Source organism: Oncorhynchus keta, chromosome 3, assembly GCF_023373465.1.
Source record: "Oncorhynchus keta strain PuntledgeMale-10-30-2019 chromosome 3, Oket_V2, whole genome shotgun sequence".
Lineage (NCBI taxonomy): Eukaryota > Metazoa > Chordata > Actinopteri > Salmoniformes > Salmonidae > Oncorhynchus > Oncorhynchus keta.
This window is the reverse complement of record NC_068423.1, coordinates 10,499,010-10,782,010: the sequence shown is the minus strand read 5'-3', so window position 1 is coordinate 10,782,010 and position 283,001 is coordinate 10,499,010. Positions and strand designations below refer to the sequence as shown.

Sequence of the window (283,001 nt, the reverse complement as noted above, 5' to 3'; positions counted from 1 at the left end):
GATATAGATATTTTTTTTATCTGTTTCCTCCAGCATCTTCAAAAGGTCCTTTGCTGTTGTTCTGGGATTGATTTGCACTTTTCGCACCAAAGTACGTTCATCTCTAGGAGACAGAACGCGGCTCCTTCCTGAGCGGTATGATGGCTGCGTGGCCCCATGGTGTTTATACTTATGTACTATTGTTTGTACAGATAAATGCGGTACCTTCAGGCATTTGGAAATTGCTCCCAAGGATGAACCAGATTTGTGGAGGTCTACCAAAAAAAAAATCTGGGGTCTTGTCTGATTTCTTTTGATTTTCCCATGATGTCAAGCAAAGAGGCACTGAGTTTGAAGGTAGGCCTTGAAATACATCCACAGTCAATTTAGGCACAGTAAATATAGTGTATGTAAACTTCTGACCCACTGGAATTGTGATACAGTGAGTTATACGTGAAATAATCTGTCTGTAAACAATTGTTGGAAATATTACTTGTGTCATACACAAACTAGATGTCCTAACCGATTTGCGAAAACTATAGTTTGTTAACAAGGAATTTGTGGACTGGTTGAAAAACGAGTTTTAATGACTCCAACCTAAGTGTATGTAAACTTCCGACTTCAACTGTATGTACTGTATATGGCAGTATTTCTATTTAACAACTTCTGATATATCACATGCCTTACTTTTATTTTCCAGCATAAGGAAAAGCAGAAAATACATCACCTATGACTTTACTGCCATTAATTCTAATTAGACTGGTTTGGATTTCTCCGTGACCAAAATGGCTGCCATTTCATGCCTTTCTGCAACATATATATATATATATGCCATTTTTTAGCGGACGCTTTTATCCAAAGCGACTTACAGTCATGTGTGCATACATTCTACGTATGGGTGGTCCCGGGAATCGAACCCACTACCCTGGCGTTACAAGCGCCATGCTCTACCAACTGAGCTACAGAAGGACCATTGAGGGATTAGTCATTTAATAGGATCTCTATGCCTCCTACTTTGAAGGGGTAAGCGGGGTAGGCTCTGGAGTCTAGAAGATCCTATACGCCAATCAGGGCTGTGTATGTAAATATATTTACATTCGTATTGACACGCCCGCACATTTCAATGGCAAAAAGAGTCTCAGAGAAATACATGATAAAACATATATCTTTTGAGTTATTTTGATCAAATAAAAACATACAGGGATTTATTAGACATACAGTGATTTAAAAATACAATTAAAAAGCCTGTTTTAACTGAGACCTGGGTGCGTTTTTAAAGGTGGGGAGATAGAAGCTTTTACCTTGTACTTCAGCTTTTGTCACCCCTTTAGTCGTTTTTCGTTTTCATTTCCTGGAAGATTCCTATTCAAGGCCCAGTGCAGTCAAAAACCTGATTCTCCTTTGTTTTATATACAGTATATTTCCACACTATGAGGTTGGAATAATACTGTGAAAATGATGATAATGCCTTTTTAGTGTAAGAGCTGTTTGAAAAGACCACCTGAAATGTCTGCCTGTTTTGGTTGGATGGAGTTTTGGCCAAGAAGAACCTCTCTGAAAATAACAGCTAGTTTTCAGTTTTCCACTCCTCACTCAGTCCGAGCATAATTATTTATTGAGATATTGCTCTTTGCTAAGAAGTACATTTGTAAAACAATCACAGTGAGGTACTTAATTGTTAACCAGAAATTATTTGATATTGAGATAAAAATGGCTGCATTGGACCTTTAAACAGTATTATGTGTTTTACAAAAACATCGGTATTTAGTTTATAACCCTTTAATCAGCCCTATGCCTTTTCTGGGTTAATGTGCTATGGATTCTTTAGCTTACGAGGCACAATTATCCTCCTCTTAGATAGAATTCACCTTTCATAGAGTTATTCGTTATGGCACACTCAGTATGCCTGTATCCTCTGTCAGTGACATAATCATGTATGCTGAGGATTATGTCTGAGACCAATTGTCAGCATTGGCAACTCTAAAAGTGTTCTAAATCAGTCAGAAGAAACCTTCCAAATTAGATAGACTACAGACTGAAGAAAAAAAGTATACAGAAATTAAATAAGTGAATGGAATTTCAAGATTAGTCAAAGCTCAGCAATTTCTTGATTCAGTCAATGAGCTAATTTGTGGCAGGTTTCTCTATCCCAAATGTGTCATTAACCAAAATATACTGTCGTCAGGCATCACCACACTGGGAGGGATTTAGAATCTGGCAACCATGTAGTAACGTGTGTCTAAATATTCTATCTGGCAACCAAGGTTTTAAGATGTGTTTATCAACAAATATCTAATGTCGCCTGAGTGCGACAGTCCAGCGTTTCTCAAGCATGTTCTTGCACAAAAAGTTTGGCTTCGTCATCCGGTCTCATTTGCCACAACTCATATGACATGTGTTATTATCAGCTTTGACATTACCAATGAGGACGACACGGCAGAAATTTCACCGAAGCATATACCAGCAAACAGACTGTTTTCACTCTGCCTTTGTTTTCCATTTCTACGTTGAATTGGTTCTTCTATGGCTTATTCTGTAAAGCACTAAGATTTATAAAGATGAGTGTAACTTGCTTCATTGATGTTCATTCATCATAGTAACCAGGGGTGTCTGCTGTCAAATCACTTTCAGAGGATCAAAGCTGTATAGTAGGAGTAATCATAAGAACAACAATCATAGCATTACGTCTGCACCATTTGAAATGTTCTTCTTTTGTTTTCCCAAACAAGAAAGAAACAGAAATAAATGATTAACACTCCTTTTTTATGTGTACATTCCTTTACAAAAGTATACAGTCCCTAAGAATGAGACACTGAGGTATAGACTGGGCTTTGACAGACTGAACCCAATGCCCGCTGGGACACGAAGGTCAGAGGTCAGGCGATGATGACATGTCCGTTGCCCTCCCCAGTTCCGTCTGTTAGAGTGAGAATAGACAGAGAGGCCTGTGTCGCTCGCTTTGCGTTCCCGCGCTGACTTACAGCATCAGGCAGTGGTTGTTCTTGGAGACGGTGACACAGGAGAAGGTTGCGGGTTGGTGTGTCCGGGGGTGTAAAGAGCACACGGCTCAGTTTGGACCTTAGAGCATGGGCCAGATGAGATGCTGGTGCTTTAGCAGGCTAGGGTATGGTACTGCTAGAGATTATACTAACCTGCTGAAGCATTTAGGTTGGGTGGAAAATGAGAGTGACAATGGCTACTAGGGACATGAGCACCACAGTGGTGATGGTGGGGAAATAGTATATCACGGTTTCAGCATTGATTTATTTTCTTCTCTGTCTTTTCCACCTTCCTAGCTGCATGCCTTGTTACATGTAATACCTAATCCTGTGAATTCCTATTCTTATTCCACAGTGTAGATCTAGTGTTTAGGTGCATGTTGGGCAGTAGAACATTGGTGTCCTTCTGCCTCATGTCTTTAAAAGGGGCTGTGAGGAATACCGACAGAACACACATCTGTCCAGTAAGAAGCACCTCAAGGGTCATAAACCCACTCTGAACGCAAAGGAGAGCTGACGCTGCATGGTATTAATCATAATGGCTCTCTGACAGGTTCTACCTGAAGCTGGGTTAAGCTTCAACACAAAAGACAAAAGGGATGCTCCACAATGAGAATATAAAGACAGCTACACATCTTTCACCTGCATATATTTCTACCAAATTCCCTCCCACCACAAAACAGAGATCATTCTATGATGATATGGGTACATTGGGAAAAATTATTCCTGCTCTGTACAGTTTTGAATTAAATAACTTCCTGTGTTTTGAATGGTGTTTGCCGGGGAGGTTGGCTGAGCGGACAGGAAAAGGATACGGCGAAGGCGCTGGGTCTTGACATGTGACAGTGAGAGGGAAAATGTAATGGAGTGAGAGAGAGCTTCTTGGTGTCAGGGAGCGGGTGGAAGCTGCACCCCCAGCAGCTCGTAGGCGAAGATGTTCCAGAAGATGGCGAAGAGAAGGAAGGTGATGAAGGAGAAGAGGATGACCCACCAGGAGCACTGCTTCTGCAGGCTCTCCTCGTAGCTGCGCAGGATGAGCAGGCCCATGCTGATGCCCACCACCGCTCCCGCCAGGTGGGCCATGAAGCTGGGCTGGGGCCCCGAGGAGGGCAAGGGCGGGGAGAAGCGCAGCCACACAGCACGGCCCACCTCCGAACTCACTGCAATGGAAGAAGTCATCAATATGAGTGGAAATGTGGGATTTGGCAGATAGAGTTTTGAGTAGAGTCCAAGACTAGGGCTTTGCTAAGGCTAAGGCTATGTTTAAAGAGATGGGCTGGCTAAGGATACACTAGACTGAGGTATGGGGAAGTCCAACGCGGGACAGACGGACGGGACATATTGCACACTGATGAAAGTCGTAGTGAATTGGGAAAAGTCACTGCCATACAGCATAAGTCATATCCTCTGAACGAAATACTACATATCCAATCTGCAACCTGAGGGCCACTCACTCCTCCCCATTGCACTTGAAGCAATACCTCAACTCATTTTACAAGGCCCACTCAAGTTATAACGCAAGCATTTCGCTATACCCACAATAACACCTGCAAAACACGTAAATGTGACCAATACAATTTGATTTGAAAATAGTGTAGATATTGAATGGCTATATGGATATAGTAGGAAACTTACTGCACACCAGTGCCAGAATCATGCGGAGGAGCTTGTATGGACACCGCATACCGGCCCAGTTCTGCAAAACAGAGAGACGAGCGGCAAGTCAAACACAAGCAGTCAGCTCCAAAGACCTGTACATTTACAGCTTACACAGTGAGTACCTCCACCATCTCTGCATTCTGTAGGGGACGTGTGTGAACCGCAGCGATCAGACATCCACTTCCAAACAGGTAGGATGAGGACAGGCCTACTAGACAGAGACATGATTATACACCTGGCTGGTCTCCAATCGGTGGATCCACCTTGCTGCCCGTTCTATTAATCAGGGTTAAGATAGCTTTACGGAGGGTGAGAACGGCCCAATAAAACACCCTGTGTTCCTCCTGGGATAATACAAAAGGTTTCTGCCTCAGAATAACATGTTTATTACCCAGGATGAAGGATTGCACCAATCTCGTCCCTCTTCATATCCTCTAGGTCCTGGGAGACCCGGGAGGAAGCAGTAGTGTTTTGCTCCCTTGCAGAGGAAGCCAGGCAGGCAAAGCCGAGTGCCACGCAAGATTAAAGATCCTGAAGAAAGTCAATAAAGTGCAGGCCTATACACACAACTCAGCCTATTCGTCTATGCGACGGCAGGGCCTCATGAAAGTGCAGTAATAGCACAAATAAATGACAAGTGTCAAGAGTATGGGGGAGGTCAACCAAGCAGCATGAATAAGGAAGGGAGAAGGGGGGCACTCACATGATAGAGACGCTCACTTTCCCTTATTTTTTTCCTTGCTGAAGTTTGTTTTACATGCTCTCAATGGAGAGAAGTGCATCCTCCATTTTGCCTATCAATACTAAGCTCAGGGATCTAAATGAAGCTGTACCTCCATTGAGACAAGGGGATAATGGGGTGCTTTTGTACAGTATTCTAAAAACTGAGTACTTTTCTTTGGAATTTCTACATCAAGACGATGTTAGTGTAGCACATGGGGATGTGTGAAACCTACTCCTCGACATTAAGTGTCCCCGCTTGCATTGCCTCATTAGCTAGCTTTTGAGGTGGTGCACTTGGCTAAGACGCTTGAGGAGGGCAGTCACAGGTTTTTAAGGCAGAGGTCACGTGTTCATGCTAGTGCCAGGTATGCGCCGAATCGAGAGGAACTGGTACATCTTTTACATTAGCTCCGAAAAGAAATGTCTGTTTTCAAAAGGTCTTCATTCTTATGAGCAAGTGCTAATCTCATTTCATCCTATTTATTTTCTTTAGCTTGTTGCTCAATAAAAATAAAATATCTACACTAGTGAAATCATAGCGTTGTACATTTTCTTATGTTTTGTGGTGGAAAACTGAGCGGGTCGAGCATAAAACGTCAACCCTGTTACCATTGATGGAAAGAAATGTTTTAACAATAAAATAAAAATGTGTGAAGCTTGCATTTAATTGCCCCTCCCCGTTGAACACAACAGGCTTCCATTCCCCCTGTCACGAGGGGAGTTATGGATGATTTAAGATGACGTTTTAAACCCTGTTACAGGCAACCCTGTTACTTTATTTGGCACTTAATAGGCACTTACTATAGTCATTTCTTTATTTATTTAACCTCGCGAGATGGGAAAACATGTTTTTTATTTTAAATAAATCTTCTTAGGGCTAGGCCCCTTTTTTCTCAATTTGCGTCTGAATGACGTGCCCGAAGTAAACTGCCTGTTGCTCAGGCCCTGAAGAATAATTATGCATATAATTGGTACCATTGGAAAGAAAACACTTTGACGTTTGTAGTAATGTTAAAATAATGTAGGAGAATATAACACAATAGATATAGTAGGAGAAAATCCAAAGAAACACCACCACTCACTTTAACCTTGGATGAGTATATGACACTTAAGTTTTCAATAAATTATAAGATCAACATACAGTACATAAAAGGTTAATTGGGTCTCTAGTTACCCGCGGGAGGACAAATTAAAGTGTTAATTCAACCAGGATAGGTGCAGATTTCTTGTTCAGTCTGAACTTTAATGTAGAGATGAAGAGGCATTTGGCCGATTTAACATAAATCATTTTGATGGCCTTGACAGCAGTGAGACAAAAACTCTGTTCAATCGTCTCATCCAAATAACTGACGATAAAAGCTTTTGGACAGATAGATGAGATCTACTGGAGTAAAAACACTTCCGCCCCCTGAGACGCAAAGAAGAAAAAACAAACCCGGGGGCCAGGCGTAATAAACAACAGACGCTTCGTTTTCTGGGAGTAGGGGTCAAAGTTTAAACTCTTTACTCTGGGGCTGCTGATGCATTTTGAGTTCGACTTTTGCTGGCATCTCTTTTGCTTGTAGTGTAGGCCTTATCTACTAAGAGTGATTCATCAGATCTTACACAGCCCTGAGTCTTCTGACAGAATGTGCTGAGACATCGCACATCCAGACACACTGATGCTGACGCAAGCACGCACACACACACACACACACACACACACACACACACACACACACACACACACACACACACACACACACACACACACACACACACACACACACACACACACACACACACACACACACACAGACAGTGTGATCGCACATTTTATGTTTTCTGTTGCGGAGACATTTGGCAGACCAGGCACCTAGGGAGTATTGAGGAACAGATTGACATAGCCTTTAATATTCCCATATGCATAGAGTTTGGCACTTATAAATAGAGAGGTGTTAAGAATATATTACAAAGGAAAACAACGAATAACAGATCAAGGGTGGAATCAAAACAGCATTTCAAGTTAAGTCAATAGCCCAAATGCAGAGAGTTCCTTTCTGAGCTAAGCTATGATCATGGGAGTTCTGGAATATTCCATGGCTCTTATCCAAAAAAGTGCTTGTTAGCCGGTTATAAAAAGTCCTTATCACATCATATTGATAGGGACCCACTCTCTGTGTGTGCTCTCCGGCATGGAATCCTTGCTAAAGCGCATCGCTCCCATTGTACATCCCACTCACACTTGCAGAGCTTGATGAGGGCAAGCACAAGAGTCTATCTAAACACAAAACAGAAGGATGTTGTGTGGAGGAGAACTCTCTTAACGGGATTTCTCTGATATTTTGGTCTCCATTGATACTGTTATCAAGTGTGACAATGAAGGCGATGATGACGGCAGTTACCATGACGACGTTGGCCAGATGCGCCGAGCACAGAGCGTAGACACCCCCGGAGCCCCCCACCACTGGAGCACGCATGTCTGTGATGGACACAGTCAGGGAACCTGGGGAGAGAGAAATGGTGAGAGAGAAAGAGGGGGAGAGGAGAGAGAGAGAGAGAGAGAGAGAGAGAGAGAGAGAGAGAGAGAGAGAGAGAGAGAAGAGAGAGACAGAAGGAGAGCAATTTTCAGAAATAGAGCGCAATGTTCAGAAAGAGAGTGAAAAATATAGAGGAAAATGTTGGGAGATGGAGGAAAAAGAGAGAGGTTAGGTTACTCATCATCACCATAGCAATTTCAGTCACCTTCCTCCCAGCATCCCCCTGAACTCAAAAGAACACATCCTTGTGTGTCTGTCGTCAGTTGACCTCGACTTGCCCTCTTCATATCTATACACCCGCATACTGTTTTTCTCTTCTGTGCTGGTGTGCACATGGTTTACACATGGTTTACACTATAGCTGCCAAGCACCACCACCAGGCTCATAAAACAAAACAGTCACGTTAAACAAAAAATACCATAGTCAAATGTTATCTTATATACTGTACTTAGACACATATTAAATTGGACAGCTACAAAGACCATAATCTACACATACCACAAGGAGACCATAATAGGAGGGTTTATCTATGACGTACTCTTGCTACGATACTATAATGTCCTCTTGATCCCATGTAGATTATACTGAAGCATTGGCTTCTGATACACTACATGATCAAAAGTATATGGACACCTGCTCGTCGAACATCTCTTTCGAAAATCATAGGCATTAATATGGAGTTGGTCCCCCTCTTTGCTGCCATAACAGCCTCCACTCTTCTGGGAAGGCTTTCTACTAGATGTTGGAACATTGCTCCGGGGACTTGCTTCCATTCAGCCACAAGAGCATTAGTGAGGTCGGCAGTGATGTTGACGATTAGGCCTGGCTCGCAGTCGGTCTTACAATTCATCCCAAAGGTGTTCGATTAGGTCAGGGCTCTGTGCAGACAAACTATTTCTGCATGGACCTCGCTTTGTGCACGGGGGCATTGTCATGCTGAAACAGGAAAGTTTACACTAACTGTTACCACAAAGTTTAGCGTTAAGATGTTTTTTTTAAAACAATATTTAATCCATTTTGAATTCAGGCTGTAACACAACAAAAAAGGGCTTCTGGACATCAGAACAGCTGTCACTAACCCGGTTTGGATGAGGACTTCTACTTCAATGAGTCGGAGGTGAAAGACCACTATCCCAGACCAGATCCAAATCCTCGACACCAGCGTGTGGGACATCTGATGAGACTGTGTCGGAGAGTGGATAAGCCGCGTCTACTCTTTGTTCTTTTGGCGAACGTGCAATCACTGGAGAATAAACTGGAAGAGCTCCGTTCGAGGCTATCCTATCGACGTGATCTGAAGAACTGTAATATCCGATGTTTCTCCGAGTCGTGGCTGAACAAGGACATGGAAAATATAAATCTAGATGGTTTTTCTATACATAGGCAGAACAGAACAGCAGCTTTGTGTAAGCTCAGGGGAGGGGGTGTGTGTCTCTTTGTTAACAACAGCTGGTGCGCAAAATCTAATATTGAGGAAGTCTCAAGGTTCTGATTGCCTGAGTAAGATTACCTCATGATAAGTTGTAGACCATACTATTTACCAAGAGCTGTCTATTTATTACCACGAACCGATGCTGGCACTAAGGCCGCACTCAATGAGCTGTATGTGCCATAAGCAAACAAGAAAATGCTCACCCAGAGACGACGCTCCTAGTGACCGGTGATTTTAATGCAGTAAAACTGAAATCTGTGTTACCTCATTTCTACAAGGATGTCACCTATGCAACTAGAGGTGAAAAAAACACTAGATCACCTTTACTCCTCACACAGAGATGCATACAAAGCTCTCCTTCACCTTCCATTTGGCAAATCATGACCATAACTCTATCCTCCTGATTCTTGCTTACAAGCAAAAACTCAAACAGGAAGTACCAGTATCAATACGGAAGAGGTCAGATGAAGCGCATACTTAGTTACACGACTGTTTCGCTAGCACAGACTGGAATTTGATCTAAGATTCATCTGATGGCTTGGAGGAGTTTAACTCATCAGTCATCATCTTCATTAATAAGTGCATTGACGATATCTTCCCCACAGTGACCATACATACATATCCCAACCAGAAGTCATGGATTTACAGGCAACATCCGCACTGAGCTAAAAGCTAGAGCTGTCACTTTGAAGGAGTGGGACACTAATCCAGGCGCTTATTAGAAATCCTACTCTGATGAACCATCAACCAGGCAAAGTGTCAATACAGGACCAAGATCGAAACCTACAAGTGTCTTCACTGACATTTTCAACCTCTCCCTGACCCAGCTTGTTAAAACCACATGTCACAAGCAGACCACCATAGTCCCTGTGCTCAAGAATGCCAAGGTAACCTGTCTATAGGATTTACGACCTGAAGCACTCACATCTGTAGCCATTGTTAGGTTTTAATTATCAGAGTAAAAAACTCACCCGGACACTATGAAAGCTCAACCACGTTTATTCTTCCATGAGGATCAATACAGCTGCACAGGACAAAAACATTTTCACACAAGCACTGGTATTTAACCCTTCCTCCTAGGCTGAGTCTCCTCCTACACATCGGTATAAACATTGTATATTTTACTGCTAGGCAGGACACGAAGTGATATGGGCCATAAACTGTTCTTCCTCCCTTAATATGACCTGACCTGACCTCGACCCCCCTTCAACACTAATCCATCAATACCTGCCACATGTGATCTCTTCTCTGCACTCAGTCTTTCAATAGGATCCCTGATATAATGTAAACGTTATACATTACCCTCTCTCCCTCAGTGACATGAATAAGTATATTTCCTATTCTCAGAACCCAACACCATGAAAAGATTTCAAAGGCTGGTCGTGGCTCACATCAACACCATCATCCCAGACACCCTGGACCCACTCCAATTCGCATACCGCCCCACAGATTATACAATCTCTATTGCACTCCACACTGCTCTTTCCCACCTGGACAACAGGAACACCTACATGATAATTCTGTTCATTGACTACAGCTCAGAGTTCAACACCATAGTGCCCTCCAATCTCATCACTAAACTAAGGAATCTGGGATTAAACACTTCCCTCTACAACTGGATCCTGGACTACCTGACGGGCCGCCCCCAGGTTGTGAGAGTAGGCAACAACCCCTCAGGTGTGCGTGCTTTGTCCCCTTCTGTACTCCCTGTTCACCCACAACTGTGTGGCTACGCACGACTCCAACAACATCATTACTTTTGCTGACGACATGACTGTGGTGGGCCTGATCACCGACGACGATGAGACAGTCTACAGGGAGGAGGTCAGAGACCTGGAAGTGTGGTGCCAGGACAACAACCTCCCCCTCAACGTCAGCAAGACAAAGGAGCTGAGGGCCGAGCACGCCCCCATTTACAGGACTGTAGTGGAGACGGTTGAGAGTTTCAAGTTCCTCGGTGTCCACATCACTAAGGACCTATCATGGCGCAAACACACCAACACAGTCATGAAGAGGGCACAACAGCGCCTCTTCCCACTCATGAGGCTGAAAAGATTTTCCATGGGCCCTCAGATCCTCAAAAAGTTCTACAGCTGCAACGCGAAGAGCATCTTGACTGGCTGCATCAACGCTTCGAATGGCAACTGCTTGGCATCTGACTGCAAAGCGCTACAAAGGGTAGTCCGTACGGCCCAGTACATCACTGGGGCCGAGCTCCCTACAATCCAGGCGGTGTCAGAGGAAGGCCTTAAAAATGGTCAAAGGCTCCAGCCACCCAAGTCATAGACTGTTCTCTCTGCTACCGCACGGCAAGCGGTACTGGAGCGCCAAGTCTGGGACCAAAAGGCTCCTGAACAGCTTCTACCCCCAAGCCATAAGAATGCTGAACAGTTAATCACATGGCTACCCCATTTTTCCCCCACTGGCATTCTTGCACTGGCTCTATGCACAATCACTGGACTCACACACACACATACTACAATGACACTCCAACACACACATACACATACGCATACACACACACTACATACACAAAACACACACACACACATGCATATTGACACCACAGACACAGACACACACACACACACACACACACACACACACACACACACACACACACACACACACACACACACACACACACACACACACACACACACACACACACACACACACACACACACACACACACACACACACACAAACAGACACATTTTCACACTCTTCACATATGCTGCTGCTACTCTATTGATTAGCTATCCTGATTGCCCAGTTACTTTTACCCCTACCTACATGTACATGTAACCTCAACTACCTCAACTACTTCGCACCCCTGAACATTAAATGGCATATATTATTATTATTATTATGAACATTAACTCGGTACCGGTACTCCTTATATATAGCCTCGTTATTTCGTTTTTATTGTTACAGTTTTTTTTTGTTGCCTTATTTGCTACATGTTCATACTTTGACTTTGCATTGTTGGGAAAGGGCTCATAAGTAATCATTTCACTGTAAAGTCTACACCCAATTGTACTCGGCGCATGTGACAAATACAATTTTATTCAAATTTTATTTGTGACTATCTGGTCCTGTATACATAAGAACAGTCTAGTTAGAAATCTGCATAGCTTGGCTATGGGCCAATTCCCCCGGTCGCGGACGGTTACGACAGAGCCTGGGAGTCTCTGATGGCACAGCTGGCGCCACCCGGGAGGCGGGGTATCACTATATCTATACGTAATTATATGGGTAGCAGGTACTGTCTAGTTGTGTAGGCGCACATTGTCAAAGCATTTACAGCATGAAAATTGATAAAACCTCTCCCCATCAAATTATTGTCTGGAATTTCAAAGTTAAACTTGGTTTTGTGGTAAATGTGTTCTTTAAACTGTGCAATCTATACAGATATCACAATCATACTACAACATGTCACAGCGTGTCCTCACTGTTGTTCTACTGGACCCGCCAAAGTGAAGTAAGACAGAATTTTAAGCAGTTAATCACAGTGGCAGTTGTTCACAAGGACACCGTCAGCCTTCACTAATTATTGAAATGAGCAGAAATGAAAAAGGGTTGATAAAATAAAATTGTGCGGGCATTCATCTATAATGCCTATTCCATTCATATTCTGTGTGTGTGTGTGTGTGTGTGTGTGTGTGTGTGTGTGTGTGTGTGTGTGTGTGTGTGTGTGTGTGTGTGTGTGTGTGTGTGTGTGTGTGTGTGTGTGTGTGTGTGTGTGTGTGTGTGTGTGTGTGTGTGTGTGTGTGTGTGCGTGTGCCTGTGCCTGTGCCTGTATGTGTGTGGCTCCTTAAAGAGTGCCCTGTCAGCCTGTGGTGGCGGTGGTGATCATCATCAGATGACAGATGGAAATCGGAGTGCGTTCCCTGAGTCCTTTATCCCCCCGACACTCACAGTTCTATTTTACATGGATTTCTGGAGGATTCGACGCTTGATGAAGTGAGTGCAGCAGCTGAAGACTTGTAAAGATCCATATTGCCCCATTTTTTTTTGTGGTTCCAAGAAATTGCAATTACATACCGAGTGCTCTCTGATCTCTTCAAAGTCGCGGGGGAGAAAATGGAATTGGAGCAACTTTCACACAGGCTCCTCTCAGATGTGTTCCTCGATTCCTCAAAAAATATTAATTCAATATGGTTCAATTATTACTTCAATACAGCATTTATTTTCCAGTTAAGACTAACTGTAAGTGAAGCTTTCATGTACATTTGAACGGCAAAGGTGAATTCACAGTACACATGCAAGAGTAACTCATGATACTCATACTAGGAATGTGTTTCCTTCAGAACACAGCACAGAGATGTAATGTCGTTGGCAGGCTGTCATAACAACACTGCACTGTTTTAGCAGTAGTGCGGCGAGCTGCCACATCGCTACGGCGACATCCTATTCAGCAGCCAGCGGCCCAGGGCCACATGACACTAGTCGCTGGCGGGACGCCACATCTGTAGTAAAGTGGGGGGGGAGCAGGGAGGGAGGGGGCCCAAAGACCCCCGGCCTGAAAGGGAAGCGAAGGAGTCCGTGGGGAGGACAGCAGTCTTTCACACAGCTCCCTCTTCCTGCTAGCACAGCGCTGGTTAAAGGGCTTTGGATGTGGATATTAACCAGGGCCTGTCATCTGGGCTCTCCTGTTCACGGGGAGTTGGAGATTTAGGGATATCTCACTCATCGGGAGCCCAGACGTGAGGTCTCAGATTATTTCTGTGTGTTGTTGGCAGTTTACAGTTCATGCGCAGATGCATTTACTGTGCTGATTTTCTAAGCATCATCAAGTTCACCCCCCGGTCTTTGTGTGTGTGTGTGTGTGTGTGTGTGTGTGTGTGTGTGTGTGTGTGTGTGTGTGTGTGTGTGTGTGTGTGTGTGTGTGTGTGTGTGTGTGTGTGTGTGTATACAGTATGTGCGCACAATATGTTTACAGTATGACTCATCTTGTAATGCATAGAATGCATTTTTACACTATATACACTATACATTTACAGTGACTATGTGATGATGATCCTCTTTTGTGGGCGAATTCGACTGACTCTGGTTTTGCCTGTCAAACTAAACCAAGCAGATTGGCAGTGACATTAGTAGATGATGCCCTTAAGCAATGGCTAACCATGACCAAGGGACAACTGATCCAAGACCAGAGCTGAGTGCCTAAGGGAGTCACTCCAGTGGCTCAACTGGCAGCTACAGAACAGAAAATCATGCAATAACTTAAGAATCCTTCAACAAAAAAACAAAACAAGGGAATCTGGCTGCCTATACACCCACCTCCGTGCTTTCAGAGCAAACATGCTTAGTGTTTTCAAAAGGATAGTTTTTGTAGAGTATTTCAACAACACAGCAGGGTTAAACAGTTGTAGGTGGAACAGGTTAAAGTATGGTTGTAGCGTTACACATTTTAGGTGATTTTGGACAGATAAGAGCTTAACCAAAACATGTGGGATTTGTCAACCTATTTTATTATATGACCCAAACTATATGGAGCACTAAGGACACCAATTGACTAATTGGCCCAGGGCATTAACATGCATTGAGCAGCATTTCCTGATTGGCCAGTCGATCAGTGAATCAGAAAGGGACGCTGCAAGGACAATGAGTGGTGATTTATTCATGTGATTCACACACTCCATGATTCACATTCTCCTTTTAATCCTTCACTGAGAAAGGAAGGAAATAAAACATTTAGTCAGTTAACTCGCCATCGCCAGAGCTCTCGATTCACGGAAAGGCGATGACCGTGTCTGATATCTGATCCCACATAGTTTGCTATTACCCAGACTGAACTGCATACACGGACAGCTTGATTTTCTAAAAAATGTTTCTTGGTAATCATCATTGATGTGTGTCTATAATCAATACCAAACAGTTGAAATGTACTGCACTCCACTTTGCCTCAGCCTTAAACCCGAACTCAGGTGCTTGAGAATTCTTCCTTTCAAAGCTCTTTTCAATAGAGGCTATTTCTATCCTCTGAGAGGATTGTTTAGTCGAAGTTCCGGTTGCTCAGTTTGTACACGCTCGCCTCAGACAGACACATCTGCTATGTATTAAATCTCCCGGCCCTGCAAGTGAGATGTGCTGCAGTCAGCACTCTCCCACTTGAAAGGCTGCCTCGCCTGGCTAATAAACTGAGGAAATGCCTGATCAGATTTATTTACCAAGCAGAAATGGAGGGAGAGCAAGAGAAAGGGGGTGAGAGAGAGAGGATGGAAGAGAGAGAAAGAGAGAGAGATAGAGAGAGAGAGAGAGAGAGAGAGAGAAGAGAGAGAGAGCAGAGAGAGTGCATGGGGGCAGGAAACTTAACCAAAGGCGGGCGTGTGTTTTCTCGAGGGGTGGGGGTTTACCTGGAGTAGGAGTGACCACTGTGAAACTGGCATCCTTTAACGAGACAGAGATGAATTAGTGTGCTGTTTGCAGTGCTGCAGAGAACAAGGTTGAGAGAAGAGGCAGCCACGGTAAACCTGGCTCGGAAATTGTAACCATGACAATCTAAAATCAACACAAGTTTACTGCAATGGGGAAGGAATATTCACAAGTGGTGCACATGACAGGGCTGCCACCGAGCTTAGGTCAGAAGGTCAACACATTGTTCTGTTACACTGGGATAAGCACACATAGGATCATCTTTGCAAGGAAACAAACACAGCCTTTATCTTAAACCTAACCGTAGCCTTGAACCTTATACAGCACAGATCTATAAAGTGGTGCACTTTTGTTCCTTGGTCAAATAGATTTCTGATGGGGTGGTAACTGCAGTCATTACACAACAAGAGCCACACGCAACAGGATGAGGCGAGGCCAAGGGGACCCTACTGCCTGGTCTTGATAATGAGTGGCGGACAGGAGTGGGCAAGAGGAGGGTGGATGGGGTGGCATAACTGGAGGCTAGCCATCTTTCACATGCGCTTTTGTCTACTCTATTTGATGTGGTCATAACGCCAAAGGTAATTTACTTGACGGGAGTCCATTTTCAAGTCCCAATAGAATTGCAATGGTCCTGTCAATCTGGGAAAGTTTGTTTAAAATATGGAGGTATACCTGGGATAGAGATAAACGCTCCCTCTCCCCGCCAGCCCTTCTCTGGTCCTTCGTGGGCACGGAAAGACAAGGGGAATATCCTCATCCTCCTCTCTGTGGCTTTTCTCCAAGGGGAGCCAAACAATCTACAATCAGTCCCCATCCAGTCTGCCACCACAATCCATCTCCCTGGCTTGGTGTAGAGTCAGAGGACAGAGGAAGAATAGTCAAATGTGAAGTAATAAAGAAGACTGAGGCCTTTTACTCATCATCGCCAGTAATACCAGGTCAAATGAGTCATTGTGGACATCCAGTCACAACAAACCACCAGAGTCCCCATATCAAGTTCCAAGTTTGGTTTCTGTCATACTGTATACACATGATGCACATGGAGTACATTGTGTTAGCAGGTTCAACTAACAATGCAACATAGTCAAGTAAGTGTCTGAAGAATAATAACAATACAAACTCATTAATAAAAATAGGATCAAATGTAGCTCAAATATAACACAAGAAGGCGCTCAGACGAAGTAGGATATTTACATGTGCCGGGGAGTTGTGAAATATGTTGTGTAGTAATAATAAATAGTCATTGTGTAGTAATAATAAATAGTCATTGTGTAGTAATAATAAATAGTCATTGTGTAGTAATAATAAATAGTCCTTGTGTAGTAATAATAAATAGTCATTGTGTAGTAATAATAAATAGTCATTGTGTAGTAATAATAAATAGTCATTGTGTAGTAATAATAAATAGTCATTGTGTAGTAATAATAAATAGTCATTGTGTAGTAATAATAAATAGTCATTGTGTAGTAATAATAAATAGTCATTGTGTAGTAATAATACATAGTCATTGTGTAGTAATAATAAATAGGAGTCCAGTAGAAGCAGTCATGGAGTCGATGTGTGGGGTGGATGTGTGTGAGCGGGAGTGTATCTGCGTGTGGTTTTGAGCTTGTGTGAGCGTGTGTGTCAGTGAGTGCATGTTTGGTCATATTAGCCAGACAGAGACAACATTTAAGCTCGATATGCAAACAACACAACAGCCCAGTCTAAACATGGAGTTCCACATAATCAGAGGGTTCCTTAAACGCTACTCTATAAAAACAAAAACAGCAATAACAACATGAGTGCGATGCGAGAGCAGCGCTTCAAATCATCCCACAGAGAGATATAAAATGCAGAACATTTGCGCTGTGCTAAAACACCCGGTCCAAAGACAGCTTGCCCTTGGTCTCCTCGGAGATTGGGTTAATTCTATCACAGGCAGCGTTCTACCCGGTCCAAGTTTGTCAGGCTGGGAAAAATATGATAATATTTATGTTTCCCGGAAGCACAGGGGGCATCGAGAAAAATCAATAGTCTCCAGCAGTCACATCCTCAGAGCTGCTGAGAGAAGAGACCATTCAACACAGCACCGGGTGCCAGAGGCCAGATATAATCACATCTCACCTCTGGGTGTGGTGTGCACGTGTGTTTGTGTGTTTCTGAGAGATTGAGAGAGATAGAAAGAGGGGCGGGTGGGGGGCATAAGCAAATGAGAGTGTAAGTGTGGTGTATACTATGGCGTTTGCTTGTACTGTTTGTGTCTCTGGGGGTGTGTGAATGCCTGTGCTGATAATTATGAGTGGCTACTGGTATGTGTTTGAAAACACTGTTTTAAAAAATGGTTCCAAAAAGGTTATTCGGTTGTCCCCATGGGAGAAGGGTTCTACCTGGAACCAAAAAGGGTTCTTCAAAGGGTTCTCCTACGGGGACAGCCGAAGAATCCTTTTAGGTTATAGATAGCTCCTTTTTTCCTGAGAGTGTAGATTCTGGTCACAACCAATGTCGTTCTCAGTCACGGCTACTTTTCAGCAAACAGACACAACAAATGACCTTGGGAGAAAATGATTCCAATGGTTTTTTAAAGATTGCCAAGAAAACATCCATGAAATACAGTCCTGTGCTTTGCTCAAGGTTATGGAGCCACTGTTCAGTGTCCAATGGAAACAAACAGAATGTAACTGGACTAGACTGAACAACCCACAGAAATAGAATATAAAGTAATTATTTGGGACAACCACAACACTTCAGAAACAATTCTGGCACAAAATGGCCACCGTGCATCACCCAGGAGGGTGTTGCTGCATTACAACCAAGCATGAGATGGGCGTCTCCCTCACACTTCCAGGATCATCGGATGAGGTTGAACAACTTGCACTACACTAAAGCCATCCGTTATCATTGGTATCATTACCAGTGAGTCCGCAGGGGGAAGACTGGGAGAGGAAGTGAGCCTGGATGGTGCCACATTGTTTGGTGGGGTTGATGGTGAGAAGGGCCCCATGGAGAAGGGCGGGGGATTACCATAATCACACCGGCAGCCAATGAACCAACCAGCCACCCACTGCACCGCGCCAAGGTCACCCTGCCTGCTTCCTGGATGTAGATTCACACTACCCTGCCACCGGGAGACTACATCGAGGGGCTCACAGCCACAGAACTACACACAAGGCCAGGGGCTTAATGCAGCACCAGGGTTTATAAAAAAAATACAGGTTAAACAGAGCTCAGTACAGGCTATACTACTAATGTACTGTGTAGTGTAGAACACCCTTCATAAATTCCCAGAACCAAACGTATAATAAAGCAAGTGACTCAACTAGCAGAAGCAAAGCCATATTGACAACTACATAAGCCAAAAGAGTGTCTCCTCTCTCTCAAATCAGACCACAGTGAATATTAAATATCCTTCCACCTGGAGTCAGAGCCTCAGTGTCAGGGTGTCCGAGTCACGCCCTGAGTCACCTCTCCCTGGCACCCGAGGTGATTTATCTAGCCTTGTGTTCTCTGCACCCTCTTCTCTCCTCCCCTCTACTCTTCCACTGTGCTCTCGTTCTCCCTTTCCCTCTTTCTAAAGGCTTGGCTTAAAGTTTTCCCACATTGGGCCTCAGAAAAGGGAAAATAACTGTCTGATCGGAATCCTCTGTAACACGACAGCCATACCAGGTATCCACAACAACACTCATACAAATCAACTTCCTGGGAAGAGATTAAAGAGGGCCAAGATTCTAACATTGTATTCTGATAAAACAATTATTTCAAATACAAAGGATAGCTAATCCATCTCATATCATGGCGCATCGAATTCCTATGCCTTAAATTTCCCCTTTGGGAAATACAATGTGGACTCCTTAATACCGATTTAATGTGTATCCATGACATGATGGAACTATGAGACAAAATTGACAATGACTTGTCAACCCACACGGGTCCCTTGCAAAGAAATGTGAATATTTTCAACAAAAAAAATACAAGGCGGTTTGTGGAAATATCATAGCAATTTCTACAAAACTGAAGAACAGAGAAAACAAAAAAATGGATTCAGTCCCATCTCAGGTTTTTACCACAATGACAACTGGATGCCCAACAGAATGCTCCTGAATCAAACTCATTAAGAGAGAACTCAATGATGGATTGAAACCATTATTCGAATTGAGAATCAGCATTACTGCAAAGCCATGTCGTTGTTTGAATGAATATTTTGATATCGGAGCAACAGTATGGATTTTTCCACATACACTACATGACCAAAAGTATATGGACACCTGTTTGTCGAACAACTCATTCCAAAATCATGGACATTACTATGGCGTTGCCCCCCTTTGCTGCTATAACAGCCTCCACTCTTCTGGGAAGGCATCCACTAGATGTTGGAACATTGCTTCGGGGACTTCAGCCACAAGTATCTACTGTCTTCTCTGGGATGTCGATGTCACATCTACTCCCGGTCCCCCACTCCAGAGCTCGACGTCGCTGGTCTACTAACCACCGGTCCTGGCAACCCATCATTATGCACACCTGGCAACCATCATTACGCACATCTGCACCCCATCATGAGGCACACCTGGACTCCATCACTCCCTGATGACTTCCCCTTTATCTAGCACTCCGTTGCATCACCCATTAGGTAGTATTGTTTCCTGTTTTCATGTTCATGGTTCTGTATTCACTCTGGTCGTTCCTATTGAACTCACTGACTGCACCTGCGTCTCTGTTACAGTCAAAATCAATTCAGGATGATTTGATAGCTTCCATTGCAAGTGAGATTAAAAGAGGTTGGCGGAGCACATTTTCTCACATGGCAAATGGATGAATCCCAGACATCAGCTTGTAGCTCGCAGTTCTTAGTTAGTGTCTGTTATGTGGACGATCAGGGCTTTATTCTGGAACATTTATTTGGCTACTTTGAATGCGCAGTCTATGTTTTACTTTGTGAAGTCTGAGATGTCTGAGTTTAACTTCATGGAGAAACGTGTTGCCCAAACCTATGATGGTGCTGCTCTAATGGAATGGATCTGCTATTTATATTTACAGTCCCCTCCCGTTCCCCGATTAAGAAGGGATGTCCACTCCACTACGTGTCAACTCTCTCCTGATATGACCTGACCTTCCTCTCCAAGCACTGTAAGAAACCCTGTCAATGTTCTCTCATTACTTTATGTCGAGTCAATCATATACACTAACACAATCACATTATTACACATACACATCAATGTGTTTTTAATCCTGGCTTGGACAAACTCATTCTTAGCTTTTTTTTGTCTAACTGTGTTGTGTTCTTGCATTTTGACTTCACCAGTCAAATCCTGTCCTGCCCTCAGTGGAAGTGTGGCGCTGTTCTCCAGCACCATCCAACCACGATGAGCCTGTCCTGCACTGAAGTCAAGTCTCTGAACAGCTCCACTCATGCCTCATACCCCCATTCAGTCACTGCTGTGATAACTTCCCAACACTGTAAGTAGGCCTCTCATTCTCGTTCCCCATCATATTTTACTCTAAATGTCTTTGTTAAGTGTTTAAGGTTATAAAATAATTTGCCATGAACGATTTTGAAACGGGCTTTGACGTCTCCGTGCGGTCTGCGCCTATACCGTGGGTCTCCCATCCTCCTAAATTGTTCAGGTCACCAGCCGCTACTGGTCCCTATGGGCCTACAAAGTCCACTGCTTTTTGGTCAACACCACACACTAATGCACACACACTAATGAAAGTATAAGCGTATTTACACTTGGAAATACAAGGCTTTGTGCAGTGACCTTCTATTACAATAATTAATTAATTAGGCTATGTTATGGTGGATACTGAAAACAGGCTCGCAGTGCAGCTTTCATGGATTAGCAAGGCTTCATCATCCTCCACATAATTTAATGAAGAACTGATGGTATATTTACTCAAAAGAGAAACCTGAAAATAACTATAGATTGGACATGTTTACTGTGTATAATCGACTTCCTTTAACTTGTGTACCGCGCGCACACACACACACACACACACACACACACACACACACACACACACACACACACACACACACACACACACACACACACACACACACACACACACACACACACACACACACACACACACACACACACACACACACACACACACACACACTACCTGCTGAAGGTCTGTGAGGATGTAATCACAGAGCACGACTAAACCCTGTGAGGTCTACTGCTCTCCAAGAAAAACAAACACATTCTGACACGATTGAACTCATAAGCAAGACAAAACATGAATATAAACATGAGGCTACAAACTGAGTTCCAGTAATCTGTATTCCTGGGAAACTTTTATATCATTCACAAACAATCAAAGAGAGGAGATTTCTGGGAAAAAACAGAGACTTGAATGCAAAGAAGACTCAAAAGATAGACATATTGGAATAACCCATGGAAAGCACAGAAGTAAATGTACTGTTACGATCGCCTACGGTTTAATGGGGGCTGTTGCTCGGCCCAAACTCAAACTTCATATCACAGAAAATGTATTCCAACAGCATGAAGCTTTAAGGCTATATCGTGTCTGCCATAAGCCGCACTAAAACTCCAGACGGAGCGTGAGCACCCCCCTTTCCATGTTTGATGTCTACCTTATTTTCATGGAAATGTCAGCCGAAGGCAAGAGGGCTCGGGGCTCCGTGTCTTTATTACCCTCCCCCAGTGCATAGAGCTGCGGCGGTTGGCCCCATTGACCCCAGTCCCCAGTCAATCCTCGCTCTCTCACAACTCCCCTGTTCTGTTAGTACGTGTACCTCTCATCATTAGCCCCCCTTATAACCCTACCTGAACCTGTGATTTTGAGCCCCGGCTGAGCCTATGAACCCCAAACTCCCCGGGCACTGCTCCACCTGCTTCAAAAAAGGTCTGGCACTGCTTTTACTCCTCCTTCTTGTTTTGACTGCATCTCAAATCCCAGAATCTCGTCTGCTCTTATGCCAATATCAGGTAGACGAAGCCTGCATTACTCAGCTTCTCTCATTCGCTTTCTCTCTCTCTTTCTACCTCTCTGCGATTCTGTCATCATAATTATATATTTTTTTAAATCAAAGCTCCAATAATTCATAAGCATGTACTGTGTGTGTGTGTGTGTGCGTGTGTGTGTGTGTGTGTGTGTGTGTGTGCGTGCGTCATTTTCAGGGAGTACAAGGAGTTGAACGACGTTTAGTCAAGCTTACAGATGTAGGATCTTAATTTTACCACACTGTTGCTGGAGAACTTTACTGCAATGCAGGAAATATAAAACATGCAGTGTATTTGAGGTTTAAAAAAGGCTTCTGAAGTTTAGAATTTTCACTTTGAAATTACAGACTTTGATTTTCTCTTACAAAAAATATCAACCCCTACAAAAATATCTATTAGTTATAACCCACATAATAATTAATATTTCCTGTTGATGGATTATTTTGCTGCTGTAGCAAACTGGCTCAAATTAAGATCCTACATCTGTACGCTAGGAGGAAAACTGGGGTAGTGAAATAATTTGTTTTTAGTAGACAATTGAGAAACAGTCCGTGAAATTATACAGGTCTAGCAAAATTAATGAATATCGCGAAATTGGAATTAGGTTTATGAAGTCAGAAAACAAAATAATGCAGAATGTAGATGAAAAAGAGCTATGGAAACAATAGTTTTGCGCGTCAGAGTCGATACGATTTCTGCAGTAGTGGGGGTGGGATATGGCAACGGAAACCACATCATCAGAATCAAAGTGGATTCATAGGCCTCAATCTCCACACTGCCAAAGAGGAGGACGGAAATAAAGGAAGTTTGTTGTAAACAGTCCTTCAAGTAAGTCAGCTCCTGCTCTGAACAAAAGTGGTTCAAGTATACAGTTACGTGACCTGGACTCAAAGAGGCTATGTAACTGAACAAAGATTAAAACCCAACATGAAACAATTTCAACAATTTTACTGAGTTACAGTTCATATAAGGAAATCAGTCCATTTAAATAAATTCATTAGGCCCTAATCTTTGGATTTCACATGTCTGGGCAGGGACATAGGCTCACCCACTTGGGAGTCAGGCCCACCCATTGAGGAGCCAGGCCATGCAAATCAGATTTTTTTTTTTCCCAGAAAAGAGCTTTGTAGTAGACAGAAATACTCCTCAGTTTCATCAGCTGTCCAGGTGGCTGGTCTCAGACAATCCCGCAGGTAAAGAAGACGGATTTGGAGGTCCTGGGCTGCCGTGGTTACACGTGGTCTGCGGTTGTGAGGCCGGTTAGACGTGCTGCCAAATTCTCTAAAACGACGTTGGAAGCGGCTTGTGGTAGAGAAATGAACATTTAGTTCTGGTGGACATTCCTGTAGTCAGCATGCCAAATGCACGCTCCCTCAAATTGAGACATCTGTAGCATTGTGTTGTGTGACAAAACTGCACATTTTAGAGTGTCTTTTCATTATCCCCAGCACAAGGTGCACCTGTGTAATGATCATGCTGTTTAATCACCTTTTTAATATACCACACCTGTCAGATGGATGGATTATCTTGGCAAAGGAGAAATACTCACTAACATAGATGTGCACAACATTTGAGGGAATTTTTTTGTGCGTATGGAACATTTCTGGGATCTTTTTTTTTCAGCTCATGAAACAAGGGACCAACACTTTACATGTTACGTTTTATGTTTTTGTTCAGTATATGTGACTCATTTCAGGAAACTAGGCATATGTTGCACATCCCTACTTCACAGGAGAGGCATTTGAACGTAAAAACATTTTTTTTAATCAAAATGCGTTTTTGGCAGAAATGCCTTCTGGAACATGTGAACTTTCATGTGCCTTAAGTTAATAACAAACTTGTATGCCATCTGTAAATACGAATTAAATTGTTAAATTACGAGCCTAGTTGGTTTAGCCACAGAAAAAGACAGGAAACTTCCCACTAGCCATGATTAGCTGAGATGATGAATGGGCTGGACATGCCGAGAGATTAATTCAGATTGGTCTGCCATGGAGCATGCTTCTGTCTAACATGAGCTGCTTGGTATGTGTAGGTAGCTAATCCTTCTAACGCTGCTTTTTTGAAAGATATACCGAAGAACTGCTCTCTGCAGGACCCCATTTTGAAATCAGTGGAATGTCCGGTGAAAGCAGAGTATGACAGCTAAGGAGATGGAGAGAATCCAACCACCATGCTTGACCGTTGGTATGAGGTTCTCATGCCACGGCACCTCAGTACCTCCAGGCTCTGATCAGGCCCTACACCCAAACAAGGGCACTGCGTTCATCCACCTCTGGCCTGCTCGCCTCCCTACCACTGAGGAAGTACAGTTCCCGCTCAGCCCAGTCAAAACTGTTCGCTGCTCTGGCCCCCCAATGGTGGAACAAACTCCCTCACGACGCCAGGACAGCGGAGTCAATCACCACCTTCCGGAGACACCTGAAACCCCACCTCTTCAAGGAATACCTAGGATAGGGTAAGTAGCCATGATTGGCTAATGATAATCCTTCTCACCCCCTTCTTGGTCTCCCCCCCTAACAAGATTTAGATGCAAGGTGGCTGTTCCACTGGTTGTCATAAGGTGTATGCACCCCATTTGTAAGTCGCTCTGGATAAGAGCGTCTGCTAAATGACTTAAATGTAAATGTAATTATGCCTGGCGAAAACCAAACACTGCATTCCCCATTAAGAATCTTCCACCATCGTTTAAGCATGATGGTGGTAGTGTGGTGGGTTGGGGATGCTTTGCTGCCTCAGGACCTGGATGACTTGCCTTAATAGACGGAACCATAAATTCTCCTCTGTATCAGATAATTCTACAGGAGAATATCAGGCCATCCGTCTGTGAGCTGAAGCTGAAGTACAACTGGGTCATGCAGCAAGACAATGTTCAAAAACACACAATCAAGTCTACATAAAATGGCTAAAAAACAACAAATTTGAAGTTTTGGAATGGGCTAGTCAAAGTCCAGACTTAATCCCAAGTGAAATGTTGTGGCAGGACTTGAAACGAGTAGTTCATGGAAAACCCACAAAAGTTGCTTGTGAAGATAAAGCAGTTCTGCATGCAAGGAATGATCAACAACTACAGGAAGCATTTAGTTGCTGTCATTGCAGATAAAGGTGGCACAACCAGTTATTGAGTATAAGGGGCAATTCACTTTTTCATGGAGGCATTGGGTGTTGCATAACTTTGTCCATGAAATAAATTAAATAAGTACGTAATTATGTGTTATTTGTTCACTCAGGTTCCATTTATCTAATATTAGGTTTTGGTTGAAGATCATTCTCTAATAAAAGTAGAGAAAATTGTAAAGGGGCAAATACTTTTTCACAGCACTGTAGCTAGCTAACACGCTAGAAACAAAACAAAACATTGCCTGGTTTGCTAGATTGACATATACTATATTAATTTTTAAACAGATGGGTTCGTTGGTGTTAAAATACACCAGTTATGCGATGTTGGACCACCAGGCTGCTAATGTCACGCAGCCTGTCATTTTTGTGTTTATACTTATTCATAAAGACAACGACAAGTTCGATGACAGACATGTGGATAGACGTAGTAAAAACCAGCCTTTAGTCTTGAAATCTTTGGTTGTTTAGTACACTACCGTACTCCCTCTGTTTAGCACATGGCCTCACGTGAATCCTTAAAGAGACAGGTGGAGCTAAGGCTTAAGAGCGTGTGAACGATGCTGAATGGGTGTAGACAAAGAAGAGCTCTCCAGTAGGGACACCAAAACATTCAAGGGCCATTTTCTCAAATGTGGGGTTACAAGTTGATCAACTTTCAAAGCAGAATTACTTTCCCATTAGTCCTCAACTGCAGTGTATGATATACAATGTTCAATGAGTCTCTACTTTTATCCAATGTAGAAAACACCAATACAAGTTTTGCTACATAAGACCGAATCGAGCCGGTCGGTCTCATATATCAAAAGGATCAAACAGACCACGACAGTATGTCATCTTTGAAGTGCACATACTAAAACACTTATACAAGCCACTGTGTTGGATGAGAACAGTAGTGCACACTTACCCTTTATGGCTAACTTATCAGCCACGGGGAACAGACTAATACACAAAGGGACCACAACATCACACCAACAAAAAACTAAAACACCAAAGTACCAAAATAGGGTACTATCCGCAGCGATGGCTAACACAGCGATGGCTAACACATTAACCCACGATAGTATCACATCAACCAATGATGCTAACACAGTGACACTCACCTGCCACTACACCAGCCATGTAGAGCAGACTGATGCGTAGGATGCCATGGACCATCTCCAAGGGAACACCGATCATCAGCTGGAGAAGAGCGTTGAACCCCAGCTGTTCCAACCTAAGAGACACAGTGAACAGTGGACACTGTGGACACTGGTCTCAATGACAAAGGAATAATGCATAGTGTTTTAAATCAGCTCCTTTGGTCTAGACACTTCATCAAAGGTATCTACAGATGTCATCTATCACCGTCTATCCATCAACCCCGTCTATTATCTGTCAATGCAGTATCAATTATGCTTTGTGTGTGTGTGTGTCTGTGTGTGTGTGTCTGTGTGTGTGTGTGAGTGGGGTGGTTTCTTACCCAACGTGCATGAACATGTAGCTGAAGAAGCGCCACACCTGGAGGCGGTGTCTGGGGTGGTACACCAGGGAGCTCTTCATGAAGTCTGGCTGGTATGTCTGCAGTACCCACTTATTCAGCATGATGCCATAGCACATGAACACAACGATCTGACGGGAGAGGCGACACACGCTCTAGGTTCACACCCACATCTCTTCATTCAGACACTCATTTATATCACATAGTACAGAGTTCTGTTATGAGAGCCAATTGGGATTCAGCTAATAAATGCCCTGGATGTTGTCTTTTCATTTTTTTGTTGCCTTGCGTTGGTTGAAGACTTCAATTGGCACCGACAGGCGATGCACATAGAGAGAGAGACACACACAGCTGGTCCGATTCCATTAGCTCCTTTTCATAGATCAATTAATCATCATTTCAATGAATTTAAATGAACGGGAAATAGTCTTTATCGAAAGCCAAATTTTCATTACAGACCGTTCCCTGCCATTGTGAAGCATTTACGAGCACTTACAGTACTTGGCTTTCTTCAGGATGACAGTGAGTTCGAAGAGGAAGTGCTGTGGCTTCGTTGAGTAGCAGCAGGCTTTATAGCATTGCCTATTCAAGTCATGGCCACCCGGGCTAAAGTGGTCTGGTGGTTTTCTTTTTTTTCCCGTCACTAAATTGTTCCATTAATATCACGAAACTGGCCAGAGAATATTCCACTGGCTTGGTTGCCCAGTTCGACATCAGTTGCTGATATGAATCCAAGAATCCGAACATGAAAGCCAATTTGACAGTGTTGCCTTCGAGGTCTGGCATTGAATATACGCACCCTTAACCACTGTTTACCAAAGCGTGGGTCAGTGTCCAGACTGCCCAGTGCCCATTATTGGGTCACATCCATTTCCTCATTCCTCAAGATAAAGATCTTTTATGCCAGAAACATTGTACTGCTTATTTTAAAGGGCATAAGTCAATACTAACATCTTCGGGTGGGTCCCAACGCAATAAGGTCTTAACAATGAGCAGCTCAGTCATTTTAGACCTCTCACCTGGATGATGGTAATGATGGCCATGAAGACAGGAGGGGGACACAAGCTGTTCTGGTGGAAGTACCAGCGCCGGTCTGTCTCGCAGGGCAGGATCTCATAGGCCACGTAGCGCACAAAGCGCTTGTACACGCCCAGGCCCGTCTCGTCCAATAGGATCTCCCGCTGCAGTGTGCGGCGGCCATTGGCGATGGCTCGTCGGAAACTGCTGGAACGCTTGCTGCTCATCTGAGGAGGGTGGAAGATAAAGAGAGAAGTTAGAATTTCTTTGAATCTGACAGAGAAAGCTATAATTTGATTGCTAATTAGAATTGGCATGCTAAATACCTTCAACTGCTTTAAGAAGTTGAAACACGACCATTATGCAGTAACCCCATGTCTTCCAAAAGTGCTGAAGCAAACTTTTGAAGGCACAGAGAACCGAAAAGCCATGTAGCCTAGCTGGGGCTAAGACATTCAATGTGCTAACTTTAAACAAAGGGAATCTCCGTTCCTCCAGTTTCCTTTGGAGAGTAAAGACGTACGTCAATTTGAACCGTTCAGTGCTAAAAGTGGTGGAGATTATTTCAGCGCTGCCTTGCCTTGACAGGTACACATGGCGCCTCTCTTCACTCAAAATAAACGCGCGATTTTGCCACTGAGGGGTAAAGCTTTGCTGAGTAGAGCTGTTCTGCCCGAGGAGGAGGGAAGGAGAATGCGGTGGGGAGACTGGGTGACAGGCTCCTGTTATCATGGAGACTCCAGGTTTGCTAAGTGAGCAGTAAACTGCACAGCTGGGGGCTAGCGTGACATGGTACACGGAACCCTGGATGTTTGCTGCTTTGGTAGGACCTTGAGCTAACACCCTGGTGCAACCATCACTCTGACAGTTGAAGCCCAAAATATCACTAAATATTACTAGATAAGACACATATTGTAGCATGAATCTGGAAGAAAATGAACGTCCTCTAAAATAAAGGTGAGATTTATAATACAAAATATTCTATCGAAAATAAATCTGAAAAGCTTCACAGGGAAAGGACAGTGGAAAAAGTCAACCGATCTGCGTTTACCTATACAATGGAGAAATGCTTCAATCCAAGATGATACACAGGCAATATTGCAAGCCACATTCCTACTGTATCCATCTGTACTGCAGCAGTTGTCAGAGTCCCCACAGACTCCACCAGACAGGCAGCGAAAGCAAACCAACCGTAATTCATTAGGTGCTGTTGTGTGCAGGCTCATTACATCCGGACTTTGTGGGGAGCATAATAATAATGAAAGAAATCGGGGGCAATATCAATACAGCGCTAATTAAAGAAAGAAAAACAAGGAGACTAAGAAATATATAAACAAACAAATCACATACAAATGGATCTTAGCCGTCTGAGGATATTAAAGTAAATAATTTAATAATAACAGAAATATAGTTAGTCTGTAGAGCGGTGGGGAAGTTTAGTAGAACGGGATGCCGTGAGACGCGTATTAAGTCATTACGATGCCGGGGTTGAACAATGAGCGAGTGTGGGCCTGTGGCATGGCGATAACCAGCGTGAGCGCGAGGCGCTGCCGGCCCTCCCGTGGAAGCACCACAGCATATTTTAGCACGGAGATCGAGCCCAGGGAATGTAATTATACTGTACGTGCGATAGGAGGGAGACGAACGCAGAAGCGAGGGGGTGGGTGGGAGACATTAGGAAGTAAGGAATGGGAAATTAGGGTGTTTCCAGGGAGGGAAGGGAAATTAGGGTGTTTCCACCCGTCTTCAATAATGTCTTTCTTAGAAGACTTAAGATAAAAGGAAGGTGTTTGTGCGTGGTTAGGGCTGATGTATACACAAATTATTTTTTTTCCTTCTCTGTGGGATTTGTTTTCTAAACGATGCCTGTGTTTCATCTGTTTGTTCTCCCAAAACACCTGCTGCCTCTCCTCTTAGTGACACGTTTCATCTCGCTCGCTGACATTTGTGCTCCTGAATGTTCCCGGGAGACATTTCCCGATAGACACTTATCCTTCTGCCCCGCCTTCTCCATCCGACATGAGGGACCGCCGCTTCTAACGTGAGCGTTAAGCGCGGCCTTTGAAGTTCGGGATGTGAGAGAGGGAGGCAGACAATAAAGCCCGTTAGCGTGGGAGCTGACGACTTGACTGGCGAGCCCTGAGAAACTCAGTAGGAGCACTCTAGCAGGGTGTGCTAGCATCACATCCCATCCCATCACTACTCACGAGGACCTCAGACTCTGGCGTCAACATGGTCCACTGCTAAAACTCCCCTGACAAGAAGGAGACGTCTGCCAGGGAAAATAATTGATATGAAAAGATAAGTGTTGAGAATGGAGCTTTAGATAGAATTCCCTTCCAGGGAGACCGGATTGGACCTAATTGACATCGGTGTGTGTATGCGTGTGTGTCCAGTCGTGTGTATTTAAACCAGCAAGGTGGTTACAGTACATGTTGGTACTCAGCTCAGCTCCAGCCTCTGTCCTTCATGACTTAATTAGTACTGGTCAATACTGTACTGCTCAATAGTTTGAATTAATAATGAAACATAAAGATGCTATTTGTTCCATAGTCATGTCTTTATAGAGGTACATGTGTATATTGAGTTTGGTATAGAGTCATTCTAAATTATTCAGGCTATCCATTCCAGAACATTTCCAAAGTTGGGCCTGATGCCCACCAAACAATGTTAGCTGAACTTATTTCATGTGTAGAGTCAGAGAGTCCTACTGCTAAATGCTAGCTAGACAAATAATCAAATGTATTAATAAAGCCTTCTTTTTCTTCAGATATCACTTTTTTCACCTTTATTTAACTAGGCAAGTCAGTTAAGAACAAATTCTTATTTTCAATGATGGCCTAGAAACTGTGGGTTAATGGCCTTGTTCAGGGGCAGAACGACAGATTTTTACCTTGTCAGCTTGGGGATTCGATCTTGCAACCTTTCGGTTCCTAGTCCAATGCTCTAACCACTAGGCTACCTGCCACAGGACGCTATTCAGAAACCCAGCCTAAAACCACAAACAGCAAGCAATGCAGAACTCATTCAATGAATGTTACTAAATTATTTACTACATACTGTGCAGGACCAGGTTGGAATCCTAATGTCCTAATAAAGGTTAAATAAAAAAGTCCTGAATCACCAATGCAGTAAATGACTCACCATCACTTAGTTCTGTTAAACAGGAACAACACACAATTTACTTCTCATTTACTGGTCATTAATAATGCATTATTAAGCTATTAAATACACACACACACACACACACACACAGTAATATAAGAGAAACTAAATCACTGTGTTCGCCCACCTTCTCCACTGACCCAGATTCTCAGAGCCATTCTACCAAAACCCTTTTAAAATGAGAACTCACCTTTATCTCCAAAGCAGCCCATAGCCATAACCCTCCTTCATGGTTTAATCATCAGGACCTAAACTGGAAAAACCTTCACTCCACGACACTTAAGCAAAGTGCACCACTTTAGAGCCAGCAACCCACCTAAAAGAGACATGGTGCTTGCCTCAGTTTGTAGTGTGTATTGCGAGGGTGTGTGTGTGTGTTGCGACGGTGTGTTTGTGTGTTGCGAGGGTGTGTGTGGAGCTGATGAACAGCCACTGTGTGTGTGTGTGTGTGTGTGTGTGTGTGTGTGTGTGTGTGTGTGTGTGTGTGTGTGTGTGTGTGTGAGACAGGGATGATAAGGTGCATCTGTTCCTCTTTGTCTTTCCCTCCAGTGAGATCCTGCTCGTCAACTCAGAAGACAGATGCACCCTGGGCACTAAACACTGTCAGCACGACTCCGTTGAAGTCTCAAAACACTAGAACGACCACACTGGAGCCACTAAATATCCCAAATGGCCTTGCTGAGGACACGAAACACTCCCAAAGAGAGCTTCAGTCAGGTCACAGGTGACAAACAGTGCTCTGGGCTTAGGGTGTCAACCTCATCCCCTCTTCAAGCGAAGCAGAAACACAGAGAATCCCTGCAGCAATATTGGTGTTAAATAGAAAACCGGAAATATTGTCACTTCACTATGTACTGTAGTTGACTAAAGCTTGCTTGGTAAAGTTCACCTAGCGTTTTCTATATTTGTCTGCCATGACTAAATCACAACGCACACTGACAGATGGGGGCAGCAGTGGGATCCGTATTGGTGTATCTCTCCAATTAAGGAGGAACAATGACTAGGGAAAGGGATTTTTCCTGAACACAGTCACCTGACAATGAGGTGTGTGTTTGTAAGTGTGTGTGTATGTATGTGTGTTTGTAAGTGTGTGTGTATGTGTGTTTGTAAGTGTGTGTGGGCCTCTCGGAGTCTGCGATCCCCCTGAGAGGCTTTAGCGGAGCATGAGTTACCCCCCCCCCCAGGCTGGTCCGATGGAGCTCTCTGGCTCCGATCAGCCTGCATGAAAAACACGGAGGAAGTCAAACACATTTACACCCAGTCACGTCGAGACAGTATGTGTGGATCAACAACTCACACCGAGCCCGAAGACCAATAGAGCGAAGGAAAGTTTAACATCCCTGTTCAGCAGACTAACAGGATGAAAGTCCCACGCCTCGGGGCCAAAAGGCTAGACATAACTGCTGATGTACAGTATGTAGAGTGCACAGATGTGTGAAAACACACAAACAGCACACACGCACACACACACACTGCTCCAGCTCCACAGGCAGGGGTGTTTTATCTTCTTTGCCAGGTCTTAATTCAGGCCATACGGCAGACGTTAGACACTGGTGGTAATATAATGGCAGCGGTGCGCTTCCCAACTCAAAATACCATTCATCCGACACACACTGTCAGTGGTGTCCCCCTTATAATTCTCCCTGAAGGAGAGGGAGGGAGAGAGGCAGGCAGACAGGGGAAAAGTGAAGGAGATGGAAAGAGAAAGAAGGGACAAAAGGAGGAAGAGAGAAGGAAAAATAAAGCGTGATAGAAAGAGAAGAAGACAACCAGAGGAATGCGGGGGAGGGGGGGGGTGTCAGCTTGGCTATGACCTGGTTAAAAATGTCACGCCACATTTGCATATTCTCCCCGACAAACTAAACCAGACTTGCTCTCCTATAAGACACACATCACACACAGAAGAGAACAGATTCCCGTCAGCATTTGAATATCATCCAAATGAGTCAGCAAATCGGTACGCTGAGCGTGTGTACGGTGAATGAGTCTGTGTGTGTATGTGTTAGCCTCCCTGATCATGTGTTAGTGAGCAAGTGCACGTCCTCTGTGAGTGTGTGTCTGCGCCCATCCAGTGAAAAATGGATGCAAACTGTGTGTGCACACGTTTGTCAGACAAATCTTTACCAATCAGACATGGATGTCGATATCTCTGTGAGGCTGAGCATTCTCAAATGACCTTAGATCACTGCCTGCTACTACCAATGCTGGGCTGATCGAAGTCCATTTGCATTTGGCTGACGGTGAATATTAAACTGCCTCGCTGATGCTGCCTAAACCTGGGGAGGGTTTTAACATACGATCTGGAGCTACACGGGTGACGAAGAAGAAAATCAATTCTGAGCGGTTGAGACAGGGGGGCTAAAGGAAGGGGGGTGATATTGGGGAGAGAGAAGGGTACGCTATGAATAAAGGGATACTATTAAAGGAGGATAAGATTTGCAGAAGGGGGTAGTCGGAGGGAAGAGTATCACATCTGGGATGGAGGGAGTAACAGAAGGAAGAGGCATGAAGATCCAAAAAGGGAGGGGTGGACGATAGGAGAAGGGCAAACTAAAGGGAGGGGTGGACGATAGGAGAAGGGCAAACTAAAGGGAGGGGTGGACGATAGGAGAAGGGCAAACTAAAGGGAGGGGTTGACGATAGGAGAAGGGAAAACTAAAGGGAGGGGTGGACGATAGGAGAAGGGCAAACTAAAGGGAGGGGTGGACGATAGGAGAAGGGCAAACTAAAGGGAGGGGTGGACGATAGGAGAAGGGCAAACTAAAGGGAGGGGTGGACGATAGGAGAAGGGCAAACTAAAGGGAGGGGTTGACGATAGGAGAAGGGAAAACTAAAGGGAGGGGTGGACGATAGGAGAAGGGCAAACTAAAGGGAGGGGTGGACGATAGGAGAAGGGCAAACTAAAGGGAGGGGTGGACGATAGGAGAAGGGCAAACTAAAGGGAGGGGTGGACGATAGGAGAAGGGCAAACTAAAGGGAGGGGTGGACGATAGGAGAAGGGCAAACTAAAGGGAGGGGTTGACGATAGGAGAAGGGCAAACTAAAGGGAGGTTGTTGGAATGTCGGCGAAAGCACCTGCATCTGCATTGCTACTCACACACCAGAAGCTAGACCTGAGCATTTGGAAGGGGAACTAAATGGAACAGCTTTCATTACAAACCATGAGCAGAACAGAGCGAAGGAAGGAACCAGCTTAGGGAAGTGAAAACATGTCAGGAATTGCATCGTGTTGAATGAATCACGCTGCTTAAACCCATATGCTGCGAGGAGAAGAAACATGCTCTGGTCTACGGTTACACTCAAGACTAAGAACCACCTCAGCCCCTTTAAAAGGCTTTGCATTAATTCAATATATCGGAACAAAGGTCTAAACACAGACAGGTTAAGTGGAGAGGTATGAATAAGAATATCTCTGACCTCCTAGCAGCATCAGAACTCAGAACACTGCTCAGTAGAAGACATTGAGGCAGGATTTTACCCTTTGCTCTACCAACAGCTAATACAGTATAATGTATAACTGTGTGTGTGTGTGTGTGTGTGTGTGTGTGTGTGTGTGTGTGTGTGTGTGTGTGTGTGTGTGTGTGTGTGTGTGTGTGTGTGTGTGTGTGTGTATTTACTTATCATTACATTTTGTTTGGGTGTATTTATAATTACATTTAATTAGAAAGATCAAACCTCTTTCTGAAGAACAAAAGACTGCAATGGGCAGGTACACTTTGACATCATGAACCTCGAATCATTCTGTAGCAAGTGTGTGCACGTACTATACGTGCTTCTGTGTGTGTGTGTGTGCGTGTGTGTCCATTCCCTGTCACTCACCAGCTCGATGAGCTCCTGGTAGCACACCTGTCCATCCTCGTTGCTCTGCACCAGTGCAAACAGCATGTCCAGTTTGGAGGGGTCCAGCTGCAGCTCATGGTGCTCCACCAGACTGGTGAAGTTCTCCACTGCAATGAAACCGGTGTTGTCTGGGTCCAGCTGGAAAAACACAACAACACATGAATATCAGTGCAGGCTGATCAGAATGCTGCTGTTGACGATTCTAGTAGTAGGGCTTATTAGCAAGGATCGGCTCAACTCCATTTCAATTCAGGGAACTCAAGATTGGAAAAGTGACATTCCTTTCCTACGTTGAGTAAATTGAAAGGGAATTAATCCTGTTAATTTCCAATAATTATCTTTCTCTACCTCCCGTTCTTGATATACAAAACACATCTCATCTGCAGTGCTTTTTAAAAGCACATTGCGCTCAATAGACAACAGTTATTTAGAGGGGTTATCAACTAGTCCATAGACAACAGTCGACAGCAGACAGACAATAGAACAGACAGACCAGGACAATGGAGAGTAACGGAGCCAAGAGAGAAGAGTCTGTCAATGAGAGCAGCATTAATTAAGCCATACTTTCAGTGGGAACGTCAATGGAAGAATTAGACCAGCCTTAAAAACAGAACACTAGCTAGCTGTATTTATTCAAATTAAATGGGCAGGCGAGAAGAAAAGAGCAGGCTGATAACATCAGTCATTTGGCAGGACTGATAACCAAAATGGGCCAACATGTCAAAATGGTACACCGTGACCTGAACCCACTGTACGACTGAAATCCCACCGCTGTCACCATATGTCGTTGTACAGAATGAAATCAGTAGAGAGCATTAGATTCTCTGGAGTCTTTCCTTTCATTTTGGAGTCGAAGTCACAGTTTTTCCTTCTAATGAGTTTAGTGAGTCGCGTTCTAGCTGAATTTGTGGACCAATCAGGACAGTGAGGTTTTCATTAATCACCACTCTCACTGTGAGGCGACCGGCCTCTGTGGGTTACTACCGCTGAAGCTCGCACGCCTCGGTCTAGCCGTGATTAATTTAAGCGGGGGAGTGTCATAAAAATCGCCAGAGTTTAACCGTCCGAAATAGTGCCGGTTAAAAATGGCCCATAAAGTATAGGGTATGTATGTGCGTGTGGTGTACAGTGTGTATGAGCCCTCTTCCGACTGTGTTTTTATGTTTGTACTGTATCTATCCGTCATCAACTGCCTATTTTCCTTCCTTTTTTAAATATTCAATTTAATTTGATTCAACTGCTCATTAATATCCCATGCTAGTTTTTCATTAGGGTGTCTAGCTTGAGTTGTCTAGTCCTGTGTATGAGTTTACCTAAGGCCAAACCCATCCAGCACAAACAGACCATATGGGACGACCGCTCAGTGCCTAGCCCTTTACTATGTTTCCTGTAATGCTAACGTAGACTCATTAGTCATCTGAGAGTAAACCAACAGCTCCTTGTCGCTCCAGGGCGGAACAGTGGTCTTTCAGCTGTTGCATCACTCTGGAGTCACCCACAGTGTGTATCATGTTGGTCTGTGTAAAGATAGGAGGGACTCTCAATGTTCCCCATTGTGGTTTGGGCCCTTTCGTTCTGAATATAGATGGCCCTGTGACTCAGTGGGCAGAGGTAATTTCCCTGACTGCCTCAGGATCAGGAGTGGAGAGTGGTTGTATAAACACTGAGCCTGGCAGTACCAGTCTATACTGCAGCTGCCACAAGGTCAACAGCTTTACAGCTCAATTTAGCAAGGAAGATCAATCAGAAAATCCTTGGGAGTGCCTTATACATAGTGTGTGTGTGTGTTTTGTTGTGTTACAGCCTGAAAATAAAATGGCTTAAATAAAGATTTATTTTGGTCACTGGCCTACACACAATACCCCATGATGTCTAAATGGAATTATGTTTTTCGAAATGTTTAGAAATGAATAAAAAATGAAAAGCTGAAAGGTCTTGAGTCAATAAGTATTTAACCTCTTTGTTCAGGGGTAAAAATGTGCTTAACAATCCACATGACTTGCATGGACTCACTTTGTGTGCAATAATAGTGTTTAACATGATTTTTGAATGACTACCCCATCTCTGTACCCCACCCTACACAGGTTCCTCAGTCGAGCTGTGAATTTCAAACACAGATGCAACCACAAAGACCAGGAAAGTTTTTCCATTGTCTTACAAAGGGAACCTATTGCACCTAAAGCAGACAATGAATATCTCTTTGACCATTGTGAAGTTAATTACACTTTGGATGGTGTATCAATACACCCAGTCACTCAGTCCTTCCTAACTCAGTTGCCGGTGAGGAAGGAAACTACTCAGGGATTTCACCATGAGGCCAATGGTGACTTTAAAACAGTTGAAGAGTATAATTTCTTTGATAGGAGAACAACAACATTGTAGTTACTCCACAATACTAACCTTATTGATAGAGTGAAAAGAAGGAAGCCTGTACAGAATACAAATATTCTAAAACCTGCATCCCGTTTGCAACAAAGCACTAAAGTAAAACTGCAAAAATTGTGGGCAAAACAATTAATTTTTGTTCTGAATACAACGTGTTATGTTTGGGGCAAATCCAATACATTAGCAAGTACCACTCTCCATATTTTCAAGCATAGTGGTGGCTGCATCATGTTATGGTATGTTTGTAAACGTTAAGGACTGGGAAGTTTTTCAGGATAAAAAAGACATGGAAGTAAGCACAGGCAAAATCCTAGAGGAAAATCTGGTTCAGTCAATTTTCAGCAGGACAACAAGCTAAAACACAAGACCAAATCTACACTGGAGTTGCTTACCAAGTTATAGTTTTTACTTAAATCTACTTGAAAATCTATGGCAATACCTAAAAATGGTTGTCTAGCAATGATCAACAACCAATTTGACAGAGCTTGAAGAATTTGAAAATTAATAATGGGCAAAAGTTGCATAATCCAGATGTGGAAAGCTCTTAGAGACTCACAGCTGTAATTGCTGCCAAAGGTGCATACAAAATATTGACTCAGAGGTGTGAATACTTATGTAAAGGAGATATTTCTATATTTAATTTTCAATAAATTTGCTAACATTTCTAAAAAATAAACATTTGTACGTTGTCATTATTGCTATTGTGTGTACATGGGCGAGAAAAAAGGTTGGAATACAGGCTGTAAACACAGCAAAATGTGGAATAAGTCAAGGGGTATGAATACTTTCTGAAGGCCTATCACTCTCTCTTCGTGGAGTTATTTTCCTCGTCCACTGTACTGATTTCAGCAGCATTTACAGCTGTTTAATTGAACAAAACCAACTCTTTAATTCAAATGAATCGACTGTTCACCCTCCCCAGGTCTCTTGTTATTTATTTATTAACCCAGGGTCAGGGTACTAGCAGTCATGTACTAGTGTGTAAGCTTGATGATGGTTCAAGTCAGATGGTAGCATGTTAGCTCTGTTGATACTAGCAATCAAATGTTAGCGGCCTACCCTTTCTGAATGCTAATAGCAGCAGCGACTGTAAATGCCTGTGTTTTCCTTATCACACTTTGTTGTAAAAGCTATTTTTAATCCCAACAGGCAGGCACACGTGCAAATGTACACACACGTGGACACGGACACAAGCATTTCACTGTAAGGTCTACCTACACCTGTTGTATTCGTCGCATGTGACGAATAACATTGGATTTGAAACACGCGGATACGGACACACACACACACAAACTGGTAATCTGTCAACTCGTGACATAACACACACTGGGTAATCTCTGCTGAACGCCGGGGCCCCTCACTGGCTGGACCTGACCACCTGGAGCTTGTATGAGGCTTCCTGAAATGCAGCTAAAGCGAAAGCATGTATGAAAATGAACCAAGAAAGAAAGAAGGCTCAGATCTATTTTTACTTAATCTCCTTACTGTATGTTTCATGGAGGTTTGTTGAATCACAGTCGATTCTGCCCCCGGTGCCGAGGAGAGAGAGCGAAGGGGTACAGATACAACCAGCGTTTTACACAGGCTGAGTGTAGGACACTAGGATGATAGGAGGGGGAGAAAGGGAGGGCATGACCATAATCATGGTTTGAGTTTTAGTGAGGTTCGGAAGGGGGGGGGGCAAACAAAAAAAACAGCAAAAGTTTGCAAAAATGACCCCAGCCATTATTACCTTGGCTGCTGTAGGTTCATTCACTTCAATCAATCTACAAACACGTAGCCTATTAGCTATACAGATGTAATGTTTCTCCCTGAAAGGAGGGAAATATGAGAAATGATTCACACTGACACGCATAGCATCAGCGACTGTTCAGTCAGTTGTAATGATGAATTGCATTAAAATCCTCAACTCTTTACATAGATATCTATGTTCTCAAACTACATAGCCTTCACGTTTTGTATTCCGAGGCATTACTAATCAAGCTCTGCACAAACACATCAATGGAGCACAGAGATGATCGTATTATCACATACACATGAATTTCTAGGATATTACTTACTGTTCTGTATTAATATCAGTGATATAGAGGTTAACAAAAATAAAGTGGCAATGGGTAAACTAAACTCCAGTGGGCAATGGAGATAAGACAAACAACCACTGACATAAACAAAAACATTTTTATAACTTTGTTTGCATCTTAATGTAGGGAAGATAGGCTATGTGGAGATGTTCATATTGAAACATACTGTATCTTTTCCCTAACTTGTTTGATAAGATTAGTACAGATTTTCTCAGGTGTCACCACATGGGGCCCCGACCCCAAGTATGGGAACCACTGTACTAAGCTCTCTCTCTCTGCTTGATTCCTCTCTCTCTCTGTCTCCTCTGCTTCCTTCTGCATGCATTGCAGCCTACCTCAACTTCACCACTGAGCGCCACATCACTTTCCGTCTCAGTAGTCTATTCTCTGTAAAGCAAAGTTATTATGAGAACTTAGTAGCCTGCTAAGGTAGGCTCCGTTTAACGTTAGCTTCTTGATTCATCCTTCTATCTAACTACGTAATACTAGCCAGAGCCCTTCAACCAGGAGGCTCCTCAAAAAAGGATGGGGATCACCATCCCACTCAGTGAATTTCATAAAAATAAAAGTTGTGAAACATTAAAGGGGAATTTCACCCTGGGAGAATCTGGGCTTGTTTTCATCATGTCCGAGGCATTTCTAGGTCAGTGAAATGTGTTTCACACATAAATGCCCAAGAGGAAGGTCTGGGCTTTGCACGCTGACTGATACACCATATGACTGCTTCTGGTGTCCTTGATATGGTTGTCCTTGTCCTTGATATGGTTGTCCTTGTTTGATAGAGCCATTAGAAGTCTTTCAATGATGTTCCTATCAACGGATTCATTGCTAGATATGCAAGCTGACAGCTTTTCTCCAGTCTCTGAAAGACTACAACCCGTGTGGTGTGGGGTGGTGCTTCGTGCTCTTGCCCTGTCCCTCCACTAATGCAGGCTTTTTTGAAAGGGAGACGTACACCAATAACACAATCCTTTGGTCAAAACTGAAAAAACTGACCAGACCGCAATGGCTTCAAGTGATTCCTCTCACCAACACGAATTCAACAATGGAGCCTTTTTTTTGTTGCTACATGGTCACATTCAACCATACATGTTTCAACCGGAATATAGCGAAGAGGATTTGAAACAAAGAGTTGAATTTAGCTGAAAGCTCAGCTACAGCCAATGGCAGCACCAAGAGGGAAGATCACAAATATTGTGGCTTGCTAAGTAAGTTATTTTTTCCTGCAAGCCCCCTAGCTAGCTAACTTTAGTTTATCTACTGAAACTCATATGGTGTATTGCTGGCTAACATGTGTTACAGTTAATTTTTCTGTTTGCTAACTTAACACGTGTTACACATCATTTTTATGTTTGCAAACTTAGGTAGGTAGCTAGCTAGTCTAGCTTGCTAAGTTAGCTAAACAACTACAGGTAGTCATATCTATGACTAAAAGTAGATTAGTTGTACATTCGGAGATCTATTGTATCTCGATTGTAAAACCTCTTCTCTTTTTAGTTGTAGATATGGCCAGCTACTAAACAGCAAGCTACAACGTTACAACCAGCCACCTAAAGCTAGGTTGACCAGCAAACATTAGCACGACTGGAGATGGCTAGCTAGTTAGCCTGGCACCTGCCAACTTGTTACTATGCGCCAGGCCTTGCATTTGTAACTTTTTAGCAAACGTGTAACATTAACTGTAAATAGTTGTATTAGCCAGCTGTGTAACATGTAACATAATTGACGAGGGTTGACATTGGTTATGATTTCAAAATCACATTACATTACACATTACTAGCTAACAGTGAGTAGAAACAACAATGCAACAATTTAACTGTTGTATATCTCTAAAACTGATAAATTGGCTTTACAATATAAAACAAATATTTGCCTAAGCATGTCTGATAGACACGGTTGTAGCTAGATACTATCTGTCTAACTACCTAGGTACATTTGTACAGTCTGGTCACTGTGCAAAAGGTTGAGAGTTATGCCATGTTTCTTTTCTAGTACCCACCACACTGACATCACACACAGATACGTGCAGCTCTTGACGGCAGTGAGAAAGCCATCGCCATCCGAGCCCATTCAACATAGCTTAGATTTATGTTTAAATTACATCTAGACAAAATAGATTTTTGGGGTTCTCATACGCTTACAATTATGTTTTGATCGTTTTTTAAAGTATAATGCAGTTGATTTGCGATGATGACAAAAACATGATATTAAGTAGGACATTCACACGAGCCTTGAAATCCAAAAGTAGTGCGAAATGCACTTATAAGCAACATGTAAATTAGAGGCTTTTTTTGCTGCCGTTCTATAAGAACTCCCATTTGTTCTGCCACCAAGTTAAGCACGTCGCCCTCCTGCAGCAATGTTTGCAAACACAGACAGGGGTCTATTAGGCTAGATATCTAAATGTAATCTATGAGCCTGTACACATGTATGCATGTTCAACTAGTCTACCCTAATGTTGTCATGCTGGCACAGTTCCTCTGTCGTTCAAACTCTGCAAAGGAGTATAATTTATTATATTCATTGTTTTAGAAGACAATACTGTGTGGTGCCTTGGCTTTTTCCTGGTGTGGATACATGTAGAGAAACATAATTCCTCTGCCTGCGTGTCATTGTAGCAGAACTGTTTCCCTCTCGATGGATTGGACATATGCAGGATTTCAAGCAGGGTAGCCTAGTGGTTAGAGTGTTGGACTAGTAACCAAAAGGTTGCAAGTTCGAATCCCCGAGCTGACAAGGTACAAATCTGCCGTTCTGCCCCTGAACAGGCAGTTAACCCACTGTTCCTAGGCCGTCATTGAAAATAAGAATTTGTTCTTAACTGACTTGCCTAGTAAAATAAAGGTGAAAAAAAGATGACTCAAGATGAATGGCAGTTTGATCTGACAACACTTCTCCCACAGGGTTCCCTGAACTTACTGTATGGTTCTTTCAAATGGCAATTTCATCATGAACAACTCTCCCATCCTTTGCTGATGACCAATTCTCTTAGCTACAGATTGTTCCACCAGATAATGTGATTTAACCAAAGATTTTTGCTATCATTTACTGGGAGTTAACATTAGCTAGGTAGCTAGGTGGCTAATGCTAACGTTAGCTAGGTGGTTAATGTAAGCTACGCTAGGGTTTAAGGTTAAGGTTAGGAGTTACGTTAAAGTTCTAAAGTTAGGGTTACCAAACAAGCTAAGTAGTTGCAAAGTAGTAAGTAGCTAATTAGCTCAAATGCTAAAGTTGTCCGTGATGAAATTCAAACACGCAACTCTCTTTTCATTATTCCCTTAAGTAAACGTATGTCTTATATAAGCCTACCAAACGTAACACATCGCACTGATTTGAATATCCCGCATTTTTGTTTACTATGTTACATCTAGTCTGTGAGGCCAGCCTGGTTTAACAAGTACCAGGAGCAACCATCTTCTGAGAAGGTGAAGAGGCGGTGAAGGATTGGTCTTTGTTGGTAATTAGAACTATTAACAATCAATACATTTAATTAGGAAAACGGAGTCGCGTGAATGATGCTTGTAAGCGGAGCTTTTTTGCTTAGTCAGGGTAGTGGGGTTCCTGACTGTCTGACAGAGGAAGAAAGGAAAAGAGATAGGGAAAAACAGAGAGAGGGAGGAGGGGTGAGAGAGGAGAAGAGGGAGGGGATGGTGCAGAAAGGCAGCTGTTATTGAAGCGATCCAACAGCGGGAGGATGACGCGTTGACAAGCCACATCATTGCCATGGTTACATGCTTTTGCCTTTCCCCTTTAGGAGTGCTGGGGCATGAGGAAGAGACAGATAAAGAGGGAAGAGAGGGGATGAAGAAAGGTTAGAGGGGGAGGTGGAGCACTGGAGTAGGAAAGATGGATATAGATGGTTGGAGAGATAATGAGGGGAATGGATAAAAGGATGGGCTGAGGAAAAAGGAAGGATGAAAGAGGGGAGGGCTAAGGGCCCAAGGGGGGTGACACCAGTACCTAGGAATGGAGAGGGTGAAAGGGTTAACGAAAGGAAAGAGGACGAGATAGGGTGAAGAAAAATATGGTGGGAGCAAGTAGAAGAGGATGGATGAAGATAGGGGGATGAAATAGTGCAGATGAGAAGGAGGCTGCAGGGGAATGTCCTCTCTGTTAACCCCCAGGACCTCTATTACCGTCAGCAGAGCAACCAGCCACTGAGGCTGACCCCAGTGCAGACCTCACTTAACTGAGCAACCAGCACTACAGTGGAGAAGGGGAGAAGACCCTTAGGAGTGTAGTACTGTAGTAACATGAGTGTGCTAATTTAGCATTGTAGTAGTAAACATTAAGAACATCTTCCAAATATTGCCCTCAGAACAGCCTTAATTCGTAGGGGAGTGGATTCTACAATGCTTCCCGCAGTTGTGTCAAGTTGGCTGGATGTCCTTTGGTTGGTGGACCATTCTTGATACACACGGGAAACTGTTGAGTATGAAAAACCCAGTAGAGTTGCAGTTCTTGACACACTTAAATTGGTGCGCCTGGCACCTACTATTATACCCCGTTCTAAGGCACTTACATATTTTACCTTGCCCATTCACCCTCTGAATGACACACATACACAATCCATGTCTCTATTGTCTCAAGACTCTTAACCTGTCACCTCCCCTTCCTCTACACTGATTGAAGTGGATTTAACAGGTGACACAAATAAGGGATCATAGCTTCACCTAGATTCACCTTGTCAGTCTATGTCATGAAAAGAGCAGATGTCCTTAATGTTTTGTACACTCAGTATAGTACTGTAGTAGTATTAGAGTGGTGTAGTAGTGTAGTAGTACACATGAAGCATCTGAGTATTGCAGTATTTTGAGAGTAGTATAAGTTTTGCAGTAGTACTTGCGTGGCAGTGTATTACCATAGCGCTAGTGTCTGAGCTAACCGGGTATCCACAGCTGTATCCGCAGCTCTGACTGGGCCACTCTGTAATTATCATACGGCTGCAGCATTCTAGGCTACTGTGGCACTGACTGACTGCAAGATGGTGGCAGCCAGGCCACCACAACAGCTCTCTCTCGAACGATTACTACATTTTCTTCCATTTACACATCCAGCACTGTCACACAAAAAAACGTCAAGAGACATTCCTCAAATGCCGCGCATGAAAAGCACCACACTGACGGTATCAGACCTCTAGGAAAAGGAAAGGGAACATAAGAATCTCATCCACGCTGTGGTTGGCATATATACAGTGGGGCAAAAAAGTATTTAGTCAGCCACCAATTGTGCAAGTTCTCCCACTTAAAAAGATGAGAGAGGCCTGTAATTTTCATCATAGGTACACTTCAACTATGACAGACTAAATGAGAAAAAAAATCCAGAAAATCACATTGTAGGATTTTTAATGAATTTATTTGCAAATTATGGTGGAAAATAAGTATTTGGTTAATAACAAATGTTTATCTCTATACTTTGTTATATACCCTTTGTTGGCAATGACAGAGGTAAAATGTTTTCTGTAAGTTTTCACAAGGTTTTCACACACTGTTGCTGGTATTTTGGCCCATTCCTCCATGCAGATCTCCTCTAGAGCAGTGATGTTTTGGGGCTGTTGCTGGGCAACACGGACTTTCAACTCCCTCCAAAGATTTTCTATGGGGTTGAGATCTGGAGACTGGCTAGGCCACTCCAGGACCTTGAAATGCTTCTTACGAAGCCACTCCTTCGTTGCCCGGGCAGTGTGTTTGGGATCATTGTCATGCTGAAAGACCCAGCCACGTTTCATCTTCAATGCCCTTGCTGGTGGAAGGAGGTTTTCACTCAAAATCTCACGATACATGGCCCCATTCATTCTTTCCTTTACACGGATCAGTCGTCCTGGTCCCTTTGCAGAAAAACAGCCCCAAAGCATGATGTTTCCACCCCCATGCTTCACAGTAGGTACGGTGTTCTTTGGATGCAACTCAGCATTCTTTGTCCTCCAAACATGACGAGTTGAGTTTTTACCAAAAAGTTATATTTTGGTTTCATCTGACCATATGACATTCTCCCAATCCTCTTCTGGATCATCCAAATGCTCTCTAGTAAACTTCAGATGGGAGTGCACGTCTGGCACTGCAGGATTTGAGTCCCTGGCGGCGTAGTGTGTTACTGATGATAGGCTTTGTTACTTTGGTCCCAGCTCTCTGCAGGTCATTCACTAGGTCCCCCCGTGTGGTTCTGGGATTTTTGCTCACCGTTCTTGTGATCATTTTGACCCCACGGGGTGAGATCTTGTGTGGAGCCCCAGATCAAGGGAGATTATCAGTGGTCTTGTATGTCTTCCATTTCCTAATAATTGCTCCCACAGTTGGTTTCTTCAAACCAAGCTGCTTACCAATGGCAGATTCAGTCTTCCCAGCCTGGTGCAGGTCTACAATTTTGTTTCTGGTGTCCTTTGACAGCTCTTTGGTCTTGGCCATAGTGGAGTTTGGAGTGTGACTGTTTGAGGTTGTGGACAGGTGTCTTTTATACTGATAACAAGTTCAAACAGGTGCCATTAATACAGGTAACGAGTGAAGGACAGAGGAGCCTCTTAAAGAAGAAGTTACAGAGAGCCAGAAATCTTACTTGTTTGTAGGTGACCAAATACTTATTTTCCACCATAATTTGCAAATAAATTCATAAAAAGATCCTACATTGTGATTTTCTGGATGTTTTTCCCTCATTTTGTCTGTCATGGTTGAAGTGGACCTATGATGAAAATTACAGGCCTCTCTCATCTTTTTAAGTGGGAGAACTTGCACAATTGGTGGCTGACTAAATACTTTTTAGCCCCACTGTACGTCAAAACGGTATAACCCTGTCCTTTATGTAGCAGGTGAAAATAACTCTGTAAGGAGGGGAATCGCAGAGGAGATATTTATCAACTAATGATCGCATGGCTCAGTGATGGTGGAGCTCTAGCTCCCAGTTTCCTTATTAAGTGTCATGGCTATATAAATATATGTGTGTATGAAGAAGAGACGGAAGGAGATAAAGAGGGAAGAGAGAGGATGAAGAAAGGTTAGAGGGGGAGGTGGAGCACTGGAGTAGGAAAAGATGGATATAGATGGTTGGAGAGATAATGAGGGGAATGGATAAAAGGATGGGCTGAGGAAAAGGGAGGATGAAAGAGGGGAGGGCAAAGGGCCCAAGGGGGGTGACACCAGTATCTAGGAATGGAGAGGGTGAAAGGGTTAACGAAAAGAAAGAGGATGAGATAGGGTGAAGAAAAATATAGAAGAGGATGGATGAAGATAGGGGGATGAAATAGTGCGGATGAGAAGGAGGCTGCAGGGGAATGACCTCTCTGTTAACCCACAGGACCTCTATTACCGTCAGCAGAGCAACCAGCCACTGAGGCTGACCCCAGTGCAGACCTCACTTAACTGAGCAACCAGCACTACAGTGGGGAAGGGGAGAAGACCCTGACCTGGGAACAGACCGCAGCCATAAATAAAAATAAGGAAGTTCTAGGTACTTTCAGTAATTATTTGTGCAGTGCCTATCTATGAAGTAGTAGGAGTGTAGTACTGTAGTAACATGAGTGTGCTAATTTAGCATTGTAGTAGTAGGAGTGCAGCAATATACACTGAGTGTACAAAGCATTAAGAACACCTTCCTAATATTGCCCTCAGAACAGCCTTAATTCGTAGGGGAGTGGATTCTACAATGCTTCCCGCAGTTGTGTCAAGTTGGCTGGATGTAATTTGGTTGGTGGACCATTCTTGATACACACGGGAAACTGTTGAGTGTGAAAACCCAGTAGAGTTGCAGTTCTTGACAGACTTAAATTGGTGCGCCTGGCACCTACTATTATACCCCGTTCTAAGGCACTTACATATTTTACCTTGCCCATTCACCCTCTGAATGACACAAATACACAATCCATGTATCTACTGTCTCAAGACTCTTAACCTGTCACCTCCCCTTCCTCTACATTGATTGAAGTGGATTTAACAGGTGACACAAATAAGGGATCATAGCTTTCACCTGGATTCACCTGGTCAGTCTATGTCATGAAAAGAGCAGATGTCCTTCATGTTTTGTACACTCAGTATAGTACTGTAGTAGTATTAGAGTGGTGTAGTAGTGTAGTAGTACACATGAAGCATCTGAGTATTGCAGTATTTTGAGAGTAGTATAAGTGTTGCAGTAGTACTTGCGTGGCAGTGTATTACCATAGCGCTAGTGTCTGAGCTAACCTGGGTATCCACAGCTGTTCTCTGACTGGGCCACTCTGTAATTATCATACGGCTGCAGCATTCTAGGCTACTGTGGCACTGACTGACTGCAAGATGGTGGCAGCCAGGCCACCACAACAGCTCTCTCTCGAACCGATTACTACATTTTCTTCCATTTACATTTTCTTCCATTTACATTTCTTCCATCCAGCACTGTCACACAAAAAAATGTCAAGAGACATTCCTCAAATGCCGCGCATGAAAAGCACCACACTGACGGTATCAGACCTCCAGGAAAAGGAAAGGGAACATAGGAACCTCATCCACGCCGTGGTTGGCATATATACGTCAAAACGGTATAACCCTGTCCTTTATGTAGCAGGTGAAAATAACTCTGTAAGGAGGGGAATCGCAGAGGAGATATTTATCAACTAATGATCGCATGGCTCAGTGATGGTGGAGCTCTAGCTCCCAGTTTCCTTATTAAGTGTCATTGCTATTTAAATAAATATATATGTGTGTGTGTGCGGGGGAGAAACAGCCTGAGCTCAGCACAGCTACCTCCTGCAGACAAAGACTAATAAAGTCACTCATGTAGCGTTCTCTCGCTCGCTCTCTCTCTCTCTCTCTCTCTCTCTCTCTCTCTCTCTCTCTCTCTCTCTCTCTCTCTGTAGAGTCTGATGTAGCAGCCCAATATGAAAGAGGTGCCTGCAACTAGCCCTCTAACATAAAGAGTGTTTCTCCACTGAAACCTCACACATTAAAGCTACAAGTAAATGATCACGCTATCACCTTTGTATCTTCGAGGATTTGCTCATAAACGATTCACTATACCTGCTGCTACTTGCGAACTTTGAAAACCACCACCGTGACCACAGCACATCCTTTAACCACATTCACATTCACTCAATATTCCTTGGTGGCTTTCTTCTTGTCATACATAAACACACACACACACACACACACATATTGAAAAAAGGTCAGGTAAAACACGCGGGCATCCACGCACGTACACACACACACACACACACACACACACACACACACACACACACACACACACACACACACACACACACACACACACACACACACACACACACACACACACACACACACACACACACACACACACACACACACACACACACACACACACACACACACACACACACACACCTCTAAGTCTGTTGATCAATGTGTTACAGATAGGCCCCTCGTGACCCTTAGACCCTGCAGCAGATAATCAATGCCTCCCTCTCAGCAGAATGATTGCCCATTCTATCTATCAATCAGGCAAATCCCCCACTGGTGCCTCAGAACAGTGGGATGGTCCAGTCAGCTAATAACATGAATGAGGGATGGGGGGGTTAGGGTTAGGGGGGGCAGACTGATAAGATGAACACTAGCATGCACACACACACACACAAAGTTGATAAAACAAAGCAATAAAGTAGGCTTTGATTTAACTAACAAAACACTTTAAATACTAGAACTGAAAAATGTGAAGAATGTTCAAAGATGAATAAATGCCTCCTTAGAGAGCTGAAAGGGTGCTTGAGGCTGTGGCTGTCTGTGGCTGTCTTTGTGCTGGACCTTGATACTGCAGAGCACAGCATCGCCTCTGGGTTATTTTTTGGCCAAGAGTAACATCTCTGAGTGTCTTTGAGATACTCAAGGACTAGGAAAAAGACTAGACGTCTAGACAGACCTATGGCAAACAATAACACAGGTACAACCAAAACTAGTGCCCAGATGAGTGGCCCACTGATCACAGTAAAACCATCAGGTCAGGACCAACCATCCATCATTAACACAGCTACCTACAATCAATTAATTCATAACACTGCTGCACAGGTAAACCAGGAAAATACGCCACTGCCACCTCAGCAAACTGTGATCCATGATCTGACCTCACCTTCAAAGGTATACTCTTCTATGACCCTATATTGCCTGAGTATTCCTCAGTAGCATCAGTCTACTACACTTTCCACCCCAGTGTGCCGACATGCCCCTTTTCCCACTCCCCTCTCCCCTAGCAGCAGTTCTCACTGATGCCTCTTGCCTTACATCTTTAGATAGACAGACAGCGGCTGGCTGCTGGCAGGAGACGGTAACCATAGAAACCCCCAATCGCTGCTTTGCTTGCTTACCTGCTCTTGTATGAGCTGAAACAGAGAGCTTCTATCCATATACTGGCCAGGGAGTTGAGAGGAGCCACCGAGGACAAGGGCATAGAGAGGAGCGAGCGGGCTGCTGGTGGTGGTGGTGGGGAGAGGGATGTTTGGATGAAGTAGAAGCGGGTACCTAAACAGTAGTGTTAGCCCCCTCCACTCCACGACGTGGCTACGTCCCCTGCTCAAAGGATGGAGAAGCCCAGCTAGCCTGATTCCTGGTGGCCCCTGGCTCTCCTGCTAGCAGTGTGGCTAACTAGCGGAGTAATCAGCAGCGTCTGTAGTGGTGGCAGGGTACTCTGTTGTGCCAGTGCAGTGTGGAAGGAGGCAACCCAGCATAACAATCAAACAGCAGATCCAGCAGCTCTCATTCACTCACTCTCCTCCTCCCTACAGCACTGACTGCTCCCTCTCGCTCTCTCTTTCCTCTCTCTTCACTCACTCACACTGCACTGCCTGCATGCCAATGAGGTAGAGGAGGGAGGTGGCTCCTCTCGGCCAATGAGAACCGGAGAAGGAGGGGCCACTGGCTGTAGCTCCTCTCCTCACTGCAAGGAGGGCGTCTTGGAGAGGGAGAGAGGATAAGCTCCACTGCGGCCTCAGATACGGATGCACGTAGGCACATCTGTAACACAGACAGACAGACAGACAGACAGACAGACAGACAGACAGACAGACAGACAGACAAACAGACAGACAGACAGACAGAGTAATTAAACACTTAAGCTACTTATGAACAGAAGGAATATATGCATACATCTACATGCAGGCCTATCACATATTGTAACAGACAAATGTGAATAAACATCACACTCAAACACACTAGGATGCACATTGTAATTAGAATGGTGGGAATGGCGGCCGTTTTACAGGCTCCTGACCAATAATGCTATTTTCATTGATCTTAAGGTTTTTTTGTACATAATGTTTCCACCATCGTTTCCTGTGACCTAAAAGAGATTCCGGACATCAGAACAACAACCACTAACCTCGATTTGGACGAGGACTTCTACTTCAATGTGTCGGATGCAAAATACAGGGCCCTTAATCGCCGACACTTGTAGACAGTGCCACAGTGGCCGGCGTGCAGGCACCATGGTGAGATGAATGAATCATCTCTACCCTCTGTTCTATTGGCGAATGTGCAATCGCTGGAAAATCAACTGGACAAGCTCCGTTTGAGACTATCCTATCAACGGGACATTAAGAACTGTAATATACTATGCTTCTCGGATTCGTAGCTGAACAAGGACATAGATAATGTAAATCTAGCTGTTTGTTCTATGCATTGGCAGGACAGAACGGCAGAGTCTGGTAAGATCAGTGGTAACGGTGTGTGTCTCTTTATAAACAATATTAAGGAAGTCTCGAGATTCTGCTCGCCTGAGATAGAATACCTCATGATAAGTTGTAGACCATATTATTTACCAAGAGAGTTTTCATCTGTATTTTTCATAGCTGTCTATTTACCACCACAAACCGATGCAGGCACTAAGACTGCACTCAACGAGCGGAATGGATCAAGAAAATGCTCATCCAGAGGCAGCACTCCTAGTGGCCAGTGATTTTAATGCAGGAAAACTGAAATCCGTTTTACCTAATTTCTACCAGCATGTCACCTGTGCAACTAGAGCAGGGGTATTCAACTCTCACCATATGAGATCCAGAGCCTGCTGGTTTTCTGTACAACCTCATAATTAATTCTACACACTGGTGTACCAGGTCTAAATCAGTCCCTGATTAGAGGGAAACACATTGTGTGGAATTAGATTCAAGATCCAGATGAGTTTGAGGGAACTAGAGAGCTAAAACCTCTAGATCACATTTACTCCACACACAGAGATGCATACAAAGCTCTCCCCCGCCCTCTATCCTCCTGAATCCTGCTTACAAGCAAACCTCAAACAGGAAGTACCAGTGACATGCTCAATACGGAAGTGGTCCGGTGAAGCAGATGCTAAGCTACAGGACTGTTTCGCTAGCATAGACTGGAATTCATCCTATGGCATTGAGGAGTCTACCACATCTTCACCGGCTTCATTAATAAGTGCATCGATGACGTTGTCCCCACAGTGACCGTACGTACCCCAACCAGAAACCATGGATTACAGGCAACATCTGCACTGAGCTAAAGGCTAGAGCTGCCACTTTCAAGGAGCAGGACACAAATCCGGACGATTATAAGACATCCTGCTACGCCCTCCGACAAACCATCAAACAGGCAAAGCTTCAATAAAGGACTAAGATTGAATCTTACTACACCGGCTCTGACGCTCGTCGGATGCAGCAGGGCTTGCAAACTATCACTGATTACAAAGGGAATCCCAGCCGAGAGCTGCACAGTAACACAAGCCTACCAGAAGAGCTAAATGCCTTCTATACTCAATTCGAGGCAAGCATCAGCTGTTCTGAACGACTGTATGATCAGGCTCTCCGTATACCTTTAAACAGGTTAACATTCACAAGGCCGCAGGGCCCAACGGATTACCGGGAAGCTGACAAGTGTCTTCATCTGACATTTTTAAACTATCTCTGACCCAGTCTGTAATACCTGTTTCAAGCAAACCACCATACTCCCTGTGCCTAAGAACGCCAAGGTAACCTGTGTAAATGATTACCGCCCCATAGCACTCACATCTGTAGCCATGAAATGCTATGAAAGGCTGGTCATGGCTCACATCAACACCATCATCCCAGAAACTCTTGACCCACTCCAATTCGCATACCGCCCCAACAGATCCACAGAGGACACAAACTATTGTACTCCACACTGCCCTTTCCCACCCGGACAAAAGGAATGCTGTTCATTCACTACAGTTCAGAGTTCAACACCATAGTGCCTTCCAAGCTCATCACTGAGAACCCTGGGACTGAACACCTCCCTATGCAAATGGGTCCTGGCCGCCCCCAGGTGATGAGGGTAGGCAACACAGCCGCAGCGTTGACCCAGCTGTCATGTGCCTTTTTCTGAGGAGTGGCTTCTGTCTGGCCACTCTATCATAAAGGCCTGATTGGTAGAGTGCTGCAGAGATGGTTGTCCTTCTGGAAGGTTCTCCCATCTCCACAGAAGAGGATGGGAGAACGGCCAGCTCTAGGAAGAGTCTTGGCGGTTCCAAACTTGTTCCATTTAAGAATGATGGAGGCCACTGTGTTCTTGGGGACCTTCAACGTTGCAGACATATTTGGTACCCTTCCCCAGTTCTGTGCCTCGACACAATCCTGTCTCGGAGCTCTATGGACAATGAATTTGACCTCATGGCTTGGTTATTGCTCTGACATGCACTGACAACTGTGGGACCTTATATAGACAGGTGTGTGCCTTTCCAAAACATGTCCAATCAAGTGAATTTACCACAGGTCGACTCCAATCAAGTTGTAGAAACATATCCAGGATGATCAATGGAAACAGGTGTCACGTTCTGAACTTAGTTCCTTTGTTTTGTCTTTGTTTTAGTATGGTCAGGGTGTGAGTTGGGGTGGGCAGTCTATGTTCTTTTTTCTATGATTTGGGATTTCTGTATTTGGCCTGGTATGGTTCTCAATCAGAGGCAGCTGTCAATTGTTGTCCCTGATTGAGAACCATACTTAGGTAGCCTGTTTTCACCCTTGAGTGGTGGGTGATTATTTTCTGTTGAGTGATTGTATTCTGCACTAGACAGAACTGTTTCGGTTTCGTTCGTTCACTTTCTGGTTTTTGTTCAGTGTTCAATTTCTTTATTAGAAATATGGACACTTACCACGCTGCGCATTGGTCCATCGATCCTTCCTACTACTCCTCGTCAGAGGAGGAAGAATAACGTTACAACAGGATGCACCTGAGCTCAATTTCGAGTCTCATAGCAAAGGGTCTGAATACTTATGTAAATAAGGTATTTCTGTTTGTTTTTTTTTTTTAAATCTGCAAAAAAATTAAATAAACTGTTTTTGCTTTGTCATTATGGGGTATTGTGTGTAGATTAAAGAGAGAAAAAAATGATGTAATCAATTTTAGAATAAGGCTGTAACGTAACAAAATGTGGAAAAAGTCAAGGGTTCTGAATACTTTCCGAAGACACTGTATACTAGGCGGTGTCAGACGAAGGCCCTAAAAATGGTCAAAGACACCAGCCACCCAAGTCATAGACTTTTCTCCCTGCTATCGCACAGCAAGCAGTACTGGAGCACCAAGTCTTTGACCAAAAGGCACCTGAACAGCTTCTACCCGCAAGCCATAAGACTGAAGAACTGTTAATCATATGGCTACCCGGACAATTTACATTGCCCCCTATATTATTTATTTATCTTCATTCTTTTGCCTGGACTCCCTTACACTGGCTCTATGCAAACTCACTAGACTAACCACACACTACACTGACACTCCAAAACATACACGAATATTAACCCAACACACACACACACACACACACACACACACACACACACACACACACACACACACACACACACACACACACACACACACACACACACACACACACACACACACACACACACACACACACACACACACACACACACACACTATATATGCTGCTGCTACTCTGTTTATTATATTTTACATTACATTTAAGTAATTTAGCAGACGCTCTTATCCAGAGCGACTTACAAATTGGTGCATACACCTTATGACATCCAGTGGAACAGCCACTTGCATCTAAATCTTTTTTTTTTTTTTTTGGGGGGGGGGAGATCAGTCAATTTTACCCCTCCGTGCATACTGTATTGCCTCAATTACCTGGACTACCTCGTACCCCTGCACATTGACTCAGTACTGGTACTCCTTGTATATAGTTTCGATATTGTTTTTATTGTGTTACTATTTCCTTTTTTTTGCCAATACTTGTCTTCCTTTTTAACTTTGCACTGTTGTGAATGGGCTTGTAAGTAAGCATTTCACTGTAAAGTCTCCACCTGTTGTATTCCACGCATGTGACCAACACAATTTGATTTGACATTAAAGCACATGCAATCGGGGACACACACTCACAAACAGGCACGCATAACTGAGAGACAGAGTTTGGATGGCATACCGAATCCCCCTCCGTAGCAACACACAAATGAATCCCACTGCGATAACACTTCGGCAGAAATACCTGGCGTACAATAGATCCTTATAAGTAATACCAGTACAAAGCCTTTTTTATGTTAATCCCATGCATAATGAATGTAAATGACAAAGAGACCGCTGTATGGGGGCCTGAACATAAGGGTCAGAACATTAGATTGATTAATGGCGACTCGTAACCCCATGTGTGGACAGCCGTGGTAGGAGCAGTGCTATTACCAGACCTATTTCAGATGGAGCTCCCCTTAGCAGAGAACACATTATTATTTACGAATGGATACATCATAATCACTTCTCTTAAGGACAATGAGGATGGCTGGGGATACAGTAAATCCTGCTTTATGAAGTGAATTGGTGTATTAGTGTCCAATTGAAAGCTGTGGTAAGGCTGCTGTGGCTCATTTATGACCTGCTGGTGTATGAGGTCATCAATGTGTGACAACAATAAGCTATGATCCCCTCTCCGTCCCCAGTCCAGTGCCAACTCTCAGCTCCTATGGTGCTCTGCTCTGCCTCTGGCCCAGTGACAAGACAGAGACTCTCTCTCGCTCTCTCTCTCTCTGTTTGTCTCGTAATTGTACCACACACTGTGATTCTCCAGCTCTTGGTAAATACATTCAGACTAAAGACATCATCTTAGACAACATCAATATCCAGACCTCATTAACACAGTGAATTGGGCCCACAGGTATGACCGGAAAGCTGTCGACTTCAGGAAGTGGAGCCCAAAGGGAAAAATAAAGGACAAATGAAGAGGTGCAGAAGGCAGGAACGTCCTGGGATGAAGCCAAGAAAACTACCCAGAACAAGGTTCGCTGGAGATGCTCTGTTGAGGCCCTTTGTGTTGAGGCCCTTTGTGTTGAGGCCCTTTGCACCACAACAAACTCAAACGAATATGTCAAGTCAGGAACTGGAGAGCAGTTACAGTATGGTGAAATGTAGTCAGATCATTCAGGTCAGACATGACGCCCGATGACCTCCCACCAACGCCCCTCTCCTGTCAGTGAGAGATGGAGTGGTCTCTGATGGGTGGTCCCCTGGGTGGGCTCACACACCTACACTCTTAGCACTGTCTGACTGGGCGTTTTCCTAATGTTGGGAACCTACTAATCTTGGTTGAATGACAGTCCTACACTCTCCAGGCAGATGAATGTACAGTGCCTTCACAGAGTATTCATACCCCCTTGACTTTTTCCACATTTTGCTGTGTCACAGCCTGAATTCATAACAGATTCAATATGTTTTATGTTTTTAGAAACATATATTTTTTAAATTGAATATTAAACACCCCTGAGTCAATGTATGTTAGAATAACCTCTGGCATTGATAACAGCTGTGAGTCTTTCTGGGTAAGTCTCTAAGAGCTATGCACACCTGGATTGTACAATATTTGCACATGGTGGTTGATCATGCGAGACAGCCATTTTCAAGTTTTACCATAGATTTCCAAGCAGATTTCATTCAAAACTGTAACTAGGCCACTCAGGAACATTTAATGTCTTCTTGGTAAGCAACTCCAGTGTATATTTAGCCTTGAGTGTTAGGTTATTGTCGTGCTCTAAAGTGCATTTATCTCCTAGCAATGTTCCCTCAATCTTTTTGCGGCGCTGAGCAAATTTCAGGTCTGCTGAGAGCAAACTTGAAAGTTGTGAAAACTCTGTGCAACTTCAAGTGTGCGTTTACTGTGAACACTGAGGCTGTACTGGCTTTAAGTTAAAGTTACAACAGTGGCTACTGTGGCTATTTGATCATAATGTAGGACTACCAGGGTGGCCTACCATCACAAACAATGGAGAAAATGCATCCCATAACATTTTAACATGGAAATAGCTGTCCTATTATTCAACCTACAGTAGCAGCCAGTGTGTGGTATTCAATGTTGGCCTAAATTCCATGAAACTTTTGAAAAAAAAACATGCAGGGCTTGACATGAACCTGTTTATCTGTCATGCCCTGGCCATAGAGAGGCTTTTATTCTCTATTTTGGTTAGGCCAGGGTGTGACTAGGGTGGGCATTCTAGTTTCTTTATTTCTATGTTTTCTATTTCGTTGTTTTTGGCCGAGTGTGGTTCCCAATCAGAGGCAGCTGTCTATCGTTGTCTCTGATTGGGAATCATACTTAGGTAGCCTTTTCCCCACCTGTGTTTTGTGGGTAGTTGTTTTCTGTATAGGTGATTTGCCTTACAGAACTGTTCGTTTTTCACTTTGTTATTTTTTCCGAGTGTTTTGAGTAATAAATTATCATGAACACTTACCACGCTGCGCTTTCGTCCGATCCTCATTCTGACGAGAGACGTTACATTATCCACTTGTCCTTCAGACAGAGGTGACCGAAAATGTTGTTGCTTTGTTTGATGCAATAAACCACTTTACAAAATTAAATGCATTATTATTCCCATACCATTAGTACAGAGAATCAGACAAATTACACTACCCTCTGCTTATTGGCTACTTAGCTTATTCAAGCCTGTCTTAAAATAAAACACTGTCCCTTTAAGACAAAAATGCTCATTACCTGACTCGTTTTTCAAAGATGTCTAGAAATGTACACGTTTGGTGTTCTTGTAGGAAGTAACCACTCCCCTGTTGCTGACTACAAATGATCTATAACTGGGTTAACAACTCACTAACTAGTTAATAACTCACTAACTAGCAAAGGATATGATCACAATGTGCACACGTGGCTACATGCAGCTTTTGCTTTGATCTCAAAACAAGCGCATCTACTCACAACTACAGCTGTAAACACAGTCCAGTTCAAAGTAAATGGCACATATCCATATATGGCAATGGTCTATTTGCAGATAGGCCTACTGCAGCTCTGATTGGCTAAGCCGCACTGGTCTGTGTTGAGTACGGGCTGAGTTGTGCGCAATAGAATCCTACTCCGATGCGAAGTTCAATCTTGTGTTCCTCTCCAGTGGGCTGATATTTCCTCTGCAAGGCAGTCTCCGGGTTGCTGAGTGCCGCGCAGGTTTTTCTCTATGATTTTTCCTGTGCTTAGCTCCATTCTGTTTATTTTTATCCTAAAAACCTCATACCCATAACACGATGCAGCCACCACCATGCTTGAAAATCCTCAGTTTTGATCCATAACAGCCACTAAACCCTGTTTAAAATTCACCATTGGCCTCATGGTTAAATCTCCTTGAGGTTTCCTTCCTCTCTGGCAACTGGAAGGATGCCATGTTTCTTTGTAGTGACTGGGTGTATTGATAAACCATCCATAGTGTAATTAATAACTTCACCATGCCCAAAGGGATATTTAAACAACTGTATGTGTAGTTGAATTTATTTTGCCAATGTGACAGTGTTTTTTTTGTTGTCATGGCCTTATTGTATGTTAAGGTGGCGTATTAATGAATGGGTTATAGAGCATACAACGTAAATATCACAACATAGGTTGTAATATGGCTTTTTTACTGACTTGGATTAGCTTTCTCAGTGATATTACCCACGCACCGCTACTGGTAAAAATAGAACATGTGCTTTCTCTGGTCTTGGTACGTGTGTTCTAGCCAACAGCTCGCAGATACAGTGCAGTTAGGCTGTGCCGGTAGGCTAGTCTACATGATGAGATTATTATGGATAATAGGTTTATTTGTCAAACGGCAGTCAAGCTCATCATGTCACCAGAATAAGACCATTGATATTTATTGTGGAAGGAGCATCAAGATCACTGTGCACTTTCACCACCCGGTGAAGTTCATCATCATTTATTTCACCTGTAGCCTAATTGTCACGTTCTGACCTTTATTTCCTTTGTTTTGTCATTATTTAGTATGGTCAGGGCGTGAGTTGGGTGGGCAGTCTATGTTTGTTTTTCTATGTTTTGGGGTATTTCTATGTTTCGGCCTAGTATGGTTCTCAATCAGAGGCAGGTGTCATTAGTTGTCTCTGATTGAGAATCATACTTAGGTAGCATGGGTTTCACTGTGTGTTTGTGAGTGATTGTTCCTGTCTCTGTGTTTGCACCAGATAGGACTGTTTTTGGTTTTCCACATTTATTGTTTTGTTAGTTATTTCATGTCTAGTTCCTTTATTAAAGAACATGAATAACCACCACGCTGCATTTTGGTCCGCTACTCCTTCACCACAGGAAAACCCTTACACTAATAAACTGAATGGTTTCTCTAGTCGTAGTGGGAGGACCACACACCATCGTTGTGTGACTCCAAGTTTAAACGCCGATATAATGGTTATTATATCAGTATTTGCGCATAATTGCGTATTCCACTGCCACTTCTTGATTTAATTAACTTTACCGACACAAAAAGATCACACCATGTCGAATGAACAAATGATCTGTCGGCATTTATGAAGTGGTACCGTTTCCATCACAGCTTTCGTGATTTTATTTTTTTACATGGTATGATTGTACATGCATAAAAAGTGTGGATGGAAACGTGGTTCATGTAATCTTTCAATCTGGACTTGAGACAAATATTTATCCTATAAAGCAACTGTGGGAGCATCAGAAACATCCCAACACTAACACCTTTCCTATCTCAAAATAGAATCTTCTATAAACTAACATTCTTGTCATGTTGAGATCAGGACCCTCAAGACCAAAACACAAGATGGGCCTCACTGACTGAAAGATCCCTCACTTGAGTTTGACTTAAGCCCCCCATTTTGTTCTATTCACCTCGATAGAAAGACCAAACACAACCAGTTAGTTTGTCTTTAACAAGGACGTCAGAGGCCCGGGGGAGAATAACGAGGCCTTTCAGGCGGAGAGGAACACACGTTAATTAGACCGCCAGTCAGCCTGCACTCTGTTAACAGGCTTAATGACCCTAATGTCCGTAAGGCAGCTTATCATGGTGTGTTTCCGTAGAATGGATGTCTAAGTTTAAACGTGTGCGGCCTACACTAAAGCAGGTCTTTATCCAGTGTGTGTGTGTGTGTGTGTGTGTGTGTGTGTGTGTGTGTGTGTGTGTGTGTGTGTGTGTGTGTGTGTGTGTGTGTGTGTGTGTGTGTGTGTGTGTGACCCCATATAGCAAGAGTGTCTTCATTAGCATATACAAGCCTATAAGTGTTACTGTGGGTGGGCGGATGTATGGATGAGCATTTTTCTACCAGGTTGTTCTTCATTAGAGTGTGTGTACAGTGTATCTATTACACAGTTCCGCCTTCATTAGAGTAATATAAATGCTGTATGTGTGTGTGTGTGTGTGTGTGTGTGTGTGTGTGTGTGTGTGTCCATCACCGTGGATCCTTCTTCATTAGAGTAATGTGCTGGCCTGTGACTCAGCCCTCCTCTAGTCTCTTTGAGAGGGCGGAAGGGTAAAGATTATACAAAGAGACCAAACAACCAGTAATTATTTTACATAACATTTGCAACATTCAAGAGCTAAGGGGCTCAGTGAAGGAGAGGGACAAGGAGATAGGGAGAAGGAGAAAGTGAATGAGAGAGAGAAATACTGTCGATGGATGGATGGATGGATGGATGGATGGATGGATGGATGGATGGATGGATGGATGGATGGGCGGGCAGGCTGGCTGGCAGAGGTTGGGCGGATGGATAGATAGATACATATATAGATACATATAGATACATATATAGAGGAGAGAAAGATAAAGAATTCGAACACAATCAACAAGGCCTTTGCAACTGCTGCTGAAAAGAGCTGTATAGTTGATGTATTAGGAAAGAGTAGTCATGAACAAAATAAAACCGTATCAAATGGAGTGAAAAGCAAAGGTATTTTATTAACTTGTCCAATACGAAACGCTATGTTTTCTATTGCAAAATGTTTTGCAGCTAACAGGCCCCGAGATTAAGGTACAAGCTGGTTTTGGGATCACTCTCTCTGGGGTAAAGTCATCAGAGCTGAATGATGGGAATTAAGATAGATGATGCCTGACCCTCTCGCTTTCAGATGCCCGCCGATGGTTAATGTGCAGTGGGGGGAATCACCCGTGTGATGAAAATGACAGCCGAATGAATCGGGTCAGTGACTGACACAGTTTTAGTCCAAAGTGCCCTATTTTATGCAATCTTTAGGGATGAATAGGAAGGGAGAAAGAGGAAAAATTAAGAAAGAGAGAGGGTGCAGTAGAGGAGAGGAGTGAAACCATGGGAAAGTGAGAAAGACCAAGGGAGAGAGTGAGGGGAGAATGGAGAGGAGAAGAAGAGAGTGAAAACAAGTAAAATAGTGAGAGAGAGGAAGAGGAAGAGCACAAACAGATATGATAGTTTGAGTTCACATTCTTACAGTGTAAAATGCATTAAGGTTATTTTTCACAGGATGAAAAATTGCTCAAGGTTGATAGGTTTTTCCAACACCCAGACGTACACTTGGGATCTGCATTGCTCTGCAAGATCTCTGCAATGTTGAAGTCCCAGAGGAGGTTCTGAACTGTTTAGAATATCATGCAACGTTTTGACATTTTGGTGTCAGGGCAAAGAGATTTGTTCAGTGAGTTGAATCAAGTCTCGCTCCTTTTAAGCAGTTTCCAATGATAAGGGTAAAACTGGAATAGCTGAGGTAGTGCAATAATAAACTCTTGTTTTTTTTGGAGTGAACAGAGTGGAGAGTACTCTAGTGTCTGGACACAACAACCAATCCAATTCACTGTGGCAATCAGGCAATCACAGAACTGCTGTGGAAGGTTGAATATTTATCCTCAATGCCTGTTACCTAGGTTGACCAGGAAGGTCCAAAACCACTGAATTGGTCTGTGTGTCTGATTAATACTGACTGCAGCAGTATCATAAATTGACCAAGAAAAAAATATAAAATAAGTTATTGTCTCTCTGTGTTTCATAATTTTCCTTCATTTCGCAAGAGGCTGAATGTATCTCGCGGAGAAATCATCCGAGCGAGTGACACAGTGCCCCTCTGTCTCTGTATGTGTAGCCCATCTATCTGATGCTGTCTGGTCAAAAAGAGTATGGTACTGTTGCCGCCCATAGCATTGACTAGGAGCATCTGGCCTCCCTTGACAAAGAATAGCTGATTTGATGATGTTGAAATGTTTAAGTTGAAATGGTGCAGGAATAGTAGAGGCAGCTCCTGTTTTTTTGCGACTTGTGGAACATTTACATTACATTTAAGTCATTTAGCAGACGCTCTTATCCAGAGCGACTTACAAATTGGTGCATACACCTTATGACATCCAGTGGAACAGCCACTATACAATAGTGCATCTAAATCTTTTTAGGGGGGTGAGAAGGATTACTTACCCTATCCTAGGTATTCCTTGAAGAGGTGGGGTTTCAGGTGTCTCCGGAAGGTGGTGATTGACTCCGCTGTCCTGGCGTCGTGAGGGAGTTTGTTCCACCATTGGGGGGCCAGAGCAGCAGTTTTGACTGGGCTGAGCGGGAACTGTACTTCCTCAGTGGTAGGGAGGCGAGCAGGCCAGAGGTGGATGAACGCAGTGCCCTTGTTTGGGTGTAGGGCCTGATCAGAGCCTGGAGGTACTGAGGTGCCGTTCCCCTCACAGCTCCGTAGGCAAGCACCATGGTCTTGTAGCGGATGCGAGCTTCAACTGGAAGCCAGTGGAGAGAGCGGAGGAGCGGGGTGACGTGAGAGAACTTGGGAAGGTTGAACACCAGACGGGCTGCGGCGTTCTGGATGAGTTGTAGGGGTTTAATGGCACAGGCAGGGAGCCCAGCCAACAGCGAGTTGCAGTAATCAAGACGGGAGATGACAAGTGCCTGGATTAGGACCTGCGCCGCTTCCTGTGTGAGGCAGGGTCGTACTCTGCGGATGTTGTAGAGCATGAACCTACAGGAACGGGACACCGCCTTGATGTTAGTTGAGAACGACAGGGTGTTGTCCAGGATCACGCCAAGGTTCTTAGCGCTCTGGGAGGAGGACACAATGGAGTTGTCAACCGTGATGGCGAGATCATGGAACGGGCAGTCCTTCCCCGGGAGGAAGAGGAGCTCCGTCTTGCTGAAGTTCAGCTTGAGGTGGTGATCCGTCATCCACACTGATATGTCTGCCAGACATGCAGAGATGCGATTCGCCACCTGGTCATCAGAAGGGGGAAAGGAGAAGATTAATTGTGTGTCGTCTGCATAGCAATGATAGGAGAGACCATGTGAGGTTATGACAGAGCCAAGTGACTTGGTGTATAGCGAGAATAAGAGAGGGCCTAGAACAGAGCCCTGGAACAATCTCCAGTGTTCTAAATAGTTTTCCTAAAATTTCAGAAACATTAACTTGATTGACCATGGTGTAGACAGGTCATGTAACTGTTTGTTACCTGAAATATGCTTTGTGGACTCCACAAGACAGATGTTGCTTTCCAGTTTTGTAATGAAACAAAGGCGTGGTTGAATTTATTCTGTCAATGTCTTGTTATTGTCTCGGCCTTAGGCCTATATATCATTTTTTTTAAATACATACATAATAAAACATTCTTTTTTTTAAATATCCCGGTGGCAAGGCATATGAACTAACAAGTTATAGAACAAACAACGCAATTATCAAAACACATAGGTTGCAAAATGTTTTATACATTTTTAGCTTGGGTTCCCCAGTGATTTTACCCAAGCACCCCTAATGGACTGCAGTACTATGCTTCTTTTATCACTGTCAGAAACCTGAGCAGTTGCCCATATATTTGCTATATTACATTTTACTTTCTATATCGCATCTTCCTTCTGACACAAGATTAAAAACCAGACTGCCCTGGCGAAAAACATAGGTTGAGGTCACTCTAGACTGTAAGCTATATGTAGGCTAAGGTTAATACTGTTCTCGTGCCCCTATTAGGAGGCTGCTGCCATCTGTTGGTGAAAAGAGTTAACATCAAGGACCAACTTCAGAGCTAAAGCCCGGGACCAGAAAGTATTTGTTTTCTTTCAAATATCCAAGGTGCATGGGCGGGGTTTGTACTTTTCCATTGATTCCATTCTGTTAAGTCAGGAAGCTATATGAATCAAGTGCACCTTAAGTATTTGAAAGAAAACAAAGAGGCTGCCGCATGGCAAGAGGTGCTGGAGCGCCAAGTCTAGGTCCAAAAGGCTCCATAACAGCTTTTACCCCCAAGCCATAACACTGCTAAACAATTAACCAAACGGCTTCCCGGACTATTTGCATTGTCCCCACTCCCCCTCATTTTTAAAATTAATACTACTGCTACTCACAGTTTATTATCTATGTATAGTCATTTTACCCCTACCTATAGGTACATATTACCTCAATTACCTCGACTAACTTGCACCCCCACACATTGACTCGGTACCGGTACCGCCTGTATAAAGCCTCGTTATTGTATTGTGTTACTTTAGTTTATTTAGTAAATATTTTCTTAACTCTTATTTTCTTAAAACTGTATTGTTGTTTATGGGCTTGTAAGCAAGCATTTCACGGTAAGGTCTTCTACACCTATTCGCCGCATGTGAAAAATACAATTTGATTTGATTTACTATTTCAAACCAGGTCGTGATATCTGTCAGTCAGCAACCAAGCTTTATGTTTGAAGCTTAACCAATGCTCACACATCATGACATTGTTAGGCTCTGTGAATAACTGCGGGTTTACAAAATAATTCTGAAGATTAGTATGGTTTCATAACACTTAACTACGCTTCAGTGAAATATGATCAATATATCTCACCTCAACACCAAATCGGTGCTGAAAGAGGTAGCTAGGATCCATCTAGATGACCAACCGAGAAAAAGCCTTGACAGTCTTGGACCTCAGCTGCTGGTCCAAAAACAAGATGCCCATTGGCCACACAACTTTACTGCATTAACTTACTGAGAGCTGTAGCCTAATGTTTTCAGTGCTCGTGATGTCAGCTAAGATGTACGCTGCTCTAGAAAGGAACCTGCTACACGATGAAAAGATCAAAGGTCTTTCCTAAAAACACTATGATAGAATGGTTATAGCATGTGATCAAATTGAAAGTGGTCCTTATATATTCAATTTCGGTGTTAAACAGAAATTAAACATACTTCTGCTGACACGACATATCAACTCAAAAGCAATAAAGGGTAAGTTAATGGTTATATCCTTATCGTGGATCAAAGGCATAGACTATAATGGCTAGAATAGTCTTGATCAGACTAAGTCTGCTGGCTTGACTGACATCACACAGGTGCTTTTCAGATAAGGGGACTGTCAGGGGGGGAGGGGGCGACAGCTGTCACAGTGGAAATAGTTACCTGCTCTAAATACTCAGCTCAGGGGGAGATGCACACACACCCTCATGCACACACACATTTAGGGGGCAGGAAGGTCGAGTGACTCACAAAGAGAGCCTTTGGCTGGTGCCCCATACAGACAAACTGCTCACTGTGTGGCGTTGTGTGTGTGTGTGTGTGTGTGTGTGTGTGTGTGTGTGTGTGTGTGTGTGTGTGTGTGTGTGTGTGTGTGTGTGTGTGTGTGTGTGTGTGTGTGTGTGTGTGTGTGTGTGTGTGTGTGTGTGTGTGTGTGTGTGTGTGCAGTGTGCATGGGGGTTGTGTTGCAGGCTGCTGCACTCGTTCTCCGTCACCTGCTCACACAGACGCACGTGTTGTCACAACTGTCAAAAGTAAACACACACAGTGACAGCATGTGTGTGAGTGAACACAGAACAACTGTGTTAGGACATAACATCAAATAAAATTGTTTTACAGTGCACCTTCAGGATAATTGATTTACTCTTTCATGTGCACTTCATCTGAATGTATTCAAAAGTGACAAAAGCCTACAGAGTATTTAACTACAGTTGAGGGTCTCAGATGGAAACCTTTTCATATAACGTAATATATGTCGATCCAATTTGCTGTATTTGTTTGCTCCCTAAGACAATGGTTCCATGGCAACCATCCATAACAAACACACAAGACTTGAGGAACATGGAGATTGACATTTCCCATAATACTTTGAGACTGCGGCACCGCACACCAGATCCAGGGAGGGTTTAATAAAAGGCTAAAATCACTATTTGGCAAAGGGATACATTTAGATGTAACTAAGACTAAGAATTTCTGACACTATGCTTTAGTTCTCCTCTGAGAATATATTGATGTATATGTGCAAACTTAGACCTCACTTGCCTATACTTCTTAAAGTATTGTAAACTACCTGACTTGCCTATACTTCTTAAAGTATTGTTAACTACCTGACTCGCCTATACTTCTTAAAGTATTGTGAACTTTGTTTTCTGAATATGCAAGCTTTGAAATATGTAATTATTATTATAGCTCTACAGGATAGGGGCATAAAAAGGGAGTTGTCATAAGAAAAATGCTGAATAACAATTGTGTTTTCTTAACAGTGTTTTTATCATTAGGCTGCACTGTCTGCAAAAGTTAATTGTTAATAAGTTAATAAGTTCTTGATTACCTATGCCTGTCATAATAATTATTGATAAAAATATATAATTAATAACAGACAATAATGTATAATTATGTTACTTATTAATACTAATTCCATCATTCTAACAACCATCACCATCATTAATCAATAATTGTAAATTTCCTACATCTGACAATCACAACACACCTTACATCAGAAACAGGAGCAAAACACCCAGATATGGCACTATTATGCAATGATTGCGGGGTGTTACAAATGGCTGTAGATCCTGCACAGATTCAAGTGAGGGTATGTTTACAGTAGCCATAGGTCAATTAATTTACAAACCCTACAGTTGGCGCATTGACTACTGATTCATTATGGTCTTCAAATAATCAAAGAATAATGCGATGGATTCTGTTGACCCAACAGGCCGTCCGTCCATTGTTAAAGACGTCCCTCTGTCGGTGAAAGTAGGGAGTGGCCTTGTAGCGCGAGAAGTGCGTTTGGGTGCTGTTTTCAGCACCAAACCCTAGGCACAACCCCAGACGGAAGAACTACCCTTCTTCTGACACTTTTGAGTGTTCTGTGACCATAAGAAAATGGACAAATATCGATTAAGGAGGCCATGAACGTCCGAAAGAGTTCGACCACTGTTGGCACTCGTCAGCGTGAATACGAATTTTCACTACAAACCTAACGACAGTGCGCGCGCATTCATTCGTTCATTTAGCGCGCTCCCTCATGAACACTCACTCATTCACCCACTAACCCACACATACTGTCGCACACGCATTTATAGGCTACTCATCTGAGAGAGGGAGGAGGGAGAAGAGAAAGGGTCAGAGCTAGGAAGGAGAGAGAGAGCATACAGCAAAACTGTATAGTCGTGGTCCGTCTTTGTGCAGTCTATTACATAAGATTTTGAATACATTTTTCATACGATTTTGAATACATACGCTATGATGACTAGTAGGCTATTGGCATAACTAGGTATCCTACGACTTGAATAATGGTCAAAATTGGAAACACCACCTGCTACAATGAGCCTAAACCTGTTTGACAGTGTTATGTCACGTTATGGACCAACTGCAAAGTATGACATAAAAAGTTGTGATTCAAAAAAATATATATATTAGGAAAAATAGCACGTCACAATTACTTTATTTAAAACAGTCATAAAGGCCTAATATCAGAAAATGAATTAAAAAGTAATGTGACTTTTACTAAGGGATCCAAGATGGCGTTTGAGCTACAGGGAAAAAATATCAGATGAAAATCTGAAATAAAAACAAACAATTGCAATGTTTCCTGTTGTAACAAATGTAGCCTGTATCACTGCGCATTAAACATTTATAGCAGTGGGAAATATGTGTTGATCCACGCGTAGTCATGTTGTTCAGTCGACGCTCCTATAGACTACCAGCCACTGAACAAAAGAATGTCATCAATGCGCCCTATGTTAAATGATAGGTTTAGTTTTGTGTAGATAGTTGTCACTCACACTTGAGCGAATACCACGTCAAATATCAGATAATCATGTTTCTTTGATGAAAATGTTGACAGATTCCGTGAATTATTATCAGAGAAGCAGATCTTTGGAGGTGTTGGCAACTTTCCTGACAATGGAGCACAGTCGCAAGAAGCATAGTGCCAGTTTGTTTATTCCCAATTCTGCCTTAAAACATCAAAGAAATTAAACGTAACCATTCCACTAAAGCCTATATAAATCCATATTAACAGCAGATGCTTTACCCATACATCAGATATTCTGTCATTTATTTATAGGAGGTTTAACAGTAAATAATCTCGACCACGTCACTCAAAGTCAATGGCCGGGCTGTGTTAGTTCGAAAATTATATCGGTGTATTAAAAGCAAAAACGAGCTGTTGCACGGGTCAAACCATGTGCATTCGTTAAAGTATTGATTCATTTTCATTATGCATTCGTCATTTGTATCGTCGGTTCTGTCTGTTTGGGTCAATTTAATAGGAATTCTTCAATATTGATAACAACGCGCAGTGCTTCGGGAAGGTTTTCATGAAATAAAAGTTTATCGGTCAGCGAATTCTATAAAAATATGAATATGCCCGTAAAGCCCAAAGTGTCTACTTTCAAACCAGTCGATTTTGTAGACATATGCAATTCAATACTTTTTAAATTTAGCAAGAGTTCGAGGATGAAGAAACACAAACGGGACTACGTGAGTTCCATGGAGCCTGCTGGATCAGCTGCTGGCGGTTGGTGTTCTCAATCACGTCCGCGCGTCCGCTTCATAAAGTCAGAGGAACGTTTGTAGAATAAGATGCCTTAATAGAAAATCAGCTGTGACGCGCCATCGTGTGTGGCAAATTTACATCAACTTTTTGTATTATAAAGCTCTGCGTTATAGCTAACCCGGACCTTTCCAGGACTATTACAAGTTAGGAAATATTTATTGAGCAGCTTTTGACGTTTTGTGACAGACGGGAATACTTGAACTGAACCCGCATATTCTCACAGAATTCAACAACTCTCACGAGTCAACAATGGCAGAGACGGCGGCAGCTCCAGCCCCAAAGGCAAAAAAGGCGAAGGCACCCAAGAAACCTGCTTCACACCCGAAATACTCGGATATGATTAAGGCAGCCGTCCATGCAGATAAAAGCCGTGGAGGTGCGTCCAGACAATCTGTCCAGAAGTACATCAAAAGCCACTACAAGGTGGGGGACAATGCCGATTCTCAGATTAAGCTGTCCCTGAAGAGGATGGTGAGTGAAGGGGTCCTGCGCCACACCAAAGGCATCGGCGCGTCAGGCTCCTTCAAACTGGCGAAAGCAGAGGACACCAAAAAGGCACCTAAAGTTAAAACCGTTGTGAAAGCAAAGAAGTCGCCTGTTAAAGCCGCAAAGCCCAAGAAGGTTGCAAAGCCCAAGAAGGTGGCCAAATCACCAGTAAAAGCCAAGAAAGCAAAAGTGGCAGTGAAGAAAGTGAAAAAGTCTCCGAAGAAAGCGGCACCAAAGCCCAAGAAAGTAGCAAAGAAAACAAAGGTGGCCAAGCCAGCCAAGGCAACGAAACCCAAGAAGGCCAAAGCTGCGAAACCCAAACCCAAGGCCGCAGCCAAGAAAGCAGCAAAGAAGAAGTAAATGGACATTTCAGAGAGACTTATTATAATAAAAGTCACTGTAAATACTTTGAGGAAATGTTTTTCGTATATGTAATATTATTTTTGTATGGTCTCATGGGAACTTATACGTTTTTACCTATTGTTTTCCACTCCATTGATGCTGTAAAAGAGGGTCTGGAATTAAAGTGTTGGTGTGTGACAGCATTAATTGTTGGGCTACTATGTACGCTATTAATCCTCTGTGATCTTTGGAAACCTGTAGCATATGGACCTGTTAGAAAATATATGTGACACTAATCTGGAATTATTATTGTTTAGGCTATTGGAACAAGTGAATAGTTATTGTTCTCTTTGGACGAGGTCATTCTGAAAACACACGTTTCAATAGCGAGCATTGTTAAACTATACAATGTATAGAACTGTGTAGGCAATGGACGTCAGCAAGATTTTCAAGTGATGCGTAATGGCTCCAAATGCGGACTCTATGCTACTACTTTGTAAACCAACCATGTTCAATTAATTAATGCTACTACTTTGAAAACCAACCATGTTCAATTAATGCAGTCTATTTGTAATACACTGCGGACTATGTATTGCATTACTTTTGAAACTGTTTATAATACAATAAACTTTTCTCATCGAAATATGTGTCACAACTTCACGCGCATTTTATGCATGCGTAGGCGTACATGTCTAAACGACCGTTCGCAACACTTATTTGAATCAATTGCACAGATTACGTAATCGAGGGGCGATTGAGGAATTAAACAATTATTAACTAAATTGTAAGCATATAAAACGAGTCAAAGGGAGAGCTTCCTTGACATCTGCAACCAGCTGAAAATGTTCGACTCGTTTGAAGTTATGCGCCCCGGTATCCAAATTGGTAACATAATGAATGCATGTTTTATGTGGTTTATACGGTTTGACTGAAACTATTAGCTACCGTTGACCTAAAAATGACATATTTGACTGAAATACCTAGAACTGGGGTCATAGAAAGCCCACTTCAAGGCTTTTTATTTTATTGACCAGATGTAGGCCTACGCTACAGTTAGAACATCACGTCTTAAGACAAAAACAGACATCAACCAACACTACAGCCATACATAACACTACCTACACAAACTGAAGAAGCTATTACAGCTTTAGAACATGTGCCAATCAATGACCAACAATGGCGGAGTATAAAAAAAACAGTGTTGTTAAATAAACTAGACTTGTAATTTATGTTCTCAAGGTACACCTTTAAAGAAAGTATATTTGACAAATCCTGAACCAAGCCCATAAACCCGATCTAAAAAACAGGAACTGAGTCGAGCTAAAGAAGAATCCTTCGCTAATTTCCATGTATCATGTCTCTGTAATGTAGGCCTAAACTATAGGTGAAGCAACATTATTTGTTGAGCGGAGCATCTGTTTTAAGCCATAGCTTTTGTTTCTGTCCTGCTGTACAGTGCAGATGGGATTTGGGCAAGGAAAGGATGCCACCCCTAAAGAAAACAGTTTTTTTCTACCTGAAGTTAACTCGACACTTCCATCTCCTGGTCGCTCTCCATATTTTCATGCGGTTTTCAGTGCAGTTAAAATGTTTCTGAAAGGACAAGAATATTCAAACGTTCTTTTCTTCAAAGTAGCTTAGCATTTATTTTCTATTACTTTTGAACTTTAAACATCAATATTTCAGTTATTCAGCTATGCAACTTACTGCTTGTAAAAAAGGAAAAACTCTTGGTTGGACAATTTTTTTTTCTAAACGTGTATGACAGAGTGATAGACCGTTTCATCAACATGAAAGAGGTCTATCCTACCATTTCAACTTCACAGCTGCCTGTGCCCAAGGTAGCCTAAGTGAACAGCTATTTTGCGTTCAGTAGTTCTTCATGGCAAATATGCACTGGAGTCGAGACAGGAGTTCATTCCAAATATAAAATGTGTTTTAAAAGGTTGCCGTTTTTGAATTTGTGAAACTTTTTGGTCACAATATAGTGACATGCCCATATAGTATTCCAAACCGCAAAGTTGCTTAATTAAATTCAGAGGATGCCAACTGCTCACGTGCAAAAAAGTTCGAAAAAAATTGGTAAATAAGCAGAGGGCACCTCAGATTTTTTAATTTTTAAAAAAAGAGTTCTGATAGAATGGTGTGACTGGTTATGCCGTTTGCATTTATTATGCATTTATGTAAAACCTGTATACTTTTACGTGGAGTTTTGCAGAAAATCTATTTGATATTTAGCCATTTGCTTTTGGGCCCTCACATTAAACACACATTGAACCAGTGCACACCAGTGGTGTGTTTTAATGGATTCAAAGGGAAGCCAGGCTTCCCAAAGAAAGTGACAAATAAATAACAAAATAATGAATCTTTTGTCTCTTTGTGTTTCATAATGTTCCAGCTGAATGAATCTCACAGGACAAAGCATTCGAGCGAAACAGCGCCTCTCTGTCTCCTCTCTGTGGAGGCGATCTACAGTTGAAGTAGGAAGTTTACATACTTAGGTTGGAGTCATTAAAACTCGTTTTTCAACCACTCCACAAATTTCTTGTTAACAAACTATAGTTTTGGCAAGTCGGTTAGGACATCTACTTTGTGCATGACACAAGTAATTTTTCCAACAATTGTTTACAGACAGATCACAATTCCAGTGGGTCAGAAGTTTACATACACTGAGTTGACTGTACCTTTAAACAGCTTGGAAAATCCCAGAAAATGTTGTCATGGCTTTAGAAGATTCTGATAGACTAATTGACATCATTTGAGTCAATTGGAGGTGTAACTGTGGATGTATTTCAAGGCCTACTTTCAAACTCAGTGCCTCTTTGCTTGACATCATGGGAAAATCAAAAGACCTCCACAAGTATGGTTCATCCTTGGGAGCAATTTCCAAACGTCTGAAGGTACCACGTTCATCTGTACAAACAATAGTACGCAAGTATAAACACCATGGGACCACGCAGCCATCATACTGCTTAGGAAGGAGACACGTTCTGTCTCCTAGAGATGAACGTACTTTGGTGCGAAAAGTGCAAATCAATCCCAGAACAACAGCAAAGGACCTTGTGAAGATGCTGGAGGAAACGGGTACAAACGTATCCATATCCACAGTAAAACGAGTCCTATATCGACATAACCTGAAAGGCCTCTCTTCTGTGGCTCAGTTGGTAGAGCATGGCGCTTGTAACGCCAGGGTAGTGGGTTCGATTCCCGGGACCACCCATACGTAGAATGTATGCACACATGACTGTAAGTCGCTTTGGATAAAAGCGTCAGCTAAATGGCATATATTATGGCATATATTATAAGGAAGAAGCCACTGCTCCAGAACCGCCATAAAAAAAGCCAGACTACGGTTTGCAACTGCACATGGGGACAAAGATTGTACTTTTTGGAGAAATGTCCTCTGGTCTGATGAAACAAAAATAGAACTGTTTGGCCATAATGACCATCATTACGTTTGGAAGAAAAAGGGGTTGGCTTGCAAGCCGAAGAACACCATCCCAACCATGAAGCACGGGGGTGGCTGCATCATGTAGTGGGGGTGCTTTGCTGCAGTAGGGACTGGTGCACTTCACAAAATAGATGGCATCGTGAGGTTGGAAAATTATGTGGATGTATTGAAGCAACATCTTAAGACATCAGTCAGGAAGTTAAAGCTTGGTCGTAAATGTTTCTTCCAAATGGACAATGACTCCAAGCATACTTCCAAAGTTGTGGCAAAATGGCGAAGGACAACAAAATCAAGGTATTGGAGTGGACATCACAAAGCCCTGACCTCAATCCAATAGAACATTTGTGGGCAGAACTGAAAAAGCGTGTGCGAGCAAGAAGGCCTACAAACCTGACTCAGTTACACCAGCTCTGTCAGGGGGAATGGGCCAAAATTCAACCAACTTATTGAGGGAAGCTTGCAGAAGGCTACCTGAAACGTTTGACCCAAGTTAAACAATTTAAAGGCAATGTTACCAAATACTAAGAAATAAAAGCTGAAATAAATCATTCTCTCTACTATTTTTTTTTACATTTCACATTCTTAAAATAATGTGGTGATCCTAACAGGGAATTTTCACTAGGATTAAATGTCAAGAATCGTGAAAAACTGTGTTCAAATGTATTAGCCTAAGGTGTATGTAAACTTCAGACTATAACTGTATATGATGCTGTCTGGTCCAAACGAGTATGACATTGTTGCTTCCCATAGCACTGAATGCAAGGGAAGCCAGAGAGCACCTGGTCTCCCTTGACAAAAAAAACAATACTAAACTGTGAATGGTCCTGGCGCACCAAAAAAAAGTGCCAGACTCACGGGGGATTTGGAGTCACTCCTATCAAAGCCCATTGAGAGCATACATCACTGACAGAAAAACACATTGTTGCATCTCGTTGTGTTTTTGTCCTCCAGTGTCTAGCTAGCTAAAATTGTCCCTTTCCTTAATTAGCCATGGATGGCGATAAGGATTAGGACTTGTGGTTTTACTTAATTCTCCATACTGGCCAATGATTATAACAGTGATTCTGGTCCAACCATTAATTCATACATTGTTGTGCTTCTGGCCTGAGAGGATGGAAGTTCAATATGTAGCCAGATGTAGAAGGCTAATGTTAACTAGCTAAGGTTACCCACGATTGGAAGGTAGGCTGGCAAGCAAGCAATTAGCCAGGTAGCATAGGACCATTTTTTTTTCTAAACGTGTACTGTATGACAGAGTGATAGACTGTTTCATCAACATGAAAGAGATAGGATGGCATTGGCATTTCTCTACAAGTAGGGTGAGTTAACATGTTTTTCTACTTCACAATGTCATTCACCAAAGCCCCATACACTACCCACCACTACAACCTGTATGCTCTCGTTGGCTGGCCCTAGCTTCATATTCGTTGCCAAACCCACTGGCTCCAGGTCATCTTTTAGTCTTTGCTAGGTAAAGCCCCGCCTTATCTCAGCTCACTGGTCACCATAGCAGCACCCACCTGTAGCAGGCGCTCCAGCAGGTATATTTCACTGGTCACCCCCAAAGTCAATTCCTTCTTTGGCTGCCTTTTCTTCCAGTTCTCTGCTGCCAATGACTGGAACGAATTGCAAAAATCACTGAAGCTGGAGTCTCATATCTCCCTCACTAAACTTTAAGCACAAGCTGTCAGAGCAGCTCACAGATCACTGCACCTGTACATAGCCCACCTGTAAATACCCCATCCAACTTCCTCATTCCCATGTTATTTTATTTCTCCTTTGCACCCCAGTATCTCTACTTGCACATTCACCTTCTGCACATCTATCACTCCAGTGTTTAATTGCTAAATTGTAATTATTTCACCACTATGGATTATTTATTGCCTTACCTCCCTTATCTTTCCTCATTTGCACACACTCACTGTATATATACTTGTTTTCCTATTGTGTTATTGACTGTATGTTTGTTTACTCCATGTGTAACTCTGTGTTGTTGTTCGTGTCGCACTGCTTTGCTTTATCTTGGCCAGGTCGCAGTTGTAAATGAGAACTTGTTCTCAACTAGCCTACCTGATTAAATAAAGGTTAAATAAAAAAATAAAAAAATTATTGCATGAACGCACACACAGAAATCAGAACCATGGACAGCCACATATTTATCCTATGTTGATTGGACTAAATTGTTTTTTGGTATATTTTAGTTGTCACTGTCTTAAGACTTAGCAGAGTTGATTTGATGATGTCGAAGTTCAAATGGTGCTGGAATAGCAGAGGCACCTCCTGTTTGCTTTGTAACTTGCGGTAACTCTAAATCAATACTTGTTCAGTGGTCCGAAAATGTCAGAAACATTAACTTGCTTGACCATGCTGTAGGTCAGGTCTGTTGCTGTGTAGGCAATATGCTTTGTGGACGTCACTGGACAGAGGTTGCTATCCAGGTTTTGGGATAAAACAAAAGGTGTGATTGAATTTATTCTACCACTGTCTTATTATCACTGCCTTTAGTCCTATATATCACTATCACAGGGCATATGAATTAGCAGGTTATAGAACAAACAATGCAATTATCACAACACATAGGTTGTAATATAGCTTATATATATTTTTTGGGGGGTGGGGGCTTGGCTTCCCCAGTGATTTTACTCACACACCAACAACACACTCTAATACTCAAAACAGTCTGACAGTCAAGGATAGAAGTTTGGCAAAACAGTAAACAATCCTTGTTTTGTTTTATTCAGCATTTCACTTTAGTTGTTTTTATATCACTTTCAATCAATAAGATCCACATCATTTTTTTCCTGTGGCAATAGCAGGTCCCCAACTAAAATAACCAACCAATAAAAATGTATGATTCCCATATTAAAAAAAGAAAAGAAAAAAAAAGAGATAATTAATTATACAATCAAAATCTTGACACACAGGTCCATGTATGCACACATGCAAATATACATGTGCACCCACACACACGTGGATGATTTAGCAGAAATAACATTTGGGGCCTAAGTTCTAATTTATGGTGAATGCACATAAAAGCCAAGACAAGGGGAGGCAGATATTTTCCTTATAATGATCATTCAAAGCTTTAATTTGCATGGGGCAGGATTTAGTATTAATACCATAAAATAAAAATGATTTGGCTGTTTTAACATGACTGATTACTTTGAGTAAGGAGGATGCATTACAGAGTTCAGTGTTTCTTTTTCATCAGTCTAATACAATATAGTCACTTCTCTCAACAAGACATTGCTTCCTTCTCAATTCTAATCTGGCAAGCCACAACTACTGCTATTTTGTATTATTATTATTTTTTACATAAATAAATGTATCTAGATCATTTCACCCACAACTGTAGTATTGTAGCAGAAGCTAATGGAGTGATAAGCATGTATTTTACTGGCACGGTCCGTAAGAGAGCGGCTTCTGTATTTGGCAAATCAGGTCTGAAAGTCTATCTCAGTGGCTTGGTCAATGGGAAGACAAGTCTTTAGCTTCTGCAGGGGACTTCCTGTGCCCGCTCAGAGTGTCTGTTGCTCGGTTACGTCCTTGCAGCAGGGTCCTCCATAACTTGTGCTCTAAGGCTTGTCTTCACCCTCCCCGCGATATGGACTGTTTGAATTAGCCATTTTGGTTTCTAACCAGCACCAGACTTTTTAAAGTTTGATATGTTCTTCCAAATTGCTATTACATTTTGAGATTATTTTCCTTAGGAAAGACCACACATTAAAAATAAATCTATCCATTCTCCTGAACACCATGTGGACACGTGGAAAAGTCTTGGGTTTGAAATGTCTCTCTTCTTGTATCTGTATATCCCCATTTAATAAAGCACCCACATATTCGTAGCAGCTCTTGGGGGAATTGTTGCGTTGCGCACAGGGAGGCTACCGCCTTAGCCTGGATTTTGACACCATAAGGCAGAGCGAGCAAAGGTGGTCAGGAGAGGGTGAGAGATATGGTCACGCTCCTCCATTTTGACTGAGATTATTACAGTCAGTCAAGAAGACGTGACTAACTGGAGTAGACTGGAAGAGCAGAGCAAAGACGAGGAGAGGAGAGGTTAGGGTATAAATCATGACAAAGTAAAATGTTTCTGTGTTTTGTCTGTCTGGTCTAGTGTGTCTAGGTGCTTGGTCTGGAGGATTGGTCTGGAGATTGGGGTTGAGGGAAAAAGAGGGAAGGCGGGCTCCGGTCAGGACCCTAGTCATTTCTGTCGGGCGAAAGCTCTGTACATGGCAAAGCCTAGGACCGCGACCACTGCTGCTCCTAGCGTCACTCTCAGCCAGAAGGATGTGTTGCTCATGTCGGATCCGTTCAGGTGTCTGTGGGGGGAGACAAAGGCGTCAATGAAAGCACATATGAAACCGCGTAGAGGTGCAGACATGAAAAAAAGTAACACGATTTTCCAGTTTCTCAAAGCTGAATCGCGAAACTATAGATTAAATGGTGAGTGAATCACAGAGGGACCAACAGTTTGCCAAATGTGACAATCAAATAACTAATACGTACGGGAACATGGCGGCCCAGGCCAGCTTGGTGTAGATGTTCTTGCTGGTGGAGTCCAGGGACAGGCCAGAGAAGGGGAGCGGAGGAGGCAGTCGGTGTTTGTAGCAGAACTCTGCCGGAGTCATCCCGTGGAGCTGTCTCACCTCGGGGAGGTCCGATTTGGAGGCCACCATCACACAGGGAATACTGCTGTCCATGTAGTGTTGCTACAGAAAGGAAAGTAGACAGATGTGGATGAAGACAAAATGGGATACGGCGAAGAGAAAGAGGATGTGGGGAAGAAAGAAAGGGAGAGAAAAAGAGAAGAGTGAAACATTGAACAGATTCTTGATCATATCTGTGAAAACCAGAGACGCTCTGAAGAGGACATGAGATGCCACACACCTTGTAGATGCTGGCACAGTAGTCGAAGGAGTGGGGGTCGCTGACATCATACATGAGACAGGCTACGTCACACACCGCGTCCGACTCCTTTAGGAACTTTGTTTCCACGTCCACCTCGTAGAGCTGCCGGGGGAAGACGACAGATGGGAGGTGAGGCTAACACACTCTACCAAAGATCAGGGGTCAGAGTTGAGGTGAAATTAAAAAGGTACGGAACTCACGATGAGGAACTTCTCCTGGTTGCTAACTTGGACAGTGTTTATGGTGTAGAGGGAAAAGGCACCGGTGGAACGCTCCTCTCTCTGAAACAAACACACCGACTGTTACTCTTATCATTAGTTGTAGCAATGCTAGTAGTTGGGGCTTTCAACATCATTTCTCAACTCGAACACGTATTGACAAAGCGGAATGGTTTTACAATGAAGAGTTCAATGCGTACTACTAGTAACAAAGTATTAAACGGTTCCCCCAGGAATGTGTGATTCTGTATCGCTATTTAGTCTAAATAACAGGTCAACAGTGAGATGATCGTACCGCTGTGTTTCGGCCAAGGAAGGCCTGGAGGAAGGCAGACTTCCCAGTACCCCGTGGCCCGATCACCTTACAAAGGAACACTGACCGCTGAGTCTGGCCCTTCTCCAGGTCCACAGCCTTCTCCCGCGTCACTGCAGAGGAACACACACGGATAGCGCCAACAGACACACACACACACACACCGAAATCACAGGGAGTACATATACACGGAGAAACAGACATGTCAGGACAGGGAACCATTGATTAATATGATGGAGCGCTATCAAAGCATTTCAAACATAATCGTATTTCCCCTTGTGGGTAACGCAGGATACATTTTTAATCTGATCTGAGGTGGTAGGACCTCTCCCACATTTATAGCCGCGTGAGCTAAACCTTTTCGACTCTACGGCACAGGCTGAGTGGGTGTGAGACTTACGTCACCCTACCCTAATCCTGCTACCCCATGCAGCCACGCCCCCAGTTTTACACACACAGACACACATACCAACCAGCGTTCCTGAAGCACCCCTGTGGATGCAGGTTTTCGCTTCAAACAATCCCACTCGGTTTCACTGGATGATGGGTTGAGGTTAATTGACTAATTGACCAATTGAAGGAATGCGACTACGGCAATATTGGTACCCTCAAATAAATGTGTGAATTTTGTTTAATCATTGCATATACTAACTACACAACACACACTCTGGTAGTCTTCACACCAGTCAAATAGCATATTCAAAGTTGACCTTTCAGAGTCACTGCACATCCTCAGAAGGCATACATGTACTGGATATAATTCTGTCTGTAAGGCCTATAGTGAACCAGATTATAGTTCTAATCCTCCTCTATGTACAGCGAGTGAGGTTTACTGCGGCACTAGGATTATAGGTTCTTGTTAACATACAGTCTATTTTCCTAGAGAGGCTACTTGCAGCAATGTAAAAATAAAAAATAAAAAAAGATGTGTTGACATGCATACAGACACAGACCTGTGACTGCAGTGGTTTGGGAGTCCTGCTCAGTGAGAATAGGATAGCCCAGGTATCCCAAGTACTCCAGACAGCGATGGATATCAAGGTACGCTGAAAGCCTGTATATGGAGAGAAGTCACATTGGTGAAATTGGAGGAGGGAATAGGAACACTCACTGTCCAAACCTAAATCCCCTAACACATTCATTTGTACTCACGGACCTCCTTACACTGAAAACCCCCATGGCTGACATACACACAAAGCTACAGTGCCTTATTCAGACCCCTCGACTTATCCCACATTTTATTACATTACAGCCTTACTCTAAAATTGATTAAAATGTGTTTTTCCCCCTCTCATCAATCTACACACAATATCCCATAATGACAAAGCAAAAACAGGTTTTGAAATGTTTGCTAATTTCTAAAAATAAAAAACTTAAATATCACATTGACATAAGTATTCAGACCCTTTACTCAGTACTTTTTGAAGCACCTTTGGCAGCGATTGCAGCATCGAGTCTTCTTGGGTATGACGCTACAAAGCTTGGCTTACCTGTATTTGGGGAGTTTATCCCATTTTTTAAATCCCAGATCCTCTCCAGCTCTGTCAAGTTGGATGGGAAGCATTGCTGCACAGAACATTTTCAGGTCTCTCCAGAGATGTTTGATCAGGTTCAAGTCCGGGCTCTGGCTGGGCCACTCAAGCACATTCAGAGACTTGTCTCGAAGCCACTCCTGCATTGTCTTGGCTGTGTGCTTAGGGTCTTTGTCCTGTTGGAAGGTGAACCCCCCCCAGTGAGGTCCTGAGCGCTCTGGAGCAGGTTTTCATCAAGGATCTCTGTACTTTGATCCGTTCTTCTTTCCCTCGATCCTGATTAGTCTCCCAGTCCCTGCCGCTGAAAAACATCCCCACAGCATGTTGCCACCACCATGCTTCACCGTAGGGATGGTGCCTGGTCTCTTCCAGACATGACGTTTGGCATTCAGGCCAAAGAGTTCAATCTTGGTTTCATCAGTCCTTGGTCTGAGAGTCTTTAGGTGCCTTTTGGCAAACTCCAAGCGGGCTGTCATGTGCCTTTTACTGGAGTGGCTTCCGTCTGGCCACTCTACCATAAAAGCCTGATTGGTGGAGTGCTGCAGAGCTAGTTGTCCTTCTGGAAGGTTCTACCATCTCCATAGAGGAACTCCAGAGCTCTATCAGAGTGACCATCGGGTTCTTGGTCACCTCCCTGACCAAGAACGTATTTAACGATTCCTCAGTTTGGCCAGCCGGCCAGCTCAAAGAAGAGTCTTTGTGGTTCCAAACTTGGAGGCCACTGTGTTCTTGGGAACCTTCAATGCTGCAGACATTTTTTCATACCCTTCCCCAGATATGTGCGTCGACACAATCCTGTCTCGGAGCTCTACAGACAATACCTTCAACCACTATGGCTTGGTTTTTGCTCTGACATGCACTGTCAACTGTGGGACCTTATATAGACAGGTGTGTGCCTTTCCAAATGATCAATTGAATTTACCACAGGTGGACTCCAATCAAGTTGTTGAAACATATCCAGGATGATCAATGGAAACAGAAGCACCTAAGCTCAACTTCGAGTCTCATAGAAAAGGGTCTGAATAGTTACAGTGGGGCAAAAAATTTAGTCAGCCACCAATTGTGCAAGTTCTCCCACTTAAAAAGATGAGAGAGGCCTATAATTTCATCATAGGTACAATTCAACTAGGACAGACAAAATGAGGAAAAGAATCCAGAAAATCACATTGTAGGATTTTTAATGAATTTATTTGCAAATTATGGTGGAAAATAAGTATTTGGTCACCTACAAACAAGCAAGATTTCTGTCTCTCACAGACCTGTAACTTCTTCTTTAAGAGGCTCCTCTGTCCTCCACTCGTTACCTGTATTAATGGCACCTGTTTGAAATTGTTATCAGTATAAAAGACACCTGTCCACAACCTCAAAACAGTCACACTCCAAACTCCACTATGGCCAAGACCAAAGAGCTGTCAAAGGACACCAGAAACCAAATTGTAGACCTGCACTAGGCTGGGAAGACTGAATCTGCCATTGGTAAGCAGCTTGGTTTGAAGAAATCAACTGTGGGAGCAATTATTAGGAAATGGAAGACATACAAGACCACTGATAATCTCCCTCGATCTGGGGCTCCACGCAAGATCTCACCCCGTGGGGTCAGAATGATCACAAGAACGGTGAGCAAAAATACCAGAACCACACGGGGGGACCTAGTGAATGACCTGCAGAGAGCTGGTACCAAAGTAACAAAGCCTACCATTAGTAACACACTACGCCGCCAGGGACTCAAATCCTGCAGTGCCAGACGTGTCCCCCTGCTTAAGCCAGTACATGTCCAGGCCCGTCTGAAGTTTGCTGGAGAGCATTTGGATGATCCAGAAAAAGATTGGGAGAATGTCATATGGTCAGATGAAACCAAAATATAACTTTTTGGTAAAAACTGAACTCGTTGTGTTTGGAGGACAAAGAATGCTGAATTGCATCCAAAGAACACCATACCTACTGTGAAGCATGGGGGTGGAAACATCATGCTTTAGGGGCTGTTTTTCTGCAAAGGGACCAGGACGACTGATCCGTGTAAAGGAAAGAATGAATGGGGCCATGTATTTTGAGTGAAAACCTCCTTCCATCAGCAAGGGCATTGAAGATGAAACGTGGCTGGGTCTTTCAGCATGACAATGATCCCAAACACACTGCCCAGGCAACGAAGGAGTGGCTTCGTAAGAAGCATTTCAAGGTCCTGGAGTGGCCTAGCCAGTCTCCAGATCTCAACCCCATAGAAAATCTTTGGAAGGAGTTGAAAGTCCGTGTTGCCCAGCAACAGCCCCAAAACATCACTGCTCCAGAGGAGATCTGCATGGAGGAATGGGCCAAAATACCAGCAAGAGTGTGTGAAAACCTTGTGAAGACTTACAGAAAACATTTGACCTCTGTCATTGCCAACAAAGGGTATATAACAAAGTATTGAGATAAACTTTTGTTATTGACCAAATACTTATTTTCCACCATAATTTGCAAATAAATTCACTAAAAATCCTACAATGTGATTTTCTGGATTTTATCCTCTCATTTTGTCTGTCATAGTTGAAGTGTACCTATGATGAAAATGACAGGCCTCATCTTTTTAAGTGGGAGAACTTGCACAATTGGTGGCTGACTAAATACTTTTTTGCCCCACTGTATGTAAATAAGGTATGTTTTTTTATTTGTAATAAATTTGCTAAAATGTATAACAACCTGTTTGTGCTTTGTCATTATGGGTTATTGTGTGTAGATTTTTTAAACGTATTTAATCCATTTCAGAATACGGCTGTAACGTAACAGAATTGAGGAAAAGTCAAGGGGTCTGAATACTTTCCGAAGGCACTGTACATACCAAGATCGCTTCAAAGCAAACAAGGGTCAATACTCACGTCCATTGACACACGTAACCATGATTGGAAATGTAACCCTCGTCCGTGGTTGAGACAGCCGTGTACACGTCTGCGCCCCAGGGCATGTAGGGAAACACACTAAAGAGATTCTTGAGCTCCGCGGGAGAGAGGGCAGAGTCCTTATCCTGGTGTAAAAATAAATATTGTAGAGGGGGGAAAACACACCACTAAGCCCTAACAAACTTTCAGCAGCCCTAAAAACAGCCATGCTGTTGGAGTGGGGGTACATTTCAGTGCCTAAAATTAACTGCGGGCGTTCTACTTAAAAAGGTGTATTCTCTTTCCACTTCAAATATAACCTGCTTAGTGCATTGTTGACAAACAGACAGGTGGATATAAATAAATGGACTTCCTGATTGATGCCACTGAAGCGGTCACACACCTCGTCATACTTGTCAAACAGCCTCTGGAGAAACTGGTGACCCAGATGATTGAGCTCGGTGGTGCAGCCCACGGGCACCCGTAACCTGGCAACACACAACAAACAGCCATATAAATAACTGGGCTTACCGTACACACACACAAACCCACGAGACGTTACTTGTCTGAGGTTTAGCTAACGGAACGATCTATCGCTCTGGCTTGATAAATGAACATAAATCATGTAAGGCCAGGATGTTTTCTGGAAAACACAGACTCACCAAAAACCTTTGAGACAATACTCATGCAGTATCATCTTCAATATCACATTACAACATGGGGGAGGTAACCAACTGTCTCTAACACGTCTGGGATTGGATCAGAAACACAAAGTAGTGGAGCCAAAACACCTACTGTGGGTATAGGTAGTCATCCGTCAGCTCCAGCGAGTCATCGTAACCAAACTTCCTCAGGATGGTCCACGTGGTCTCGTGCCGACCCCTCTGGATGAACAACGTGTTGAGGAACAGGAAGCCTGGTGATAGAGGATACAATAGAATCATGTCTGTTATGTCTCCATCTTATCACGTTGGCTCCATACTAACTATTGGCGCTACTAGCAACACTGAATTTCACAAGAGGCTAAATCCAACAGGTCCTATATCATCAAAGGCTGAGCCATCTCACTGTCGGGTTCATCCCTCACCGTTCAGGGTAAGGCCGTTGTCCTGCACCCCGTCGCTCGTGTTCTTCCACACCACAGTCTTCACGTCCTCCAGGGCTTGAGAGGCTAGAGGGTTACCGAAGCACGATTTCTGAAGAACCACACACACACACACACACACACACACACACACACACACACACACACACACACACACACAGAGTTGAACTATACCCGGCTGCTCCAATGGCCATGCCAGTTTTACACCTTGCCTGCAATTTCTCTCTTAAGGATGTATGTGTGGTGTGCGCATTGACACTACCGTTCAAAAGTTTGGGGTCACTTAGAAATGTCCTTGTTTTTGATAGAAAAACACTTTTTTGCCCATTAAAATAACATCAAATTGATCAGAAATACAGTATCGACATTGTTAATGTTGTAAATGACTATTGTAGCTGGAAATGGCTGATTTTGAATGGAATATCTACATAGGTGTACAGAGGCCCATTATCAGCAACCATCACTCCTGTGTTCCAATGGCACGTTGTGTTACCTAATCCACGTTTATCATTTTAAAAGGCTAATTGATCATTAGAAAACCCTTTTGTAATTATGTTAGCCCAGCTGAAAACTGTTCTAATTAAAGAAGCAATAAAACTGACCTTCTTTAGACTAGTTGAGTATCTGGAGCATCAGCATTTGTGGGTTCGATTACAGGCTCAAAATGGCCAGAAACAAAGACCTTTCTTCTGAAACTCATCAGTCTATTCTTATTCTGAGAAATGAAGGCAATTACATGCAAGAAATTGCCAAGAAACTGAAGATCTTGTACAGCGCTGTGTACTACTCCCTTCACAGAACAACTCAAACCGGCTCTAACCAGAATAGAAAGAGGAGTGGGAGGCCCCGGTGCACAAGTGAGCAAGAGGACAAGTACATTATTAGTGTGTCTAGTTTGAGATACAGACACCTCACAAGTCCTCAACTGGCAGCTTCATTAAATAGTACACGCAAAACACCAGTCTCAACATCAACTGTGAAGATGCGACTCTGGGATGTTGCTGTGTCCAGTGTCTGTGTCCAGTGTCTGTGTTCTTTTGCCCATCTTAATTGTAAAAAATATTGGCCAGTCTGAGATATGGCTTTTTCTTTGCAACTCTGCCTAGAAGGTCGGAATCCCAGAGTCGCCTCTTCACAGTTGACGTTGAGACTGGTGTTTTGCGGGTACTATTTAATGAAGCTACCAGTTGAGGACTTGTGAGGCGTATTTCTGATCAATTTGAAGTTATTTTAATAGACAAAAAAAGTGCTTTTCTTTCAAAAAACAAGGACATTTCTAAGTGACCCCAAACTTTAGTGTATATATTAGTAGTGTATATATTAATAGATTAATTGACGTATGGTGGATAGATTAATGGATGGATGGGTGAGTGTTATTTGATTCTCACCTGGAAGCAGTTGAGTTCAGTGTCACTGAGGATGCGGTCATGGTCCTGGTCTGAGATGCTGAAGACTCGGCTGAGTGCTCGGACACACATGGACTTTAACTGGAAGTAACATCAGCACACAGACACAGTTAACACTCAACAAAGCAAGATTCCGCAATAAAACCAGGTCATTCCAAAAGTATAAAGCGATCCTCAAAATGTCCTCCCTGACCTGTTTGTCTTCCGGGTCGTAGAGCGGGGCGGTGGGGTGGAGCACAGCCTTCTGAGCGTAGTAGAACAGTTCAGAGATGTTCTTCAGGTTCTTGGCAGAACACTTGGGAGAGAAAAGTCAAAACCTCAGGTTTGCCTAATCATAGGTGTGTTCAAACAAAAACAGTTCAACTAAATATTGTTTGCATAAGATTGGTGGGAGTAATTATTGGTGTGATAACAGGTCCTCATTGCGCTGAGTGAGTGGAGAGGCCACTGAAGAGAGCAGAGTGAGTCTGAGATGCAAGCCGTACCTCTACACAGGTCTCAATCTCAGAAAACTGGTTCATGATAGGTAGAATGGTCTCCATGGAGCTCCCAGAGCGAAGGTCCGATTTATTCCCCACTAGGATTATGGGAACTCTGTGACATCATAAGGAATGAATTTAAGATCAAAGATATCTAAATGTTTTATGACACAAAAGGCCATAGAGGCTAGTTCAAGCACAACACTTTTAGGCAAGGACGATGTACACAAGCTTCAAAGCAAATGACATCGAAACAACAGTATGTACATACTTATTCCCCTTCTCTGCTTCGCCATTTACCAAGGGGATCCATTTTGTTCGGATCTGAAAAATGAGTAGCATAAGAAATTATAGCAAAACACTAATAAAATCTCTCATTTATCATATTGATCCCATACTGTAGGCTACATTATACAAATGCGTGTTATACCATGCCAAATGCTTCCATATTGGTTTCTCCAAGAAGGAAATTTAAGATCTATAAAAGACAGTGTACATGTGTGAGAGAGGATACCTTGTCTATAGTTTCCTCCTGGGTGACGTCATAGACCACACACACCACGTTGGCCTGCAGGATTTGAGAAATCATGGTTGGAGTGCAAGGTCTTTATTATCAACTAAAGCACGCATTCGAACACATTCTCCAAATGAACTCAAATGATTGTGATTTTGTCAGGTACAGCTGGGAAAGGCTCACTCCAACACATACTCAACACATGGTTAAATAATGAGGCGAGATCAACTGGTGGTCATCTACAGATGCTTCTTCTGTTCATTAGTGCACTTTGACGTCTGTTCATTTTCGGTTAGAATAGTAAAAAAAAAATGTTTTTAAACATTAAAATTGCACTATGCATTATATGGGTTGAATGCTGTCACACAGATTTAAACAATTAAGAAAAGTCCCATGATGGTAGTGACTCCCCATTACAGCTTATCACCTATTAACCATCAGTTAATGAGTGAGGGCACACAGTGTGTTGTGAATTCTGTAACGAATGTATTGTAATGTTGTTAAAATTGTATAACTGCCTTCATTTTGCCAGACCCCAGGAAGAGTAGCTGCTTCCTTGGCAACACAAAGTTATTCACATTACTTTAATGAAATATTTACATTGTGTATATTACATTTGTTTTATTTGATCACTATTATTTCATTCCAAGTCATCAGCTCATCTCTTTAGAGCTGCTGCCTATGCTGTCTGAAAAAAAATCACTATTTTAGTAGTTTTCATTGTAAATAAGGCATACTTTTATGACTGCTGAATAACAATACCTCGCAAAGCAACTGCTCCCTATGTATCCCCTCTTGACTGCACATTCTTCTATCTCTTACGTGGCAGGCGTAAAAGAAACAGACCAGACAAGTAGCCACGCAATGGATTATGGTGATTGTAGTATGTTATCATGTTTTCTGCGCATTGATCTCACAGGGAAAAAAACTTAAAAAATGACTTAACCGACGTCAGTCAATTAGTTGTTTAAAAACAGAAAAATAACAGATATTTTGATTAATAGCTTAACACTACCTGTTCAGCTAGGTGTAGCATGAAGTTTCCCCTTGACGCTGATCTTGGGTCAGTTTAGTATTTTCCCCACTAATGGTTAATGTTAGGATTGAGGGAGGGGAAGCGGATCCTAGATCTGTACCTAGGGGAAACTTCACCCATTGGCGTTCAGCTAAGGAAGAGGTGGGTCAACACTGAGAACTAGCCTTACCTTGATAATCTCCTCTCTGAGGACCTCATCAGTCTGTTCCGTTTCTGTAGGGCCAAGACAATGCACTCAATTTAATCAACTGATAACCAGTTGATAACAGTTACAGCACCTCATCAGCAGCAGCACTGAATTGGACCGATAAGCAAGCAATTACACTTAACCAGACTTTCTGGCAGCTAGGAAGATATCCGGTCTTCATAGAAACGCACAGGCACATACACAGACTATAGCAAGAGAGTTGTATTAGGCCACTGAGTGAGCAGCACCTCACCTGAGTAGTCCACTATGTGTGTGGGCACCTTCTCTGGAGTGACATCGGCAGGGATAGTGATCTCCTCAGCTCGGAGAGGCACCTAAGGGGGATTACATAGATTCAACAGTCTGACAGAGGGACTCCATTAACCTTTAATTAGCTTGGAACTAACAGGACAGGCTGAAATGAACTTCATGGTTAGAGTGTGAGGAGTGTTTAGGCATTACACTGTCTGAGACTGGGATAATGACTTGGAAATGTCCTCTTTTTTGGACAAGACAAGGAGAAGTGGAATATTATTAGTCCTTATCTCCCCTGTAACTATTCCCCAGGCCGTTGCTGTAAATGATAACGTGTTCTCAGTCAACTTACCTGGTAAAATAACGGATAGAAAATAAATACAAAGAAAATATTACAATAACGAGTGCTTATAAATGCTAAGTAAAGAGAACGAGTGGAGGTTTATTTTCCCTACCAATCATACTTTCACAGTTGAATAGAGCCACCCTCTGTGTGCTGTGGTGTAGATAGCAGACAGTGTGTATGCAAACTTTGAATGTACCAAGTCAATGAGAATGCTGCTTTTGTACGGTGTAGCAGTAGCCAGTGGATACACATTTTATAAATAAGCTGACTATTTAGTCATCAATGTAGTGTTTGCATTCGGTGGGTATAATTTGTTAGAGTGTCAGCACTGCAGACAAAACTGAGAAATAAACCAGTGGGAATGTACAGTCATAGCTACACTTACATGCTCAGGAAACTCCTCCCCAACCAATGACATGATGAGTGATGTTTTGCCCACCTTGGCTGTTGACAGAGGGGTGAAAAGTGGAACGAGACATTATTGAAAAAGGAGGAAAATGAAACCTGGAAGAAGAGTATTTCTGGACTGCAATACACATTTCACCTTGAGGTCATACCCTCAGGTAAATAGATCACATTCTCCAGCTCATAAGTAGCCAGAGCTGGATTACATGGGGGGCTAATACTTAAACTGAACTATAACTAAGTCCTAAATCTAAATGTAGACTAAGTTTATTAGAACTAGCTAGTTAAATGTCTTTATTTTATTAACCACAGAGTACGGCCTGATAAGGGGTTCTCACTGACATTCTCTTGTTGAGTTTCCATGAATAGGTCTGTTCATGAATAGCCTATTCAAATAGAGGGGCAAACAAAGTAGCTAAAGTTACAATGCAGCTAGGTATACAAAGATAATTATTAGGAAAATACTTGGTGGTAGTTACTTGTAACTTGTTTGCTAACTTGCTAGAATATATCTGTTTTTTCCCCAACAACCAACCACCAATATTGTCAGCAAAACATGTCAAATAAAAAACATCCTCTTTAGCACACTTGGTGGCGAGGTTTCTAAATTGGTTTGCTAGCTAAACGCATGAGAAACGATTTTGACAGTTAACTAGCTAGCTAAATACCTAGCTACTAACTTGGCTAGCCGACGTAGGGCTAGTACTGTAAGTGCATGTGCAAAACAACACGTAACGTTACTGACTAACGTTAGTACTGTCAGATTTGGTGCTGACTAGCTAGCTATGTTATGTAGCTAAAACATAATGATGTGGTGGCTGCCAATGCTATAACATTGGGTAATTAGCAAGTAATTCACGGGGGGGGATCCAAATGTATAGAAAACTGCAGGTTTCCATCAGGCAGTCTGTAGCTAACAACAAGGCGTTAGCTGTACAGTAGCTAACTAACGTTAGCACGCTGAATATATGCGTGTCAATAACAAAACAGGATTTACTTACGTTCCCCCAATAACAGTATCCTGACATCTCGTTTCATGTTTCGCTCCCTTTTCCAATGTGTGTACTCTGCTGGGTCTTATGCGTCTAAATTATTTTGACTTTTTAACCGCAGTTCAGGTAGCTAGCTACCTCTCGGACCCATTCCAGCTAGCTAGTAGCTCCAGTTAGCTAGCAGCACCCAAGGAGAAATCTAGTAGCTTCCGGTTCAAGAGAGCCAAAAATAGCGCCCACTGTCGTCGGCAGAGTGGGCGAACTTTTAGCTACTGTAACAATATCATGTGTACCAAGTACAGTAAGTTACAGGTTTTAAGAATGTCCTCTCTATAAGACTGAGGCAAAAAAAAGAAAAAGCAAACAACCAATTTATTGACTCCACAATGTCAGATTTCATTTTCCAATTTTCCCAATACTTAAATGAATTCGAATCAAAGTTTATTTGTCACGTGCGTCGAATACAACAAGGGTAGGTAGACCTTACAGTCAAATGCTTACTTACATGCTCTAACCAATCAGCCTGGAGGATAAAAGTCAGACGCTGTATTATACATTTAAAATTAGCAATCAGTATTGGTAGTATGTTTATTGGTCTTACCAAACTCTCTTTAATGTAACCTAAGTGTTGTGGGCCATGGCGGCTATCACGTTACTTTAAATAACAATCATATCATCTGCACATTGTCGAACTAATCAAATCAAAGATTGGTCACTGTTCAGATGTATGGTCCAGGTCTCCAGGGAGCCAACTAGACCATTTCATATACGTAGGCACAGGCTAAAGTTATGCACATCATATAAAAAGGTTAAACCAAATCTGACAGATTGAAACCAATTGAAATAGTTAACTTTGCAATTTAATGTTATATCTATGTTGTAATACATGTATGTATTTTGGGGGGTTCAGACTATATCCACAACTTTATCTTGAGCCATTATAGGTCAGGGTTGCCTCTAGTAAAAGCACAAGAAAGCAAATAAAATATTAATATTGGCATGAGAATCTTAGAACCAAAACAATGACCATCTTTGTGACAATTTAAATACACCAATAAAATGCCAAACATACAGAATGGTGTATTTAAAAAAAAAATATATATATATATATATAATTAACCTTTATTTAACTAGGCAAGTCAGAATGGCTAATAATGACAAATTATTGGCAGACTATTGATAACATTTATGAATGTGTTCTAGTGCATGAAATTGCAGGAAAAAAAAAAACATTGATTTAAGTTGAGGTTAAAATGCTGTTGCGACCGGTGACCTCCATTGCGTTTCGTGGCTGATAGAGCGACACCACAGGGCTTAAGCAGGGATAGGACCACACAGGCCAGCACCACAGAAATTCCAACCCACCCGCATCACCTGGTCACTTTTCTGTCAATGAGGAGTCAAACACAGAACGTCTAAACATGGATACTCAACTCAGATTGGACACACAGACGTCTAAAACAACATAAAAACATGACAAAACTATCACCAACCATAAATCACACTCAAACTGACATAGGCTGTAGTGTGTTTCTGTCACAGATCTAAGACTCTGTCATGGATGACAAAGTAGGCAACGAGACACACTGAGATATGGTGCAAATATTAGGAGTTTTATTCCTTCAAATTGCAAAAAAATACTAATTATGCCAGGAGAAGATAAACCAAAAAGTATTAAAATAGACAAATAAACTGAATTGAAATTAAAACAAACTGTGCAGAACCGAATGCAACATAAACTCATGAATCAACTTCAAAAATAAAAGAGTGACAAGAGGGAGTTTTACCTCAATAATATACACTGAGTACACAAACATTAAGAACACCTGGTCTTTCCATGACACACTGACCAGGTGAAAGCTATGATCCCTTATTAATGTCACTTGTTAAATCCACTTCAATCTGTATGTAAATGAAGGGGAGACCGGTTAAAGGATTTTAAAGCCTGGAGACAATTCACACATGGATTGTGTATGTGTGCCATTCAGAGGGTGGATGGGAAAGAAGTGTCTTTGAACGAGGTATGGTAGTAAGTGCCAGGCGCACCTCTTTGTGTATAGAACTGCAACGCTGCTGGGTTTTTAACACTCAACCGTTTCCCATGTATCAAGAATGGCCCACCTAAAGGACATTCAGCTAACTTGACAACTGTGGGAAGCATTGGAGTCAACATGGGCCAGCATCCCTGTTGAATGCTTTCGACACCTTGCCGAGTCCATGCCCCGACCAATTGAGGCTGTTGTGAGGGCAAAAGGGGAGGGTGCAACTCACTATTAGGAAGTTGTTCCTAATGTTTGGTATATCAGTGTATGGCGGTATACTCAGTGTATGGAACTGTCCCTTGTCAGGTAGAAGGTGAGTTTTGCAAGACATACATTTTCAATACACATGATCGTGATATAACGTTTCAGGGTACTGATCAGATCAGAAATACATACATTAACAGTATCAGTGTATGAAAGGTACTTTGGAATGTCGACATGTGAATCAAAAAGTGTTCCTCCGCAGTGAACAGGGTTGCACTTCCCAACTCCCCTCCGGAACCATGCTTTAACAACAGAAATCCGGTCGGACCTCCTTCACCAGAACACAGCTGGCTTCCATGCAGCAGACATGGGGCCGCTAACTGAGACAAACAGAGACATTACCTAGAACTTTCACTGTTTGTTGATAAGGATATTAGTTCAATTATAACGTTAGATGATACCAGTGACTGTTACAACGTAATATAACACGTCGACTCAACATAGAGAAACAATAATAACAAATGTCAAGACTAATTGTGCATTTCTGCAATAGAGTTATGGATGGGATATATGAAACCAAAACCAAGTGTCGCGTCGTTACTTATATATTTTGTGTATAGCGCAAAGTGATTGTTAACGTGCATACGTAACGATATTTGTTAGGCAGGGGGTTTTACTGTGTGGGCCGCGATGTGGCTGTCAGACTCCTTTCCCTCTTAGTAGTTCGACAGTGTTGTTGTGCATCAACTTTCTCTCTTGGATTCCCCTGAACAGGGTGAAGCTGATGAGATGGGTGCAGGGAGAGAGGGAGCGGCGAAGGTAGTTTCACGCTCGCCAAAATCTGTCCAAAATAAGACTAGTGCGTTTCTATGGGCTTATTTTTTTACCTAAGCTTACCGCATTTGGGACAACAACACCCAACGTTAGGGCGGAGGCATGTGCATCTCATCACTATATACAGATCTCTGGTGCAGGAGCATACAGCGTGGGTGGAGTTGGACACCATATTAGGTGCAACGTTGGCTTGACCTCTCCACCCTCTGACCAATTAACCTAACGTAGCAGGAGAAAGAAACGCCTGAGTTGGGTCTTCATCAACCGGAATCATCTGGATTTTAGGCTTCGCCTCTTTAAGCCTGTTGTCACTAAGAAGCCTAATGCCACTGCTGCTGAGTGGGACTGTACTTGGGTAATTCCTGTCCTTGCTGATCGCTGTCTCCAAGGTGGTGTCAAGTAGGGCGTTCTCATTGGTCAGTCTGACTGGTCCTCGGGGTGGTGTCCTGTCCTTCTTCACCACAACCTCTCTCTCTGTGTTTTACAAATATCAACACTTGGCCATTCTTTCTCATCAATGTCTCCTAAATATACAGTTGAAGTCAGAAGTTGACATACACTTAGGTTGGAGTCATTGAAACTAATTTTTCAACCATTCCACAAATTTATTGCTAACAAACTATAGCTCTTCCAAGTCGGTTAGTACATCTACTTTGTAGATGTAGATCCAATTTTTCCAACAATTGTTTACAGACAGATTATTTCACTTATAATTCACTGTATCACAATTCCAGTGGGTTAGAAGTTAACATACACTAAGTTGACTGTGCCTTTAAACAGCTTGGAAAATTCCAGAAAATTATGTCATGGTTTTAGAAGCTTCTGATAGGCTATTGACATCATCTGAGTCAATTGGAGGTGTACCTGTGGATGTATTTCAAGGCCTACTTTCAAATTCAGTGCCTCTTTTCTTGACATCATGGGAAAATGAAAAGAAATCAGCCAAGACCTCAGACGAAAATGGTAGAACTCCACAAGTCTGGTTCATCCTTGGGAGCAATTTCCAAACGCCTGAAGGTACCGCATTCATCTGTACAAACAATAGTACATAAGTATAAATACCATGGGGCCACGCAGCCATCATACCGCTCAGGAAGGAGACGCGTTCCGTCTCCTAGAGATGAACATACTTTGGTGTGAAAAGTGCAAATCAATCCCAGAACAACAGCAAAGAACCTGGTGAAGATGCTGTAGGAAACAGCTACAAAAGTATCTATAGCCACAGTAAAACGAGTCCTATATCGACACAACCTGAAAAGCTGGTCAGCAAGAAAGAAGCCACTGCTCCAAAACCGCCAAAAAAAGCCAGACTACGGTTTGCAACTGCACATGGGGTGATCGTACTCTTTGGAGAAATGTCCTCTGGTCTGGTGAAACAAAAATACAACTGTTTAGCCTTAAAGACCATCGTTATGTTTGGAGGAAAAAGGGGGAGACTTGCAGGCCGAAGAACACCATCCCAACCGTGAAGAAGCACGGAGGTGGCAGCATCATGTTGTGGGGGTGCTTTGCTGCAGAAGGGGCTGGTGCACTTCACAAAATAGAAAATGATGTGGATATATTGAAGCAATATCTCAAGACATCAATCAGGAAGTTAAAGCTAGGTCGCATATGGGTCTTCCAAATGGACAATGACCCCAAGCATACTTCCAAAGTTGTGGCAAAATGGCTTAAGGACAACAAAGTCAAGGTCTTGGAGTGGCCATCACAAAGCTAGCACAAAGCCCTGACCGCAATCCTATAGAAAATTTGTGGGCAGAACTGAAAAAGTGTGTGCGAGCAAGAAGGCCTACAAACCTGAGTCAGTTACACCAGATCTGTCAGGAGGAATAGGCCAAAATTCACCAAACTTATTATGGGAAGATTGTGGAAGACTACCCGAAAAGTTTGATCCAAGTTAAACAATTTAAAGACAATGCTACCAAATACTAATTGAGTGTATGTAAACTTCTGACCCACTGGGAATGTGATGAAAGAAATAAAAGCTGAAATAAATAATTGTCTCTACTATTCTGACATTTCACATTCTTAAAATAAAAGTGGTGATCGTAACTGACCTAAGACATGGAATTTTTACGAGGATTAAATGTCAGGAATTGTGAAGAACTGAGTTTAAATGTATTTGGCTAAGGTGGATATAAACCTCCAACTTCAACTGTATAACCTGCATGAACCATGTGCTCGGTTCATGAGTTCAGGGTATGGTTAGTTTCCTGCTCAGTGCTCACATTCTCTCTCAGCTGTGGGGTGAACAGTTCGACAGAGTAATTCACTGTCCTCAGTAGCGTAGTCACTTGACTGTTGCTGCCACCTTGACCATTTGACTGGAGTTGAAGAACATCAGTGAAGTGAACCAGGTTCCTTAGAGGAGACACAGCAGAGACAGGGTTAGTGTGTGTTCACGTCAGTTCAAGGTGGTGACTTTGTCAAAAGCAAGCACCTCTCCAGTTGGTCCGGGATGTCCACCAGGTGTAGATCCAGACTGTCCAGGAGGTCCACCAGATCCAGGAGGTCCAACCGGTGTTGGAGGTCCAGTGTTACTCAATGTCAAACAGTTTCTTCTCATGAGAGACAAGAAACTGTCAAAAAACCTGGTAGAGTTTGAAAGATAAGAGCAAAAGAAAAAGAGAGGCACGGGGAAGGACAAAAATTGGTAAACAAGATGAACACGAGTACACTTTTCAGAGAGTAGTCATTTCAAAGCATAAGGAAAGTACCTCTCCAGGTGTACCCTGATTCATGCAGGTCACAATTAAGCTCTAAAGTCAAGAAAGGGAACACAGATGATCTCAGTTATATCCCACACCACAATGCATCAGCCTGGTCATCGTAATTGTGAAACTGGTAGGCTGGGTGAAGGTTTCAACATAGATTGAATCTCAAGTCTTTGGTCTCAAGGATAGGTCAACTAAGAGTACAGAATAGTGTTTAGAACACACAGTTCTCAAATTCATTAACCTACCAACACAATCATCTTTCTTTCACCTTGACACTTAGTTTGGTTTTTACCATAGGTAATGAATCCAGCGGGACACTGGATAACTTTTTTGCCCGCTTTGAGGACAATACAGTGCCACTGACATGGCCCGCTACCAAAACCTGTGGACTTTCCTTCACTGCAGCCGACGTGAGTAAAACATTTAAACGTGTTAACCCTCGCAAAGGCTGCAGGCCCAGACGGCATCCCCAGCCGCGTCCTCAGAGCATGCGCAGACCAGCTGGCTGGTGTGTTTACGGACATATTCAATCAATCCTTATCCCAGTCTGCTGTTCCCACATGCTTCAAGAGGGCCACCATTGTTCCTTTTCCCAAGAAAGCAAAGGTAACTGATCTAAACGACTACCGCCCCATAGCACTCACTTCCGTCATCATGAAGTGCTTTGAGAGACTAGTCAAGGACCATATCACCTCCACCCTACCTGACACCCTAGACCCACTCCAATTTGCTTACCGCCCCAATAGGTCCACAGACGACGCAATCGCAACCACACTGCCCTAACCCATCTGGACAAGAGGAATACCTATGTGAGAATGCTGTTCATCGACTACAGCTCAGCTTTTAACACCATAGTATCCTCCAAACTCGCCATCAAGCTCGAGACCCTGGGTCTCGACCCCGCCCTGTGCAACTGGGTACTGGACTTCCTGACGGGCCACCCCCAGGTGGTGAGGGTAGGTAACAACATCTCCACCCTGCTGATCCTCAACACTGGGGCCCCACAAGGGTGCGTTCTGAGCCCTCTCCTGTACTCCCTGTTCACGCACGGCTGCGTGGTCATTCACGCATCCCACTCAATCATCAAGTTTGCAGACGACACTACAGTGGTAGGCTTGATTACCAACAACAACGAGACGGCCTACAGGGAGGAGGTGAGGACCCTCGGAGTGTGGTGTCAGGAAAATAACCTCACACTCAACGTCAACAAAACTAAGGAGATGATTGTGGACTTCAGGAAACAGCAGAGGGAGCACCCCCCCCCCCCTATCCACATCAACGGGACAGTAGTGGAGAGGGTAGTAAGTATTAAGTTCCTCGGCGTACACATCCCGGACAAACTGAATGGGTCCACCCACACAGACAGCATTGTGAAGAAGGCGCAGCAGAGCCTCTTCATCCTCAGGAGGCTGAAGAAATTCGGCTTGTCACCAAAAGCACTCACAAACTTCTACAGATGCGCAATCGAGAGCATCCTGTCGGGCTGTATCACCGCCTGGTACGGCAACTGCTCCGCTTACAACCGTAAGGCTCTCCAGAGGGTAGTGAGGTCTGCACAACGCATCACCGGGGGCAAACTACCTGCCCTCCAGGACACCTACACCACCCGATGTCACAGGAAGGCCATAAAGATCATCAAGGACAACAACCACCCGAGCCACTGCCTGTTCACCCCGCTATCATCCAGAAGAAGAGGTCAGTAAAGATGCATCAAAGCTGGGACTGAGAAACAGAAGCTGTTTTTCAATCTCAAGGCCATCAGACTGTTAAACATCCACCACTAACATTGAGTGGTTGCTGCCAACATACTGACTCAACTTCAGCTCACTTTAATAATGGAAATTAATGTTTTTTTTAAAATCACTAGCCACTTTAAACAATGCCACTTAATATAATGTTTACATACCCTACATTACTCATCTCATAGGTATATACTGTACTCTATATCATCTACTGCATCTTTATGTAATACATGTAATACATACATTTCAACTCTGCCACTTTGTTTACATACCCTACATTACTCATCTCATAGGTATATACTGTACTCTATACCATCTACTGCATCTTGCCTTTGCCGTTCTGTACCATCACTCATTCATATACATATTCTTTATCCCGTTACACTTGTGTGTATAAGGTAGTAGTTGTGGAATTGTTAGGTTAGATTACTCGTTGGTTATTACTGCATTGTCGGAACTAGAAGCACAAGCATTTCGCTACACTCGCATTAACATCTGCTAACCATGTGTATGTGACAAATAACATTTGATTTGACACCCTAGCTGCCGTCCAGATTTCTGCAGGTTCCCACCTCTCTACCAATGTCCATCCCCATCATACATTAATCTACATCTGACAGAGTCAAACTTTAAAAGGCCCAACGCAGACGTTTTTATATCAATATATTTTACGGGTATTTTACCAGGGTTCTATCTAACCATTTCATGCTAATGAAAAAAGGTATCAACAAGACTAATGGAAACAGCAAATCTGCCTAAAACTTCCAATGTTGAAAATAAAAATATACGCTAGACAGGTGATGCATTTTTTGTTGTTGGTGAAATAGATAATGCGACAATTGCGGTAGAAATGTATGCGCAAATATTGATAGAACATGTCGCAAAACACTTTGGAGTCGCGCGATGATTGTAGCCTACTACCACGCATAGTTTATCGGCAGATGGAATACCTTATGATAAACGTCATAATTTATGGTGGTTAAATCAAAATCACATTTTATTTGTCACATGCTTCGTAAACAACAGGTATTGGCATAACAGTGAAATGCTTACTTACGGCTGCTTGAAAACGCAGAGAGAAAGTTTGAAAAATAATATAAAAAATAACACAAGGAATAAATACACAATGATTAACGTTCATTTGGCTCGATGGGGTACCAGTACCAAGTCGATGAGCAGGGGTAGGAGGCAATTGAGGTACATGTAGCCTAAATCGAGCTCCACAGTGGCAAGTATCCCTGACTGCAGTGTGCAGTTTTTTTTGTCCAACTGAGGTTTGAGTCACACACTGAATACAAACACACAGTTCGTGCAAGGCACATGTTGAATACAAACTCATTTTAAGCTCATAAAAAATATTATATAAAGTGGGACCAGCACGTGTAAACACTTTTTTCTTCATGCTATTTTTAAGACAAGCTACTGATATTGTTGCAGTGAACAACAAACTTGTTATGTATGTCATGTACTGTTAAAATTGTGTTGATAAATGTTAGAACTTTGTAATTATATTATTTAATTGAGCATATATATTTTATTATACACACACACACACACACACACACACACACACACACACACACACACACACACACATACATACATACATACACTTACTACCTATCCTGATTTATAATGCCATTTACTTTCCTCATGAGAATGGAAACAGACTATACCATATAGACAGTTACAGTGCCTTGCAAAAGTATTCGGCCCCCTTGAACTTTGCGACCTTTAGCCACATTTCATGCTTCAAACATAAAGATATAAAACTGTATTTTTTTGTGAAGAATCAACAACAAGTGGGACACAATCATGAAGTGGAACGACATTTATTGGATATTTCAAACTTTTTTAACAAATCAAAAACTGAAAAATTGGGAGTGCACCTTACTTTAGCTAATGGCCTACACAGTACCTGCTCTTGCAAAGCTGCATGCTGATGTGACATGCTGTGACTTCTTGGGGGGAGGGGGGAGTCATCTACATCATCCTAAAACATATTGGTCTTTAAACATTGGTTTCAGACTATACCACTCATCATATGACTCCACCTACCTGTAGTGTGCTTTGTTTTTGCCGGCGTTTTCAATCTTTCAACCTGTCTTCTTCAGACCTTAACGAGTGAATGACATACATTACATACAGTTGAAGTCTGAAGTTTACATACACCTTAGCCAAAAACATTTGGTAGCATTGCCTTTAAATTGTTTAGCTTGGGTCAAACGTCTCGAGTATCCTTCCACAATAAGTTTGGGTGAATTTTGGCCCATTCCTCCTGACAGAGCTGGTGTAACTGAGTCAGGTTTGTAGGCCTCCTTGCTCACACATGCTTTTTCAGTTCTGCCCACACATTTTCTATAGTATTGAGGTCAGGGCTTTGTTATGGCCACTCCAATACCATGACTATGTTGTCCTTAAGCCATTTTGCCATAACTTTGGAAGTATGTTTGGGGTCATTGTCCATTTGGAAGACCCATTTGCGACCAAGCTTTAACTTCCTGACTGATGTCTTGAGATGTTGCTTCAATATATCCACATAATTTCCCCTCCTCATGATGCCATCTATTTTGTGAAGTGCACCAGCCCCTCCTGCAGCAAAGCACCCTCATAACATGATGCTGCCAACCCGCAAGCCTCCCACTTTTTCCTGCAAACATAACGATGGTCATTGTGGCCAAACAGTTCTATTTTTGTTTCATCAGACCGGAGGACATTTCTCCAAAAAGTACGATCTTTGTCCCCATGTGCAGTTGCAAACCATTGTCAGGCTTTTTTATGGTGGTTTCGGAGCAGTCGCTTCTTCCTTGCTGAGAAGCCTTTCAGGTTATGTCGATATAGGACTCGTTTTACTGTGGATATAGATACTTTGAACCTGTTTCTTCCAGCACCTTCACCAGGACCTTTGCTATTGTTCTGGGATTGATTTACACTGTTCGCACCAAAGTACGTTCATCTCTAAGAGACAGAACGAGTCTCCTTCCTGAGCAGGACAGCTGCGTGGTCCCATGGTGTTTATACTTGCGTACTATTGTTTGTACAGATGAACATGGTACCTTCAGGCATTTGGAAATTGCTCCCAAGGATGAACCAGACTTTTTTTTTCTGAGGTCTTGTCTGATTTCTTTTCATTTCCCCATGATGTCAAGCAAAGAGGCACTGAGTTTGAAGGTAGGCCACGGGTACACCTCCAATTGACTCAAATGATGTGGATTAGCCTAACAGAAGCTTCAAAAGCCACCTCATTTTATGGAATTTTCCAAGCTGTTTAAAGGCATAGTCAACTTAGTGTATGTAAACGTCTGACCCACTGGAATTATGATACAGTAAATTATAAGTGAAATAATCTGTCTGTAAACAATTGTTGGAAAAATTGTGTCATGCACAAAGTAGATGTACTAACCGACTTGGAAAAACTATAGTTTGTTAGCAAGAAATTTGTGGAGTGGTTGAAAAACGACATTTAATGACTCCAACCTAAGTGTATGTATGTAAACTTCCGACTTCACCTGTACATTCAATATGAAAATATATTCAGGTCAGTCTGGCAGCAGTGAAACAAGTGATTTTAAGGATGCAAATGAAAGGTTTTTATAATGTTCAAGACTTACGTCATGGGAATACATTTCAGGATGTAGAAGATATGTAGAGAACCCTGGAATGAGTAGGCGTGTCCAAACTTTTGACTGGTACTGTATATTCGCATTAAAATGGGATGCCAATTGGATGGAAACCTAGCTACTGTAATAGATTTCCAATCAAATCTGCAAAAAATACTTTTTTGCAAAAAACTATTTATCAAGCAAGAATTTTGCTAGGACTGTCTGGGATTGATCTGAGTGGGTAGGGAAACACTGAAAACAATATGTTATTAGCAGAGGGGTTTGGAACTCTTTATTGGTCTATTAACCAATTTACTGCATAGTGATGTCACCATGGAAAGCCCAAAACTCCCACCCATGCAATCCTGCTGACGAGAAGGTCCTGTGTAGACTATTTTCAACCAGCAACTATCAGGAAAAAAACCCACTTCATATTTTTTTCACACTTTTACAGTGTTAGTTTCATCAGCTGTTCTTTTGATCACTATGATACGAAAAACACAGAAGATTACACATTTTGTCTGCACTGAGCCTTTAAAAATAAAAGGAAGTAGTGCACACAGAGAGATTAGTGTGATGACAAGGAAAGGCTTACACTTTAGACAAACGCATACATATTATTTCACAATTCTTACCCAAACATTGTCCAATTACGTCAACCATGAACCCAGGTTGGCACTGACAGATGTAGTTGCCGATGCAAATGTTCTCCACAGGTGGAGGTGTGACACTGCTATATGATACATATGGCTGAAAGACAATGTATGTGTCAGCCAAAATCACAGGAGGTTGGTGGCACCTTAATTGAGGAGGACGGGCTCGTGGTAATGGCTGGAGTGGAATGGTACCAAATACATTATTATGAGCCGTTCTCAGAAGCCTCCACTGGTCAAAATACATTAAATCTTCAATGATGCTCAAAAGCTATTTTTCTGGTTCGATGCGTTCCATAAATCTTATCACATTTTTATTGGGCACATACGCATATATAAGACCAGCATCATGACAGATACGTTGTAGAGAAGCACATTCGGAAACAGTTCTGAAACACATTCTGAAACAAACAAAACATTAAGAACACCTGCTCTTTCCATGACAGACTGACTAGGTGAATCCAATTGAAAGCTATGATCAGTTATTGAGGTCACTTGTTAAATCTACTTCAAATGAGTGTAGATGAAGGGGAGGAGACAGGGGATTTTTAAGCCTTGAGACGATTGAGACATGGATTGTGTATGTGTGCCATTCAAAGGGTGAATGGGCAAGACAAAAGATTGAAGTGTCTTTGAACAGGGTATACCTGTAGTAAGTGTCAGGTGCACCAGTTTTGAGTGTGTCAAGATTTGCAATGCTGCCGAGTGACCAAAACATTTGAAACATCTTCGTACTATTGAGTTGACCCCCCTTTTGCCTTCAGAACAGCTTCAATTTGTCGGGGCAAGATCGTACCACAGTGATGTCGACTCCAATGCTTCTCACAGTTATGTCAAGTTGACTGGATGTCCTTTTGTGGTGGATCATTCTTGATACACAGGAAACTGTTGAGCATGAAAACCCATCAGTGTTGAACACTCAACCCGGTGCACCTGGCACCCACTACCATTCCTCGTTCAAAGGCACTTAAATCTTTTGTCTTGCCCATTCACCCTCTGAATGGCACATATACACAATCCACGTCTCAAAGGCTTAAACATCCTTCTTTAAAGCTGTCTGCTCCCCTTCATCTACACTGATTGAAGGGTATTTAACAAGTGACATCAACAAGGGATCATAGCTTTCACCTGGATTCACCTGGTCAGTCTGTCATCGAAAGAGCATGTTTTGTACACTATGTATACACACACTGTATAAACAGTGCCTCCAGAAACTAGTCACAACCTGAGTTTTTTTTTGTTGTATTAAAGCTTCTTTCTTACTCAGAAAGACTATCAGCTGTAGTCACTGCCAAAGGTGATTCTAACATGTATCGACTCAAGTCAAAGTAAATAAGATATTCCTGTATTTAATTTTCAATAAATTTGCTTGGATCCCATGCTTTCTTGATAGTACAAACCTGCTGTCCAAACCAAGGCATTAGTTATTAAGCTACTCAGTGAGCTCACGCCTGGAAGAAAGCACAGGGTTCAAGTGCAAGAAGTTTTCTGAGTTGATTGTGTGATCAACTATTGCATGTTCTCACACACTCTCTGTCTTTATCATTTGATCCATTCTTGTTTCCTTACCTTTCGCAATCATACTGTTCATTTGTGACGATATGCACAGTATTTCATTTAAGAACAGAATGCGTAGCTACAGCGAATCAGTTGCTCTATCAACATTAGGGGAACGGAGATAACGGGTTAAAGCCATCCAGTCACATAACAAAAATAACTGATACACATGAGCTTTTGAGCATAACCCCAATTACAAAATCATAAGCTTAAAAAGGTCCAGCAGTACTATATTTCCCAATGAAAATAGCGTTTGAGTGACTAAAACATCAACCATAATACCCCCCCATCTAGATTCAAATGCTCAGAATTGACCTTTTCTCTCATTTCCAACTATCAGTTAGGCTGAAGGACCAGTCTGAGTGGGTGGGGAGCTCACCTTGATTGACGGCAACTTGGATGCAATGCTGCAGTGAGATAATCTCAAGCAATTGTGCTGATACACGAAGCTCAAACAAGATTCCATTCCTGTCATACATCACACCATGGCTTCACAAATGATTTGTCCATCCAACTGTTTGGTTTTTGTAACCGCATCGATATAGACAACATCCTGTCTCAGTTCATGTTGGACAAGTTCAGTTGAAACTGGTCAGAAAAAGCCTGGGTTGACTTCATCAATGACATTTTCTGACTGCCAGACCATGTACATAAACCATGCCTTGCCATGATGTCAATAATTATGTATACATCGTTTGGCATGTCTCTTCTGTTGCAGTTCATAGCAGCACTGACATGACAACTGAGTCAGTGTTCCAAACAGATTTCCTTCCCCCATGCTGGCCAGTAACTAGCCAACACCAGATACAGATGAAAGTGAAAACCTAGAAGTATATTTGCCACAGATACATTTGGGAAACCTATAACACCCTGCAGTCACATTTTGACACCAGTAGTCTAGCTAGCTATGTAAACCACGTCCCTCTGCAAACACGTCTTCTGCAATGATGGTTACAAGGCAGTACTTATTTAAATAGGGTATGAGAATAAGACGTTACTATTGGTGTATTAAAATGAGCGAATAAATGTGGATGTTTCACCGATCCCCAATAAGCAAACAGTATCTAGATTCCTGATTTTGACATAAAGGAGGAAGCAAGTCACTTTATAATATAACTTTATCAATGTAGCAGTGACAGTCATTTTTCATACTCTGATAGGGTTTAATCCAAGTCATCCAACTTGATGATAAACACGATTTTGACTGTTCAGGACCTTTAAAAGATGTTTTTCATTCTCTGACATTCTAACCAAAACAGACACTCAACCTGGACTGTCGGTTCTTCACCTACCCGTTTCAGGAAAGCCAGGTTTTAGGAAGCTGCAGCTGATGGACTTGATGAGCTTTACTACACAGCACTCTAATTTGAGCTTTCCTACTTAGAACGCCTTGAAGAGGTTGCTGTTTAACGCATGTTTTGTTCTCCTCGTTTCATGTTTTCACGCAATCTGCCAATTGCACTTGAACCGGTCTCCAGGCCGCCGACCATCGGCCACATAACAGTATGAATGTAATGTAGGTATGCATGTGCAGTTTGTCCCTTTCTACGTGTCCAGTATACACAGTGAGCGTAAAGGTGTGTGTTCAGTCTTTCATGAACAAACATGTACGTCCTTCCTTTGATTACAACAGAGTTGCTATTTAAACTTGTATAATAATGCTATATGGTAAACTCGTCTACGTACAATTGAACAGTGATAAAAGTAAATTGACATTGATGGCAATTGAGAACAATCAATAATATCAAAATACATTAATATATTTCATGAAATCATGTTTATCAATTGACTGAGGTTGAAACTGAAACTTCATATTTACATTTTCTAACAGTTCGTTCACAGTCTAAACAGTTATTTTACAGTAAATTGACATAGGGTGGGATTATATACAAAACACGGGAAAGAGATTTTAGAAACCCCATGCTGTCTAAATTGAGGTGCTTTAAGGGTTAAAATGCTGTTCTGGTCGGCTCCCTCCATTGCGCTTTTTGCTGACAAAGCGACACCACAGGGTCATGAGCAGGGATAGGACCACACAAGCCAGTGCCACGGAAGCGCCCGCCCACATCACCAACTGCAACTGTCTGCATTTCTGTCAATGTCAATGCGGAATAACAATAATCAAATATAGACCATGCTACTGCACCAAGAAGGTATGCTTGGGGTGTGAGTTTGATCTAAGAACCTTTTCCCTCTTAGCAGTTCTACGGTGTTGTTGTGTATCACCTTATTCTCTTGGATTCCCCTGAGCAGGGCAAAGCTGCTGAGATGGGTGCAGGAGCACACAGTGTGGGTAGAGTTGGACATCACGGAGGCGCAGCCCTGGATTGACCAAGCCCCCTCACCATCCTCTGACCAATAAACACAGGTGGTATTCGCATCACTGGACTGGGGCACAGAGAAGATGAGACTCATATCATTTTATGAACAGCTAAGGTCTACTGCGTGCATATCTGTTAAACAAATGTTGTTGTTTTAAAAAATGTCTAATAAAAACGGTTTTAAAGGGATAGTTTACTTTCTTTTGAAGTTAAATCCAGAATAATCTGGTTAGCATTTTTGTATCCGTTAGTGGTGCATTCAAAAGCATGGGGACGTAGACCACACCGAGCTCTTTCCCCATGATTTTGAACACATCGCTAATGGATACAATCCATTTCCACTAGCATTGCAACATTCCTCAAAAATTGTAGCTAGGAGATTTTAAACATTGCTAAATAACCAGCTAAACAAAAATGAAAAACCTGTTTGGAGCAAACAGTCACAGTCTAGGGAAGTCAAAGATAAGTGAAAAAACTGAACTATCACTGTAACTGACAGTCAGCCTTTTAGAGAAACACAATTGTTACCTTCAAGTGATTGAAGGTGAGAATGATCGGTTCAGACAGGTTTGTTGTGTTGGGGTTGCTAACAGATACAGTCACCACTCTGGAGGAGAGCTGCACGGAGCTGTTGGTCAAAGTCTGCAGACTCTTGTAGCTGAGCAAAATGGCAAACGCAAAACCTGCAAACATCATAACACAAAATGAATACACTTAAAACATACAGAAACAAACAATATAAAACAAAACCAATTCACAAATCATCAAGTATACAAACCCATCAACCTAAAATAAAACACACACGGTACACAACATATGCACCATATACAGTATAATAAGCCCTGCACAAAACACAAACGCCTCCACACAAATCCTACAAGATATAAAATAAAGAAACGTATAGAAATGTCAGTAAATAATTGTCACTCAGAAACTCCCAATTACTTTGTTTTTTAAAGAAGGCTAATGCCACTGCAGCTGAGTGGGAGTCTACCTGGGAAATTCGTGTCATCTCCGATCGCCGTCTCCCAGGTGGTGTCAAGTTGGATATTTTCATTCGTCAGTCTGACTGGTCCTCGGGGTGGTGTCCTGTCCCTCCTCACCACAACTTCTACCTCTGTTTTTCAACATAGGGACAACAATCTATACTAAGTAGAAATCACCATTATTGAAAGAACAAGTGGTCACTTAGTGGTCAATGCAAGGTTAAGTTGTGGTACCGCTGATGTTAAAGTGATCACTAAATGTGTTTTCAGTATAAAGTGTTACCTGTATGGCTTGTATTTATCCTGCTCACATTTTCTTTCAGCTGTGGAGCAATCAGTCTGATAGAGTTTTCTACTGTCCTCAGTAGCGTAGTCACTTTCCCGCTGTTACCACCTTGACCATTGGACTGGAGTTGAAGAACATCAGTGACATTGGCCAGTACCTTTAGAAAAGACAGACAACAGAGACGTGATGTAACGTGTATGTGTGTGTGCGCGCTTGTGTGTAGCTCAGGGAGGCAACATACTGTCAAAAGCGCCTCTCCAGTCTTTTCTGTAGCTCCGGCCAACCCAGAGGAGTTAATCAACACCAAACAGTTGTTTCTCAGGTGAGACAAGAGGCTGTCAAAACCTGGTAGAGTCTTGAGAGAGACAGAAAGTACACAGAAAGAGAGAGAGAAATATAAATGAGAAGAATGTGGTGAATAATCAAGATGAAGAGAAGCACTTGAGAAAATAATAATTTAAAAAAGGGGAAGAATTTACCTGTTCAGGTGTACTCTGAGTTGCAAAAGGGTCACAATTCAGCTCTAAAAGGAAAACCATGAATGCAGATGACCTCAGATCGTACAAATACAACACAATACATCAGGCCGGTCATCGCGATTGTGAAACTGGTAACTGGGTGGAGGTTTCAACAGATGGCCTCAAGATCAGTGGTCACAAGCGAAGACAACTGAGGTCAGCAGAAAATGAAAAGGTAGAACAAGCATTTCTCTCACCTTGACACCTAGATTGGTTGTTGCCGTAGGTAGTGAATCCAGGGGGACAATGACACCTGTAGCTGCCCTCCAGATTCCAGCAGGTTCCATTCTGGCCACAGGGGTATTTGTTCCCAGCCCCTATACACTCATTTACGTCTGTGTGAGAGTGAGTGAGTGAGTGTGAGAGAGAGAGAGAGACAGAAAGTGGGGGAATAAGAAAGACGATGACGACATGGATGTGTCGGACAGTGACCTAACAGAGTGATACTAAAGACACGCAATACCCCAAAACACAATGTGGATAAGATGTTTCAAATAATTCTGGTCAATGCATTTAGTTTTGCGGTACTGTGAGGTAGTCATAGTAAAGTGACTACCTCACCGGTACCACAACTTAACCTGACACAGAACACATCGACTCAAGGAGAATGGGGTTTCTCTCACCTACACACATGGAACTTATATCGCCTTCCTGATGGAATCCCTGGAGACAACTGCACCAGTAGCTTCCCTTCCTATTGTGACAGGTTCCCCACTCCCCACAAATATGTCTGTCCTCACCACACTCATCAATGTCTGAAAGTAGAAGAGATTAGTGGGGGGAGTGGTGGGGAGAGAGGTGATGGGAAAATGATATACAACATTGCAATTTCTGTATATATAATGCATTTGGAAAGTATTCAGACCCTTTGCTATGAGACTCAAAATTGAGCTCAGGGGCATCCTGTTTCATTGATCGACCTTGAGATGTTTCTACAACTTGATTGGAGTCCACCTGTGGTAAATTCAATTGACTGAACATGATTTGGAAAGGCACATACCTGTCTATATAAGGTCCCACAGTTGACAGTGCATGTCAGAGCAAAAACCAAGCCATGAGGGCAAAATAATTGTCTGTAGAGCCCCGAGACAGGATTGTGTTGAGGCACAGATCTGGGGAAGTGTACCAAAAACATTTCTGCAGCATTAAAGGTCTCCAAGAACACAGTGGCCTCCATCATTCTTAAATGGAATATGTTTGAACCACCAAGACTCTTATTAGAGCAGGTCACCCAGCCAAACTGAGCAATCAGGAGAGAAGGGCCTTGGTCAGGGAGGTGACCAAGAACACGATGGTCACTCTGACAGCGCTCCAGAGTACCTCTGTGGAGATGGGGGAACCTTCCAGAAGGACAACCATCTCTGCAGCATTCCACCAATCAGGCCTTTATGGTAGAGTGACCAGGCAGTAGCCACTCCTCAGTAAAATGCACAACAGCCCGCTTGGAGTTTGCCAAAAAGGCACCTAAAGGACTTTCAGACCACGAGAAACAAAATTTTCTGGTCTGATGAAACCAAGATTGAACTCTTCGGCCTAAACGCCAATCGTCACGTCTGGAGGAAACCTGGCACCATCCCTACGGTGAAGCATGGTGGTGTGTGATAAACAAATGACAAGATTATGTTTAATACTGTTTATGCATCAAATGGTTGTTTTATGCAATATAATAGGTTTCTATTAGTACTTTCTCATGTGTCTGTGTGAGCTGAGAAAACCCTCTGATGCTTAAAACGCTGATAATTTATTTATGAATGGTTTGGTGATATGTATTTCATTAGAATGAGTTGGTGTTTGTACCAGGGAGAGATGGCTCGGGTATGGATAATAATGAGAGGAACCTTTTCTTAGGGGTCAAACTCTGGTTTCTATACAATAACTGTCTTCACAGCAAATGCTATCTGGCTGGGGGATACTCCTTTCTCATATATCAAGTCTCACCTTTTGACCCATTCCACACATCTGTTTGTCATGTAGACTAAGAGGATGTATCTTGCTATAAAATATATTTGTATGTCAGAGATCTCAGCACATCACTCAAGAGTGTTGGGTCTCCTCACTCATTATTGATTAGAATTTCCACGACAGTGGGGATGTTTTTCAGAGGCAGGGACTGGGAGACCAGTCAAGATGAACAGAGCAAAGTACAGAGAGATCCTTGATAAAAGCCTGCTCCAGAGCGCTCAGGACCTCAGACTGGGTCGAAGGTTCACATTTCAACAGGACAACGACCCTAAGCACACAGCCAAGACAATGCAGGAGTGGCTTCGGGACAAGTCTCCGAATGTGCTAGAGTGACTCAGCCAGAGCCCAGACTTGAACCCTATCGAACATCTCTGGAGAAACCTCAAAATAACAGTAGAGCGGCGTTCCCCATCCAACCTGACAGAGCTTGAGAGGATCTGCAGAGAAGAATGGGAGAAACTCCCCAAATGCAGGTGTGCCAAGTTTGTAGCGTAATAACCAAGAAGACTTTTATAGCTGCTTATGTAATTTGGATATATATAAATTGTATATATAAATTCGCAAAAAAAATGTTTTTGCTTTATCATTATTGGGTATTGGGTGTAGATTGAGGGGGAAAACTATTTAATTTGCTAATTCATTGAAAATGAAATACTTCTTATTAACTTAAGTATTTACACCTGAGTCAATCATTCGTAGAGTCCCTCTTTTGGCAGCGATTACAGCTGTGAGTCTTTCTGGTTAAATCAAAGAAACTTCCACACCTGGATTGTGCAACATTTGCCCATTATTCTTTTCAAAATTCTTCAAGCTCTGTCAAATTGGTTGCTGATCATTGCTAGACAACTATTTTCAGGTCTTGCCATATATTTTCAAGTAGATTTAAGCCAAAATTGTCTTGGCCACTTAGGAACATTCACCGTCGTCTTGGAAAACAACTCCAGTGTAGATTTGGCCTTGTGTTTTAGGTTACTGTCCTGCTGAAAGGTTAATTAATTTCCCAGTGTCTGGTGGAAAGCAGACAACCAGGTTTCCCCCCAGGATTTGACTTAGCTTAGTTCCATTCAGTTGATTTTTTTACCCTGAAAACTCTTCAGTCCTTAACAATTGCAAGCCACATGATGCAGCCACCACTATGCTTGAAAATATGGAGGGCGGTACACAGTAATGTGTTGTATTGGATTTACCCCAAACATAACACTTCATATTCAGGACAAAATGTATTTGCTTTGCCACATTGTTTTGCAGTATTACTTGCCTTGAATGATTTTTTATTCCCTACAGGCTTCCTTCTTGTCACTCTGTCATTTAGGTTAGTTTTGTGGAGCAACTAAAATGTTGTTGATCCATCCTCAGATTACAGCCATTAAACTGTAACTGTTTTAAAGCCTCATGGTGAAATCCCTGAGCGGTTTCCTTCTTCTCTGGCAACGGAGTTAGGAATGATGCCTGTATCTCTGTAGTGACTGGGTGTATTGATACAATATTTAAAGTGTAATTAATAACTTCACCATGCTCAAAGTGATATTCAACGTCATCTTTTTTTTAAATTTGTACCCATCGACCAATAGGTGGCCTTCTTTGTGAGGCATTGGAAAACCTCCCTGGACATTGTGGTTGAATCTGTTTGAATTCACTGCTCAACTGAGGGACCTTACAGATAATTGTATATGTGGGGTAGAGAGATGAGGTAGGCATTCAAAAATAATGTTAAACACTATTATTACACAGAGTCAGTCCATGCAAATTATTATGTGACTTGTTAAGCACATTTAGGATTGCCATAACAAAGGGGTTAAATACTTACAGACATGAGACATTTCAGCTTTCATTTTTTCTTAATTTGTAAATAATTCAAAAACATAATTCCACTTTGACATTATGGGGTATTGTCTGTAGGCCAGTGACAAAAAAAACATAAAAATGTAATCCATTTTAAAATCAGGCTGCAACAACAAAATGAGGAAAACGTAAAGGGGTGTGAATACTTTCGAAAAGCAGAGGATGTTGTTCAGTAACAGAATGATTACAAGGGATATTTAGGAATAGTTGACTAAGACCGAATTCCTTCATCCAAAAGAGGATATGACTCACCAACTAAGCACTAATGCAATAGATAGGTTTGTAAAATTCCTTAGGTTTCTTATATGTCTTAGATATCGGACAGATAGTAAAAAAAATTAAATCATAAAGGTTTTGAACGGTCTGTTTTAGACTTTTAGAGGTTAACAAGTAATACAATAAAAAAAATTAAAAGGTTAGGGTCAAAATTATTGACACCCCTATTATCAGAACCTTTCAGTACCTCACCTTGTGAGGATAGCGGCATTTTAGGGATCTTAGACCATTCCTCCATACAGAATCCTTCCAGATACTTGATATATCTTTTAACTGCACGTATGGACTGACTGCCCTCTTCAATTCAAACCACAAGTTTTCAATGGGTTAGAAATGTTTCTTTTGTGGACAATAAACACATTTCTTTGTGGATTTTGATTTGTGCTTGGAGTCATTGTTTTGCTGGAAGATCCACTTGCGGCCAAGTTTCAGCCTCCTTGCGGAGGCAACCAGGTTTTTGGCCAAAAAATTAATAAGGGCTCTAGGACCAGTGGAAGCAAAATAGCCCCATAACATCAAAGATCCAGCACCATATTTTATAGTAGGTAAAAGGGGTTATTTTCTGCTAATGCATTGTCATTTCCATGCCAAAACCGCCACTGTAGTGCAAGTCCGCTGGTCCTGGGGCCCTTGTTAAGGTCAACGGCATCATGAACTTTACCCAGTACCAAGTAATTTAACCAAAAAACGGGTTGCCTCTGTCAGGAGGCTGAAACTTGGCCATAGGTGGATCTTCCACCAAGACAATAAACCCCAAGCACACATCAAAATCCACAAAGAAATGGCTAATTGGCCAAAAATATATATTTTTTGGAATAGCCATCCATAGTCTCTGGACTTGAAAACCATTGAATACCTGTGGTTGGAATTGAAGAGAGCAGTCCATAATCGCAGACTGAAGGATCTAGAAGGATTCTGTATGGAGGAATGGAGGAAACATTTTAGAAAAAGACTGTGCCGTTATCCTTGCAAGGTAAGGTATTGAAAACAGGTGTGTCAATTTTTACCCCTACCTTTGAGGAAAAAAGTATTACTTGTTTAACAAAATCTCCTCTGAGCAATTGTACAAGTATAAAATCACATAATTTCCCAACATTTCTGAGCATACAATATAGCTCAGTATTTGAATTCCGTATTTATTTTTTGCTAAATCTTTATCAAGGGTGTCAATAATTTCAGACCCTACTGTATGCTACAACATTATCATAATTTTAAAACTGACAGATAGCTTTTAATTATCCCGTTTTATTCATATTAGTGGTAAGGAATTAAAGCTATTATTATTAGTTATTAATAACATCTTAAAAACACAGTATTGACCTGTACATCCTCCATCTGCGGAAGTGAAATAAGCGATCCTAGATTCGAACCCAGGATGACACTGACAGTGGTAGCTACCAAGGGTGTTGAAGCAAGTAGAATGGTTCCCACAGATGGAGGGATCTTCCACACACTCATCTGTATCTACATAACACCAAGTAAGTATCTGAGGTTAGGACAGATGTTAGGTATTAGTCAGTTAGTTGGTTGGCTTGAAATGAGTGAGAATAGAGAATAGTTTTAGCTAATGAACAGTGAATGCATTCTTTTAGACATCATCATTCTCACTCTAACCTCTTGGTAAGTCTGAATTCTAAACTTCTTATCCTAAGATGTGAACCTGTAAAAAGGCACCCGTTAAATTCAAACAGATAGAGATGAAAGAAACAATACCCTGCTGTCTACACTTGCCATTCAAATGCAGTGATCTTTTTCATCACCAGGGTAAATCAGTTGATCTTACCAGAACAGCCACTTCCAATCTTAGAAATCGTATACCCTGTTTGACAGAGTGGAGGATATATCCCTTCCAAAGGTAGGGCCAGGAAGAGACCTGTAGGGGAAAAAAAGAGAAGAAATATCAGACATAAACAAATGATGCATCTATATACATGCAAGCATATCCTTTAGACCAGTGCAGTCATGCCATTGGGTAGCGTCAAATTACAAACAAACAGATATTCTCTCAATCGCCCAAGACGCCCTCATCTTTATTTCAGGCAACAACAAAAAAACTTGTACAGTTGAAAGGCCCTCCAGTACCATAACTCACCAAGAATCCAGAAGCATAAATTCACTCCCATTACAAAGGCAGTTTGTCGATTAACTGTGCGGGCCGTGTAACTGACAAGAGTAAGTACTTCAACACGGTCACGTTATTCTCTCTGCAAATGTCTCCCTTTTGTTACTTTTCTCAACACCGTCATCTGAAGAGATTTCATCTTGAAGTAGAAAATGGAAGTCACGATATCAGTTCTTCTCATCGTCATCTCCACCTCCTCTATCAGTGATGGGGGAAAGAGATAAATGGGTAAAAAAAAAAATCCAGTCAAAGACATCACAAACATTAAGAGCTTTAGCGTGTCACCCTACTTCAGGAATACAAAATCAGCCACTTTAAAAGATGCATTCTTCCTTCTCATTTCCCCCCCTAAATAAAACAAAAAACACAACTTGCAAAACTATGCATCATCCCAAACCTTGTTGTGTAATCAGAATGACACATTCAATAAACAAAAACAGAATTTCTCAGTACTGGCTAAAACGCTCGTCACACAAGATAGTGAGCGATAATGAAGATTCCGGAACATAGCTGTCTAAATACTTGCAATTCAATGCCTCTCCGCCCCCTCAGCTCAACCAAAGTCACAATTTCATTTAATGACATAACATTAGTGGAAATATACTTACCTTGCAATTGCATCACAAAAAACAATCACATTAATGACAAAATTTAGGGTTTCATTTGAGGTGACAACCTTTATTGAAATTTCTTTGTTGAAAAAAAAAAAAACAATATATACAAGTGTATAACATTGATGGACAAAACATTTTCGTGCATAATTTAGACTGAATGACCGTATTGGCTGATGGACATAGCGCATTATAATTTTAAGAACATAACATGCTAAACAAAAATCACTCCCATGAAGTGTAAAACCACTGAACAGAGACAAAGGAGGCTCTCATGTAAATAAAAATGAAATATTTTCTTCAAATATAAAAAGTAATTTACAGGACTGATAAAAAATTAAAATGACTAAAGTAAACAATTGATCAATTATTCAGTTAGCTTCGTCAGTTAAATTGAGGCACTTGCGTGCGTGAGTATTGAGGACTTTTAATCTACACCCAACCGAGGGTTGATGCAGACAGGAGAGCAGTGTTTCAATTAACCTACATTACCACCACCCAACACCTCATGTCAATCTAGAAATCCATACTAACTAGGACCAATGGTGATAGCTTGGGTCTATACAGTAGATCACCCTCTGATTGTCCTTTAATAATATAGTTCACAGTCTACTAATGTATAGTGGTCTACCTTGTTCTAAAGGCCCCGCACCTCCCACAGCAGGATCTCATTGTAGGCAACGGTAAAGAGGAGTTTCCCCGAGGGGGAGAATCGACAGGTCTGCAAAGAGTCACTGTGGTGGAGGAAGTCCTGGAACCTACCGCTGGATGATTTGATGAGCTTCAGCACTCGCTCTGAGAGAGAGAGACAAAACACACAGCAGCTTCATGCAACCTATTTACATACATACAAAATGTGTCATTGAGTATAGTACTGTGCAGAGAGACACACATGCTGGTGATTTGTCAAACTGATGCTGTATTGTAAATTCGAAAATACCAAGCAAGCCTGTGCCAAGCTGGTCTGCTTTTGATGGGTTTTTATGGTAGTTTATTTTAATGCTTCATTCCTTGCTAGCAAAAAAAAGTGCTTTTTACAACAGTCACATTGTAAAACTGAAATGAGAGAAGTAGAAGAGAAGTGACATGCACCTTTTGAGCCCACCGCTATGAGGCGACCCTTGGAGGAGAGGCTGAAGCACATGGCCCAATGGGACAGGGCAATCTTCTTTATGACCCGTTTCTTGGCCAGGCTGTAGAAGGACAGCTCTCTCTCCACTCCATAGCCTGTGTACACTACCAGGCCAGGGTCTATGGGGCTGAAAGCAGCCAGGCTGGGAGGAAGGCTGTCTGACTCCTGATGAAGACAGAGATAAAGAGAGAGGACTTTTTAAAAACACAGAAATGTTCACGGTAAAACTATTCCATGCTTGAAAGGTTTTTCAAGTCAAAAACAGCCATTGACTGATATCACGTCTCATCTTGCACTTCACGTCGGGGCCGTTTTGATTGAAGCTCTTCTCAGTATTTAGTATTCAGACCTACCCTATGCACATGCGCAATGGGGGTTTGCAGGTATGGCTCCCTTGCAAGCGCTGAATAAATGTAATTCAAATCACAGACAACACATCCTATTTCCCAGTGTAGTATAAAATGCTTAGAATTTTTAAAATATACTTTTTTACATTTTATACTTCATTGTGGGAAATGGGGTGGAAATACATGTCATCTTGATATGCTTACCAGTTTGTTTCCATGACTGGTTTCACATTGGTCTCCAGCGAACAGAAGGAAAAATCATCTAAAACTATTGCTATTTGTATTTTACAATCCCCTTCTCCAAACAGATTACTAATTTACCTAGCTTTTATCAATAGCACTTATCAATTTGTAAATTAAATTGCATGGAGAGCGGTGTGTTATTTCAAATCATTTCTATTTAAAAAAATCCACTTGGAACAAACAGGTAAACTCAAACTTATTTATGATTTCCATATCTGTAGACACACCTCTGCCACACCTTCAATTTCTGTGATCTACCCCCCAAAGAAATACCTTGCTGGGACATGCATTTCCCCCATGCTTAATAGGTGCAATATGCAGAAATCACACCGCCATTTCTTGGATGATAAAATTCAAATAGTTTGCCTAATTTCAGTTTATGGTGACAAAACATGCAGTCATTATGTAGAGAATCATTGTACCAGCTAATCCGCTGTGAAATCTATTTTCTATAACCAAAAATATTGTATTTTCATCTGTTTGAAGCTGGTGTACAAAACCGAAATGAAAACATGAAAAAACACGATACTTAAGAATGGGAAGCATAGAAATTACGCATAGAACAAATCCACCTGTTTTTAGACTCGCTTTCAACGAGAATGACAGATCTATAACTTACTTTTCTATGTGAATTTGGTCGGGTCACCTACATATTGCAGCTTTAAGTCCAAGTTCAGAGTACATAGAGAGAAAAGCGCATAAAAAGGGAATGAAGTTACATTGATGTGGACGTGCATAACTTGGGTCTGAATTCCCACTATCCTGAATAAAATCCTCACCTGAAAGTGCTTGTCTAACATACTGATTTCCATGCTATTTATTTTGTGTGCATATGCCTATGAAGAGGTTTACCTCAGGATTGGCAGGGGCTGGAAATGTGAGCCAGTCCAGGAGCTCACACTTGTCCTTCATCCAATCAGCTGCCCAAACGCTGACCCGTCTGTCTGCACTGGCAGCCAACCACATCTCGTTTCCTTCAAGCCCAAATTCTTTGTACTGGTGGGCAAAATGCATGACGACACAATTCCTTTATGTACATTCTTAGTAGCTCCTCAAAAACAGTTACACTAGTAACCTCAGAAGACGTCACACAGAAGAAGTATGTTCTAGTCATTCTATGTATACTATACGATCGGGTCCCCCCTTTTTATTCATTATAATTTGAAAGGCAAAACTGATCCTAGATCTCCACTCCTACTTAGATGTGTGAATATGGGCCCTGACCTGTTTCTTCACACATTGGATGGTAGTGATGGGTGCCCCCTTGTGGTCGCTGATGAGTCTGACGGTAAGCCCGGTTACTGGGCTGCTGACAGCCATCAGGCCGTCCCTCCCAGCAGAGAGGATCACCTGACCTGAGGGTCAGAGGTCACATATAGCCTCCGTTATATAATGTGTATTATTATACATCCCAGTGAAATGACATACAAACGGTGTCCCAACAGAAAGACTGCCATCACATCCTAAACATAAATAGTAAAGCAGAGTCGGCAGTGTCTGACTACCAAATTCGTACACGTGACAATGTCCACTGGTAGCATTGACAGTGACCTTCCCAAACACACACACACACAGACACACACACCGTTAGCAGAGTACTGGATGGCGGTGACAGCCACAGGGTGCGGGTGCAGCTTGAGTTCCATCTCTGAGGAGGCCAGGCGAAAGATCCTTAGGGTCCCGTCGCTGTACCCCCCCACCACACAGGCACCCCCTTTAGAGGGACTCCAGCACGCACTACCACAGCTCTGACAGACAAGACGGGGGGGGAAATCAGGGGTGTAGATATTGACAGTCAAGACTCCTAGGTTTATAACTGGTGCATGATGCGTTGGAGCTTCTCTCTCTCGATGTGGCATGTAGCCTTGGAAGTACCATGTCATAATGGAATTGCTACAGCATGTGATATACAGCCATTTAGCCCGTGTAAGGCGGTAGTTGAAAATAATAGCTCTGTTCATGTCATAGCTCTAATTCTAACATGCTTCACAACATTTAGTTGTTTATAAGCGCTTTATAATATTTGCATTATAATACTTATGGCTGCTGTTACAATGTATTAATGTATACAAGTGTAATCAGGGGTTAAAGCAACAACAAAAATCCCATGACTGAAACTTAAGTGGATCTCAGATCGATGGTCTTCTGGCCCAAGTCATCCTCCCCTTCCATTTATAAATGTCATGCCCATCATGCTCTTAAGGGAGAGAGGATCATTTTGTACATGTATTAAAACTGCGAGTTTCACCACTTTCAGTCCTTTTCGATTAGAAACAAACAATGACCCATATGAGTGGAAATACGTCGCAGCGACTGAACGCATTAACGTTATAAAGTATTTTTTGGAATCCACACGGCCATCTTAGCTTTAGGGTTTCCTGTAGTTGTCTTGCAGTCTCACCTGGTTGAGCACCTGAAACTGCACCACCAGTTCGTTGTTGGGGGCCGTCCACACCCTCACACTGCCATCCTCCCCACACGTGGCAAAGTGGCTCTCGTCTGGGCTGAAAACCACGTCATTTACCTGAACACCGGGGCGGGGGGGGGGAAGCGGGTCATTCAATGTACGGATAGAGGCGTCCACAATGAACGCTCATATAGGCTCCAAAAGTCAAACGCATGCACACGCTGGCAAAAACTCTATACTGTACCTTGCTCTTGTGCCCGCTGATGAGGCGGATGCTGGTGTTGTCCACCCAGTTGATGTACCACAGGGTACCCGCCGTGGTGCCCACGATGCCCATGTCCATGACGTCGTCAAAGGCCGCGCTCACCACCGTCCCGTCCAGCATCATCTCCTGCTCCAATAGCACCGGAGCACCTCTGATAGACAGAGGCAAGGACCAATGAGAGTAGACCATTCGATCAAATAAGCCAATTCATTGAATAAGAGTGGTTATCTATATAAAACGTAATAGCCTCACAAGATCGCACTGATGCAATACATGTACACTGGAACCAAAACATAAAATGCAAATAAACTGAGTTACAGTTCATACAAGGAAATCAGTCAATTGAAATTAATTAACTAGACCCTAATCTATGGATTTCACATGACTAGGAATAGATATGCATCTGTTGGTCACAGATACAGTTCCTTAAAAACAAAGTAGGGCCTTGGATCAGAAAACCAGTCAGTATCTGGTGTGACCACCATTCGCTTCATGCAGTGCGACATCTCCTTTGCATAGAGTTGATCAGGCCGTTGATTGTGGCCTGTGGAATATTGTCCAACTCCTCTTCAATGGCTGTGTGAAGTTGCTTGATATTGGCGGGAACTGGAACATGCTCTCGTACATGTCAATCCAGAGGATCCCAACCATGCTCAATGGGTGACATGTCTTGTGATTATGCAGGCCACGGGAGAACTGGGACATTTCAGCTTCCAGGAATTGTGTACAGATCATTGTGACATGGTGCCGTGCATTATCATACTGAAACATGAAGTGATGGTGGTGGATGAATGGCACGACAATGGGCCTCAGAATCTCGCCACGTATCTCTGTGCATTCAAATTGCCATTGATAAAATGCAGTTGTGTTAGTTGTTCGTAGCTTATGCCTGCCCATACCATAACCCTACCATGGGGCAATCTGTTCACAATGTTGACATCAGCAAACCACTCACCAACACAACCATATAAAACGCTGCCTGCCATCTGCCTGGTACAGTTAAAACTGGGATTCATCCGTGAAGAGCACACTTCTCCAGCGTGCCAGTGCCCATCCAAAGTGAGCATTTGCCCATTTAAGTCAGTCACGACACCAAACTGCAGTCAGGTCAAGACCCTGGTGAGGACGATGAGCACGCAGATAAGCTTCCCTGAGACGGTTTCTGACAGTTTGTGCAGAAATTCTTCTGTTGTGTAAACCCACAGATGGTTATTCTCAGACAATCCGGAAGGAGAAAAAGCCAGATGTGGAGGTCCTGGTCTGGCTTGGTTACACGTGGTCTGTTGGGCATACTGCCGGTTGGGCATACTGCCAAATTCTCTAAAATGACGTTGGATGAGGGTTATGGTAAAGAAATGAACATTAAATTATCTGGCAACAGCTCTGGTGGACATTCCTGCAGTCAGCATGCCAATTGCTCTCTCCCTCAAAACTGGAGACATCTGTGGCATTGGGTTATGTGAAAAAACTGCACGTTTTAAAGTGGCCTTTTATTGTCCCCAGCACAAGGTGGACCTGTGTAATGATAATGCTGTTTAGTCAGCTTATTGATATGCCACACCTATTTAACAGGGATGTTAGACAGGTGTGACAAACAGGGATGTAAACAACACTTTACATGTTGTATGCTGAAATTGCTCCGCTGTATAAGACAAATAAAGTAGAAACATAGAAATAGCGTACATAGAACAGATCTACCGCTTCTTAGACTTGCTGTCAATCAGAATGACAGATCTGTGACTACCATTTCTATGTGAATTTGATCAGGTCCCCTCAAAAAGTTACATATTGCAACATTAACTAAATACCACATTTTCAAGGAATATAAATCAACAGGCCACAGAGATGAATGGGCTTTAAAGACATGTCATGAGAAGATACACTATGTAACATAGGAGGATGAGGGAAAAGGTATGTAAGGAGTAGAATGTGTAGGCTGAGAAGGAGTGTGCGGTGAGCAACAGACCTGTCCTCTGTGTTAGAGGCCTCTCCTCCAGGCCTCATGCCCTGTACAGCTGCCACGCCCCACAGCCTCAGCCTACGAGTGTTACTGCCCGTCAACAGACGGTTCCCCCGACACAGCAGCACTCCTAGGAAAACACACACAAACGTACACCAATACTGTACATACAGACTCACAAAACTATTTTGGAGACGGGTTTATTTGCAAGGATTGTGATATGTGTTTATTTACCAACTTTAGTTGAATGAAGTCTGGATAAGCTTCGGATAAGAGTGCCTGCTATGAGTAACATTTTTAAAAATGTAACTGACCGATCTCCCCTTGGTCAGCCTCCCAGGTCATGAAGCAACGCTGGGTGTTGCAGTCCCAGGCACACACATGTCCACTGTTGGTGCCCGTGAAGAGGATGGAGTTGGCGTTGTAGCACAGAGCCGTCAGCTCCACGTCACCCACCTCCTCTGGCACACACACTCTCTGCACCTAGAATTTGAATTAGAAAAATGTTATTGTCCACACAACATGGACATTTTTCTTCAAAGTCTTTGTTAAAGAAAAACATTGTTGTCCTCGTTATGTGGAAATATGTCTTCCTATGAGGGAGGACATGTTGAACATACCTGGTGCCGGCCTGATTTTTATCCAAGCAGAGGGGCTCTAGTTAGCTAGACATGCCCAGCCCAAACCAGGCAGGAAATAAGCAGTGTTAAACAAAAGAAGGCTGGTATTATAGCGAAACATATTCTCTAGAAAGCAAGCCAAAAGAGCATAGTTTGGGTCGGTACGATACTTTTTTTACACTATCAGGGCTACCTTCTTAGAAAAACAATTAATTAGAAATTCACTCTAATTCTATTGTTACCTTGAGCTCCACATCCAGGCCCTGTGTGTGGATGTTGCAGAAGTAGAGTCCATGGCTGCCCACACAGGCCAGCTGGCTGGCTGCAGAGGGGCTGAAGGCCACGTCGTGGAGCGGGCCGGACACACTGACCCTGGACAGCAGCTGGTAGGTCCTGGTGCTCCACAGCGCCACCTCCGGGTCGGTGAAGTCCCCTGCACGAGGGCGGATTCAAATACCATTAAAAAAAAAAAATTCTCATCCGTGAGGTAATCATTGATCTGTATGTGACTGAATAAGTGAACGCTATGTAGTGAAACTCTACTCCACTTGTCCTTGAAGGACTGTTCCACTGACCCACAGTGAGGAAGAAGAAATCATCCCTGGAAAAGGACAGGGCCTGCACCGCCCCCTGGTGGTAGGAGATGGTATTACTGCAGGTTCCATCCTGAACGTTCCAGATGCAGATGAGGCTCCTGGAGCCACCGCTGCCCCCTGCCGCCGAGGCCACAGTCTGAAAGAGAACAACACACCGTCAGAGACGTGCAATGACTCATAAAATCACCTGTCTAGTTTGATCCCTTCTAAGGCACATAAACACTTTAAACAGGATAATTCAGACTTAGCACAACTAGTCACAGAGAGAAACCACATTCAGAAAGTGGTTGAGACGCAGAGAATGCATCATCCTTATTGGCACCAGCACAGTCCACCACCTTCATCATCATCGCTCATGCTAGAGAGGAGACTGGAGGCCTACCTGCGCGTCATTGGTAACCGCCAGACAGGAGATTTCCTCAGTGTGGCCCAGCCAGTGTCTCTGGGAGCCAGTGTGTAGGTTCTCCACCACCACCACACAACCACAGGAGTACGCAAACAGACCTGCAATCAGTCAACACAACTAGGGCTGTGGCGGAATTTTGTCAGCCGGTGATTGTCAAGCAAATAACTGTCGGTCTCATGGTAATTGACAGTTAATTAATACAAACACATCTCGTGGCATCCACACATAGCCTGAAATACATTTCAAAAAGTCTAATAAAGCCATGTAATATAGCCTACACCTTCACAATAAATCCATTATTTATTTTAGACAGGTCTAAAGAAGCATGGTATGAAAGAAAATGTAGTCCATTTCAGAAGAAAATAATTGCATACTCTTGAGTTCTCCTTAGGTTAGATCCTAATGTGGCTGTGGGCTACACTAGTTAATTTAGCAGACAAGATTTGTGGCTGTGGCATTATTTTATAGAATGAAGAATACAATTGAACAAAGCTGAAAAAAATATTCATATTTTCTCCAAACGATGAGGGAGTGTGCACATTTGACTATTCTGTGTTAAGCGTTAAGTTAATTTATAGTTATTAATGTAACTTTAGTGGTTCTGTAAACTTTGGGCTATATGTTTTGATTTTTAATACATTGTAAGGCTGCATGAGACGAATGATGATTTGAAGAAAGTCGCTTGAAAGGCATGAGCTGTTTTTTTTGTTGCACAGGCTGTACACACCAATAGTCTCTCACAATTTGACAAGCACTTGATGATGCCTCGAATTTCATGGTGACATCCCCTTTGTGGTCGTAATGCACCATTAAAAGAAAACCATGCCTTTTGAAGCCCAGAGTGCTGCGTTGTGCCCTTCTCCCTGAGTGTGCTGCGTAATCCGAAACATCTCTCACTCACACGGCTCTCTGTTACGTGATCGAGTCTTTCTCATAGGCTACAAGTGAAGACGGACACATCGGGGACGCAAATGTGCGAGTCATTATCCAATTCTGAGGTGCATATTGAAAACATCGGATGAACTGTCCACATTTAATTTGTCAGCCAACAAGATGAGTAGGTCTAACAAACAGCAAAAGCACTAGCCTATGTCAATCTACTATCCCCACAAAAGTCAACCAATTCTATTCTGTGTGAGAAATAAATATTCCAAACATAGTCTGGGACAGTTGTGGGATGCGATAGATCCCAAATTAATACAACCACTTGCACCCAAAAAACTTTTTTTATGCAATGTGGCAGATCAGAATGTTTAGCTTAAAATGTTGATTAACTATTAGACTATTTCTTTCACATTATAAGCGCACATGGTAGTAGGCATTAAGCGCGAATGTTCCATTTGCGGAAAACACCATTATCAAGTGACTGCAAACGCGATTATGCATGTAATGCTTTTATTATAAAGGTGCATTTTTATGGTGAAAATGATCTTCCCCAAACTTTAACTTAACGCGCTGCGTATGTACGGCAGTTAAGCTCTACACCTCTTGTAAAGCAGATTGATGTGCTTAATTTTAAGAAGTTATTAGGCCACTTCAGTTGTGATACAAACCTTAAAACGCAATGAAATAGCCTATAGAAATGTTGCGCAACATGAGCTCATGGGTTCACATGAAGTGTTTGATTAGATTTTCGAAGACATTTGCATTGATGTCAGACTGATTAGAGGGACAGTAGAGTGCAGAGTACCAGGCAGTCAGCAAGTTTGGTAGGCTACTAATGACCATCATCAGCATCAGAGCTTGGAGAAGCCTAAATGCCGTGACTAAAACGGTCATGTGGAATTTGACTGCCTTCATGACTCGTGACCACCAGTGTGGCGGTAATACGGTCACCGCAACAGCCCTAAACAAAACCACATAACCACCACACAATCACAGGAGCACGCAAACAGACCTGCACTCAGTCAACTTTCAAGTTTTAATGTCACGTGGACAAGAAACATAACATGCCTTTCTTGCAAGCTCCAAACCCAACAATCAATATCAATGTAGTACTAATAATAACATAAGATAGAACAAAAACACAAGATAAATAAAAATAAAGACACGAGAAAGTAAGAAGCTATATACAGGAAAGTACACAACTACCACACAACCGCAGCAGTATACAAACAGACCTGGAATCAGTCAACACAACCACATAAGATAAACAAACAGCGATGAAACTGTAAATAAGAAGGAAAGAGACAAGGGGTCGGGTCATACATGCTTACGCCAAGTCTTACAGTGCATTATAACTTGCATCATAATATTTTCTGTATTCTATCAGTATATTTTAGTCAGCCAATGAAATCAGTTGAACAAGCGCAAGGTTTTACCTGTTTCTGGATTCCACACCATGTTGGCCCGCCCATTGCCATTGTAACCAATTACTGCCTTCAGACTCAGGCCCTCTTCGCCCAGTTCAGGAGTTGCAGTACTCTGAGATGGAGACAAGCAGACAGAATAATTGGAAAGCAAGCCTTAATAAATGCAGGCTTCCTTATTTCTCAATGACGGGACTTGAGTTGGCGAGAGGTGCTCTCTACCTGGTCGAGGGTGGAGGTTTTGAAACGTGGGGTGAAGTGCTTGTAGCAGTCGGGACGCACTGGCTTCTCCACCTTCAAAGAATCTGTATAACATACAACAAAGTAACATAACACACATACATACATATATACACATACATATATAGCGCATTCGGAAAGTATTCAGACCCTTTTACTTTCTCCACATTTTGTTACATTACAGCCTTATTCTAAAATGGATTAAAAAAATAATAACCTTCAATCTACACAAAATACCCCATAATGTCAAAGCAAAAACGTGTTTTTAGAAATGTTTGCTAATTTATTATTATTAAAAGCAGAAATACCTTATTCAGACCCTTTGCTATGAGACTCGAAATTGAGCTCACGTGCATCCTGTTTCCATTGATCATCCCATACCATCCCTACAGTGAAGCATTGTGGTGGCAGCATCATGCTGTGGGGATATTTTTCAGTGGCATGGACTGAGAGACCAGTAAGGATCGAGAGAAAGATGTACAGAGAGATCATTGATGAAAACCTGCTACAGAGTGCTCATGACCTCGGACTGGGGCAAAGGTTCACCTCCAACAGGACAACGACCCTAAGCACACATCCAAGATAATGCAGGAGAGCTTCAGGACAAGTCTCTGAATGTCCTTGAGTGGCCCAGCCAGAGTCCGGACTTGAACCCAATTGAACATCTCTGCAGAGACCTGAATATAGCTGAGCAGCGGCGTTCCCGACTGACTGCAGGAATGTCCAACAGAGCTGTTGCCGGATAATTTAATGTTAATTTCTCTACCATAAGCCGCCTCCAATGTAATTGTTATAGAATTTGGCAGTACATCCAACCAGCCTCACAAACGCAGAACACGTGAAGCCACGCCAGCCCAGGACCTCCACATCCGGCTCCTTCACCTACTGTCTGAGGGGGGCGCTGAGGAGTATTTGTGTCTGTAATGAAGCCCTTTTGTGGGGAAAAAACTCATTCTGGTTGGCTGGACCTGGCTTCCCAGTGGGTGGAACTGGTGACCAAGTGGGTGGGCCTATGCCTTCTCAAGCCCACCCATTGAAGCATCCCTGTCCAGTCATGTGAAATCCATAGATTAGGGCCTAATGAATGTATTTAAAATGGACTGATTTCCTTCTATGAACTGTAACTCAGTAAAATCTTTGAAATTGTTTGCGTTTATATTTTTGTTCAGTATGTACAGTGCCAGTCAAAAGTTTGGACACACCAACTCATTCAAGGGGTTCTCTTTATTTTGACTCTATTCTACATTGTATAATAATAATAATAATAGTGAAGACTTCAAAACTATGAAATAACACATGGAATGTAGTGTGCAAAGCTGTCATCAAGGCAGAAGAAGAATCTCAAATATAAATATATATATTTATAAACATTTTTTGGTTACTACATGATTCCATATGTGTTATTTCATAGTTTTGATGTCTTCAATTTTATTCTACAATGTAGAAAATAGTACAAATAAAGAAAACCCCTTGAATGAGTAGGTGTCCACACTTTTGACTGGTACTACATGCATGATGATTATCTTTGCCACTGAATTTATAAATAAATAATTTACCATTGTCCGCTGCTCTCTTCAGACTAGACTTCAGGGTTGATGAGTCTCCGCCTGCTGCCATCTCAGTGACTTTGAGAAAGGAGCCAGACGGAGGGCGAGGGGAGGGGCCTGCCAGGGGGGCAGGGAAGGGGGCAGCGCGGGGAAGAACCTCGTCAATGTCCTCCTCACACAGAGACAGGTGGCTCAGAGCTTAAGAAGGAAAGAGGGAGACACAGGAGAAAGGCAAAGTGGGGGAGAACATGATACTTTCGGTCGGTTGTAAAACAATACCTTGCTCCTTATCTTTGCAGAAAGTCATAAGAAAAATGGTGGAAACCCATTGGCGGGTTAGGTGGAACGATCACCATCGTTTTTTGCACACTTTTCCAGGGGTTGGTGCTCGGGGTAATTTTACAAGTAAGGGTGAGAGACAAAAACAAAGCGTAAAAAAAAGTGAATGGAAAAAGGAGCAGCGATTCTCACCTTGTCCAATCTGGTCTATGGAGCTGATGTCCAAACAGGGCGGAGGTGAGGTGGGAAGGGGCGCTGTCCGTCGAGGCATTCCATTGGATAGCAGCCTACCGTTGACCTCTGACTCTGAATGACCTTTAAGGGCTACAGCAGAACCCCCAAATTCTGAATATCTATTGATAGCCAGAACTAGAAGACATACTTCTTTCTGTACATGGTCATCTATTTACTGGCAACCTTTTCAAATATGGTGTGAATGACATAGAAAGAAATGATGATTCATCATCTCTGTTTTTGTATTTACCTGGTTTAGGAGGGGAAACAGAGGCTGCCTTTGGTGGTGAACTGCGAGAAAAAAATGAAAACTGATAAATTACACACAGGTGCATGAATACAACCTACGTATACAATTTACAACAGTACAGTAATGCAATACCACTGTGGATAATTCTTTGGGGGAACAGACAGACATGACAGACAGGCAAGACTCTCACCGTCTGTCAGTTCCAGTCTCCTGAGGGTGGGCCAGGAAGTCCCAGAAGAAGATGGCGTCTCCTACTGAGACCACAGCCATCTGGTCTGGGGCGAAGTTCACCTGGCGAATAGGCTGGCTGTGGCCTATGAACATCTGGGATGGAATGTCGTCTTCAAATCAACACATTTCAAATGAATAACGTCACAACTTTTAAAAACTACTTGAAATTTGGTAAGATCACAATACTGAAATCCATAAATTGCTAATACAAAATGCCGGTTGGCATGGTAACCGAACCCAATCAACTTTACCTGCGAGTTGACATGCAGCTGCATGCTGTAATCCCACACCTTCACAGCATTGTGTCCTGCTGTCAGTAAGAAACGTCCATCCTCACTCACAGCTAGAGAGGAACACTGGTGCTTGTGTACCTTAGACACCTGGCAGGGATACCATACACACAAAACACTGAAGAACTGCACCAAAACAATGCAGATATATTAAAGTACCTTGATTAATACATTTCAAAAATGAACACCCACGCTTTTCTTTTCTCACTAGCTCTGACTTTGCTGATAAGTTGCTTTGTTGAGGAAATGTTTTACTTACTATGATCGTGATATATGGTTGTCTCACCGAGCTGCCTTATTAAGACGAATGCACTAACTAAGTCCCTCTGATTAAGAGCATCAGCTAAAGGACTAAAATGTATAAACATCTCTTTCGGAAAGTCAGTGGCAAAGACAATCAGCACCTTCATTACAACACACATCACTGTATTATGCACATCAACATTGTCACACACAAACACACTATATACACAAAAGTATGTGGACACCCCTTCAAAATTTGTGGATTTGACTATATCAGCCAGGTGTATAAAATCAAGCACAGTCATGCAATCTCCATAGACAAACATTGGCAGTTGAATGGCCTTACTGAAGAGCTCAGTGACTTCCAACAAGTCAGTTCATAAAATTTCTGCCCTGCTAGAGCTGTCCCGGTCAAATGTAAGTGCGGTTATTGTGAAGTGGAAATGTCTGGGAGCAACAACAGCTCAGCTGCGAACTGGTAGGCCACACAAGCTCACAGAACGGGGCCGCCGAGTGTTGGAAAAAATTGTCTGTCCTCGGTTGCAACACTCACTACCAAATTCCAAACTGCCTCTGGAAGCAAAGTCAGCACAAGAACTGTTCGTCGGAAGCTTCATGAAATGGGTTTCCGTGGCCGAGCAGCCACACAAAAACCTAAGATCACTAAGCACAATGCCAAGCGTCGGCTGGAGTGGTGTAAAGCTCGCTGCTATTGGACTCGGAAATGCATTCTCGGGAGTGATGAATCACGCTTCACCATCTGGCAGTGCGACGGATGAATCTGGGTTTGGAGGATGCCAGGAAAACACTACCTGCCCCAATGCATAGTGCCAACTGTAAAGTTTGATGGAGGAGGTCTGTGGCTGTTTTTCATAGTTCGGGCTAGGCCCCTTAGTTCAAGTGAAAGGAAAATGTAACACTACAGCATACAATGACATTCTAGATGATTCTGTGCCTCCAACTTTGTGGTAACAGTTTGCGGAAGGCCCTTTCCTGTTTCAGCATGACAATGCCCCCCCGCCCCCCCCCCCATGACAAAGCACAAAGTGAGGTGGTTTGTCGAGATCAGTGTGGAAGAACTTGACTGGCCTGCACAGAGCCCTGACCTCAACCCCATTGAACACCTTTGGGATGAATTTGAACGGCGACTGGGAGCCAGGCTTAATTGCCCAACATCAGTGCCCGACCTCACTAATGCTCTCGTGGCTGAATGGAAGCAAGGCATACGCAGTAATGTTCCAACATCTAGTGGACAGCCTTCCCAGAAGAGTGGAGGCTGTTATAGCAGCAAACGGGGGACCAACTCCATATTAATGCCCATGATTATAGAATGAGATGTTCGACGAGCAGGTGTCCCCACACACTACAAAAGTATCTCCCACACTAAAACGTAGACACACAGAAAAACAGAGAGACGGCATGCATATCAGTACCACTACCTCTCTGAGCAGTCGTCCGGTGTTCGCGCTAATCCACAGGATCTTGTTGGCGGAGGTGGTGACCAGTAGGTGTCCGGTGGAGGCCGGGGAGAAGCACACCTTCAAGGCCGAGTCTAGAGTGGTGCTCTCCACATCCAGGATACTCACGTCCACACGCAGCAGCTGGGTGATGCAAAGTAGAGCATCATGTTACCTCGGCTCAGATACACATCCGAACTTGTTCAAATCTCATTTTAAATTGTCACATGCTTCGTAAACAACAGGTAAAGACTAACAATGAAATGCTTACCTTCTCAACAATGCAAAGAGAAAGAAAATATACAGATAATAGAAAAGTAGAACACATAATAAGTTCTAATAAATACACAATGAGTAACGATAACATGGCTTTATATATATATATATATAGGAATCCAGTAGCGAGTTGATGAAGGGTAATTGAGGTAGATATGTACATTTAACATATACAGTTGAAGTCAGAAGTTTACATACACCTTAGCCAAATACATTTGAACTCAGTTTTTCACAATTCCTGACATTTAATCCTAGTAACAATTCCCTGTCTTAGGTCAGTTAAAATTCACCACTTTATTTTAAGAATGTGAAATGTCAGAATAATAGTAGAGAGAATGATTTATTTCAGCTTTTATTTCTTTCATCACATTCCCAGTGGGTCAGAAGTTTACATACACTCAATTAGTATTTGGTAGCATTGCCTTGAAATTGTTTCACTAGGGTCAAACGTTTCGGGTAGCCTTCCACAAGCTTCCCACAATAAGTTGGGTGAGTTTTGGCCCATTCCTCCTGACAGAGCTGGTGTAACTGAGTCAGGTTTGTAGGCCTCCTTGCTTGCACACACCTTTTCAGTTCTTCCCAAAATATTTCTATGGGATTGAGGTCAGGGCTTTGTGATGGCCACTCAAATACCTTGACTTCGTTGTCTTTAAGCCATTTTGCCACAACTTTGGAAGTATGCTTGGGGTCATTGTCCATTTGGAAGACCCATTTGCAACCAAACTTTAACTTCCTGACTGATGTCTTGAGATGTTGCTTCAATATATCCACCTAATTGTCCTTCCTCATAATGCCAGCTATATTGTGAAGTGCACCAGTCCCTCCTGCAGCAAAGCACTTCCACTGTAACTATGAATAAAGTGTTAGATAATAAACAGTAGCAGCAGTGTACAGTGAGGGACAAAATTATTTGATCCCTTGCTGATTTTGTACGTTTGCCTACTGACAAAGAAATGATCAGTCTAATTTTAATGGTAGGTTTATTTAACAGTGAGAGACAGAATAACAACCAAAGAATCCAGAAAAACGCATGTCAAAAATGTTATAAATTGATTTGAATTTTAATGAGAGACATAAGCATTTGACCCCCTCTCAATCAGAAAGATTTCTGGCTCCCAGGTGTCTTTTATACAGGTAACGAGCTGAGATTAGGAGCACACTTAAAAGGGAGTGCTCCTAATCTCAGATTGTTACCTGTATAAAAGACACCTGTCCACAGAAGCAATCAATCAGATTCCAAACTCTCCACCATGGCCAAGACCAAAGAGCTCTCCAAGGATGTCAGGGACAAGATTGTAGACCTACACAAGGCTGGAATGAGCTACAAAACCATCGCCAAGCAGCTTGGTGAGAAGGTGACAACAGTTGGTGCGATTATTCGCAAATGGAAGAAACACAAAAGAACTGTCAATCTCCCTCGGCCTGGGGCTCCATGCAAGATCTCACCTTGTGGAGTTGCAATGATCATGAGAACGGTGAAGAATCAGCCCAGAACTACACGGGAGGATCTTGTCAATGATCTCAAAGCAGCTGGGACCATAGTCACCAAGAACACAATTGGTAACACACTACGCCGTGAAGGACTGAAATCCTGCAGCACCCGCGAGGTCCCCCTGCTCAAGAAAGCACATATACATAACCGTCTGAAGTTAGCCAATGAACATCTGAATGATTCAGATGACAACTGGGTGAAAGTGTTGTGGTCAGATGAGACCAAAATGGAGCTCTTTGGCATCAATTCAACTCGCCGTGTTTGGAGGAGGAGGAATGCTGCTTATGACCCCAACACCACCATCCCCACCGTCAAGCATGGAGGTGGAAAAAATTATGCTTCGGGGGTGTTTTTCTGCTAAGGGGACAGGACAACTTCACCGCATCAAAGGGATGATGGACAGGGCCATGTACCATCAAATCTTGGGTGAGAACCTTCTTCCCTCAGCCAGGGCATTGACAATGGGTCGTGGATGGGTATTCCAGCATGACAATGACAGAAAACACACGGCCAAGGCAACAAAGGAGTGGCTCAAGAAGAAACACATTAAGGTTGTGTGGTCCTTCTGTGGCTCAGTTGGTAGAGCATGGCGCTTGTAACGCCAGGGTAGTGGGTTCGATTCCCGGGACCACCCATACGTAGAATGTATGCACACATGACTGTAAGTCGCTTTGGATAAAAGCGTCAGCTAAATGGCATATACACACATATATATAGGTCCTGGAGTGGCCTAGCCAGTCTCCAGACCTTAATTCCATAGAAAATCTGTGGAGGGAGCTGAAGGTTCGAGTTGCCAAACGTCAGCCTCGAAACCTTAATGACTTGGAGAAGATCTGCAAAGAGGAGTGGGACAACATCCCTCCTGAGATGTGTGCAAACCTGGTGGCCAACTACAAGAAATGTCTGACCTCTGTGATTGCCAACAAGGGTTTTGCCACCAAGTACTAAGTCATGTTTTGCAGAGGGGTCAAATACTTATTTCCCTCATTAAAATGCAAATCAATTTATAACATTTTTGACATTCGTTTTTCTGGATTTCTTTGTTGTTTTTCTGTCTCTCACTGTTCAAATAAACCTACCATTAAAATTAGACTGATCATTTCTTTGTCAGTGGGAAAACGTTCAAAATCAGCAGGGGATCAAATACTTTTCCCCCCTCACTGTATGTGATGAGTCAAAAATGGTGCAAAAGGGGTCAATAGTCCGGATAGCTATTTGGTTAACAACTTAAATAACTATTTAGCAGTTTTACGGCTTGGGGGTATAAGCTGTTTAGGGTTCTGTTGGTTCCAGACTTGATGCATCGGCACCGCTTGAGGTGCGGATGCAGAGGAAACAGTCTGACTTGGGAGGCTGGTGCCTTTAACAATTTTAGGACCTTCCTCTGACACCGCCTGGTATAGAGGTCCTGGATGTCAGGAAGCTTGGCCCCAGTGATGTACTGGGCCGGACGCAGTACCCTCTGTAGCGCCTTGCGGTCGGATGCCAAGCAGTTGCCACACAGTGATTGAGCCGGTCAAGTTGCTCTCAATGGTGCAGCTGTGGAACTTTTTCAGGATCTGAGGCCCAGTGCCAAATATATTCAGCCTCCTGAGGGGCAAGAGGTGTTGTCGTGCTCTCTTCACGACTGTGTTGGTGTGTGTGGACCATGATCGATTCTTAGTGATGTGGACCCCTAAGAATTCCCGCTCCACTAGAGCCGTGCCGATGTCAATGGCGCCGTGCTCGGTCCTCCATTTCCTGTAGTGCACGATCAGCTCCTTTGTCTTGCTGACGTTGAGGGAGAGGTTGTTGTCCTGGCACCACACTGACCTCCTCCCTATAGGCTGTCTCATCGTCATCTGTCGTGTCATCAGCGAACTTAATGATGGCGTGGAGTCGTGCGCGGCCACGCAGTCCTGGGTGAACAGGGACTACAGGCGGGGACTAAGCACACCCCCGAGGGGCCCACATGTTGAGGGTCAGCGTGGTAGATGCATTGCCTACACTCACCACCTGGGGGCAGCCTGTCAGGAAGTCAAGATACAGACGGAGGTGTTCAATCCCAGGGTCCTTAGCTTAGTAATGAGCTTGGAGGGAACTATGGTGTTGAATGCTGAGCTGAAGTCAATGAACAGCATTCTTACATAGGTGTTCCTCTTATCCAGGTGGGAAAGGGCAGTGTGGAGTTCAATAGAGATTGCATCATCTGTGGCTCTGTTGGGGTGGTACACAAATTGGAGTGGGCCCAGGGTGTCTGGGATGATGCCGTTGATGTGAGCCATGACCGGCCTTTCAAAGCATTTCATGGCTAAGGATGAGAGTAGTTCGGGGCGATAGTCATTTAGACAGGTTACCATGGCGTTCTTGGGCACAGGGACTATGGTGGTCTACTTGAAACATGTAGGTGTTACTTTATCTCTGCCAACATTACTGCAGAGACACACCAGTTGGTCCTGACCTACCATTTGGGAAGTACAGAGTAAATCACTATTTTTTTTTTTACACTATAATTTCAACATTAAAGTTGTTCAAGCCACATATAGGAAAACAAAGCTCAAAGACTAATTGATTGACACAATAACAGGGATCAGAGATTTTGTTGATCGTAAGAGAAGCAACAGTACCTCATCCAGGGAGCGGGCGGCCATGATGGTGACGGTGTACTCAGACGGCCCGACGAAAGCCAGACAGCGATTGTCGCTGCTTACAGTGAGGGCGTCAGGAGCACGTTCAGTGCCTCGAGCAACCACATTACCTACACAAAAATAGAGTGAGGGAGGGTGTGTTGGGGCATAAAATTAACTTATTGGTCTACCAGCCACTGTTGCAGGTAGATTTAAAAATCTACAAGCCACTCAGATTTTATAGCAGCCAAAATAAAATAGTCATTAAAATTACACCAATAAAACACACACAAAAAAAACAGATATGCTTTGTAATGTTTCTAAAACAAATGTATTACTAGTATGAAATAATGTGGTATGATGTTTAATTTCATTTTTTGTGACTGGAGTATTTCAACCAAAATAGTGTTTCAGCGCGAGGTGGAATAGGCTATAGTAGGATTCGTAGTTCTTTGACTGTGTGCGATTCATTTACCAGCTATGAAACAAAACGTCAGAAATACTTTGAGAACAGCTACTGCAGCATTTATTTTACTATAAATGTGATCATACTTGGCTACTTTTATTCACAAATCCGAGTGAAATGCTCTCACTGTGGAGCCCTGTCCACCCGCCTTTGTGGCTAGTGAAATGGACATCTTACCCCGCAAATGCCAAAATCTACCCACATTTGGCTAGTGGCGGGTGTTAATATTAGGCCCTGCCTGTAAGTCATTGAAAATTGAAGATACAGTACCTTCACTGGAGATGGAGCTGTCTGACAGGTAATATCAGAACAATACAGAACACTGTGAGTGCAGTCCTTGTATTTCTGAAGGTGAAAGGTTCCATCTTCCATTCCATTCATAACATACCAGCTAATTCAACCAGCTCCAGCTGTATTGTATATGTGTGGTTGTCAGTGTTAACTCACCCAGTACTCGGAGTACATGGTGGTCTTCCTGAGAGGAGTTGTAGAGCGCCAGAGAGCCCAGGGAGCCAGCGCTGTACATGAACTCGCCATCTGGAGAAAAGGCCAGGCCCACCACCTCCCCTCTGTGCTGCCTGCAGAAACAAAACACAAGAGGACTCGAGGTGTTCTGAAAGATGAGACAGCGAGGATTGTAATAAATAGCACTTTGATGTCATAGAAGCAAACCACACACACCTGTGAGTCCAAATGCGCACTTCACATTTCCATTTAAAACTCATGTAATTTACAGTATGATGGACTCTATCGAAATGTAACACGTTTGAAGTTAAACTGCAGTTTGTTAGTATTGTGTTTAGTGAATGACTACTGTGAGTATTAATGGAGTTTAGGCCATGAAACTGTGTGTACGCTAATTTAGAAAGGTTGACCTCATCAGATAAGAGGACATTGCCCAGGATCAGAGAGCAGGGTAGAACAGAGGATGGACGGGGTGCGATTCTGACATCTGGCAAAACAAAGAGAGAACCATGGACACTCCACAGCGGAATGGAGGGAAACTCATTGGGGTCATAAAATGTATAGCTGGGGAAGAGTATAAAATGTGTTGTGCGCTTTCTAAAACGTATGCACTCAGCTGACTGTCTCCTCGGTAGTAAACACTTCCTTACTGCAAAGAGTTCGCAATGGCATTTTTCTTTTTTAACAAGTATCAACGTTTATGATCGCTATGCTTGATGGACAGTTACAAGGATACCATGGCCTCATAGCCTAGGTTGCCCTTAACAGAATGAGCCCCGTTTGTTTACAGTGATGAAAATAAGCAGCGGAACCACGCACCTAAATGCCCTCCTGACTCCATTCTATAAGCACCAACATGACTATCCGTTTCTATGAAGTGCCTGCCTTGTGACAGCCTAATTTAGCTAGTCATGTTGGCAATAGAACAAGCTTTCAAATGATGCCCGCCCTAACCCAGATTGAGATTTAAATTTTAAAAAATAACAACAGTAATTGTGTGATGGTGTAAATAACAACAGTCATTGTGTGATGGTGTAAATAACAACAGTAATTGTGTGATGGTGTAAATAACAACAGTAATTGTGTGATGGTGTAAATAACAACAGTCATTGTGTGATGGTGTAAATAACAACAGTAATTGTGTGATGGTGTAAATAACAACAGTCATTGTGTGATGGTGTAAATAACAACAGTCATTGTGTGATGGTGTAAATAACAACAGTCATTGTGTGATGGTGTAAATAACAACAGTCATTGTGTGATGGTGTAAATAACAACAGTAATTGTGTGATGGTGGGGACGCAGGGCTGTGTTCCAAACAAACATCTACAAGTCTGCTTCAGTTACTAAACGCCACAACTAAGAGAGCTCAAAAAAGCACAGAAAAGGTTGAACGCGCTTTCCTTTGAGTCATAAAAGCGCATTGAAAGTACTTAGAAACTGTGCACACTGGAGAGATGTGTGGCCATCAGTCAGACCCCTCACTCAAACCCTTCTCATTTGATTTTGTCTTACATTGCACCTACCCCCACAATCTTCATGAATATTCTTACTATGTTACTGAATGTATGCAGAGTATTTTCAGATTTCATTGTCGATAAATGCTGCGAAAAGTACAGTAAAACGTCAAATGCACGTAAAATCAACAGTTATTTTGGATTCAGTCGTGTCAGGTGAACAAGTGTCCTCACCCTAATCTCCAAATTGTTCCTTTTCAATTCCTGCCATGGTTATGCATATGCTTCTCACACTGTAGTTCTTCAGTTAGAAACATTTCAATTGGGCCCGATCCATATAGGCCAATTCCCACGATTGTAAAGGTGTAAAGATTAACAAACACCCAAATACAATGAGTCACAGAGCGAGAGCCAAAAACGACACACTAATCATATATTTAATAAAACCATTTCCATTCTCCCTCTCATTCTCTAAACCTTTACACCGGTTAACACTGAAGTGTTCAAACTGCGGCAGTGGTCTCGACATTCATACACAAACTTATTAAATGTGTCTATAATAGCCTTGCTGCCAACTCTGTCCCACAGACTCTGTGTGTGTGTGTGTGTGTGTGTGTGTGTACACAGTAGGTGCGCGAGCAAGTGTGGCTCAGTCACGAATCACAGATTCTCTCATCTCCAGAAGGCCTCCGCTTGATTCCTCTATAACGAGATACCACACTGGTACCAACTGACAGACTGTGACAAGAGCCAAATCTCTGTCACCCGTCCTACACCGCCATCGCCCATGCCTGTAAGAGGCCAAAAGAAAAAAATGGGCAAAGAGGGTGAAAGATAGAGGCACAGCAGATGTGGCACTTCCTTGTGAGGGGTGTTGGTGGTGTTCGAGAGGTTTATGGTAGGTCACAGTAATGACATGACTCAGCTGGCAGGATAAACAGTCACTGACTTAACCGGCTATATAGTCAAATCAGCACCAAGACGTATGATCCACCGACAGTGACAGCTAGTCACGTCCGGCAAATTGGCCGTCGGGTTACAGCGTCTTACAGCACGAGATCAGAATTGAAAGGATTATTGCGAGTCAAGGTAAAACTGTGCTGAAGGTCTTTCGTTGCTCAAGAGACTGTACCTAGATTCTACTGTATCAAGGCACCACATAACTTCTGTTGTACATTAATCCATCAACTCCAGAACCCACTATGTATACGACAGTATCTCCTCTAGTCTGGGTCTACCTACCTGTGCTCTGCCAGTAGTTTGGCGCTGGCGATGTCAAAGACCCTGACAAGGCCAGAGCTGGATCCACAGGAGAAGACTTGCAGGCTGGGGTGGAAGGCCACGGAGCAGGGCGTGTCTTCAGAAACGAAGTCATACAGCTGGAGAAGGCCCAGAGGACACATAGCAGTCATGAGGTTACAGCGATTCAGTCAGATAAGGTCACGGTGGAACAGTCAAAATTCTAAGGAGGAGAGGTCAATTATTTCAGGTGAGAGAAACCTTACAATAATTCTCGAAAAACATAACACTTACCATTTTCTTACTATCGCGTACCAAACCGTGGCATTATCCTTATCAACACTGTTCAAGCAACTATGGTGGACACATGATCAGGCCAGCTCAGTTTGCCTCAATTCGGCTCAGCAGTGCGAAAACAATATGTGGGTTTGAAAATGAGCCTTGTAGCTTTGAGCGTCAGTGTGTGCTATCAGTTCCAGGGCTCGAGTTCCCACCTGCTGCATGGAGTCCATGTCCCAGACGCGCACGGTGCGGTCGCAGGAGGCGGTGGTGATGCGCCGACGGATACCGTCCACGCTGAAGCCCAGCACGCCGTCCGTGTGTGACCTCATCAGGGTGCTGTAGCCTCGGCTGCTCACATCCAGGTAGCCCAGGTTACCGCTGGTGGTGGCCGCCATGACGGTGAGGCCATCGTCAGACACGGACACAAGGCTCACAGGACCCTCGTGTTCTGGGGAGGAAAGACAGGGGGGCTGAGGAACACTGGAGTGTGTGTCTGTGTACTGTAGGCTGAGGAAGTGCGTTGGCTGAGGAAATGGGAGGCAGCGTGCGCAGAATGTGGGTTTTTGATTAAACGGCAGCGATTCCATTACTCTAAAATCCCATCAAGCCTCCTTTGAAACCCTTCATACGAGCAATAAGATTTTAGCTCTTTGATAAGTGCTTTGACTGGGATTCAACCTGGAAACCCGTTTGATATGGGTTGTCTTCAAACACATTCAGTTAATCAGAGACATTTACTTCAAACAAGTTGCCCAATTCTTTAGATGCCAGTCAATATTGACACGCTGAATGCGGCAGATGTACTGAATAAAACAAATGACTGTGGCTGAGTGAGATGTCTTTTCTTCCTGCCACTGGTTTTGCAGATGACTTTAGGACTGAGTGATGTGGTTGTTTTTTTGAACCTATATTAGGGAAAGGGAGATACCTAGTCAGCTGTACAACTGAATGCCTTCAACTGCCTTCTTCTGCATTTAACCCAACCCCTCTGAATCAGAGAGGTGCGGGGGGCTGCCTTAATCGACCTCCACGTCTTTGGTGCTCGGGGGAACGGTGGGTTAACTGCCTTGCTCAGGGGCAGAAGGACAGATTTTTAGCATGTCAGCTCGGGGATTCGATCCAGCAACCTTTCGGTTACTGGCCCAACACTAGGCCACCTGCCGCCGAAATCACTCTGGATTAGAGTGTCTGCTGAATGACTAAAATGTTCAATGTAAATGTAGATGATTGACAGACCGAGCAGGGATGGAGCTGAATGTTAAAATAAGGGGCCCTGCTGTTGAACTGTGCCTGTTCTCACCAGCCTCCAGGAACACGGTGGAGAAGTCTAGGGGCCAGAGCCGCAGGAAGCCGTCCTCAGAGCCTGTAGCGCAGAACGCTGATGAAACGCTGATGCTGTTGACAGCGATGCCCAGACCTGGTGGGAAGGAGAACATTTTTATTGTTTAGCACAGTTTAAAGTGAACTCATGTCTCACCTCAAATTACCTTTCTCTATCTCTCTCCCTCCCTCCCTCCCTACATCCTTCCCCACCCTCCTCCTCCACCGTCCTCTCACCCATGCCGAAGGTCTGTTTCTCACGGAGCTGAGCGTGGGGCTGCTGGGCAGGCAGCAGTCTCCTAACGTTCTTGATCGCCACGCTCCCGTAGTCTATCTCCAGGATGTGGCCACTGCGGCTACTGGCAAATCTATTGGAAACAAGGAAACCGAGGCTCCATTATGGCTCAGTCTTCTGAATTAGAAAATTGAGCACTTATGGCCTCCTCTCCGGAGAGTGGGCGGGATTAGGTACTTTAGATTGGGTTATTAGGGGATTGAGTGGTGTGGCTCCAGCAGGTGAGGTATCAGTCACTCAGAGGCAGTGATGTGTGGATCTTTTCAAACCTTTCATAGGCTCAGTGGGAGAGAAGTATATATATATAGAGAGAGAGAGAAGAGAAGGAGAAAGAAAAAGAAAAAGAGAGAAAGAGAAGGAGAAAGAAAAAGAAAAAGAGAGAAAGAGAAGGAGAAAGAAAAAGAGAGAAAGAAAAAGAAAAAGAAAGAGAGAAAGAGAGAGAGAGAGAGAGAGAGAAAGAGAAAGAGAGAGAGAGAGAAAGAGAGAGAGAGAGAAAGAGAGAGAGAAAGAGAGAGAAAGAGAGAGAGAAAGAGAAAGAGAGAAAGAGAGAGAGAGAGAAGGCACTGGGTTCTGATTCCACGAAATGGAACTACGCAGGGCTTGGAGGAAGACATAAGTAAGCTCACAGTTTAGAGAGCCAAATTTGCACATGAAACAATATAAAAATGTTCTTCCGCCATGTTTTAAGGTCAAGGTAATTTATCTTAGATGGTAAAATGCTTAGTGGGTCAGATTTAGCCTCGTAAACACCAGACAGAGTCACGCTGTGCTATCAGCAACATTAATGTAAGCTCACGGGATCAGGCAGCTTTGCGAGGCTTGGTCAGATTTACTGCAGAAGGGTTTCTAGATATACTGTGACATTTACACCCTTCCAGAAGTTATAGACTGCATCTCAAAATGGTACCCTATTCCCTCTGTAGTGTACTACCTTTGACCAGAGCCCTGCGCTATTTGGGATGCAGCCATAGCCTACCTACATAATATGAAAAGGTTAAAAAAGCTGAAAGGAGTGTGTGGACTCACAGCGTGCGGTCCTCAGGCTCGCGGTCAGCAGAGTGACCCTCCTCAAAGGCCACGTCGGTGAAGTCCAGGGCGTGGTACTCCCCCAGGTTGACCGGACAAGACCGCAGGGCCCCGCTCCGCACACGCCACAACCGAACGTTATCCCGACCACAGGACACCATCCTGGAGCGTAAATACACAAAATAACATATTTACATTTTGGCTATTTAGCAAAGGCAAAAAAATAAATATATATATATATATATATCATAGTGACACAAACTCAAGATGACAGAATGAACACATTCCTACAGCCATTTCTTTTAACCTCTAATGAATCCTGAATGAAGCCTTACATATTTGTATTTATTATGGATCACCATTACTCTTCCTGGGGTCCAGCAAAATTAAGGCAGTTTATACACTTAAAACATTACAATACATTCACAGATTTCACTGCCTGAGGGCACACAGAACACACTGTGTGGCATTAGGCCCCTACTCCACCACTACCACATATCTACCACATATCTATGTATCTATGTATGTATATCTGTGTATGTATAGTGTGTATGTTATCGTGTGTGTGAGTGTGTCAATGTTTGTGTTGCTTCACATATTGAAGTATGATAGACTAACGTTACCGTGTGTCATCAAAGAAGGCAATCTTCATGGTCTGTATGTCCACATCGGTGTGTGCTTTGGCCAGGACAGACACCTCTCCTCCTTTAGTGACACGCAGGGTGTTCCACACAACCACCATCTGTGGAGGAGTGTTAAAAGAGTGAAAAGATTTGACATGGGCCCGCAGGTGCTCAAAAGTTCTATAGCTGCACCGTTGAGAGCATCATGACTGGCTGCGTCACTGCTCGGTTCGGCAACTGCAAGGCACGACAGAGGGTAGTGAGTATACCCACTGCTGCTACCGTCTATGATACATCCTGTTCCCTAGTCACTTTAACCCGACCTAAACTCAGCATAAAAAATAAACGTCCTCTCACTGTCAACAGCATTTATTTTAAGCAAACACGTGTCAATATTTGTATGAAACAAATACAAGTTCCACAGACATGTGACTAACAGAAATGGAATAATGTGTCCCTGAATAAAAAAAAGGGTGGGGGGGTGGGGGTGGGGGGGGGTCAAATCAAAAGTAACAGCCAGTACTGGTGTGGCCACCATCTGCATTAAGTACTGCAGTGCATCTCCTCCTCATGGACTGCACCAGATTTGCCAGTTCTTGCTGTGAGATGTTACCCCACTCTTCCACCAAGGCACCTTCAAGTTCCCAGGCATTTTTTGGGGGAATGGACATAGCCCTCACCCTCTGATCCAACAGGTCCCAGACCTGCTCAACAGGATTGAGATCCGGGCTCTTCGCTGGCCATGGCAGAACACTGACATTCCTATCTTACAGGAACTCGCACACAGAATGAGCAATATGGTTGGTGGCATTGTCATGCTGGAGGGTCATGTCAGGATGAGCCTGCAGGAAGGGTACCACATGAGGGAGGAGGATGTCTTCCCAGTAACGCACAGCGTAGAGCTTGCCTGCAATGACAACAAGCTCAGTCCGATGATGCTGTGACACACCGCCCCAGACCATGACAGACCCTCCACCTCCAAATCGATCCCGCTCCAGAATACAGGCCTCGGTGTAACGCTCATTCCTTCAACTATAAACGCAAATCCGACCATCGCCCCTGGTGAGAGAGAACCGCAACTCGTCAGTGAAGAACACTTTTGCCAGTCCTGTCTGGTCCAAGTGACAGTGGGTTTGTGCCCATAGGTGACGTTGTTGCCGGTGATGTCTGGTGGGGACCTGCCTCACAACAGGCCTACAAGCCCACAGTCCAGCCTCTCTCAGCCTATTGCGGACAGACTGAGCACTGATGGAGGGATTGTGCGTTCCTGGTGTGTTCCTAAATTCAGGCAGTTGTTGTTGCTATCCTGTACCTGTCCTGCAGGTGTGATGTTCGGACGTACCAATCCTGTGCAGGTGTTGTTACACGTGGTCTGCCACTGCGGGGACGATCAGTTGTCCGTCCTGTCTCCCTGTAGCGCTGTCTTAGGCATCTCACAGTACGGACATTGCAATTCATTGCCCTGGCCACATCTGCAGTCCTCATGCCTACTTGCAGTATACCTAAGGCACGTTCACGCAGATAAGCAGGGACCCTGGGCATCTTTCTTTTGGTGTTTTTCAGAGTCAGGAGAAAGGCCTCTTTAGTGTCTTAAGTTTTCATAAATGTGACCATAATTGCCTACGCTGTGTCTTAAAACCTCTTACCTCCACCTGACACGCAGGCGTCCCATCTAGACATCTGGAAATGCAAATGCGCTACGCTAAATGCTAATAGCACTCGTTAAAACTCAAACGTTCATTAACACATGCAGGGTACTGAATTAAAGCTACACTTGTTGTGAATCCAGCCAACAAGTCAGATTTTTTAAATGCTTTTCGGCGAAAGCATGAGAAGCTATTATCTGATAGCATGCAACACCCCTAAAGACCCGCAGGGGACGTAAACAAAATAATTAGCATAGTCGGCGTTACACAAAATGCAGAAATAAAATATAAAACATTCATTACCTTTGACGATCTTCTTTGTTGGCACTCCTAGATGTCCCATAAACATCACTATTGGGTCTTTTTTTCGATTAAATCGGTCCATATATAGCCTAGATATCGATCTATGAAGACTGTGTGATCAAGGAAAAAAACTGCGTTTTATAACGCAACGTCATTTTTTTAAATTAAAAAAAGTCGATGATAAACTTTCACAAAACACTTCTAAATACTTTTGTAATGCAACTTTAGGTATTAGTAAACGTTAATAATCGATCAAATTGATCACGGGGCGATGTATATTCTATAGCTCTGTCTTGAAATAATGTCCGGATAAATCTCAACCAAAATATCCGGAAGATATGGGCTCTCTCTTGTTCATTTGACCAAGAAACAAAGCCTAGGCAAATGACAAGACTGTTGACATCGTGTGGAAGCTGTAGGTATTGCAACCTCGGCTCCAGGTAATGTGGTTTCCATTCAACAATACACTCAAGTGTAGTTTTCAGTGATCAGATTTTCCTGTGCTTTTCGATGAAACGCACGTTCTGTTATAGTCACAGCCGTGATTTAACCAGTTTTAGAAACGTCTGAGTGTTTTCTATCCACACATACTAATCATATGCATATACTATATTCCTGGCATGAGTAGCAGGGCGCTGAAATGTTGCGCGATTTTTAACAGAATGTTCGAAAAAGTAGGGGGTAGGATCAACAGGTTAACGACCGTTCCACAAGTAAATGTTCATTAATTGTTGATTGAACAAGCATGGGAAACAGTGTTTAAACTCTTTACAATGAAGATCTGTGAAGTAACTTGGATTTTTACAAATTATCTTTGAAAGACAAGGTCCTGAAAAAGGGACATGTCTTTTTTTGGTGAGTTTATATGTACATAGCTACAACAATTACCATGTACAACTGCACAACGACTCAACACAGGTACTTCCTGTGCATAGCCACGCTATTTTCCACATCCTGTGTATAGCCACGCTATTTTCCACATCCTGTGTATAGCCACATTATTTTCCACTCCGTGTATATAGCCATGCTATTTTCCACTCCGTGTATACCCATGCTATTTTCCACTCCGTGTATAGCCACGCTATTTTACACTCCGTGTATAGCCATGCTATTTTCCACTCCGTGTATACCCATGCTATTTTCCACTCCGTGTATAGCCATGCTATTTTCCACTCCGTGTATACCCATGTTATTTTCCACTCCGTGTATAGCCATGCTATTTTCTACTCCGTGTATACCAATGCTATTTTCCACTCCGTGTATACCCATGCTATTTTCCACTCCGTGTATACCCATGCTATTTTCCACTCCGTGTATAGCCACGCTATTTTACACTCCGTGTATACCCATGCTATTTTCCACTCCGTGTATATAGCGATGCTATTTTCCACTCCGTGTATACCCATGCTATTTTCCACTCCGTGTATACCCATGCTATTTTCCACTCCGTGTATAGCCACGCTATTTTCCACTCCGTGTATAGCCACGCTATTTTACACTCCCTGTATATAGCCATGTTATTTTCCACTCCGTGTGTATAGCCATGCTATTTTCTACTCCCTGTATATAGCCATGTTAATTTCCACTCCCTATATATAGTCATGCTATTTTCCACTCCCTGAATATAGCCATGTTATTTTCTACTCCCTATATAAAGCCACGGTATTTTCCACTCCCTGTATATAGCCATGCTATTTTCCACTCCCTGAATATAGCCATGTTATTTTCCACTCCCTATATAAAGCCACGCTATTTTCCACTCCCTGTATATAGCCATGCTATTTTCCACTCCCTGAATATAGCCATGTTATTTTCCACTCCCTATATAAAGCCACGCTATTTTCCACTCCCTGTATATAGCCATGCTATTTTCTACTCCCTGGAACATGTTTTTTTTTTTTTTAATTTAACAAAAGGATAGATTTGGGAGTTCGATAAACTTGAGATTTTTCAGCAGGTACATACACAGGATGGTACCCTCCACAGCATGGCCTTTGCTCCAGATCAAAACTCCAAACCTACAACCTAATTTTGACCAAAATTAACCAGAGAGATTACTGCTTTCAGGGTTATTTTTCCAAGCCTTATGGAGGGTGCTCTAGCAAACAAACAGCAGAGACCTGAGGACACCATCCAACCTGGAACTGAGTGAGCAGTGTTTGGTCTGATGCTATTTTGAGAGGCAAGAAAAATAGAAAATGAAAAACAAAGTACATTCCAATGATATATTTTATATGGACTGAATGCTGAGTTAAGGCTCCCAGGCTTGCAAGGACAGACCAGATACAAATTCAATTAGCATGAATGTGTGAAGTAAAGGGTGTCGAGGCCTTTGGGCCCAACAAGTGGCAGGAGTCTTTGAAGCATCCTCTGAAGCCCCCTCCTGCTGTTCAAAGACCATCCACTGGCATTTCCAACAAGAAATCTGCCTCCAGAAATAAAAGCTTCTCTCAAGTGGTTGTGACACCTATTCCCGTTGCCTGCTGTACTGCTGCTTGGCTTCCACCTGGCGATCTGTTCACCGTCTGCCCTGGCCTGTCTCCCCCTGTCTGGTACAGGTACCCCCACCACACTCAAACCTCTCTCCCGAGCTTTCGCTCACCTCCAGCACTCATGCACTGTTGGGCGAGTGACGCTGAAGTCAATATAGATTTTATTTGTTTCTTGTGCATTTTGCCTCATGACTCCTGCATACTTTGTTGACTACAAACTTTCTTTACCCAACCGTGGGACAGACTGTTTGTTCCCACACTCGGGACACTGACCCTCTACTGGTTACACTGATTTTTGGCCTCCCATCCTATTCTAACCACCTCTCACCGGCTTTGTATTCATGTTACCTGATGGAATTGCTGTTCAGTATGATCTTGTTGCCATCTGATGCACATTCAGATGTCATAAATCAGCACTGCAGAGCTCTCCCAAATTCTGACTTGTGCTCTGATATCTGCATCACTGATTTCTACACTCGTAAAAGCCTGGGTTTTCTGCACGTTAACACTAGAAGCTTATTACCTAAAATGGATCAATTGAAAGTGTGGGTTCACAGCTCCAATCCAGATCTGTTGGTCATTATGGAGATGTGGTTAAAGAAGAGTGTTTTGAATACTGATGTTAACCTTCCTTGTTATAACCTTTTTCGGCAAGACAGATCTTCCAAAGGTGGGGGAGTGGCAATCTTTACCAAGGGTCACCTTCAGTGCTCGGTTGTCTCCACCAAATCTGTCCCCAAACAATTTGATTTGCTGGTTTTAAGCGTTCAACTTTCAAATAGCTCTTTGTTGACTGTTGCCGGGTGCTATAGTCCTCCATCAGCACTGGTCTGTACCCTACCTGCCCTAAGCTCTCTCATGGCCTCTTACACTAAGTCTGAACTTGTCCTGCTTGGTGACTTGAACATGCTTAATGCAACCACGGTGTCAGATTGTTTTTTAACTTTACGGAAAAAGCATAATCTGAGAACGGTGCTCAGAGCCCAAACATATCCGCCATGTTGGGTAGTCAACATTATTCATAAACAGCATTATAAATATTCACTTACCTTTGATGATCTTCATCAGAATGCACTCCCAGGAATCGCAGTTCTACAATAAATTCTTGTTTTGTTCGATAATGTCCATCATTTATGTCCATTTATGTCCAATAGCTTCTTTTGTTAGGGCGTTTGGTAAACAAATCCAAATGCGCAATCTGGTCCATTCGGACGAAACGTTCAAAAAGTTATATTACAGGTCGAAGAAACTTGTCAAACTAAGTATAGAATCAATCTTTTAGGATGTTTTTATCATAAAAGTACAATGTTCCAACCGGAGAATTCCATTATCTTTTGAAAAGCAATGGAACGACAGCTGCCTCTCAAGTGAAAGCGCGTGACTGAGAACGAGGCTGTAGGCAGACCACTGACTCAAAGAGCTCCCATCCGGCTCCATATCACAGTAGAATCCTCAAGTTTCTAAAGACGGTTGACATCTAGTGGAAGCCTTAGGAAGTGCAACAACCAATATCCCACTGTGTTTTCAATAGGGGTGAGTTCAAAAACTACAAAACCTCAGATTTCCCACTTCCAGTTTGGGTTTTTCTCAGGTTTTTGCCTGCCATATGAGTTCTGTTTTACACACAGACATCATTCAAACAGTTTTAGAAACTTCAGAGTGTTTTCTATCCAATACTACTACTACTAATAATATGCATATATTAGCATCTGGGACTGAGTAGAAGGCAGTTCACTCTGGCCATGCTATTCATCCAAAAGTAAAAATGCTGCCCCCTATCCCAAAGAAGTTAAGGAGATGTGCATCTATATTTCCATGTCTAAAAATTGTATTTTCATCAACATTTATAATGAGTATTTCTGTGAATTCACATGGCTCTCTGCAATATCACTGGATGTTTTTGGAACATCTGAACGTAACACGCCAATGTAAAATAAGATTTTGGGATATAAATATGAATTTTACCGAACAAAACATACATGTATTGTGTAACATGAAGTCCTATGAGTGTCATCTGATGAAGATCAAAGGTTAGTGATTACTTTTATCTCTATTTGTGCTTTTTGTGACTCCTCTCTTTGGCTGGAAAAATGGCTGGGTTTTTCTGTGAGTTGGTGGTGACCTAACAATCGTTTGTGGAGCTTTCACTGTAAAGCATTTTTGAACTCAGACACTGTGGCTGGATTAACGAGAATTTTATCTTTAAAATGGTGCGGAACCCAGTCCTAGACAGTTTAAACCACCTGACCAAGTCCTAAAGCAAATGGGACTCCCATCCTTCTCAGATTATCACCAATCCCAAAAGGTATGACTCCAAACACCCAGAAAAGGCTACTCTCCTCGATGTTAGCCTCACAAATAATCCTGATAAGTATCAGTCTGGTGTTTTCTGTAATGACCTTAGTGATCCCTGTTTTACAGCATGTGTTCGTAATGGCTGCTCAGTGAAACGATCTGTCCTGATTTGTCATAAACAATTGCTAAAAAAACTTTAATGAGCAAGCTTTCCTTCATGAAATGGTATAGAATCCGCTTGATCCCCTCTGTCGAAGACACTTGGACCTTCTTATTTGATATTTTCAGTGGTATTGTTAACAAACACACCCCTATAAAGAAAAAAATAAGTAAAAACAGGTTCAGCCCCTGGTTCGACCGTGATCTTGCAGAGTTACTCCACCTCAGGAATTGCATTTAGCGAAAGGCTCGGCACACGCATACTCAGGTTGACTAGCTTTCATTCAGGCAAATGAGAAATGAGTGCACTCAGGCCAACGTTAGTTACTTTAAGGAGCAGTTCTCTTTTTGTGGGTCTAACCCAAAGTAGTTCTGGAAAACGGTTAAAGACCTGGAGAATAAACTCTCCTCACAGCTGCCCATGTCCCTTAATGTTGATGATGTGGTTGTTACTGACAAGAAGCATGTGGCTGAGCTCTTTAATCACCACTTCATTCAGTCAGGATTCCTATTGGACTCAGCCATGCCTCCTTGCCAATCCAACATTTCCTCATCTCCCACCCCTTCTAATGCAACTATCCCCGATGCTTCTCCCTATTTTTACCCTGCCCCGCAACAAAGTTTCTCCCTGCAGGCAGTCACTGACTCTGAGGTGCTGAAGGAGCTCCTTAAACTTGACCCCAAAAAACATCTGGGTCAGATGGTTCAGAGCCTTTCTTCTAAGGTTGCTGCCCCTATCATCGTCAAGCCCGTCTCTCCTTTCTGGGGAGGTTCCCATTGCTTGGAAGGCAGCCACGGTCTGTCCTTTATTTAAAGGGGGAGATCAAGTTTATCCTAACTGTTCTATTTCGCCCTGTTAATCAAAAGTGTTAGAAAAACGTGTCAATCAACTGACTGGCTTTCTTGATGTCAATAGTATTCTCTCCGGTATCCAATCTGGTTTCCGCTCAGGTTGTGGATGTGTCACTGCAATCTTAAAAGGTCTTCAATGATGTCACCATTGCCCTTGATTCTAAGCAATATTGTGCTGCTATTTTTATTGACTTGGCCAAAGCTTTTGATACGATAGACCATTCCATTCTTGTGGGCTGGCTAAGGAGTGTTAGTGTCTCTGAGGGGTCTTTGGGCTGGTTTGCTAACTACCTCTCTCAAAGAGTGCAGTGTATAAAGTAAGAAAATCTGCTGTCTTAGTCACTGCCTGTCACGAAGGGAGTACCCCAAGGCTCAATCCTAGGCCCCATATTCTTATCAATTTACATCAACAACATAGCTCAGGCAGTAGGAAGATCTCTCACCCATTTATATGCAGATGATAGTCTTATCCTCAGCTGGCCCCTCCACAGATTTTGTGTTAAATGCTCTACAACAAAGATTTCTTAGTGTCCAAAAAGCTTTCTCTACCCTTAACCTTGTTCTGAACACCTCCAAAACAAAGGTCATATGGTTTGGTAAGAAGAACGCCCCACCTCCCACAGGTGTGATTACTATCTCTGAGGGTTTAGAGCTTGAGGTAGTCACCTCATACAAGTACTTGGGAGTATGGCTTGACGATGCATTGTCCTTCTCTGAGCACATATCAAAGCTGCAGGGCAAAGTTAAATCTAGACTTGGCTTCCTCTATCATAATCGCTCTTCTTTCACCCCAGCTGCCAAACTAACCCTTATTCAGATGACCATCTTACCCATGCTAGATTACAGAGACATCATTTATAGATCGGCAGTTAAGGGTGCTCTCGAGCGAGTAGATGTTCTTTAACATTCGACCATCAGATTCGCCACCAATTCTCCTTATAGGACACATCACTGTACTCTATACTCCTCTGTAAACTGGTCATCTCTGTATACCTGTTACAAGACCCACTGGTTGATGCTTATTTATAAAACCCTCTTAGGCCTCACTCCCCCCTATCTGAGATATCAACTGCAGCTCTCATCCTCAACATACAACACCCGTTCTGCCAGTCACATTCTGTTAAAGGTCCTTAGGGCTTAAATATTGATTATTCATCTATTATAGTCCCACAACATTTCTATGTATTATATTCCAATTGTTTTAAAATAATTTTTAAAACGTATATATTGAAAGGTTTCTAGTTTGCTCAGTTAATTTATTCCATTTATTTATTGCTCTAAATCGAAATGTTCTTTTGCCTATTTCTCTTTTCTGTCTGGATAACGCATAGATGGTGGACAATCTATTCCTAGTATTTACGGAATGTCTGTCTCTTACCAACTGAATACCGTTGTGAATAGAACTTGGCCGTTTTAAATTATGTATATTATGAAATAAAATAAGCATGTTTTTTTCAATTATCCTGTCGATTGATGACCAACCAACAACACTGCGCATGACTGCAACAGAAGAACCATATTTCCCCCTTAAAACAATCCTTGCTGCTTTGTTCTGTGCATTCTGCAGCCTCCTAACTTAACTTAATGATGCATTTCCCCAGACCACAGAACAGTAGTTCACCTCTCAATTAATGCTCGTGTTATTTGCTGAATAATTTTTCCTGGTAAATATTTAGCTATCCTTCTGATTTATGCATGCTGTTTTAATTTAAAATATATATATAAATAGATTAGTTATTTGAGATGATCATGATAAGCAGTTGTCAAGCTGCACTCCCAATAGTTTGGTTTCTGCCACTTCTTCAATTTGTACTCCTCCCATGCTTAATTGTATCCCATGCGGTTTTGGCCTTTTCCTAGTTGAACAGACCAACATAACTTTGGTTTTCTTGATGTTTAAAACAAGTTTGTTTTGGCAAACCCACTCCCTGATATTCTCCAAATCTCCTTGTAATGCTTGCTGTACCTGTTTAACTGATTGTCTTGCTGCATAAATTGTATTATCAACTGCAAATATAGTAGCTTTAGTTTCAGCTAAGGCATAGGGAAGATCGTTGGTATATATTAAATAAAGAAGTGGCTCAAGGCAGCTGCCCTGCGGTATTCCACAGTTTAACACGAGGGGAAGAAAATTAACCATTGATATAGGTGAACTGTTTCCTGTCAGTTAGATACAGTGGGGCAAAGAAGTATTTAGTCAGCCACCAATTGTGCAAGTTCTCCCACTTAAAAAGACGAGAGAGGTCTGTAATTTTCATCATAGGTACACTTCAACTATGACAGACAAAATGAGAAGAAAAAAATCCAGAAAATCACATTGTAGGATTAATGAATTTATTCGCAAATTATGGTGGAAAATAAGTATTTGGTCACTAACAAAAGTTTATCTCAATACTTTGTCATTGCCAACAAAGGGTATATAACAGAGGTGAAGACGTGTTTGACAAGGTTTTCACACACTGTTGCTGGTATTTTGGCCCATTCCTCCATGCAGATCTCCTCTAGAGCAGTGATGTTTTGGGGCTGTTTCTGGGCAACACAGACTTTCAACTCCCTCCAAAGATTTTCTATGGGGTTGAGATCTGGAGACTGGCTAGGCCACTACAGGACCTTGAAATGCTTCTTACAAAGCCACTCCTTCGTTGCCCGGGCGGTGTGTTTGGGATCATTGTCATGCAGAAAGACCCAGCCACGTTTCATCTTCAATGCCCTTGCTGATGGAAGGAGGTTTTCACTCAAAATCTCACGATACATGGCCCCATTCGTTCTTTCCTTTACACGGATCAGTCGTCCTGGTCCCTTTGCAGAAAAACAGCCCCAAAGCATGATGTTTCCACCCCCATGCTTCACAGTAGGTATGGTGTTCTTTGGATGCAACTCAGCATTCTTTGTCCTCCAAACACGACGAGTTGAGCTTTTACCAAAAAGTTATATTTTGGTTTCATCTGACCATATGACATTCTCCCAATCTTCTTCTGGATCATCCAAATGCTCTCTAGCAAACTTCAGACGGGCCTGGACATGTACTGGCTTAAGCAGGGGGACACGTCTGGCACTGCAGGATTTGAGTCCCTGGCGGCGTAGTGTGTTACTGATGGTAGGCTTTGTTACTTTGGTCCCAGCTCTCTGCAGGTCATTCACTAGGTCCCCCCGTGTGATTCTGGAATTTTTGCTCACCATTCTTGTGATCATTTTGACCCCACGGGGTGAGATCTTGTGTGGAGCCCCAGATCGAGGGAGATTATCAGTGGTCTTGTATGTCTTCCATTTCCTAATAATTGCTTCCACAGTTGATTTCTTCAAACCAAGCTGCTTACCTATTGCAGATTCAGTCTTCCCAGCCTGGTGCAGGTCTACAATTTTGTTTCTGGTGTCCTTTGACAGCTCTTTGGTTTTGGCCATAGTGGAGTTTGGAGTGTGACTGTTTGAGGTTGTGGACAGGTGTCTTTTATACTGATAACAAGTTCAAACAGGTGCCATTAATACAGGTAACGAGTGGAGGACAGAGGAGCCTCTTAAAGAAGAAGTTACAGGTCAGTGAGAGCCAGAAATCTTGCTTGTTTATAGGTGACCAAATACTTATTTTCCACCATAATTTGCAAATAAATTCATAAATCCTACAATGTGATTTTCTGGATTTTATTTCTCATTTTGTCTGTCATAGTTGAAGTGTACCTATGATGAAAATTACAGGCCTCTCTCATCTTTTTAAGTGGGAGATGTTGCACAATTGTTGGCTGACTAAATACTTCTTTGCCCCACTGTATGACTGTACCCAATTCGATGCTACCTCCTTAAAACCATAATGCATACATTTTGTCAAAATGATTTCATGATCCACTAAATCAAATGCTGCACTGAAATCTAAAAATAGTACACCCACAAATCTGCTATTATCCATAGCATTGAGCCACTGGTCAGTCATGTCAACCAATGCAGTGGTAGTGGAATGGTTTCTACGATAAGCATGCTGATTGGCTGTAATCAGATCATTATTTTCCATGTACTCCCACATTTGTCTACTCACAATACCCTCCAATATCTTACTGAGTGTAGGGAGTAGACTAATTGGTCGACTATTGGAAGGAGTAATGGGTTCTTTGCAGTCTATCGGAATAGGACACAGTTTCGCATGCTTCCATACATTTGCAAACATCCCCTTTTCAAGTGACCAATTAAATATGTATTTCAGTGGAACTGCAATCTGGGGAGCAGCACAGCGAAGCAAAAAATTGTCCATCAGACCATAACCTGTAGATTTACCATCAGGTAATGACTTCAATAGGTTTAACACCTCCTCCACTGACACCATTTGAAGACGAAAAGAGCAGATCTTGTTGCTCATAATATGATCATCAATCCAATGGACAATAGCTTGTTTGGAAGAATGTATGTTTACATTGTTGCTCAGTAATTACATTTTCTTTGTAAAAAAATCTGCAAAATGATTGGCAATATCAACTGGTTTTGTTATTATTCTCCAATCAACCTCCACACTAGATGGGCATGATGAGATAGATGCACCAAGTAAGCCCTTAACTGTGTTCCATACCCTTTTAGAATCGTTTTTACAATCAGTAAACGCATCGTTGTAAAATAAAATAAAAAAGTGTCTTTCGATTCAATTTAACTGCATAATTACGTAATGTTCTATAATTCTGTTCATCAATTTCTAATTTTGACTTGGCTGCTTAGACTTATTTCTTTGAGAAAAAGCCTCACCCAGTTCATCATCAATCCATGGAGATGGACGGGCACCAACTGTACTCTTTCTTATAGGGTATTATGCCCCTATAAGAAAGAGTACAGTTGGTGCCCGTCCATCTCCCTTACCTCAGTGAGCAAATCAATAAAACATTCTCTAGCGTGATTTAAATAATCCTCTAGATAAATCAGCTTCCAGGGTACAGCAGCCAAATCATTTAGAAATAGCTCATGATTAAATGTTTTAACATTTATTTTGACCACAATCCTAGGGGGTTTATTTGGAACCATGGTGTTCATGGTTATGGTCACAATATTATGGTCTGTCCAGCCCACTGGCATTGATCTGGCTTTTCAGCATTGCAGTGGTATATTACAGAAAATCAGATCAATGCATGTGTCTGAACTTAATTGAAGATCTAGTAGTATCATTAACCATTTGTTTCAAACCACAGTTCTTGGCATATCTCATCAATTTTGTTCTATTCAAATTATTGTGATCCTTCCAATTTATATTAAAATCACCCAAGATAAATACATCTCTGTTGCCATCTGTGGCCTGGGCAAACCCAGTACATAAGTCATCCAGATAGGACACCTTAGAGCGAGGAGGTCTATACACACATCCTACCAATATGGGTGCCTGGTGAGGAAGATGTACTTGAGCCCATAGTTTGACATACATTAAGATCATCCCTCCTCTTAAAAGGTATATGATTCTGAATACAGTGCTACACCCCCACCATTCCTATTCCTGCCCCTTCTCAGTAGACTATATCCTTGAATGTTCATTTGCCCATCATTTACAGATGCATCTAAATGCGTTTCAGTCAAAGCCAAAATATGAATTTCATTTATGTTGACCAAGTTAAAAACCTCATGTATTTTGTTAGGAAGGCTACATACATTAACCTGAGCTATATGCAACCGTTTCCTTATCAAGTGAAGATCAATAGAGCATGTATTCGTTATAGTTGAAGTTGTCATTATACAACACAACACACAAACTCAAATTTGAACATTAAATTAAAATAGCCAGGGAGTTACTCCAGAGTCCCGATACAATTGCCCGTTGATATAAAGTTTATCCATCACCATGGAGACTCGTTAATTCAGGCAACGCTTTTCCTTCATGATGGGATATAGTCTTTCTCCTTTCATTGATCTCGGTGGGGAAGTGATCATTCATTCCAAAATCAGTGTTTCTGAGTTCTCTGCCCATGTTCTTCGTCATTTCCTTTTGCTTAAATTTGTCAAAACATGCAATAATAGCCCGTGGCCTATTTCCAGAGGCCTTACCTATTCTATGGACTCTGGAGAAAGTGGCATTACGCACAACATCAGTGGGCAGTTTTAATTGAGTTGACATAAAGTCTCGGACTGTGTCCTCACAGCCTCTGCTGTTGTCATTCTCCGGTATCCCTGACAATATTAGATTGTTCCACATTGATCTACACTGTACATCAAGCAAGGTTTCTTTAAGTTACTTTCCCAGTTAAATAAAAAAATATATAGTCATGCTATTTGCTACTCCCTGTATATAGCCATGTTATTTGCTACACCCTGTATACAGCCAAGTTATTTGCTACTCCCTATATATAGCCATGTTATTTGCTACTCCCTATATATAGTCATGTTATTTGCTACTCCCTGTATACAGCCAAGTTATTTGCTACTCCCTATATATAGCCATGTCATTTGATACTCCCTATATATAGTCATGTTATTTGCTACTCCCTGTATACAGCCAAGTTATTTGCTACTCCCTGTATATAGCCATGTTATTTGCTACACCCTGTATACAGCCAAGTTATTTGCTACTCCCTATATATAGCCATGTTATTTGCTACTCCCTATATATAGTCATGTTATTTGCTACTCCCTGTATACAGCCAAGTTATTTGCTACTCCCTATATATAGCCATGTTATTTGCTACTCCGTATATATAGCCATGTTATTTGCTACTCCCTATATATAGCCATGTTATTTGCTACTCCCTATATATAGCCATGTTATTTGCTACTCCCTATATATAGCCATGTTATTTGCTACACTCTGTATATAGCCATGTTATTTGCTACACCCTGTATATAGCCATGTTATTTGCTACTCCCTATATATAGTCATGTTATTTGCTACTCCCTATATATAGCCATGTTATTTGCTACTCCCTATATATAGCCATGTTATTTGCTACTCCCTATATATAGCCATGCTATTTGCTACTCCCTATATATAGCCATGTTATTTGCTACTCCTATATATAGCCATGTTATTTGCTACTCCCTATATATAGCCATGTTATTTGCTACTCCCTATATATAGTCATGCTATTTGCTACTCCTGTATATAGCCATGTTATTTGCTACTCCCTATATATAGCCATGTTATTTGCTACTCCCTATATATAGCCATGTTATTTGCTACTCCCTATATATAGCCATGTTATTTGCTACTCCCTATATATAGCCATGTTATTTGCTACTCCCTATATATAGCCATGTTATTTGCTACTCCCTATATATAGCCATGTTATTTGCTACTCCCTATATATAGCCATGTTATTTGCTACTCCCTATATATAGCCATGTTATTTGCTACTCCCTATATATAGCCATGTTATTTGCTACTCCCTATATATAGCCATGTTATTTGCTACTCCCTATATATACGTAGAATGTATGCACACATGACTGTAAGTCGCTTTGGATAAAAGCGTCCGCTAAATGGCATATATTATTATTATATTATATAGCCATGTTATTTGCTACTCCCTATATATAGCCATGTTATTTGCTACTCCCTATATATAGCCATGTTATTTGCTACTCCCTATATATAGCCATGTTATTTGCTACTCCCTATATATAGCCATGTTATTTGCTACTCCCTATATATAGCCATGTTATTTGCTACTCCCTATATATAGCCATGTTATTTGCTACTCCCTATATATAGCCATGTTGCAGGCTTGTTTTCGAATTGCTGTGCGTTTTGTTGCCAACCTATTTTGCTACCTGACAACTTTACGGGTTTCACTTTTTAATTACCGTTCATATATTTATTTATTTTTTCCTCAACTTTTTCACTCCGGACGCGATTCGTCAGGACCTCCAACAGCCGAAGCTAAGTAGTAACATTAACATGATGCCTTCTAATTGCAGCCGCTGTGCTCGCCTTACGGCGAAGATAGCTGTACTGCAAGCCCAGCTTCAGACGCAATCGTTAGGCAAGGGTAATTTCAGTGTAGGAAAGGATGAAACAGCGTCTGTGCCACCAGTAAGTACAGATAGTAGTATAAATCCCCTGGCACAGTCCCCGCAGCCGGACAACTTTCTCACGGTTTCTGGAAGGAAATGCTGTAGGAACGCTCAACCGGTGTCGCTCATTCAGCAGACAGAAACTTTCAACCGGTTCTCCCCATTAAGCAGCGGGTCGGTGTCAGAGGCCGAGTCTTCTCTGGTCTCTACTCCTCCCGTTACGGGGTCTGAGACGCCGAAGCTTCCCACCATTAGCTCTGACAAATTGAAAACTCTAGTCATTGGCGACTCCATTACCCGCAGTATTAGACTTAAAGCGAATCATCCAGCGATCATACACTGTTTACCCGGGGCAGGGCTACCGACGTTAAGGCTAATCTGAAGATGGTGCTGGCTAAAGCTAAAACTGGCGAGTGTAGAGAGTATAGAGATATTGTTATCCACGCCGGCACCAACGATGTTAGGATGAAACAGTCAGAGATCACCAAGCGCAACATAGCTTCTGCGTGCATATCAGCTAGAAAGATGTGTCGGCATCGAGTAATTGTCTCTGGCCCCCTCCCAGTTAGGGGAGTGATGAGCTCTACAGCAGAGTCTCACAACTCAATCGCTGGTTGAAAACTGTTTTCTGCCCCTCCCAAAAGATAGAATTTGTAGATAATTGGCCCTCTTTCTGGGACTCACCCACAAACAGGACCAAGCCTGACCTGCTGAGGAGTGACGGACTCCATCCTAGCTGGAGGGGCTGCTCATCTTATCTGCCAACATAGACAGGGCTCTAACTCCTCTAGCTCCACAATGAAATAGGGTGCAGGCCAGGCAGCAGGCTATTAGCCAGCCTGCCAGCATAGTGGAGTCTGCCACTAGCATAGTCAGTGTAGTCAGCTCAGCTATCACCATTGAGACCGTGTCTGTGCCTCGACCTAGGTTGGGCAAAACTAAACATGGCGGTGTTCGCCTTAGCAATCTCACTAGGATAAAGACCACCTCCATTCCTGTCATTACTGAAAGAGATCATGATACCTCACATCTCAAAATAGGGCTACTTAATGTTAGATCCCTTACTTCAAAGGCAATTATAGTCAATGAACTAATCACTGATCATAATCTTGATGTGATTGGCCTGACTGAAACATGGCTTAAGCCTGATGAATTTACTGTGTTAAATGAGGCCTCACCTCCTGGCTACACTAGTGACCATATCCCCGTGCATCCCGCAAAGGCGGAGGTGTTGCTAACATTTACGATAGCAAATTTCAATTTACAAAAAAAAAATGACGTTTTCGTCTTTTGAGCTTCTAGTCATGAAATCTATGCAGCCTACTCAATCACTTTTTATAGCTACTGTTTACAGGCCTCCTGGGCCATATACAGCGTTTCTCACTGAGTTCCCTGAATTCCTATCAGACCTTGTAGTCATTGCAGATAATATTCTAATCTTTGGTGACTTTAATATTCACATGGAAAAGTCCACAGACCCACTCCAAAAGGCTTTTGGAGCCATCATCGACTCAGTGGGTTTTGTCCAACATGTCTCTGGACCCACTCACTGTCACAGTCATACGCTGGACCTAGTTTTGTCCCATGGAATAAATGTTGTGGATCTTAATGTTTTTCCTCATAATCCTGGACTATCGGACCACCATTTTATTACGTTTGCAATTGCAACAAATAATCTGCTCAGACCCCAACCAAGGAACATCAAAAGTCGTGCTATAAATTCACAGACAACACAAAGATTCCTTGATGCCCTTCCAGACTCCCTCTGCCTACCCAAGGACGCCAGAGGACAAAAATCCGTTAACCACCTAACTGAGGATCTCAATTTAACCTTGCGCAATACCCTAGATGCAGTTGCACCCCTAAAAACAAAAAAAATGTCTCATAAGAAACTAGCTCCCTGGTACACAGAAAATACCCGAGCTCTGAAGCAAGCTTCCAGAAAATTGGAACGGAAATGGCGCCACACCAAACTGGAAGTCTTCCGACTAGCTTGGAAGGACGGTACCGTGCAGTACCGAAGAGCCCTTACTGCTGCTCGATCGTCCTATTTTTCTAACTTAATTGAGGAAAATAAGAACAATCCGAAATTCCTTTTTGATACTGTGGCAAAGCTAACTAAAAAGCAGCATTCCCAAGAGAGGATGACTTTCACTTTAGCAGTGATAAATTCATGAACTTCTTTGAGGAAAAGATTATGATTATTAGAAAGCAAATTACGGACTCCTCTTTAAACCTGCGTATTCCTCCAAACCTCAGTTGTCCTGAGTCTGCACAACTCTGCCAGGACCTAGGATCAAGAGAGACGCTCAAGTGTTTTAGTACTATATCTCTTGACACAATGATGAAAATAATCATGGCCTCTAAACCTTCAAGCTGTATACTGGACCCTATTCCAACTAAACTACTGAAAGAGCTGCTTCCTGTGCTTGGCCTCCTATGTTGAACATAATAAACGGCTCTCTATCCACTGGATGTGTACCAAACTCACTAAAAGTGGCAGTTATAAAGCCTCTCTTGAAAAAACCAAACCTTGACCCAGAAAATATAAAAACTATCGGCCTATATCGAATCTTCCATTCCTCTCAAAGATTTTAGAGAAGGCTGTTGCGCAGCAACTCACTGCCTTCCTGAAGACAAACAATGTATACGAAATGCTTCAGTCTGGTTTTAGACCCCATCATAGCACTGAGACGGCACTTGTGAAGGTGGTAAATGACATTTTAATGGCATCGGACCGAGGCTCTGCATCTGTCCTCGTGCTCCTAGACCTTAGTGCTGCTTTTGATACCATCGATCACCACATTCTTTGGAGAGATTGGAAACCCAAATTGGTCTACACGGACATGTTCTGGCCTGGTTTAGGTCTTATCTGTCGGAAAGATATCAGTTTGTCTCTGTGAATGGTTTGTCCTCTGACAAATCAACTGTACATTTCGGTGTTCCTCAAGGTTCTGTTTTAGGACCACTATTGTTTTCACTATATATTTTACCTCTTGGGGATGTTATTCGAAAACATAATGTAAACTTTCACTGCTATGCGGATGACACACAGCTGTACATTTCAATGAAACATGGTGAAGCCTCAAAATTGCCCTCGCTAGAAGCATGTGTTTCAGACATAAGGAAGTGGATGGCTGCAAACTTTCTACTATTAAACTCGGACAAAACAGAGATGCTTGTTCTAGGTCCCAAGAAACAAAGAGATCTTCTGTTGAATCTGACAATTAATCTTAATGGTTGTACAGTCGTCTCAAATAAAACTGTGAAGGACCTCGGCGTTACTCTGACCCTGATCTCTCTTTGAAGAACATATCAAGACCATTTCGAGGACAGCTTTTTTCCATCTACGTAACATTGCAAAAATCAGAAACTTTCTGTCCAAAAATGATGCAGAAAAATTAATCCATGCTTTTGTCACTTCTAGGTTAGACTACTGCAATGCTCTATTTTCCGGCTACCCGGATAAAGCACTAAATAAACTTCAGTTAGTGCTAAATACGGCTGCTAGAATCCTGACTAGAACCAAAAATTTGATCATATTACTCCAGTGCTAGCCTCTCTACACTGGCTTCCTGTCAAAGCAAGGGCTGATTTCAAGGTTTTACTGCTAACCTACAAAGCATTACATGGGCTTGCTCCTACCTACCTCTCTGATTTGGTCCTGCCGTACATACCTACACGTACGCTACGGTCACAAGACGCAGGCCTCCTAATTGTCCCTAGAATTTCTAAGCAAACAGCTGGAGGCAGGGCTTTCTCCTATAGAGCTCCATTTTTATGGAACGGTCTGCCTACCCATGTCAGAGACGCAAACTCGGTCTCAACCTTTAAGTCTTTACTGAAGACTCATCTCTTCAGTGGGTCATGTGATTGAGTGTAGTCTGGCCCAGGAGTGGGAAGGTGAACGGAAAGGCTCTGGAGCAACGAACCGCCCTTGCTGTCTCTGCCTGGCCGGTTCCCCTCTTTCCACTGGGATTCTCTGCCTCTAGCCCTGTTACGGGGCTGAGTCACTGGCTTGCTGGGCTCTCTCGTGCCGTCCCTGGGGGTGCGTCACCTGGGTGGGTTGATTCACTGTTGTGGTCGGCCTGTCTGGGTTGCCCCCCTTGGGTTGTACCGTGGCGGAGATCTTTGTGGGCTATACTCGGCCTTGTCTCAGGATGGTAAGTTGGTGGTTGAAGATATCCCTCTAGTGGTGTGGGGGCTGTGCTTTGGCAAAGTGGGTGGGGTTATATCCTTCCTGTTTGGCCCTGTCCGGGGGTGTCCTCGGATGGGGCCACAGTGTCTCCTGACCCCTCCTGTCTCAGCCTCCAGTATTTATGCTGCAGTAGTTTGTGTCGGGGGGCTAGGGTCAGTTTGTTATATCTGGAGTACTTCTCCTGTCCTATTCGGTGTCCTGTGTGAATCTAAGTGTGCGTTCTCTAATTCTCTCCTTCTCTCTTTCTTTCTCTCTCTCGGAGGACCTGAGCCCTAGGACCATGCCCCAGGACTACCTGACATGATGACTCCTTGCTGTCCCCAGTCCACCTGGCCATGCTGCTGCTCCAGTTTCAACTGGCCTGGGCCCTAGGACCATGTCCCAGGACTACCTGACATGAGGACTCCTTGCTGTCCCCAGTCCACCTGGCCATGCTCCTGCTCCAGTTTCAACTGTTCTGCCTTACTATTATTCAACCATGCTGGTCATTTATGAACATTTTGAACATCTTGGCCACGTTCTGTTATAATCTCCACCCGGCACAGCCAGAAGAGGACTGGCCACCCCACATATGCTCTCTCTAATTCTCTCTTTCTTTCTCTCTCTCGGAGGACCTGAGCCCTAGGACCGTGCCCCAGGACTACCTGACATGATGGCTCCTTGCTGTCCCCAGTCCACCTGACTGTGCTGCTGCTCCAGTTTCAACTGTTCTGCCTTATTATTATTCGACCATGCTGGTCATTTATGAACATTTGAACATCTTGGTCATGTTCTGTTATAATCTCTACCCGGCACAGCCAGAAGAGGACTGGCCACCCCACATAGCCCGGTTCCTCTCTAGGTTTCTTCCTAGGTTTTGGCCTTTCTAGGGAGTTTTTCCTAGCCACCGTGCTTTTACACCTGCATTGTTTGCTGTTTGGGGTTTTAGGCTGGGTTTCTGTACAGCACTTTGAGATATCAGCTGATGTACGAAGGGCTATATAAATACATTTGATTTGATTTGATTTGATGTTATTTGCTACTCCCTATATATAGCCATGTTATTTGCTACTCCCTATATATAGCCATGTTATTTGCTACTCCCTATATATAGCCATGTTATTTGCTACTCCCTATATATAGCCATGTTATTTGCTACTCCCTATATATAGCCATGTTATTTGCTACTCCCTATATATAGCCATGTTATTTGCTACTCCCTATATATAGCCATGTTATTTGCTACTCCCTATATATAGCCATGTTATTTGCTACTCCCTATATATAGCCATGTTATTTTCTACTCCCTATATATAGCCATGCTATTTGCTACTCCCTATATATAGCCATGCTATTTGCTACTCCCTATATATAGCCATGCTATTTGCTACTCCCTATATATAGCCATGCTATTTGCTACTCCCTATATATAGCCATGTTATTTGCTACTCCCTATATATAGCCATGCTATTTGCTACTCCCTATATATAGCCATGCTATTTGCTACTCCCTATATATAGCCATGTTATTTGCTACTCCCTATATATAGCCATGCTATTTGCTACTCCCTATATATAGCCATGTTATTTGCTACTCCCTATATATAGCCATGCTATTTGCTACTCCCTATATATAGCCATGTTATTTGCTACTCCCTATATATAGCCATGCTATTTGCTACTCCCTATATATAGCCATGTTATTTGCTACTCCCTATATATAGCCATGTTATTTGCTACTCCCTATATATAGCCATGTTATTTGCTACTCCCTATATATAGCCATGTTATTTGCTACTCCCTATATATAGCCATGTTATTTGCTACTCCCTATATATAGCCATGTTATTTGCTACTCCCTATATATAGCCATGTTATTTGCTACTCCCTATATATAGCCATGTTATTTGCTACTCCCTATATATAGCCATGTTATTTGCTACTCCCTATATATAGCCATGTTATTTGCTACTCCCTATATATAGCCATGTTATTTGCTACTCCCTATATATAGCCATGTTATTTGCTACTCCCTATATATAGCCATGTTATTTGCTACTCCCTATATATAGTCATGTTATTTGCTACTCCCTATATATAGCCATGTTATTTGCTACTCCCTATATATAGCCATGTTATTTGCTACTCCCTATATATAGCCATGTTATTTGCTACTCCCTATATATAGCCATGTTATTTGCTACTCCCTATATATAGCCATGTTATTTGCTACTCCCTATATATAGCCATGTTATTTGCTACTCCCTATATATAGCCATGTTATTTGCTACTCCCTATATATAGCCATGTTATTTGCTACTCCCTATATATAGCCATGTTATTTGCTACTCCCTATATATAGCCATGTTATTTGCTACTCCCTATATATAGCCATGTTATTTGCTACTCCCTATATATAGCCATGTTATTTGCTACTCCCTATATATAGCCATGTTATTTGCTACTCCCTATATATAGCCATGTTATTTGCTACTCCCTATATATAGCCATGTTATTTGCTACTCCCTATATATAGCCATGTTATTTGCTACTCCCTATATATAGCCATGTTATTTGCTACTCCCTATATATAGCCATGTTATTTGCTACTCCCTATATATAGCCATGTTATTTGCTACTCCCTATATATAGCCATGTTATTTGCTACTCCCTATATATAGCCATGTTATTTGCTACTCCCTATATATAGCCATGCTATTTGCTACTCCCTATATATAGCCATGTTATTTGCTACTCCCTATATATAGCCATGTTATTTGCTACTCCCTGTATATAGTCATGTTATTTGCTACTCCCTATATATAGCCATGTTATTTGCTACACCCTATATATAGTCATGCTATTTGCTACTCCCTGTATATAGCCATGTTATTTGCTACTCCCTATATATAGTCATGTTATTTGCTACTCCCTATATATAGCCATGTTATTTGCTACTCCCTGTATATAGTCATGTTATTTGCTACTCCCTATATATAGCCATGTTATTTGCTACTCCCTATATATAGTCATGCTATTTGCTACTCCCTGTATATAGCCATGTTATTTGCTACTCCCTATATATAGCCATGTTATTTGCTACTCCCTATATATAGCCATGTTATTTGCTACTCCCTGTATATAGTCATGTTATTTGCTACTCCCTATATATAGCCATGTTATTTGCTACACCCTATATATAGTCATGCTATTTGCTACTCCCTGTATATAGCCATGTTATTTGCTACTCCCTATATATAGTCATGTTATTTGCTACTCCCTATATATAGCCATGTTATTTGCTACTCCCTGTATATAGTCATGTTATTTGCTACTCCCTATACATAGCCATGTTATTTGCTACTCCCTATATATAGTCATGCTATTTGCTACTCCCTGTATATAGCCATGTTATTTGCTACTCCCTATATATAGCCATGTTATTTGCTACTCCCTGTATATATAGCCATGTTATTTGCTACTCCCTATATATAGCCATGTTATTTGCTACTCCCTATATATATAGCCATGTTATTTGCTACTCCCTGTATATAGCCATGTTATTTGCTACTCCCTATATATAGCCATGTTATTTGCTACTCCCTATATATATAGCCATGTTATTTGCTACTCCCTGTATATAGCCATGTTATTTGCTACTCCCTGTATATAGCCATGTTATTTTCTACTCCCTGTATATAGCCATGTTATTTGCTACTCCCTATATATAGCCATGTTATTTGCTACTCCCTATATATATAGCCATGTTATTTGCTACTCCCTGTATATAGCCATGTTATTTTCTACTCCCTGTATATAGCCATGTTATTTGCTACTCCCTATATATAGCCATGTTATTTGCTACTCCCTATATATAGCCATGTTATTTGCTACTCCCTATATATAGCCATGTTATTTGCTACTCCCTATATATATATATAGCCATGTTATTTGCTACTCCCTATATATATATATAGCCATGTTATTTGCTACTCCCTGTATATAGCCATGTTATTTTCTACTCCCTGTATATAGCCATGTTATTTTCTACTCCCTGTATATAGCCATGTTATTTGCTACTCCCTGTATATAGATAGCCATGTTATTTGCTACTCCCTATATATATAGCCATGTTATTTGCTACTCCCTATATATATAGCCATGTTATTTGCTACTCCCTATATATATATAGCCATGTTATTTGCTACTCCCTATATATATATAGCCATGTTATTTGCTACTCCCTGTATATAGCCATGTTATTTTCTACTCCCTGTATATAGCCATGTTATTTGCTACTCCCTGTATATAGATAGCCATGTTATTTGCTACTCCCTATATATAGCCATGTTATTTGCTACTCCCTATATATATAGCCATGTTATTTGCTACTCCCTATATATATATAGCCATGTTATTTGCTACTCCCTGTATATAGCCATGTTATTTTCTACTCCCTGTATATAGCCATGTTATTTGCTACTCCCTGTATATAGATAGCCATGTTATTTGCTACTCCCTATATATAGCCATGTTATTTGCTACTCCCTATATATAGCCATGTTATTTGCTACTCCCTATATATAGCCATGTTATTTGCTACTCCCTATATATAGCCATGTTATTTGCTACTCCCTATATATAGCCATGTTATTTGCTACTCCCTATATATAGCCATGTTATTTGCTACTCCCTATATATAGCCATGTTATTTGCTACTCCCTATATATAGCCATGTTATTTGCTACTCCCTATATATATAGCCATGTTATTTGCTACTCCCTATATATATAGCCATGTTATTTGCTACTCCCTATATATATATAGCCATGTTATTTGCTACTCCCTATATATATATAGCCATGTTATTTGCTACTCCCTGTATATAGCCATGTTATTTTCTACTCCCTGTATATAGCCATGTTATTTGCTACTCCCTGTATATAGATAGCCATGTTATTTGCTACTCCCTATATATATAGCCATGTTATTTGCTACTCCCTATATATATAGCCATGTTATTTGCTACTCCCTATATATATATAGCCATGTTATTTGCTACTCCCTGTATATAGCCATGTTATTTTCTACTCCCTGTATATAGCCATGTTATTTGCTACTCCCTGTATATAGCCATGTTATTTGCTACTCCCTATATATAGCCATGTTATTTGCTACTCCCTATATATAGCCATGTTATTTGCTACTCCCTATATATAGCCATGTTATTTGCTACTCCCTATATATAGCCATGTTATTTGCTACTCCCTATATATAGCCATGTTATTTGCTACTCCCTATATATAGCCATGTTATTTGCTACTCCCTGTATATAGTCATGTTATTTGCTACTCCCTATATATAGCCATGTTATTTGCTACACCCTATATATAGTCATGCTATTTGCTACTCCCTGTATATAGCCATGTTATTTGCTACTCCCTATATATAGTCATGTTATTTGCTACTCCCTATATATAGCCATGTTATTTGCTACTCCCTGTATATAGTCATGTTATTTGCTACTCCCTATACATAGCCATGTTATTTGCTACTCCCTATATATAGTCATGCTATTTGCTACTCCCTGTATATAGCCATGTTATTTGCTACTCCCTATATATAGCCATGTTATTTGCTACTCCCTGTATATAGCCATGTTATTTGCTACTCCCTATATATAGCCATGTTATTTGCTACTCCCTATATATAGCCATGTTATTTGCTACTCCCTGTATATAGCCATGTTATTTGCTACTCCCTATATATAGCCATGTTATTTGCTACTCCCTATATATATAGCCATGTTATTTGCTACTCCCTGTATATAGCCATGTTATTTGCTACTCCCTGTATATAGCCATGTTATTTTCTACTCCCTGTATATAGCCATGTTATTTGCTACTCCCTATATATATAGCCATGTTATTTGCTACTCCCTGTATATAGCCATGTTATTTTCTACTCCCTGTATATAGCCATGTTATTTGCTACTCCCTATATATAGCCATGTTATTTGCTACTCCCTATATATAGCCATGTTATTTGCTACTCCCTATATATAGCCATGTTATTTGCTACTCCCTATATATATAGCCATGTTATTTGCTACTCCCTATATATATATAGCCATGTTATTTGCTACTCCCTGTATATAGCCATGTTATTTTCTACTCCCTGTATATAGCCATGTTATTTGCTACTCCCTGTATATAGATAGCCATGTTATTTGCTACTCCCTATATAGATAGCCATGTTATTTGCTACTCCCTATATATATAGCCATGTTATTTGCTACTCCCTATATATATAGCCATGTTATTTGCTACTCCCTATATATATAGCCATGTTATTTGCTACTCCCTGTATATAGCCATGTTATTTGCTACTCCCTATATATAGCCATGTTATTTGCTACTCCCTATATATAGCCATGTTATTTGCTATTCTCCCTGTATATAGCCATGTTATTTGCTACTCCCTGTATATAGCCATGTTATTTTCTACTCCCTGTATATAGCCATGTTATTTGCTACTCCCTATATATAGCCATGTTATTTGCTACTCCCTATATATATAGCCATGTTATTTGCTACTCCCTGTATATAGCCATGTTATTTTCTACTCCCTGTATATAGCCATGTTATTTGCTACTCCCTATATATAGCCATGTTATTTGCTACTCCCTATATATAGCCATGTTATTTGCTACTCCCTATATATAGCCATGTTATTTGCTACTCCCTATATATATAGCCATGTTATTTGCTACTCCCTATATATATATATATATAGCCATGTTATTTGCTACTCCCTGTATATAGCCATGTTATTTTCTACTCCCTGTATATAGCCATGTTATTTTCTACTCCCTGTATATAGCCATGTTATTTGCTACTCCCTGTATATAGATAGCCATGTTATTTGCTACTCCCTATATATATAGCCATGTTATTTGCTACTCCCTATATATATAGCCATGTTATTTGCTACTCCCTATATATATATAGCCATGTTATTTGCTACTCCCTATATATATATAGCCATGTTATTTGCTACTCCCTGTATATAGCCATGTTATTTTCTACTCCCTGTATATAGCCATGTTATTTGCTACTCCCTGTATATAGATAGCCATGTTATTTGCTACTCCCTATATATATAGCCATGTTATTTGCTACTCCCTATATATATAGCCATGTTATTTGCTACTCCCTATATATATATAGCCATGTTATTTGCTACTCCCTGTATATAGCCATGTTATTTTCTACTCCCTGTATATAGCCATGTTATTTGCTACTCCCTGTATATAGATAGCCATGTTATTTGCTACTCCCTATATATAGCCATGTTATTTGCTACTCCCTATATATAGCCATGTTATTTGCTACTCCCTATATATAGCCATGTTATTTGCTACTCCCTATATATAGCCATGTTATTTGCTACTCCCTATATATAGCCATGTTATTTGCTACTCCCTATATATAGCCATGTTATTTGCTACTCCCTATATATAGCCATGTTATTTGCTACTCCCTATATATAGCCATGTTATTTGCTACTCCCTATATATAGCCATGTTATTTGCTACTCCCTATATATATAGCCATGTTATTTGCTACTCCCTATATATATAGCCATGTTATTTGCTACTCCCTATATATATATAGCCATGTTATTTGCTACTCCCTATATATATATAGCCATGTTATTTGCTACTCCCTGTATATAGCCATGTTATTTTCTACTCCCTGTATATAGCCATGTTATTTGCTACTCCCTGTATATAGATAGCCATGTTATTTGCTACTCCCTATATATATAGCCATGTTATTTGCTACTCCCTATATATATATAGCCATGTTATTTGCTACTCCCTATATATATATATAGCCATGTTATTTGCTACTCCCTATATATATATAGCCATGTTATTTTCTACTCCCTGTATATAGATAGCCATGTTATTTGCTACTCCCTGTATATAGATAGCCATGTTATTTGCTACTCCCTATATATAGCCATGTTATTTGCTACTCCCTATATATAGCCATGTTATTTGCTACTCCCTATATATAGCCATGTTATTTGCTACTCCCTATATATAGCCATGTTATTTGCTACTCCCTATATATAGCCATGTTATTTGCTACTCCCTATATATAGCCATGTTATTTGCTACTCCCTATATATAGCCATGTTATTTGCTACTCCCTATATATAGCCATGTTATTTGCTACTCCCTATATATAGCCATGTTATTTGCTACTCCCTATATATAGCCATGTTATTTGCTACTCCCTATATATAGCCATGTTATTTGCTACTCCCTATATATAGCCATGTTATTTGCTACTCCCTATATATAGCCATGTTATTTGCTACTCCCTATATATAGCCATGTTATTTTCTACTCCCTATATATAGCCATGTTATTTTCTACTCCCTATATATAGCCATGTTATTTTCTACTCCCTATATATAGCCATGTTATTTGCTACTCCCTATATATAGCCATGCTATTTGCTACTCCCTATATATAGCCATGTTATTTGCTACTCCCTATATATAGCCATGTTATTTGCTACTCCCTATATATAGCCATGTTATTTGCTACTCCCTATATATAGTCATGCTATTTGCTACTCCCTGTATATAGCCATGTTATTTGCTACTCCCTATATATAGCCATGTTATTTGCTACTCCCTATATATAGCCATGTTATTTGCTACTCCCTGTATATAGTCATGTTATTTGCTACTCCCTATATATAGCCATGTTATTTGCTACACCCTATATATAGTCATGCTATTTGCTACTCCCTGTATATAGCCATGTTATTTGCTACTCCCTATATATAGTCATGTTATTTGCTACTCCCTATATATAGCCATGTTATTTGCTACTCCTGTATATAGTCATGTTATTTGCTACTCCCTATACATAGCCATGTTATTTGCTACTCCCTATATATAGTCATGCTATTTGCTACTCCCTGTATATAGCCATGTTATTTGCTACTCCCTATATATAGCCATGTTATTTGCTACTCCCTGTATATAGCCATGTTATTTGCTACTCCCTATATATAGCCATGTTATTTGCTACTCCCTATATATATAGCCATGTTATTTGCTACTCCCTGTATATAGCCATGTTATTTGCTACTCCCTATATATAGCCATGTTATTTGCTACTCCCTATATATATAGCCATGTTATTTGCTACTCCTGTATATAGCCATGTTATTTGCTACTCCCTGTATATAGCCATGTTATTTTCTACTCCCTGTATATAGCCATGTTATTTGCTACTCCCTATATATAGCCATGTTATTTGCTACTCCCTATATATATAGCCATGTTATTTGCTACTCCCTGTATATAGCCATGTTATTTTCTACTCCCTGTATATAGCCATGTTATTTGCTACTCCCTATATATAGCCATGTTATTTGCTACTCCCTATATATAGCCATGTTATTTGCTACTCCCTATATATAGCCATGTTATTTGCTACTCCCTATATATATATATAGCCATGTTATTTGCTACTCCCTATATATATATATAGCCATGTTATTTGCTACTCCCTGTATATAGCCATGTTATTTTCTACTCCCTGTATATAGCCATGTTATTTTCTACTCCCTGTATATAGCCATGTTATTTGCTACTCCCTGTATATAGATAGCCATGTTATTTGCTACTCCCTATATATATAGCCATGTTATTTGCTACTCCCTATATATATATAGCCATGTTATTTGCTACTCCCTATATATATATAGCCATGTTATTTGCTACTCCCTGTATATAGCCATGTTATTTTCTACTCCCTGTATATAGCCATGTTATTTGCTACTCCCTGTATATAGATAGCCATGTTATTTGCTACTCCCTATATATATAGCCATGTTATTTGCTACTCCCTATATATATAGCCATGTTATTTGCTACTCCCTATATATATAGCCATGTTATTTGCTACTCCCTATATATATATAGCCATGTTATTTGCTACTCCCTATATATATATAGCCATGTTATTTGCTACTCCCTATATATATATAGCCATGTTATTTTCTACTCCCTGTATATAGATAGCCATGTTATTTGCTACTCCCTGTATATAGATAGCCATGTTATTTGCTACTCCCTATATATAGCCATGTTATTTGCTACTCCCTATATATAGCCATGTTATTTGCTACTCCCTATATATAGCCATGTTATTTGCTACTCCCTATATATAGCCATGTTATTTGCTACTCCCTATATATAGCCATGTTATTTGCTACTCCCTATATATAGCCATGTTATTTGCTACTCCCTATATATAGCCATGTTATTTGCTACTCCCTATATATAGCCATGTTATTTGCTACTCCTATATATAGCCATGTTATTTGCTACTCCCTATATATAGCCATGTTATTTGCTACTCCCTATATATAGCCATGTTATTTGCTACTCCCTATATATAGCCATGTTATTTGCTACTCCCTATATATAGCCATGTTATTTGCTACTCCCTATATATAGTCATGTTATTTGCTACTCCCTATATATAGCCATGTTATTTGCTACTCCCTATATATAGTCATGCTATTTGCTACTCCCTGTATATAGCCATGTTATTTGCTACTCCCTATATATAGCCATGTTATTTGCTACTCCCTGTATATAGCCATGTTATTTGCTACTCCCTATATATAGCCATGTTATTTGCTACTCCCTGTATATAGCCATGTTATTTGCTACTCCCTATATATAGCCATGTTATTTGCTACTCCCTATATATATAGCCATGTTATTTGTTACTCCCTGTATATAGCCATGTTATTTGCTACTCCCTGTATATAGCCATGTTATTTGCTACTCCCTATATATAGCCATGTTATTTGCTACTCCCTATATATATAGCCATGTTATTTGCTACTCCCTGTATATAGCCATGTTATTTTCTACTCCCTGTATATAGCCATGTTATTTTCTACTCCCTGTATATAGCCATGTTATTTGCTACTCCCTATATATAGCCATGTTATTTGCTACTCCCTATATATAGCCATGTTATTTGCTACTCCCTATATATATAGCCATGTTATTTGCTACTCCCTATATATATATAGCCGTGTTATTTGCTACTCCCTATATATATATAGCCATGTTATTTGCTACTCCCTGTATATAGCCATGTTATTTTCTACTCCCTGTATATAGCCATGTTATTTTCTAATCCCTGTATATAGCCATGTTATTTGCTACTCCCTGTATATAGATAGCCATGTTATTTGCTACTCCCTATATATAGCCATGTTATTTGCTACTCCCTATATATATATAGCCATGTTATTTGCTACTCCCTATATATATATAGCCATGTTATTTGCTACTCCCTGTATATAGCCATGTTATTTTCTACTCCCTGTATATAGCCATGTTATTTTCTACTCCCTGTGTATAGCCATGTTATTTGCTACTCCCTATATATAGCCAAGTTATTTTCTACTCCCTGTGTATAGATAGCCATGTTATTTTCTACTCCCTGTATATAGCCATGTTATTTTCTACTCCCTGTATATAGCCATGTTATTTTCTACTCCCTGTATATAGCCATGTTATTTTCTACTCCCTGTGTATAGCCAAGTTATTTTTACTGGTCATTGTTATTCAATCTCATTCACCATTTTTTATCTTTATCATTGTTGAAAAAGGCCCCGTAAGCATTTCACTGTTAGTCTACACCTGTTGTTTACGAAGCATGTGACAATTCATTTTTTTTTTTAAAGTTAGGCCCCCACCGCCACACAACAAGCAATTAACTTTGTTCACAGTCACAGCAATCAGTCAACCAAAAGGTAACTAACACTGATTGCGAAGCCATGGTAAAAGTCATGATGATGATAATGAATTGCTCCCCAGAGCGTTTCTCATTAGGTCCCCAAGCAGTGCGCTGAAGTGTTTTTCTATTGACCTTGGTTGCTCCCTAACTGGGTAGCCATGGTAAACAGACAGTTTTGTTTTCAGGTAAGAAAACAGCTAGAAGGCCAAAAGAAAGATCATTGTTTAACCTGAAACAAACTGAGTTTAAGACTGAATACTGTCATCTTGGCTGTAGCCAAAAAGTGACTAAGAAGAATTGTTTCGACAGAATTGTATATATGGATTATATTAAGAATACAATCTGGATACCATTCTTCCTAGTCATGGACTGTATCCTTTGAATACAGTATCTGCAAACAATTATTCTGAGTCACGTATCATATCATGGCTGTTGGCTGTGGCGCTTACTGTTTTACTGTGGCCGTCTTTCCCCACTCCACATAGAACCCCACCACTGTAGGAGAAGCTGAGGACAACAAGAAGCACAAGTCATGAACAGAGTGAATATCAGTCCTTAAAGCGAATGTGTGTGTGTTGTATTATACTGTATATGCGTGTGGTTAACTCAATGAGGACAATGGGACAGGAACACACAGGGGAAAGTCAAATGTGAAGAGGAGTTACATAAGAGGGGAGATGTGAGGTGAAGAGGTGTGTGCGTTTACATGTGAAGGGTCACCTTAGTGAGGTCAGCAAGTGAGCATGGGTCTTGTGGCTGAGCATGTGCATTTGTGGTTGTGTGTGAACGGTCACCTCAACGAGGACAGTGAGTGAGCGTGGGTCTTGAACATGGCCAAGCAGTTGGCCTTGAGGTAGTTCCAAACCCGCACCACACTCTGAATGCCGGTCTGGGCCGAGGCCAGCACTGTACTGTTCCCATTGAACGTGAGAGCAGACACCTGACAGCACACAGAGACAACACACCGTGAGGTGACATTGATGCCACCTTGACAGTGATGAAATGCAGCACTAGTGTCAAAAAAGACCATGGAACTCTCATTACCTGCTGTGGCATCTCATTCAAAACCTGTTATAGTACAACGTCTACAGCACCACCCAGGCCAAGTATTTGAAGTGGCATGGCCTACTATGACAACAGCGGCGCTATATGTGAGTGTGTGTTGTGTGTGTATTCAGGATATTTCATTAAACTGTGTGTTACACCTTATCAGTGTGGCCGATGAAGAACCTCTGCTGTCCGGAGGAGATCTTCATGGAGACGATGATGGCGTGACAGGGATACACCACCGTATCCCCAGACTTAGTCCATAGAGCCTAAAGGGAGAGCGGTAGTAGATTTGGTATTTATAAACCGAGTAGTTTGAATCCTGGGTGCTGATTGGCTGAAAGTCGTGGTATATCAGACATTATAAACTGGGTGGTTCAAGCCCTGAGTGCCGATTGACTGAAAGCCGCGATATATCACACCGTATACTACGGGTATGACAAAATGTACATTTTTACTGCTCTAATTACGTTGGTAGCCAGTTTATAATAGCAATAAAGCACCTCGAGTCTTTGTGGTATACGGCCAATATAGGGCTGTATCCAGGCACTCTGCGTTGTGCATAAGAACAGTCCTTAGCTGTGGTATATTGGCCAAATACCACACCCCCTCAGGCCTTACTTCTTAAATATACAGTACTTGTGTATATGATATATAATTTTGTCATATATGATCTCACAGAGAGAGAGAAACTCATATCTGATATTATATCTGTAACATATAAAAATGGTATGATATCTAATATACGGCAACGATGGATCATAAGTTTTCCTTTACTTATTTCACATGACGTACAGGACTTTATAACCCCCCTTTTCTATCTTGTCTCATCGCTGCAACTCCTCAACTGGCTCAGGAGAGGCGAAGGTCGAGCCATGCGTCTGCCGAAACATGAACCGCCAAACCACGCTTCTTAACACCTGCCCGCTTAACCAATGTGTCGGAAGAAACAGCGTTCAACTGATGACCGAAGTCAGCCTGCAGGCACCAGGCCAGCCATAGGGAGTCGCTAGAGTGCGATGAACCAAGTCAAGCCCCCCCAGCCAAACCCTCCCCTAACCCAGACTACGCTGGTCCAATTGTGCGCCACCCTATGGAACTCCCGGTCACGGCCGGTTGTGACACAGCCTGAGATCGAACCAGTCTGTAGTGACGCCTCAAGCACTGCGACGCAGTGCCTTAGACCGCTGCGCCACTCGTGAGGCCCCCGTGTGAAAACATATCCCATAGCGTAAACAAACACAGTGCCACCTTGAGACTTACACATTTCATAGTGGCTCCCCCAAAACCAATGATTCTGTTGAGCCTGAGGATGGGGTCAGGATGCAGCTTCTGAGTAGACAGAAACAGGATTCACACCAATAACTGTATGGGTTCACACAATATTCTGTACAATATCATTGTACGGAAACTAACAAAGTCGTCAGGTGTTTCAAAATCTGAAATCAATCTCTTTTTTCTTGTATTTTCTTACCCGCTGTTGGGATTCCTTGGCTATGGGAAGAGTGACAGGTCTTGAGACTGCTGTACAAACAATCTGGAAATGCAAAGAGACGAATGTGGAATCCTTCAACAGTACAGAAACAAAGCAGTGTGTAGGAGCAGGGAAAGCACAGGAAGTGGCTTTGTGAAAGAGGTCTGTTACATGAAGGTGGAGTGTAAATTGAGAGGTGTGTGTGTGTAAGTGCTAAATGGTGCGTCTCACTTCCTCTACGTCACTGTCGTCTCTGTGGGTGTTGATGTCATCCTCGGTGTGGGCGTAAACGTGCACGCCCCCATCGTCCGTGCACGGTATCCTGACAGCCGAGCGGTGCGACCTGGAGGTCCTCGACCCCTGACCTTTTCCCAGGTTGTCGCCAGGGCAATGCCAGTTGTCCTGTGATGTGTCTTGGCCGTTCAGGCCAGATGTGACCACTCCCAGCCCAGCAATACTGGACGTCTCCAGAGTGGTGCGCTGCCTTGGTTGCTGGGGGAGGAAACGGCACATCAGGTTATGACAATGCGAAATACAGCCGTTTGTAATTGTACACAGAACAGACAGTCTGACACAGACAGTATACAGAAAATGGGATGACCACAGATATACACATATACTTAGAGCATGAAAATACAATTTCAGACACAAAGAACACACACACACAAACCAACCAACCACCCACCCAGGCTATTGTCTTACTAGTTTGGGGGTGGTGATCTGCTGGATGAGTGACACTCTGTCTTGCACTGGTTTGCTGATGTTCACATTGCGAGACATCTCTCTCGTGGGACTCCTCTCTGCTGGGGAACATGCTGGGGCAAGACAACAATAACGTGCTGTTACCACAGAATTTGTACTGTGCAATTAATGTTTTCATTCTACTGTAATTATACACTAACATAGTAATCACGGCATTTGTCACAATTGCTGCTTAGGCACATCTATTCTTAACTTCATAGGAATTAGAAGTAAATCAAACATTCATAGGTGTTATAGTGCTGTCCACTTACTAGATACAGAGCTGGGATAGCCTTTCTGAATGGAGTCAAAGGGCATCTTGGCTCCGTCTGATGGAAACCTGTTAGAATAAACAAAGTAGCAGCTCAAAAGTTTTAAACATAAGAAGCAGTTGAAAGGCAAGTTGACACTTCAATACCGACTGAAACTAGAAAATGTGCATAGCGTCAGCAATTGATTTGAACTGTGACAGCAGCTCGATTCACCCTGTCTACGGTAACTGGATAGCAGTTCATTAGGGCATACCGGTGCAAAAAGTTTGAAAATGTTATTTAACAGACAACGAAAACAAGCAGTTATTTTTGGACAAGTCCAGGTAGTCGCTCGCTTTTTCAATTAAGTTTTCTCCCATTTGAATACCACCCTGGTGAGGCCACCCACCTGATGTAGTCATAGAGGTCATGCCAGCTGCCTCCCTTGGGCACAGGGAAGGACATCTCCCTAGGCATGGGGCCTGTGCCCAAAGATGACGCCAACCCGGCCTGCTTTGCCTCATTGAAGGACACTCCTGGAGGGAAATGAACAAAGGATAAAAAGATGAGGAAGTATATTGAAGAATATTGAAGAGATAGATTAGCCTTGGAGCCGGGCTAGAACCTTGAGGGAGGCACAATGAATGAACACAATTGATTGCACCCCCACACAGCCTGGTCAATTGCACCGTGGTTGAATTGAATAATTATTTTTGAAATAAAAGTAAGTACTTCAAACTCAAGAGATGGCCATGAATAAGTAAGTTCTGCTGTTTTTGAAAAATGTCAAGTACAAAAAAATGCACTTCTATTCAGGAAATGGTCTGAAATAAATCAGGTTGAAGGTTCAGCTGTTAAACATTTTATAAACTAAAAAAAATATGCCAAACTAAGGAAATGGTCTTGTAAATAGGCTTAGCTGAAGGATTCTCTGCATTTGAACTATTTCTATAAAAATGCATAGATAAGGCCCAGGCTTTTGAACATCCTGAAGAAAATGAGCCCTTAACCTAAATATATTTTTGTTTAACTATGTGGTCGCTATACACCCACCGGACAGTTTATTAGGTACACCACCCCGTTCATGAAAATGGATTGCTCCTACAGACAGTGAGTCAACGTGGCCGTGGCTTGCTATATAAAGCAGGCAGACTGGCATCGAGGCATTCAGTTACTGTTCGATTTAACGTTTGAACGGGCAAACAAACAGACAAATAAACAACAAATAGCAGCACAACAGCGGAGTGGAGAACGGCATCTCGAAACGCACAACTCGTCGATCCTTGTCACAGATGGTGTGGTCATTGTCACGAATATTACCGAAGGTGACTCCCCTTTTTGTTCGGGTGGCGCTCGGCGGTCGTCGTCGCCGGTCTACTAGCTATCACCGATCCGTTGTTCTGTGTTCCTTTGGTTTTGTCTGATTGGTATCACCTGTTTCTTGTTTGGTTGTTCGGGTGGGGTTATATATAGTTTGTTCAGCCCGCTTCTGTTTCGTGCGGGCTTGTTCGTCTGTTCTGTGTTTGAGTGTATTTTGTTTGTATTTTGGGTTTCGCGCTGTCCGTTAATATTTCTGTTAATTTGTTTTCCTACTTTTGTTCATATTATTTTTCCTGGACATTAAAGCGTGTTTTTTCCCCACATCTTTTGCTCTCTGCGCCTGACTCCACACCTCCTCACTCATTTGTCGGAACAGTCATCTGCTGTAAAAACCAGAGTTCCACTCCTATCAGCTAAAAACAAGAAGAAGCGGCTAGAGTGGGCACACGATCACCAACACTAGACAATTAAGGAGTGGAAAAATATTGCCTAGAAAATGACAGCGAGTTCAGTTTACTTGAGAGCCCTGCTCAGTCCTCAGACCTAAACCCAATAGGGCATATTTGGGATGAAATGGAAAGGGCTGTTCGCAGCATGAATGTATTGCCGTCCAATCCGCAACAACTGCGTGATGCCTTCACGCCAGCATGGACTAAAATCCGTGTGGAATGTTTCTGACATCTTGTAGAGTGCCTCAAAAAATTCTGGCTGTTCTGGAGGCAAAGGTAGGTACGCCCCAGTACTAGATGGGTGTACCTAATAAGCTGGCTGGTGAGTGAATATTTCTACACTGACTGGGGTCTTAAGTGCAGTGCTCTGTTCACAACCACGCTGGCCTTGAAAGCTCCCCAGTCCTGCCAACCCTGTCCAACTTTTGAGAGTACCAGAATCATGCGGCAAATTGGAGATTCATGTGCTTAGACAAACATTATGGATCACACCTGGTTCAGTTCAGTCCTCTGAAAAGGTATTTACAAAACATAAATAAAAAAATCATACTGATAAGTACAGAACATATAAAATAAATATGTTTTGTGGAATTAGCACAGATGGTCTGTATGTTTATTCCATTACATGTACAGTGTAGAATGGAGATAATTATCGAAAAGTTTTTCTTAGCTCATGCCCCCAAGCTTAGTCTCTATAGTAGAGGAACGCTTGTCACCTCTCAAATCACTAGGGCCAGCTCACAAGTATTGGCTTTTTAGACACGGTTCCTAATCAACACTAAAAGCAAAATAATTTTGAAAACATTAAAACAAAAACAAATTAACTCAGACCACAAACTGGCTACACACTGTTCGCTAGGCTACCGCAAAGGGAATCTGAACGCTGTTCAATAGAAGAGTCCGCTGTTTCAGCCTACGTAAAGGTGCCTATTGTATTTCTTTGAAGTACTTACATAATTTCAGAGTTTCGAAGATGTATAAAATCTCAAATCTAGTGCAAAGGCATTTTAGAAGCATTACCTCTATAGCAAATACCAGACACTCATTCATTCTTCATCGTGCAGTCATCTAAAATCCCGACTCCATTTAATGCCAATATGTTTATTTTTTATTATACTTTTGTAATGCTTTTTGTGACGTGGATCATAATTACAGTTACAGTCTATCAGGTTGCGTGATGCTCGTAACGTTACGTGGAAAATACAACTAATGGGACGCAGCATTGTGCGACCAGTTATTTTTCTAACTTTCATTTAATTTCTTTCACTAGCAAATGCGCGTGAACTGCTGGCACTTTACAGGCGGACTACACCGCTCACGTGTTGCAAAATACATTTTTGAATCTATATTATTAAATTATTGCACCCACACTGCTCGCACACGCCAACGAGCGTCTACGTTGCCAAGCGCTAACAATTTATTTTGTCGCCCCCACACCAAACGCGCTCACAACACGCAGGTTAAAATATCAAAACAAACTCTGAACCAATTACATTAATTTGGGGACAGATCGAAAAGAATTAAACCTTTATAGCAATTTAGCTAGCTAGCTAATTTGTTCTATTTAGATAGCTTGCTGTTGCTAGCTAATTTGTCCTGGGATAAACATTGTTATTTTACCTGAAATGCACAAAGTCCTCTACTCCGATAATTAATCCACACATAAAATGGTCAACCGAATCGTTTCTAGTCATCTCTGGTCCTTCTAGGCCTTTTCTTCTCTTGACTTTATATTGCGATTGGCAACTTTCATAAATTACATGCATTACCGCCACCGACCGATTTCGTCTTTCAGTCACCCACGTGGGTATAACCAATGAGATGGCACGTGGGTACCTGCTTCTATAAACCAATGAGGAGATGGGAGATGCAGCGCGATCTGCATCAGAAATATAACTGATTTCTATTTAAGCCCAATACAGATGCTCGTTGGCGCGCGCGAGCAGTGTGGGTGCAATAATTGAGTAATATAGATTATTTTTTAATATTGCAACGCGAGCGGTGTAGTCAGCCTGTAAAATAGTAGTCAGTTCTATTTGTGACACAGATTGCGCTGCCTCTCCCATCTTAGGGAACATTCTTCCTCAATGACAAAAGCTGACACGTTATTACTAATAAAAAAGGTAACTATAGCTACTTAGCTAGTTCTGTGGAAACATTAAAAACTTTGAGCCAGGAATTTTCCCCCAGATTGCAATTTTGTGCACATACACAGTCCTTGATAAACCTGACATGAAGCATCTAACACTATATTACATTATAATCCTATTATTATTATTATTATTATATTATATTATATTATTATAAAACCCTGTGACAGCTTTGGGTCTCAGTCTCACCAGGGTCTAGCACCAGGTCACTGGTGAACATGTTTTTCACTGACATGTTGGCACACAGTTTGACTGCCTTCAGGTGGCTGTGGTGGCGGTTGAGGTAGACAGAGAGAATGTACTGCAGGTCCATCATCAGACAGGTCCAACACACCGTAGAGGGGGCGGGACCCACCAGTCCTGGCCAATAGAAGAACTTGGTCATGATCAAGGAACACCGCAGTACAATTGTAATTTGCTGGTTTAGCCATGTTCAGTGAAGACATCACAGAAGACAAAACTCGACAAATCTGATTCAAATGACCAGCTTTTAGCTGTTACAATTCAACCAGTTTTGCTTGAACATGATTGTTGCTGTAACTGTGTCACTATGTTCGGTGTAGATGTATGTTTTCACCGTGTCTGGCTGTTTTTGCAGTGCTCTCGTACACCGAGCCCTTGGCCGCTCCACACAGGAAGGGGAACTGCAGCCAGGTGGCCGTGGACTTGAACTCCTTAAACAGGTTGGAGAAGGAGACACGGATCACCTGGCCCTCCTACAAAAAACAGCAGAGGAAACAGGGAGGTCAAATATAGTACCTGTAATTCTTATGGTGGGGTTGTACTGGTAATTGGTAAAAATGTGAATACTTATTTGTACAGTTTAGTTCGTTTGAGGTAAAATGGACTCTTAACAACGTGATGAAACTTTGCTAGTTTCTTGAGTCGGCAAGGAGCAACAAAGTCTCGGGTTGCAGAGGTAACAACCCCCACAATGAAGCAGCAGCACACATATAACTCATAGATTAATTATGTTCCTATGGCAGCACATGCAATCAGGAGCGAAGGAGAAAATGTGCATCTAAAAATATGTTTTTATTTTTGCTATTCAAACTGTTACAGAGACCGCAGTCATTAGTCTGGCCAATTAGTCATCCTAAATTCCAGGACCATCACAACCCTACATCTAGAGTGAGCAAAGGTCTATTTCACTCTTTGCAACCATGAGGAGAGTGATAAGTGATCCACTGAACCCCTAGGCAAATCTAATGACAGAATGATATAGTGTGTCCAACTTTTAAGCATGGTTTTGAGTGGCCTGGGGTAGAAGAAATCAACCTTGTCAAAATGAGGTACTAGGTCTTGTGTTCGGTGGAGAAAAGCTGAGGACAGGGGAGACTGAACATCTACCTCCCAGCATAACATCTTGATTTGTCCTTCTCAAATAAACCTATTTTTCTCCCCCTGATTTGCTTTGGAGTTTGTGTTATTGAAGAATAACATCAATTGCTAACACTACACAAAAGAGACAATTGACTTAAAGTAATCTGACCTTGGCAAGGGCCATTGAAGTCAGTGTGTCCATGGACCTAGATGATAGACGCTCAGCAGTTGTGCACTTTCCCTGATTATCTCAACTGAGAATCAGAGACAGGGAAATCAAGGCACATGCTTCCGCTGTGGCAAAGCGGGACATCAGGCGTCTACGTGCTGATGTAAGGACATGAATTGCCGGCAACATCGCGCTCAGAGAAAACGTCAAAGACTGAAAACAAACAGACGTTCCAACAAAAGAAAAATATATGTTCACGCTGTTGAGCAGAGAACATTGAGGTGAGAGACTCAGGCAAGGAAGTCACACTGAAAATCCTGACTGTTGCTGGGGGGGGGGGTGTATGGATACTATGTCTCTCCCTTACTAGAGGGGCAGCCAGTACATATGGAGATTGACACAGGGGCAGCTGTCTCGTGTCAGACACAAACCAACGTTTTTGAAAGCACAACGCTTAACTTATACTATCAAACCAAAAGTCGAGGCCGACTTCTAAGCTCTAGTTAAGAACAAAGTATTGGAGCTGGTCAGCGTGAGTGAATGGGCTACACACCAAACACTACGAGAGATAAGCGGGCACCTAAACGGTTGGACTTGTAGAATAGACTCTCCCAACAGTTCATGTAGAGAGAGTTGTGTATTGGGGTTGTGCGGCAGAGCATCATGGTGGTTCGTATGTGTTAAGACGAGCACGTTCAGATAAATGGTTGAACAAATTCATGCCTCATCATGATTTAATTGTTATAAAGGCGTGGTTATGAAATCCACAAGACAAGGAACCCAGGTAGAGTCAGAGACGAGGTAGATGCGACAAAACTTGGTAGCAAGAAACCATACGGGCAATCCCAGGGGAAGGTCACCCTGACAAAAAAGGTGAATTATTCCAAAATGAAACCATGCTCATTCAGTAATTATCCATAAGGTATATATACTGACCAAAAATATAAACGCAACATGTAAAGTATTGGTCCCATGTTTCATGAGCTGAAATAAAAGATGTCCCCCAGAGCTGTTGCCAGAAAATGTAATGTTAATTTCTCTACCATAAACCACTTCTAACGTTGTTTTAGAGAATTTGGCAGTACGTCCAACCGGCCTCACAACCGCAGGCCACGTGTAACCGAGCCAGCCCAGGACCTCCACATCAGACCTGTGGGATTGTCTGAGACCGGCCACCCAGACAGCTGATGAAACAGAGGAGTATTTCTGTCTGTAATAAAGCCTGTTTGTGGGGAAAAACTAATACTAATTGGCTGGGCTGGCTCCCCAATGGGTAGACCTGTGCCCTCCCAGGCCCACCCATGGCTGTGACCCTGCCCAGTCATGTGAATCCATTGATTCTGAACTAATTTATTTATTTAAATTGATTGATTTCCTTACATGAACTGTAATTCAGTAAAATCGTTGAAATTGTTGCATTTATATTTTTGTTCAGTATATTTTGAAGTGCAGACATTATTTAGGTACAATTCCATCTGCTGACATTTTACAAAAGTTCCAGGATGACAACAAATGTGTTACGATAGATTTTGATAAAGAAATCTTTAAGATTTGAATGTCAATGGGTGTAATATCCATAACGGTTGTATTTCCACTCTAAAGTAATAATGGAAATTACATCCTTTTCAAATGTTTCCTTTTTTTTGTGTTCAGCCAAACCTTTCCTTCAAAATGCCTATTCATGTTTTGACCTAAGAGACTTACAAACTCAGACTTCTGCTAATATGTTCAGTCTCCCCAAAATCTGGCCCATTTAATGGTACAAGTAATGCCTCTGTTTTATTTGACCAACATGCCAATATTTGGGTATTCCAAGGGGACCTATAGACACACACATCAGAAGCTTAATTTATATTTTGTTTGTCCATTCTGTGAGACATTCAAGTTGTGATTTTGCCTGCAAAGGTAACATCCATAAAGCTGGAATCAACAATACCAGTCATGATTCTGTCTGGTAACTTATCATGGAGAGTTCCATGGTTGAATGCCTGAACAGCACACATATTCATAAAGGGTCTCGGAATAGGATTACTGATCTAGGATCAGGTCCCCTACTAATCTTATTCATTATGATCTAGGGAAAACTGATTTTAGACCAGCACTCCCACTCTGAGAGGCTTTATGAATATGGCCCTGGCTAAATGCAAGGATATTAGAATAACATAATCCCCCAAAACCCTAGACAAGACAATAACAGAGCTGAACGTGTCACTCGAGGTGCTAAAACCTAGACTGTATTATAGAGGCACCAAAACAACTAGTCTAATGAACTACTGTAGGCTTAAAACTAAGAGAGATTTATATTACTCGTTCAATAATTAGATGGATAAATCTAAGAAGCTTAGATGGACAGATTTAGAAGGCTTATTTTCCCAATTCCAGTTAAGATCTCAACTAAATGTCATAATCCCCAATGAGTGGTGGTAAAATAACCTTGGGTTTTAAATTCATAGGAACTACAGCACTTTCAAAATGAAAGGTTGGGTATAAAACACATGAGAAAGCAACCAATACTAGAATCAGTTCCGGAGGCATGCTACTATACTCCACAAAAATATAAAACGCAACATGTAAAGTGTTGGGCCCATGTTTGATGAGCTGAAATAAAACATTCCAGAAATTGTCCATATGCACAAAAAGCATCTCTAAAATGTTGTGCACAATTTTTTACATCCCTGTTAGTGAGCATTTTTCCTCTGCCAAGATAATCCATCCACCTATCAGGTGTGGCATATCAAGAAGCTGATTAAACAGCATGATCATTACACAGGTGCACCTTGTACTGGGGACAATAAAAGGCCACTCTAAAATTTGCAGTTTTGTCACACAACACAATGCCACAGCTGTTTCAAGTTGAGGGAGAATGTAAATGGCATGCTGACTGCCCGAATGTCCACCAGAGCTGTTGCCAGATAATTTAATGCTAATTTCTCTACCATAAGCTGCATCCAATGTTGTTTTAGAGAATTTGGCAGTATGTCCAACCTGCCTCACAACCGCAGACCACATGTAACCACGCCAGCCCAGTGGGAGGTCCTATGCCTTCCCAGGCCCACCCATGGCTGCACCCCTTCCCAGTCGTGTGAAATCCATAGATTAGGGCCTAATACATTTATTTCAACTGACTGATTTCTTTATATGAACTGTAATTAAGCAAAATTGTTGAAATTGATGCATGTTACGTTTATATTTTTGTTCAGTATAAAAACAGGTATTGAGTGTCGTGGAAGTGGGAGAGAGGAGACAGACTATTCTGAATAATAATGTTATTTCACTTTTAACACGGCAAATTCCTTCGAATTATGAGGCATATATTTATTTGATCAGTGCTATGCCAATCCATCATACTATCAAAATACTATGCCCTTGTTGAATAATAACATGCCTCACAACACAGATATCCTATATAAATCAGTTTTATAAAGTATGTAATTACATGCCTGACAATGCCATTGTGTTCCTACCTAGTCTCAAAAACCCAACCCTAGGCAACACAGTGACTAGGGTCTGGTTTGATGGACTCTTTTGGCATTGAGGAACTACGTCACTTCCTAGGTCCGCTTCAATAAAATACAAAATATTTGCTAGCGAGATGGAGATCAAGAGGCTGGTTTGCATTAACTAGCTGAACGAGAACCACTGCAAATGTTTTCCCCCCAAACTATGGTTTTGAATCACGACATTCTGAAATGTCTGCCTCGTGATTTTTTGGTTGAGTATTTTTTACGCTTATTGACAAAGGCAGTGACATAGTAACTCTATCATTGAAACTAGACCCTAGTTCCTTCAATTGGAATGACAACCACAATGGAGTGTGCCAATACAGAAAATAATGGTACACCCAAGCTGTACATAACAATGCGGAATTCAACCCAAGAAAGGGCCAGGACGGAAAATCATGTCCCCAGTCTGTACCTCAGCAGCAATATCCATATGCACTACAAAGTGTTTGGCAGGACTGGGTCTGAAGAGCAGGTAGAGGTAGCGTCCTGTCAGCCCCAGGGACTGAGTGCTGGTCTTGGGCAGAAGGATGTAATTGCTGGCTGGAATGGACCCTCGGATCCGAAACACTGAACACATCAGTGTTTTGTCCTGTCAAAATGTCATAATGAAAAGTCACAATTAAAAGCAAACTGAAGACCTGGGGTGAATCTCAAAAGTAGTTTCTGATTCCTCATTTTCCATCTGACATAAGCAGGGGCATTGGATGAGAAGGTCTAAAGGGGGTCAACCTCAGAGCTTATCCTCACTTCTCTGATTGGAGGAGGGGAGAGAGTGGGCACAAGGTATTGAGTACCTTTGACATGATTGCCACCCCAGATTGCCTCCTATCTCCAATGCTGGTTGGGTAATAAGAGTGACTTGTTAAGAGTAGTGTTGCCTACCATATAGGTTGTCACATCTCCCTCTCTTGAGGTCTTCTTCCATTCCTCAACTCTCATGTGTTTGAAGATGTTGACATAGGGGTGTTGCCACACTGTCAGGCACAATAAACATTGAAGGGCACTAGTTATAAATACTGTAAAAGCATTTAACGTTAGCTAGTTGGAATAGTTGTCATAATTCATTACTCTTATTTTTAACTAGCAGTGAAATACGTTAGCTGGTAACCTGCAGTGATATGCAATTAAACCCTTTACCTCTCGACGTCATTGTAGCAATATGTCATGGAGTCCTTTCAAGTTACTTAGCTAACGTTAGCTAGTAAGTTCATTCACCTGTTGATATCTGGCAAAATATGTACTATAATGCTGTACCGGATAGCCACTGTGGCTTTGCTGTGCTATCAACTCGACCTTTGGTAACAAAGGTACCATCAACATTTAACGTGCTTTACGAAAGAAGTACATATCTTGTCTCACACCATATTTTCCTTTAAAATTGTGGTAGCAAGGTTTTTTATGTTCTTCGCCATGTAAACAACAGATTTTGCCATGACAATCTGTACTCTCCCGCTACAATCGCCGCCGTTTCCAACGGTAATACGTAGTCACGTCTTTGCGTCCCACGGTGCCTCTGGGAGCGGTAGTTCAGGACCATAGAGAGCAATAGTAATGGCGTCTTTTTGTTGGCATTAACGCCACCATGGCTCGTGCAAATTAATGTGGTTTTGTGGTAAACACAGGTTTATGAGATCTTATACGTGTTGCTCTATGTGGTAATCTTCATCAACTAACATTCCATTTTGGGAACACAAATGCACAAACACAAATGTTTCATAATTCATAAAGGTAATGTTAACTGACTGACATATCATAGAACAAAACATACACTACATATACAAAAGTATGTGGACACCCTTTCAAATCAGTGGATTTGTCTATGTCAGCCACACCCGTTGCTGACAGGTGTATACAATCGAGCACACATCCACAAAATCGCCATTGACAAACATTGGCGGCAGTAGAATGCCCTAACTGATGAGCTGAGTGACTTTCAACGTGGCACTGTCATAGGCTACCACCTTTCCAACAAGTCAGTTCTTAACATTTCTATCCTGATTGAACTGCCCCTGTCAACTGTAAGTGAAGTGCAAATGTCTAGGTACCGCCGAGGGCTGAAGTGCGTGGTGCTTAAAAATGGTCTGTCCTCCGCTGCAACACTCACTACCGAGTTCCAAACTGCCTCTGGAAGCAACGTCAGCACTGAACTGCTTGTCGGAAGCTTCATTAAATGGGTTTCCGTGGCCTAGCAGCCACACAAAAACCTAAGATCACCATGCACAATGCCTGCTGGAGTGGTGTAAAGCTCACCGCCATTGGACTCTGGAGCAGTGGAAATGCGTTCTCTGGATTGATGAACACTTCACCATCTGGCAGTCCGTTTGAAGAATCTGGGTTTGGCGGATGCCAGGAGAACAATACCTGCCCAAATGCATAGTGCCAAATGTAAAGTTTGGCGGAGGAGGAATAATGGTCTGTGGCTGTTTTTCATAGTTCGGGCTAGGCCCCTTAGTTCCAGTGAAGGGAATCTTAAGTCTACAGCATACAATGACATTCCAGACGATTCTGTGCTTCCAAATTTGTGGCAACAGTTTTGGGAAGGCCCTTTCCTCTTTCAGCATGACAATTCCTACATGCATAAAGCAAGGTCCATACAGAAATGGTTTGTTGAGATAGTGTGGAAGAACTTGACTGGCCTGCACAGAGCCCTGACCTCAACCCCATCGAACACCTTTGGGATGAATTGGAATGCTGACTGAGAGCCAGGTCTAATTGCCCGAAGTCAGTGCCCGACCTCACTAATGATCTTGTGGCTGAATGGAAGCAAGTCCCCGCAGCAATGTTCCAACATCTAGTGAAAAGTCTTCCCAGAAGAGTGCAGGGGGGACCAACTCCATATCAATGCCCATGATTTTGGAATGAGATGTTCGACAAGCAGGTGTCCACATACTATTGGTCATGTAGTGTATAAGATCTCCGAAGCCTATGTCTATCCCAAAACCCCATTCTTTCCCCATTAATTTCCCCCATAGGAATGGTTGAGCCAGAGAGTATGAGGCAAAACAACAGGTTTTACTCTGCCCAAAATCTGTCCACAGAAATAAGCCAACGAAGTGAGGATTTTTTATATGGAGGTCAATGAGATAAGAGTATAAAATTTGGTCAACATTAAAAAAGTATTGCTAATTTGCTAAATGGGCTTATTTGACCAAATAGACGTTTGGTTAGATTAGGAATGCACTGATATAGGTAGACTCAAGTGGCATTTCGGCAACTTAGAAAAAAATAACTTAATATTGGAGTTGTGTCTGTTGTCATGGAGATAGACTCATTATGGATAAAACCGATTTTAGGATGGACATTGCCATTGAGGGCTTCCACCATTTTAAAGTAGTCAACTGGGTGGGAATTCCTATGAGTTGGGAGCAATCGGCCAATGAAGAAGAAAATGTTCTACTTTAAAACAGCGATCGCCTAAATGGCGATGCCTATGCTATCACAGGCGTTATAATGGCACAGATACAAAGATGAGACCTTTATCTATTTCTATGGCCTGTTGTTCACGCACATTTCTGCTCTCTCATTGGAAAGAATGGTCCCACCTGATCTCACCTCTTCCCGCCTGACTTCCATCTTTAAGGACCTATATTTCCATTGTTAGAACGGTCACTCGACTATCTTGTCAATAAAATAGACAATCTTTGGCTGAACAACCAGAGGTAACTAATTTCCGGTTTTTAGGACTACAAGCTGTTGAGCTTTATTGGTCAAGATAGGTCATGGGCGCATTCATCTGCCCAGGCATTGCTGACACAAACACCTGGAAAAGCCTGGAATGGTATTTTACGTTTCAGTAAACCACATCGTTTGTTCTATCAATCTGTCAGTCGATGAACCAGTCGATGACGTGGCCTGCAACCATTGGATGATGAATGCAGCATCTGAGCAGTGGAGCCCGACCCATGTCTTGAGTTGGATAAGGATAATTTTAAGCATAAATTCCACACTAAACATGATATGGTAAAAGGTCATGTTAAATTGCGTAAAGTGACTGATGTATTCAGGGTTCACATACGCATCACTGACACAAATGTGTTTTTGAGTTATCCACCCTATGGCCTCCAGAAAGACAACAGCAGGAAAAGTATGATTTTTTTATGTCACATTTCATTTTATCTATTGACATTTCAAAAGTCTTGTAGCGATAAGCTTCACTCATCTCGAATACAAAATTACTACTTGAGACACAATCACTAGTGAACGTCTACACACCCCTTGCACAGTCTTCACATTTTGTGCCTGAAAATGAAATCTAAAAAGGGAATACATGTGGGGGGTTTTGCCCCCTAATATATGCCATTTAGCAGACGCTTTTATCCAAAGCGACTTACAGTCATGTGTGCATACATTCTACGTATGGGTGGTCCCGGGAATCGAACCCACTACCCTGGCGTTACAAGCCCCCTAACGATCTACACAACCTACTCCGCATTTTCAAAGTGAGAGAAAAAATATAGACATTTTTCCAAATTCATCAAAAATGAAGATGTTTTGATTGCGTATGTCTTCACACCCCAGAGTTAATACTTGGTGGAAGGAGCCTTTGGCAGCCATTGCAGCTGTGAACAATTTTGAATAACATTCTTCCAACTTTTATTTTCAACTATTGTGGTGGCAGCATCAGGCGCACCGTTTTGTGTCAAAAACTGCAACGCTGCTGGGTTTTTCATGCTCAACAGTATCCCGTGTGTATCAAGAATGGTCTACCAGCCAAAGGACTACCAGCCAAAGGACATCCAGCCGACTTGACACAAATGTGGGAAGCATTGGAGTCAACATGGGCCAAGCATCCCTATGAAACCTTTTTGACACCTTGTAGAGTCCATGCCCTGACAAATTGAGGCTGTTCTGAGGGGAAAAGGGGGGGTGCAACTCAATATTAGGAAGGTGTTCCTAATGTTTGGTAAACTCAGTGTATGTTGCCCTAAGAGTTGTGCAAATGTAACAGTCTTTGCTTCCGTCCCTCTCCTTGCTCCAACCTGGGCTCATACCAGGGATCCTCTGAAACCATCAACAACTGCCTCCCATGAAGCATAGTTAACTATCGCTACACAAAAGCCACGGCCCTTGCAGAGCAAGTGAAACAACTACTTCAAAGTCTCAGAGCAAGTGATGTCACAGATTGAAATGCTACTATCTAGCTAGCCATTTGACACACCGGTTAGATCTTATTTAAAATGATTCCCAGCTGTAATGGCTGCCAAAATACTTCCACAAAGTATTAACTCTGGGGTGTGATGTTCTTTTTTCTTGTGGAACATTTTCCATCATTTCCTTTAACTTTGAAAATGTGGAGTAGGTTATGTAGATCGGCAGGATTTGTATTTATTTAATCCCTTTTTAGATGTAATTTTAAGGCATGGGGGGAGTTGGATGTGTAGACTTTCACTAGGCACTGTACCACTCATCATTTGGAAATACATTAAAATACTGTACATTAACAGAGTGACACACAAATAATATCTTACTTAAAGGCCCAGTGCAGTCAAATTTCAGTTTTCCCTGTGTTTTGTATCATATTGTACAACAGCTGATGAAAATAACACTGTAAAAGTGGGAAAAATGTGATCAGTGTAACTTTCTGATAGTTGCCCGTTGAAAATACAATTTACACAGGACCTTCTAATCTGCAGGTTTTGCATGGGTGGAGTTGTCTTGCATGATGACATCCCCAGGCAGTATAAATTGATAGACCAATAACAAAAAAAGTGTCAAACCTCTCTGCCAACAGCTAGTTTTCAAGTTACATTAGGCACCCCCAATTAGACCCCTCACTTAGACCACCTCTGAAACTTCTTGCTTGCGAAACAATTATTTTTGTCATTTTGTTTTACATTTTAATTTCAAACTATTACACTACGGTACTTAATTGTTACCCAGAAATGATTTGATATTAGATCAAAAATGGCTGCATTTGGGCCTTTAATCTGAATAAATATTTACAACATGTGGAGGTAACTCAACCGGGTCGTTTAAGTGAATGAGGAATGACACCTGCATAGATGGACTAGACCCCGTGGTCTCATTAGGAGTTAGGTGTGTGCAGTCTGTACTCTTCTCCAGGGTTGCCTTTGTGGTACGACAATGCAGTTGAGCGAGAGACTCAGGTGTCATGGAGGTGTTCCGAGCATGCTGTCTTGAACTTTGAGCCTGCGGAGATGGAGGACTATCAGGTTGGACTCCTGTTGGTGGTGGTGTAGAAGCTCCATTGTTCTCTGGAACTGTGGCGATGGAGAATGGTTCTACTCTTGTCTCGGCTAGTCACTGTCCACAGCACACCACCTCCACCTCCATCCTACAGCTTCGCAGTTTCTTCGCAAGCTCTGTCTTCACCTGCAACCAACAGAGGAAAAAACATTCTTCCCTCCCTTCAACTGAAATGTGTGAGTTTGTCCTTGCTGGTCACTGATGCACAGTCTACTATTCTTCATACAATTATACTCCCTCAGTAAATGATAGCCTGTCTTTTTGCAAAACCAATTTTTAATCAAAGGATGTTGAATTGATGCATTTTTCCTACTCAGGATTGGCGATTACAGAGCAAAAGAGGACATCTGCAACTATACTGTACATGAGAATGGAAGAAGCTACCTGCCCCGAGGTCCACGAGGGGCCTAAAGGGGCCTTTGGCGCAAAAGATGATCTGTATCTCCGTTGCGCTGTGTCAGCACAATGGACAGGGAACGCCGTGGTGTGTGTAGGGCGGCTATGAGAAGTCACTGGGTGGTAAGGTATGACTCCTTTTGGTTTCCATAAAAAGCAGGCAAAAATGCATGCGTTCCTAAAGCACAGAAGTAAGACTCGAGGACTGCAAGGTTGCTGAGGACAGTGACAGACCCCGGCTTTAAGTTTACAGCCAGCATGTGGTGCACAGAATCCTCAGTCTTCTCCCTCCTCCAAACAAATGACTCCAGGCAAAAGCAACGGATCTTTACACTAGAGTCAAAGTGGTCCACAGTGTATTGGAGTGTGTCAAGAAGCTGTGGGGCGACAGTGAGTTCGAAGCCATTTAGGCACAGTGCAGTGCCAGTGGCACTGATGCACCACCACCAGCGCCAAGCAAACAACGATGTTACAGTATATAAGTACAAACCTCCAGGCCTACATGATACAGTAGGCCAGCAGAACTGAGTGGAAAACACAGTTCTTCAGCACGTTGGATACCGTCATTGGTGAAACGTCAGAACTGGTGAAGGCCCTGTGTGCCTTTGACCCAGAGAGCCATGACTTTCTAAATGAGTTGAAAGGCGAATCCACTGCGAGATCTAAGCAAAACAGATTTGGTGGAAGCTGAGTTCAGTGCCGTTTGCTAGGTTTTTCTGACTGAAATCGCCCGCTCTGGCTCCAATGACGACAATTTGACCCCACTTGATATGCTGCAATGATTCTCTGGGCCTCTTTCCGCTATGCCGACCATGCTTACTACACTGAAACATGGACTGACTTTTTGGGCGTCCAATCAGAACAGAACAAACACGCTACACCCGAGGAAAGCTGAACTAATCCAACTGGCATTTGAGGGGGATCTCACAAGAAGATTTCAAGGAATGATCAATTGATCGATTATTCATGAAATTCCACAGAGCATCAAGGAAGCTGCAACCCTTTTGAAAACGTAAGATTGTTTCAATCTAGCTGGTTGGTTTGGATCAAAATATTGCTTTAGGGTTTAGGGCGCTGTCCATGGTGTTGATGGAGTGCAGTGAGATGTCGTGGCATCGAACCTTTCACTTCTTGGTCAAAAGCAATTCTTGAACTTTTATGTTTACTGTGGTGTAGTGTAATGCAAGCTGAATTCCATATAATTCCAATGTAAGAACCCAATGACGCCCCTGGGTATAGCTACATATCAGTATGTTTCATCATAGAAATAGATAACCAGAATCAAATTGAGCCTTTCTCCCATAGCCTATTGGTTTTCGCGGCTGTAAATGGAACTGTACTTATTGGAAACGTGTTTATGGTAGGCTGGCATTGCTTAATTGATTATGTGGGTCGAATTTGATTCACAGAAGTGTATTCACAACCTGTTGCCATATCACAACCTGTTGCTGAACTCATGAGCGAGCAGTATGCTTTTCCATGTTTGAAGCTGGCCTGTATATGCCTATTTGTTTGGCAAGACAGCTGTGCATGGCTGCATCTCACTGTAGTAGGCTGTAGGCTATGTTTTGGTTATTTGCGTCTCCATTCGCCTTTTGTTTACTGTGTTTGTTCCTTGTTAATGTAACTAGCCTAAATATAGATTGTGTCATGCCTTTATCGATCTGACATTTTGCTTTACTAAGCCTACTACTTGGTTCCACTGTTTTGTTCTGGTCGCATTCATTCATTCGTTCGTTCGCATTCGCAGTTGTGTCGTATTCTAAGCCAAACTGTTATTCAGTATTTATGTTTGCACGCAAGAATAACTAGGCTACTACTATTTTGGTAAGACAACTGTGTGTGTCACTGCATTCACATAGTCTGCTTGTAATAGATGAATTTCCCTATCTATCTTGTATCCAATATTCATTACCAAAACGGGCTAGCTGTATGGTATGGTCCATTGTGCTGATAAAGCGCAGCAGAGATTTCAGATTTCAAAAGCACTCAATGATCTTGGAGTCTCAGCATTTGAACGTTATGTTTATTGTGGAACAGCGTGATTATATCAGCAGAATTCAATATCATTCTAATGCAAGGACACCCCCAAAAATGTAGCCCCCTCGCCGATTTCAACTGCCCCTTTAGTCACTTTATCCTGGGGCCGGGTCTGCAGCTGCCACACATTAGAATGAACAGGTCTGACGTTCAAAAGGCATTCGTCTAATAATAGTAGTTGCCCATTCCTAAAGTAATTCAGAATGTCATTAACATTTCTTTCAGACACGAGCGAACCTGTCAGATACTTGTGACCCATCTGACTTCACATCACACCATAACCCAGACCGTTTACAGCAATTGCCACAGATAATCGAGGTAGCCAAATGAGCCTTCAATCAGGGATGTGCAGTTGGCAGTAAGTGTGTGCGTTACAGCTTATATAGGAAAGGATGGGGCACCTCAGGGGGAGCATGTGATGAGTTTGATGGATGGAAAACAATAGAAAAAGATAGAACATAACGGAAAAAAACACAATAGAATCTTACAAACCTCTTTGTTACAGTAGCAGTACAGCACAGCCACCAGAAATCCCTATAGAGACACAACGCTTGGATTAAAACAAAACACTGATAGGCTTCACTTGCTAGGTAATAATGCAAGGCTATGGTTTGTTGACCTGGGTAACCTGGTTTCAGGTTCCTCACCTGAAATGAGTTGAGGAAGAGCGTGAAGAAGACCTTGATGTAGCGCAGGATGCCAGTGGTCTGCTCATCAGTGGCGAAGATGAAGATGACCTCATGGATGCCAAATAGAGGGATGAGGGTCAAGGTCGCCTTGGCCAAGCTATCAGGAGATTGGACATAGGGAGGAAATTTGTCTCACTGTCTCAACTAATTTTCCGCATGTCTTGCCCTCTTTCTTTTAATCTGCCCCTTTATCTTTCCTCCTCTCTCTGTCACCAACTATCAAATTGGATGCCACATCGGTAAAGGAAGAGGCCTGTGTGTAATATCATTATATCAGACTCTTGTCCTTCTTCCTTACCGAAGCTTGTATGCAGGATAGCCATTCTGATTGTTGGCACGTAGTTTGGATAGAATCACCTTCAAAATCTTCATGAAAATCAATAAGTTGATCTGTTGACAGTAGCATTTGCAATCTTTCAAAAACAAACACACACACACACAGCCATGTATGACAAGTAGGCTGTAAATATGCAGACCAACACAATGCACACAGACAGGCACGCAAATACACACACACACACACACACACACACACACACACACACACACACACACACACACACACACACACACACACACACACACACACACACACACACACACACACACACACACACACACACACACACACACACACACACACACACAATGTACATAACAACAGAGCCAATAGCCGCCCTCACCAGTGACGCAAACAGAATGGGGAACCGTATTATCCACCAGTAGCTCATATTTTCATTGACAGCCCAGCACCTGAGGGTACCACATTGGGACATTCATTGTTTACATCTGTCTCTAAATCAATGCAAACAACAGGCCGTGCAGTGTGCACTGATTGAGGTGACACATGGACACCCACTCACTCTTTGTTTTCTCTTAATAGCTTGGCCAACATCCAAGGAAGGACAAATAAAAGAGGGGTTCCTGACAAAGAAAGACGTTGAGCATTAATAAGACACAGTGGGTATAAAAGGCAGAAGTGGTATTTTGGATGTAGACAAAGGATACGTTACTCACCCCAGCCGAGGCAGATATAAGGCAAGTACTTGTTGTTCTCAATTAATACGGAGGCGATGAGCACCGAATACAGGTAGATGGCCTCTCCAAAGAACCAGTAGTGATTGGCTAGAACACAATACTGCATCACCACCTGGGCCATCCTGCAGCCAATGGCAGCCTTGAAATAAAGATGGTAAAGATGGTGATTACTATAAAGGTCAATCAGTGATGACATTTTGCTAAAACAACTCCTAGTCTCCACAGATCATGTCACCATATTCAAGGGTATTCAAGTGTTTGCAGACTTGAAGGAATAAATATGATAGGAACAAGCAATATGGTAGCTCCACCTACACTGCTCACAACCCACCTCGTGACTCAGCATTTCTCCCAGGTCGGCCTGTCTCATGATCTCCCGGCCCCAGTGACGCTCCAGCATGGTGTCCTTGACGATCACCGACACGGCTCGCAGGATGAAAGACACAAACAGGTTTGCGTGGATGTAGTTGCGGGTGCAGTGAAGCTTCCTGATAGGGAACAATAGAGGCAGATGGCCAAGAAGTATTACTACCAAAAAAATACCATCAAAGAAAACTACCCAGAAATCTTCTCAAGAAGAAGATGTTTAGTCACACTCACAAACCTTCCCATACTGTTACTTCTCTAGGGTTGCTTTTCCAATGCTCATCCAAAGCATCCTTTTGGGCTTTCTGTGGTAAATATGACTTCGATGTACGTTCTTGATTACTGGAATAGAGATGAGTGAAGTGGACCAGTGTTTCTATTTGAAGAGTGGTGGCGAACAGGAGGACAAGTGTACCTGATACTCAGTAGAATGATGAGCGCTGAGACCAGGGTGAAGAGGGACAGGGTGTAGCCAACCGTGTAAAGCATCCTGAAGCTCACCATCAACTGCTTGAACCACAGCTGTGGAAAAAACAATGCAGAGCGGCGTTACCATGGAAACTCTTGTCAGAAGAGATTATGTTAAGTAGGACTTTATATACACATCTTGTCACTGACAAAGACAGAAACAACTTTTTTTTTAAAGCGTTGGCCGTTCCCAAATCGCTTCCTAGCCTTTCCCCTTAGCCTTAATCCGTTAATGTTTGCAGATCTGTAAGGTGGAAACGTCATCATTACACTGCTCATACCTACAATATCCAGACCCTTCAGATCTTACAAACATTGAAGGCTTTGCGTTAAGGGACTGCATATGTTTACAGTAGTACAGCCCTCCAAATGACGAAAGAGAAGGCTGATTTACCTGAAGAGCTCAGGGGCACGGTGCTCATTAACACCTACAAGTAAAAAACAATCAATGTTTTTTTTGTCAGGTACCTCCTGAGATGTGATTTCCTGTTCCTCTTCACACTGAGACATGTCCCTCCAGACTTCCCCGTCCTCCTCCTCCACCCAGTGGCCATCAGAGCCACACCGTCGACGCACCACACCCTGAGACACTGGACATCCCGCAGACATGTCCAGTGTGTGTGCACATACGCACACATGCAGGTGCGCGCACACACACAAACATAAATACACATTGAGTGCACAGACAAAAATATTTTTCCACAGAAACACGCATACAGCTTGTGCCCACACACACCCACACACTATTCTGAAAGCAACACGTACAAACAATGTTTCCGAATTGGCATAATTATTGGAGCTGTGTCTGAGAGTAGGCGTGCTAAAATAGGATCCGTTTTGCCATTTAGATCTGTTGGGTTCTGAGAATATGAAATGTTACTTATTCATGTCACTGATGGAGTGCTCAGGTTGAGGGTCTACAACAGAAGTTAAGGGTTATAAGAGGAAGGTATACAGTGGGTGCAATGTATTGAGTGCAGGGAAGTGATTACATGTGGCACACATTGAGAAGGGGAGACGGTGGAGAGATTAGAAATGAACAAATGCCACTAAGGGAGAGAGGGTAATGTATAACGTTTACATTATGTACGGATATGTTATTGTTAGTCATTAGGGATCTCCTGGGAGGAGAAGAGACACAGTCTGGTATCAATAACCATGACAAACTTGAGTTGGGGAGGAGTGAGCACTTTGCGGTAGAGGTCAGGTCAGATGAAGTGAGGAAGGACAGATATCACTATGGTTCTCTCTAGCAACAGGGATGCGTTGGCTGTTCGGTTGTGGAGGAGGAGACTCAGCCTAGGGGAAAGGGTTAAATATCAGTGCTTGTGTGACATGTTTTTCTGTCTGAATTACAGCTGAATTACAGCTGTACCTTTTGGGAAGAATTCAACTTGGTTAAGCTTCTCTAGTGTTCGTGAGTAATTTACTCTGAAAAAGAAGAACCTAACAGATCATAATGAATATGATTATTAGAACAGCACAGCTCCCTTTATATGTTTTATGAATAGGTCAATATATTTTGGGGTATTATTCTGTGCCATCATATCACAATTCAATAGATGACCATCGACAATACAATGTAGATTTTTAAAAAGTCAGTCACCTTTGTCAAACCAGGGCAGGTAGGAGGGACAGGACACATTGACCACCGACCCTGGAGGACCATCAGGCCAGCAGGCGTAGCGGTCAAACGTCCTGTTACAGAACAAACCTGGGAGACAGAGAAAGAACATGACCACGAGCGTTCCATTTGTAGCCTGGTCATCCAGACTGACCAAAATAGTGTGTGCAGTGTTTAGAATGCCTTTACGAGGCAATTTTTTCTGACCAAGGATAGGCAACTACAACTAGCTGCACTTCAAGGTAAACTTACAGCGCATTTCAAAAGTATTCAGACCCCTTGACTTTTCCACATTTTGTTACATTACAGTCGTATTCTAAAATTGATGAAAACAAATAAAAAAATGCTCATCAATTTACACACAATACCCCGCATAATGTTTTTATGTTTTTGGGGGTTTTCTTTTGCAAATGTATAAAAAATGAAAAATTGAAATATCACATTTACACACTAAGTATTCAGACCCTTTACTCAGTACTTTGTTGAAGCACCTTTGGCAGCGATTACAGACTAAAATCTTCTTGGATATGGCGCTACAAGCTTGACACACCTGTATTTGGGGAGCTTCTCCCATTTTTCTCTGCAGATCCTCTCAACGCTCTGTAAGGTTGGATGGGAAGCGTTGCTGCACAGCTGTTTTCAGGTCTCTTCAGAGATGTTACATTGGGTTCAAGTCCGGGGTCTGGCTGTGCCACTCAAGGACATTCAGAGCCTTGTCCCGAAGCCACTTTTGCGTCGTCTTAGCTCTGTGCTTAAGGCCGTTGTCCAGTGGAAGGTGAACCTTTGCCCCAGTCGGAGTTCTTGAGCACTCTGGAGCATCAAGGATTTCTTTGTACTTTGCTCCGTTCATCTTTCCCTCGATCCTGACTAGTCTCCCAGTACACCATGCTTCACCATAGGGATGGTGCCAGATTTCCACCAGACGTGACACTTGGTATTAAGGCCCAACAGTTCAATCTTAGTTCCATAAGACCAGATAATCTTGTTTCTCATGGTCTGAGTCCTTTAGTCTGAGTCCTGAGTCCTTTAACTCCAAGCGGGCTGTCATGTGCCTTTTACTGTGGAGTGGCTTCCATCTGGCAATCTACCATAAATACCTGATTGGTGGAGTTCTGCAGAGATGGTTGTCCTTCTGGAAGGTTCTCCCATCTCCACAGAGGAACTCTGGAGCTCTGTCAGAGTGACCATCAGGTTCTTGGTCACCTCCCTGACACTGTGTTCTTCGGTACCTTCAATGCTGCAGAAATGTTTTGGTACCCTTCCCCAGATCTGTGCTTCAACACAATCATGTCTCAGAGCTCTACAGACAATTCCTTCGAACTCATGGCTTGGTTTTTGCTCTAAAATGCAATGTCAACTGTGGGACCTTATATAGACAGGTATGTGCATTTCCAAATCATGCCCAATCAATTGAATTTACCACAGGTGGAATTTCATCAGCCGGGGATTATCAAGCAAATAACTGTCGGTCTCAGGGTAATTGACCGTTAATTAACATAAACACATGTAGCATCTCCTGGCCTCCAAACATAGCCTACAAGACACTGATGCAGACCTTTGCAACATCTACATTTTAAAAAGTCTAACAAATCCATGTATTATAGCCTACACCTTCACAATAAATGCATTATTCATTTTAGACAGGTCTAAAGAAACATAACATGAAGGAAATGCACTCTTTTTCGGAAGAACAGAATAGCACACTGAGTTGTCCTTATGTTATGGTCTTGACCTGGCTATGCCAAATGGCTGTGGGCTATACTATTTCATTTAGCTGACAAGATTTGCTTAGAATTTCCTTGGGCTTCATTTATATTATAGTATGAAGAATACAATTGAACAAAGCTGAATAAAATAGAAAGGATATTTTCTCCAAACGATTTGAGGGAGTGTGCACATGTGGCTATTCTGTGTTGAGCGGTTAACAAAGAAATAGGTACTCCTATATGCTTAATTTAGAGTTATTAATGTAACTTTAGTGGTTCTACAAATGTTGGGCTATATGTTTTGATTTTTAATACATTGTAAGGCCGTATGATGCGACTCTAATGATGATTTTTTTTAAAGTTGCTTCAAATGAATGAGCTCTGCTTTTTCTTTTGCACTGGCTGTACACACTTCATAAGTCTTGGCCCAGAGTGCTGCGTTGTGCCCTTCCCCCGGAGTGCTGCTGCTCTGAAGCACCTCTCACTCATATGGCTGCCATCACCTGATCAGGTCTTTCTCACAGGCTACAAGTATAGACAGACACATCGGGGAAGCAACTGCGCGCATCCTTATCCAATTCCAAGTTGCATATTGAAGATATTGGATGAACTGCCCACATTTACTTTTCGTCAGCCAAGAAGATGAGTAGGCCTAACAAACAGCAAAAGCACTAGCCTATGCCAATTTACTATCCCCCATAGTACAAAAGTTGACCTATTCTATTCTGAGCTGCCAGAGCCGCCCTTCACTCCGGCGCTGCCAGAGTCGCCCTTCACTCCGGCGCTTCCAGAGTCTCCCGTCTATTCGGGGCCCGCTGAAATGGTCCCCAGTCCGGGGTCGGCGGTGAGGGTCGCCGCTCCAAAGGCGCCACCTAAGTGGGCCAAGACTAAGGTGGAGTGGGGTCCACGTCCGGCGCCAGAGCCGCCACCGCGGACAGATGCCCACCCAGACCCTCCCCTATGGGTTTAGGTTTTGCGGCCAGAGTCCGCACCTTTGGGGGGGTTACTGTCACGTCCTGACTGTGTCTCTATTTTAGATTGGTCAGGGCATGAGTTGGGGTGGGCATTCTATGTTTTGTTCTAGTGGGTAGTTGTTTTCTGTTGTGTGTTTGCACCAGCCAGAACTGTTTCGGGCGTTCGCGTTGTTATTTTTGTGATTTCAGTGTTCATTAAATAAATATGGACACATACCACGCTGCACCTTGGTCCTCTCCTTCCAACAGACATTACAGCCTTATGCTACAGCCAACTTTTTCACATTTGAACTCATCAGTCCAGAGCACCTAATGCCATTTTTTTGCACCCCAGTTCCTGTGTTTTCATGCACAGTTGAGTCGCTTGGCCTTGTTTCCACGTCGGAGTTATGGTTTTTTGGCCACAAGTCTTCCATGAAAGCCAGTTCTGACCAGACTTCTCCAGACAGTAGATGGGTGTACCAGGGTGCCACTGTTTTTTTTGCCAATTCTGAGCTGATGGCGCTGCTGGACTTTTACACCTGCATTGTTTGCTGTTTGGGGTTTTAGGCTGGGTTTCTGTACAGCACTTTGAGATATCAGCTGATGTACGAAGGGCTATATAAATAAATTTGATTTGATTTGATTTGGACATCTTCTGATTGTGAAGGGAAGTAAGCATGATATGTCTTTCATCTGCTGCAGTAAGTTTCCTTAGCCAACCACTGCAACTACGGTCCTCAACGTTGCCCGTTTCTTTGTGCTTCTTCAAAAGAGCTTGGACAGCACATCTGGAAACCCCTGTCAGCCTTGACATTTCTGCCTGGGAGAGACCTTGCTGATGCCATATAACTAACTACCTTGTGTCTTGTGTCTGGTGTATGACTTTTGACGGTAAACTGTCTTCAGCAACCTCACCTTGTTAGCTGAGTTTGGCTGTTCCTCACCCAGTTTTATTCCTCCTACACAGCTGTTTCTGTTTCAGTTAATGATTGTGTTTCAACCTACGTATTGAGTTGATGATCATTAGCACCTGTTTGGTATAATTGTTTAATCATACATATGCCTCCAAAATCTCTGACTTTGTGCAAGTGTACCTAAAAGAATTGATGCTGTTTTGAAGGCAAAGGGTGGTCACACCAAATATGGATTGGTTTAGATTTTTCTTCTGTTCACACACTTTGCATTTAGTTCATTGATAAATATAATCTATTAGCATGTTTATTTTTGAAAGCATTCTTACTTTACGGCATGTTTTCACACCTGCCTAAAACCTCTGCACAGTACTGTATGCGTGAAATTTGCTTTGATTTAGAATTGACAATTATCATGCACCTGTCTGGAAACAGGGGCAGGGGAAAAAATACATGTAATCTTAAATAGCATGCCAGTCAGATAGGCTGTATTCTTGTTGTAAAGATACGCAAAGTGCTTAATATGAGGAAAGTTGAGAAATAATTGTAGGCCAAGTCTATAGAAAGTCTATAGAAAGCTGATGGGACCCTCCTCTTTTTCATAGAGGCCCTCACTCTGTTTTCTCATGCCTATAGAAATGTTGCACAACATGACCTCATGAAGTGTTTGATTAGATTTTTTCAATAACATTTGCATTGATGTTAGAGTGATTATATGGACAAAAGTGCTGAATACCAGGCAGTTAGCAAGTTTGGTAGGCTACTAATGACCATGAGCAGCATCAGAGCTTGGAGAAGCCTAATTACCGTGACTAAACGGTCACATGGAATTTGACTGCGTTCATGACTCGTGACCGCCGGTGTGGCAGTAATATGGTCATCGCAACAGCCCTAGGTGGACTCTAATCAAGTTGTAGAAACATCTCAAGGATGACCAATGGAAACAGGATGCACCTGAGCTCAATTTCGAGTCTCATAGCAAAGGGTCTGAATACTTATGTTAATAAGGTATTTCATTTTTACATTTGTAATAAATGTTTACAAAAAAATGTAAACCTGTTTTTGCTTTGTCATTTTGGGGTATTGTGTGTATATTGATGAGGGAAAAAATGTTTGAATCCATTTTAGAATAAGGCTGTAACAAAGTTATGTGAAAAAAGTACAAGGGTCTGAATACTTTCCGAATGCACTGTATATGTCTATCAAGGGTACTCTGGGCAGGGCAAAATTCAGTTGGTTGTACAGTAATCCAAAAAGGTTGGAAACCACTGTTCTACCAGAAGCCTTCATCGTATAAAACAACAACAAAAAAATATGCCAATGGAACCAATCCTATTTTATCCTTAATTAGTCTTGCTTGCCAGACTTATGGCACTCTACTCCCAGTTGTGTGAGAGACTGTGGGAAGTTTACCAAGGAACCACTTCTAAATGCCAAATCTATTTGAGTCGAGTTGTGTTCTTACCTTGAGGAAAGGGCTCATAGTCAATCATCTTCACACATTCGTCTTTGTAGTGGATCCACCTCATGTAGGTCTCCTCCAGGACTTTCCCAACGACCATCTCCACCTGGAAGAGGAAACAAACAAAAAAACATTCATGGAATAGCCTTCTGAATGAATGAAAGGTTTCATTGGAGGCAGCTAAAAATGTATTGCTCTGTACGACAGTAGCTACGTTCTGTCTCACCACAGTCCAACCATTAAACAATAGGTGTTTCCTGTGTACAGACTCAGCTCACTGTACACTGTACACTCACTGTACTCTACAGTGTCCAACAGTTATAAGTGGCTCTTGATAGCACTTTGGCTATTAAGGTGTGTCACGCTCAACAACACTCACGACTGTATGGTTCTGCTCAAAACAACACAACATTTGCATGTAACAGATACAGTCTCAATATAGTATTTTGTTCATATCTCACCTTTAGCATCTTCAGCAGCAGTAGGCAGGTCAGGACCATGCTTCCCATGGTCCAACTCATCTCTGTTCGGGGGATGAGCGCTCTCTGTGAGGTCAAGAACACTTTTTTAGGAACTCAGTCGGGTTCTCAACTTAATGTTGAGCGTTAAAATAGTAGAATACAGCAGGTGCAATTTCAAAATTTGGTTGTGCGTCAGCAGTTTTCCTCTTGCTATGTCAGTCACTGACAGTCACTCAATTAGTCCTTCAGTAAAACATTTTTGATTGGTTAGTCTACCCAGGTATCAAAACTTGTAGTAATCATGGCCGAATTATCGACCGGGCACGTGCCCAGGGGCCCTGACCTCCATGGAGTCTCCAATGATTTTGTTAGTCACTCTCACTCAGATACCATTCATACCTGGATCTCACAGCCAGCTAGCTGCTATCCGTGTGACTATCGGCTTTCGTCGATTCCGGAGCAAACATCAATTATTCCGGAGCTAGCCAGCTCCGTCAATCACTCCTGAGTTCCATCAATCACTCCTGCAGTCACCTATCCGGACCCGTTTTACTGCCTACGCGGAGCCCCACCGGGCCTTCACAACTGGACTGCTGACGTTATCTACCCGAAGGAGTTATCCGGCTGGCTCCTCCGTCGCGACGTTACCTGAATGCCCATCTGCGGCCTGCTAACCGTTAGCTGTCTTACCGGCTGCTATCTGAATAGACAATCGGACAATTTATTAATTTTTATTTTTATTATGTTTTCTTCTTGGGCCTCTATAACTATATCTATTGTTTTTATTTTTGTTGTTGTTGTGTGATTTGGTTTAATCCCCTCTACCACACGGAACCCCACTAATCTACTGACGGAATGCAAGAGGTGGCTAATAACAGACCTCCATCCTGTCTAAATCGCCGTGACCCCCAACCAACCTCTCCACTCACTGGACCCTTTTGATCACTTGACTAAGCATGCCTCTCCTTAATGTCAATATGTCTTGTCCATTGCTGTTCTGGTTAGTGTTTATTGGCTTATTTCACTGTAGAGCCTCTAGTCCTGCTCACTATACCTTATCCAACCTATTAGTTCCACCACCCACACATGCAATGACATCTCCTGGTTTCAATGATGTTTCTAGAGACAATATCTCTCTCTTCATCACTCAATACCTAGGTTTACCTCCACTGTATTCACATCCTACCATACCTTTATCTGTACATTATACCTTGATGCTATTTTATCGCCCCCAGAAACCTCCTTTTACTCTCTGTTCCAGACGTTCTAGACGACCAATTCTTATTGCTTTTAGCCGCACCCTTATTCTACTCCTCCTATGTTCCTCTGGCGATGTAGAGGTGAATCCAGGCCCTGCAGTGCCTAGCTCCACTCCTATTCCCCAGGCGCTCTCTTTTGATGACTTCTGTAACCGTAATAGCCTTGGTTTCATGCATGTTAACATTAGAAGCCTCCTCCCTAAGTTTATTCTATTCACTGCTTTAGCACACTCTGCCAACCCGGCTGTTCTAGCTGTGTCTGAATCCTGGTTTAGGAATACCACCAAAAATTCTGAAATTTTAATTCCAAACTACAACATTTTCAGACAAGATAGAACTGCCAAAGGGGGCGGTGTTGCAATCTACTGCAAAGATAGCCTGCAGAGTTCTGTCCTACTATCCAGGTCTGTACCCAAACAATTTGAACTTCTACTTTTAAAAATCCACCTCTCTAAAAACAAGTCTCTCACCGTTGCCGCCTGCTATAGACCACCCTCTGCCCCCAGCTGTGCTCTGGACACCATATGTGAACTGATTGCCCCCCATCTATCTTCAGAGCTCGTGCTGCTAGGCGACCTAAACTGGAACATGTTTAACACCCCAGCCATCCAACAATCTAAACTTGATGCTCTCAATCTCACACAAATTATCAATGAACCTACCAGGTACCTCCCCAAAGCCTTAAACACGGGCACCCTCATAGATATCATCCTAACCAACTTCCCCTCTAAATACACCTCTGCTGTCTTCAACCAAGATCTCAGCGATCACTGCCTCATTGCCTGCATCCGTAATGGGTCAGCGGTCAAACGACCTCCACTCATCACTGTCAAACGCTCCCTGAAACACTTCAGCGAGCAGGCCTTTCTAATCGACCTGGCCGGGGTATCCTGGAAGGATATTGATCTCATCCCGTCAGTAGAGGATGCCTGGATATTTGTTTTAAATGCCTTCCTAACCATCTTAAATAAACATGCCCCATTCAAGAAATTTAGAACCAGGAACAGATATAGCCCTTGGTTCTCCCCAGACCTGACTGCCCTTAACCAACACAAAAACATCCTATGGCGTTATGCATTAGCATCAAACAGCCCCCGTGATATGCAGCTGTTCAGGGAAGCTAGAAGCAATTATACACAGGCAGTTAGAAAAGCCAAGGTTAGCTTTTTCAAGCAGAAATTTGCTTCCTGCAACACAAACTCAAAAAAGTTTTGGGACACTGTAAAGTCCATGGAGAATAAGCTGCCCACTGCACTGAAGCTAGAAACACTGTCACCACTGATAAATCCACCATAATTGAGAATTTCAACAAGCATTTTTCTACGGCTGGCCATGCTTTCCACCTGGCTACTCCTACCCCGGTCAACAGCACTGCACCCCCAACAGCAACTCGCCCAAGCCTTCCCCATTTCTCCTTCTCCCAAATCCGCTGCAAAATCAGCTGCAAAATCTGGACCCCTACAAATCAGCCGGGCTAGACAATCTGGACCCTTTCTTTCTAAAATTATCTGCCGAAATTGTTGGTTTCAGAGCTGGTCATGGGTGCACCTCAGCCACGCTCAAGGTCCTAAATGATATCTTAACCGCCATCGATAAGAAACATTACTGTGCAGCCGTATTCATTGATCTGGCCAAGGCTTTCGACTCTGTCAATCACCACATCCTCATCGGCAGACTCGACAGCCTTGGTTTCTCAAATGATTGCCTCGCCAGGTTCACCAACTACTTCTCTGATAAGAGTTCAATGTGTCAAATCGGAGGGTCTGCTGTCCGGACCTCTGGCAGTCTCTATGGGGGTGCCACAGGGTTCAATTCTTGGACAGACTATCTTCTCTGTATACATCAATGAGGTCGCTCTTGCTGCTGGTGAGTCTCTGATCCACCTCTCCGCAGATGACACCATTCTGTATACTTCTGGCCCTTCTTTGGACACTGTGTTAACAACCCTCCAGGCAAGCTTCAATGCCATACAACTCTCCTTCCGTGACCTCCAACTGCTCTTAAATACAAGTAAAACTAAATGCATGCTCTTCAACCGATCGCTACCTGCACCTACCCGCCTGTCCAACATCACTACTCTGGACGGCTCTGACTTAGAATACGTGGACAACTACAAATACTTAGGTGTCTGGTTAGACTAAACTCTCCTTCCAGACCCATATCAAACATCTCCAATCCAAAGTTAAATCTAGAATTGGCTTCCTATTTCGCAACAAAGCATCCTTCCCTCATGCTGCCAAACATACACTTGTAAAACTGACCATCCTACCAATCCTCGACTTTGGCGATGTCATTTACAAAATAGCCTCCAATACCCTACTCAACAAATTGGATGCAATCTATCACAGTGCAATCCGTTTTGTCACCAAAGCCCCATATACTACCCACCATTGCGACCTGTACGCTCTCGTTGGCTGGCCCTCGCTTCATACTCGTCGCCAAACCCACTGGCTCCATGTCATCTACAAGACCCTGCTAGGTAAAGTCCCCCCTTATCTCAGCTCGCTGGTCACCATAGCATCTCCCACCTGTAGCACACGCTCCAGCAGGTATATCTCTCTAGTCACCCCCAAAACCAATGCTTTCTTTGGCCGCCTATCCTTCCAGTTCTCTGCTGCCAATGACTGGAACGAACTACAAAATCTCTGAAACTGGAAACACTTATCTTCCTCACTAGCTTTAAGCACCAACTGTCAGAGCAGCTCACAGATTACTGCACCTGTACATAGTCCACCTATAATTTAGCCCAAACAACTACCTCTTTCCCAACTGTGTTTAATTAATTAATTACTTTTGCTCCTTTGCACCCCATTATTTTTCTACTTTGCACATTCTTCCATTGCAAAACTATCATTCCAGTGTTTTACTTGCTATATTGTATTTACTTTGCCACCATGGCCTTTTTTGCCTTTACCTCCCTTCTCACCTCATTTGCTCACATTGTATATAGACTTGTTTATACTGTATTATTGACTGTATGTTTGTTTTACTCCATGTGTAACTCTGTGCCATTGTATCTGTCGAACTGCTTTGCTTTATCTTGGCCAGGTCGCAATTGTAAATGAGAACTTGTTCTCAACTTGCCTACCTGGTTAAATAAAGGTGAAATAAAAAAATAAAAAATAAAAAATATTAACACGGCATAAGTCATGGGAAAATGTGTCTAATTTCAGAAAACGTGCTTATAGAACTGCCAAAATTTCACTCCACCCCAAAATGTGTAGAATTGCAGCAAATTAGCTGTAAAACGGCAAAAAGAATTGTCTGCCCCATGGCAAAACAAGTAGAATTGCAATAAAGTAGTTACAAAATTACTAAATGTTTTTTCCAACCCGTAGCAAAATGTGTATAATTTCAGCAAATTGTCTGGAAAACTGAGAAGAAGTAAGAATTGTCTAGAATGTGTAGTGTAATGTGTAAAAACTTTAAAACATAATATGTTTCTCCGCCGTAAAGAGAGTGTCACACATTTTTATTTTATTTTAAAGAAATAGTCCCCCCTTGCGTCACAATGAAATTTGATAAACTATTAGCGTCAGTTGCTATATCAACAGATAATTACTGCCAAAATAATGTTATTTTCATCCCCACTCTGTAAACAAAGCTGATTCCCAGGACAGTTTTGCTGTTTAAGGTAGTTTTGTTTAGCTAATAAGATGAAAACAATACTTCAAACTACTTTTAGGTACCTTGTTAACTAGGGATGCACAATATATCAGTGATCCTATCGGAATTGGCCGATATTAGCTAAAAATGCCAACATCGGTATCGGCCCAATGTCTAATTTAACGCAGATGTGCAAAACCGATGTCAAAGCTGATGTGCATACCTATATAACGTAGGTACATGATGTAATGACGCCATGTAAAATTTTGCGCATCACGTGCAACACAGCATTTATAACCTAGTCCACAATGTCTGCTGTGTGGATCGAGCAGTCAACAAGTCGAGCAGTCATTGGAAAGAGGAAGAAAATTTCAGGGAGACAACTCAAAGCGAAATCCATTAACGCCAAGATAATGGAATTCATTGCCCTTGACAATCAACCGTTCTCTGTCGTGGGTGATGTTGGCTTTCGCTGACTGGTCGAGCACCGGTACACACTACCAAGTGGGCTATTTTTCAGATGTTGCCCTACCAGAGTTACACAGTAATAGCGTCACTGCTATTAGCATCACGACTGACATTTGGACCAGCGATATCAGCCTCATAAGCATCCTGAGTCTGACAGCACAGTGGGTCGTTGAGGATTTCATAGTGAGGAAAGTCGTATTGCATGCTCATGAATATGCTGGTTGTCAAACCGCTGCTGCCATTTCAATGGCATTTGAGAACATGTTTCAACATGTTTTTGGTTCCAACCGCTGTGTCTTTGTGAGACGCAGAGTAGGTGAACGGATGATCTCTGCATGTGTGGTTCCCACCGTGAAGCATGGAGGAGGAGGTGTGATGGTGTTTTACTGGAGCAACTGTCTGTGATTTATTTAGAATTCAAGGCACACTTAACTAGCAGGGCTACCACAGCATTCTGCAGCGATATGCTATCCCATCTAGTTTGCACTTATTGGGACTAACATTTGTTTTTCAACAGGACAATGACCCAACACACCACCAAATCAAATCAAATCTAATTTTATTTGTCACATGCACATGGTTAGCAGATGTTAATGCGAGTGTAGCGAAATGCTTGACCAGGCTGTGTAAGGGCTATTTGACCTAGAAGGAGAGTGATGGAGTGCTGCATCAGATGACGTGGCCTCCACAACTACCCAACCTCAACCAAATTGAGATGGTATGGGATGAGTCGGACCGCAGAGTGAAGGAAAGCAGCCAATAAGTGCTCAGCATATGTGGGAACTCGGGAAAGCGTTACAGGTGAAGCTGGTTGAGAGAATGCCAAGAGTGTGCAAAGCTGTCATCAAGGCAAAGGTTGGCACCTTTGAAGAATCTCAAATATAAAATATATTTGGATTAATTTAACACTTTTTTGGTTACTACATGATTCCATATGTGTTATTTCATAGTTTGGATGTCTTCACTATTATTCTATAATGTAGACAATAGTAAAAATAAAGAAAAGCCCTTGAATGAGTAGGTGTGTCTAAACTTTTGACTGGTACTGTATGTACCTATTGCTGGTCCTAGGCCACAACAATGAATAATGTTGAACTAACACATACCATTGTAATGGAGGGGGACACCTTCGGCAGGGGGTCATTATTTGGCATGATTTGGCATGATAGGCCCCCCTCAAAAGGCCATAGCATATATTCTGACCCATAAACGGATCAGTGTCAGCCTTCAATCATCACAGATAGTTTTTAGCACACTTTGAGAAACCTTATTATACTTTATTATAAATAGGAATGAGGCATCCTCCTTCATATGCTCTGCAAATATGGCCATTCATCAATCTATCATTCAAAGATGGAAATCTCTAAACAAACAGAGCAAGATATCCACTTACCCCACTTAGGAGAACATTATATCCTAGGGCAATAATGACCCCTGCACACCTTTGAAACACTTGTTTAATCCCAAACTGATGTACCATATGATTCTTTTTTTTTTCTCACACTAAAGCGCATCATTCTGGGAGGGAGTAAGAGGGGAAGAAACCGAGAGAACAGCAGCAGTGGGTATTGTTACACATTCCAGTCTGTGCTAGTGAAACAGTCCTGCAGCTTAGCATCTGCTTCATCGCACCACTTCCATATTGGGCGCATCACTGGTACTTCCTGTTTGAGTTTTGGCTTGCAAGCAGGAATCAGGAGGATAGAGTTATGGTCAGATTTGCTAAATGGAGGGTGAGGGAGAGCTTTGTATGCATTTTTATGTGTGGAGTAAAAGGGTTTTAGAGTTTTTTTGCCACTAGTTGCTCAGGTGACATGCTGGTAGAAATGAGTTAAGACGGATTTCAGTTTCACTGCATTAAAATCACCAGCTACTAGGAACGCAACCTCTAGATGAGCATTTTCTTGTTTTCTCATATCCCTATACAGACAGCTATAATAGACAGCTATGAAAAATATAGATGAAAAATCTCTTGGTAAATAGTATGCTCTACAGCTTATCATGAGTTATTCTATCTCAGGCTAGCAGAACCTTGAGGCGTACTTAACAAAGAGACACACACCTCCCCCCTTGAGTTTAACCTAAGCTGCTGTTCTGTCCTGCCAATGCATAGAAAAAACATCTTGATGTACACTGAGTGTACAAAATGAGTGTACAAAACATTAGAAACACCTTCCTAATATTGAGTTGCACCCCCTTTGCCCTCAGAACAGCCTCAATTCGTCGGGGCACGGACTCTACAAGGTGTCGAAAGCATTCCACAGGGATGCTGGCCCATGTTGACTCAAATGCTTCCCAAATTTGTGTCAAGTTGGCTGGAAGTCCATTGGGTAGGGGACCATTTTTGATACACACAGGAAACTTTTGACTGTAAAAGAATGCAGCAGCGTTGCAGTTCTACCATACCCCATTCAAAAGGCACTTAGATATTTTGTCTTGCCCATTCACCCCCTGATTGGCACACATAAACAATCCATGTCTCAGTTGTCTCGAGGCCTAAAAATCCTTCTTCAACATGTCTCCTCCACTTCATCTACACTGATTGAAATGACATCAATAAGGGATCGTAGCTTTCACCAGAATTCACCTGGTCAGTCTATTTCATGGAAAGAGCAGCTGTCCCTAACGTTTTGCACACTCTGTGTATATTATCCATGATCAGCAACGACTGAAACATAGACTATTACAGTTCTTCAGGTCCCGTTGATAGGATAGTCCCGAACGGAGCTCGTCCAGTTTGTTCTCCAGTATGTTAGCCAATAGAGCGGAGGGTAAAGGCGGTTTATTTACTCGCCAACGTAGTGTCGTCAGGGTGCCCGCACGTTGGCCTCTCTCGCAGCGTCTCTTTACCTGCATTGCGTTGATTGCTTTGTATACCTCCAATTGCCACCATAGCAACTCAATCCCTGCAACGACAGGATAAGGCTACAGTAGATAAGGAATTTGTGAAGACAACAACATGAAAGAAAAAGAAAGAAAAAAAGACCCGCTCCAATACCAGCTCCGGCAGAGCCTTTCGGTCCTATTAGGAGTCAGTCGGACAAAACCCAGGTAATCCTCAAGAGGTCTGAAAGCTAATGTATTTCTTAGTCAATCAAAACACAAGAGTGTGCATAACCACAGTGGCGATGTGATGGGGGGGGTTACTGTTTTGCTTGCTTATTTGTTTGCTAGTTTGTTGATAAATTGAATGTGGCAACATAACTTGTGTGGGTGGTGTCATAATATCCACTCCTGCTGGTAAGAGTATCCTCAGTGGACCTCCCCTGCAGTCAGTCAGTCAGTTAGTCTGTGTGGAACAATGCTCATCACTGTGCCAGACAAACACCTGCAGACCCTGGAACCTACCCTCACCAGTAACCCTCTTCGGGCTCCAGACTAGCACACACTGGTGGGCTGAGATTGGCAGATCACATTTAGTGATTTTACTTTCTTGGCAGGACCAATTTCATAGTCATTGCCAGTGGCAGCTCAAACAATGGTTCCCTATGGAGAGAAAGACTCTTGGGTCTGTTGAGTGACACAATAGCAAAAGACAGTGGATGTCTGTGTGCTCCCTGAGCAGTATGTGTTCGAGCAGGGGTCCCCAATTACATTCAGCAGTCACACGATTTTTCCTTGAGCGGACTGTCCAGGGGCCGGAACGTAGTTATAAATAATTTGTACACTGCAAATTCGACGCAAGAATCCGAAACAGATATAGTATTTGACAAAAAATAAATAAATTCAAACCTTGATTCCGTTTGGGATATGATCACATATGTCTCTATATTTATGCGTGGGAATACTTGGGAACAGATTTCCTAAATGAACATAACTTTGAGCTCATTTCCTGGTAATGTTACAGCAGTGGAGGCTGCTGAGGGGTGGACGGCTCATAATAATGGCTGGAATGGTATCAACCACATGGAAACCACGTGTTTGATGTCTTTAGTACCATTCCATTGAATCCATTCCAGTTACAAGTGGCAGGAAAAAGTATGTGAACCCTTTGGAATACCTGGATTTCTGCATAAATTGGTAATAAAATTTGATCTGATCTTCATCTAAGTCACAACAATGGACAAACACAGTCTGCTTAAACTAATAACGCACAAATTACACGCACAATTACACGTTTTCATGTCTTTATTGAACACACAGTATAAACATTCACAGTGCAGGGTGGAAAAGTATGTGAACCCTTGGATTTAATAACTGGTTGACCCTCATTTGGCAGCAATAACCTCAATCAAACGTTTTCTGTATTTGCGGATCAGACCTGCATAATGGCCAGGAGGAATTTTGGATCATTCATCTTTACAAAACTGTTTCAGTTCAGCAATATTCTTAGGATGTCTGGTGTGAACCGCTCTCCAGGTCATGCAACAGCATTTTAAATCAGGTTGAGGTCAGGACTCTAACTGGGTCACTCCAGAAGGCATATTTTCATCTGTTGAAGCCATTCTGTTTATGCTTTACTTCTGTGTTTTGGGTTGCTGTCCTGTTGCATCACCCAAATTCTGTTGAGCTTCAATTGGCAGACAGATAGCCTTACATTCTCCTGCAAAATGTCTTGATAAACTTGGGAATTCATTTTTCTGTGGATGATAGCAAGCTGTCCAGGCCCTGAGGCAGCAAAGCAGTTCCAAACCATGACGCTCCTTCCACCATACTTTACAGTTGGGATAAAGTTTTGATGTTTGTGTGCTGTGCCTTATATGCCTCCACACATTGTGTTGTGTGTTCCTTCCAAACAACTCAACTTTAGTTTAATCTGTCCACAGAATATTTGTCCAGAAGCGCTGTGGAACATCCAGGTGCTATTTTGCAAACTTCAGACGTGCAGCAATGTTTTTCCGAGGTGTCCTCCCATGAACACCATTCTTGTTTAGTGTTTTACATATTGTAGACTCATCAACAGAGATGTTAACATGTTCCAGAGATTTCTGTAGGTCTTTAGCTGACACTCTAGGATTCTTCTTAACCGCATAGAGAATTCTGCACTGTGCTCTTGCAGTCATCTTTGCAGGACGGCCACTCCTAGAGAGAGTAACAACAGTGCTGAACTTTCTCCATTTATAGACAATTTATCTTAACATGGACTGATGAACATCAATGCTTTCAGAGATACTTTTGTAACCCTTTCCAGCTTTATGCAAGTCAACAATTATTCATCTTAGGTCTTCTGAGATCTCTTTTGTTCGAGGCATGGTTTACATCAGGCAATGCTTCTTGTGAACAGCAAACTCACATTTTGTGAGTATTTTTTACAGGGCAGGGCAGCTCTAACCAACATCTCCAATCTTCATTGATTGGACTCCTGGTTAGCTGACTCCTGACTCCAATGAGCTTTTGGAGAAGCCATTAGCCTAGGGGTTCACATACTTTTTCCAACCTACACTGTGAATGTTTACATGATGTATTCAATATCGACAAGAAAAATACAATAATTTGTGTGTTATTAGTTTATGCACACTGTGTTTGTCTATTGCTTTGACTAAGATGAAGATCAGATCAAATGGTATGACTAATTTATGCAGAAATCCAGGTAGTTCCAAAGGGTTCACATACTTTGTCTTGCCACTATATTTGTGAACCTTGTGTTAGAGTAACCTACATAGAACAAAATTATAAACACAACATGCAACAATTTCAAAGATTTTACTGAGTTACAGTTCATATAAGGAAATTAGTAAATTTAAATTAATTAATTAGGCCCTAATCTATGGATTTCACATGACTGGAAACACAGATATGCATCGGTTTGTCACAGATACCTTAAAAAAAAGTATCGGTGTGGATCAGAAAACCAGTCAGTATCTGGTGTGACCACCATTTGCCACATGTAGCGCAACACATCTCCTTTGCATAGAGTTGATCAGGCTTTGGATTGTGGCCTGTGGAATGTTGTCCCACTCCTCTTCAATGGCTGTGCGAAGTTGCTGGATATTGGTGGGAACTGGAACACGCTGTCATACATTCGATCCAGAGCATCGCAAACATGCTAAATGACTGTCTGTTGAATATGCACACCAAGGAAGAACAAGGATATTTTCAGAATCCAGGAATTGTGTACAGATCATTGCCTGCATTTTAACAAAGAAAATTTGAGGAAAACGCTGCCGAAGTTCTATCAACACATTGCCTCTCGTACTTGCTGGGCAAAAACACTTGACCAATGTTACTCCCCCTTCCAGGATGGCTACAAGGCCCTCCCCAGACCTCCCTTCGGCAAATCAGATTACTTCTCCATTTTGCTCCTCCCTTCCTATAGGCAGATTTTTTTGTGCCTGTGCTAAGGTCTATTTAAGACTGTTCTGACCAATCGGAAATCAATGCTTCAAAATTGTTTTCATCACGCGTACTGGGATATGTTCTGGGCAGCCTCTGAGAATAACATTGACACGGTGACTGAGTTAATCAGGAAGTGTGTAGAGGATGTTGTTCCCAGTGTGACTATTAAAATATACCCAAACCAAAAAACGTGGATAGATGGCAGCATTTGCGCAAAATTGAAAGCGCAACATCCCGGCTGGCCAAACCCTCCCCTAACCCGGACAACGCTGGGCCAATTGTGTGCAGTCTCATGGGTCTCCCAGTAGCGGCCGGCTGCGACACAGCCTGGATTCGAACCCGGATCTGTAGTGACGCCTCTAGACTGCTGCGCCACTCTGGAGGCCTAAATACCTTATTCGCCTGCTTTGATGATTACACAGTGCCATTGAAGCGGCCCGCTCCCAAGGACTGTGGGTCCCATTCTCTGTGGCCGACATGAGTAAGGCATTTAAGTGTGTTAACCCTCGCAAGGCTTACCGCCCAGACAGCATCCCTTGTCGTGTCCTCAGAGCATGGGCAGACCAGCTGGCTGGAGTGTTTACTGACATATTCAATCTCTTCCTATGCCAGTCTGCTGTTCCCATTTGCTTCAAGATGTCCACCATCGTTCCTGCACCCAAGAAAGCAAAGGTAACTGAACTAAATGAGTATCATCCCGTAGCACTCACTTCTGACTTCATGAAGTGCTTTGAGGATCATATGACCTCTACCTTACCTGACACCCTAGACCCACTTCAATTTGTATACCGCCCCAATAGATCCACAGATGATGCAATCACCATCGCACTGCACACTGCCCTAACCCATCTGGACAAGAGGACTATGTAAGAATGCTGTTCATTGACTAAAGTTCAGCCAGTAGTAATAGTACCCTCCAAGCTCATCATTAAGCTTGATGGCCCTGGGCCTGAACCCCGCCCTGTGCAACTGGGTCCTGGACTTCCTAATGGGCCGCCCCCAGGTGGTGAAGGTAGGAAACAACACCTCCACTTCGCTGATCCTCAACACAGGGGCCCCACAAGGGTGTGTGCTCAGCCCCCTCCTCTACTCCCTGTTCACCAATGACAGCGTGGCCACGCACACCTCCAACTCAATCATCAAGTTTGCAGACGACACAACAGTAGTAGGCCTGATTACGAACAATGACGAGACAGCCTACAGGGAGGAGGTCAGGGCCCTGGCAGAGTGGTTGTCAGGAAAATAACCTCTCACTCAATGTCAACAAAACGAAGGAGCTGATCGTGGATTTCAGGAAACAGCAGAGGGAGCACGCCCCTATCCAAATCGACGGGACCACAGTGGAGAAGTTGAAAAACTTCAAGTTCCTTGGGCGTACACATCACTGACTATCTGAAATGGTCCACCCAAACAGACGGTGTGGTGAATAAGGCGCAACAGTGTGGTGTGGTGGCAATGTGGTGAAGAAGGCACTGCCTGCCCTGCAGGACACCTACAGCACCCAATATCACAAGAAGGCCAAAGAAAATCATCAAGGACATCAACCACTCGAGCCACGGCCTGTTCACCCCACTATCATCCAGAAGGTGAGGTCAGTACACATGCATCAAAGCTGGGACCGAGAGATAGAAGCTGTTTTTCAATCTCAAGGCCATCAGACTGTTAAATAGCCATCACTAGCCCGGCTTCCACCCGGTTACTCAACCCTGCACCTTAGAGGCTGCTGCCACATATACATAGACATGGAATCACTGGTCACTTTAATAATGGAACACTAGTCACTTTAGTAATGTTTACATTCTGTTTTACTCATTTCATATGTATATACTGTACTCTATTCTACTGTATTTAAGTCAATGCCACTCCGACATTGCTCATCCTAATATTTATATATTTCTCAATTCCATTCTTTTACTTTTAGATGTGTGTATTGTTGTGAATTGTTAGATAATACTGCACTGTTGGAGCTAAGAACACAAGCATTTCGCTACACCCGCAATAACATCTGCTAAATATGTGTATATGGCCAATAAAATTAGATTTGATCATTCTGAAACATGAGGTGATGTCGGCGGATGAATGGCACAACAATGGGCCTCAGGATCTCGACACAGTGTTTGTTGTCCGTAGCTTATGCCTGCCCATAACATAACCCCACCGCCGTCATGGGGCACTCTGTTCACAACTGTGACATCAGCGAATCACTTGCCCACACGTCGCCATACACGCCATTGTCTGCCATCTGCCGGGTACAGTTGAAATTGGGATTCATCGGTGAAGAGCACACTTCTCCAGCGTGCCAATGACCAAAGGTGAGCATTTGCCCACTGAAGTCTTCCAACCCCGAACTGGAGTCAGGTCAAGACCATGGTGAGGATGATGAGCACGCAGATAAGCTTCCCTGAGACGGTTTCTGACAGTTTGTGCAGAAATTCTTCTGTTCCACAGTTTCATCAGCTGTCCGGGTGGCTGGTCTCAGACGATCCTGCAAGTCAAGAAGCCGAATGTGGAGGTCCTGGGCTGGTGTGGTTACATGTGGTCTGCGGTTGTGAGGCTGGCTGGATGTACTGCCAAATGATCTAAAATGACGTTGGAGGTGGCTTATGGCAGAGAAATTCTCTTGCAACAGCTTACATTTACATTTTAGTCATTTAGCAGACACTCTTATCCAGAGCGACTTACAGTAGTGAGTGCATGCATTTGGGAATCAAAACCACAACCCTGGTGTTGCAAGTGCCATGTTTTACTAACTGAGCCACACTGAGCCACACTGAGCCACACCTTTCTGCAGTCTCAAAACATCTGTGGCATTGTGTTGTGTGATAAAAAAATGCACATTTTAAAGTGCCAGAGGTGCACCTGTGTAATGATCATGCTGTTTAATCAGCTTCTTGATTTGCAACACCTGTCAGGTGGATGGATTATCTTGGCAATGAAAAAATGCTCACTAACAGGGAGTAAACAAATTTGTGCAACATTTGAAAGAAATAAGCTTTTTGAGCATATGGACAATTTCTGGGCTCTTTTATTTCAGCTCATGAAACACGGGACCAACACTTTACATGTTGCGTTTATATTGTTGTTCAGTATAATATAGAAACAGCTGAGTGGGGACGCAATAAACTGGAAGCATCTGGTTTTCCTCTTCTCTGCTTTGCCCCTGAAAACTGGATGCTTGCTGTTTCTACCTACCTCGTTGAGGGTATAGAAAATAGAGCTCTTTGGCTACGCACGCCAGTGGTGGGTTTGTATGTTGAAATGAGAATGCAGAAAATATATTATGATGCTATTTTGCTTCCACTGGTCCTAGGGTCCCTGTTAAGGTCAACGACATCATGAACTTTACCCAGTACCAGGATTTTTTTTTGGCCCAAAACATTGGATATTCTAGCAAGACAATAACTCCAAGCACCTATCAAGGATCTGGAAAGATTCTGTACAGAGGAATTGTCTCCAACTCATAAAACATTTTAGATAAAGGCTTATTGCCATTATACTTGCAAGGTGGGGTATGGAAAAGGTATTGAAAACAGGGGTGTCAATCCTTTTTACACCTACCCTGAGAAAACAAAGTACCAATGAACAATAAAGTTACATTGTATTCGGGTCTATTCTACTGTATTTCACATGACTGTAACTTCTTTAAGATATTGTTTTTCAACTCAAAAGATTATAATAAGCGGTAATCACAACTTCAAACCCTTAATAATGGCATTACAACAGGTAAAGCAAAAGAACACCTATGGAGTCCGCACAGGTTCACATTTACAATGAGATCATTTGTTGATAAAAAGCAGGTGCTGCTGTAGTTCAGTAGTCTTACATTTCAGTAGGTTTCAGTAAATCAAACAAATTGTGATTGCAACTATACCATAAACTTTGTGAAATTGTACATACCATCAAGTGTGATACCAACAAAAGGTAAACAGAATAGAGCAAATGCACATAAATATAATTTATTCTATATACAGTAGAATTTTATTATATTTCTGCCCTCGCAAATACATTACATTTTCACAAGCAAATAGGTATATTTCTGCCCTCGCAAATAAAAAGGAATGATAATATTTTCATTGCAATGAAGGGTATTTATGCCGGTATATAATTTAATCAACAACAGATCCATTCTTAATTGCTGTAGTCCACCATCCATTATTATATATATATTTTTTTACAAGTGTCCACAATGTTCTTATATTGAAGAACATTGATTATATGCACGTCACATTAAAGTTTGCCCTCAGTAACCTACCTTTACAACATCAGCTATAAAGTAAGAACAGTTTAATACATAGCTAAACAAACATGGTACATAAAATAGAGTACAATATATAGAGTAGATAAAGATACTGTACCTTCAAGTAGAGATGCTGCCTCTTGTCGAAAGACTGGCGCTGAGATGCAGTGCACCTGTAGCAGTCCAGTGGCAGCATTATACATACAGAAAACTGCGTACGTACCACGAGTGCACCAATACCGACAGTTGATACCCGGTTGAAATATAATATTCTAGCGATTGAGGCCAATTATTTTAATGCATGCAATGTCAATTCAAAACCCCTATAATCTAAGCATAGAATTGACTTTATTTCAACCAACTATATAATTAACCTATGTAAGCTATTTGGCTATACAAAGCTGACGTGATGACAATTAAACTATGTCGACTATAAACTTTATTATTATAATAATAACGAAATTATCAGTTTTCCAGCTACAAACTTATTTTAGCTAAATTACGAGAATGCGTTCCATTAAAACCGCCAGGTTTGTCTCCTCTATGATTCCGTAGTATTGGATTCCATAGAGACGGGCAAGCATATTTTTTGTTGTTGCCAGATAGCTAACAAGCTATACCTCATAGAATAAGCTAACCAATCTAACACCCAAGATAAGGTATATCGTGTTTAAACTTCCTTGCTAAGGTATTGTGTGAACATTATGCAGCAAATATGATATCAACTAGGTGTATTGCTCAAAGTGTATAGTTAATGTAAATAGTTACATTACGGGCTGTCGTGTTAATGTAGTTGGCTAGCTAAAGTAACGTTAGTGATGATGCCACCACAGTTGAATCGTTGACTTTGGTAGCATAAGGCCGTATCTGATTTTTCTTAAATCTCTCAGGATCCAGAAGACTTCCTTGTGTGATTGAGTGCCACAACACGAACAAACGATGTCCTTTAGAGACTTACGAAGTAAGTAACGTTAGCTAGCTATTACCACAGGCAGAGGAGTTATAAATATCTTCGCTATTAATGTCTGTAATAGAGAGTAATAGTAATGGCGTCTTTTTGTAGGCACTAATAACGCGGATGCCCACCGTGGCTCGTTAGTTAATGCCATAGGGAATTTAATGGGGGTATGAGATTAAAGCCGAAAATAAGGTCTGGTAAACAAAGGCTTAAGAAATCACTCTTGTGAATTTTGAAGCTTTTGTGTAGCTACGTTAATGGAAACAAAGCACATATTTCTAGAAGCAAGTCGAAGTCTACGCCCCTTCGTTGGTCATTGGTCAACATGAGGGATTCTTCAATTGAATGTTTGTCATTCAATTATGACAACTTCGAGTTGTTTTCATGTATTTTTTTCCACTTGAGAAATACTATGAAAAAAAACTGCATCAAACATCTTAATTAGATGTAAAATTGCGCGACTAAGATCTCGACGGCAAAAACGTCGAATTGAATTACAGATTTCATAAATGATCTTTGATTAAGTCTGACTATTTTGAGGAACGGTGTATCAAGAAGGACAAACAGTACTATTGTTGCTTTTCCCCACTCGTTTTCCAGGTGAAGGTCTTTAATAAGGAAGTATGCATGCACACTCGTTCGGCTAGCTGTCAGCTGAACCGAAGAATGCACGAGCCTTAAACCTGTGTTAACCTCAGACCTTATTTTATCCATTGGTACCAATTTTATGCACATCATGGCTTCTGGGCCTGAGTGACAGGCAGTTTATTTTGGGCACGTCAGTTAGGTGGAAATTGAGAAAAAGATGACCCTAGCCTGAAGAAGATAACTACTTGAGTAAAAGTCTAAAAGTATTTGGTTTTAAATAAACTTAAGTATCAAAAGTAAATGTACTCGCTAACATGTACTTATATATAGGCAAAGCAGTTTTTTGTGCCAGGCCTACGCTCCAACTCTCAGACATAATTTACAAACTTAAAAAATACATTTTTATTTGTGTGTGTATATATATATTTATTTATTTATTTCACCTTTTTATTGAACCAGGTAGGCCAGTTGAGAACAAGTTCTCATTTACAACTGCGAACTGGCCAAGTTAAAGCAAAGCAGTGCGACACAAACAACACAGAGTTACACATGGAATAAACAAACGTACAGTCAATAACACAATAGGAAAAAATCTATATACAGTGTGTGCAAATGAGGTAAGATTAGGGAGGTAAGGCAATAAATATGCCGTAGTGGCGATGTAATTACAATTGAGCAATTAAACACTGGAGTGATAGATGTGCAGAAGATGAATGTGCAAGTAGAGAAACTGGGGTGCAAAGGAGCAAAAAAAGTAGTTAGGTGGGCTATTTACAGATGGGCTATGTATAGGTGCAGTGATCTGTGAGCTGCTCTGAAAGCTGATTCTTAAAGTTATTGAGGGAGATATGAAACCAGCTTCAGTGATTTTTGAAATTCGTACCAGTCATTGGCAGCAGAGAACTGTAAGGAAGGGTGGCCAAAGGAGGAATAGGCTTTGGGGTGACCAGTGAAATATACCTGCTGGAGCGTTTGCTACGGGTGGGTTGTGATATGGTGACCAGTGAGCTGAGATAAGGTGGGGCTTTACCTAGCAAAGACTTGGAGCCAGTGGGTTTGGCGACGAACATGAAGCCAGCCAACGAGAGCATACAGGTCGCAGTGGTGGGTAGTATATGGGGCTTTGGTGACAAAACGGATGGCACTGTGATAGACTGCATCCAATTTGCTGAGTAGAGTTTTGGAGGCTATTTTGTAAATGACATTGCCAAAGTCAAGGATCGGTAGGATAGTCAGTTTTACGAGGGTATGTTTGCGAGCATGAGTGAAGGATGCTTTGTTGTGAAATAGTAAGCCGATTCTAGATTTAATTTTGGATTGGAGATGCTTAATGTGAGTCTGGAAGGAGAGTTTAGAGTCTAACCAGACACCTAGGTATTTGTAATTGTCCACATATTCTAAGTCAGAACTGTCCTGAGTAGTGATGTTGGGCAGGTGCGGGCAACGATCAGTTGAAGATCATGCATTTAGTTTTACTTGCATTTAAGAGCAGTTGGAGGCCACGGAAGGAGAGTTGTATGGCATTAAAGCTGTCTGGAGGTTAGTTAACAGTGTCCAAAGAAGGGCCAGATGTATACAGCATGGTGTTGTCTGCGTAGAGGTGGATCAGAGAATCACCAGCAGCAAGAGCGACATCATTGATGTATACAGAGAAGAGAGTCCACCCAAGAATTGAACCCTGTGGGCACCCACATAGAGACTGCCAGAGGTCAGGACAACAGGCCTTCCGATTTGATCTGGGTAGGGGTATCCAGGTGGAAAGCATGGCCAGCCGTAGAAAATGCTTATTGAAATTCTCAATTATCGCGGATTTATCGGTGGTGACAGTGTTTCCTAGCCTCAGTGCAGTGGGCAGCTGGGAGGAGGTGCTCTTATTCTCCATGGACTCTACAGTGTCCTATAACTTTTTGGAGTTTGTGCTACAGGATGCAAATTTCTGTTTGAAAAAGCTAGCCTTTGCTTTCCTAACTGTCTGTGTATATTTGTTTCTAACTTCCCTGAAAAGTTGCATATCGCGGGGACTATTCGATGCTAATGCAGAACGCCACAGGTTATTTTTGTGCTGGCCAAGGGTTGTCAGGTCTGGAGTGAACCAAAGGCTCAATCTGTTCCTGGTTCTACATTTTTTGAATGGGGCATGCTTATTTAAGATGGTGAGGAAAGCACTTTTAAAAACATAACCAGGCGTCCTCTACTGACAGAATGAGGTATCCTCCCAGGATACCCGGGCCAGGTCGATTAGAAAGGCCTGCTCGGCTTCAATTTCATTACTACTAAAGAAAAACAAAGACCCCCTGGAATGTGGATCCTATCGCCCAATCTCGCTTTTAAACTGTGATTACAAAATCCTAGCTAAGCTTTTAGCCATCTGTATGGAAGGCTTGCTGCACCAAGTAATACACTCTGACCAGACTGGCTTTGTGAGAAATAGGCATTTATTTTTCAATATTAGGCGCCTTATGAATATACTGTACTCCCCAGCGTCGGAGGACCCGGAGGTGGTGGTCTCACTTGATGCCGAAAAAGCGTTTGACCGCGTTGAGTGGGATTACCTAACAGCTGCCCTTTATAGATTTGGCTTTGACCCCAAATTCATTGCGTGGATAAAGATTCTTTATTTTTCCCCCATGGCTTCGGTACGGACTAATAACTTGTCCTCTGACTATTTTCCCTTGCACCGCGGATCCAGACAGGGTTGCCCACTCTCCCCCTTGTTGTTTTGCTTTGGCAATCGAGCCTCTCGCCATTGCACTACGCTCTAATGATGCCATTCAAGGCATAATCAGGGCGGGCTGGGAGCAGAAAGTCTCGCTATATGCGGACGACCTCCTTTTGTTTATCTCCAACCCCGATACCTCATTGCCACATGCCCTATCTGTTCTTAAAAAGTTTGGATCAATCTCAGGGTACAAGCTGAATCTAGGCAAGAGTGAGCTTTTTCCGGTAAACAAGGCTGCTTTAAAGTGCTCTTTTACAAGTTCTCAGTTTAGGATTGTCCGGGATCAATTCACTTACTTGGGAGTAAAAGTGACAAGGAAATATTCAAATTTGTTTCAGGAAAACTTTGTTGCTCTAGCAGACAGATTGTTTCAATCTTTTACTTTTTGGAATTCGCTACCCCTTTCTCTTATCGGAAGGATTAATGTCATTAAAATGAATGTGTTGCCCAAATTTTTATATTTATTTCAATGTTTACCCATTTTTATTCCAAAATCTTTTTTTATTTCACTGGATCAAACATTCATGCATTTTATTTGGGATGGAACGGTACCATGGATTGGTAGAAAACATTTACAGAAGCCTAGGTCATTGGGGGGGGTTTAGCTCTACCAAATTTTCAGACATACTACTGGGCTGCAAATTTCAGAGCCGTTCTGTACTGGCTGCAGACTGATCCTACTGGCCCTAGACCACTCTGGGTCCAGATGGAGTCTGAATCGTGTAAACCTGCAGCACTTTCCTCTGTGCTGTGCTCGTCTCTCCCAGTGTCCCTAGGCAAAAGGTGTGTCAACCCAATTGTAAAGCAGTCTCTTAAAATTTGGAATCAGTTCCGTTTAGCCTTTAGCCTCCGAGGCTTTTCTCTATCAGGCCCAATCAATCAGAACATTTTATTTCCTCCATCTTTGAATGATGGGGCTTTTGGCATTTGGCACTCACTAGGCCTGTCCTCGCTAGCCCAATTATTCTTTGATGATACATTTGCCTCTTTCTCTCAGCTGCAGGAAAAGTTCAATCTCCCCCAATCCCACTTTTTCCGCTATCTCCAGACTAGAAACTTTGTCAGGGCTAACACACCTGGATTTCCCAATAGGCCTGTGAATACAGCTATAGAGAGCATCTTGGAGCTGAACAAGCTTCCTAGGGGCGCAATTTCAGATGTATATGCAATCATTCATGACTTACAGAACCCTTCTTTGGTGCCTTTAAAGACTCGATGGGAAAAGGATTTGGGGGAGGAACTTGGGGAAGACGCCTGGGAATCTGTGCTGCACAGGGTGCACTCGTCCTCTTTTAGCACTAGACACAGCCTCATTCAATTCAAGGTGGTTCACCGTATCCACTGGTCGGGGCCAAACTTGGAAGAATATTCTCTGATTTTGATCCTACCTGTGTCAGATGTAAAGTGGAACCAGCCACACTGTTGCATATGTTTTGGGGCTGTCATAAACTGTCAGGTTTCTGGGAATTAATATTTAAATGTTTCTCTGATATATATGACACTGTTATAGATCCGTCTCCCCTTACAGCCCTTTTTGGAGTACTGCCCTTGGGTACCCCCCTATCAAGAATCCAGTCGGACACTGTTGCTTATACAACTCTTAGCTAGACGGCTAAGACTACAGAACTGGAAGATGGCAGCTCCCCCATCTTATAAATATTGGGTGAGGGATGTGTTGTGCTCTCTGAAACTAGAAAAAATGCAATTCAATTCACGTGGGAACCCCAAACTGTTTGATGAGGCTTGGACTCCATTCCGGTCTTACTTTAAACAGTCCATCCTCTGATGGCATTCCAATTAATACTAAAATAAGTCTGTGACTTAAGGGTTGGAGGAGCCTCTCTATGTTTTTGCTGGGGGGTTGAAAACAAAAACTGTAATTTCTATATGCAGGAAATCCTATTTTAATAATGGACATGGTAAGAATTGACTACCAAAGTGCGAGTCATAATTCCCATGACACCTTCTCGCAAAATCTAAAAAGCGGTTCCTTCATTAATTTATTCCATAGGATATTTTTAGATTCACTTAAAATAATGTCTGTGTTTCGTCTAGGCTTACACCACATTGCCAATTCTGTAACTGTGTAGATATCCATAGGACAAGGTAACTCTGATCAATATTGGCAAAATATAAGTGAAGATCATTTTTTTTGTAGAGTGGATTTCTGAAAATATTTTGACAAACGTTACCTTATCCTACTGAGATTTACACGGGTATCAGAACGCTGGGGCGGTTTAAGCACGAAACACAGACCTTATTTGAAGTAGATCAAGACATTCTCTATGGAAGACATGAACGGTAAAATAACGAAGGAACCCCTTTCAAGTTCAGCCGCAAGTTATTACAGGAATTATAACGCATCGACTATTTCTCTCTAAACCATATACGTTTGACTATTACGAGCCTGCTGCTGTCTACCACCCCTCAGTCAGACTGCTCTATTAAATATCAAATCAAAGGCTTAACTATATTAAACACACAGAAATATGAGCCTTAGGTCAAATCCGGAAACTATCACCTCGAAAACGAAACGTTTATTCCGTTCCGTATTTTATCTAACGGGTGGCATCCATGACTCTAAATATTCCTGTTACATTGCACAACCTTCAATGTTATGTCATAATTACATAAAATTCTGGAAAATTAGTTCGCAAAGAGCCAGGCGGCCCAAACTGTTGCATATACCCTGACTCTGTGTGCAATGAACGCAAGAGAAGTGACACAATTTCACCTGGTTAATATTGCCTGCTAACCTGGATTTCTTTTAGCTAAATATGCAGGTTTAAAAACATGTACTTGTGTATTGATTTTAAGAAAGGCATTGGTGTTTATGGTTAAGTACACATTGGAGCAATGACAGTCGTTGATTGATTGTTTTTTTATAAGATAAGTTTAATGCTAGTTTGCAACTTACCTTGGCTTACTGCATTCGCGTAACAGGCAGGCAGGCTCCTTGTGAGGCAGGTGGTTAGAGCGTTGGACGAGTTAACTGTACGTTTGCAAGATTGGATCCCCCGATCCAACAAGGTAAAAAATCTGTCGTTCTGCCTCATTCTTAGGCCGTCATTTAAAATAAGAATGTGTTCTTAACTGACTTGCCTAGTTAAATAAAGATTAAATAAAGGTGTAAAAAAAAAAAAAAAATTTAAAATAATAATCTGCAATATTGGCGCCCAAAAATACCGATTTGCGATTGTTATGAAAACTTGAAGTCTGCCCTAATTAATCGTTCAACATCTAGTTGAGAGCCTTGCGTCTTCCAAAACACGGCCCAGCCAAGCTGCACTGCTTCTTGACACAAGGCACGCTTAACCCGGAAGCCAGCCGCACCAATGTGTCGGAGGAAACACCGTACACCTGGCGGCCGTGTCAGCGTGCATGCACCCGGCCCGCCGCAGGAGTCGCTAGAGCGCGATGGGACAAGGAAATCTCAGCCTGCCAAACCCTCTCTTACCCCAGATGACGCTGGGCCAATTGTGCGCCGTCTCATGGCTCTCCCAGTCACAGCCAGCTGTGACACAGCCTGGGATCGAACTCTGGTCTGTAGTGACCTGAGGCGCCACTCGGAAGGCCCCAGCAAATTGATTTTAACTAACAATTGGTCATCCAAAAAATGCGGCCCTCAATTGAATGTCAAAATCCCGATTTTGGCCCCTGAGCCAAACAGTTTGCCCACCACTGGTTTAGTGAGTCCACCAGATCAGAGGCCGTAGGGATGACCTGGAATGATCTCTTGATAAGTGTGTGAATTAGATAATTTTCCTGTCCTGCTAAGCATTAATATTGTTACTTATTCTCTTGCTCTTTTGCACCCCAGTATCTCTACTTGCATATCATCATCTGCACATTTATCACTCCAGTGTTAATGCTAAATTGTAATTATTTCGCCTCCATGGCCTCTTTATTGCCTTACCTCCCTACTCTTCTACATTTGCCCACACTGTACATAGATGTTTCTATTGTGTTATTGACTGTACGTTTGTTTATGTGTAACTCTGTGTTATTGTTTTTGTCGCACTGCTTTGCTTCATCTTGGTGGCCAAGTTGCAGTTGTAAATGAGAACTTGTTCTCAACTGGTTAACCTGGTTAAATAAAGGTGAAATATATATATATATATACATATATATATATATATATATATATATATATATATATATATATATATATATATATATATATATATATATATATATATATATATATATATATAATATGCTAATTTCTGTTTTTTAAGACGACAAGCTGGCGAGCTCTATAGAACAGGGGTTCCCAAACTTTTTCATTCAAGCCCCCTTCCAGCATTGGGGAACATCTTGCGCCCTTGCCATATCTATTTCTATTGGCACAAGCACTGTTCATGACACAAACTGTTCACACCCCTCTTGTTGGCTGAGTGAACATTCTGCAGGTTCAAAGCTTGTTTCCTACAATTCTACACATTTTGTTATGGGGGGCAGAGAAAATGTTCCTATTTTAAAGCATATTTTCTTGCAATTCTCTGCATTTTGCCAGGTCTAATGTGTATTCATTAGAGTGTTATAAATAAAGGTATGCAATGACTGACATGACAAGAGAAACTGAATATGCATTACCCGATTTCAAAAGTGCACCTTGTGCATTGTACTATTACAACTTTCTAGAGTAAATTGAAAGCCAAACTGAGTTTCTTAAAAAAAAAAATATATATACAGTACCAGTCGAAAGTTTGGACACACCTACTCATTCAAGGGTTTTTCTTTATTTTGACAATTTTCTATATTATAGAATAATAGTGAATACATCAATACTATGAAATAACAGATATGCAATCATGTAAACTCAGCAAAAAAAGAAACGTCCTCTCACTGTCAACTGCGTTTATTTTCTGCAAACTTAACATGTGTAAATATTTGTATGAACATAACAAGACTCAACAACTGAGACAGAAACTGAACAAATTCCACAGACATGTGACTAACAGACATGGAATAATGTGTCCCTGAACAAATGGTGGTCAAAATCAAAAGTAAGTCAGTATCTGGTGTGGCCACCAGCTGCATTAAGTACTGCAGTGCATCTCCTCCTCATGGACTGCACCAGATTTGACAGTTCTTGCTGTGAGATGTTACTCCACTCTTCCACCAAGGCAACTGCAAGTTCCCAGACATTTCTTGGGGGATTGGCCCGAGCCCTCACCCTCCGATCCAACAGGTCCCAGACGTGCTCAATGGGATTGAGTTCCGGGCTCTTCGCTTTCCATTGCAGAACACTGACATTCCTGTCTCGCAGGAAATCACGCACAGAACGCGCAGTATGGTTGGTGGCATTGTCATGCTGGAGGGTCATGTCAGGATGAGCCTGCAGGAAGGGTACCACATGAGGGAGGAGGATGTCTTCCCTGAGATTGCCTGCAATGACAACAAGCTCAGTCCGATGATGCTGTGACACACTGCCCCAGACTATGACGGACCCTCCACCTCCAAATCCATCCCGCTCCAGAGTACAGGCCTCGGTGTAACGCTCATTCCTTCGACAATAAACGCGAATCTGACCATTACCCCTGGTGAAACAAAACCCGCGACTTGTCAGTGAAGAGCACCTTTTGCCAGTCCTGTCTGGTCCAGTGGCGGTGGGTTTGTGCCCATAGGTGACGTTGTTGCCGGTGATGTCTGGTGAGGGCCTGCCTACAAACCTTCAGTCCAGCCTATTGCGGACAGTCTGAGCACTGATGGAGGGATTGTGCATTCCTGGTGTAATTTGGGTAGTTGTTGTTGCCATCCAATACCTGTCCCACAGGTGTGATGTTCGGATGTACCGATCCTGTGCAGGTGTTGCAGTGGCAGACCACGTGTAACGAGGACGATCAGCTGTCCGTCCTGTAGCGGTGTCTCACAGTACGGACATTGCAATATTTTGCCCTGGCCACATCTACAGTCCTCATGCCTCCTTGCAGCATCTCTAAGGAACATTCACGCAGATTAGCAGGGACCCTGGGCATCTTTCTTTTGGTGTTTTTCAGTCAGTAGCAAGGTGTCTTTAGTGTCCTAAGTTTTCATAACTGTGACCTTAATTGCCTACCGTCTGTGACCGTACCATAGATGCATGTTCATTAATTGTTTATGGTTCATTGAACAAGCATGGGAAACGGTGTTTAAATCCTTTACAATGAAGATGTGTGAAGTTATATGGATTTTTCGAATTGTCTTTCAAAGACAGGGTCCTGAAAAAGGGACATTTCTTTTTTTTGCTGAGTTTATTTGGGCTGCAATCTGAAGTTTATTTAACTCTAATGAATTTATCCTCTACAACAGAGTTACCTCTGGGTCTTCTTTTCCCGTGGCGGTCCTCACGAGAGCCAGTTTCATCAAAGCGCTTGATGGTTTTTGTGACTTTTCCAGAAGCTACTCCTGTGTTTTCTTGGCTGTGTGCTTAGGGTTGTTGTCCTGTTGGAATGTGAACCTTCGTCCCAATCTGAGGTCCTTAGCGCTCTGGAGCAGGTTTTCATCAAGGATCTCTCTGTACTTTGCTCTGTTCGTCTTTCCCTCGATCCTGACTAGTCTCCCAGTCCGTGCTGCTGCAAAACATCCCCACAGCATGATGCTGCCACCACCATTCTAGACCGTAGGGATGGTGCCCGGTTTCTTCCAGATTTGACACTTGGCATTTATGCGAAAGAGTTCAATTTTAGTTTCATCAGACCAGAGAATATTGTTTTTCATGGTCTGAGTCCTTTAGGTGCCTTTTGGCAAGCTCCAAGCTGGCTGTCATGTGTCTTACTGAGGAGTGGCTTCCGTCTGGCCACTCTACCATACAGGTCTGATTAGTGGAGTGCTGCAGAGGTGGTTGTCCTTCTGGAAGGTTTTTCCATCTTCACAGAGGAACTCTGGAGCTCTGTCAGTGACCATCAGCATCTTGGTCACCTCCCTGACCAAGGCCCTTCTCCCCAATGGCTCAGTTTGGCTGGGTGGCCAGCTCTAGGAAAAGTCTTGGTGGTTCCAAACTTCTTCCATTTAAGAAAGTTGGAGGCCACTGTTTTCTTGGAGACCTTTTTTTGGTACCCTTCCCCAGATCTGTGCCTCGACACAATCCTGTCTCGGCGCTCTACGGACAATTCCTTGAAACTTTTTCTTTCTCGGACATGCACTGTCAACTGTTGGATCTTTTATATAGACTGTTATGTGCCTTTCCAAATCATGTCCAATCAATTGAATTTATCACAGGTGGATTCCAATCAAGTTGGATATACATCTTAGGGATGATCAATGGAAACACGATTCACCTGAGCTCAATTTTGAGTCTCATAGCACAGGGTCTGAATACTTGACTTATTTAAATAAGTTATCTGTTTTTAAATGTAATACATTTGCAAAATAAATTACAAAACCATTTTCACTTTGTCATTGTGGAGTATTGTGTGTAGATTGATGAGGAACACATGAAATTTAACCTAACAAAATGTGGAAGAAGTCAAGGGGTCTGAATACTTTTCGAATGCACCGTATTTGTATCATACCTGAGTTCTTTGAGGTTTGTCTTTTAGAAGAGCACAAAAGGCACATGTAGCGACAGCGAATTGTCCCAGCTCCATCGATTTCCATACAATATCGATGTGAGTGATTGAATTTACGCTCACTATTGATTACAGTGGAACAAGATTCGAGTGGACGCTGGGCAGACGTTGGCGTGTGTACAGTTTACAAGGTACAAATTTAGCAAAATACAAGTAATCTGAACCCAAGTGTGCCTAAAGTCTGCACCCCTTAACTTTTTTTTTTCACAAAGTGAAAAGAAAGAAGGCTGTTTTTAGAAAATCCACCCCAAATCATCCATTCTGTTTACAACAAGGCTGTTAAGTAATACTGCAAGACAACACAGCAAATAAATATACTTTCTGGCCTAAATTTAAAAACTAACATTTAACATTTAACATTTAACATTTAAGTCATTTAGCAGACGCTCTTATCCAGAGCGACTTACAAATTGGTGCATTCACCTTATGACATCCAGTGGAACAGCCACTTTACATTTACATACATTACATTTAAGTCATTTAGCAGACGCTCTTATCCAGAGCGACTTACAAATTGGTGCATACACCTTATGACAACCAGTGGAACAGCCACTTGCATCTAAATCTTGTTGGGGGTGAGAAGGGGGGTGAGAAGGATTACTTACCCTTACCTACCCTATCCTAGGTATTCCTTGAAGAGGTGGGGTTTCAGGTGTCTCCGGAAGGTGGTGATTGACTCCGCTGTCCTGGCGTCGTGAGGGAGTTTGTTCCACCATTGGGGGCCAGAGCAGCGAACAGTTTTGACTGGGCTGAGCGGGAACTGTACTTCCTCAGTGGTAGGGAGGCGAGCAGGCCAGAGGTGGATGAACGCAGTGTCCTTGTTTGGGTGTAGGGCCTGATCAGAGCCTGGAGGTACTGAGGTGCCGTTCCCCTCACAGCTCCGTGGCGAGCACCATGGTCTTGTAGCGGATGCGAGCTTCAACTGGAAGCCAGTGGAGAGAGCGGAGGAGCGGGGTGACGTGAGAGAACTTGGGAAGGTTGAACACCAGACGGGCTGCGGCGTTCTGGATGAGTTGTAGGGGTTTAATGGCACAGGCAGGGAGCCCAGCCAACAGCGAGTTGCAGTAATCAAGACGGGAGATGACAAGTGCCTGGATTAGGACCTGCGCCGCTTCCTGTGTGAGGCAGGGTCGTACTCTGCGGATGTTGTAGAGCATGAACCTACAGGAACGGGACACCGCCTTGATGTTAGTTGAGAACGTCAGGGTGTTGTCCAGGATCACGCCAAGGTTCTTAGCGCTCTGGGAGGAGGACACAATGGAGTTGTCAACCGTGATGGCGAGATCATGGAACGGGCAGTCCTTCCCCGGGAGGAAGAGGAGCTCCGTCTTGCTGAGGTTCAGCTTGAGGTGGTGATCCGTCATCCACACTGATATGTCTGCCAGACATGCAGAGATGCGATTCGCCACCTGGTCATCAGAAGGGGGAAAGGAGAAGATTAATTGTGTGTCGTCTGCATAGCAATGATAGGAGAGACCATGTGAGGTTATGACAGAGCCAAGTGACTTGGTGTATAGCGAGAATAAGAGAGGGCCTAGAACAGAGCCCTGGGGACACCAGTGGTGAGAGCGCGTGGTGAGGAGACAGATTCTCGCCACGCCACCTGGTAGGAGCGACCTGTCAGGTAGGACGCAATCCAAGCGTGGGCCGCGCCGGAGATGCCCAACTCGGAGAGGGTGGAGAGGAGGATCTGATGGTTCACAGTATCGAAGGCAGCCGATAGGTCTAGAAGGATGAGAGCAGAGGAGAGAGAGTTAGCTTTAGCAGTGCGGAGCGCCTCCGTGATACAGAGAAGAGCAGTCTCAGTTGAATGACTAGTCTTGAAACCTGACTGATTTGGATCAAGAAGGTCATTCTGAGAGAGATAGCGGTAGAGCTGGCCAAGGACGGCACGCTCAAGAGTTTTGGAGAGAAAAGAGAGAAGGGATACTGGTCTGTAGTTGTTGACATCGGAGGGATCGAGTGTAGGTTTTTTCAGAAGGGGTGCAACTCTCGCTCTCTTGAAGACGGGAGGGACGTAGCCAGCGGTCAGGGATGAGTTGATGAGCGAGGTGAGGTAAGGGAGAAGGTCTCCGGAAATGGTCTGGAGAAGAGAGGAGGGGATAGGGTCAAGCGGGCAGGTTGTTGGGCGGCCGGCCGTCACAAGACGCGAGATTTCATCTGGAGAGAGAGGGAGAAAGAGGTCAGAGCATAGGGTAGGGCAGTGTGGGCAGAACCAGCAGTGTCGTTTGACTTAGCAAACGAGGATCGGATGTCATCGACCTTCTTTTCAAAATGGTTGACGAAGTCATCTGCAGAGAGGGAGGAGGGAGGGGGGAGGATTCAGGAGGGAGGAGAAGGTGGCAAAGAGCTTCCTAGGGTTAGAGGCAGATGCTTGGAATTTAGAGTGGTAGAAAGTGGCTTTAGCAGCAGAGACAGAGGAGGAAAATGTAGAGAGGAGGGAGTGAAAGGATGCCAGGTCCGCAGGGAGGCGAGTTTTCCTCCATTTCCGCTCGGCTGCCCGGAGCCCTGTTCTGTGAGCTCGCAATGAGTCGTCGAGCCACGGAGCGGGAGGGGAGGATCGAGCCGGCCTGGAGGATAGGGGACATAGGGAGTCAAAGGATGCAGTAAGGGAGGAGAGGAGGGTTGAGGAGGCAGAATCAGGAGATAGGTTGGAGAAAGTTTGAGCAGAGGGAAGAGAAGATAGGATGGAAGAGGAGAGAGTAGCGGGGGAGAGAGCGAAGGTTGGGACGGCGCGATACCATCCGAGTAGGGGCAGTGTGGGAAGTGTTGGATGAGAGCGAGAGGGAAAAGGATACAAGGTAGTGGTCGGAGACTTGGAGGGGAGTTGCAATGAGGTTAGTGGAAGAACAGCATCTAGTAAAGATGAGGTCAAGCGTATTGCCTGCCTTGTGAGTAGGGGGGAAGGTGAGAGGGTGAGGTCAAAAGAGGAGAGGAGTGGAAAGAAGGAGGCAGAGAGGAATGAGTCAAAGGTAGACGTGGGGAGGTTAAAGTCGCCCAGAACTGTGAGAGGTGAGCCGTCCTCAGGAAAGGAGCTTATCAAGGCATCAAGCTCATTGATGAACTCTCCGAGGAACCTGGAGGGCGATAAATGATAAGGATGTTAAGCTTGAAAGGGCTGGTAACTGTGACAGCATGGAATTCAAAGGAGGCAATAGACAGATGGGTAAGGGGAGAAAGAGAGAAAGACCACTTGGGAGAGATGAGGATCCCGGTGCCACCACCCCGCTGACCAGAAGCTCTCGGGGTGTGCGAGAACACGTGGGCGGACGAGGAGAGAGCAGTAGGAGTAGCAGTGTTATCTGTGGTGATCCATGTTTCCGTCAGTGCCAAGAAGTCAAGGGACTGGAGGGAGGCATAGGCTGAGATGAACTCTGCCTTGTTGGCCGCAGATTGGCAGTTCCAGAGGCTACCAGAGACCTGGAACTCCACGTGGGTCGTACGCTGGGACCACCAGGTTAGGGTGGTCGCGGCCACGCGGTGTGGAGCGTTTGTATGGTCTGTGCAGAGAGGAGAGAACAGGGATAGACAGACACATAGTTGACAGGCTACAGAAAAGGCTACGCTAATGCAAGGAAATTGGAATGACAAGCGGACTACACGTCTCGAATGTTCAGAAAGTTAAGCTTACGTAGCAAGAATCTATTGACTAAAATGATTAAAATGATACAGTACTGCTAAAGTAGGCTAGCTGGCAGTAGCTGCGTTGTTGACACTACACTAAACAACTCGTTCCGTTGAGTGTAATAATTTCTACAGTGCTGCTGTTCGGGGGCTAGCTGGCTAGCTAGCAGTGTTGTTTACGTTACGTTGAGTTAAAAGAACGACAATAGCTGGCTAGCTAACCTAGGAAATCGGTCTAGACTACACAATTATCTTTGAAACAAAGACGGCTATGTAGCTAGCTATGTAGCTAGCTACGATCAAACAAATCAAACCGTTGTACTGTAATGAAATGAAAAATGTGATACTCCCTGACCGGTGATTGAATTCGAATCAGTAAACGTGTGGTGACGTTGGCTAGCTGTTAGCTGTTAGCTGTTGGCTAGCTAGCAGAGTCTCCTACGTTAAGGACGACAAATAGCTGGCTAGCGAACCTCAGTGAATTAAGATAATCACTCCAAGGCTACACACACTAAACTACACAATTATCTTGGAAACAAAGACAGCTATGTAGCTAGCTAACACTGAACTAATCAAGTCGTACAGTTGAGTGAATAGCACTACAGTGATGCTAATCTGTGTGCGTTAGCTAGCGTTGCTAGCTCCTGGGCGAATAGCAGTGAAGGCTACGTTAGGGCGACGAAATACGAAATACGATAATTAATGCAATTATCTCTGATACAAGGACGGCTATGTAGCTAGCTAAGAAGAATGGCTAAGATTATGTAGCTAGCTAACAGTAAACTAATCAAGTCGTACAGTTGAGTGAATAGCACTACAGTGATGCTAATCTGTGTGCGTTAGCTAGCGTTTGCTAGCTCCTGGGCGAATAGCAGTGAAGGCTACGTTAGGGCGACGAAATACGATAATTATGCAATTATCTCTGATACAAGGACGGCTATGTAGCTAGCTAAGAAGAATTGCTAAGATTAGACAAATCAACCGTTGTACTGTAATGAAATGTAATGAAAAAGTTATACAACCTGCAGAGCGAAGTGCGAATGCGACCGCTCGCTCCAACCGGAACCGGAACCGGAACTACAGGGTTGGGTCAAATCCAATCAAATCAAACCTTCTCTTTTTTTCAAGAATTGTGTTGGCAGAATCATGTTATGGGTATGCTTGTCATCAGTAGGGACTGGGGAGTTTGTCAGGATCAAAATAAATATGAAAGGAGCAAAGCCCAGGTAAAAAGTTAGAGGAAACCCTTCAGTCTTCTGAAAACCTAGCCCTGGGATAGTTTTATTTTTCACACAAGAATTACACAAATTTGAATGCCAAAGACACACCAGCATGGCTTTCCAAGAAGTGTTGAGTGTTCCTGAGTGGTCGAGACTTAAATTTGTTTGAAAATTAGAGACGAGGTTTGAATATTGCTGTCCATCAATGATTCCCAACAAAATGTAATGAGCTTGACCAATTATGCCAAAAACAGGCCAAGTAGTACCTGAAGTACTCACCCATAGACACAAACAAACATTATCAGGAATACCTCTTTACCATCTAAGTTAGCTAGTTCGTTAACTAGCAAGCTAGACTGATGGTTTATAAAAGCGAAAGAATGATCAACTTGTTTTAATGACTAATATCTAGTGTAGCCATCTAGCCAGGTTAATGTTGCTATCTAGCTAGCAACCATGAGCTAGCTAGATAACAATTATTGTGTAAACTTAAACTACCTAACACAGTTCACAGAATTGTCCATTTTAAACAGGTTTCAGTAACACAAGATAGTTAATCCAGAGATTCAGAGACATTTGCAGTCTTATCAAGATCGTCATGGCCCATGTTTGTGACATGACGTTTGCGACAGGAATGTATAGACTAGCCACATTTTTTTTAAAATAGGGTAAATTGAGGCAAATGTTTTGATGATAAAATTCACCTTGTCAGAGAACCATGTAAATCTTATCAAAATATCACATTAGGGTAAGCCTACACAACACAGACCTTATTTGAAGTGGTTGTGAAATCCCCTAAGGGAAACATTTTTTATGGGGGGGACTATTGGAACCATTTCCGTGTTTGAACACTAGGTTTTATGGGTATTATGACTCATACTGTGATACTCTAACATTAGGTAACGTTAGCTACGTGATGAAAACAAGATGTTTCTCCTAAGGTTTGCAATACAGGGTGGCTATCTGCCAAAGTAATCTAGCTTTCTTGCTATTTATGGTAGCAGATAGGTTAAAAAAACTATTGGTCCAGTCATCATGACACTAGTTACCTTTTTCTACTGGTTTCCAACTTATTGTGTATCAGCCAGCAGAAAGTAGTTAGTGGATCTCATTATAATGCAAATAACCATCTCTTGACAGATTTCACAGAAATGATGCGGGCTCTGGGCTATCCTCGCTTGATATCCATGGAGAACTTCAGGACCCCCAACTTTACCCTGGTGGCAGAAATTCTCATTTGGCTTGTGAAAAGGTGATAAATAGGTGAAGTCTGACAAATGCAGTGGCTAGTCTTCTGCCAAAAGCACACGATACAGCACACTGCTGCAATGATTGTTATTGTATCGCACGTTTCTGTCATTCCAACAGATATGAACCGCAAATGGACATACCGAGTGACGTGGACACGGAGACAGACAGGATTTTCTTCATAAAGGCAGTGGCCCAATTTATGGTAAAGATGCATTGTCATTTGTTTAAAGCAGAGGCTGCGCCCGCATCTCGCCTCCCTGGATCCCTTTTCCCCAGAGCTAAAGTCCCGTCAGCCTTGGTCTTACTTTGTTAATTGGGCACCATTCGCCAGGGTACAGTAGAGCAGAGACCGTGTGTCAAGTATATGCACCGAAGCTTAGGGACCTTTAGCTGTCGGGAAGAGGGGTCCAGAGAAGTTGGATTCACAGCCACTCCGTTTGTTTAATTTATTTGTCTGTTTGTCAATATTTTGCTTATTTTGAGACCTCCCATATTTGTCTATCGTATATCTTATTATTTTGTGGTAACTGTTCTACAAGGCCACTTTAATTTTAAGCGCTATCGTCTTTAGAAAATAAGGGAATGTGTAGTTTACGAGGCGAACAGGATTTTAAGAGGGGAACTCAAAACGTGTTTTCACCTGATTCCAGGCAACAAAGGCTCACATCAAGGTGAACACAAAGCGTCTGTACCAGGCTGATGGCTACGCTGTGAAAGAGATGTTGAAGATCACCTCAGTGCTGTACAGTGCCATGAAGACCAAGGAGATGGCCTCAGGGGACAAAGTGGAGGAGGACAATAGCAAATTCAAGTTTGACTTGGGTTCCAAGGTGAGAATTGCACTGTAACATGTACATGTTGCCAACTCCATATAGGCCTACCTCCAAATATGCTAGCTCCATGTACCTTCTATGAAACAAAAAAAATCTACCAAATGAGAAAAGATCTGCAAGAAATTGTTATTTTTAGGAAGAAATGGAGAGGAGGTCCAAAATGGTTGGTAGGTTGGTAGGTTTCTAAGGTTCTGCTGAAAGATTCTGTTTAGCCCATAGATATGACTAGGTTAATATTAGCAGGGGACCCCTGATATAGCAAAGACTGCATGGGGTTTCTCTGTTGGTGTTACAGGGTTATTGGTATTGTAATATATTCAGCCCCACAGACAAGGAGATAATCCCAGCCCTGTCTGTGAAGACAGTTCAGACCTGTTGGGGGTTCGACCACAGATGTGACAAATGAACAATTTTCCTTAAGGTTTAAACAGATTTTTGGTTTAAAACGGTAAGATAAAGTCATAAAATTTCACGTCAATTCACAATGCAAAATAATGGTCTTATTATGACCGCTAGGGCCGGGCATTGAAGTTAAAGTATATCTACCGCAGTCATATACCCTTGAAAGTGCCTCGGTTACGGCGTTTTTGTAAGGGTACACTATGGCTTTTTAACACTAAACCGCCTGGCTTTCAGCCTATAAGTACCCGCTAGAGAACGTTGCCGGGCGTCACCTTTAGCATATGCATCAGATGTATATCCACCCACAATGTGTACAAACATAAGCACCAACTCTTGTTAAATAGTGCGTAAAGGATGAATTGCATGAAGAAATATTATTGGAAATAAATCCATGTAGAAATTTAGCCACAATAGTGTAAATCTACAAAGTCCTAGTGAAAAATATTGGCCTGGACTTTGTAGAATTACACTATTGTGGATACATTTCTACATGGATTTATTTCCAATAATATTTCTTCATGCAATTCATCCTTTACAATTGTTTACGCACTATTTAACAAGAGTTGGTACTTGTATACTGCTGTTCAATTATGTTCTTTGAATTAATTGTTCTTTTAGTATTCTAATGTTACCTAAGACCTTCATAAACAACCAAAATATTATTCTTCCCAATAGCACATATGAAATGTATTTATTAGATTGTTAGAATATGAATGTCATTGGCTATAAGTGTTGAAAATATGAAAACAAATATACACTACCATTCAAAAGGCCAGCATCCCAGTGTCGCCTCTTCACTGTTGACGTTGAGACTGGTGTTTTGTGGGTACTATTTAATGAAGCTGACAGTTGAGGACTTGTGAGGTGTCTGTTTCTCAAACTAGACACTCAAATGTACTTGTCCTCTTGCTCAGTTGTGCACCGGGGCCTCCCACTTCCCTTTCTTTTTTGGTTAGAGCCAGTTTGCGCTGTTCTGTAAAGGGAGTAGTACACAGCGTTGTACGAGATCTTCAGTTTCTTGGCAATTTTTCGCATGGAATAGCCTTCATTTCACAGAACAAGAATAGACTGAGTTTCAGAAGAAAGTGCTTTATTTCTGGCCAGTTTGAGCCTGTAATCAAACCCACAAATGCTGATGCTCTAGATACTCAACTAGTCTAAAGAAGGCCAGTTTTATTGGTTATTTAAATCAGCACAACCGTTTTCAGCTGTGCTGACATAATTGCAAAAGGGTTTTCTAATGATCAATTAGCCTTTTTAAAATGATAAACTTAAATTGGCACAACGTGCCATTGGAACTCTGTAGTGATGGTTGCTGATAATGGGCCTCTGTACGCCCATGTAGATATTCCATTCAAAATCAGACATTTCCAGCTACAATAGTCATTTACAACATTAATCATGTCTACACTGTATTTCTGATCAATTTGATATTTTAAAGGACAAAACATTAGCTTTTCTTTCAAAACAAGGACATTTCTAAGTGGCCCCAAACTTTTGAACGGTAGTGTATATTTGTTTTCCTATTTTCAACACAGCCAATGACACATCAACATCCGTAACAGTCTAATAAATACATTTCATATATTCTATCGGAAGAATAATAATTTGGTTGTTTATGAAGGTATTAGAATAAATACAGAATAAAAACAAAACAATTAATTCAAAGAACATAATACCATTTTCATTAGTTTGTTACTTCTAGCTGAAAGTAAAAATTAAACTAGTTAAAGAGTTAAATCCATCACACAGAAATCTATTTCATTTGGGCAGGTCTAAAGAAACATTGTGGAAATAAGAAAAGGTATTTAAAAAAGCAGAATAGCATATTTCAAGTTTTATGTTACTCGCCTTAGTCGCTAGAGCAATGCTGCCGCGTGAGTGGTAATGTTCTGAACGCATGGCCATGCGGTTATTCTTGGTAAAGTGATATTTGGAAATAGAGCTGCGCCTCTTGAATTTTGAGTTATTTGACAAAGGTAGGTGCCATAGAAACTGCAGAAAATGCTCTTTGTAAAACGTTTTACTTGGAGGATTTGATAAAGTGATGCTCCCTTCCCTGCATCTGTCAATTCCATTTTGTGCCCATCTCTTCATGTATAATTTAATGACCCATAATATTGTCACCCATCAACTATTGTCAATTGAATCTTGTATTTAGGCCAGCTCTTATTGTTTGTGAAATTAGTTTAGGTATAGTTTAGGTGTCGTTTTGATGCGCAGGCTGACTAGCATCGTTTGCTTCCCCTTGCTCATCAACTCTGATAGCGTCAAGGATATGTTTTTCAGTATTCTAAAAGTCCAGTGCAACACGTATAATGTTTTAATTTCCCCTTACAATACATTTAGTAATAGTTATAGCAAATTAAACAGTCCTGTAACAGATTCTTTTGACAAAGTAAAAACAGTATGTAAATACAGTATTAACCCGCAAGTCGCGCCTTCAAATGATTTGCTAAAATCATGAGCGCCAATGCTGATGGGTATGCATAACACGAACTCGTCATCACACTATTGTTTTTATAAATTAAATCAACCTCTTCACCATCCTTGTCATTCAGTTAGGCCTAGTTTAATTGTGAAGTAACGTGCACAATTATCACCCGTTCATTCTTATCTATAACCTTATTTTACCAGGTAAGTTCACTAACAACACATTCTCATTTACAGCAACAACCAGGGGAATAGTTACAGGGGAGAGGAGGAGGGGAGACGAATAAGCCAATTGGAAGCTTGGGATGATTAGGTGGCATGATTAGGGTGTTAACACCCCTACTTTTACGATAAGTGCTATGGGATCTTTAGTGACCACAGCGAATCAGGACACCTGTTTAACTTCCCATCCGAAAGACGGCACCCTACACAGGGTAATGTTCCAAATCACTGCCCTGGGGCATCGGGCTAATATTTTTTTAGACCAGAGGAAAGTGCCTCCTAATCCTTTTGGTCTCTCATCCAGGACCAACCCTGCTTAGCTTCAGAGGCAAGGATGCAGTGTGATATGCTTCAGTGCGGAGAGAGAGAGAGAGAGAGACAGACAAAGACACATGCCTAGTGCCTGGCTGGGTACAAACATCCTACAGCTCATTGTCTTGCGGGTTAAGTTGTGAATAGTTGTGGGGTAAAAAGGCTCTAAATACTTTTCTGTTTGAAAAATTCTGACATGAGCAATGTAAAATACAACCATTTAGGAAAAGTTAGGGAAGGACATTGATTTTTTGTGGTAAGAGTCGTCCGCTAGGAATCAAACACTCTGATCTTTCATAGCGAGCTAGCAAGGGATGGAGAGAGACAGGAAGGGCGTGCTGGAATGCTGTATTTTGCCATTTCTTACCTTTCAATGTCTCGCAACTTGAGTAATGCAGGGCTTTATCATCAATTAATAGGCTAGGATATTTTACACGCAACAGACCGAAGACTGAACACACACTCGCATCATCAGCGAAGAGACAGAGCTGGCGAGCCAGTGATTTGAGTTTTGTGGAGGGGGGGAAAACCGTTGTTTTTCCATTACGGGTTTTTCTTAACGTTAAAGATCCCAATTTCGTTTAAACGTTCACACCCCTAGGTTCGACCCTCCTAAATTGTTTGGGATTTGCATTTTGACCATTTTGGGCATCTCTGTACACACTGTTGTAGATCAGAATCTTAGAAGAAATGACAAAATTATATATTTTACTAGACAATTATCACAGTTAATTATGACAAAGTATGCCATAACAATTTTGTTGATATTAGTGGCGCAGCGGTCTAAGGCACTCCATCTCAGTGCTAGAGGCGTCACTACAGACACCCTGGTTCGAATCCAGGCTGTATCACAACCGGCCATGATTGGGAGTCCCATAGGGCAGCTCACAATTGTCCCAGCATTGTCCAGGTTAGGAAAACCAGCCACGTCGTAGACACTGAAGTCTTGCTTCCGGGTAAGCTAAACACCTTCGCTCGCTTTGAGGATAACACAGTGCCACTGACCAAAGATTGTGGGTTCTCCTTGGCCGATGTAAGACATTTAATCGTGTTCACCCTTGCATGGTTGCCGGCCCAGACGGCATCCCTAGCGTGTCCTCGGAGCATGCGCATACCAGCTAGCTGGTGTGTTTACGGACATATTCAATCTATCCCAGAGATGGCCACCATTGTTCCTGTACCGAAGAAAGCAAAGGTAACTGAACTAAATGACTATCACCCCATAGCGCTCACTTCTGTCATCATTCTGGACTCCAAAAGCAACAAGCCCATCTCCAGAAACTCCTGTACCCCTATATAGGTCCTAGGGGGACATTTTAAGCATATACCTGATAACATTCTTTTGCATGACCTGTATTCTCTTTTTCATAGCCCACTATACCATGCAGGGCAGGCAAAATCCACATTACAATGAATCAAGGTTGAGACAAGCAGTTTCTTAACTTTGCTGTTAAAATATCTAGTGTTAGGATATACACCATTTCAATTTGTTTGCCATTTTAGAAATAGTTTTAGCAGCAATCCGGTCTCCAGAAAGGTATTGATCTAGGGACACACCAAAATAAGTTACACTTGTTTTAGATTCATTCTCCTTGCCTGCACAGTTTACCTTTTATTTTGTCAGCCCAAAACAATCTGTTTTGTTCCAAAAAAAAACGTATTCAATTTTTCCCAAATGTAGCGACATTTTGTTCAGTGAACCAATCTCTAGCAAAATGCAATTCCTCTATGTAAACTGTATCCTTGACTGATATCAGTATGGCTGAGTCATCAGCATAAAGCAGGAGTTTGCACTTTACTGTATCTGGCATATCATTAACATATATAAGAAATAAGAGAGGCCCTAAAATGATCCCTGCGGTGCTCCACAGGATATTTTTTTGGCCTCTGACAGAACATCACCAACATTACGTACTTGGGTTCTGTTGGTCAGATAAGACCAAAACCAATTCACTGCTACATCATTTAGACCCATGCATTTCAGTTTCATCAGGAGAATATCATGGTCCAGTGTCAAAATCTTTCAGCAGGTCTAACATGATCCTACCTGTATAGCTCCCCTTCTCACTTTCCTGCCACAACAACTATCTAATACACACAAAAGTAAAGGAATGAGAACATATACACTACCGTTCAAAGTTTAGGGTCACTTAGAAATGTCCTTGTTTTTGAAAGGAAAACAAATGTTTTTGTCCATTTAAAATAACATCAAATTGATCAGAAATACAGTGTAGCTATTGTTAATATTGTTAATGACTATTGTAGCTGGAAACTGCAGATTTTTTGATGGAATGTCTCCATAGGCATACAGAGGCCCATTTATCAGCAACCACTGATACCACTGCACTCCTGTGTTCCAATGGCACGTTGTGTTAGCTGATCCAAGTTTATAATTTTAAAAGGCTTATTGATCATTAGAAAACCCTTTTACAATTATGTTAGCACAGCTGAAAATGGTTGTGCTTATTAAAGAAGCAATTGAATATCTGGAGCATCAGCATTTGTGGGTTTGATTACAGGCTCAAAATGGCAATAAACAAAGACCTTTCTTCTGAAATTCATCAGTCTATTCTTGTTCTGAGAAATGAAGGTTATTCCATGCGAGAAATTGCCAAGAAACTGAAGATCTCGTACAATGCTGTGTACTACTCCTTTCACAGCACAACGCAAACTGGCTTTAACCAAAAAAGAAAGGGAAGTGGGAGGCCCCGGTGCACAACTGAGCAAGAGGACAAGTACATTCGAGTGTCTAGTTTGAGAAACAGACACCTCACAAGTCCTCAACTGTCAGCTTCATTAAATAGTACCCACAAAACACCAGTCTCAACGTCAACAGTGAAGAGGCGACACTGGGATGCTGGCCTTCTTGGCAGAGTTGCAAAAAAGCAAGCCATATCTCAGACTGGCCAATAAAAGGAAAGATTAAGATTGGCAAAATAACACAGACACTAGAAGCCAGCATCCCGGAGTCGCCTCTTCACTGTTGACGTTGAGACTGGTGTTTTTGTGGGTACTTTGTCCTCTGTTACCATGCACAGCTCAAACAAATAATTTGTGATACCTTTGCTATGGTTCAAGTTGTTTATGAAAGACTGGCCATCGTGTCCAGAGCAGGTCGGTAACAACTTAACCAGAGATGAGGCTATAGTGGTAAAAAATATATATATTTGCAGCCTTTGTCTGGTCATCGCATAAAACATCATCAATATCCAGGCCAACACTACAGGATTTGACCTTATGGAGAGTTTTTGAGACGATGTCCTTTAAAATGTTCCACAGTTTACGAGTCTTTACGAGTAAGTTGTAATTAATAGTGTCTATGTTATGTTTGGATTTGACCTTATCCAACATCACAGTTTTGTACATGAGACCAATCCAACTTTCCAAGTACTTCTACAAACGTTCCTTTGAGTATTGTTTCCTAGACCGTACCTTCATGTAGTTATTACCTGGCTCAAGTAGTATTTTGGATTTCTTACGGGTACAGTAGGTTACCATATGATCACTAAAAACAATATTTAAGACTCCTGACTGACAGACATTCTCTTGGTCTGATGATACAATAATCAAATCCAAAGTTGACTTACTTTCTACACACCCGGGTTGGCTCAACAATCAGTTGTTTCAGTTATACAGGGCATTTACTAGTGTACATTTCTTGGGTGATAACTACACATTTGTATTACAATCACCAAGCAGAATATATTCTCTATCAGCAAATACATTGTGATCACAGCAATTTCATTCAAGTAATCATAGAAATGATTCTGCTTTAGGAGTCCAATAGCACACACCAACAACTATATTACGACATTTAGGAAGAAGTATCTCTACTGGTGCAACCTCAATCCATCCATTTTCAGATCTGAATGAGGATTAAAATGCACATCATTAAAACGCACATGCCGCCACAATTTCAGTCAATTCTCTGAATGCTATAACCAGGTAGCTCAACCTCATTGTCCTCAATTGACCCGTCGAGCCATGTCTCAGTCACAGCAACTACTGCAGCCCAGGTGTTAGAAGCGAGGAGCTTTAATTCCTCTCATTTCGGCAGCAGGCTCCGTGTGTTGACATGAATAAAGTGAAGTCCTCTCCGATTGAAACAGTCAAACATGTCATTTTCTGTGCCCATTGCTGACACATCAACTATCTCATCTAGATTGCACTCATCATCCCTGCTTGTGTCCGGCATCCCAATGTTTGGCACTATGTTTAAACAGCATACGTTGCAAACAAGCAAAGTGTTACTTTGAGACTTTACAGCTTCATCATATGACAAGGGTTGGATATCCCCACACTTACTTGGCGCTTTATGCTTATGTTGCAGAACGATACATTGCATGAGGCACACAGATGCAGTCCTCCATAACATTCAGGCTGTAATCAGTACTTGAACAAATCTATAACTACTGGTGACAACTCAAAACTAGCAGTCACAGTCAACAGCCCTTAAGTACTGGGCCCAGATTCACAAAACATTCTTGAGAAAAAATGTCTCAACTGCCATTTTTTCCCTCAACTATAGACTTAAGAAGAATGTTAAGCTACGTTTCTATTCCTCAAAAAGATTATTGGAAATGTTATTGCGTTGCTTATGTTCTCCTGAAGCAAAAAGTTAAGAAGAAATTTGATTATTGAAAATAAAGTTAATGGAAATGTTGTTAATTCTAAGATGGCTGAACCCGTGTCTTAAACTCAGGGCAGTGAGAGAAAAAGCTCATGAAAGCAATTGAACATGTTTAATTCACTCACAGATTTCATCTGAAAGTTTCATTTATAGATAATTTTAAACCCAAAAACATGTTTTAGAACAGTAATTTCAGTACGAAATATGCTAACATGATTGCTAGCTAGATGGCTAAAATGGTTGCCTTGCAACAAACATTCGTAAGAAGATGTTTGAAAAGTTCATAAGAAAATCATTAAATCTTAAGATATTGTTGATGAATTACACTTACGAACTACCTTATGAACTTTTTTCCCTTGTGTTTTTTGCGTAAAGAAGTGTTTTGTGAATCTGGGCCCTGGTGTTTTTCCCCACTATTACAATATATTTAGTTATTGATGATGTGGCTGGTGACACCACCATGAAAATTGCACACAAAAAAGGAAAGGAAAACAACTCTTATCGTCAAGCAATGTTATTTTCTGTATTACGTGTTAGTGTTTTCAAATGTACTTTTCCAGGCTTTTCCCTCTGAATTCTCCTTCTCTTGTCTGTGATCCAGATTGCAGACCTGAAGGCAGCGAGACAGCTGGCCTCGGAGATCACGTCTAAAGGAGCGTCGCTTTACGACCTGCTGGGGAAGGAGGTGGACCTGAGGGTGAAGGAAACAAACACACACACACACACACACACACCACGGCTGGGGAAAGCAATCAGACATTTTGACTGCATGTCTGGGACTGTGGGTGACTGTTTGACAGCCCCCCTAATATGTGGAGATGTTCCCAAAGACATCTGTATCATTTAAAATATTTGACACGGCACTTGATTTGAGAAGACATTGGAACGCTGCAGACAGGCACTCACTGGTTACTTAGAAGTATGAACCCCACAAACCTTGGGGAAGAATGTCTATGCAATTCCTCACCAGAATCTATGTGAGAGATTATAATGACATGTTGTCTTTGAGAGTTGAACCTTATCATGTTAATCCTGTCTCTTTTTTTCATTATAGGAGATGAGAACTGCTGCCATCTCCAGACCCTTGGAGATCAATGAGACAGAGAAGGCCCTCAGAGCAGCCATCAAGGAAGTTTTGGTGTGTGTTGTCTTGAGATACAGACACGGCTCATATGTCTGTTCCACCAGCATTCACTCTCAATAGCAAGCACTCTAGCTAATGTCTTGCTCTGGTCCAGGAAAGCGTGGATAAAACCAAAGACATGCTGAACAACGTGTCCTCAGATGAGACCAGCCTGGAATCCAAAATGGAGAAGAAGAAACAGGAGCTGGAGAGGAATCAGAAGAGACTCCAGACTCTACAGAGTGTACGGTGAGTTAGGAGAAACTTCTGTGGCAATTATGTGTTTAAAAAAAAATATATATATATAAGGACTGAAGCTCTCTTCTGATGACTTTTTAAAAGGACATTGTACTCCAAAATGAATGAAAATACAATTATGTTAAAATTATTTTAACATATTGAACCATGAAGTTAATTTAACATATTTTAACATAGGCTATATGCATGGTCCCTATGATCAGGTATGCTATTAGCACTGAGCATTATAACCTGTAGCCCAACTGACGCAGCATAGTGGCTATAAATAAATAGGCTGAAACATTGTGTTGCCTATGTTCATTTACGAGGGATGTGCATCTTTCCCTTTCAAGTTGTTTTGATACGTATGTAGATACATGGGCTCCGATACGATACAGGAAGGATACGTTTTAGTTTGAAATGATTCGGTTTGATTCGAGAAAAGTTTGATATGATTCGATGCACTAAGATTTGTTACATAAACATGAACTTTCTAAATGAAAAATCTGCTGATGATGGAGCTCATGAGCTGGATCTGAGATGATGTGTGTGTGTTTATGGTGTATGTAGTATTTTATTTATTTAACCTTTATTTAACTAGGCAAGTCAGTGAAGAACAAATTATTTTCTGCAATGGCGGCCTAGACCGGCCAAACCCGGACGATGCTGGGCCAATTGTGCGCCGCCCTATGGGACACCAATCACGGCCGGGTGTGATACAGCCTGGATTCGAACCAGGGTCTCTGTAGTGACACCAGTGCCTTAGACCGCTGCGCCACTTGGGAGCCCTATGTAGGCACTTGAGCAGAGCCATAAGGGAGACTAGGCATCTACCACCCCCACTACCACCATTTTTTTTGTCCCCCCCATTTGGTTCTGAAATCACCATCACCCACTAATTAACTTGTCATTTTTGCAGATTAAGTGTTTGCGCTAGTAATGTATCAATATTTATCGTTTACAAATTAGCTATGACATGGGCAATGAATATATAATAATAATAATAATAATAATAATAATAATAATAATGAATATATAGCACAATTTTGAATTTCACCCCCATCTCAAAATCAAATGGGTTTTCACCGTTTTGAGGTTTTTACTATCTTCGGCCTTGCATTGCACCTCGCAGTGATTTATGTCCTCATTATAAGATGATCAACTTTACCCTGTATATCTAAAAATGACCATATACAGTACACTGATTATTTAAAGCAGAACTACCAAAACTATTGCGGATGGTGAACCTGAACAATTAAAATAATGTATAGCCAGATGTCTCCGGTAGTTTACTTTCATGAGTATCGGTGAATCGTTACATCCCAAGCATGCGTCCCTATTGGGCTAATCATTAGCGAGATCCCAAATATGATATTTTAACTAGTTAGCATCTATTTGATAAATGTTATGTCCCCAAAAATGTTGTCCATTTAGCCCCACTCTCCCCTATGCACTCACAACAAATGGCAGCTAAGGCAATGTGCTTAACCATGCTGCTGCTAAAAACTCCGGGTTTAAAATGGTGCAGTTCGCGCATATTTAGGAAGAGAAATAAATCAAGTAAGAATGGGAAAACTGGGACCTCCCCCCCTTTTTTAAAAACAAAGATCATTAAAACGGCTGTTTTCGCGATTGCAAGAATTGATGTGCTTTGACTGCTTCTACGAATGCATGTTTCCCTCCCTAAGGCAATTGTAACTTGAATGTGTATTTGATAGAAATATTTATCTTGTATAGAACACACAACAACAAGCCAAATGGGTAAATAGATCAACCATTCTACTATGGGGTTGTCAGATTTTTCTATTCATTACATGTTTTGTTTGCAGCGGGAAATTAAATGTGGACTGTTCGAGCATCTTCAAAGTGCTCCTCGGCCTAATTATTTTTTCATGTTCGATATTTTTGGGGAATGGCGACAATATCTTTGCTGTTGCGCAGCGCCACAGATAAACGACTGCAGCGGAAACACTGCTAAGATCGCATAAACCATGGCAAATGTGTAGAATTGCTTGAAATTTGCTTTAAAAATTGCACATTTTTCTCTCAGCTCCATGGCAAGATGTGTAGAATTGCAGCAACTTTTTGTCACTGCGGCCAACAAGAAGGCCTCTAACATTTCAGTCGGCGCCAGCACCACTTTACGTCCCATTTTGATCCAGAAAAATCCCTGGTTATCTCCAAATGTTTTTTTTAAATAGTTAGAACAAATAAGATGACGCTCCGGTAACATGGATAACTATTGAAAGATAGCTGCTATATGTTTTTTTTCTCCCTACATTTTATAATAAACATGATGCAACTTTTGGTAGATAGGCTGCTGGCAGGTTGCAGTACAGCAAAGCCAAGTCAGCCAGTGCTCATGGTTCTCGCAGGGGAAGTGAAATGATAGGCTACATTGACTTTGCTCATGATCATGCACACCACAAATGACATGTAACTAACTATAAGTTCCTTAATAAATTGTATTTCGCGGGTGCTTTTTCATTATCTGGATAGACACTTGTGGAGGTGCAAAATAATATTTTAATTTGCCCCACGGCTCAGGTGGCCACAAGGCTATTTGTCTCATCTCATTTGCAGCTGTTTCTGATTTAATAAACAATGCCATACTGGTGGGTGGTAACATTCAAATAAAACCCAGCCCTTAAACAAAACGTAAGCCCGAAAAGTATGTGTGTGTCATATCATTCACACGGATTTGCATGAAGTGGGCAGTTCGGATTTGTCACTTCAAAGGCCAAATATATCATACTTGGGCTAAAACGATTACTTATTGACTTAAATCATTGTGCAAAATCATGGGTAAGCTCTTGCCATCATCTTTCAACTCAAAAAAGTTGATTTCTACTGTTGTGGGTGTTTTAAAGATATTGTAGGAGGCAAATCCAGACAGCAAGAAGTATGATAGCACATTGATTAAGGTGTTTTTATTTTAATTTTATGCTCTGACATTTGATGTGACCAAAACATCATAGACGTAGATGGAATGTGCTCAACTCTGTTCTCACAATCAAAAACAAAACAATTATAGCAGGGTTATAGAACCCAAGAAACAATCTAATAATTGAGTAAAAAAGGACAGCACACACGTGGCAAAGTTGCAACAAATACATTTCAGTTGTTTTATGTAAGGTAATATACATCAGAGGAGCGGTTTAACTGGAGAATCCCTGGATGCTGTTGTAGTGCATCTTAAAGACATGTTCCGGTACTTTGTCGACCAGGAAGTATTTTTTAAACCTCCCGGTTTGGGCTGGATGTGTCAATGTGTAGTTCATACATGCTTAATCCATGAGCAAATTACTGCTTTACCTCAATTAGCCATGAAATCCTTAGTTTGAAAGTGACTGTTTTCTGGAGACTGAGTGATGCCATTTTCCCTAGATTTACCCCCAAGTAGGCCAGCCACCTAGCAATTTGAGTTTCAGCCAACAAGCTTCAGCCCCTCGCCATTTGAGTGGCAGCTAGCAAGACATGAAATGACGTGGTGCACATATCTGCACATTTGTGACGTAGGACACACTTTTTGGGGACCACTTTTGGCTCGTGGGTGCTAATTTCAGAACTACAGGCAAAAAATATATACAAGTACCGGAATATACAAGTACCGGAGAATATCTTTAAACAGGTAGGCCAAGTGCTTGCTTGCCTATTTGACCACACCCACTTTGCTCTTTACAATCACATTGGGTGCTTCCAGGAGGAGGCGGAGTCCTCAAAGCTGCCCTTGGAAGCTTTTCTCTTCCTCTTCCTCTGCTGGGCCCTCTCTACCCTCTCTGCCCCCTCCTTGTCCTCCCTGCAGTCCGGAGCCTTTTTCTAGACTGGGACTGTGTACAGCACCAACAGTCGGAGGTCATCTTCGGGTCATAGTCCGAGATCCTCCATTGGTCTGTGCACTGGCCTCCATCCTCCACCCTCTCCCCTCATTGGTTGAAAACCTGAGAAGCAACCCGCCGGCCTCCACACCGGCTCTCCACAACAACCCTGTTCCACTCAGACCCAGCTTGTTTCGAAAACTACCCAGGATTTGAATGTCTTGAGGGTAGTGGGGAAGTGCCATCAGGATTCCTCGGGTACTGGTATTCCTCCTTTCCTCTGTTGTAGGTCTATTAGAAGCTCAGTTAGTGAGGCACCTGGAACAGTGGGGTGCTGGATAATCGGGAGAGAAAGAACCTCCCCCAATAGGTGATGGAGGATTCTCATCTGACATGGATTCTCTGCCTCTGCGCCATAGAGTAAGTCATGCTGGGCGGAGTGCAGGTTGGCCACCTTCCTGTCCAGAATAACGAACTTTCCATTCCTATCCATACTGCCTGGAAAGAGAAGTCAGACAAAATGGTCAGAGCTGACCGCAATTTGAAGACTCATGATTTCCCTTACAGTACAGCACTAAAGTTACTATCATCTAGAGGCTAACTTTTGCCCCAAGACTGTCCTGATGCTGTATCTTAATATTTGTTCATAAATACCTGGGAAGCGGTATAATAATTTTTTTTTTTTTCATTTTTATTAGAAATTAACACCGCGTACAATGCTTTAAAGATTATTGAATCAACTTTGCTCATGAGTTAAGCAGTATGCAAGTTTTTATCTACATGCCTAACTCTTTTCTCTTGCACATTCTAGCAGGGTGCTAGTCTAGAAGCCAAGAAACAAAAATCCCATAATATAGAAGTGAGAGTCCCAACACTCTTGAAATAGTTGCAGATTTTTTAAATATTTGTTTTATTACATTTATTTTTCTAAGACAATGTATTTATTAATAGCTCACAAACATTTCAGCTTAACACTAGTTTTCTCTCACTCACACTCACACACCTGTTCCTCTCCCAGGCCAGCATTCATGGATGAGTATGAAAAGATTGAGGAGGACCTGCAGAAGCAGTACGAGACCTACGTGGAGAAGTTCCGTAACCTGAGCTTCCTGGAGCAGCAGCTGGAGGATTACCATAGACTGGAGCAGGATAGGTTTGAGGTGAGCGAGCGTCCTCCTCAGTCATAGGGTTGTATTTGGTTGGTACCATAGATGTCAGGGGGCCTGTTCAAGAGAGTGCGATGTTACGGGAATGTTCACAAATATACAGGTAACTGCCAGAATAAAGGAAACGCCAACATAAAGTGTTTTAATAGCGTGTTGGCCCACCACGAGCCGCCAGAACAGTTTTAATACACCTTGACATAGATTCTACAAGTGTCTGAAACTCTATTGGATGGATGCGAAACCATTCTTCCACATGAAATTACATAATTAGCTTTTTGTTGATGGTGGTGGAAAACGCTGTCTCGGCGTTGCTCCAGAATCTCCCCAAAGTGTTCAAGTGGGTTGAGATCTGGTGACTGAGACGGACATGGCATATGGTTAACATCGTTTTCATGCTCATCAAACCATTCAGTGCCCTGTGGATGGGGGCATCGTCATCCAATGGGTGTATTAGCCATGGTAGTTAAAATAATGGCCTGCCTAGCATTTCTATACGTGACCCTAAGCATGATGGGATGTTAATTACTGAATTAACTCAGGAACCACAGCTGTGTAGAAGCTTAATAAAAATAAAGTTTCTATCGGCAACATTGATCATTTCACCTCACTGAACACACCCCTGGTCTGAATTCTACTGGCTGTTACCTCAAAACATGGTCTTGGCTGATATATTGTGATTGACAGATGTACAAAAGGCTATATCGACTTCTTTTTCTTTGTTCTATCTCAGGAGACTGAGAACACCCTTAGGATGATGCAGCACAAACTGAGGGAGGAGGAGAGGAGGCTGATGAGGACTGGAGGTGACACGCGCTCAGTAACACACACTTGTATGACACACACAATATACCACGATCAACATCACGCGCTTGATGATACACACACGAATTGATGCTCGAACACAGTCTCACGCAATAATTTGAAAAGTAATCAATTCCTATTCAGAGGTAAAACTCATTCTGCTTGCATTGCACGTGTAATATTCTTTGAATGCCATGCTTTAATCAATAAATACTGCCCTTGGCCGTAATACTCTAGTTGTATATCTCCATAGCCAAAGACGAGGACTCCGATATGGACATCCCTGAGGACGAGGGTTCAGACAGTGATATGGAGGATCGCAGACCCTCTAAACCCCGTCCCACCAGAAATGGCCCTATGACAGGTACTAACTCTCTACTCTAGCGTTTACCCCTCTTCCTGAGGCAATGTCCAGCCAGGAGGGCCACCATGTGCTATGGCGGCTTTCGTTCCAGCCCTGCTCCAACACACCTGATTTTTAAACTACAGCGTTTGAATCGGGTGTGTTAGACTGCAGTTCGGCTGGAGAGAAAAACCTCCAGGTTCCAGAGTCGCCCACCCGTGTCCCCACGGGGACCCAGCTGCCTCGTATCACACTTGACCTTTAAACCTCTATCCTAACAGGGAGAGGCGGAGCGCGGCTCGTCGGCAACATGCAGGGTGGAGACAGCGAGGAGGTCAGTAAAGGGGTGACGATGACGAGCACCAAATATATATATATATATATTCACTCCTTTTTAGAAACTCAACTCATTCACTCCATATTAAGTGATACCTACCAGTGAGGTATGACTACAGTCAATAGAGGATAATGCCAGCCTGAGCCCGCTTTACCGCAGGCAAACGAAGAGTAGGACAAGAGAGCACTTCCCAGGTAACGCCACCCCAAAGGACAGCACGTCCAATAGAAATGAGACTGGGAGGCAAAAGCACTTTGTAATCTGTCTCCACTGTCTAGAGATCGGTTTGTCTCCCATGAATTTGTGCATGGAGACTTCTCTGGCTAGATGCACAGAGCCCTCTTCTTTCTCCATCACTCTCTCTCTCTCTCTCTCTCATCTGTTCTTTCTATTTATCCTGTTCCTCATCATCTCATATTTCTCTTGTTTTATCCCCTTTTCACTTAATTTCCCTCCTTTTCTCTCCACCATTCGTATTTTAAAAGCCCAAAGCGGTTGCGTCCAACTCACTTCCTCGCGCCCCCACACGGAGGACAGGAAAGGTTGGTGTGGGACCATGGGATCTAGTCTGTGGAATCTGCCCCTAGCCATGATGCATGTGAACTGAGCAGATCACATGAGTACATCTGATTGGCTAGCTCATTAGATGGCAACATCTGATTGGTAGTAGTTTAGAGTTTGGTTGCACTGCACAGGGAAATGTTTCCCTAGGTGATCGTATTAGCACGAGCTGAGCGTTACCCCATGTACCCTGTATGTGTGTAGAATTTCCCAAACCTCCTAGAACCCATCAGACTTTGGCTTGTAGTTGTGTTAAGGCACTATCATGCTAAGGTACGAATCTTGTTAGCTAACTCTGTCTGCTCTTTCAGACAGAGGACAGCGAAATAGACGTGGACGAGGATGATGATGACGATGAGGAAGGTGAGGAGGAGAATGAGGACCTGGAGGACGACAACGACAGTCTAGATGTCCCGGCGCCCAAGCCATCCCGTCCCTCCAGGGGACCCTTGAGGCCCCAGCTATTAGAGGAGAGCGATAACGACTTTTAAGCTGACACACACACACACATCCACCCACACTGTATTACAGCTCGTGAGCACTGAGGGCAAACAAAACACTTTATTCCATATAACCTAATAATGTAATCTTATAATAAACACTGTCCAATCAATCTGAGCTTCCTGTTTGTGGGTGTTATCTAGCTCCGCAGTCCACCACTCAGTAGTAAATGACTGAATCATCTTAACAGCCTGAGTGCCAGTAGAGCCAGGTAGGAGGAGAGCTAGCTACAGTAGCACTCCTCAGTGTTCCTCACACGGGGCCGTAACGTTGGAGACTTCCTGCTGACCAGCAGCCGGAGCCACAGCCACTCATTTTGACAAATCACCTTCACTCTGCTGATTCGGCCCTCTTGACTCTGTCCTCTGCCCCATGTGGGTGGAATAGGGTTGGACAGCCCTGACCTAGAGCCTGACGTGCCACGTTTCAAGCATATACTAGCACAAATTACAGTCCTGTTGAATATTAAAACCTGGATTCAATCCGATCAGTGAAAAGAAGACCAGGTCAATTTGGTCAACAAAAGTGTTTATTATTTTGATACATGAGGATTATTTGTATTTGAATTGACGTTTCATAATGGTTAGGTTATTACGACTGCACTGACATGAGTGGATGCATGTGGCATTTTGGCAACAAGCAAAAAAACTTTCTATCAGAGTGGTGCCCGGTGGACACGCGTATCTGCACTCTCATTGGCTAGAATGGTCCCACCTGGTCAGACTCCTCCCGCCTGCCTTCTATCAAAGACAGTACAGTGCTTCCATTTCCATCTTTGAGAGCAGGTATTTCCATTGTTGGTCTCTATGAACGTGGAAACATTGCCTTTTAAAAGGTCCATAGCTGACAAAGCAAGATTGGATTGAATTCCGGCCTTATGATTCAGATTGACATCCGCATAGTATTGTTTTGTCGGGGTCGGGAACTGCGAGCTATTAAATCCACAAGAGGCTCATTGCGTTACCTTATCACAGACACTGCCATTGGATGCAACGAAAACACACATCCACACCTGACTATAAATGGACAAATCCCATGCACCCATACAACTTCAAACACAGAATTAGACTGATCGGCTTAAATCCCCTCCCCATCCAAATTAACACGGACATTTATATCAGCCCAACATCAATGGTTTGACATTTGAGTCATTATTTCTAACATGGATAGAAGATACACTTTCTAGTGCTGTTTTGAACTTCAAACGTAGAAGGGATCACAAGGGAGTGGGTTTGTGACACGTGTGACACCGCTCACCGACTTGTCAGCTCATAAAGCAGTTACACCTCCAAAGTCATCAAAACATCTGCTATGCAGCTTAACGCTCAATCTAATTGAATCCGGGCCTTCATCTTTTCATGAAATACTAAAGCTTACTGGAGTATAAAATATAGATGTTATATATCCCATTGTGCCTATAATAGAACCAATCTTCTGGGGGTTGTGATCAGCTTTCTCTCAATATCAATTCAAGTACAGTACTATAGGCTATATGTGACTTCCTGTATCTCGTGAGATCTTTACCAGCTGGGTCACTGCACACTACAGTACTGTATCTTCCAGTATGTATGGTGCACACATCATACATCCTCTATGAACTGTATATGTCATGTCACACACATTTTCAATTCATATAAAGGCCATGTATATGTAGCTGCTTTAAGACATGTTTATTAGGAAAATAAATGTACATAAATAATATTTAAATGTCAGTCGGTATTAATATACACAATTCCAACGACCGTACCAATGTAATAGATCTTAAAATAAGACCTACAACAAATATATCCCTGCGGTTTGTCTTTGTGGCTGTCCGTCAGAAGCTAGGTCCAATGAGCCGGGCTGATGGGTAGCCTCTGCAATTCTTGTCCATTGCAAAGACCAAGACTTCTCCATGGGCAATGGATGTGTTCAGAAGGGTGAAATGTGTTCAGAACATTGCAAAGTATTGAGCGGGCACGAGAATGATGGTTCTATACAACGCATGTTATATATCAATGTACTGTAATGTTTAACCCTCCTGAAAAAGCCCCTGGGGCCAGATGGCCTTTGACCTCTGGCGTCCCTTGAGGTCAGATCTCCACCACACAGTCTGGAGAGTTGGTTCTGATGGCATCGGAGATTACCTTTGCTCCCGACTCTCCGATGCTGTTCCCCTGCAAGCTGGAGGAGTGGAGGAACATAAATTAAAGCCCGAGTGAGTACACATTCAAGCACGCACGCACACACACACACACACACACACAGTCTTACACATACCTTTTTATATACAATATACAGTGCACACCAAACCGTGTATGAAAAGTCAGCAGGATACACTCACTTTATATAAGTTAGCTGGTGGTTTCCTTTCAGGGCTGTGGCGATGAATATGGCTCCATCCATTCCCAGAGAGTTCTCCTGCAGACTGCACACACATTACATGCATCAAAAAAAGGCTCATGTAGAATCCAACATGAGGTGTAAGGCCCAACCAGACAAAAACACTCAAAAAACAAGACCGCAAGTCGATTTGGAAGTAATGTATTGTGGCAGCACTCTGAAATTTCTATCACTGAGGGAACTGAATGTACATGTGTGGTTGTCTGTCTTTGAATGTCTGTATCAAATGCTTTCGACTCGAGCCTTTCATGTGATGTTTCTCTCTCTCTGACTCAGTGCTCGGATGAGCTAAGCACAACGAAAATATACCACGCATAATTACTATATACACTCCCCTACGTATTTATCTGGACAGTCGAGATAAAACGTTTAATTTTGACTCTATCCTCCAGCAATTTGGATTAATGGATGAATTTGTTTAGTATGAGGCGACAGTACAGAAACTCACCTTTTATTTGTCAAACATTTAGTATTTGGTCCCATATTCTTAACAAGCAATGACAACATCAAGCTTGGAGCCAAATGGAATGTTTTAGCTTCACTTTCCAAATAAATACATATGAGGGTGCATATCAGCATGAAACATGATTAGAGAGAGGAAGTATGACTAATATCCCTTACTGAAACAGTTCAGATGACCTAAGCTCGATAAATGTGTGGAATTACAACCAGCACAATCAAAGACAGGTACATAAATACAGTGCCTTCAGACAGTATTCACATTTTGTTGTGTTACAGCCTGAATTTAAAATGGATTCAATTGAGATTTTGTCACTGGCATACACACAATACCCCATAATGTCAAAGGTGAATTCTAACGTTCGAAATGCTTTGAAATGTATTACAAATGAAAAGCTGAAATGTCTTGAGTCAATAAGTATTTAACCCTTTGGTTATTTATCTTATATAACCGACTTGCCTAGTTAAATAAAAGGTTAAGAACAAATTCTTATTTACAATGGCGGCCTAGAAACAGTTGGTTAACTGACTTGTTCAGGGGCAGAACAACAGATTTTTACCTTGTCAGCTCGGGGATTCGATCTAGCAACCTTCCGGTTAATAGTCCAACCCTCTAACCACTAGGGTACCTGCCGCTAATTAAGGCAAGCCTAAATAAGTTTGGGAGTAAAAATGTGCTTCACAAGTCACATAATAAGTTGCAATAATAGTGTTTAACATGATGTTTTAATGAACACCTCATCTCTGTAGCCTACACATACAATTATCTGTAAGGTCCCTCAGTCGAGCAGTGAATTTCAAACACAGATTCAACCACAAAGACCAGGGAGGTTTTCCAAGGCCTCGCAAAGAAGTGCACCTATTGGTAGATGGGTAAAAAAAAGCAGACATTGAATATCCCTTTGAGCATGGTGAAGTTATTGATTACACATTGGATGGTGTATTCACTACAAAGTCACCCAGTCACTACAAAGATCCAGGCATCCTTCCTAACTCAGTTGATGGAGAGGAAGCAAACAGCAGTTAACCCACTGTTCCCCAGTAGGACGTCATTGTAAATAAGAATTTATTCTTAACTGACTTGCTTGGTTAAATATACAAAATAAAAACTTTATTTCCTGAATACACAGTTATTTTGGGGGGGGTCCAACACATCACTGAGTACCACTCTTCATATTTTCATGGTGGCTTCATCATGTTATTGGTATGCTTGTCATCGGCAAAGACAAAGATGATGATTTAACGGAATAGAGGTAAGCACATGCAAAATCCTAGAGCAAAACCTGGTTCAGTCTGCTTTCTACCAGACATTGGGAGACACATTGACCTTTCAGCAGGACAATAACCTAAAACACAAGGCCAAATATACACTGGAGTTGCTTACCAAGACGATATTAAATGTTCCTGAGCGGCCGAGTTAGTTTGGAATGAAATCGTCGGCAAGACTCAAATGGCTGTCTAGCAATGATCACCAACCAACTTGACAGAGCTTGAAACATATATATATATATATATATATATATATATATATATATATATATATATATATATAATTGTATTATTTTTATTTTTTAAATGTAAATATTGTACAATCCAAGTGTGCATAGCTCTTAGAGACTTACCCAGACTCTGTAATAGCTGAATACTTATGTAAATTATATTTCTGTATTTGATTTTCAATAAATTAGGAAAAATGTATAAAAGCATGTTTTCACTTTGTCATTATGGGGTAATGTGTGTCGATGGATGAGAGCGAAATACATTTGAATCCATTTGAATGTTTAATATTTCAAGGGGTATGAATACTTCCTGAAGGCACTGAGGTAGGAATTTGCTGTTGTATCCATTGTGCAATACATGTTACTTTGCAAAACAGATTGCCATGGTAACAGTAGCCCACTTTAGTTCATGTTTAAAGCCACTAATGTTTTGTGCCAGATCTATGGTTGCTAATGACAATACAGCCCTTGGGGAGGAGTGGAGTCGTTAACCCCTGTGGTTTCCTCTGTGCTTGTGGCCAAATGTCTGATGGAAAAATAACGCAAAACAGAAATGCCTTGGTTACAGTCCTAAAGAAAATAATTTGGCTTGTCACGTAGTTAATAACGCAATATTTTGTGGAAAGATAAATGTTATTGTACAAATGTGCAAGTGGGAACACAATTGCTCATGTTTATACATTACAAGGGCTCACTGGATCAAAAGACTCACTTTAATGATTTGAGTGTTCTGTTTGTCTTCAGTGCATTAGCCAAAGCCTTGGCTCCCTCCATTCCTATGGAGTTCCCTCGTAGGCTGGAACACAAACAAGAGTTTGACAGAAAAGGATACAAAGAACACTACGTCTCTAAATGGACCATAGGGAGGCTGGTGAAATCAGAGGGCAGGCACATGGTAATGGCTGGAATGGAATACATGGAATGGTAAATGTAGGGTTTAAATGTCTTTTAATACCATTTCATTCGTTCCATTTCAACCATTACTATGAGCTTATAGTGGACTGTGTTGGGACAAAAATCTGTGAAGAAGAGATCTAGATGAATGTGCCAACAGTGGCTGTCAAGAACAGACCACAAAGAGCGAGAAAGTGGGAGGGAAGGTGTGACCGAGTGAACAATTTCTAGCAAACGCAGCGGGTCAAGAGAATGAGAGTCAATTTGTCGGTATTATGCCGCAAGGACACAGAAATAAAGAGGGAATGAGAGCGATTCAAGGAAATAAAACTCACTCCAGAGTGTGCAGGGTTTTGTTGACCATAAGAGCCTCGGCCATTGAGATGGCTCCACTCCTGCCTGCTGATACACCCTGGAGACTGTAGAGAGAACACACACGTGACCGTACACACACGTGACCGTACACACACGTGACCGTACACACACGTGACCATACACACACGTGACCTTACACACACGTGACCGTACACACACACACGTGACCGTACACACACACACACACGTGACCGTACACACACACACACACACATCACCATACACACACACGTGACCATACACACACACGTGACCATACACACACACGTGACCACACACACACACACACACACACACACACACACGTGACCGTACACACACACGACCGTACACACACATGACCGTAAACACACGTGACCGTAAACACACACGTGACCGTACACACACACGCACACACACGTGACCGTACACACACACGTGACCGTACACACACACGCACACACACGTGACCGTACACACACACGCACACACACGTGACCGTACACACACACGTGCCCGTACACACACACGTGACCGTACACACACACGTGACCGTACACACACGTGACCGTACACACATGTGACCGTACACACACATGTGACCGTACACACACACGTGACCGTACACACACACGTGACCGTACACACACGTGACCGTACACACACGTGACCGTACACACACGTGACCGTACACACACGTGACCGTACACACACGTGACCGTACACACACGTGACCGTACACACACGTGACCGTACACACACGTGACCGTAAACACACGTGACCGTAAACACACGTGCGAACACACACACTCATTCTCCTCCATCAGTAGCATTTACAATGTGACAGAAATAAAGGCAACAAAGCTATTAGCTCAGTATTAAATAGCGATATGGGGCACTAACCACAATGTACAGAGAGACGTATTGGTCTTCAGGGCTCCTGCCAGAGCTACCACTCCTTCATCCCCAATGGCATTTTCCTGTAGACTACACACACACACATACACACAGAGCCAGAGCAAAATCAGTCTCCACAGTCAATCAATGATATTTAACTGTTCTTTGATTTCTAGACTTGTGAATGGTACAGTTTTGTCGAAATAAAGAGCCATAGGTAGAATGAAGTGTAGAGGGTTTCAGTGCTTACTCTAGTAGCTGCATGGTAGAGTTGGTGAGTAGGGCGTGGGCCAAGGATTTAGTGGCTGTGCACTTGATGAAATTCCACTGGAGACTGGTAGACAGAGGGGATATTTAGGTGAATTGAAATGTGTGTAAGCGTGTGTATGTTGCCCGCATTCTCCAACAAATGTGGCTTGGTGTGGGTTGCTGCTGCAGCCGGCAATTAGGGTTGTTCCATCTCAGCAGGCATTCCCATCACTGTGTGTGTGTGTGTGTGTGTGTGTGTGTGTGTGTGTGTGTGTGTGTGTGCATAGATCTGACTGACTTACCGTAAAGTAGTAAGCGCTCGGTTGACCTTCACAGCTCCAGCTATGGCTTTCACCCCCTCATCGTGCAGCAGGTTGGCTGTAAGACTAAGACACACACACAGGTATTCAATGCAAGAGCATCGGTGAGAAAGAAAATAAAAACAGAGGAAGGAAGCCAGAGAAACCTTCATCAATTCTGAATGACCCCTCTAAATAGCCAACTTGTCAGTGCTCCTATTGTCAATACTGAACCCAGATGCCTCACTGCGGCACGCCCTGGGTTGGAGACATTTCCCAACAGCTAGCTATTTCTGTGCCACCGTATGGCAGAAGAGAGTGGCCTTTACTGACAGGTGGTGGTGCGACTCACTCCAGGTGCCGGAGAGAGCTGTTCTCCTGCAGTGCCCTGGCCATATCCTTCGCCCCCTCCACCCCGATTGAGTTCTCGCGCAGGCTAACAGGGAGAGGGGAATGGAACAAGAGTTATTACAAAGACAGAGCCCTGGAACAGCTAGTGTCGTCCTACAGATGTTATGACAGTCTCTGCATAGCTTTTGTTCAAAGCGATGGTATAAAACATGGAACACTAAGGGGAAAACTAGGTTTCTTTTTTACAACACTCAGACAGGCTGAGGTTGAGTCACAAACCAAACCAGACGGGTTGTAAAAGCTGAAATCTGTAGTTGGTGAAACTGCCACGTACGTTTGCGATATTACAGCAACAAAAAGTTACTTCAAACTATGAACAGGTTTTTAATTTTTTTTTTTTTTTACATCATTGCACACTCAGTAGAACAGCAGATGTACTGCAACTTGTTTTTTTTTTACCACAATGCTCCTCTACTCTGTTTAATCAACAAAACCACAAAATATAAAGGCGCTTTGGGGGGGCAAACAGTGGCGACGTTTCCCCCTTTATGGATTTCGGGTTTAAATGAACATATCCATTTTAATCAGCGACTGATTCAAATTTAGCTAAATGTGTGCAGTGCATCCTCTGGTTAATCAGTGATGAAAATTGACCCACTGCAAAGTACCTGGGAGACGGATGTACAGCAGCAACACTGGTGTTTAGGGAGAGACATGATAACCTGAGCAATCATAGTTGAAGTAAGCCATAATGACACAATGGAACTGATGAATGTTTCCTCAGTCATTATACTCATTATGACTTAATTGAAGTGAGCAGAATTTCCATTTGCTCCAGTACTCACTTCAGACAGATGAGTCCACGGTTCAACCGCAGAGCCTTGGTTAACGCAGTCATCCCTTTGTTACTGATGGAGTTACTCTGCAGGCTGAAAATGGACATAGAATAATTAATTGACCCTTTAGAACCTACCGATCGGTTCTTCTATTTTGTTCTATTTCTATGGTGTTCTTGGTAGCCTAGTGCTTTTTGTGGTTGTAAATGGAACTGTACGTATTGGAAACGTTTTTATGGCAGGCTGGCATTTCTTAACTGATTACGTGGGTCGAATTTGACCCACAGAAGTGTATTGTGCCATATCACAATGTGTTGCTGAACTCATGAGCCTATTGATTTTCCATGTTTGAATCGGGCCTATAGGTCAATCTATTTGTCATGACAGCTGTGCATGGCACATACAGTGCCTTGCGAAAGTATTCGGCCCCCTTGAACTTTGTGACCTTTTGCCACATTTCAGGCTTCAAACATAAAGATATAAAACTGTATTTTTTGTGAAGAATCAACAACAAGTGGGACACAATCATGAAGTGGAACAACATTTATTGGATATTTCAAACTTTTTTAACAAATCAAAAACTGAAAAATTGGGCGTGCAAAATTATTCAGACCCCTTAAGTTAATACTTTGTAGCGCCAGCTTTTGCTGCGATTACAGCTGTAAGTCGCTTGGGGTATGTCTCTATCAGTTTTGCACATCGAGAGACTGACATTTTTTCCCATTCCTCCTTGCAAAACAGCTCGAGCTCAGTGAGGTTGGATGGAGAGCATTTGTGAACAGCAGTTTTCAGTTCTTTCCACAGATTCTCGATTGGATTCAGGTCTGGACTTTGACTTGGCCATTCTAACACCTGGATATGTTTATTTTTTAACCATTCCATTGTAGATTTTGCTTTATGTTTTGGATCATTGTCTTGTTGGAAGACAAATCTCCATCCCAGTCTCAGGTCTTTTGCAGAATCCATCAGGTTTTCTTCCAGAATGGTCCTGTATTTGGCTCCATCCATCTTCCCATCAATTTTAACCATCTTCCCTGTCCCTGCTGAAGAAAAGCAGGCCCAAACCATGATGCTGCCACCACCATGTTTGACAGTGGGGATGGTGTGTTCAGGGTGATGAGCTGTGTTGCTTTTACACCAAACATAACGTTTTGCATTGTTGCCAAAAAGTTCAATTTTGGTTTCATCTGACCAGAGCACCTTCTTCCACATGTTTGGTGTGTCTCCCAGGAGGCTTGTGGTAAACTTTAAACAACACTTTTTATGGATATCTTTAAGAAATGGCTTTCTTCTTGCTTACTCTTCCGTAAAGGCCAGATTTGTGCAATATACGATTGCACAAATCCATAGGATTGTTGTCCTATGGACAGAGTCTTCCACCTCAGCTGTAGATCTCTGCAGTTCATCCAAAGTGATCATGGGCCTCTTGGCTGCATCTCTGATCAGTCTTCTCCTTGTATGAGCTGAAAGTTTAGAGGGACGGCCAGGTCTTGGTAGATTTGCAGTTGTCTGATACTCCTTCCATTTCAATATTATCGCTTGCATAGTGCTCCTTGGGATGTTTAAAGCTTGGGAAATCTTTTTGTATCCAAATCCGGCTTTAAACTTCTTCACAACAGTATCTCGGACCTGCCTGGTGTGTTCCTTGTTCTTCATGATGCTCTCTGCGCTTTTAACGGACCTCTGAGACTATCACAGTGCAGGTGCATTTATACGGATACTTGATTACACACAGGTGGATTGTATTTATCATCATTAGTCATTTAGGTCAACATTGGATCATTCAGAGATCCTCACTGAACTTCTGGAGAGAGTTTGCTGCACTGACAGTAAAGGGGCTGAATAATTTTGCACGCCCAATTTTTCAGTTTTTGATTTGTTAAAAAAGTTTGAAATATCCAGTAAATGTCGTTCCACTTCATGATTGTGTCCCACTTGTTGTTGATTCTTCACAAAAAAAATACAGTTTTATATCTTTATGTTTGAAGCCTGAAATGTGGCAAAAGGTCGCAAAGTTCAAGGGGGCCGAATACTTTCGCAAGGCACTGTAGGTAATTCACCTATTATAAGCAGCCTATCTTGTTGCCTATATCATCATTAAAAAATATATATTTCAAATGCCCCCTTAGTCACTTTAACTTGGTGCCGGGCCTGCAGTAAAGTAATCACGATATAACCAGCATAAGGAAAATGTGTCAGAAAACAATGTCGCTATGACAACTGCCACTGTTTCTAACCATGTCAGATAAACAGATGGCTTATGTCATCGAGGTCAAATGAGTGCTCGTGAGTGTATTTGTATTCGAGTGTAAGGGGAATAGGAAACATTTTGAATGTTTATGTCAAGTGGAGGAGCCTCATTGCATGTCAGGTAATGTCATGTAGTGAGGGCAGGACACTGACTGCAGCGAGTGGAGGCTGTGGTTGACGGTCAGGGCCTGGGCCAGGGCTGCAGTGCCTTTGTCCCCCAGCTGGTTACTGCTCAGACTGCAGACCCATAAAGAAACAGAAAACACATTTCAGAAAGCCGCAAGGGTGCATTATTCCGGGCCTTATACTGTCAATACTGGAAGTCAGTGGTAACCAGGTAACTAAGCAAAAATATTTAAATAAAATAAAAATTTAGCTTGTGTATTCTTGCACCATTGAGAGCACGTCATGTGTATTTATCAGTCGATTTCTGACATATACAACAGTTCTATAGCAGTCAATAGTCTACTGTTTGCTCCTAGACGGTCAGGCAATGAATCTGTCAACACATTTTGGTGACGAATGTTGAGATAGACATCTTGTAGTATGAACCACTGATAATGATCAAGTTCTTACATCAGTTCTGTAAGTGTCCGGTTTGTCTTTAGCGCTTCTGCAATCCTCTTGGCTCCATCTGCTCCAATACAATTCTTCTGTACACTGGGAGCACAATGTTGACATGTTTCAGCGTACACACACACACACACACACACGACACATGCTCACTTGCTGACCTCGATAAGTTGACTGGTCACTTAGAAACACACACACACGGATGGTCTGTAGGACTCACTTCAGCGAGACAAGTTTGCGGTTGGACAGCAGCACCTCAGCCAGGGCCCGAGCGCCCTCCTCCTCAATGAGATTATTTTGGAAACTGCAGAACCGGGAGAAAATGAAAACGCAAACCAAAATGACATTTCATATTTCACTGGCATTGGTAAAAAATCATCGAATGGCAATAACTACTGAGAGCAAATGTCAGAGTCGAAAATCATATTCAGTGTCTAATGAAAGTCTTCACACCTGTTGCACATTTTTGCCTCCGTATATTTAAATCTGAAAAGGGATTACATTTTATTTCTTTCCTAATGATCTACACAACCTACTACACATTTTCCAAAGTGCAAGAAAAAAATATAGAAATGTTCTGAAAAACAAAGATGTCTAACAGTTTAATACTTATTTGAAACACATTTTGGCAGCAATTACAGCTGTGAATCATGTTGAATAAGAACATATATCTATTGTTTTGGAAAAACTGCTCAAGCTCAGCCAATTTAGTTGGGGATCATTGATGGCCAGCAATATTCAAGACTTAATGATCTCAGATTCTATTTTACAGATTTCTGGACATAGAATAATTAATTGACCCTTTAGAACCTACCGATCGGTTCTTCTATTTTGTTCTATTTCTATGGTGTTCTTGGTAGCCTAGTGCTTTTTGTGGTTGTAAATGGAACTGTACGTAATTTCTGTAATTTGTCTTACATTTTGAAAACTCTGAAGTAGTTTATGTAGATCTGTAGGACTTTATTTTTAATTTAATCCTTTTTAGATTTAAATTTAAGGCACCAACTGTGCAAGGGGTGTAAAGACTTTCACTAGGCATTGTGGGGCAGCAAGTAGCCTCGTGGTTAGAGTGTTGGACTGGTAACCAAAAGGTTGCAAGATTGAATCCCCCAGCTGACAAGGTAAAAATGTCGTTTTGCCCCAGAACAAGGCAGTTAACCCACTGTTCCTAGGCCGTCATCGAAAATAAAAATTTGTTCTTAACTGACTTGCCTAGTTAAATAAAGGTCAAATAAAATTGTAGTTACTCACTTGATGGACACCAGGACCTGATTCATTTTGAGGGCTTCTGCTAGAAACTTGGCGCCTTTAGATCCAATGTTGTTGCTACGGAGACTAAGCCACAAACAACTTATGCTTAACCAAAGGAGAACTTAGTTTCATTTCACAATCTTTAGTTACCACTTTCATACTTATTATATAAGCAACAGGTGGGTTTTTTTTCTCACTCATTAGAAGATGTTCTCAGATTACTGTTAAATGACATTGTCATGAACAAACAAACATCTGCCATTCATTTGGATGTAATCGGACACATTGGTCTCACTCACTCAAGTGTAATTAGCGTCCGGTTAACCAGTAGTGCTCGACTCAGGGCCTTGGCCCCTTTGTTGCTGATAGCGTTCTCTGCCAGACTGAATATAAGAGAAGTTACATAAAAAAAGACCATTATAATACAATACTGGGCATACCAATTTGCATGTATGACCTCAGTGAATATCATGAACAGTATTATGTAACTATAAAGAACATTTTCAATCGCAATAAAAAGATAGCAATGAACCTGCATGAGAGCTGAAATATCCTCAATGCTAAATGTCTGACGACATGAATTAATGGTTGTGTAAACATGGTCATCTCCTTGAAATGAAGCATTACCAGAATATGTGAAGGACCTGAGGTCCCAGGTCTAAACTGGTTAAGAGAGGCTACTTATAGGATGTAGGCTGCTCAGTTTTGGGCTATTTTTTTCCCTCCACACATAGTGAGGGGGTTCTAGTAATTTTATAGAATCCCTGTCGCAAAGAAATGAATGGCTCCTGACCTTATCTTCTGAAGGTGGCAGTCCTTTGCACTCAGTAAGCTTCCCAGCAGTTCCATGACATCATCTTTAAAATTGTTATTTTCCAATCTGCAAAATGTTAAGATACAGCATCCTTAGTATGAACGTCAAAACACTGTCATAGGGAATTGGAAATTATATTTCAAGTTTGGCCATAAATGTCACAACATATGGTAGGTTCTGCCTCTGACCTGAATTATTTTCTTATGTCCCCACATCTTACCCCCCCCCATTTTATTCCCCTTATCTGAAATGGTTGGCACTTTGGAGTAAAGGGGGATACATTCAAGGATTGTTGAGATGAGGAGGGTGGCTGTCTGAGATGAGAAGGAGCTTACATGAGATGTGGAGGAGTTTACCTAAAATGTGGAAGGGTTTGTTTGAGATGACGAGGCGACACCATTACACAGGGAGCTGAGATAGTGTCTGCTCTAACTAACCTGAGATGGCTGCAGAAGAGCAGCTGAGGCAGCAGGCTTTTGACAGTGGAGTAGTCCAGACATGCCGACAGATTGGTCTCCTCGCTGCACTCTGGAGACACCTGTAGCAGGTAGGCCAGCGCTGTGCAGTGTGTCCGTGTCAGCTTCCATCCCAGGTCGCCACAGCGCAGGTCCTCCTCCACGCTGCGTAGCACCTCTGTGTGCTGCAGCTCCTGCAGGCAGTAGGCCACGTTCACTGAGCGTAGTGACACCACAGCACCACCGCTGCCCAGGAGGTCCTGCAGCAGCCCAGCCGCCCAAACCCTTTGGCCCCCATCGTCCTTCCCCTGGGCCAGCAGGCCTGCCAGCGGCCGCACTGCCGCTGGACACAGCAACCCCGCCAGGAATCGCACAAACACATCCAGGTGACCATCCTCTGCCTGCTGGGATCGCTGCAGGGCGCTCCTGAAGTGGTTCTGGAAGCCGATCTTGGGCCAGGACATGGCACTCTCGCTGAACAGGTCAAAGATGGCACGTTTGGAGCAGATGTGGTAGTACGTGGCTGCTAAGAATTCCTGCACAGTCAGGTGGGTGAAGCGGTAGGCCACACAACTCGGGGATTCCTCGCGGATCAGTACTCCAGTTCCGAGGCCACCCTGGGTGGATGGAAGGTCTACTCCATAGGCCCTCATGTCCTGCTCACTGAAGGTGTATTTGTGCTTCAGAAGTCCGTAGAAGGCCAGTCGGCCCAGACTTCCCAGCAGCTTGCGGTTGTTCCCGTTAAGCTGGTCCATCTTGATAGGCTCTCTGCCTCTGGGCTCACCTGCTTCGGCTCTCATAGCACAGAAGTGGGAGTAGAGCTCAGTGCAGGTCCTGGGAAGGCCCTCCTGCCAGCCACTCTCCAACAGGTACCCAAAGGTAACCGCCACTATCCAGCAAATGCAAGGCATGTAAGACATCACCATGAAGATCTTGTTGGACTCCAAGTGAGTCCATATCTGACTGGCAGTATCTCCCTTAGGGAAGTTGTGGCTCAAGAACAGCCGAATTTCCTTCGGGCTGAATCCGGGGATCTCGGTCAACCTGTCCACTAGTCCCCCAGGAATCAACGAGGCCACCGCCGGCCTGGAGGTCACCCACACCGCTGCTTCGGGGAGCAGGTTGCCCCGGATGATGTTGGTGACCAAGTCGTCCACCGACACCTCCTTCTTGGGGTCTGTGCAAGGCACAGTCTCCGAGAAGTCCAGAGGACAACGGAACTCGTCCAGACCGTCGAAGATCAGCAATGTCCGACATGTACCACTCAGCACCAGGCTGGGGTCCGTCATGTGAGGGAAGGCCAGCTTCACCAGTCTTTCGGCCGACAGCTTCTCCCCAGTGTTCAGCTCCCAGAAGGCAAAGGGCAAGACAAAACTCACGTCTGTGCAGATCTCACCTCTGCTCCAAAGGCGTACAAAATGTCCCACAAGGGTGCTCTTGCCGATGCCGGCCACTCCCACAGTGAGTGAGACCCTGGGGGGCAGGCTGACCCGTGTGAGGGGCTCCAGGAGTTTGGCCAGGGCCAGCTGTCTGACGTGGTGTCTCCGCGCCCCACGGGTGGCCTCCACCTGCATGAGGTCATGCTCCTTCTGCTGGAGGTCCGATAGGCCGTCGACCAGGAGCAAGATTCTGGAGGAGGAGAATTCTGGGCTACAGGGGCCAGGGGAGAGGCTGTCACTTGGTGTGGGATACTGCAACAGAAGAGCCTCCTTGTGCTCCTGAACCATGGGATCTGCAGTGAGAGGAGAATCAAATCACAGACAATGATAGCTTATAGTAGTTTCAGAGAGGGGTGTATACCAATACAATTACCAACAATAGATAGTGATAAAGCTATCTGGATCTGAACAACTTGCAGAAGGCAGTTGACAATCCTACACACAACACACTCTAGTCTATAAACTAGATGCCAACCAATAGGCTCCTCCCCCTCACCGTGCATCGTGATGAGCCTGTACATCTGGGAGTCAGAGTTCTCAAGGAAGGCCTGGAGAGCGTTGGAGCCCTGGGGGTCCATGCTGGCCAGGATGGAGGTAAGGGTGCCCACCTGCTCCTGCAGCTGCCCCCCAGCCTGTACCTGGGCCTCCTCATCCTGGCTCAGCAGTTCCAGCTTCCTCATGTGGAACAGCGCCCCCTCCAGGAGGGGAGTGGTAATGAAGCGCTGCAGATGCCCCTGATGTTTCTGAATCCAGCCCACATCTAGGCCACAAGAGACAGAGACCAACATATTCAGAGCTCTGAACTCTGATTAGAACGCTCTATGTACAATGTGCACTTTTGACTTTGAGTAAATCATGGATTTAAGTTCATGTTGATTGGTGTGAACTCTTTTTAAGTTATGTGTACATATCGTCAGTTAGAATTTGGTCTAGCGTTGCTGACAGGCAACAAAAACATTTTTTTTAATGTCAGGTGTCTGATACAACTTAACCTAACGTAGCATGCGTAAACAGACTCCAGAACAGAGTTCCTACATCCGGTTTTCAGTAGTAAAGGAAGCTAGGTTGAATTAGTTGTATCCCTGAAAACCGGATGCATCCAGTTGTTGGCAACTTGTCCAAACCTGCTTTCATGTACAGCTCTTTCATCGATTGAGGAAATGATCAATGAAGGACATTAAGTGCAGCTCATAATGGCAACAACAGCAATAGCTTTTACCTTCCATCTCTCCCTTGGTGGAAGTTGAGGTGGGGGTAGACTGGAGGTCAACATAGCAGTCCTCTTGCCATGCGATACGCTTGTTTCTGTCCAGAATTGAATTGTAATGGGTGTTTCTTTCCATGGAGCTGTTGCTTGTTCCTGCCTAAAGATATGCCTGTCCACCTTTCTCCATCTCCGATTACTCTTGAACACAAAAAGGAAAAGCATGTCTCACCTCAGGGCACAGAAACGTGACATGTTGTGATTGAAGCCTTCTTCATTGTCAGTACAGTAACACCCTTGCCTATCACTGACTTTGCCCTCACCTGATTGGTGTGTCCAAGGGCTCATACGAACAGCGTATGATAATTGTGCCAATCATCAGGGGCCTCCTTTATAACAGTTGTGTCAATTTCACACAACATTTCTGTGTGCACCATTTCTGAAAAGTCTGCACGGAAATATTGAAATGTATCAACTTGGCACACGCCATATACACGCATGTTTCTAGTTATAAATCAAACATGTGGTAAAACCGTGTGCATGTGAACGAGCATTAAAACTCCGGCTGGAAACCCCCTCCATTCACCTTTCATGGTGACCAATAATGCACTTTATTTGCTGCATAGTTTGGAACTATTTGGAATGAAGTCACATTTCCTTTAGAGGTGTGGGCCGAAATGTTTTAATAACTAAATCAGGTTTTTGCTTTTTCAAACTAAACAGGCATGCTGCAGCGAGTGCCTGACCGTGCATTCTGCAAGACTATTCAAAACGATTTAAAAAGTAGACTATGCTGCAGCCCAGTTGTTGTTCAATATAAACAACAGATTCACGTGGTGTGTAGCATCCAACAAGTCTGAAAATACGAAAATTGGGTTTTATTAAGACGGTACACGTATTTTCCCCATTTTTTCCCCTCAGACGAGCCACTGAATTGAGTAAAGGAGGAAATGTGCCTTTGCAGGCCTGAATGAAGGGTGTTTTATGTACGAACTGTCGATGGGGGACACGAGCGTGTTGCAAGTTGAGGAAATTTAAGTCGGACGTAAGAAGACAAATGATGTAAAGGTATAATATCGCCATCATGAGACCAGTTGGGCTGTACAGTAGCCTACCCATACTGTCAAATAGTTTTATGTAAGCTTCATTTACTGTGATGGCAGATTGTTTGAATCTTTTACAGTGAAGTATGATGGCAAAGGGCTGTGTCCGTTTCTGAAAGAGAGAACCATGGCAAATTGTTTTGGACCAACAATGTTTTGCATCTACCGTTTCCCCAACCTAAATACACTGAATAAAACTATTAATGCAACATGCAACAATTTCAAAGATTTTACTGAGTTACAGTTCATACAAACAAATCAGTCAACTGAAATTAATTCATTAGGCCCTAATCTATGGATTTAACGTGACTGGGAATACAGATATGCATCTGTTGGTTACAGATACCTTTAAAAAACAGTAGGGGCATGAATCAGAAAACCAGTCACTATCTGGTGTGACCACCATTTGCCAAATGTAGCGCGACATCTCCTTCGCATAGAGTTGATCAGGCTGTTGATTGTGGCCTGTGGAATGTTGTCCCACTCCTCTTCAATGGCTGTGCGAAGTTGCTGGATATTGGTGGGAACTGGAACCCGCTGTCATACACGAAGATCCAGAGGATCAACCATGCTCAATGGGTGACATGTCTGGTGAGTATGTAGGCCAAGGAAGAACTAGGGCATTTTTAGCTTCCAGGAATTATGTACAGATCCTTGCAACATGGTGCCGTGCATTATCATGCTGAAGCATGAGGTGATGGTGGCAGATGGCATGATAATGGGCCTCAGGATCTCGTCACAGGAATCTCTGTGCATTCAAATTGCCATTGATAAAATGCAATTGTGTTTTGTAGCTTATGCCTGCCTGCCCATAGCATAACCCCACCACCACCATGGGGCACTCAGTTCACATTGACATCAGAAAACTGCTCACCACACAACGCCATCTGCCCGGTACAGTTGAAACCGGGATTGATCTGTGAAGGGCACACTTCTCCAGTGTGTCAGTGGCCATCGACGGTGAGCATTTTCCCACTGAAGTCGGTTACAACACTGAACTGCAGTGAGACCCTGGTGAGGATGATGAGCACGCAGCTGAGCTTCCCTGAGACGGTTTCTGACAGTTTGTGCATAAATTATTCCGCTGTGCAAACCCATAGTTTCATCTGCTGTCCGGGTGGCTGGTCTCAGAAGATCCCGCAAGTGAAGAAGCCAAATCAAATCAAATCAAATTTTATTTGTCACATACACATGGTTAGCAGATGTTAATGTGAGTGTAGCGAAATGCTTGTGCTTCTAGTTCCGACAATGCAGTGATAACCAACAAGTAATCTAACTAACAATTCCCAAACTACTGTCTTATACACAGTGTAAGGGGATAAAGAATATTGTACATAAGGATATATGAATGAGTGATGGTACAGGGCAGCATACAGTAGATGGTATCGAGTACAGTATATACATATGAGATGAGTATGTAGACAAAGTAAACAAAGTGGCATAGTTAAAGTGGCTAGTGATACATGTATTACATAAGGATGCAGTCGATGATATAGAGTACAGTATGGTGGTGTGGGAGTCCTGGGTGTGGGAGTCCTGGGCTGGCGTGATTACAAGTGGTCTGCGGTTGTGAGGCCGGTTGGACCTACTGCCAAATTCTCTAAAAGGACGTTGGAGGCGGCTTATGGTAGAGAAATTAACATTTAATTATCTGACAACAGCTCTGGTGGACATTCCTGCAGTCAGCATGCCAATCGTACACTCCCTCAAAACAGACATCTGTGGTATTGTGTTGTGTGACAAAACTCAACATTTTAGAGTGGTGTTTTATTGTCCACAGCACAAGGTGCCCCTGTGTAATGATCATGCTTTTTAAATCAGCTTTTTCAGGTGGATGAGAGAAATATGCTTTTTGTGCATTTGGAAGATTTGTGGGTTCTTTTATTTTAACTCATGAAACATGGGACCAACACTTTACATGTTGTTAATATTTTTGTTCAGTGTTTGATGGACTGCATGTGAAATTCTGAAATATTGTAGAGGGCAGGCTACTGATTTTTAAAATGTATTACAGCACTTACTGGGGCTGGGAATTTAGGTGCGCAACCTGGTCTCAGAGCATTTCGCAATATTCTGTAAGTAAATCCAAGATACTCCAACGCTATGTTACGTTTCAAATGGTATGTATTAATTTGTGGATGTCCATCATTAATTTCGTATATGTTTTACGATTTGCAATTCGTACAATACGTTATGAATCTGAAAAATGTACAATATGTTACGTATTCCAATTTGTTGTTGCTAACGTTAGATTCAAACCCACCGGGGTTAAAGGGGTTAAATATGTGTTCAAAAAACGAAAATATTTCCTGAGCCTTCTTATCTATAGCCTTCCAAGATAAAGGACAGACACATTCCTTATGATTTACTTTTGGACTGTCTTTTTGTCCATTTATGAATGTATTATTCAATGTGTTTCTCGGAGCTATAGTAGTAAAGGCCAAATTAAATATTTTATCAAATCGTTTTTGGGGGATACATACAAGGGTCCTAAAATGAAAAACCAAATAGCTTATTGATCCATGATATGACCATCTTAAAACAATTATGTATGTTAGCTTGGTAGAAACCCCCACCCCCCTTTGAGGTTAAGTAACCATCCAACACATAACATATTATACTAATTTGAGTGTCTCGGATTTACATTTATTATGCGTTGTATCACAATATCTAATGTCTAGTCTTTTTTATCTAACTGTTCCCCTAACCCTTAAACCTAACCTTAACCCTTTTAGCTAACCCTTCCCCTAATATTAACCCTTTAACCTAACTCCTAACCTTAACCCCTAGCACGCGTAGCACGCGCTCCAGCAGGTGTATCTCACTGATCATCCCTAAAGCCAACACCTCATTTGGCCGCCTTTCTTTCCAGTTCTCTGCTGCCTGTGACTGGAACGAATTGCAAAAATCGCTGAAGTTGGAGACTTATCTCCCTCACCAACTTTAAACATCTGCTATCTGAGCAGCTAACCGATCGCTGCAGCTGTACATAGCCCATAGGTAAATAGCCCACCCAATGTACCTACCTCATCCCCATACTGTTTTTATTATTTACTTTTCTGCTCTTTTGCACACCAATATCTCTACCTGCACATGACCATCTGATCATTTATCACTCCAGTGTTAATCTGAAAATTTTTAATTATTCGCCTACCTCCTCATGCCTTTTGCACACAATGTATATAGACTCTTTAAAAAAAAGAATTCTACTGTGTTATTGACTTGTTTGTTTACTCCATGTGTAACTCTGTGTTGTTGTCTGTTCACACTACTATGCTTTATCTTGGCCAGGTCGCAGTTGTAAATGAGAACTTGTTCTCAACAAGCCTACCTGGTTAAATAAAGGTTAAATAAAAAAAATAAAAACCTTTAACCCCTAGTGTTAGCTAACGTTAGCCACCTAGCCAACGTTAGCCACAACAAATTGGAAATCGTAACATATACGTTTCACCAATTCGTAACATTGTATGGATTGTAATTCGTAACATATATGAAATGGACATGGGACTCGACAAATGAATACATACCATACGAAACATAACATATCATACTAAATGGAATGTCTCCGATTTACATACAGAATAACACAAAATGCTCTGAGACCACGTTGCAATAAGATATGCATTCCGATTCTCAAGATTCTGTATGTATTGCGATTCAATACTGTGATTTTATTGCAATTCGATGTTCCAAACATATTGCTCACCATGTATCTGCAGCAGAAAGACGAGGAGAGCACCCCCCCCCCCCATCACTAGTACTTACAGTAGCATGCATACACACTGTAAGCCTACTTCAAAGGACAATATCAACTGTTCATTCACCTGTTCAATTTGACTGTATATTATAAACCGTGCTGCCTATGGCATTGCAAAAATTGAAGTACATTATAGCCTATCTATTTACTACTACTAGGTCCAATTAAATGAGAGATATGCATGGTAATTAGATGTACGGCTACTTCGGAAACATGAACCCACCACGGCCAGAGAAGGTGATGAATTATTTTCTGCAATGGTTCTGAAAATAAAATCGATACGCTAAAGATTCCCGGTTTTTAGATACTAAAACATACTAACGGCTGCATTTCGGTTAATACGTTTTCCAGTTTACACTTTTTATGAGTAAGCTTTTATCATAACCCTCATTTGCACAAAACAATTGCCAGGTTCCAATAGAATATTTCAATCACTAACAGAGATGTGTGTACCCATGGAGGTCTAAAGTTTGTGGGAAGATGAGCACATTCTCATGACAAGGTATACTTTTATAAATGCCAACTTTTTTGGGAGTATGTTTTGTATGCCCACATGGTTTATAAATAAGGCACCAGGTGCTTTCCTTGTGCAAGCAGGGGGTAGTGACCATTCAATGTGTTGAATTCACAATTGCGACGGGGTGAATTCAATTCGCCGTGTTACAATCAGGAGTTACATAATGTATGGTCGGTCAGTAGTGATGGTTGCCGAAATGACGTTGCTAAAAATGTAAAGACTAATAAATGAGAAGAGGTTTAAGAGAATAGTTTAAAGCGTGTCTGTCAACATGTGACAACAAGCTAAGGCTCTATAAGAGGAGATTCAGAAGGGGCCAAGCACTGCAGCAGGAACAACTGCAAAGTAACATCCATCAGTAGTTTTGGAATGAAATCAATAAGATGGTTCTGGAAAAATAAAAGAAAAAAACATTTATGAAAATCCCTATGGAAATCATACTGGAAAATGGGGAAGTTGAGCATAAGATGAATTGTGTATTATAGAACTGGGGGAATGACTTTGCTAACCTATTTTCAGGTGGCAATATCCCATCTGTGTTTGATGATGACTTCTTAAATTAATAGGGCTGGGTTCACCTCAAATCAATTCCTGGATGCAAAATTGTCTGTGGAGGAAGTTTGGAAGGCTGTTGAGGAAAGCTAAAAAGCAACAGGAGGAAAAAGGCAACATGAATAGCGAAGCTTCCCAATTTGGACAAAAAATGTGTCTATTCCCAAATGTGTTTTGAAAATGTAATCATCCCATCAACTTAGTACACATTTCTCATCAAACCAATCCCAAAGTCATCAACAAATGATCCACGGGTCCCACTAAATTACAGAGGCATCAGCCTTATAAGCACAGCCTACAAGTTATATTCTGGGATCTTAAACAGTCTGACTTTGGAAACGTCAGGTTTGCTTGTAATTCACATTTACACAGTATCCACTGTGATTAGAGCCAGACTACAAGAACGCAAACCTACATATGCATGTTTTGTTGATTTCAAAAAGGACTTTGATTGGGTAAATAGAGATCAACTTGCTTTCAAACCTATATATTAGCTGGGATGTATGATACAATGAAAGCCCTACATAGGGGGCGGTAGGTAGCCTGGCGGGTAGGAGTTTTGGGCCAGTAAACTGAAAGGTTGTTTGATCGAATCCCCGAGCTGACAAGATGAAAAATATGTTGTTCTGAGCAAGGCAGCCGAAGACGCGGTTGTCGATTAAGGCAGCCCTTTAAGCCCTTTGGGTTAAATGCAGAAGATGCATTCAGTTGTACAACTGACTAGGTATCACCTTTCCCTAGTGCTCAAATTGCCTGTGTACAGGTAAATGAGCTGAAGACCAGATTGTTTCCCACTCCATTTGGGGTCAGAGGGATACAAGAAAATCAAAGGTCCTTGTGTGCAGATTTGAGAACCAGGATACTGCCTTTGGCAATTAAAGTAGGTAGATTAAATGCCATAGATGAATAAGAGTGGCTATGTACTGTATTTGATTTAGGAGAGATCAAGAAAAAGCAGCACTTTATTTCACTGTACTTTTGATATGATTACATAAGAGTAACCTAGTTTAATAAAATTATATGATAATTGTTTTTTGTTACAGTGAAATATAGTGTCTTATAAGCCAATCTGTGTTGGGCTTCTTTGAAGCATAATAATAACATTTGTGTAAAAGGAAATCATGCTCTAAACTGCATTTTTGCACTGGGGGGTCTTGAAACCCCCCCTTTGTGCAGTTATGAATGGTGCATCTGTGTGAGATCCTCAAGTAAACAAGCAATTTCCCTCTCATTAGTGTTATCATTTTTCCAAGTCAGTTGAAAATAAACTGTACACTGCAGCCTAATGTGCTGTTCGTAACTATTATGTTTTTTTTTTACAAAATAATTGCTGTTCTTTTTCTTTTTAAATCAAATGCACGGCCCATATAATTCACAAGGCAATACACCTTTTCAGTAGTCAGCATTAAGTGGTTTTTTTATTTTTCCATTAAAAGGATATAATTAGAGGCCAAAGTCAAGGGAGTGATGCATTACAGACACGATGAAAGAAACATATGTTATTAAGTAATCAAAATGATTACAACATTATTTTTTGCAGCACGTGGCAGCCCCGTTCTGTGAGCTTGTGTGGCCTACCACTTCACGGCTGAGCCATTGTTGCTCCTAGATGTTTTCACTTCACAATAACAGCACTTACAGTTGACCGGTGGCACCTCTAGCAGGGCCGACATTTTACGAACTGACTTGTTGGAAAGGTGGCATCCTATGGCGGTTACACGTTGGAAGTCACAGAGGTCTTCAGTAAGCCCTTCTACTGCCAATGTTTGTCTATGGAGATTGCACGGCGGTGTGCTCGATCTTATACATCTGTCAGCAACGAGTGTGGCTGAAATAGCCAAATCCACTAATTTGAAGGAGTGTCCACATACGTTTGTATATGTCGTGCAACTGACAAAAATACAAATTCTTTCAAAAACATCCATTATAAAATCTCCCTCCCCAGTCACCCTAATTGGCATCAAATATCAAATCAGCAGAAGAACATAAGGTCACCTTACCGCCAAGATCTTGATGTGCTACAGTAGCATAGTATACAACGGGCTTATACAGGGTTTTCATTGTAACAAGACAGACAGAGCAAAGCAAGCTTTCCTGTAAAGTCATTCTGTCTTTACCATACCAGGTATGCGCATGGTGGAAGTTGACTCAACTCATCACCCAAACCAAACACCATAAAAGTAGCTCTTGAGGTGTTGCAGGCAGGTTGTCAGCTTCCGGTTCAGTCTGAGACAGTCACAAAGCTAAAAACCACATAACCTACCACAGCCTGGCTGCAATCTTCAAATTACACCTCAGACACCAACAGTGAGACAAACTGACGTGACTATAGTAACAGGAGTACAGGACAGAGCTTCTCTTTGGAGATACTTGAGTAACTATAGTTGGAGATCCTTGAGTAACTATAGTAACCATCATTCTTCTAAACTTTCAAGAGCACCAGCATTGACATCCAGTCTCATAAAAAAAAAGAGCATTAAGTGAGCATTAAGTGAGCATTAAGTGAGCATTAAGTGAGCATTAAGTGAGCATTAAGTGAGCATTAAGTGAGCTAGAGTGAAACTTAGTGTCAATAATTTGCAGTCAATGTAGTTTATTATAAAACTTCCTGTCTAGGTGGCCTGTTGGGCGTCGCTTGACTGCTCTCACACGTCTGGTAGTTGCGGCTGAGTTTAAACAATGGTTTTGAAGTCTGAAGTCAGAGTGGCTGGTGCCAATGTTGAAAGGAAATGAGAGGCGAGAGTGAAGAAGTTGGAAGGGGTGTCAAAAGCTCAAGTAGCCACAAATGCAATATCTTAACCCATGTGGACCTCCACATGGGGGGAAATAACAACTGAAATTGAAGCGAGTATAAGATAAATAAATGTATGATCAGGTACGAAGATAACTCACCTTGGGCGACTGGTGCAGCTGTGGGTCGGGTTTCAACAGGTGTGAGCATTAATTACCCTGAACCCAAGTCCTCTACCTCATATTGGGGGTTGGGATAGAAATGGAACAGCTGCTTTGGTTTAGTGGATCTTGCTCTCGCTGTCTGCAGCTGACCTGAAAGGAACTCTCAGACAAACCCCCCAAAAATAGCTATCCTCTGGAAACTCTTTTCCTGACTAGACGGCTTAATTCTGCGTCAGCACTGAAGGTGCTACTTGTGACAAGAAATTTTACTAACAAAGTAAATAATCGTAAAAAGTAACTTGTCGCTCAGTAAAGGGGGGACTCTGATCTCGCTGAGCTGTTTGACGTTGCACCTCTTCCTGTGTCACTATCTGACTTCCTGTATCGAGGCAAGGAGATTTCAGTTAGGTATATGATGCTTTGCGTTGCATGAACTCTATTTTTTAATTACTCCTTGTGCACATACACACACCAAAACATCTCCCCAAAAATGATTTAAGCGAGGGAGCTAGAAGACGTTATCAATCATCCTGAAATCTAATCTAATTGCCAAAATGAAATGTAAAACTTACATTGATATGATTAGGATAATTTAGAATTGACAATAATCAAAAGACAGGCAGGTAGCCTCATGGTTAGAGTGTTGGGCCAGTAACTGAAAGGTTGCTAGGTCGAATCCCTATGCTGACAAGGTAAACATCTGTCATTCTGACCCTGAACAAGGCCGTTAACCCACTGTTCCTAGACCGTCATTGTAAATAAGAATTTGTTCTTAACTGACTTGCCTAGTTAAATAAAGGTTAAATAAAGGTTAAATGAAAAAGGGCATGAATGTGTCAGGGCAGGCATAGAGTGGCTGACAGAAAGAGGATGGAACAGAATCATCTCATACTGTAGAGAAAACAAACTAGAGAAGAAAAAACAAGTTATTGAAAGGGAGAGATGGAGAGGTTGTGAAAGGGAGACACACACTATGTAAACACTACATCAATGTAGAATTACGTAGGTACTTGCACTCAAACCATGAAAAGGCAAAACCAAGGAGGCCAAGATGTAAAAATATAATGAATAGCATCAGTTATTGAATCCTTTGGCCATGTCTCCAGATATAAAGTGAATTTTGAAAAGTCAGTGGCTGGGCAGTTTGGAGACCTGACAGCTATACCACATTTTCTGGGTATATTTGTCTCACCTAACCTTAAAGATCTTTTCAAACTCAACATCGTTGCAGTGCTCAAGAAAGTCAGAATTGATCTCAAAAGGTGGTTTCCCATCTCATGGATTGTCAGGGTGAGCCTTATTACGATGAATATCCTCCCTAGTTTGCTCTACCCAATGCAAATGATGCCACTGTGGCTCACTTGAAAATTTGTCAAGTGTTGAGAAGGACTTCTCTAAATGCATTTTTTTTTTATGGTAAAAGAGCTAGACTTAAAATGAGGACTCTACAACCACCCAAAGAGAGAGAGGAGTGCTAGCTCTGCCCAATATATGGTACTACAATTGGGCATGCCTTGCCTGCATCATTTCGGAATGCATGCAAAGCTATATCAGGGGTGGGACAGAGTCTCCAGAGGCATGGGGCTGTGCACCTATGGCTTTGTTAAAAGTACTAGTAATTTGCCCCTCTATCACCAGATTCAGGTCACTAATCTCAAATAAATCAATTCAGTCTTTCATTGTAAGATAAAAGTAGATCAAGGTCTGTTTCTATTAAGCTTATCAGTGAGAAACAAGGTTTTAAACCTTTCTAGATTGTTACTCTTATTAGCAAGAAAATGCATCCTATTTAATTGGATTAAGGGCAAGCCACCAACGATGACACAGTGGTATCAGGAGATTAAGGTTTTGCCTATGGAAAGACAGTGCGAGGATGAAAGGAAATTAAAATATTGACACGAAAGTGTGGCAGCCGATGCTGGACCATTTGCCTGGACATTTAGTTGACCTGTTAATAGGGGAAGAGATGCAGACGCTTGGCTCTGGAAAGAGCAACCTTAACTCAGAGTAAAGGGATACAGTACTGTTTATGCCAATATGTAAGATTACTGCATGGTAGAATGTGGTGTGTATCTGAGCAGAAAGTTGGGCAAATATGTGTCAACTTTTTTTCTTCCTTTTTAATGTTTTGTAATTATTGTACTTTTTTTTCTTTCATTTTTTCATTCTTTGTTGTTGAGAGAAAAAAAAATGCAATGGATTTACCACTTATATCCATCACACATAAACTATCTACACTACATGACCAAAAGTAAGTAGACACCTGCTCGTCGAACATCTCATTCCAAAATCATATAGACACCTGGAGTTGGTCCCCCCCGTTGCTGCTATAACAGCATTCTGGGAAGGCTTTCCACTAGATGTTGGAACATTTCTGCTGGGTTTTTGCTTACTAAGAGCATTCGTGAGGTTGGGCACTGATGTTGGACGATTAGGCCTGGCTCGCAGTCGGAGTTCCAATTAATCCCAAAGGTGGGGTTGATGGGGTTGAGGTCAGGGCTCCATGCAGGCCAGTCAAGTTCTTCCACACCGATCTCGACAAACAATTTCTGTATGGATCTCGCTTTGTGCACAGGGCATTGTCATGCTGAAACAAGAAAAGGCCTTCCCCAAACTGTTGCCACAAAGTTGGAAGCACAGAATCGTCTAGAATGTCATTGTATGTTGTAGCGTTTAGATTTCCCTTCACTGGAACTAAGGGGCCTAGCCCGAACCATAAAAAACAGCCCCAGACCATTAATCCTCTTCCACCAAACGTTACAGGTGGCACTATGCATTCGGGCAGGTAGCGTTTTCCTGGCATCCGCCAAACCCAGATCCGTCCCTTGGACTGCGAGATGGTGAAGCATGATTCATCACTCCAGAGAATGTGTTTTCACTGCTCCAGAGTCCAATGAATTTACCACTTGAACAACTTTGTTTGATATCCATCACACATAAACTATCTACACTACATGACCAAAAGTAAGTAGACACCTGCTTTTCGAACATCTCATTCTAAAATCATATAGACTATTTATTTTCCACCATAATTTGCAAATAAATTCATAAAAAATCCTACAATGTGATTTTCTGGATTTTTTTTCTCATTTTGTCTGTCCTAGTTGAAGTGTACCTATGATGGAAATTACAGGCCTCTCTCATCTTTTTAAGTGGGAGAACTTGCACAATTGGTGGCTGACTAAATACTTTTTTGCCCCACTGTATATACTTTTACATTTTTTAAAATACTTCATACTATACTGTTAGATCTTATTTCTCCCCAGTAAGTTTCGATTGCGGGGCAAGTCCAAAAGATATGAGTGACCCGCCCTCAATAGACCGCATTCTCTCCATCAAGGGTGTAGGGAGCCAGTCTGTTTTGATTTCAGTTTAGGTGTTATGAAGAAACGTATAACATTCTTCCAACAGAACTCTCTCCGTGACCTTGAGTTGATGGAGCTTTGTTGACTCTCTAATATGTTCAACCATGTTTCATCAGTTATTTCAATGTTAAGTTCCTCCTCCCATTTCTTTTAAATATAGTTTGTAGAATGTTTCTTTGAGGATTGAAAACCTGAGTAGAGATTTGAAATAGTTTTTTTGTTACTCCCCAAGTTGTATGCGTTAGTGAATACTTGGATTAATTTTGGAGGTGCTCAAGGGTCAGTCAC

General features: G+C 42.4%; 8 protein-coding genes and 1 long non-coding RNA gene across 17 annotated transcripts; 2 read left to right on the top strand and 7 right to left on the bottom strand.

Moving 5' to 3' along the window:
* Positions 1-2,721: 2,721 nt before the first annotated feature.
* rhbdl1 (rhomboid, veinlet-like 1 (Drosophila)) lies at positions 2,722-50,505 on the bottom strand. 3 transcript variants are annotated; one of them, XR_008087673.1, is made up of 9 exons: positions 50,028-50,505; positions 35,241-35,399; positions 28,259-28,483; positions 27,222-27,370; positions 26,863-26,975; positions 7,745-7,845; positions 4,614-4,674; positions 3,794-4,138; positions 2,722-3,538 (listed from the first exon to the last, which is right to left on the bottom strand). XR_008087673.1 is itself a non-coding variant. In XM_052488723.1 (8 exons), exons 1-8 carry the CDS (start codon positions 50,064-50,066, stop codon positions 3,867-3,869), a joined length of 1,119 nt encoding a protein of 372 aa, XP_052344683.1. In that variant the 5' UTR covers positions 50,067-50,505; the 3' UTR covers positions 2,722-3,866. The 3 variants fall into 3 exon arrangements, 2 of the variants coding, with proteins under 2 accessions (XP_052344683.1, XP_052344686.1); XM_052488723.1 differs by having other exon boundaries at positions 2,722-4,138; XM_052488726.1 differs by lacking the exons at positions 35,241-35,399; positions 50,028-50,505 and adding an exon at positions 29,308-32,298 and having other exon boundaries at positions 2,722-4,138.
* An 18,144-nt stretch (positions 50,506-68,649) lies between these two features.
* On the top strand, positions 68,650-70,110 carry LOC118366060 (histone H1.0-B). The gene has a single exon (XM_035748406.2). It carries the CDS (start codon positions 68,889-68,891, stop codon positions 69,483-69,485), a length of 597 nt encoding a protein of 198 aa, XP_035604299.1. The 5' UTR covers positions 68,650-68,888; the 3' UTR covers positions 69,486-70,110.
* A 5,523-nt stretch (positions 70,111-75,633) lies between these two features.
* Positions 75,634-89,689, bottom strand: rhot2 (ras homolog family member T2). Its single transcript, XM_035748392.2, has 19 exons — positions 89,479-89,689; positions 88,458-88,516; positions 87,725-87,806; positions 87,454-87,497; positions 86,249-86,302; positions 86,006-86,058; positions 85,741-85,849; positions 85,449-85,550; positions 85,238-85,336; positions 83,832-83,940; positions 83,540-83,660; positions 83,148-83,232; positions 82,745-82,890; positions 79,314-79,414; positions 78,343-78,473; positions 78,030-78,110; positions 77,809-77,931; positions 77,428-77,630; positions 75,634-77,240 (listed from the first exon to the last, which is right to left on the bottom strand). Exons 1-19 carry the CDS (start codon positions 89,513-89,515, stop codon positions 77,123-77,125), a joined length of 1,857 nt encoding a protein of 618 aa, XP_035604285.1. The 5' UTR covers positions 89,516-89,689; the 3' UTR covers positions 75,634-77,122.
* A 1,372-nt stretch (positions 89,690-91,061) lies between these two features.
* LOC118369179 (uncharacterized) lies at positions 91,062-98,264 on the bottom strand. 2 transcript variants are annotated; one of them, XR_004822515.2, is made up of 5 exons: positions 98,066-98,264; positions 95,267-95,308; positions 94,990-95,140; positions 94,778-94,910; positions 91,062-93,023 (listed from the first exon to the last, which is right to left on the bottom strand). It is a non-coding gene; the product is annotated as an uncharacterized LOC118369179 (long non-coding RNA). The 2 variants fall into 2 exon arrangements; XR_004822516.2 differs by having other exon boundaries at positions 91,062-94,910.
* Positions 98,265-104,559: 6,295 nt separating this feature from the next.
* On the bottom strand, positions 104,560-113,586 carry LOC118366044 (adhesion G protein-coupled receptor E2-like). 2 transcript variants are annotated; one of them, XM_035748371.1, is made up of 12 exons: positions 113,104-113,586; positions 112,795-112,884; positions 112,332-112,475; positions 107,555-107,686; positions 107,129-107,266; positions 106,893-106,936; positions 106,655-106,768; positions 106,411-106,570; positions 106,136-106,258; positions 105,670-105,824; positions 105,047-105,208; positions 104,560-104,912 (listed from the first exon to the last, which is right to left on the bottom strand). In XM_035748371.1, exons 1-12 carry the CDS (start codon positions 113,132-113,134, stop codon positions 104,763-104,765), a joined length of 1,443 nt encoding a protein of 480 aa, XP_035604264.1. In that variant the 5' UTR covers positions 113,135-113,586; the 3' UTR covers positions 104,560-104,762. The 2 variants fall into 2 exon arrangements, with proteins under 2 accessions (XP_035604264.1, XP_035604272.1); XM_035748379.2 differs by lacking the exon at positions 112,332-112,475 and having other exon boundaries at positions 113,104-113,583.
* A 204-nt stretch (positions 113,587-113,790) lies between these two features.
* On the bottom strand, positions 113,791-186,061 carry wdr90 (WD repeat domain 90). Its single transcript, XM_035748359.2, has 42 exons — positions 185,654-186,061; positions 185,399-185,490; positions 184,929-185,105; positions 180,099-180,237; positions 179,711-179,881; positions 176,012-176,138; positions 175,624-175,691; positions 175,313-175,425; positions 174,842-175,102; positions 174,611-174,673; positions 174,400-174,468; positions 173,295-173,405; positions 172,884-173,029; positions 172,539-172,596; positions 140,348-140,466; positions 139,725-139,886; positions 138,641-138,771; positions 138,384-138,500; positions 137,296-137,531; positions 136,805-136,941; positions 134,088-134,218; positions 133,175-133,305; positions 128,783-128,944; positions 127,062-127,190; positions 126,770-126,903; positions 126,580-126,620; positions 126,288-126,419; positions 125,826-126,014; positions 124,252-124,334; positions 124,042-124,144; positions 121,697-121,818; positions 121,294-121,450; positions 120,961-121,151; positions 120,413-120,581; positions 120,105-120,228; positions 118,118-118,289; positions 117,868-117,990; positions 117,052-117,214; positions 116,691-116,821; positions 116,319-116,462; positions 114,837-115,041; positions 113,791-114,539 (listed from the first exon to the last, which is right to left on the bottom strand). Exons 1-42 carry the CDS (start codon positions 185,664-185,666, stop codon positions 114,382-114,384), a joined length of 5,604 nt encoding a protein of 1,867 aa, XP_035604252.1. The 5' UTR covers positions 185,667-186,061; the 3' UTR covers positions 113,791-114,381.
* Positions 186,062-188,412: 2,351 nt separating this feature from the next.
* On the bottom strand, positions 188,413-219,118 carry LOC118366027 (glucagon receptor-like). Its single transcript, XM_035748348.2, has 14 exons — positions 218,805-219,118; positions 202,841-202,924; positions 202,383-202,485; positions 197,327-197,434; positions 196,189-196,310; positions 195,668-195,774; positions 195,218-195,374; positions 194,866-195,025; positions 194,712-194,772; positions 194,532-194,601; positions 194,147-194,238; positions 193,807-193,945; positions 193,652-193,693; positions 188,413-190,849 (listed from the first exon to the last, which is right to left on the bottom strand). The coding sequence occupies exons 1-14, from the start codon at positions 218,880-218,882 to the stop codon at positions 190,778-190,780; spliced, it is 1,395 nt and encodes a 464-aa protein (XP_035604241.1). The 5' UTR covers positions 218,883-219,118; the 3' UTR covers positions 188,413-190,777.
* A 104-nt stretch (positions 219,119-219,222) lies between these two features.
* Positions 219,223-254,430, top strand: cluap1 (clusterin associated protein 1). 2 transcript variants are annotated; one of them, XM_035748325.2, is made up of 13 exons: positions 219,223-219,345; positions 219,577-219,647; positions 236,489-236,600; positions 236,717-236,801; positions 237,250-237,429; positions 246,033-246,128; positions 246,486-246,569; positions 246,670-246,803; positions 251,628-251,769; positions 252,506-252,578; positions 252,830-252,940; positions 253,201-253,253; positions 254,129-254,430. In XM_035748325.2, the coding sequence occupies exons 2-13, from the start codon at positions 219,626-219,628 to the stop codon at positions 254,306-254,308; spliced, it is 1,272 nt and encodes a 423-aa protein (XP_035604218.1). In that variant the 5' UTR covers positions 219,223-219,345; positions 219,577-219,625; the 3' UTR covers positions 254,309-254,430. The 2 variants fall into 2 exon arrangements, with proteins under 2 accessions (XP_035604218.1, XP_052344608.1); XM_052488648.1 differs by having other exon boundaries at positions 219,252-219,374.
* A 1,535-nt stretch (positions 254,431-255,965) lies between these two features.
* nlrc3 (NLR family, CARD domain containing 3) lies at positions 255,966-279,702 on the bottom strand. 4 transcript variants are annotated; one of them, XM_052488629.1, is made up of 19 exons: positions 279,346-279,702; positions 270,540-270,725; positions 269,817-270,080; positions 267,864-269,613; positions 267,406-267,492; positions 266,912-266,995; positions 266,613-266,696; positions 265,582-265,665; positions 265,365-265,448; positions 264,942-265,025; positions 262,548-262,631; positions 261,704-261,787; positions 261,355-261,438; positions 261,054-261,137; positions 260,810-260,893; positions 259,888-259,971; positions 259,371-259,454; positions 256,642-256,725; positions 255,966-256,481 (listed from the first exon to the last, which is right to left on the bottom strand). In XM_052488629.1, the coding sequence occupies exons 2-19, from the start codon at positions 270,661-270,663 to the stop codon at positions 256,391-256,393; spliced, it is 3,408 nt and encodes a 1,135-aa protein (XP_052344589.1). In that variant the 5' UTR covers positions 270,664-270,725; positions 279,346-279,702; the 3' UTR covers positions 255,966-256,390. The 4 variants fall into 4 exon arrangements, 3 of the variants coding, with proteins under 3 accessions (XP_052344589.1, XP_052344594.1, XP_052344598.1); XM_052488634.1 differs by lacking the exon at positions 279,346-279,702 and adding an exon at positions 278,454-278,710; XM_052488638.1 differs by lacking the exons at positions 255,966-256,481; positions 256,642-256,725 and adding an exon at positions 258,763-259,184.
* Positions 279,703-283,001: the final 3,299 nt, after the last annotated feature.

What these genes read in the sequence shown, in the direction of transcription:
- rhbdl1 (XM_052488723.1), bottom strand. Translation starts at nt 50,066, where the DNA reads ATGGATAGAAGCTCTCTGTTTCAGCTCATACAAGAGCAG. An exon ending in TACATGTTCATGCACGTTGG is followed by an intron (nt 26,976 to 27,221) that starts GTAAGAAACCAC and finishes TGTGTCTCTTAG; the next exon opens with GTTGGAACAGCTGGGGTTCA. An exon ending in ATCTGGCCAACGTCGTCATG is followed by an intron (nt 4,675 to 7,744) that starts GTAACTGCCGTC and finishes TCTGTTTTGCAG; the next exon opens with AACTGGGCCGGTATGCGGTG.
- cluap1 (XM_035748325.2), top strand. Translation starts at nt 219,626, where the DNA reads ATGTCCTTTAGAGACTTACGAA. An exon ending in CTCATTTGGCTTGTGAAAAG is followed by an intron (nt 236,601 to 236,716) that starts GTGATAAATAGG and finishes TCATTCCAACAG; the next exon opens with ATATGAACCGCAAATGGACA. An exon ending in CAGAAATGGCCCTATGACAG is followed by an intron (nt 252,941 to 253,200) that starts GTACTAACTCTC and finishes CTATCCTAACAG; the next exon opens with GGAGAGGCGGAGCGCGGCTC.
- LOC118366044 (XM_035748371.1), bottom strand. Translation starts at nt 113,134, where the DNA reads ATGGGAGTGAATTTATGCTTCTGGATTCTTG. An exon ending in CTCAGAGTACACCTGAACAG is followed by an intron (nt 106,769 to 106,892) that starts GTAAATTCTTCC and finishes GTCTCTCTCAAG; the next exon opens with ACTCTACCAGGTTTTGACAG. An exon ending in AGATGACACGAATTTCCCAG is followed by an intron (nt 105,825 to 106,135) that starts GTAGACTCCCAC and finishes TGATGTTTGCAG; the next exon opens with GTTTTGCGTTTGCCATTTTG.
- nlrc3 (XM_052488629.1), bottom strand. Translation starts at nt 270,663, where the DNA reads ATGGAAAGAAACACCCATTACAATTCAATTCTGGACAGAAACAAGCGT. An exon ending in CGGACACTTACAGAACTGAT is followed by an intron (nt 265,026 to 265,364) that starts GTAAGAACTTGA and finishes ATGGGTCTGCAG; the next exon opens with TCTGAGCAGTAACCAGCTGG. An exon ending in CACCAGCTAACTTATATAAA is followed by an intron (nt 256,482 to 256,641) that starts GTGAGTGTATCC and finishes CCACTCCTCCAG; the next exon opens with CTTGCAGGGGAACAGCATCG.
- LOC118366060 (XM_035748406.2), top strand. Translation starts at nt 68,889, where the DNA reads ATGGCAGAGACGGCGGCAGCTCCAGCCCCAAAGGCAAAAAAGGCGAAG.
- LOC118366027 (XM_035748348.2), bottom strand. Translation starts at nt 218,882, where the DNA reads ATGCTGCCACTGGACTGCTACAGGTGCACTGCATCTCAGCGCCAGTCT. An exon ending in TGCTGCTGAAGATGCTAAAG is followed by an intron (nt 202,486 to 202,840) that starts GTGAGATATGAA and finishes TTCCTCTTCCAG; the next exon opens with GTGGAGATGGTCGTTGGGAA. An exon ending in TATCCTGCATACAAGCTTCG is followed by an intron (nt 193,946 to 194,146) that starts GTAAGGAAGAAG and finishes ATCTCCTGATAG; the next exon opens with CTTGGCCAAGGCGACCTTGA.
- rhot2 (XM_035748392.2), bottom strand. Translation starts at nt 89,515, where the DNA reads ATGAAACGAGATGTCAGGATACTGTTATTGGGGGAAC. An exon ending in ACACATAGTGGACTACTCAG is followed by an intron (nt 87,498 to 87,724) that starts GTGAGGTGCTGC and finishes TTGGCCCTACAG; the next exon opens with AAACGGAACAGACTGATGAG. An exon ending in TGTTTGACAAGTATGACGAG is followed by an intron (nt 82,891 to 83,147) that starts GTGTGTGACCGC and finishes TTTTTACACCAG; the next exon opens with GATAAGGACTCTGCCCTCTC.
- wdr90 (XM_035748359.2), bottom strand. An exon ending in TGCAAAAACAGCCAGACACG is followed by an intron (nt 179,882 to 180,098) that starts GTGAAAACATAC and finishes TCTATTGGCCAG; the next exon opens with GACTGGTGGGTCCCGCCCCC. An exon ending in CATCCAGTACTCTGCTAACG is followed by an intron (nt 116,822 to 117,051) that starts GTGTGTGTGTCT and finishes TCTGACCCTCAG; the next exon opens with GTCAGGTGATCCTCTCTGCT.